Here is a 288358-nt window from a genome sequence, read left to right as displayed (position 1 = left end):
CCTAAGGTGAACCTACGTTGAATGCTCTCTCAAGATGCATGGAAGATAAACCCTCCTGGTCAAAGCATTTATAGAGCACTATAGCTCCAAAACAGGCCCTTCAGCCCATCTAGTCTGTGTTGGCCTGGCCTTCTGCCCAGTCCCATCTGCCTTCACCCAGACCATAGCCCTCCATACCCCTCTCATCGATGTACCTATCCAAACATCTCTTAAATATTACAATTGAACCTATATCTACCACTTCCACTGGCAGATCATTCCACACTCACACTGCTCTCTGGGTGAAGAAGTTTCCCCTCAGAACCCTCTGAAATATTTCACCTTTCATCCTAAACCTATGACCTCTAGTTCTAGTCCTACCCAATCTCTGGGAGAAGTGCTATCCTTATTTTACTGCTCATAATTTTACACATCTCTATAAAATCTCCCCTAAATATCCTGCACTCCAGGGAATAAAGTCTTAACCTACTCAATCTTATAACTCCAGTAACATTCTTATAAATTTTCTCTGTACTCTTTCAAGCTTGTCAATATCCTTCTTGTAGTTAGGAGACCAGGACTGTATACAATAATCCAAAAACCAACATCTTCTACAACTTCAGCATTTCTCCTCTTCTCCTCCTCCTCTTTCTGGCAGGTTCCTTTTTCTTTTTTATTGGCCTTCTCTTCTTCCTCCCCTCTCAGGATGGAGGCACAGAGAATGGAAATCACAAATCTCTGCAAATAAACACATATTGCAGATGATATGATCTGAGGATGTAGTCCCAACCTTAACCTCGACCACAGCTTTTCCTATCAATTTAGAGAACGCTGTCTCTTCATATAAGTACATTCTCACCAACCAACCCAACTCTGAACCAAGTATCAATAAGCTCAAGTGTAACTGACCGCCCGTCTCAGTGGCACGGATTGTGGGGAGATTATCACCATTTCTGCAGTCTGGGTTGGTGTGAAGTTATTTGAGGATGATGCCATTATCTACCTACTCTGCAAATTTCTGGCACTTACAAGTGACAAAGTGGCTACTGAGTATCCAATGTGCCAAATGGCATGAGTGGCACTGAAAATGTGTAACCAAAGTGAAAACAGATTGATGTCTCTACAGCTCATTTTTGAACCCTTAGTGTTTAGGTGGGTTGTCGAGGTGGATATTTGTCTCCGCCAAAGGAGGTGTAAGGTGCTCCTTCCGTCCACTAGCCTGCAGGTCACCTTGGACAAGGTGTGTCACCTGGATCAGGGTCACATGAAGTCAGGGGAAAAGGTGGTGGATGGTTGTATGAGCAACTGCTGCAGATCACAAGTCCTGGTTATGCCACCACTGACACCAGGCAGACAATCTCTGAAAAGAGTTGATAATGGTTGAGGTCACCATTCTTGTAAAGACACTGCCCAGAAGAAGGTAATGGCAAACTATTCCTGTAGAAAAATTTGCCAAGAACAATCATGGCCATTGAAAGACCCATGATTGCCCACATCATACAACATGGTACTCAACAAACAAACAAACGTCTAAATAAACTGTGCAGCCTGTGGGAGATTTATGGGCAGACTGTTTCTCTCACTGAAACAATCTCTGAAGCTGCTGAACAATAGCAGACAACTATGGGAAAATGATAGTGTGTATGCTCTCTTTAAGGCTTTGCTAAAGTGATTCTGAATGAAACCTGGGTTTATTTGCTGGAAGCACAGAACGATAACAAACATAGTAAGTATAGTTAAAGATAAATCGGGGGCTTTACAAATGCAGGAAACTTAACTTCAATGTAGTTACAATGTCAGGATGCAGGAATTCATTGGAGCTATTGAGCTTGCTTCCTTTCTGAGCGAACATTCACACACATTTAACGTGAAGCAGTCCCTGACCATATCATGGCAGGAGTACCTATTGTCTGAAAGTTGGGCTTCAGTCTGCTCAATGAACAATACTGGTGTGGGATGTCTACAGTCGCTGTAAGATAATAACAGTCATATTGCTGAGGCATTGTATGCTTCTGATATCACGCAGTTTTATAAAGGGAAGCCCACTTCCTTCAGCTATTGCAACTTCATGAGAATGATATGAAGAGAACAGTCTGAAGCTGAACGTCACTGTAAAGCGGCTACAGTTTTTAACTCAAGCTCTGAAGCATGTTATAGGAAGGTTATTTAGGGACAAAGTAAGTCTCTGGAAATAAGCCTGGGGAGCATGATGGATTCATGATTAACCAGTGCGATTTGCTGCAATGTGGACAACACATTAACTTCATGGTTTCAATAGCTAGTCACTGGTGATCATATTCTGTAGAAGTTAAGCAAGTGCAGGCTTTGTTATTTGCAGAGACATTGGTGGAAGAGTTGGAAACCAGGGAACATTCCTATTATCTGCAAGGATTCCAGGAAACTGTAGCCGTTAGGTAGAGGGAACAGATAAAACTAAAGGTCAATGTCAGGAATTGAGTTCTGAGGAGTGGGATGGAGTACTGGGACTGGTGTCACATAGTGGCCAAGTTCAATTAATGCATCTTCCAATACCATGTCATTCAGACTATGTCAGCTCTTGCTTATTGCACTACTCTCCTGTCCATGGTCTAACAATCATCTTCATTGGTAAAAATGAGGAGGAGAAGATGGCGGCACGAAGCAGCACGCGCGGCCACTCCGGTGAATGATATCTGTAATCTGTCAAGTAGGGTGCTGTGCACAATCCTGATTTGATGGAGACAGACGTGAGAGAACGGAGGAACATCTGGAGAAACTTCTGAAATGCCTTTTTCACTGCCGTCGTTACTGCGTGATCCTGAATCTCCGGAGGGGAAGGCCCTGAGTCCTCGGCTTTGCTTGTCGCTCGGCGGCCAGGACAGAGTCAAAGCGCTCGGCAGAGATGGTGCTCGGTGATCAGTGTCGGAGAGCTGGTCGGAGGCTGGAAGTTTTCGGACGGACTCAGTGTCGGCTGTAGTCAGGTGCTTCCAACGCACCAGCAGTTGTCAGGAGGTTTATGGCAGGGAGAGTTTCTCCCTTTTGCTGCCTGCTATCAGGGACTATCGGGAGTCAATCAGAACTTTGAGACTTTATTTTACCGTGCCCATGGTCTGCTCTTTATCAAATTATGGTATTGCTTTGCACTGCTGTACCTATGTGTTATAATTATGTGGTTCTGTCAGTGTTAGTCTTTGGCTTGTCCTGTTTTTTTGTGATATCACTCTGGAGGAACATTGTATCATTTCTTAATGCATGCATTTCTAAGTGACAACAAACGATGACTGAGTGTCCTCATAATCTAATCTAATCTAAATCTGTTCCTAACATCCATATGGTCCAGCACATCCGCTAGTTCTGGGACAACATTAACATCCAGATCTCCCTGCAGACCTATGTTGTGGGTTGATCCAACACAGCAGTCTGTTCCAACCAGTAGTGATCCACCCAGACTGATCTCACTCACTGAGACAAAGATGATCCACAACTATCGTCAGCTGGAACCTTCAGAGTCGTGGTTTGTGTGGAGGTGCTGAGACAGGATGAAAGCACTGGGGTGCACCAGAAACCTCTGGGCATCCACCACGGTAGTGACTTTCATTGGGTAGCTATTGCCAAGACTCCAGCCAGTGACGGTGCTCAAATCATTGAGGACGATAGTGTCTTCAGATTAGCTTTATTTATCACATGTGCATCAAACCATCGAAGCATACAGTGAACTACATCATTTTGCATCAAATCAAATCCATGAGGATTGCGCTGGGTAGCCCACAAGTGTTGCCATGCTTCCAGTGCCAACGTAACTCACTAACACTAACCTGTAATCTTTGGAACGTAGGAGAAAACGGCAGCACAGGTAGGAAACCTAAGCGTTCACAGGGAAAGTGTACAAATTACTTGCAGGCAGCAGCGGGAATTGAACCCTGACTGGTGATCAGGCTTTGAAAAGCAATCGTCAAATTGCTGCGCTACCGCACTGCGTAACTAAAATAAACAATAAAATACCAGAAAAGCTCACTTGCTCAGATAGCAGCTGTGGAAAGAAAAGCATAGTTAATGTTCCACATCAAATACTCTTCACCTCAGAATCAGGTTTATCGTTGCAGGCATGTGACATGAAATTTGTTAACTTAGCAGCAGCAGTTCAATGCAATACATAATCTAGCAGAGAAAAAATATAAATAAACAAAATAAAAATAACAATAGTATTAAATAAACAAGTAAATCAATTATGTATATTGAATAGATTTTTTAAAACATGCAAAAACAGAAATACTGTATTTTTTTTTTAAGTGAGGTAGCGTCCAAGGGTTCACTGTCCATTTAGGAATCGGATGGCAGAGGGGAAGAAGCTGTTCCTGAATCACTGAGTGTGTGCCTTCAGGCTTCTGTACCTCCTTACTGATGGTAATAGTGAGAAAAGGGCATGCCCTGGGTGCTGGAGGTCCTTAATAATGGAAGCTGCCTTTCTGAGACACCGCTCCCTAAAGATATCCTGGGTACTTTGTAGGCTAGTGGCCAAGATGGAGCTGAATAGATTTACAACATTCTGCAGCTTCTTTTGGTCCTGTGCAGTAGCCCCTCCATACCAGACAGTGATGCAGCCTGTCAGAATGTTCTCCACAGTATAACTATAGAAGTTTTTGAGTGTATTTGTTGATATGCCCAAACCTCTTCAAATTCCTAATAAAGTATAGCAGCTTTCTTGCCTTCTTTATAACTACATCAATATGTTAGGGCCAGTTCAGATCCTCAGAGATCTTGACACCCAGGAACTTGAAGCTGTTCACTCTCTCCACTTCTGATCCCTCTATGAGGAACTCATGTCTAATCCTTCATGTACACCACTTCCCCATGACCCACTAAAATCTTCTGATTTACAAGCCAAAAATATTGGTAACATAGACTTTCACTTTCCTCTCCTACCTGGACTTCAACCACATGCTTATCTTTCCTTCATTCAGAAAAGAAGATGATGTATAAGATGATGAGAAGCATTGATCGGGTGGATAGCCAGAGGCTCTTTCTCAGGGCTGAAATGGCTAACACGAGGGGGCATAGCTTTAAGGTGCTTGGAAGTAGGTACAAGGGCAATGTCAGAGGTAAGTTTTTCACACAGAGAGTGTTGGGTGCGTGGAATGCAGAGCCAGCGAAGTTGGTAGAGGCGGATACAATAGAGTCTTTTAAGGGACTCTTAGATAGGTACATGGAGCTTGGAATAAGACCCTTGATAAATGGTCCAAAGGGCTATGCAGTAGGGAAATTCCAGGCAGCTTCTAGAGTAGGTTACAACATTGTGCGCCGAAGGGCCTGTAATGTGTGTAGATCTTCTATGGTCTATGTTCATTCAGATATTCAATCAGCACACCCTGTCCACCCATCACAGGAAAACCAAGAAGAACCAAGAAGATGGTGGAGATACATTACCTGCACCCATCAGCTCAGATACAGCCACTGTATGCAAAGGATAGCCTAGAGCTGGAATTAGCACAAGGTTTGAAACAGGTCACTAGAGACTATGGGGACAAGGTCTGAGCAGTTGCCTGCTTGCTGGAAGGTGCAGCCTCTACTGTGGGTGCTCAGGCTCTGTAAGAAGACATAATGAAATGGAGACACAAGAGAATCTGGAGCAACAAACAAGATGCTGGAAGAACCCAATGAGTCAGGCAGCATCTGTGGAAGGAAATGGACAGTTGATGTTTTGGAATAAGACCCTTGATAAATTGTCCACAGGACGGGTCTCAACTCAAAGTGTCTCCATGGTTTTTGCTTGACCCATTGAGTTCTTCCAGCATCTTGTTTATAGGAACATGATGAATTATTTTACACATTGGGAGGGCATGCAGTGTCAGAAAGCATGGATGGGTCTGGTGCAAACTTGCCCAGAAGTTGGAGCCTACCCTTATCCATTTTGCAAGTGGTCCGTTCTGTTCGTGCGCAGTGGACACAAACACTGTACACCCACTGATGGTCATCCTTGTGGCACAATGAGGTACCAAAATGCGAGCAACCAATGGAAGGTCAGGCTGTGGAATTATGATCATGGGGGCCTTCTGGGCATAGCAGCAATCCAACAATCTACCCTCCGACAGATTTTCGGGATTGTTGAGGTGCTGCTCCAAGGAGAGGCAGTGGCTATAGTCCATGCATGTAATGAGCTCTTCAGGCCTTTGTGGGGAGCCAGAGAGCATTGAGCTCTGAGGCTTTTGGAGTACCTGAATTAGTTAATTGTTGTTCGATTAATTAATCATTTAGAGTTCCTTGTGATTTTCTTGAGCAACCAGAGTTTTGAAATGCAGTCGCCTGGTGCTTTCTATTTAAACTTGTTAAGTTTATTTTGATAGGCTCAGGGTTTCTGTGTTACTTGTATTATTTAAGTGGACACCAGATTAGCACCAATCCCAGGGTCCTAGTTTTGAGAATGTTATCTCTTGCAGTGTCACTCGACTGAGCCACCGATGTTCTGTTGGAATTCTTATGAATAAAACTGGTCGTCTTCTCTACGTCGGTGTCCATCTTTCCTCTATACTTGTGTTGCGACATTACCAGCACGCATCGTGACAGTGCAGACCTGTTGTCCTCTCTCATTGTATTGCCATTGGCATTCAGCCACTGCCCTGCTGCTCCTTGTCTACTGGACCCTCAGCCAACTACGGTTCATGAGCATGACCATGGCCAGGCTTCCTAGACCCAGAGCTGTTCAAGAATACTCCCCAAATCTATCACGGAATGGGAATTTATGTCAGTGTGAATAATATGAGCATTGGATTGAGTGTTCAGCTCCAGAAGGTACGTAACAGCATTGGTATTAAATGTTGACCAAGAATTTGCATGTACTGCTGCTGCAAGACAACAAATTCCATCACATCAGAAACAAGAGAAAATCTGCTGGAAATGCGAGTCACACACACAAAATGCTGGAGGAACGCAGCAGTCCTGGCAGCATCTATGTGTAAGTGATAATAAACCTGATTCTGATTCTGACCACAATTTTCCTGAGAAATATTCGGCGTCATCACCTCAGACTCCTTATCAATTTGGAATCCAACACCTCTCACTCCACTAATAAGTCTCCAGGCAACAAAGTGAAATATTGGCCCTTTACGGGCACTTGTTTTGCCTCAGACGTTTACAGCAATGAACCCAATATCTTGCTGATTTATTAGAAAATGTGAAATTTCACCTTGGTGGTGACACCACAAAGAAGGTGTTGTGTGGCTCTTGTGGTTTTGGCTCCATGAGGGATTAATTTACGGGCCAGGGTTCCAGTTTGAGCAAGGGATGTTCTCTGACCCCAAGCACTACAGCACTTGTATGGTGAAGTCCTCACAATACTGCTTGCCCGTTCGTGCTCTACAACAGGGGTTCCCAACCTGGGGTAGGAGTCCATGGAATAAAAAGTCTGGGAATACCTGCCCCATGGAATGAAAAACTTTAGCATGCGAGGAAGGGGCAGGGGATAGGAACAGAGTTGAAAGCACTCTATATTAGGCACAGGAACAAACGTACTGAAAACAACCTTTCAGCTGCGGCATTCTGATTCCACAGCTGGTGTTAGTCAGAACAGAAGCAGAGCTACTTTAGTCATGTGCAGCCAATGTTCACATGCATCTAGGATATCTCTATAGATAGGAAACTCAAGTATAAGGATGCAAAATGCACTCAGTGTCCACTTTACTAGGTAGCTCTGGTACCTAATAAAGTGATCACTGAGTGTATGCTTGACCTCTTCTGCTGCAGTAGCTCAACCGCTTCATGCTTCGAGATGTTGTGCATTCAGAGATGCTCGACTGCACACCACCGCTGGTTACTTGAGTTGCTATTTCCTCACTATCAGCTTGAACTAGTCTGGCCTTTCTCATCTGATCTCTTCCATTAACAAGGCATTTTCATCCATGGAACTGCCGCTCACTGGATTTCTTTTTCGCACCATTCTCTGCAAACTCTAGAGACCATTGTGCATGAAAATACCAGGAGATCAGCAGTTTCTGAGATACTCAATCCACCCCATCTGGCAGCATCTATCATTCCACAGTCAAAGTCATTTAGATTACATTTCTTCTGATGTTTGGCCTGAGTTGTAACTGAACCTCTTGACCATGCCTGCGTGCTTTTATGCATTGAGTTGCTGCCACGTGATTGGCTAATTAGATATTTGCATTAACAAGCAAGTGTGCAGGTGTACCTAATGAAGTGGTACTGGTGCATGTAAGCTAATTAGTTTCTCTGATCGTTTATATAGATCAATTAATCTTCATGCTGTGTAATACTGGTGAATGCATTTGAATATTTATTTATTTATCTGTTTATCTATCTAGCTATCTGTCTTTTTATTTATGTACATGGCCTCCATTGGCATAGTGGGACAAGGGCAGCAGATGCCAGAAAATTTCTCACCATATCAGATACCATCACGAAGACACATTACTTATTCAGACACCTATCCCCGTCCATTGGTACAATTTCAAAAGAAGTTCAATGCAGGAATTTATTTGAACTCTCAGATCAGATCATTCTCTTGAAATCCATGAGTTATTTAACATTGTTAAAAGTAATGTTCTGAACTTAAGTATATTCTACATGTATATGGTAACTTGTGACTTTTCACAATTCTTCTAAGATTATTACATCTTATGTAACAAATCATGTTGTGATTTGCACTATATCACTGTTTCATATCTGAGCAAAGCATCTAATGGAACAACTCTGAGTTTAGTTGAGTATTATCCTACTGTAGTATGCCTTCACTTAATTTAAGTAGAACACTTAAAATAATGACGTTATTCATTCTTCCAAATATTTCCTTTTTCCTCTTGCAGTACACAGCTGTATCTGAAGCTTGATGTGATGGTTAATGGGCCATATATTTTATTGTAACCTTGCAATGACAGGATGCAAGCCGTTGAGGATGGATGGATGTAGTAATCTAGCAGGTGAGGTTTCCTCTATGAGAAACACAGATGAGACCTATGAAGCATTCAATCTGCGAGCAGTTGAACCATGTACAGGCAGAGGGAGTCTCAGTTTAAAGTATGGCAGGGTAGATTCTTGGCTATAAAGGGCCTGAATCTTTGTTGCCCTTTGCAAAATGAAGCCATACAGGCAGGACAAGCTGCTTTAACAGATTACTGGTGAAGATAACAGATTATCTCTTCACCTCCAGTAATGCAGTAGTATATAGATATTGAAGTCCTGATGAAGGGTCTCAGCCCAAAACATCAACTGCTTATTCTTTTCCATAGATGCTGCCTGGTCTGTTGAGTTCCTCCAGCATTTTGTGCATGTTACGTCTCTAGATATTGCTTTGAAACGTCAATGTAATGAGCAGGACATGAATCCTGAGATTAGGGTGCTACCACTGATTCAAGCAGATACATCTGATGATCTCTTTTCCCTCTTTTGTTAACTTTCATTTATTTGTACACTTCTCAGCTGCCTTCTATTTTCAATATTTCACATTAAACATCTCATCCTGTGAAGTCAGAGTTGCCACCTGGTGTTAACACGTTAACTCTCTCATGTTGAAAACATTTTCCTCTGTCGCTAGAAACATTGCTTCGCTGTACCTCCACCACTCTTCTCCCAGGATTTGGCTGAATTAAGCTTGTATTCTGGTTGTACATACGTAAGTAACTCATCAGGGATATAATCAATTGTGATTTGCAACGTTGTTCTTTAGTTTGGCAAAATTCTAGCTGATCAATGAATCATTGCTAAATTTAATGAACAATGCTTCTTTAATGAAGTACTCAGCCACACACCATTCGACACTGTGAATATGGAAAAGTTACTCTGTGCCTAGCATCTTTTTGTTTCACAGAGTGTTCAATGAACAAAACTGAGGATCATTACCTGAGACTAGAACAAGTCTAATAATTCATGACATGAAAAAGTGGTCCTCAGTCCTTCTGTCATAGTACAGGTCCCAACATGTTTCATCTTAATCCATTTCAAATGGCAACTGTAAGACCTAAGAAGTTATCTATCCACTGCTGTGCTCTTCGGAAAGATCTTGTTCCAAATTTGTAGCATTGTTTTCTAGGTTTGGCTCTGCAGACTTAATAGATTCTGTACTTAACTACTATCTTTAACTAATTTTTTCTGACCCAGCCACATAAACACAAATATTCAATCTGGAACCCTTCTGAGATCTCTCTTCTCAATACACTCAATACGACAAATCTTACGTTCCATTTTAACAGGACGTTTTCCTATTGACAGCTCATATCATTGGTTATTGATTGTTTTACATCTGGACACATGCCTGACTGGGTCCATTTCCTTCAGAGTTTTCCCATATACTGTACTTCCCAGAATTAGGTAATCGATATACTTTAGTATTAACTTTCTTTTTCAAAGCATAGTCAAAAAATCTTCTCAGCTTTAAATAAAACTACTGCTATAATTATTAATATTGGTTTATTATTGGCATGTGTTCGAAGTTCAAGTTCAAAGTAAATTTATTATCAAAGTGCATATATGTCACCACATAAAACTCCGAGACTTGTTTCCCTGTGCAATACTCAGTAAATCCAAGAACCATAATAGAATCAATGAACGACCGCACTGAACAGGGCGGACAAACAAATAATAATAAATAAACAAGCAATAAGTATCGAGAACATGAGATGAAGAGTCCTTGAAACTGAGTCCACAGGTTGTGGTAACATTCAATGACGGGGCAAGTGAAGTTATCCCTGATGGTTCAAGATCCTGAAGGCTGAGAGGGGTGGGGGGGTGTGATACTGTTCCTGAAACTGGGGTGTGAGTCCTGAGACTCCTGTGCCTTCCTCCTGATAGCAGCAGTGAAAAGAGAGCATGACCTGGGTGGAGGGGGTCCTTGACGATGGAGACCGCTTTCCTGCGACAGCGCTTTGTGTAGGTGGGCTCATTGGTGGGGAAGGCCTTACCTGTGATGGTCTGGGCTGTATCCATTGAGGGCATTGGTGTTTCCATACCAGGAAATCAACATACTCTCAACCACACACCTATAGAAGTTTGTCACAGTTTTAGATGCCATGCCAAATCTTCGCAAATTTTGGGGAAGTAGAGGTGCTGCTATGTTTTCTTCATAATTGCACTTATATTCTGGGCCCAGGATATGCCCTCTGAAATGATAACACTGAGGAATTTAAAGCAGCTGACCCTCTCCATCTCTGATCCCCTGATAAGGACTGGCTCATGGACCTCCAGGTTCCTTCTCTGGAAGTCAATTATCAGCTCCTTGGTCTTGCTGATATTGAGTAAGAGGTTGGTGTTGGGGCACCACTCAGCCAGATTTTCATTCTACCTCCTATATGTTGGTTCATCATGAACTTTGATTCAGCCTATGACAGTGGTGTCATCAGCAAACTTAAATATGGCATTGGAGCTGTGCTTAGCCTCATGGTGTAAAGTGAGTACAGCAGTGGGCTAGCACACAGTCTTGTAGTGCACCTTTGCCAATGGAGATTGTGGAGGAGATGTTGTTGCCAATCTGAACTGACTGGGATTTGCAAGTGAGGAAATTGAGGAACCACTTGCACAAGGAGATAATGAGGCCAAAGTCTTGAAGCTTATTGACTAGTTTTGAGGGGATGATGGTATTGAATGCTGAGCTGTAGCCGATAAAGAGCATCCTGATGTACTCATCTTTGCTCTCCAGATGTTCCAGCGTTGATTCATTTAGTCCAGAATTGCCACTTCTTCCATGAGATGACTTTCTAGAGATCTTACCTGGTCCGGTTGTATCTTACTTGGTAGCCAGACCTCAATGCCTCTAATCTAGCCCTCACCAGATTGCAGATCTCTTGGTTCATCCAGGACTTCTGGTTGAGGAAGACTCTGAATGATTTTGTGGGGACACACTCGGCCACAACTGTTTTTATAAGGTCTATGACAACCGTGGCGTATTCATTCAGATCAACTGATGAGTCCTTGAATGCGGTCCAGTCCACTGACTCAAAGCAATCTTCTAGACAGTTCTCTGCCTCCCGTGACCACCTCCATCTCCGGAGCCCTGCTTTTGAGCCTTTGCCTGGATGCAGGTAGGAAAAGGGCATATATGAAGACACAGTTTGCACATTTTCCTGATTGCACACAGTTCATACAGATCAAATCATTACACAATGCGCTGAGAAGGAACAAAGTAAAACAGTGACAAAACAGAATAAAGCTACAATGTTGCCCGGACACACTGGCCATTTAACATTGGGCACATAACACTAACATACTATACAATGCATTGCCTGTATACTTTTCCAAATGTCTGTCCCAATGGGATTTTAAAGTTTCCACAACGCCTTACAGCGTGGGCGACCTGGGTTCAATTCCCACCACTGCCCTTAAGGAGCTCGGACAATCTCCCTGTAACCATGTGGGCTTCCTCCGGGTGCTCCCATTTCCTCCCACGGCCAAAAGACATACCTGCTGGTAAGATAATTGATCATTGTAAATTGTCCCGTGATTAGGCTAGGATTAAATTGGGGGATTTCTGGGCTGTGGCTTGAAGGGCTTGAAGGGCTGGAAGGGCCAGTTCTGCACTGTACCTCAATCAATCAATCTGTAATTAAATAAATAAATGGCTGATGAATGAAAGAATAAATAAAACTAGCTAAGTCCATCTTTGCCCAGCAATGTTGGTTGATTAGTATTATTAGGTCTGCCTTTTTTAGTTTAATTCATCAGGCCTAAAATCTTCATTGCTTAATAAAAATGTGCTCTCAAGATTGCTTTGAGGTATGAAGTATGCTTCACTGTAGACTATATTAGTTTTACCTCTGCTGAACTTACCTCGATGTTATGAAGAGAGATTGGCAAGAGAAGAGACCGAAGGGGCAAGAAGATATATGATTGATGTATTCAAAGTTATGAGGGGCACAGATAGTTAGTAGGAAACTTTTCCATAACCAGTTGTGTCTAAAACACAACGATATAGGTTTAAGATAAAGAGGAGAAGGTTTAGAGAGTTCTGAGGTTATTTTTTTACTGAGAGAATGGCTGGAATCAGGAACGAACTGCCAAAATAGTTGGTTGAAGTAAGTCTTTTCACGGCATTTAAGAAGTATCTGGGGAAGTACTTGGATTATCAAGTCTTAGTAAATGGGACTAGTGAGGGGGGGTGGTGTAATTGATGAGAAGCATGACCATAGCAGACAACCCACCCTGCAAAAAGTCATTTTAAGGAGGTAGCATTCCCACCCACCCCCACCCCTGTTGACCTCCAAGGGTGTATGTAATACTTTGTTTATTGATTTTGTCTAATCTGTAAACCAAGTTGGGTATATGCAGAAAATGTGACATTAAAATATGTACTTATATTATATTATATTATCATACTTATTCTATTACAACTCTAAGCAAGTCTACAAGGAGTTTGGCCTCATCACATAGGACATCAATAGAGTAGCTCCTTAGCAGCCAGCCAGCTGGTTTAAATAACATTAGCTATGCTAATGAATGAATGACACCTGTTAAACTCACCTCAACATGTCAACAAATAGCATCATAACATTTTAAGTAACATTTGCAAACAGTGGAGCGAGCAACACTGTCATTATTTTTGAGGTCGACTGTAAAAGCCTGCCCACAGAGAAAACTGATAGGTCTACTTAGCAGGGGTCCCCAACCTTTTTTGCACCGCAGACCAGTTTAATATTGACAATATTATTGCGGACCGGCCAACTGGGTGGGGGGGTGCGGTGTTAATCACGACCGGAATATAGGTGATGGGGGGGTGGGGGGAGGGAACTTCAACTCAGAGCATGAGAGGCCTGCGTCGGGCATTTTCATGCCTTACGAGACGCAGATTGGAAGTCTGTGTGGGGCGCCACTCCTCGCACAGACTAGAGCAATGTGTGATTAAGTGCTTTGCTCAAGGGCACAAAAACGTTGCCACAGCTGAGGCTCGAACTAGCAACCTTGAGATCACTAGACGAACGCCTTAATCACTTGGCCACATGCCCAACACAGTATCACAATATAGGTGATAAGTCAACTATAGGTCACTTATAAGTGGCTAATACACTCAATTTCGTTTCTAAAAGGGTTTATCTAACGAATTTAATATTAAACACACAGCGCATATTTCCCTCGCATGAATATAGTGATAAGACAATTATAAGTCAATAGCATCATAACATTTTAAGTAACATTTGGATATTACACACACAGCACATATTTTCCTCGTATGAACATGTAAAGTCATTGCAACACACCAATATCACTGAATCAGCGGGAGCCCTGGGCTGGTTTTCCTGCAATGAGATGGTGCTATTGAGGGGTGATGGGAGACAGCGACACTCGAAGGGGGTTCTTTATGTCCAGTCTATTCCGCAATTTTGTTTTTGTTGCATTCATTGCAGAAAACCCCGCTTCGCAGAGATATGTTGGAAATGAAGGCAACATTTACAGTGCTTCCGTGGCTATCTCAGGATATTCAGCCTTGACTTTGATCCAGAATACCAGCAGAGATGTTGTGTCAAACATACTTTTCAGCCCACCGTCATTTGCAAGCTCGAGGAGTTGATCTTCTTCCCGCGCTGACATGGATGACGCGTGCGTTCAAATTCAACAGTGGCCGTGACAGGGAATGAGGAAAGATGCAGCTGACTCATATCGCCAAATCGTATCGTTTCCTCGCGGCTGACTCATAGAATGAAGAGAGACCAATCAGGATGCTCGCTCTCCCTCTCCCTCTCTTTCTCAAAAAAATCTATTTCTGGGATATTGTATATAATTTCCAGGCATCAGGGAGCTGCTATCAATATGCGGAAGACTCCCGGAACTTCCGGGAAAGGTGGGATGTCTGCCATAGTGGACCGAAGGGCCTATTTTCAAGCTTTGTGAATCTATGACTCTATTTTAGAAAGCCTCAGGGCAGCACCTGAATAAATGGTCAGTGCATCAACACGGAGGCAGGTGACACAACACTGGGCAATCTACCTCTGTCAATGCTCCCATCGATGCACCAACCATTCAATCCGATTTTACCCTGCGGTTTTCTAACACAAGTTGTAGAAACACATTCTCTATTAGTTTAATCAATCGTCCATTGTTCTGACTAATTTCAGTGCTTTGCAAGCTTCTGTAGCTGTTTAAGAACTTCCCTACTGTGAAAGAATCACTGTACTAGAGTTGCTTTAATTAAGTCTGGCTTTAGATTTGCAAGCTAAGGATATATGCCTTTATACTGCAATTTGCTATTAATCAATAACACCAATTTGTGCCATTACCTCTTGCTTATGATCCTGTCTTCATTATGAATCTATATCAGTAAGTTAATGCTGCATTTGTACCTTACACCAGACAGAATCCATGAGCATTTATGTTGCTGTTTTCATAGACATGACACTTTCACAAGAACAAGATTCTGTACATTGATCTGAACTCGCTCATTGATTAAACGGCAAACAAATTTGCCCATATTAACACACACTGGAGGAAATCAGCAGGACAGGCAGTATCTATGGAAACAAATAGGCAGTCGATGTTTCAGGCTGAGACCATCCTGAAGCAGAGAATCCACATTCAATGACAAGTTCACCTGACTTTCTATTGCCGATTTCAAATTTGTAGCTCTCCACAATTCCAAAAGGAAAACTTGAACTGAAATGAATGAATAACTTTTGTAAATGAAATCTTATTTGCTTTCCATTGCATTAGAAGATTTGGTAATGGAGTTTATATTCGCAGGAAGGATGCTCCTGTAACAGCCTCCCTTTATGCAAATAAATTCTCCCCATCAGCATCAATTTCTATTTTGCAAATTGCTCTATGAAACACCTTCAAGCATTTGATGAGTGAATTGGAAGGTTCACATGCTTGATCGTGGACACTAAGGCCTCCAGTATTTTCTGCTTGCATCTGAACCATCATTTTGTCTTCTTCTAATACATGCTGCCTGATGTCACAGCAGAACACATAGAACTTACCACTGTTCCAAAGGCTTAATGGTCACACCCTCAGACTCAGTTAACCAACATCTTTTATTTACACTCATTTTACCACCAGTTCAAAGCATTCCATTGCAATGTTTTAACACCACTCATGGCTTCTGCTTATACAACACAAACAGGAAGCAGTTATAAGTCTGTTACACAGAGCACAGACCCTCAAATCCAGTGACAACAGTACCCTAGACTGTGGTCCTTCCTCAAAGCGTTTGCACACGGCTATACAGATCTTCAGGGTGCCTTTCAGCATATACTCCCGCGACTTGGTATAAGTCTGTCCTCAGTACTTAGCCTATATTGAAAGACCAATAAGTTTTAGTCTGACAACGGCAGACAAAGGGCAGCATGGTAGTAGCGTTGTGGTTAGCACAATCACTTTACACCACAAATAATCACCAACTGGACGTCGATTCCTGCCACTGTTTGTAAGGAGTTTCTGCATTCTCCTGAGACTGTGTGTGCTTCTTCCAGATGCTCCAGTTTCCTCCCACATTCCAAAGACGCACAGTTAGGGTTAGTAAGCTGTGGGCATGCTATGTTGAAGCCGGATTCATGGTGATACCCATGGACTGCCACAAGCACAATTCTCACTTATTTGATTTGATCCAAGTGGCACATTTCACTGTATGTTTTGATGGTTTAGTGTACATAGGACAACCAGCGGAGATAACTTCCCTCCGCTTGCCCCATCACTGAATCTGTTCCCACAACTTACGGACTCACTTTCAAGAACCTTTGATCTCGTGTTCTTGATATTTTTTGCTTATGATTATATTTTTTCCTTCTGTGCTTGCACTGTTTGGTGTCTTTTGCACAATAGCTGTTTATCCGTCCTGTTGGGTGATGTCTTTCATCGATTATGGTTCTTGAATTTACTGAGTATAGCTGCAAGAAAACAGCTCTCAAAGTTGTAGATGGTGACATACTTTATATGATGACATATATGTACTGTGGGCACATGGCCAAGTGGTTAAGGCTTTGGACTAGCGATCCGAAGGTCGTGAGTTCGAGCCCCAGCCAAGGCAACATGTTGTGTCCTTGGCAAGGACACTTAATCGCACATTGCTCTGCAACGACACTGGTGCCAAGCTGTATGGGTCCTCATGCCCTTCCCTCGGACAACATTGGTGTCGTGGAGAGGGGAGACTTGCAGCATGGGCAACTGCCGGTCTTCCATACAACCTTGCCCAGGCCTGCGCCCTGGAGAGTGAAGACTTTCCAGGCGCAGATCCATGGTCTTGCAAGACTAACAGATGTCTTTATTATTAACATGTACTTTGATAATATATTCACTTTGAACTCTGAACATGAGCCAATAAACCAATACTAATAATATAATAATAGCAATAAACTGATTGAAATAAATTAGAGTTTCTATTTATGGCTGTTAAAAGAGATAACTTTCCAAAAAGAAGTCAATTATTTGATGAATAAGAATTGACAACTTTTCAACTATGACATGCAAGCCCTCAGATTTCCGGACATAAAGCCACATAAATTTCAGAGAGGAGGGCAAAGGAAGAAAGTTACATGAGAGTTCAAAGCACCCTGAACAGAATCAGAGACGAACTGACTCATATGCCCGGTCTCCGTGACAAAAGTAAAACATAGATAGGGGAAAAAAGAGTAAAAGCCAGTTACAAAAAAAAAACGTTTGACAAAAGGAAAAAATAAAACAGAGGAAAACAAGACTTCAGAACAAAAGGGAAATCAAGCAATTTATTTAATGACACATGTTCTAATCAATCTGCCAAACCTCAGTGAATGTGGGAGAGCATATCAGAATAGATCACATTCCAGGGTGATGAGGATCTGCTGTTTTCTTTTGCTGATAGTGAGTCTCAAGCCTCCTGTTCTAGTCCAGAAATGTTTTCATAAGTCCATACAGTAAATACTCTGTGATATTTTGTCATGGCAACTACCCTGATCTCGGCAGAGGTTAATTCAGACCCATGTGAAACTTTAGTGGTGTGCTGTTTTTAGGGAAGTTACAGCATTTGAACAGATTCTCTGCGCATGCAAGCAAACAGAAATTTATTAGAAGTAAAAGTCGACTTTATTGCCATTTGTACAAATACATGAACGCACAGGTGTAACAAAAACCTCACTTGCAGTAGCATCTCAGGCACACAGCATCAATGGTCCAATTTAATATCAGAGAACGTATACAGCATACAACCTGAAACTCTTACTCTTGACAGACATCCACGAAACAGAAAAAACCCAAAGAGTGAATGCTAGAAACATTAGAATCCCAAAACCCCCACTCCCCCTCCCATGCACAAGTGGCAGCATAAGCATCAACCCTCTCCCTCCCTCTCCCCCCACTTGCTCCAGCAAAACCATTAACCCTCCACCACCCACCATACAGTAATAGCAAAGCCCCCAAAGAGACCATGATCCAGAGACCATCAAAAACTACTGCCCGTCCCAACACTTCGACATTTCAGACAGCCTCTCTCTCACCAGCTTCACGAGTAAGACATAAATTAAGCACAATTTTTACAAGAAAACACAATTAGAGTAGGAGAATAAAGTGCAGTATAGTGCAAAGTGGTCAGGGTGTTGCTGAACTGTACAGGTGATTGGGGCTATGCAGGTTGGTTCATGGACCAAATGGGATGTAGCTGTACTTGGACCTGATGGTACGGGACTTCAAGTATCTGTACCTGCTGCCCAGTGGTAGTTGTGAGAAGATGGCATGGCACGAATGGTGGGAATCTTTGATGATAGATGTTGACTTCCTGAGTCAACACCTCCTGTGGATACTACCAACACCATCATCTCAAATCAATAACAATTATAATCTGGAGCAACACACAAAGGACTTGGAGGAAATCAGCAGGTCAAGCTGCATCTACCGAGGCAAATGGATAGTCAAACTTCTGGGATGAGACCCCTCACAAGACCTCCTTGCTGTCTCTCATGTCTCCACATTTGTAATCTCGTTGGGTCGATATATATTTGCAAGTTTACCTCAATAGAAGGAAATGGTCAATAGATCAATAATGCCACTGAATTAATACCCATGACATGAAAGGTGTACAATGACGTATAGATCCTATAATCATACTTCCACACCGAACTATTTATGTACCATTTCATAAACAGATAAATGTACCGTTGCTTGGAAGATAGAAGTTCCAAAATGCTGCCCGTTATTAAAACAGTCTTTGAGTTTCGTTTGCAATATTCCTATTATGATTTACTTCTGGTTTATCCTGAAATATAGTGCACATCAGAGAGAGAATGGGAAAATGGCAGGATCCTCTCATGTGGGCCACAGCAGAGCAAGGGTAGACCATTAACTCCAATTCACATATGCAAGGCAGGTTTACTTTAATCTTCTGTTAACAGAAATATTAAATTAGGTTAGATTATGAGGACATGCAGTCCTCTTTTATTGTCATTTAGTAATGCATGTATTAAGAAATGATACAATGTTTTTCCAAAATGATATCACGAAAACACTTGACAAACCGACTGAAAAACTGACAAAAACCACATAATTATAACATATAGTTACAACAGTGCAAAGCTACCAACACCATCATCTCAAATCGATAACAATTATAATCTGGAGCAACACACAAAGGACTTGGAGGAATTTGATAAGAACAGACCATGGGCACGGTAAAAAATCTCAAAGTCTCTCGAAAGTCCCATCATCTCACGCAGACGGTAAACCTCCAGCGCCGCAAACTTGCCGATGCAGCACCCTGGAAGCATCCGACCACAGTCCGACTCCGAGTCCGTCCGAAAACTCCGAGCCTCTGACACCGTGCACCGAGCACCATCTCTGCCGGGCGCTTCGACCCCGGCCCCAGCAACAGGCAATAGGCAAAGCTGAGGATTTCGGGTCTTCCCCTCCGGAGATTCTTGATCGCACAGTGGCAGCGGCAGCGAAGCGGGCATTTCAGAAGTTTCTCCAGGTGTTCCTCCATGCTTCTCACGGCTGTCTCCGTCAAATCAGGATTGTGCACGGCATCCTAGTTAATACATACGATGTCATTCGGACGGACGCGCGTGCTGCGTCGCACCACCATCTTCTCCTCCCTGTGGGAAGAGATATGCTGAATTACGAGATGAAATTCCATTTCCTGACCATTGTTGACATAATTTGTGAATATTTTTCAGAGTATGAGTATACTTAAAGTGGAATTCGATAGGTTTTTGATAAGCCAGGGCATCAAAGGTTACGGGGAGAAGGCAGGAGAATGAGGTAGAGATGGATAATAAATTAACCATGGTGAAATGGTGGAGCAGAATCCAGGGGCTGAATGGCCTAAAGCTGCTCCTATGCCTTATAGTCTTATGGTTGCAAATAAGGGTTTGACCAACCCTTAATGGATTTCACCATTAGTACAAATCAGTGATTTAGGATTAAAGGAATAATCACTTGACTGGATATGAAAATTTCTTTTTTGAGCTCAAACACTCTCTATCTTCTTCCATCCTTTGCTCAGACGAACTAGGTGTGTCTTTCCCTTCCAAAGATACTCAATCTCTTCCTCAATGCCACTTCCCTTCAATTTCCCACAAAAGTCCCATCTCCCTAAAACTGTCCCCGGACAGCCAAGTACCCATATTTACCTGCACTCTGCAGGAAATCAGAAATTTTAGGTGCAGATATATTATGAACCGTCGGGATTATGTTATCCACATCATCATCTGTCAACAAAGTCACAGATAGCAACACCCCACCCTAAGAGTCAAGCACCACGTCAGTGAAGAATCCAAATTGATACAAAGGACTTGCTGCTGATTAGAACAAAAGTCTTCTAAATAACACTTAAACCAACGTCCTCCAGGTGCATTAAAGTAATCTGACGACACTATTTTTGAAAAGAGTAAGAATTTCAGGTTGTATATTGTATACATTCTCTGATATTAAATGGAACTATTGAACTATTCAACCATTGAAAAAACCTTCATCAATGACTTCTTCAAAAATCTTTCTCAATAAAGAAGTTCAATTTTTGAATATGAAATCAGACTGCATCTAACCTTTCTTATGCCATTATTTGCCACCACATTTCCCATATTATAACAGCAGGAAACAACAACATAAACTATTTTATCAGCTGTTACATACTCTGCAAGTTCATTGCATGATTTGCCATCTAAATACCAGTCTCTTGTTATCAAAAGATAAAACAAACATTTTAAAATTGCCAGCTGTCAATTTACAAAATGATTGTTTCTTTTTTATACAGAGTCCAGGTGAAGTCCTTTCTCGCAAATCAAACATTTCGACCAGTGATTGTGTTCTTCAAAGGGTAGAGTACTTGATTTAAACAATACCAGGGGACGTTGACAATCACTATAGTAATTATCAAACAATAATTACTAAGATTTTTTGTTCCTGTGTAGTTTTGTGGAATCTTTATGATATGACCAGTCTCGTGTCCACACCTGCACATTTCAGACCCAAATATCAACACAATACCCACTATCTCAGGGGACTTGATACTTTACCTAGAATTAACCCAGTGCTTATTGTATACCGGTTGTTTCTGATGTATCCCAAAAATAAAGTGATTCTTTTTTTGTAAATTGCTATTTAATCTTTAAACATTTATGATAAAAATTTGACTTATGGAGCATTAGAATATGTTGTGGACAATATGTTTCAAAAGAACGGCAACCATTATTCAAAGAATTAAAGGAACTTTATGCAATGAATTTAAGTGAATGAAGAAACTATATAGCTCAAAGACTTTTATGCTTGTATTGAACAAAATCTATTTAATGCAATGAGTGGATGTGGCTTTTTTAAGGAAGAAGAAAAATTGAACTTAAGCACACTTTAAGAAAATGAAGCTCTTTAAAGAACTATACATTTTTATTTACACTTACAACAATACTCCATGGGACAAGCAACGGACACATTTAAAAGTGGTACTAACTTACTGAATACTCTGCATTTTAGTTTGTGAATTTGTCAATCAGTGGGAGTAACATTGTGATGATTTTCACATATAAAGAATGTTTTTGTTGATATCTCTCTTATCACAAAACATTTTCAGTGCATTCCTTGCCACATCTGCTAGAGTTCAGCTATGTCCAAATGTCCATTAATTCAAAGAAATATTCTAATCTTCCTTAACTAAAACAGCAATAATTTTTGATGTCGAGGAAGCAAATTATAATTAACAACTCTCAAGGCAATATATACCAGACTATCAGCACTTCTATCTACGTCTGTGCAAACATGATAAGAAATTACAAGCACGATAAGAATACTTCTACAACATTCTTGTATTTAAGGGATAGGAAACTCAATTGAATTATATTTCAGAGTTCAGGAAGTACTATACATTTTAATGCTGCCTGTGATGTTAAACTACTTTGTCTCTGGCTCCTGTATTGTTCAACATGAGATCATTTCAAACTCTCATGAACACAAGGGCTTCAATGAATAAAAGATGAAACAACAAATTTCACGACATATGCCGCTGATATTAAACCTGATTCTGATTCTGAAATCTAAGATGAAAAAGCCAGGAACCAAATCCTTAGTGATTAAGGACAGAATGTTATATTATATATCATTGAATAATTGTAACTTGACCACTGAAAGACAATCTCAGAGTATAATAAAACCAATAAAAATAAAGCTGATTAAAATAAGACTACTTTTTATTCCAAGTTCTAATGACCACCATTTACTGCACCTGCCTGAAACATCTTCTGGGGTAAGTGTTCAAGTTATGAATTGAGACTTATCCTATTGATCTTCCAATTCAGAAGCAGAGAAAGTAGTGTCAGATTCAGCACCACCACCCTGTGCCCTAAGCAGGTCTTCCGGGTGAGGCAAAGATTCGCAGGCACCAGCTCCAGCCTCGTCCACTGCATTCGGCGCTCCCGCTACACTGGTGAGGCCAAGTGCAGACTCGGTGACCCATTTGCAGATCACCCTCATTTGCCATCCCGAGCTCCCAATTACACATCATCTCTTTGATCCTTCCCATTCTCACACTAACCTGCCCATCTTCTCCTCTGCCTTGGAGATGCCCAGTGTGAACTAACGGAATATTAATAATAATTTAGAACATACTTTGTCTGTGTGACCTACAACCAAATGAACATTGAATTTTGTAATTTTGAGTCACTTTAACCTTTGGTGTATTTCTACACTCCACACCCACCTACCCCTACCGGTATCTCTCCCTCTGATCCTCCACCAGCCCTCCCATTTGATTCCCCATTTTTGTAACACCCAGCCAGCCCCATTCATCTAAAGCCTCTCCCTGGTTACAACCATCTACTAACACACATTTCACCCATTGGTTTCCACCACCTCCAATCCGGTCTTGTTCCATCTGCCTTTCACCTCTCCCCTTGTGGGTCCCAACATCACTTCCCCTACCTATCGGATCCTAGCACTGGTATCTGTTGTGCTTCTGCTTATCACCCACCAAGCTGTCTCCACCTTCCCCATATCCTCTTCCTAATCTGGCTTATTTTTTGTCTGAAACATAAGAAATTCTGCAGATGCTGGAAATCTTGAGTAACACACACAAAATGCTGTAGGAACTCAGCAGATCGAGCAGCATCTATGGAGAGGAATAAACAGTTGATGTTTCACGCCAATCTCCAAGAAGATAACAATCTTGTCATAGAGTTTGGAGGCTTACATTCCTTAATGGCCCAGAGAACTATGTTGGCTGGAGTCAGGGCATTAGAATTTGGCTCTTGGTAGAGTCACCCATGCCAAACAGGTCAAAAAGTAGAGGCCAGACTAAGCGTGGTCCACTCATCCTCCAGAATCAGGGGTAAAAACAAAATTGTTATGGAAACAGCAATGAAAAATCTTTCAATATCACAGTAATGAAGAATCCTTCAAAATCTGTGTGCAACAGTATGGACAGATAGAGAGGAGGACCTTCATTGCTGCCCTAAATGGCAGTAGCATAATGGGTAGTAAGTAAATTTCAGGCCAAGACCCATCATCAGGACTGGAACCTTGTCTGCATAAATCTATCAATCACTCACCTCTATTCCCAACTCCACTCCCTCACTACTCTTCACTCTTCCTCGGTCCGCTAATCTGGCCCTTGTCTCACCTCTCCCCTCTCCTCTTTATTCCATCTCTCTCTCCTCTCTATTCTCAGTCCATTCCTGATGCAGGTTACATGTTGACATTTCCCTGCCCCCCTCAGATGCTACTTGACCCTTTCATTTCCACCAGCAGAATTTTTGTTGCTCCTGTTTCCAGCAATTTTTGTCTCTTTTGTCCACCATAACTCATCACTTTTGAGTTTTAGTTATTGATGTCACTGAGCTAATTGGCAATAATCCTGTTTACTGTGAGAGCTCCCACACACCACACACTTAGAAAACGTTCAAAGCAAACAAGATATTGTAACAGTCAACAGTAAATTAACAAAAAAAATTCCCAAAGCAAGCGCTTTGCTAAGAGCATACTTTACTAAAATGAAAGGCTGCAGTTTAACCCTTTTGAGTAGTGAACTTTTTTCTTAGAACTCTATCTCTGATCAGTTGGTGGGAAGATGGAGTGCGGGCAAATGTCTGGGAAATGGAGAGGATGCGGCTGAGGGCAGCGTCAATGTCAGAGGAAGGGAAACTCCGTTCTTTGAAGAGGGAAGACATCTCAGATGTTCTAGAAAGGAAAGCCTCATCCTGAGAACAAATGCAAGGAAAATGGAACGTTGTTTTTACAAGTGACGGGGTGGGAAGAGGTATAGGCCAAATATGTTGTAAGAGTCAGTCAGTTCATAAAAGATATCAGTAGACAGTCTGTCTCCAGAGATGGAGACAGAAAGATCACGAAAGAGGAGGGAGGTGTCAGAAATGGACCAACTGAACTGAAGGGCAGGGTGGAAGTTGGAGGCAAAGTTTGATGAAATAGATGACAGGTGGTAGATCCAACCACCGCTGGTGTGCAACTTGGCAAGTAATCTGTAGATGAGGTGTTTCTTGCACCTACTGTGCTTGTCCTTCATGGTGACAGAGGTTGATTTTGTCGATGGCATACATGGCAGCCACCAAGCAGTGGCAAAACATACAAAATGCCGAAGGATTCAGCAGGTCAGGCATCATTTACAGAGGAAAACGAATAGTCAACACTGTGGGCCAGGACCTTTCATTATTTTATTTTTTAATTTGGCTTTTCTGGCTCTTCGAGACACACTGCCTAGCAACCCCTGATTAAACCCTAACCTAACCACGGGACAATTCACAATGACCAATTAACCTACAAACCAGTACATCTTTGGACTGTGGGAGGAAACTGGAGTATCCGGAGGAAACCCCAAGATCATGGGGAGTGCGTACATACAGACAGAGGTAGGAACTGAACCCGGGTCACTGGACTGTAAAGCGTTGTGCTAATCACTACGACACCATGTCTCCCCTGTTTGGAAGGGAAGGGGCAGAGCCTAGAATAAAAAGTGGGTGAGGACGATGAAAAGGAGCCATGTGAGAAGCTAGGTGGAAGAGGTAAAGGGCTGAAGAAGAAGGAATCTGAGAGGAGAGGACAGAAGAAGGAGGTTATGGGCAGGGGAATGGAAGGAAAAGAGTGAGAGGGCCACCAGGATGAAGGAAAACCAAGGGGTGGGGGGGGAGGGGGAGAGAGTGGTTATCAGAAGTTAGACAGATCAATGTTCATGCTGTCAGGTGACCTGTCCATCACCTCCTTCTCCTTCCCTTTGTGCCCTGGTCAATCGCACTCTCCTATCAGATCAAACAGATTCCTCCTTCTTCAGAGCTTTGTCTCTAATATCCATACTGTAGTGCATTTAATATTTCGGTAATATTGTAAATATATTGTTTGATTGGGGTGATATGTAAGATATATGGAAATGGCATACGTCATTGCTATATATCATATGCCATATATGTCATATGTGAGCATCTCCTGTATTTTACTTTCAATTAGTTTTTAGAGTTACAAAACATAACAGTGGCAACGAAGCAGTTTTGAACTGAACCTGGGGCAACTGTCTACCTGTTGAAGCACAGCATGTTTTTCCTTCGCAAGGTGTGTTGTGATGTACTAAATTTTATAAAAATATTAGAATTCCAAGTGACATTTTAACCCTTTGAGGGCTCAAAGTGTCAAGGTGTCTGTACAAGTTCAACATTGTAAGATTATTAATGCCTAAAATTTGCTGAAAGCCGCTGGAGTCTTCCTTGGCCTCGGGCACAGAGGTATCAGGATGTCTATCAATGAACACCTGAGTTGTTTGAATGGAGAAAACCATGCTGAGTTAGTGGCATAAGAAAAAAAGATCAAATAGTTTGTCTGTTTCTACGTGTCTCTCAATGCTTGTGGGTTGAACCCTTATTTCGTTCGGTTCTTGGGACTTCAACGAGACTGGAGGAATCACAGGACTGGAGACCCAGGCTGGTTTCATGAGTCAGAATTTGGAGTTATCCCAACTACAGTGGCAATCAAGTCGCCAGACGTCAGCAACAATCAAGTGGAGACTAAGAATCATGAGCCCTGAAATCTTTGTAACTTAACTACACAATATTTTGTGTGTTTTATTTGTGCTTCCTGATTTATGATAATAAATTAGGCTTACGTTACTTTGCTGTGCGTGTACGCTTATTCCCACATTTCCTGGACGTGCTAATCATTTCGATCTGATCAACCCAGTCCATTACACAAGGGGAGAGAAACATTCCTGTTTAAAAAAAGGCAGAAAATGGACAAAATTAATAAGCAACATGTTTCGTCATGGATTCATAAACAGTGAGTACAGGGTGATAATTGTCAGGACCTGTGGTGATTTTAAGGTCACCAACAACTCTGTACTGAAAGTAGATCGATGCCCTATTTTGTGTGTGTTGTTGCTCAAGATTTCCAGGATCTGTAGAATCTCGAGTCTCCACCAGGCAGTGATGCTGCAGGAAAAGTGTATCTACAGTGATGGAAGGAGCACCAATCAAATAGATTACTTTGTTTTGGTTAGTGTTGCGCTTCTTGAGAATTATTAGAGCAGCACTTACCCAGACAAGCGGAAGGTATTTCATCACACTCCTGATTTGTCCTTTACCGGAAGTGAGTAACCAAGCTATTAAGTGGTGCTTAGTACTGCAAATTATACCTAATGGGAAAAATACCAGAGGCAATAATAATGGAAAACTGAAGGAGTGCTTGTGTGCACGAATGCATGTGCTTCTATTTGTGTATATACTCGTATGTGTGCGTGTGTGTGTGTTGGGGGAAAGGAGGTGGAGGGCAGTATTGAGGGAAAATTCTGAAAGAGATAGGACAAGCCAACAATGCACAATTGTAAAATGAATCTTCATAACCAAAGTCTAGCAGGAATGAACAAATGTACAAACATAACCGTATACTTCCTATTTGATTTCCAGCAGGGAAAATGGGCTTAACATGATGCTATTACAGCTCAGGGCACTGGAATTCAGAGTTCAATCCCAGTGTCCTCCGAAAGGATTTTGTAAATTCTCCCTGTGGAATGTATGGGTTTTCTCCGGGTGCTCCGGTTTCCTCCCATAGTCCAAATGATTAGTTAGTGATTGGGTTAGGGTTAAATCAGTGGTTGTCCAAATAAATAAATAATGCTAAGAAGGCAAAATTGGAAGCTTTATCCAAATGCATACAACATTTGTGACACAACAATTAATAGCCCAAAGAGGAATAAATTGCTGCAGATTAGAAGTAAATCTGGTTGCCATCGCCCAGACATGGTTGCAAAATGACCAAGGTTAGGAATTAAATATTTCAGGATAGTTAACTTTTAGAAGAGAAATACAAAGTGAGCAATGGGGAGAATTGGCACAGATAATTAAGAATGGGACAAACAGCAGAAGGAATGGATGGCAGATTTGTTAGAATAATTTTAGTTGGAACTAGGAAAGGGTAAAGTGAGGGAAACATTGGTGGATTTTATCCAAAGGCCTGCGAACAGCAATGGTAATATATGGCACATTGTAAATCATTGTACACCTCTTCAGCGTCTGGTACTCATTGAAAATATACCTAGCCTATCCAATCTCTCCTCATAACTGAAACATTCCACTCCAGGCAACATCCTGGAGAAACTACTCTGTAGTTTTTATCTCCTTCCTCCAGTTTGGCAATTAAGGAAGCATACAATATTCCATCCTTGGCTTAACCAACATTTTGTAAAGTTGTACCAAGACCTTTCCTATATTGCATGCTTAGCTTCCTCTGCTCTGCTTTCTCCCAAGTTTCATTGGCTTAATGGTCAATTCTTTGAGGAGCACAGTTATCAACTGTTAAGAGTCCTGCCTCATAGTTCTAGCAGCCCAAGCTTAACCCTGACTTCTGGTGCTGTCAAGTCTACATGATCTCTCTAAGACAGCAGCCACACGAACAAGATGCTGGAATAAACAGGCAACGCTTCGGACCGAGACCCCCAAAACATCAACTATTCATTTCCTTCCATAGATGCTGTCTGAGTTCCTCCAGCATTTGATTTTGTAACTTTATTGTTATTAATATTTTTTTTGTAATTCAAGAGGTAACAGGCCTTTCCGGCCCAATGAGACCACATGACCAATTAACCAACTAACCGTGCTTCTTTGGAATTGTTGGGGGGGTGGCGTGAAAACAGGCACTCAGAGGAAACCCATTCAATCACAAAGAGAAGGTACAAACATCCCACAGACAGCGGCAGAATTAAACCCAGGACACTGGCATCGTAATACCATTACGCTAACCACTGCGCTACCATTCTCCCTATTTTGTGTGCCTTGCTTGAGACCTCCAGCACCTTGAGTCTCCCTATGACTGCATTGGTTTCCGCCAGGTGTTGTGAACTCCTCCCGCATCTTAAAGGTATGCAGTCTGATAGGTCAATTGGCAACTGTGAATTGTCCCTAGTTTGTAAACGGGTGGATGGATGGGTATGTGGAGAAGCAGGATTAGATAGGTGCTTTCTCGATGGTTGGTAAAGACTCAATGTACCAAAGGGCATGTTACTCTGCTGCCTGATTCTATAACTCTTAATCTGTTTCTCTATGACCCTTACTGTAATTCACATTTTTTTCTATATTATGTATTGCATTGTACTGCCACCACTAAGTTAACAAATTTCACAACATGTACCGGTGACATTGGACCAGATTCTCATTCTTATTGTTATTAGTCCATGGCATAAAAATGGTTGAGAACTCCTGGGTTACTGGGTGCGTTTCTCTATGCCTCTTAACCTGTTTCTGACAATACTTAAATCCACTGTCTTTTCTCTCAGCACCATATGTACTGGCCATTTCCCTGATGCGTCGAATCCCAGTTGGTTAACCTTTCTAGACACTGATTACAGGCAATCTACACTGAACTAATGAAGATCCAACTTTCAGCAGACCTTCAGCTCTGGCAGATTAAAGAGCTTTCAAGGGTTAGTGGACTGAAAATACTGTCGTATATGACAGTGTGATTTTGTTTCTGAATACACGATGGATTTGATTGCCTCAGAACCCCCATAATGTGGAAAATCAATGTTTGTATACACCCAGGTTCTCACAATGACTGAGACTTTTGGCTAGGAGCATTGGATCATGGGATCAGCCCTGCTGTGTACAGCAGGCCACACTTCTGTAGTTCATGACTCAAGTATCTCTCCCCCAGCTATGAAAGGTCAGATATGCACAATTTGGGGTATTTTTAACTTTGCTAAATGCTGCAAACTAATCTCCATTTTTCATTCTGGTACATAGTTGGACCATTGTAAAACATCATAAGGAAGAAAGTTCCATTCTCCCCGCAGTAAACGAATGAACTGTGTGTGAAAAGCTTGGTCAGACTTCAGGCTTTATTCTTCCAGTTATTATCTTCAGTCCATTCTTAATTTATTCCCAACCCATTGAAAGAACCTTTTGTTGATCACAGTGTTAAGATAAATCATAAAATGCAGGTGAAACCTCTGTTCCAGTGTCCTTCGCACTTTCAATCAAACTTAAGAAGTGGCCACAATGAATATATCGAGTTAGAATTTATAAACAAACAAACATTTATTAAACCCTGATAAGCAATGAAAAAAAAACGAAAACCCTAACCGAAAGCAAATGGCTATGTGGCTATTCATTAAACCGCTACTCAGTACTAGCTCTTAAAGCGATAAATTCAAACACAGTTCTTGGAATGGTAAATTTTAAAGTCCAAGAGATTTATATAGTCAATTTGGAGAGACTTTCATGAAGTAACGAATTCCTCGAAGACAGGACGTCACTGCCACTCCCAGTCAGATCCTGCCTCGTCCACAGGATTCACAATGACGGAAATAAAACGGTTTTAAAGGCTCTGACCTTCCTCCTCCGTAGAATAGATCCTGCACAGCCTTTTCTGCTGCCTTTTTAGCAGAGGCTATCTCATGCAGATCACTTTCTTGAATGAATTCAATAATGGTCGATCCTTTCCAAACCCGTCGAATGTCTCCTTCAGGGTCCCATCTTCACCCTCCAATGTTACTGAAAAGATACATTAACAAACCTGGCAGCGATTGGTCAAACTGCCGGCTCAGACTTCTGTACCTTATATTAGAACATAAAACTCCATTTAAAATCAAAACTGCATCATTTTGCAAATAAGCAGCGGAGCGGAGTATCTCATTGACGTTCTAACTGGAAAACCAACTGCATCACCAGGGGTCTTCCCTTTTATACCCGTGGTGAACATGTCATCACGTGACCTCACATCGGCAGGAAAATTTTATCAGTGACCTCAAAAAGACCATTACATCATTCTCACAAGAAAGTCACAAGATCTCCTTGAGGTATGTAACAACTTTGAGCTTATAATTTTCAGTCCATCTTCCCTTTTCACTTTATTAGCAACTTCTGAGTCAACTTAATGGCTAAACTTTGTCCCCTTGATATCTTTATTTCCTCAGCATGGTGTGTAGTAGTTGCCTTGCTGTGCTGTTGTTCAGAGAACCATAATTCATCAGTAATGATGACTACTTTAAACACAAGAAACATGAGAGCCAACCTAAATATGATATTCTCTCAATGTGGATACCACACATTGCCAAAAGTGATTACACATGCCATTAGGAGCAGGAAGCCTGTCTGATTTTCTTTCCTCCTAGAGCCAATGTTGTCACAATTGTAATCTTAACAGAACTCAGCCAGTAGGCACTGGGATCTAAGGGTTTCAGGGCCAATGTACCTCAGGAACAAACATTCATTAGAAAGAATCTTGGGATGAGATGAATTCACTGCATGAGGAATGGTTAAACAGAACGAGTCCCTTTTTTTTTGGAAAAAAATTAGAAGTGATCTCATGGAGAGTTGAAATGTTCTGAGGAGGCTTGGCAGAATCAATGTATTCACTCCTGGCAAAATCTGGAATGAAGAGGCAACATCTCACTTTAAAGGCTCAGGTGCTGGGCTGAGATGAGGAATTCCTTCTCTCATGATGGTATGAATCTTTGGAGTTCTTAAGTCAGCTGCGTGTGCTAAGGTGTTCAATAGTCAATACTGAAGTAGATTTTTGGACTACAGGAGATTTGAGGTTCACAGGACTCTGACAGGAAAGTGAACTTGAGGCCAAACACTAGATTAGCCAAGATTCTACTGAATGGCATAACAGGCTTGAGGGCTGCTTCTGCCTAGATCCTACATTCAACTAGATAACCCCTTCCAACCGCTGCAGGAACATTTAGAAAGGTCAAAGAAAATTCTAGGGGAAGTTTTATAGGATGAATAAAGAGATTCTCATTATAAGGTCATAAGATAGGTCACTATCTTATGACCTTTTTTGGAAGAGTTAAATGTCAAGTATTAAATCATTCATATTTTTTTCATTGGGGAGGCCTCTTCAACATGGAGTTCCACCGAAAATGGATGTCAGCACTTCCAATCAAATTATCCTTTGATTTTTCCCTCCTCCTTGCTACAAGACAGGGGAATATCTCACCCATTCTCATATGCTGATCTTTGGTTGCTAAACACAAAGAATCAAGTTTCTGTGTGAAATTAGTGGAGATTTTCTTCATGGTTGCTCTTGGTTGAAACAGAATAGAAGTCAATGTTATTCCCATTGTAGAATTGATGGGCCTTGTCTGCTTTCTTCCATTGATATCTATATTTCTGATGAGAGAAACGAACTCTGTTCCATTAGTCTCCTCACCAGCACCCCACAATTCAGCATCACAGTAATAAGTCATGCTACAACAAATAAACAGGTTTATGTAAAGCATTAATACCAATAGGATTAGCAAACAGGAATTTTAAAAAGCGCAGAAGTTGGAAAAATGAGGGCTGAATCTGATAAGCGTGCAGCTGCACCTGTGATGTGTGCAGTGTGCAAATCTTGTGCCCAAGTGATAACAGCTCAAGCATTTCATTTTATAAGACACGGCTGGGCTGAAAAAATAAGTTTGAAGTAATCTGCATTCCGAGAGTTGTGGGCTGTGTTTGCGGAGACTTCCTTTAATTGAATTGGACCTCACACTCCCTGTAAGGCATGACCTTGGAACAAGGCTCCCTCTGCTCACAGTTCTGATCTTTAATAAATGGAAGGAGTTGCTCAGAAGTTTCCCACATGTATGTACAATCGGGGCATTTATACAGCATCCTCCAACTGTTCCTGCTCTATTGGAGCAAGTGTTTGCCTTCTAGCATTACTTTGTCTTTAACAGTTTAGATTAAAGAATAGAAGTACGGTTAGCAGGCCCCAATATAACTCTAGACACAAAAAGTACTGTGGATGCCGGAAATCTAGAGCAATACACACAATGTGCTGGAGGAGCTCAGCAGGTTAGGCAGCATCTGTGGATGGGAATAAATAGTCAATATTTCAGGCCTAGACCCTTCATACTGCCCAATATAATTATTTTGTTCTTCAGTTCCTTCCCATATACTGGTTGAAGGTTAATAGGGTCCTATTTTGTTTTTGCCATTATATAGTTATCTCCCAGGTCATGAGATGAATCCTATAAAAGTTGAAGTCACTTGGTATATATTTAATGTATGAAATTATTTTAAGTCTATAATGGTCTGGAAATAACATACAACAATTGCAAAAGCCAATTATACACAGCTAGATGCAAGTCAAAGCTGATTCTAAGGTGTCCTAATAATGATATGCTCACCAAAAAACTCGCTGCTGCATTATTAGTGTTACATTAATATAGGTGGCACAGTGACAGAGCAGATAGTTCGTCTGCCTCACAGACCCAGGGACCCAGGTTCAGTCCTGACTTAGAGCACTGTCAGTGCACATGTCCTCTTCACAACCCAATGGATTTCCCCCGGGTGCTGGAGATCCCTCCCAGTTGGCACAGGATATGAGGGGAGGAGAAGATGGTGGTGCGATGCAGCACGCGCGGCCGCTCCAGAATGATATCGGTATTTGTTAAGCGGGTACCGTGCACAATCCTGATTTGATGGAGACAGACGTGAGAAGCATGGAGGAACATCTGGAGAAACTTCTGAAATGCCCACTTCTCTGCCACTGCTACTGTCTAATTGAGAATCTCCAGAGGGGAGGGCCTCAAATCTTCGGCTTTGCCTATTGCCTGTTGCCGGGGTCAGGGTCGAAGCGCTCAGCAGAGATGGTGCTCGGTGCTCAGTGTCGGAGGGCTGGTCAGAGGCTCAAAGTTTTCGGACGGACTCAAGAGTCGGCTGTGGTCGGGTGCTTCCAGGGTGCTGCATCGGCAAGTTTGCGGCACTGGAGGTTCATGGCAGGGAGAGTTTTTCTTCCTTCTACCGTCTGCATGAGATGATGGGGCTTCTGAGAGACTTTGAGACTTTTTTTTAGCCGTGTCCATGGTCTGTTCTTTATCAAATTACGGTATTGCTTTGCACTGTTGTAACTATATGTTATAAATACGTGGTTTTTGTCAGTTTTTCAGTCTTGGTCTGTCTTGTGTTTCTGTGATATCATACTGGAGGAACATTGTATCATTTCTTCATGCATGCATTACTAAATGACAATAAAAGAGGACTGCGTGTCCTCATAATCTAATCTAATCTAATGGACGTTCAAGAGGTCATGGTTTGGAGGCTTGCATGCTTCAATGACCCAGTGAGCTATTTGGTCGGAGTCAGGCCTTGTGCTTTGGCTCTTTATAGGGTCACCTTTGTCAAACAGGTCAAAGGGTAGAGGCCAGACTGAGAGTAGTCCGTCGCTTCTCCTGGATCGGGCGTACAGCTCAGGGCCAACAATCCTGATTGGTCATTAAAAAATAGTTATGGAGACAGCAATGAAGAATTCTTCTATATCTGTGTGCAACTGAGGGTGCTGACCAACACCTAGGCACAACAGAGAAGGTGGCCAAGGACTGACAATACCTTCATTGTTGCCCTAAACGCCAGTGGTGTATCAGGCAGTTAGTAAGTATAGGATAATGGATAAAGAATCAAAAATGGGAAATAATGGGCAACTATAAAAGAGAATAAGATGAATGGAATGGAGCTGCTGAGATTGCTCCCCTGGGAGCTAGCATGGAACTGATGTGATGAATGGCCTCCTTCTGTCATTACAAATGTATGATACACCAGCTTCACAAGGGAATTAACAAATGTAACTTAACATTGCTGGATGAGTTTTAAGGACAGATGGTCAAAACTTAGAGAGGAGAAAAGTTGAGAGAAGTGAGGATTTTACTGAAATTAAGCCAGAGCCTAGGTTCCAAAGAATTATGACTCAGTGGAGTTTTTAAAAATTGTGATGCTTCAAGATCACGGCTTGTGCAATGGGAGGAGGTGGCTTTGAGGTTCAGATGTTTCTATCATTCATTCTTTGGGGTTTCTTTTTCCATGGATGTCTGTGAAGAGTAAGAATTTCAGGTTGTGTACTGTATGAACCTTTGGAAAAAAATGTGTTTTTTTTTAAACCGAAGGGGTTTTGGATCCAGAGGCAGTATAACTCACTGAGAACTGGAGTGATGGTTGACCAGGGCATAACGTAAGTTAGGATCCCAGCAACAGAAGTTTGCATGAGCACGATTATTGAGAGGGGAACAGTGTCCAGTTAGGTGGGCATTGGGATGATCAAATCTCAAATAAGTAATAAACTTCATGCGGTAAAATATTTCAAGTCCAATCATGTCACCAAGCAAAACTTCAGAAGCGTGGTCTAATATCTCATCCACTTCAGGAGCCTCAAAGTAAGGCCAGGTACATTAGGGACTTCTGAGAGACAGTTAGATAGGCACACGACCGTGAGGGAAATGGAAGGATATGGACATTGTGTAGGCAGAAGGGATTACTTTAGTTGGTCATTTGATTACTCATTTAATTGGTTCGGCACAACATTGTGGGCCAAAAGACATTTTCCTGTGCTATACTGTTCTATGCTGTAAACAGGGTTCTCATGCAAACCTCTTGCACAAACTCACAGTTTTTGCTGATCTTCCTCCATGTCCACGCTCCATTAGTCTTCAGTGGCTGTATGGAGTGGAATCAACTCAATGACAAAGTCGGCTGGAAATGCGCCATCCTATTGAGTCATCTCGAGAAATATCTAGAAGAGCTGAGTAATGTTTGAATGTTTTGGCTCCGGCCTCCTCATTGAGACCCTGATGAAGGGTCTCAGACCAAAGCGCCAGCTGTTTATTCATTTCCATAAATCCTGCCTGACTTGTTGAGTTCCTCCGGCATTCTGTGTGTGTTGTTTAGGCTAAATTAATACTGACATCCTGCCACCAGAATCATCATCAAAACTATTTTTAGTGGCTAACAGTAAGATGATCCAGCTTTGTTTGTGCAATCAACTTGATGTTCTAACTGCAGCCACTTTAAAGGAGGAAACAAGTGAGTAGTGTGCAGCAGATTTAATCAACAATGCCGGGCTTAAAAGAAGCTTATGTGCCTTTATGTAGAAGACAGTGATCTATTTGCACTTGTGATTAGATGAAAAGAGATTGCAGCCAATTAATGAGGTCCTGAAGAAGAGTCTTAGTGCAAAATATTGACTGTTTATTAATTTCCATAGATGCTTCCTGACCTGCTGATTTCCTAGAGCATTTTGTTTGTGTTAATTTGGATTTCCAGCATCTGCAGACTTTCTTGTGGTTATTAATTTAGCCTAATGGCCCTAAATAACACTTTCCTATGAAGTCAGCTTACAAATGTTGAAACCTAGGCCAACCGTATTGTTCAATATCCAATGGTCTGTTAAGGATTATAGCATAACTTCTGCAGAACTTAATGACACCAAGGAAAGGATGGTTGCTCATTTATGCTGTGGCACTTTCACCACTATCTGTGCGTCTCAACTTTATTCTGTTCTTCCTCCACGTGAGGTTTCAGCGCAGATGTTACAGTCTAAAGCCTGGTTTATACTTCTGAGTCAACTGGACGTCGTTACCTCCGCAAGTGGCCTACGCGCGTTGTGAGCATTTATACTTGTGCAGCGTAGGATGAAATGCGATGCTACCAAGCGGACCAATCACAGTTCTTACGGTCTGCGTCGCCGCGACACACGGTTACATTTTGGGAGAGGTGCGCGTCGCAGCAGCGCAGTCTCTCGCCTAGGGTTCCGCGTCGGCTTTGCGTAGGGTTTGCGGCGACGCAGACCTTACGGTGACATGTTGATGCAGAAGTATAAACCAGGCTTAAGTGTGATGCTTAGATCAATATGCATGAGTTTGTCTCCTTTAAAGCCCATGCATGTACCCTTCAACAAATCTTCACATTCCCCCCTGAACATGGCAATAAGGGTGACATGGTAGCACAGTGGTTAGTGTAACACTATTACAGTGCAAATTGTAAGATCAAGGTCCAATTCCTACCACCGTCTGCTAGGAAACTGGAGCACCTGCAGAAAACCTACAGCAACAGGGAGATTATACAATCTCCTTACAGGTAATGGTGAGCTTGTATATTCTCCCCATTTCTGTGTGGGTTTCCTCTGGGTGCTCTGGTTTCCTCCCACATGCCAGAGGTACAGTTAGAGTTAGTGACTTGTGGGCACCTTATGTTGGCACTGGAAGCATGGCAACACTTGTGGGCTGCCCAACACAATCCTTGCTGATTTGACTTGTCACAAATGATGCAGTTCGCTGTATGTTTCAATGTACACATGACAAATAAAGCAAAAAATTTTTAATCATTACCTATTCACACTAAGTACAATTTTCCAGCCTATCCCTAGATGTCTGTTCTCCTCTCCCTTGCAAAGTTGATTTGCTCACATGATCAGACATTATAACATTTTTTCCATTATGGGATACTGTAAATTGCATTAGCTCTAGAATTTTCACATCGGTTTAATGTGCTAACTGCTAATGGCACACTGCTAAACTTCCTTTCCAATGAAGGAGCAGACAGCAACTTTGTTAATAATCATTCCAGGTTCCAAGTGGCCAAACATTTTAATTTCCATTCCAACTTGTCAGTCAATGGCCTCCTCTTGTGCTAAGATGAGGCCGCCCTCAAGGTAGTGGAGCAACACCCTAAAGGTTAACCTCCAGGTTGAGTTGGTTGAGAAGAAGGTGAATGCAATCAACACACATCAAAACAGCAGGCCAGGCAGCATCTGTAGGAAGAGGTGCAGTCGACGTTTCAGGCCGAGACCCTTCGTCAGGACTAACTGAAGGAAGAGTGAGTAAGAGATTTGACAGTTGGAGGAGGAGGGGGAGATCCAAAATGATAGAAGAAGACAGGAGGGGGAGGGATGGAGCCAAGAGCTGGACAGGTGATTGGCAAAAGGGATACGAGAGGATCATGGGACAGGAGGTCCGGGAAGAAAGACAGGTGGCGGGGGAACGCAGAGGATGGGCAAGGGGTATATTCAGAGGGACAGAGGGAGAAAAAGGAGAGTGAGAGAAAGAATGTGTGTATAAAAATAAGTAACAGATCGGGTACGAGGGGGAGGTGGGGCATTAGTGGAATTTAGAGAAGTCAATGTTTATGCCATCAGGTTGGAGGCTACCCAGACGGAATATAAGGTGTTGTTCCTCCAACCTGAGTGTGGCTTCATCTTTACAGTAGAGGAGGCCGTGGATAGACATGTCAGAATGGGAATGGGATGTGGAATTAAAATGTGTGGCCACTGGGAGATCCTGCTTTCTCTGGCGGACAGAGCGTAGGTGCACTGGGAGATCCTGTCCGCCAGAGAAAACAGGATCTCCCAGTGGCCACACATTTTAATTCCACATCCCATTCCCATTCTGACATGTCTATCCACGGCCTCCTCTACTGTAAAGATGAAGCCACACTCAGGTTGGAGGAAAAACATCTTATATTCCGTCTGGGTAGCCTCCAACCTGATGGCATGAACATCGATTTCCCTAACTTCCGCTAATGCCCCACCTCCCCCTCATACCCCATCTGTTACTTATTTTTATACACACATTCTTTCTCTCACTCTCCTTTTTCTCCCTCTGTCCCTCTGAATATACCCCTTGCCCATCCTCTGGGTTCCCCCCCACCACCTGTCTTTCTTCCCGGACCTCCTGTCCCATGATCCTCTCGTATCCCTTTTGCCAATCACCTGTCCAGCTCTTGGCTCCATCCCTCCCCCTCCTGTCTTCTCCTATCATTTTGGATCTCCCCCTCCCCCTCCAACTGTCAAATCTCTTACTCACTCTTCCTTCAGTTAGTCCTGACGAAGGGTCTCGGCCTGAAACGTCAACTGCACCTCTTCCTAGAGATGCTGCCAGGCCTGCTGCGTTCACCAGCAACTTTGATGTGTGTTGCTTGAATTTCCAGCATCTGCAGAATTCCTGTTGTAGGCAAATGCAATGTTGGCATTCATTTCTAGAGGTATAGAATATAAGAGCAGAGATGTGATGTTGAGGCTGTATAAGGCACTCGTGAGACTACACTTGGAGTATTGTGTGCAGTTTTGGGCTCTTTATTTTATAAAGGATATACTGACATTGGAAAGGGTTCAGAGAAGATACATGAGAATGATTCCAGGAATGAAAGGGTTACCGTATGAGGAACATCTGGCAGCTCTCGGGCTCTATTCCCTGGAGTTCAGGATAGTGAGGAGAGATCTCATAGAAACATTCCGAATGTTAAAAGGCCTGAACAGATTAGATATGGCAAAGTTATTTCCCATGGTAGGGGATTCTAGGACAAGAGGGCATGACTTCAGGATTGAGGGATGTCCATTTAGAACTGAGATACGGAGAAATTACTTTAGTCAGAGGGTGGTAAATCTGTGGAATTTGTTGCCACGAGCGGCTTTGGAGGCCAAGTCATTGGCTGTATTTAAGGCAGAGATAGATAGGTTCTTGATTATCCAGGGCATCAAAGGGTATGGGGTGAAGGCAAGGGAGTGGGAATGACTGGAAGAATTGGATCAGCCCGTGATTGAATGGCAGAGCAGACTCAATGCACCAAATGGCCTACTTCTGCTCCTATATCTTATGGTCTTATATTCCTCCAGGTAGCCTCCAACTAATGGTATGAATATCAATTTCTCCTTCAGGTAAAAAAAAATTCTTCTCCCCCCCCCCCCCATTCCCTACTCTGACCTTTTATCTCTTCTCACCTCCCCCAGGTCCCCTCCTCCTTCCCTTTCTCCTATGGTCCACTCTCCTTTCCTATCAGATACCTTCCTCTCCAACCCTTTACCTTTCCCACCACCAGGCTTCCCCTATCACCTTCCAGCCAGTCTCCTTCCCCTCCCCAGCACCGTCTTTTTATTCTGGCATCTTCCCCCTTCCTTTTCAGTCCTGAAGAAGGATCTCAGCCCAAAATGTCAACTGTTTATTCATTTGCATAGATGCTGTCTGACCTGCTGAGTTCCTCCAGCATTTTGTGTCAGTTGCTTATCATTCCTGTCATTCTTCATATTCGGTGATTTCAGTGAATTGCAAGCATTTTTTAAATCTTGAAATATTACTATAAAATACGTTATTAAAATTAATTTATACCTAATTGAACCAGCTGTCAAATCGCAATCCATTGACATTGTAGTTTTAGGTCTGTTCCTATTTTCTCAAGAGAGATCTCTCTCACATTTGCTTATTTGCTTATCTACCATCCAATCTAATCTTATTGTTTTCCCAGCCTTTAAGCTTTCAAAGGTTGTATCTTAAACTTTACTTTCAATTGTATACTTTATAAATGCATATGTAGCAACTGTTTGTGTAACATTAATATGGGGTGGCAGGGTAATGTAAGGTTTAGCATAACGCATTACAGGTCCAGCTTCGTGATCAGGGTTTAATTCCCGCTGCAATCTGTAAGGAACTTGGATGTTCTGGCTGTGACCTCCCACATTCCGAAGGTGTTATGTTTAGTGAGTTGTGGGCATACTATGTTGGTGCCAGAAGCAGGGCAACACTTGCGAGCTGCCCAGTGCATCTCGAACTGTGTTGGCTGTTGACGCAAACAACATGTTTCATGCAGTTTTCGATGTGGATGTGACAAATAAAGCTAATTTCCCTAGCTGTTGTTTTAATCTAACTGGTGGTGTGTGCTCTTTAAAACGTACCTCTCTCTTGTCTCTGCCTCCTGAGTGTTATGTAAACTGTTCATTAGTGGTTTCCTGCTGCAAGTGGTTGCCTTCATCGCTGTTGAACGCTGTTTGATTCACAATAATTTGGCTCATTGAACGCTGTTTAGCCCTGTTTAGAGATTTCATCCCCCTGCTTTCTGCATTTAAAGCATTTTACTTCTCTATTACGGACACACTCACCCTGAATGATACCCATTATAATGGCAGTAGAGCTTCCCGCCAGACCCAGTCTTCCCATCACTCACCCATTCTTCATGTTGGAGTTCCCAGTATTACTCTCCCTATCAGTCTATATCCTGCCATAACATTAAACTTCTGCTCCAATCAAAATTCCATTGCATTTCTGCACAAATCTTTTTGATAAATGTAGCCATCTCAAAACTTTAAATGTTAGATTCGATCTGTTTGGAAACTTGGACCGGATAAGCTCATTAGTTTGTTTGCACACAAACTTATCTCACACACAGGATTCAAGAACACAACAATGTTACAATGCCATGACAGATTAATTATTTTGTGTATTGTTGTATTGTTAATTATCTCCTCTATTTACTGGCATCAAAGATATAACTTCCCATAAGCTTTGATGACACTGGGTTGGAATGGTTCTGAAGACTTTCTCTTACTGCGCATTTACTCCTGTCTTCATTCCTACTGATAAAATTGCCCTCTCTTATTGTGCGTAGTCATATTTTTACCTTCACCTTCTACTCAGAATATGTAAAATGTCCTGAATAATAAAGGTCTCCCTTTGTTCAATATACATAGGGTGTCTTGGAAGATACCATGATTTCAAATACAAGCAGTCCATAATTGGGGTTCCATTTTATGCTGTGTGCCACTTCAACGGTTTCCTGCCCTTTGCAAAGTGTTTTACTGGCACAGCTTTTTTTTCTGATTCCCTCATACTCATCTGCATCTCAGACTTGATGTGATCAATCATGAATTTCTCAAAAACATCCTACTAGAACACTCAATATCTTCATCACATCTGATACCCATTATAATTTGCTGGTGGCAATGTTCCCTCTAATTTGTGATGACCAGTGTGCACAAAAATCTTGTGCTGTGCAATTTTTTTTGCCCAGTGACAACAGCATGTGCACACTAAATTTTATGTAGAGAGCTATTCATTTTAACAGCTAGCAAAGCACTGTTAATAAGAACTTTGATCTCCTCTGGGTTTGATCGCCTTCACTCTCGTTCATCTGCACTCTCACAAAACATATGTAGCAGGCCAGTAGAGGGTAACGAAGATTTTCTCACCAGAGCTTTTGTACACCATCCATATGCGATTTGCTTGCTAAATTGTGCTTTAAAAAGTCAAGTTTCCAAATATCTCTCCACTTATTGCCACTTGCAAATTCTCCAGCAACTTTTGCATCGTGACAATACACACAAGTAACACTAGTTTCTGTATTGTACATAAATATTTCTCATAGCTGCACGTTCCTGACCTCATGAGCTTTTGGTGTAGCAGTTTCTACTGCTTCATTAAGCCATTCTGCTTTAAATGAACAAGCAGTTGTTTTGCACTTCACACCTTTTGCTTCTTTAGAATTCGACATAGTGAATCAATAACTTCTTCAATAAATAAGCCAGTTCTAAAATATGCGGACAAATCATCACAAACTCCACATTGTCAACATTGTCCACAACAGAAACCGGAAAAGGAAATGAGATTGTGTACGATTGTAAAGTATACTTAACATGCCAATAAGGTAGAGGGTGACAACTCTTTGTGCGCAGTTTACAGTCCTTTGTGCACTAATAGCAAAAAACGAGTGCGCAGATACACCTTAGAGGGAACACTGGTCAGTGGTCTTTGAGGGATTTCTTAACCTCAAAGCCCACTGCACAGTGTGGAAATTGATACAGACACATGAAAGAGCGCAGATGCAGGAACCTGGAGCAAAAAGCAAGCTGCTGAAAGAACTCACCACATCAGGTAGCACCTGTGGTGGCAGAGGGATTGTCAACATTTGAGGTTGTAGCTCTGCATCGAGACTCAATGCAAGGTTATGAATTGAAATAATATGCATATCCTTTGTCCCCTGAAATGTTGTTTGACCCGCTGAGTTCTTCTGGCAGGTTGCTTATGAAGAATGGTACATGCAAGACAAGGGGAGCTCAAATCAGGTTTGAGTAGTCTGTTCAGGGGTTAGTCGGTCTGCTAGTCCATAAATTTTGATACACATTCCTGCAGGCCAGGGAACTGTTAGTCACATCACAATCTGCAAATCTGTTTGTTTTTCTCATTGCAAATATGACATATTTATAAAGATGTAACTTTGCTGAACTCAAGGTATCCACACTTGCATGTATTCTGATGACGATTCTAACATGCTGGAAGACTGATTGGTCTTGCAAACAAAATGACTCATTCATCAAATAGATACAATGATAACATACCAGAATTTGTTTTCTCTGTTATCCAATCAAACATAAAAGAAAAAGTAAACAAGAATTGCTTTACTTGATTACCTGATACAGAAACTCCTTTTAAGCACTGAAAATCTTGAGATAACAAATCCCACCAGGTAAACAGGAAATATTTGTTCTGATAACAGTCTGGAGGGAGAGGTCAATCTAGAACTCATTTGTTTCGTCGGAAATGGCATCGCCTTCAGGAAGTGCCTGGTTCCATAGTTACAGTACTGTCTTTAAACCTAGTGTTTTGTTGCAAGCTTCGCTGTTAATTGTTACTATTTTTTTAAAGTGTTACTAAAACCATTTGTTTATTTATTAAATAGATAGATAATTAGTTAATCACTATTTTACAATTTTGCTGGATTTTGATTTTTTTCATTTGAAGAATCTGCATCCAGTGGGCAGATTTACTTTAACAGAGATCTTATTGGAGCAGAGTACTAATCGTTCCCTTTCTGGTCTGTGGCCTTTGCAAGTGGCTTTTTAACATCCAAAACAAATGAGAAACAACTGTGATAGGGGTTATGGGAATAGCAGGTTTGTTAATGTCTGTTTCATTTGACCATCCACTCCAAATGTTATTATTTTTGGCTCTGCTAGTCAGACAAGTAAGAGGGCAAACAAGTTACTGAGAGGAAGAAGGGTGGTGGGGACATCTAGCAGATTCAACAAATGACAGTTTTTTTTGCCATGTAACCTGTCATTCCAAAAGTAAATTCTACACAAGGAATCATAAATCTCTATCTTTCCTGCTCGTGACAAACCACTTTCCTAATGTTCCCAATCTTCACAACTGTGTAAATAAAAGATAAAAGCAAATTCGATGTGGTATAAAAAGGCTACGAGTAATCTTGACATCTCACGTCCACAGCATCTCAACTGCAGGTTGTCTATCCCTTATCCGAAATGCTTGGGGCCAGAATTGTTTCAGATTCTGGATTTTGGAATATATGATAGCCTGGTATTGCCATCATTTCCACCTCTGAATTTATGTGCTACCAGTAAGCAGTCTTTGTTTGACACTTGTTCATCACACATATGTACTGATGCAGCTGTTCAGCGTGTCAGACTGTCATCAGCGATGTTCTCGGCAAACACTAATAAATTTCTCTGCTCTTCGTGATCAGCAGGCACTTTATCACAAATCTTTAAAAAATTAATGCCATGCCTTTTCATAAATTCCTGCAACCAGCCTGCTGAATATACACAATTATCTTCAATTTTCAGTTCATCATGATAGATCGTTGCTCGTTTCATGATTAGCATACCGTTAAGCAACGTATGTTCTCTCTTTCAGTACCCGATTGAGATATTCATTTTACACTTTCTGCAGTACTTTCTATTTTTCATTAACTTATGTTCATTACATATGTGAGGTCACTCCTCAGAACTGTAAGTGGTGTGCCGAGACTTGTACATTGCCTGAAATCCTTATCAGGGCCTAGTGGAATTTTCAATTTGTGACGTCCTGTCAGTGCTCAAACAAAAAGAATTTTGGAATTTCGGATAAGGGGTAAGTAATCTTTCCAAGGGGCTTCTTGAAATACTTAATGGAAAAGGCAAAAAAAAATCCAGGAGTTGAAAATCTTTCAAAGAACAGGAAACTATCAGTATTAACCTCTGTGCAAAATGGTTAGATTATGGAGCAACACACACAAAATGTTGAAAGAACTCAGCAGGCCAGCAGCATTTATGGAAAAGAGTAAACAATCAACGTTTTAAGCTGAGACTCTTCATCAGAACTCACAGTCTAGAGAAAAATGTTGTGTGGTCCTTCAATATTTCATAATATTTATGTCTGGTTAACTTTGACTCTGCACAGAGAACTTTCAACGCTACTGATATAGTTACCAGTAGTAATTACACATGAAGAAGGCTATATTGACCACACTTATATGTATTTATTGAGATACACCACAGAATAAGCCCTCCCAGCCCTTCAAGCCATGCCACCCAGCAATCCCCCAATTTATTTCTACCTTAATCAGGACAATTTACAATGACCAAGACCAATTAACCTACCAACCGGTACATATTTGGACTGTGGGAGGAAATCAGAGCACCTGAAGTAAACCCACGCAGTCACAGAGAGAACGTACAAACAACTTATAGGCGGCAGCGAGATTTAAACCCAGGTTGCCTGTACTGTAAAGTGTCGTCTTATTTCTCCATTATGTAGGGACTGTAGGTTCTAACATTTATCCTAAACACTGGCTCATAGAGCAATCCCATTCCCTGTTAGTTTTCCCTGCCACCTATTTTCTCCATATTCCCTTCAATTCTCTCACTCGCCTATACACATAGGTTAATTTGTCATTCTAATTTGCCCAATCAGGCCACACATTTTTGGAATATGGGAGGAAACCAAAGGACCTGGAGGAGGCTCATGCTGTCAAAAAAACAAGCATGCAGACTCCACAGCATCAGCACTGAACCCTGTTCATTTAGCTGAGATCCAGCAGCACTATTAGCTGCACCACTGTGTCACCCTCTTAAAGCTTGTCTTTATAAATACCACAGCTGAGGAAATAAAATTTGTAAAGTACAGTAAATGAACAATTGTTGCCTCTTTAATACTGTATAGGAAATAACCCAAAAGTTTTTAAACAGAAATGCAATGAAAATTGAGGTGCTGTAGGGGCAGTGACTGAAAGTCAAAGGTGTGATCTCATTTAGAAATGATGAAGCAGAAAGTTAAATTAAAGAACTGTGGGTCAGAAATTAAATTGCATAGCAATTTCTTTAGAACGGTCATTTTAAAAAATCCTTAAGAATCAAACACAGCGACAAAAATTAGGGGATTTTACGTTTTGTGCGATTCAAATGAGGCAGTCATAGATGAGAGCTACAGGGAGGTAGTCACACCTAGGCTGCTGGAAGCAGGTCGTTGGGTGACAGTCAGAGGGCGGAAAGCAGAGGTGAGCAGACAGGTAGTGCAGAACACCCCTGTAGCCATTCCCCTGAATAATAAGTTTACCGTCCTGGATACTGTTGGCGGGGACAACCGACCACATGTGAGCCACGGTGGCATGGCCTCTGGCACTGAGTCTGACCCTGTGGTGCAGAAGGGTGGGATGGAGAAGAGGAGAGCTGTCGTCATTGGAGACTCTATAGTCAGGGGAGCAGACAGGAGATTTTGTGGACGTGAGAAGGACACCCGCATGGTTTGTTGCCTCCCGGGTGCCAGGGTCCAAGATGTCTCTGACCGGGTGCACGACATCCTGGTATGAGAGGGAAAGCAACCAGAAGTTGTGATACATGTTGGGACCAACAACATAGGCAGGAAGAGGGATGAGGTCCTGAAGTGTGAGTTTCGGGAATTAGGCAGAAGGCTGAAGAACAGGACCTCAAGGGTGATGTTCTCAGGATTGCTGCCAGTGCTATGTGACAGAGATAGTAAGAATTGGAGGAGATGGCAGTTGAATGCGTGGCTGAGGAGTTGGTGCAGGGAGCAGGGTTTTAGATTTTTAGATCATTGGGATCTCTTCTGGGGAAGGTGGGACCTGTACAGATTGGATGGGTTGCACCTGAACTTGAGGGGGAGCAATATCCTTGCAGGTAGGTTTGCTAGCATGGTTCGGGAGGGTTTAAACTAATTTGCGAGGGGGATGGGACCCGTAGCGATAGAGCAGTGAAAGAAGTGCATGGAGTAAAGCCAGATCTAGCCTACAGAGAGGCTTTGAGGAAAGAGAAGCAGAATAAATGGTGTAAAGACAGTAAGGTAGAAGGGCTGAAATGTGTGTACCTCAATGCAAGAAGCATCAGGAACAAAGGTGATGAACTGAGAGCTTGGATACATATATGGAATTATGATGTAGTGGCCAGTACAGAGACTTGGCTGGCACCAGGGCAGGAATGGATTCTCAATATTCCTGGATTTCAGTGCTTTAAAAGGGATAGAGAGGGCGGAAAAAGGGGAGGAGGGGTGGCATTACTGGTCAGGGATACTATTACAGCTACAGAAAGGGTGGGTAATGTAGCAGGATCCTCTTTTGAGTCAATATGGGTGGAAGTCAGGAACAGGAAGGGAGCAGTTACTCTACTGGGGGTATTCTATAGGCCCCCTGGTAGCAGCAGAGATACAGAGGAGCAGATTGGGAGGCAGATTTTGGAAAGGTGCAAAAATAACAGGGTTGTTATCATGGGTGACTTTAACTTCCCTAATATTGATTGGCACTTGATTAGTTCTAAGGGTTTAGATGGGGCAGAATTTGTTAAGTGTGTTCAGGATGGATTCCTGTCACAGTATGTGGACAGGCCGACTAGGGGGAATGCCATACTAGATCTAGTATTAGGTTATGAACCAGGTCAGGTCACAGATCTCTCAGTGGGTGAGCATCTGGGGGACAGTGACCACCGCTCCCTGGCCTTTATAATTATCATGGAAAAGGATAGAATCAAAGAGGACAGGAAAATTTTTAATTGGAGAAAGGCAAGTTATGAGGCTATAAGGCTAGAACTTGCGGGTGTGAATTGGGATGATGTTTTTGCAGGGAAATATACTATGGACATGTGGTCGATGTTGAGATCTCTTGCGGGATGTAAGGGATAAATTTGTCCCGGTGAGGAAGATAAAGAATGGTAGGGTGAAGGAACCATGGGTGACAAGTGAGGTGGAAAATCTAGTCAGGTGGAAGCAGGCAGCATACATGAGGTTTAGGAAGCAAGGATCAGCTGGGTCTATTGAGGAATATAGGGAAGCAAGAAAGGAGCTTAAGAAGGGGCTGAGAAGAGCAAGAAGGGGACATGAGAAGGCCTTGGTGAGTAGGGTAGAGGAAAACCCCAAGGCATTCTTCAATTATGTGAAGAAAAAAAGGATGACAGGAGTGAAGGTAGGAATGATTAGAGATAAAGGAGGGAAGATGTGCCTGGAGGCTGTGGAAGTAAGCGAGGTCCTCAATGAATACTTCTCTTCGGTATTCTCCAATGAGAGGGAACTTGATGATGGTGAGGACAATATGAGTGAGGTTGATGTTCTGGAGCATGCTGATATCAAGGGAGAGGAGGTGTTGAAGTTGTTAAAATACATTAGGACAGATAAGTCCCCGTGGCCTGACGGAATATTCCCCAGGCTGCTCCACGAGGCGAGAGAAGAGATTGCTGAGCCTCTAGCTAGAATCTTTATGTCCTCGTTGTCCACGGGAATGGTACCGGAGGATTGGAGGGAGGAAAATGTTGTTCCCTTGTTCAAAAAAGATAGTAGGGATAGTCTGGGTAATTATAGACCAGTGAGCCTTACGTCTGTGGTGGGAAAGCTGTTGGAAAAGATTCTTAGAGATGGTAGGCATTTAGAGAATCATTGTCTGATCAGGAACAGTCAGCATGGCTTTGGGAAGGGCAGATCGTGTCTAACAAGCCTGATAAGAGTACTTTGAGGAGGTGACCAGGCATATTGATGAGGGTAGTGCGGTAGATGTAATCTATATGGATTTTAGTAAGCATTTGACAAGGTTCCACACGGTAGGCTTATTCAGAAAGTTAGAAGGCATGGGATCCAGGCAAGTTTGGCCAGGTGGATTCAGAATTGGCTTGCCTGCAGAAGGCAGAGGGTGGTGGTGGAGGGAGTACATTCAGATTGGAGGATTGTGACTAGTGGTGTCCCACAAGGATCTGTTCTCGGACCTCTACTTTTCATGATTTTTATTAACGACCTGGATGTGGGGGTAGAAGCAACACACATCAAAGTTGCTGGTGAACGCAGCAGGCCTGGCAGCATCTCTAGGAAGAGGTACAGTCGACGTTTCAGGCCGAGACCCTTCGTCAGGACTAACTGAAGGAAGAGTGAGTAAGGGATTTGAAAGTTGGAGGGGGAGGGGGAGGGGGAGATCCAAAATGATAGGAGAAGACAGGAGGGGGAGGGATGGAGCCAAAAGCTGGACAGGTGATTGGCAAAAGGGATACGAGAGGATCATGGGACAGGAGGTCTGGGAAGAAATACAGGTGGGGGGGGGAAACCCAGAGGATGGGCAAGAGGTATATTCAGAGGGACAGAGGGAGAAAAAGGAGAGTGAGAGAAAGAATGTGTGCATAAAAATAAATAACAGATGGAGTACAAGGGGGAGGTGGGGCATTAGCAGAAGTTAGAGAAGTCGATGTTCATGCCATCAGGTTGGAGGCTACCCAGACGGAATATAAGGTGTTGTTCCTCCAACCTGAGTGTGGCTTCATCTGCAAGCAGGCGTTTTCCACTGAGGCAAGGGGAGACAAAAACCAGAGAACATGGGTTAAGGGTGAAGGGGGAAAAGTTTAAAGGGAACATTGGGGGGGGGCTTCTTCACACAGAGTGGTGGGAGTGTGGAATAAGCTGCCAGACAAGGTGGTAAATGCGGGGTTTTAACATTTAAGAATAAATCAGACAGATACATGGATGGGAAGTGTATGGAGTGATATGGTCCCTGTGCAGGTCAGTGGGACTAGGCAGAAAACGGTTCGGCACAGCCAAGAAGGGCCAAAAGGCCTGCTTCTGTGCTGTAGTTTTTCTATGGTTTCTAATTTCAACAGGACACAGAAAATGGTAAAATAGTGGTCAAACCGCTGCTTCACAGCTTTAGTGATCCAGATTTAATACTGAGCTCAGTGCTGCTGGCACCACATGAATTCTCTCCAGTTGATCTAATTTCCTCCAACATCCCAGAGTTGTGCTGATTGGCATCCTTAAATTGCTGTGGTGAGTTGAGCCAGTGTGAGGAGAATCTGGGGAGGAAGTTGATATGAATGTGGGTGAGTAACCTGGGAATTAAAATAGGACTAGCATAGAGACGTGATGGTCAGCATGGACTTAGTACACCGAAGGTTCTGTTTCAGTATTCCATGACTTTGAAGTTCATCTGTAAAATTCTGTCATAAATGCTTGCCACAGTTTCCTTTACGAACCTTGACCCGCTAAGTCTGCCAGTCCGATCTCATTTGCTCAATCTTTCTGCTGTCTCATCCACCCACATTGAACTATCATCACCAGGCCATCCCTGGCTCCTGTCAGTGCTGTGCAGGAATTGGGAGGTGAGGTGAAATTAACATACTCGTTAATACTTCTAGGAAATTGATTTAGCATTTGTGAAGCTTATTTTGGAGGCAAGTGCACAACTGAAGTAAACCTACAGCATAGATAGAAAAACAATGCTTCAATAATAGATTTAAGTGGCAGTTTTCTTTGAAGCCTTCACCATACTTGAAGCTGGATGGATCTTCTTGATAATACCAATCATATGCATTACATTATCACGAATGAATGTAGTCAAGGCAAACAAGGCAGTAAATTGGCCAACACCAAGCCAAAATGAAAAACCAAAAACTTAGTACAATGTTGTAGTCAGTGGTAAATTGCTAGATATAATCTGAAGATAATGCAGTGTTCTTCATGGAAATATGTCTCCCCTACTTTTCAAACATGATTCGAGTATCTTCTAGATCCATGGCATTTTCTACTGCTGCTGAGTGGAGTATGTTAACATATGCTCCTCCATTAACCTGTAGAAGACCGATTATCTAATTAAGTCTTTGAATGAACCAGCCATCCACTCATCTACACCAGGGACAATTCACAATGTCCAATTAATGTATATCTTTTGAGATGCGAAGGAGAACTTGAGCAGTCTGAAGGAGAATATGCAGTCTCTGCCAGATAGCACCTGGTATCAGGTTTGAACCTTGGTCTCTGGTGCTAAGAGGCAATCGCTCCACCAGCTGTACCACTGCGCTGCCCTTGACTACTCACATTTAACTACAACAGAAGATATTCATTAGTTTAACTTTCAATAGAGAAAATTACGCCCAAGCAGTAACAAATGCAAATTGCTGTAGTTTTAAAAAAAAGTTTTTATTCAGATAACATAAATATTCACTTACTTTTGTTCATTTACCATGTTGAATTAAGGTTTGACTAAAAACTTTAAAAAGGCTCATTAATGACAGCAGCTGAATTCTGTAGTTCTTACTGATAAATATTTTATTGAAGGGGCATAGTTGTTTGGTACAATGCCTTGCACTTTATACCGGGCGTACGGATAGAAGTGTTACAAACAAAGGTATGATCTACAACATGATCATAGTCAGTCAACTTTCAAAAAAATTCTTAAAAAGGATATTACTGTGCAAAAGAAAAAGTCCTGCAGCACCATGATCCTGGCAGAAAGGATACAGATTTCAAATGGGATTTCAGAATATCATTCCTGATTGTTCCACAAATTTTAATCTGCTTGAAAACTTCCCCAACCACCCCCCTCAAAAAAAGTTGACAATAACTTTAAAATGTACTTGTATCACTGTAATATTTCAGTTGAAATATGGAAAAATGTATTATAAAATAACAGTTACTTTAGCCCATTAAAAGGTTTTATATTCAATGATTAGTAAAGAACGGTAGGTTCTATTTTGAACAAATATTAGCATTTTGCAACACATTCAGTTTTATTTAAATGAAGACACAAGAGACTGTAAATGCTGTAATCTGGACCAAGAAAACAAACTGCTGGGGGAACTCAGCGGGTTGAGTAGTATCTGTGGAAGAAGAAATGTCCAATGCTGTAGGTCAAAACCCTGAACCAGGGTCTCAATCTGAAACATTGACTACACTCTCCCCCCCGCCCCCCAACAACTGGTTCTCGACCCGCTGAATTCCAGTTTATTTTTTGCTCCAATTTTAGTTAAAACCTGATCATTTTATGATGACATCATTCATTTCCTAGTGATAGCATTCAGGTGTTGCTGATATATTTGCAAAATGTACCAACTCTGGAAACTAAGCTAAGTGCTTTCCAAACCTCCTCTAAACCCCATCAAGTTCTCCTCCTCCATTTTAATCAAACATAAATGTGTTTTGTCCCCTGCCCTCTGATTTACATGATCTGCGGAGATGCAGGAATTTTTGAGGAAAGCACTTGCAGTTGGTGGAGGTGATACAATAGGTTGGAGGCAACCCTTTGTTCTGGGATCTGGCTTTGACCCCACCCCCATTTCAACAGTATGAATGCTTCTTCTTGCATGCTGGTTATAAGGACCTGAAATAACTAAATTCAGATAGTCACAACCAGAGCAAGACAACACAATATTGCTCAGAATTCAACACAAATTGACACCACATTGATTATGTCACTTCATGATGTAACATGGAATATCTACATTGTGCAACAGGGATACTCATCCAGACATTGGTTAAGGCACATTGTTGGGTTGGTGGAGTTTCAATCTGCATCTTAACCTTTGCTTTACCTGAACTGGGTATTGGTTAACATTGACACAAGTTGCAGAAAGATGGCAAGTTCTTCAGTTTCCCAGCATTAGCTTTCCACTGAAAAATTTAGTCAACAAAACTTTTAAAAAAATGCACTGGTAACAGGTAAATACAGAGGGAAAGCTATGCAGTGTGCGAGAGATTTCTCCATTACTGCTTAGGGATGAAAAGTCATGGGGAAGCACTATTTTCAGGTAAGTACTGCTGGCATGTGCTAAGGGTGCCAATGTGCAAAATCTTTCTATTAGCAGTCAATTCACTCAGGAATTAAACTATGTTTCAATGACCATTCCTAACCTGTTGAACACTGGCAAATTTAAACTCGTCAGAAATTTTTTAAATGACAATTAAAATCATATTTGTCAAAACTCTCTCAAGGAGTGAAAGGAGACATCTGATTGGTGAATGGCTTCCAATTCAATGAATTTCTATGTTCCCATCATTGTGTTCAGAAGGGCCAAGAAATCACCAGCTGGGGCTTCTTACTGCAGCATTAATCCTCCAACTGAAGGTCCTGTGAATATGGATCAGTTATGAGACCGTGTCTGAATTTACCTAGCAGAGGACAGCTATAAGTACTGTGAAAGAAAATTACAGAAATGCAATCAGTGTCCCTCTCCGTTGCGGTTGTCAATCTTCTAACCATAGCTTCCAGTCCAGCAGCAAGCACATTACCTGCTGAATGCTTGAGCTGGCGAGTGGTATGTAAAACATACATGTTTAAATATACAGAATGAAGCAGAAAGAAAGTGCATTATAACCCAGTCCTTCCCTTAAGAACAACAAAAAAAAATTCAATGTGTCTAAAGTTCAGCAATTTCCATGTACTAAAGGTCTTTGTTGAAACCAAACTCAAAACAGTATCTAGTGTATTAACTATTTTCAAGTTTCCCATTGTTTATGTTACTGGGGAACAGTGTGTTTCTCGGTTAATGAAGAGGTAAAAGGTACTGTCACACAAACGCCTGTTTACTACAATGCAAACTGTATTATATAACAGGGAGTACATTGGGCTTTTCTACAAATGTAATGACTCTGCAGTATGTAAAGACTGATCAGGCTTCACATAAGCACTTATTTTATACACAGTAAAGATATAAATGTAATTAAAATGTATGTACAAAAACATCAGCAAGAACCTAAACTTATAACAACATCTTTTTAGCTGCCCCATTACCTTCAAAATATACAAAGTTATACTCATGTGCACATCTACATCTAAACTTACAGCACACACATCTTTTTCTAAATAAAATGTGAGCACAGGACATTTTAACAAGGGGTTAGTAGATGCAATTCAATGTTATTTTTCCCCCCAAAGAAAAGTAGTTCTGTGGTTAACAACAGTCTAGAAACTAAAGTGTTTTCAAACAGAGGTGTTAACATTTAAATGGTCGAAATGCTGTCTCACTAAAAGATTCATTCAAAATATGTCCTTCAAACTTTATTATAGTCATTTAAATACTTCTTGGCATACTTTCTGCTCCCTTCCCCACACCCTATCTTCAACTCTTTTTCTGCTCTTCTTAAAAATGAAGGTCACACATTGTTTTTAAAATTAAAAAAACACATATGTTTACACAATGAAAATCCAGTTTAAATGCTTGGGGTAAAAACAGATCCACATCACTTGTCCATTTCAAGAAAAATCTTTTAAACTGTAATTATTTTAAAGCACCAAGATTTCCTGTCAATGTAATTATCAACATAAGATTTTTTTGACCAGTGTGTTCATCAACCCGCCCTTCCCTGTCCCTTAAATCAACCCAGAAAAGGAGTTCACTCTACTCCTAGCAGTCTGTTACTCTTCATAGGTACATGCATTCAAAAATTCAGTGCTTAAAAACAGATAGAAATCTAGTTTATTCAGATGCATCTTCCACTTCTGCATCTTCATGAGTGACCTTTGAAAGCTCTTCGTGTACCTCCCGCACCATCAAAATACGAGTTAACATGGCATCTAGGATGGCAGGGTCAGTAGGTAAGGTTGAGTACCACATTGGGCTGTCAGGCACACATGAGCGCTCAGGCTGAAGGTAGAAAATGTCACTTCTTAGTTTCACACTCTCAGAACTAGGGAAAAGTTTAAAAAAAGCAACTGGTTAGAAGTCATCAACAGATATATTAATATTTTTTATTAATAGTGAAGGATACTATCATGCTATCATGTTTGCTGTTGTGTGCTGGGGCAGCAGGCTGAGGATAGCAGAGACCAACAGAATCAACAAACTCATTCGTAAGGCCAGTGATGTTGTGGGATGGAACTGGACTCTCTCACAGTGGTGTGTGAAAAGAGGATGCTGTCTAAGCTGCATGCCATCTTGGTCAATGTCTCCCATTCACTACATAATGTACTGGGTGGGCACAGGAGTACATTCAGCCAGAGACTGATTCCATCCAGATGCAGCACAGAGCGTCATAGGAAATCATTCCTGCCTGTGGCCATCAAACTTTACAACTCCTCCCTTGGAGGATCAGACACCTTGAGCCAATAGGCTGGTCCTGGACTTATTTCATAATTTACTGGCATAATTTACATATTACTATTTAACTATTTATGGTTCTATTACTATTTATTATTTATGGTGCAACTGTAACGAAAACCAATTTCCCCCGGGATCAATAAAGTATGACTATGACTATATTTCATTTTTATACCAATATGTTGAAGATCAATATGCAATATTGCTTGTTATATTCTGTTTACTTTAAATTTGTAGATTGATTTTTTTTCCAGTGAGCTTTTGCTTACCACTTGGACAGGTAAAATTCAAAGAGACGCACTGGACATCTGAGTGGATTATCTGTGTTTTCAGCCATTTCCATTGCACCTTCATCCTCCTCATCAGTACGCTTCCTCTTTCCAAATAGTAAATGTAGCTTATCTACATTAGAAATAAAAATACATAACTGCAACAGTGTCCTCTGACTAACAAACCCTCATTTCACAATTAAGATTCACCTGTTGCCAACTATAGACAATGTGTTTAAGATAAATTTATTTCAGCCTAATAATCAATGATTGTAACTGTTATAAATGGATTTTCAACTGTAGAATCATAACCCAAATTGAATTATAATCAACTTCAATAAAAACTGAATTTGTTAAGTACATATCACCTTCCTGTCAAAGAACGCTACTCTTAAGCAAATAGAACTATAAGAAGTACCTATGTCAATACAGTGGATTCCAGTTAATCAGGCCATCAGTTAATCATGGCCACCACTTATTTGAGTCATTGCTTAAAGAACAAAAGCCAATTGAGAAAATAGCTGGGATTCCCTTTACTTAGAACACTGTGCCACTTAGTTGGGGCAGGAGACTGTTGCTGAACACTTTTTAACTAGCATCAGACATGTGCACTTGTATGGCTTTTATACACGACGCCATGCTTAGAGCAAACAATTTTTGAATAGCGTTGGTTGCATGTGTTTCTATTCAAAAAGCAATGGCCTTTGTCACTGTTAGCTGGTGAGGATTACAACTCCGAATTGTTTTGCTCAATGTGGTTTCAAGCATTCAGGGCTGGAGATGCCAGATATAGCCAGGCGTGAAAATAAAACAAATTCACTCCTTCAACAAGTTTAGAACTACAAAGAATGTGAAGGTATTAACCATCATCTTGAATGTTACAATGAAAATGAAGTTTTGGAGGACATAACCTCGAAAGCTTTGTACGAAGGCAGCCTATTACGTGCACTAGGTGCTGCGCTGATTCTGTTCATTTATTGTCAATCAAAAGAACACGGCAGCATACACTGGATGAATTCATCTGTCAAGAACTATCAGGAACTAACTCACAGTCTTACAGTAGTGTAGTAGTATTGGTAGTGTTCTAAGTTGTTCTGTATTTCATTTAAACACATAATCCATTATTCAGTTAAACAGTAGTTTGTCTCTTTTTCAACCTTTCTAACTATTTCCGTGAAACTTCAACTCATTGAGGCAGTTGCTTAATTGGACCAAAATGGACTGGTCCCAATTAACCAGAACCTACTCTATATCCCTAATGCAAAACACAATCAATCCTATTCCGTTAGCCTTGCTATGTTTCTCTGTGTTGTATTTTCTGTGCAACTCCTGTGTAATTTGTTAATTGAATCCATGGTCAAAGCAAAAACCTCTTCACTTTGACATTAATCATATGGTGTGACCACGCAGGCAACTGCCTATACCAACAATAACTTCCCGTCTGCTTGGCTTGTTTAAATTTCAGTTAACTCTGCAGTACAGGGACAGGATGGTAACACAGTGGCTAGCATAATAACACCTTACACACCAGCAAGAGAGTTCGATTTCCACTGTAAGGAGTTTGCTGGGTTCCTCTCTTTGACCAAAGATTGTGCTGTTGTCCACATAACAGGAGCACTTTACCAACTACACTGTGTTAGTGATTCCTAATTCTGACCAAGCATGGGATTACAGGAAGGCTCAGCTTTCCTATTTTGGCTGAGCACAAATTGGCTAAAACTTTACTGAGCAAAAACAACCATTCATTCTGGGATTCACTTCCCAATTAAGTTCCTTTATATTTCCTAATGAAAAGTGAATTTGTTCATACCTATATCTTTGTCCTTTTTATACATTGGTGGAAAGAATCGAAGATAGGTCCGCTTCGAAGACTTTGTACACCTCATTACATGAGCAAACGAAAGTTTCATATGTTCACTGACACTTTTCAACTGAAAGTATTTGGTATTGAAAAACAGCAGCGTGTTGAGAAGAACTGTTGGAGAATATGCTCCAAGTTGTTTACATTCCCATAGATGTTCCTCTTCAACCCGGCAAAATAACTGGCCTGCAGACAAAATATTGAGGACATTAAATAAGAAGTAACCTGCTCATAAATAAAATATCCTAAATGTTCCTGCGAACATTTCTATTTCTTAGAATGTGAACATCAGACATGTAAAAACGTCCACCTTGAAGACACAGCTAACTTAAGGTTCAAAAATTGCAAGCTCTTAACATTTGATAAAAACATAAGCAATTTAGCGAGCCTTTACACTCTGCAGAGTGCACAGGGTAACACATTGTATTTCCTGTCTTAATCAGTTTGAAATGTTATGAAATTACTAAACACTTGTGAGTTTCATTCAGCTGTCTGTAGGCAAGCTCTTTGCAAACTGAGCCATTATTCTTCTGCTCCATTCTGCTTAAAGTAGATAAATCACTTCATTAGCAGGGTTTACTACATCCTGGCTTCTATATTTGACCGAGCAAAGCATCACTACTTTTGTGCAATATGCCAAGTTCAAGTTTAATTGGCGTTCAACCATACATGAATACAGCCAAATGAAACAGTTACTTCAGAGCCAAGGTGCAAAACACAGTACCAACAGCCATACCCAGCACGAGGCACAAACAGCACATATAAGATACAGTCACACCCAAAAACAAATCCAAGAACATTGTCCATGAACATTGAAGGAGTCCACAGTCGAACACAATCCAGCTTGTCTTCTGCCAAACGGACACTGGGGGACCGCACAAACTCTAGCGTGAATGCTGCATCACACTGTCTCTTGCACTCTGGTGGAGTGCCTGACTCTGATGCTTCGCCTTGGGCAGCTGCAAGTAGGTGACATTGCAGATTAAGGCTTAGTCCCTGCTGCCAAGTCCTCGGCAGCTCCCCCGCTGTCTGCTCCTGCTGCTCACCAATAAAGCAAAGAATTGGACTTACAGCATTCCACATCACCAATATCCAAAACAGTCTTGCGGTCACAAGGGACTGAGACGATCAATTGCTGTTAGACTTCGCGAACCAATGCCTCTCTGTTGCAGGCAGCATCACGATCTGCACCAAGTCCAGCTCCTTCAGTTTTCCCACCAATGAGCAACTCGCTGATGTGATAGACCTGAAGTACTTTAAGTTCTTAATGTCCAGTAGGATCTTGCGATCGTAAAAAAAATACGTTTAAAAAAAAACAGCAACATCTTTGGTTGAGTCTGTAGAAGCAGCTGCGTCCAAGCACATCGCCATCTTACCAGAAGTACAACATGTAATTCTTATGTATGTTCATTTGAATTAGTAAACTGACAAACAAAAATTTATTTTTTCCCTCAGAAGCATTTTTCCTTTTTGTATGTTTACATTACAGTTTTCCAAGTACAAGTTCACTTGCAACATTACATCATTGCTTTTGATCTTCTGGCCATCTCTAAACAGCCAACCTGCTTGCCCAACATCCAGTAGGAAATGAGCAGAAACTGATAAACAGCCACTGTTTTTGTTGTTCTCATCATAATTTCAGCCTCATTGCACCAACTTTTTGCTAAGTGCCTGAACAAAATCTGGCAGTTCATAAAACTGCTTTACATATTTAACATCAAAATGGATTCTGGACATGTGGTCTGCAAGCAAATTAAGACTTTGTACTTCCACCTCTGCACATTTGCCCAATTCTACCCATTTGCTGGTGAAACTCTATTCCAAACCTCTGTTACATCCAGACTTGATTATTCAAACACCCTGCTACCCATATTCTGCTTTCACTAAATTTATCATCTAAAATACTGCTGCCATGTTGAAGCCACCATGGGGCCTGATCACCCATTAATCCAATCTTTATTAATTAATGAATGATGGCTCCTGATTAATCAACAAGTTTCATCACTCCTTGTGTCACTTCCTTCAGACTGATGTATGTCCAAAGATACTTGTGTTTCCCTAATTCTGCCACCCTGATCATTCCCCAATTCAATAACTATTCTGATTGCAGCTTTTACCTGCCAAGTATGAAATTCTCACCACTCTCACTACATCCCCATCATTCCTAAATCTCTTTGCCTCACTCTACTGCTTCAAGATACTTGTTGAAACCTACTTTAGCCAAACTTTAATCATCGATCTGCTTTGAATTTTTTAAAATATCAGTCAGATTTTCCTTTAGGACACATCTGTGAATCATCTTGGTAAAGGTACTATGAAAGTTCACTGTACCAGCAGAAAACATCTCCTAAACTTAGGAAGAAATGAACAATGGTTTGAATTTCAAATTGGCTGCATACAGCTTACGGAAAATATACCATTCGGTTGGTTAGAATTTTTCAATTTTTTTTTGTCAGCAGAGTAATTTGAAACTTTACCATCAAAGAATGACCTCAAAACAACAAAGGTTCCACAATGCAATTTATTGGTGACAGAGCACAAATACCTAATGGAGAATCTAAAGCGTGAATACCTATCAAAGAAATCAATATAAAATACCTTAAATAAAAGAATGGAGCATGCACTTTGCCCACTTAGCTACATGAAAGCTGTGAATAGCATTTACTCTAAATCTAATAGGCTCAAGGTTCAAAACCTTTCTTAGGAATAGGAATAAACCTTGCTTCAGCCATCTCACAACAGTACACTTGTTCTCAAATGGGCAAGGATTCTGCATACAAACACTTACCACTTGGGAGAAGCGGTGGTTGCCAGCATTTCAGAGCCTTTGTAAGCTCTGATGTGAATTTTGAATAGTAAAGATCTGTGAAGATGTTATCAATCCTGCTGTTTTCAAATATGTACTGAAAGAAATCAGAACATCAGAATTATGACACTTTCCAAAATATGATTGTAATGGATGTTTAGTTACTGTATATTTAGAAATCTGAAATAAAATTTCTGAAAAACTCTCATTATTTGAAACATTTTTAAAACTTGTTGGCTCACTACAGGAACTACACGCACTGGACAGTTTCTTTTAGGACACTGACGACCCAAAAAACTGCAGAAGCCGGAATCTGCATACTGATAAGACTCAGCAGGCCAAGCAGCATCAGTGGGAAGAAAGAAACTGTCGACATTTCAGGCTGAGGCCTTGCGTAAGGACTGAGAGTGGAGAGGCAAGATGGCCAGTATAGAGTGGAGAAGGGGAGTAGCAATTAAGGACTCTAGGGCAATTGGTGGACTGAATAAGGATTTAAGATGACAAGCAGGTAAGTGTCAGGCTAGGGAGGTGAATCCAGCGACGTGGGGAGTTGGAAGACTTTGGCAAGTGAATGATGAGGAAAAAGGAAAAGCAACAGATGGAGCTTGGTGGGGAAGGGGGTTGGGAGAAAGGGAATGTGAAGGTGAGAATTAGCTGCTGGAAGGAGACGAGCAGAAAAACAGAACTACCAGTGCTGGATTCTGATGTAAAGGATATGAGAATGAAAACTATTAAAAGAGATGCACAACAGTTGAAGCCAGATGGGGGACAGAGAGAGACAGAAAGTGAGTGTGCATGCAGATAAAACCGACATGTGAAGTTAGTGGATCAAAAGGACAAGGGAGCGAGAGAGGGAAAAAAAGAGGAAGTGCAGTTCACTCAAAATAGGAAAACTCAATATTCATGCCATTGGGCTGTAGGCTACTCAGAAGGAACATAAGGTGCTGCTCCTCCAGTTTGTGTTGAGCTTCATCCTGGCAGTAAGAGAAGGTTTAGGATATACAGGTCAGCATGGGAATGAAGAAAGAATTGGAATGGTTGGCAACCGAGAGCTCAGGATCATATTGAACACTTAGCGCAAGTGTTCTGTAAAACAGCCATCGATGTAGAATAGGCCACATCGGGAGCAGTGAATGCAGTGGAGATGGTTGGGAGGAGATGCATGTAAACTACTAGCTCTCCTGAAAGGAATGTTTAGCTTTCTTGCTCCCATACAGAAATCAATGTTATCATCTTTGCCGCCAACTTCAACCTGCGCTCAGACTTAAGTGGACCATTTCTGGCACTTCTCTTCCTTTTCTAGATTTCGCTATCTCCATCTTAGGAGATAAATTGTCCACTGGTATTTACCATACTGACTCCTGCAGAGACTTAAGACTGCAACTTCTCCCACAATGCGTCATGTCAGGATGGCATTCTTTTTTCCTAGTTTTGCCATCTCCACCACATCTGCTCTCAAGCTGAGGCTTTCTGCTCTAGAACATATGAAATGTCCCTTTTCCGGAAGGTGGCTCCCTTTCTGCTGCAGTGGATGAAGCCTGCTCTCACATCTCTTCTGTCTCTTGTACTTCTACTCTCATCTCACCTCCTCCCAAACAGAACTGATAAAAGACTTCCTCTTCCGCTTACTTTTCACCTGAAGACTCTGTAATCAGCAAACCATACTCCATTTCTACCAGCTGCAATGTGATGCCACCACCTAGCCCACCTTCTCCTCTCCATCCTTTTCTTCCTCCATGACTACCTGATCCATTCATCCCTCCAAGCTCATCCCTTCCTTACTACCCCTGGGAATTCCCCCTGCCCATGCAGTAGATGTAACACTTGTCCTTTTACCTCCTCCCTTACTACCACCCAGGAATCTAGATTGCTCCTCCAGGTGGGGCATCTCCTCCAACCTTGCCTACTGCATTTGGTGCCCCAGATGTGGCCTCCCCTTCATAGGGTGGCATGGTAGAGTAGTGGTTAGCAGAACGCTTTACAGTTTCAGCAACCTAGGTTCAATATTCACCACTGTCTGTAAGGAACTTTTAATGTACTTCTTGTGACCACATGGGTTTCTTCCAGGTGCCCCAGTTTGCTCCCACATTACAAAGACATATTGGTTGGTAGGTCGGTTGGTCACTGTAAATTGCCCCTTTATTAGGCCAGGGTTAAATGTGGGATCACTGGGTGGTGCAGTTCAAAGGCCCAGAAGGGCCTATTCTGCACTGTATCTCGATAAATAAGATAATTAAATAAAACGAACATCAGTGAGACCAAGCGCAGACTTGGCAGCCATTTTACAGAACACCTGTGCTTAGCCTGCAATGGCCACACTGAGCACGCAGTTGCAGACAATTTCAACTTCCCACCCCATTCTCACATTGACCTGTCCATCCTTGGCTTTCTCTACTGCCAGGATGAAGCTCAAAGCAAACTGGAGAAGCAATGCCCTGTATTCCTCCTGCATACTTTGCAAACCCAATGGCATCAATATTGAGTTTTCCAACGTTTGGTAACAATCCACCTTCTCCCTCTGATCCTCTGATTCACGCATCTTGACCCTTGCTCACCCCTCCCCTAGATCCTTTCACCCATCTTTGTCCCATTCCCCCCTTTCCATCAACTTCACACAGGTTTTCCCCACTTTCCACCCCCTGTCTGGTTCCAACTGTCATTCATCTCTCCCTTCTCCTCTCATGGTTCCCATTCTCAACTCCTTACTTGCCAGAGTCAAGTACTAATGGTGTTTTGTGTTTCCGTTTCTCTCTCTCCTTCTGCTGCCTCCCATCTTCACACTTTCTTCCCCCTGCCTTGCTCCATCTGCTTTTACTTTATTCTCTTTTATTCTGGCTATTTGCCCCTTCCTTTCCAATCCTGATGAAGTATACAGGCCCGGAATGTCAACTGTTCATTACTCAATATAGATACCATGTGAGTTCCTCCAGCATTTTGCATGTGTTATTTTTCCTCTTTTTATCTGTCTCTAGCTATCATTTACCTGCCAAAAACTTCCGATCCCCGCTCACCTCCCCTACCTGGCACCACCTGCCTGTCATCTTACATTCTTACTTGATCCATTAATTGCCCCAGAGTGCTCCCTTGCCACTCCCCTTCTTCACTCTATGCCGGCTACCTCACCTCTCCACTCTCAATCTGAATGCACGGTTTCAGCGTGAAACATTGACAATTTACTTGTTGCAATTATGCTGTTCAATGCACTGAGATCCCCCACCAGATTGCATGTTGTTCATTTTAGACAATGTCAGTGAATCACCTGTCTTTTATTTCCTTTTAGATGTGACCACCATATAAATCCAGCATGCTATCAATTTATAGATGATGGTTATAAACACTCTGCATTTTACTCGATCACCGTTTCATGCTGATTTTACACAACAATGCCAGATTGCCTGTGCTGCACATGGGCACACATTGAACAGAAGCAGCGAAGACTTCATTGAAATACATAAACATACTGCAGGGTATTCCCCCTAAGTGGAGGAATTTAGAACCAAAAGCAAATCTCAGAATACGCCACAACTATTTTTGACCAAAATGAGGAGAACCTTTCTTCACTCAGAAGGTTAGATTTCTTTTCTTCAGCCTGTCCAATGATAGCATTTGCTACTTTAATGGCCAGAAGATCTATTTTATTGAACTGGAAGGAAATCAATCCTCCTACTACATTCCAATGGTTTTCCCAAACTATATTAAGTTTAAATTTAGAAAAAATTAGAAGTGATATTTTTGATCCTTCGGTTAAATTCGAAGAAACTTGGAAACCTTTTAAGCAACGTGTTCATATGATGTAATTTTGACCTTTCCGAATCCTCTTTATTAACTTAAAATATATGAATAGAGGAGCAGAGCTGACGACATTATTGAACGTGTTCGATTCAAGATATTGGTCTAGCCCTGTTTTATTCTGTTTGGTTTTTTTTTGGGTTTAGTAGTTAAGTTTTTTTTTCTTTTTGGGGGGGGGTTTCTTTACTTATATTTTTTTTCATTTTTTATGACTAATTTCATCACGAGTTTGGAAGTTTATTATACCTATGTTATTTGAAATTTTTTCTGTATATGTTTATTAATTATAAGATTATTCCAATCTCTCTGTATTAACATTGTTATTGTGTTTATAATTTTGAAAATTAATAAAGATTTAAAAAGAAAGAAAGATTTCTTTACCCAGGATATCTGAGAACATTCAAGTCAACTGGATAGCAAGAAAACTTATAAACTTATGCTAACCAAGTCAAGTTGCATATGGATAGGATGGAAAATTGGAATTGATGTCGGCATTTGGTCAAAATCTTATTGCACGGTACAGAAGGCTCAAAGGCAATAACCTCTTATTGTTCATGCCAGGAATGAGGAATATTCTCATGCTTAATATTTATTGACAGCATCAACAGTGGGTTAAACATCCTATTCTGATTCTATATAAAGCCTTCCTTAAAGTACATTTGCATTCACATAGAAGTTGTTACACCAACATAATACTACGTATTCTGGCTTCTAATTAACCATTGCATGTTCATACTAGAAAGGCTGAAATCATCTGGCTAAGACTGATAACCCCTCTGAACTAAAATTCAAAGTTATCAAATGAAAATATTTAACTATGTGCTCAAAATCCTAATAGGCAGGATAAAATAAGACTCTATACTGCCCAAAGCTGTTACACTGGTGGTGCTGCATATTTTAAAAAGCAACAATATTGGCTCTCTTATTTTGCTGAGTTCCTGCCCTAAACTGTACTCACTAGGTCAAACAAGTACCCATAAGGGATAGGAAATCCCTAACATGATTTACTCAAAACAAGATTGGCAGAGGCCGTTGTAAAAACATTAGGAGATCCCGGTGTTAAGCACGAAAGGGACAGGATGTATGATGGTAAAGTATGCCATCAATGAACCAGAAATCTTTAAGAGTGATTCACTGGCATTCACTTATTCCTCTTTTATCAAATGCCTGGCCATCTGCTCAGGGGGGAGCAGCCTAGGCACTGCCCAACTGGAGTTCTCACGGAGCCCATTGGGCAGTACAAACTTCTGTAGATCTCCCAGATATCAGAATGGATAATCTAACTGCTGATAACATTTCAGGTTAACCAAGTGCAAATACAACAATCTCACTGTAATCAATGGGAGTAGTAAGCTATCCAGACAAGATTTTGATTTCATTTCATTCTCTCAATTTAAATATTTTAACTATGTATGTATCTGAGCACACGCCTTTAAAATTGTTTTAAAATATATGACACACCCAGAGTTATTTTGAAGATATTTACAATCAATTTAAACAACAGATTTGATAGCTACCAAGACTCACAACAAGGCTGGAAAAGAGAAAACTCTCCCTTCCCTGGGTCTCCTCAACTTGCTACTTGCTGAGACTTGACCTCCCAGCAGAAGATTGTAACCAGGTCTACAACGGAGGAAGCAGCAGGACACAGGAGACTGGTGAACCCAGGGAAACGAGAGATGTATTCCAGAGTCATAAAATGCAACAGGGAGTTGATGCCATCTGCTGGGCACATGTGTGAATTACACTGAGTATGAATACAGTAAGGAAAGTAGGGTTGGGGATTGAAATATATACATTTCTTCCCAAAAGAAAGTTAATAGCAATGGAGGTCTCTCCCTAAAAGAAATACACTTACTTCAATATAAAATAATAGTATACAATCGGTGGCCACTTCATTAGGTACAAGGAGGCGAACCCAGTATGGTCTTTTGTTGCTATAGCCCGTCCGTTCCAAAGTCTGACATTTTGTGCATTCAGGGATGTTCTTCTGCACACTACTGTTGTAACATGTAGCTACTTGAGTAACTGCCTGCCTCCCTGTCAGCTTGAACCAGTCCGACCATTTTCCTCTGCCCTCTCACCTTAACAAGATGTTGTTGCCCACAGAACTGCCACTCACTGGATACTTTTTTTTTGTTTTTCGCACCATTCTCAGTAATCTCTAGAGACTGTTGTATGTGAAAATCCAAGCAGTTTCTGAGATACTCAAACCACCCTGTCTGCCAGCAACAATAATTCCAAAGTCAAAGACACTTAGATCACATTTCTTCCCCATTCTGATGTTTGGTCTGAACAACAACTGAACTTGACCATGACTACATGCTTTTACGCACTAAGTTGCTGTAACATGTTTAGCCAACATGATAGTTTCATTAATGAGCAGGTATACAGGTGTACCTAATAAAGTGGACACTGAGAGTATATCACGAAAGATAATTATTTTTAAATATTGCATCTTTATAAACGAATAACCGCCAAATGAATTTTGGTCAGTTTTGTATCACTAGTACCTGTTGAATCCCTAGGCAAAGGTAGAAAATACTATCGGGCTCATACTTTTCTCCATTTGGCCTTCTTACTTCTTGAATGAATTGACATAGTCCAAAACTGAGCTCAGCAGCAGTACATGACAAAATATCCTCCTTTAATTTCACCGGTCGAGCTGCAAGTGAATCGATGTAATTCATTAACAATTTGACTTTACCGATAAAATGAACTAAACTAATGAGGTCAAGAAAACCGTTTGGCAAACAAAGACAACATGCTTCTCATGCACGTCTCCATAATCTGAAGTTTCAACCCTGGTTGGCCCTTATAAGGAATAAAATGGCTTTTGTTTTTAGCACACCTCCTAAAAAGCATCACTAGCTCGAATGTTAGTGTATACATATTATCAACCTCCTATCCACGTAGATAAAGCTATTATAACCAAACTTAAAACATGAGAAGTCTGAAATAATCCTTTAATCCAGTAGTGTGTTAAAATTCCAAAATATCAGAGTGAACTGAGGTATTGTCTGCTTGTTACTCATGTTTAAAAGGTCATGACAATTCTACAAATAAACATGGCATTTCCACTCAACATTCTCGGCAGCATTTACCCTGGGTCAACTCTCACTTACAGTAATAAAATTTATTTTATTTGCTTATAGATGGTATTTGCAGATAGATTGCCTCATCCTTGCCCACTTTCTAAAAGGAATGCAAAACATTTCAGGAGATTCTGAAGAGGTTAAGATCTTGACACACTCTTTCTCCTCCAGTTTAGAATTGTACTGATGAATCATAGCAATGATTTGCTACTCTATTAATCATAGTTTTTATGATCACTGTAATCAATAGCCTGCAACTTTCCTTATGCAGTTAAGCTTTTGAACCCCCTCTACGACCTGGCATTTTTGTGGTGTGAACTGAAGGTGCAGGATGGTTGCAATGCAGTGCGTACAGGCAGAATCAAGGCAGTGGGGTCTGTGCCCAAGAGCAGGGATCAAGCCGATGTTTAACCAAATTAAGCACCGGGCTAGACTGGAAAGATCAGGTATGGGCTGAAACAAGGCAGCTGGTCAAGGGCCCAAAAGTGTGTTGAAGTGGCATGGCCTGGGTTCAAGAGTAAGGAACAAGCTGCTATTTGGCTGATTTAAGCGCCAGGCTAAACTGAAAAGGTCAGGGTGTCGGGGTCAGAGGAGAGGGATAGGCCATTGTTCAGCCCTCTTCTTGGCGATCACACCAAGAACACAATGTGCAATGCTGAAGAGGTGAAAAAGGGTAACAGCAAAAGACCTGCAGAGGTCTCTCACCTCTGAATTAACCTAGGCTACGGCCTGCAACTAACAAGCTCCCGGATTGGCTCTGACTGACTTTGTCGCTGTGGACTCACTTTCATGAACTTCAGTTTTGAATGTTATTTGCTTACTTTTATTGTTGCATGATTTGTGTTTTTTCTCTACATTGGGTGTTTGATTGTCTCCTTTTTCAATGGGTTCTGTTGGATTTCCTTGTTTGTGGCTGCCTCTGAGGAGACAAATCTGAAGGTTGTATATAGTACGTGAAAAAGTTTGTGAACCCTCTGCAAATATCCGGTTTTCTGCACTAATTACTCATAAAATATGGCCTGATCTTCATCTAAGTCATAATAGTAGACAAACACAATCTGCCTAAACTAATAACACACAAACAATTGTACTACTTCTTGTCATTACTGAGTACACCATTTAAACAACCACATTCTAGGTTCAAAAAAGTATGTGAACCACTGGAGATATGCCTTCTACAAAAGCTGCTTGGAGTCAGGTGTTCTAATCAATGAGTTGAGATTGGAGGTGTGGGTTGTACAGGTGCCCTGCCCTTTAAAAAAATTTAAACAAAGTCAGGTTACTGACAAAGCCTCCACTTCTCAAGAACAATCTCTTTTTGTGCACCATGTATCAATTAAAACAACTTTCAGAGGACCTTAGAAGAAGAATTGTAGAGATGCATCAAGCTGGAAAAGGCTACCAAAGCCGCTATAAAGTCCTGTCTGTTCATCAGCCCACAGTAAGAGGAAATGTCTATAAATGGAGGATATTCTGTACTGTTGTTACTCTTCCTGGCAGTGGGTGACCTGCAAAGATCACACCAAGAACACAATGTGCAATGCTGAAGAAGTGAAAAAGAACCCAAGGGTAACAGCAAAAGACCTGCAGAGGTCTCTACAACTTGCTCAATTCTCTGTTCATATGTCCACTACAAGAAAAACACTGAACAAGAATGGTGTTCATGGAAGACACCACTGAGGAAAACACTGTTCTCCAAAAGAAAACATTGCTGCACATCTCAAGTTTGCAAAGACCACCTGGATGTTCCACAATGTTTCTGGAAGAATATTCTATGGATCGATGAGACAAAAGTTGTACTTTTTGGCAGAAGTGCACACTGCTATGTTTGAAGGAAAAAGGGCACTGCACACCAACACTAAAACTTCGTAACAACTGTGAAGTTTGATGGAAGGAGCATCATAGTTTGGGGATGCTTTGCTGCCTCAGGGCCTGGACAGCTTGCAATTGTTGAGGAAACAATGAATTCAAAATAGCTTCAAGACATTTTACAGGAGAATGTCAGGGTAATGATCTGTTACTTGAAGCTTAATAAAAGTTGGATGATGCAACAAGACAATGATCTGAAACACAAGAGTAAATCAACAACAGAATGAGCCAATAGGCTGGTCCTGGACTTATTTCCTGGCAAAATTTACATATTACTATTTAACTATTTATGGTTTTATTACTATTTAATTATTTATGGTGCAACTATAACAAAAACCAATTTCCCCCAGGATCAATAAAGTATGACTATGACTAAAAGGAAGAAAATTTGTGTTTTGAAATGGCCAAGTCAGAGTCCAGACCAACTGAGATGCTGTGGCATGACCTGGAGGGCTAGTCACACAAAATATCTCAGAAATATTGATGAACTGAAATGGTTTTATATGGAGGAATGGTCTAAAATTCCCTCAAGCCTATGTGCAGGACTGATCAACAGTCACCAGAAATGTCTAGTTGAAGTTATCGCTGTACAAGGGGGTCACACCAGTTACTGTAAGCAAAGGTTCACATACTTTTTCCAGCAAATACATGTAATATTGGATCATTTTTCTCAATAAATAAATGAACAAGTATAATGTTTTATGTGTTATTTATTTAATTGGGTTCTCTCTACCTAGTTTTAGGACTTAAGTGAAGATCTGATCATGCTTTAGGTCATTCATACTTATGCAGAAATAGAGAACATTCTAAAGGCTGCACAAACTTTCTCACCCTACTGTATTTTGATACTAAATGTACTTTGAACTTTCTATCATGGCAGAGAAATCCAAGAGATAGATAATCTCAAGTATCATTGCATGAAATGACATGGAGACATCCAAGCTGAGGCTTGCTATTTTCCCATTGGGAAAGAGAAGGAAAAATATAAATTGGTAATAACCTCTAAGGACACTTGCACGCAACCAGCAACATTGCTATATTAGGAAACCTAAAAGCCTAGACACACCCGTTCTCTTGGCATGTACATGACATATGAAAGCCAAAAAAGGGACAAATCTGAAGAATTAAATCAAGAACAGTAAAATTTTGACCACTAGAAGTAAAACAATGATGAATTGTGACTGGAGATATGTAGAATTGGAAGTACACATTTTAAATGGTATAAATGCTAAAACAAAATTTATTTATTTCTGTTCTCTGCAGCAACGAAAAATCTAAATTAAAGAAACAAATGCAGCCCCGAGAATATAAAAGATTCAATCTTTAGATTAATGTCTCTACCAGTGACTCACAGCCAAATCGTAGCTCCTCTGTGGGTTCTCCTTTCTCGTTCCGAAACTGTACCCATCTTTTCCAAGCTTTCACACCGTACATGTACTTCAAAAATAGACCCACATCATTCACTCCAGTTACAGGTTCCTTAGCAACATCTCGGGTGTACCCAACAATAGATTTCTTCCTTCCCTAAAGAGTTAAAAAGGAAAGTTCTCACAGCTCATCTGAAAGTTCAGTGGCAAGAAATAACAACTAATTTATATGTTTTATTCTGTCTTGCCTGCTCAGTGAGTTAGCATATACTTTGAAATTCTTCAATATGAAAGCATTAATCTAATTAGAAGATGTAAAAGATGATCTCACCCGTTTCCTTGGTTGCACAAAGCTATCTTTGTTCTTTGCACGTTGCCTTGCCCTATTTTGCCGCGCTGACGCCATTTGGTCTCGACGTGATGATTCAAAGCTAGCTATTTCAAAAATTAATTTAAAGATTAAGCAGACAAATTCAATCTTCAAGAATCTTGACATTGTTTAAAATTTTTTTTAATTCAGATTTTTGACTGAAATCTCTCTGTGAAATAAATATTGTAGACACTTCCATTGAGCTACTTCCTTCTAAGAAGTAGAAATATTTCCTAATGACTACACCATATTCAACTTCATTCAAAATTCCTCACAACACAGTAAGCTATAACCACATATAACAAACCTGTGCAATAATAAAGAATAAGCTGGGAGTAACTAAAGTTCACATCTTGCAAATATAAGGCTATGAGACTGACGTACCTCTGTCATTACCTCCGAGTCCTACACCAACACTATTCGTGAGGTCTCCAACAACTAGAAACACAATCAGATTAGCCACATAAATATGACGGCTGCTGAATCAAATGTAAATCTGGCTATCCAGTGACCACCAGACTCCCTAAAACCAAGGAAAGTCTGCTTGCCTGAATAAGTGCAATCTCAGCAAAAAACTGGCAACCACCGAGGCATAGCAGTCAACTTGATTTACAACCCATTTATGATCCAACACACATATTCACCTCACCAGTGGTGTACCGCAACCTACAAATCTATGAAACCCACTGCAGCTCCAAATGCTAATTTCAAAATGCAACTTTTACCAGCAGTAAATAATTACAAGTTTCACACCTTGCAATATTCCCTCCAAATCGTGAACTACCCAGATTTAGAAAAATATTGCAGCACCTTTACTGGTGCTGGGTGTAAATATTTGTACTTCCAACCTGGCAGCAGTGAAAGTACCTTAGCTGCACAAAATACTGCAATTCAAATGGATGCCTCACCATTAACTTTCATGAACGATGAAGACTGGGGAAAAAATGCTGGGAAGAAAAGGATTAAAGTATTGTATGAGGAGTGTTTGACCGCTCTGGGCCTGTGCATGCTGGAGTTTAAAAGAATGAATGGGGATTTAATTGAAAGCTATTAAATTCTGAAAGGCAAAGATAGAATGGACATGAAGTGGATGTTTACTACAGTGGACGAGTCTTGGACAACAGGGCAGAGCCTCAGAATACAAGGATGCCCCTTCAGAACAAAGAGGAGAAATTTCAGAAGCTGAATCTGTGGAATTCACTGCCACAGATGGCTGTGGGAGCTAAGTCATTGGGTATATTTAAAGTGGAGGTTGATATGTTCCTGATTAGTTACTGGGAGAAAGCAGGCAAATGGGTTAAATTGGTTTATATGCATTTTGTTCCATTTCTTTCAAGATATTCTGAACCTCACCTAAAAACATAATACATATATTCTGATAATTGTGCATGGTATCACATTCATGGGGAACAGATGAGACAGGTCTGGACGCTTGTCATTACATACTCTCGTATATATATTACAAATTGCAAACATCTCTCCAACATTTTAGCCAGCTGAAGGTGGTTAAAAAAAAAATCTTAGGACAATTAGCCTTTCTGCCAGGAAGCACCTGGTCTTCAACTAGGCTAAAATATAAATTAAGTCACCATATAAAGAATTAATCAACATGAGTCTATAATCACAAAGATACCCTTGGAAAAATTACGTCCATTTGTACTATTGTAATCAACATTTAACACAAACTGAATGTTTGAATATTTAGGACAAAACTCCTACATTAAAGGAGTTGCTGATAAAAATGCAGTTGCTACCTCTCGTTAATGATTAGCTCTAAGAAGCTTGTTTCTCGTGAGCTCAGTTATTAATTTATATACAAAAATAGACATTCATCAATATTTGTCACTGAACAATATACTGGAATATACCTTGGCATATTCCAGCATCAATTCTGAAATGATGTGATGCATTCTGATAATTTTATCTTTTAGCTATATTCCTTCACTCTCTCCTGAATGTTTAATGACAGAATTGGAAAGTTGTTTAGAAGTTGGACTATAAAGGAATAGCATTATTTCTCATTTGATATACAGGACTTCCAAAGTACCTATAGGCTTTGGTAACAAAGCAGCCATCCTGAAATGCGGTGAACCCCTTTTTATGGAAAAAACTTGAACAGCTTTCACAGTGGGTCTGTGACATTCTTATTGTTGCAGCTCTGAACTGAATCTACTCTGAGCATGCACCTAGTACATGGAAGAACTTACTGTGAACATAACTGTATAATAGTAAGCCATTCAGATTCCACAGGCAGGCTTCACCATTTGATCTTAGTTCCAATACCTACCTGCCTCTGATGTTTTACCTCGTCACTATATTGGATAAAACTGTCAATCTCAAGCTTGAAAGTTTAGTCAACAGGGATTTTATTTTGAGTGACTAAAGTTTGATATTTCTGCTCACTTTTATGAAAAGATGCTTCCCAAAGTACCCTGCATTTTGAGATATCCAATCAAATTAATTCCCTGGAACTGAATTACTGAAATCTTGACTAAAACATTTCAATTACATTGCTCTATGTTTAAGAGAATACAATCCAATTACAATAAATCTGTTGCCATTATTGAATAGGCAACAATATAATATTTAATAAATCAATATTGTGACCTACCTAGCAATATGTTCTTCCTGAAATGCAGGTCCAAAGCCACAGCTGAAGTTTGTACAATGCTCCAAACAACAGATGCACAACTTCCCTTTGATTGATATTTTCTACTTGTTCTCTTGCTCTTGGTGCGTTGTGCGCCTGCACATACAATTCCCTTCACTAATCCAGTTTCCAATCACTCATCTTTTAGAAAATATTCCTATTTGCCTTTTTTAGATGCAAATTGGACATTAACTCACAAAGAACTGTATGTCGCAGTTTCACACACACACATTTATTCCCTTTAAAATAGAGACACAAGTGACTCCGAATGCTGAAATCTGGAGAAAAAAATAAACTGGTTGAGGAATGGCTGATGTTTCAGCTACATGACCACCGAGTTCCTCTGGCAGACTGCTTTTTTTTTTGACCCTTTAAAAGTGCTTGGACCTGCCATCACAAACTACTGCTCTCTAGAGTCACGTACAACTTTAGGTGTACAACACTAATCCTGCATCCAAATAAGACAAACTTTTGGCTCCTGGAATAAGAGGATATATAGTGAAATGTTCCCATAAGCATACATTTCCTCAGGACTAAGTGGATATAATACAGTGGTCAACAATAATCACCACAGAGGCAATCACACTGCATCTTCCCATTTACACCTATGACTGCGTGGCTAAGCATAGCTCCAATATACCATATTCAAGTTTGCTGATGACACCACTGTTGTGGGTAGAATCAAAGGTGGTGATGAATCAGCATGTAGGAGAGATTGAACTTTCGGCTGAGTGGTGTCATACCAACAACCTCTCACTCAATGTCAGCAAGACCAAACTGATAATAAACCTCAGGAGAGGGAAATCAGGGTCCTACGAGCGGATCATCGGAGGATCAGAGGTGGAGAGGGTTAGCAATTTTAAATTCTTGGGCCCAACACAAAAGTGCAACTGCAAAGAACGAACAGCAGGTTCTCTACCTCCTTAGGAGTTTGCGGAGGTTCAGCATGGCATCAAAAACTTTGACCAACTTCTATAGGTATATAGTGGAGAGTGTATTGACCAGCTGCATCACAGCCTGGTATGGAAAATCCTACAAAAAGTAGTCAAGTCAGGCCAGTATGTTACAGGTAAAGTCCTCCCAACCATTGAGCATGTCTACATGAAATGCTGTTGTAGGAAAGCAGCATCCATCATCAAAGATACTCACTATCCGGGCCATGGTCGTCTCTCGTTGCCGCCATCAAATAGAAGGTAAGAGGACTTGCACCACCAGGTTCAAGAGTAGTTACTACCCCACAACCATCAGATTTCACTCACTAGCCCATCCACTGAGATGTTCCCACAACCAATGATCTCATTATAAGGACTCTTTATCTTGTTATTTCATGCTTTCATGATTTACTGCTATTTATTTATATTTGCATTTGCACAAACTGCTATCTTCAGCACTCTGGTTGATCATCCATTGTTCCTGTTATAGTTACTATTCTACAGATTGCTGAGAATGCCCTGAGGAAAATTAATCTCTGGGTTGTACATAATGACATATATGTACTTTGATTATTATAAATTTACTTTACTAAGCGGCATCAATGGGGAAAGCAAAAACATTCTGGTAGCTGGGTAATAGACACCTTCAATCTCTCTCTCAATCCCATCTGGCTTTGAGTTATCTTGTAATTTATGGTTTACACTTTGGATCCATCAGTAAGAATCATAGAGCTTGACTGGTTAACAAAAGGCACTGTTGCTTGCCCCTTTCACAAAGGTCCAAGGTCTCTGTAGAAGGCCTTATACCAATTTTGATTTCTAAAAATTCTAAGAGTTGAAGTAAAATTCCATGGAAAACCTGCAGATATTACCACCATGCCTTTCAAAAGGCTGCAACTCCCAAGCCATTAGGTCTTTGAAACTGTTTAGCTTTAAGTCAAAGCATATCATTCATCAAAGATGAATCTGACCAAGGTCACTATATATATGCAGAAACCACAAATAAACAATGAGCAACAAAACTGTGTTTTTCCTCGGTCAGCAAGAACACTGAATGCAATCTAGGATGATAATAATAAATGTATTGAATCCAATACTTTGTCAATTAGCTCAGTCCTGTGATAAACAGCCCGTTTATCCACTGAAATCCATTTGATTTTTGCCTCTGAGTGGAAACAGTAAATGCATTTTGTCAAATGAGATATTTAAGTTTTACTTTCAGATAGAACATGTTAATAAGCCCTTCCAGCCCATCAAGCCCGTACTGCCCAATTATAGCCATGTAAACAATTAACCTACTAACCCTTAAGTTTTTGGAATGTGGGAGGAAACTGGAGCACCCGTTGGAAGCCCATGAGGTAACAGAAAGAACGTAAAACCCCTTACAGACAGTGGCAGAGATGAACCCAGATCACTGGTGCTGTAATAGCATTACGTAAACCATTTCACCATGGTGTCACTCGCAACTTATTCCATGGGTTACAAAGAAACTTAAGTTCTATTACTACTAACCAATTGTTATGTCAGCTTCCAGGTCGTCCTCGAGCTCTTCAGTTGGAGGTGATTGCACTTGTGACTCAGCTGGTAGTGGAGGTGGAGGTAGAGATGCAGATATAAGAGATTGTTTCAAAGTAAAGTTGCTTAGTTCATCCTCCCAGCTGTGGGGTGTAGACACTGCCTCTGATTCAAGATCTCCACTGTATGTGCTACCCTGATCTGAAAAGGGAACCACAATACATAGGGCATTTGTTCAACTTTCCATGTCACATTCACAAAAGCAAAAAACAAAATCAGAACTTAAGATTTCGGGATAAACCACTTACCCCTCAAGCATTTCTTACAACTCAATATCAGTATTGAGATCTTCCCCAGATCTCATCTTCTCTTCCCTGCCAGTTCCCCAAGCCCTCATTCCCCAATCTTTTGAAAATATACTTCCTCCTTAAATATTCTGTGATCGAGCTTCCACACCCTTCCTGGGTGATAAATTCCTGAAGTTCACAACCTTCTGCAAAAGATTTCTGTGGATATCAGTTTTAAATGACCATTCTCCAAACCTGTAACTATTTCCCCTTGTTTGAAGTTCTCCCACTAAAAGGCATCTCAATATCTATCCTATTATGCCTCTTTAAGATCTTAAATGTTTCAACAAGATCTCCCTTAAATCTTCGAAATGCCAAAGAACATAGATACGTTTTCTTTAGACACTCATGAAGGAGCATCCTGCTTATTCCAGGAATCTCTTTGAGCCTTCTCCAAGCATGTTTTTAGCCCATAAAAAAGCCTCATTTAACACTTAGTACATTAATTGCTCTGGGAACTGTATTAATATAGGCCAACATTTAAGCATAATTACTTTATTCGGGCAACTTAAAAGTAACTACACTGGTACACTGTTTGCATTATGGTAGAACAGATCATTCAGGGAGCTGAAGCGAAGTTAAGATAACGCTAAACAGCAACTCCTTTGCTTACATTTTCGGAAACAGCTCTACTTCCATCTTTAATATCTTTATTTTTCCCTTTCAGGGTTCTTTTGAAGACGCTGACCTGAAGTTACACGCTGACTTCCATTCTTGTGGGAATGGGACCCGTTCTCGGGGTTTCAGGACTGGCCGTTGTTCGGCACGCGGAGGGTTCAGCCTGAGAGTCCAGGTCGAATTCGGAAGCCTAAGATCTCGGGGCTCTGGAGTTGGGCGTATCGAGGGTCAGTGTCACGGCACTCGCATGTCATCTGGGGAGTCGGGATATCTGCTGTGGACCTGAGGACCAGAGATCTCTGCGATCTTCAGGCATAGAGTTCGGAGTTTTAACAATGTAAACCAGCAAGTTGTTCGTTATGTCTCCCCACTCGCTGGGAAAATGGAGACACCCTTTTCTCCTGATTAGGGAGAGAGAGAATCTGCGGTATGTTGAATGCCGGGTGTAATGTGAAGTCTTTGGGGTAACTGCAAGTCTATGTACCTTTGCTATTGCTTTGCTCATGCTTGAGTGCTTGGTGACAGTGTCAATGTTTGTCTTTCTTTTGCCGGTGGGGGGAGAGGGGAATTGCTGCTCACTACCGCTTACATGTGGGAGGGAGCTGGGGGGGGTGGAATTTGGGGTCCTTACGTTCATCTATCGTTTATTCTTTGGGGCACGTCTCTGCTTTTGTGGATGTTTGTGAAGAAAAAGCATTTCAGGATGTATATTGTATACATTTCTCTGACATTAAATTGGACCTTTAAACCTTTGATTTCTTTTTAAGTTCTGAGCTAAAATGCTGCATTTGTCTATTCAGAATTAAGTCTAGAATTTTGCAGTTAAGCATTTCTATTAGCTCTAGCCATAAGTTCCATCTCTTGCCATTCACTTCATCCCCTTTTCCAGCTATTTGCGCAGAATGATTAAGATCCTGATGCGCTTTGAAATTATTTAAAATCAAAGGCATTTATTTCTCAAAACATTTCTTGTAAACATGCTTTCATCTTAAAACCTTATCATGGCTAGGCAATGTCCTCTTTGCTGGCTTCCCACCCAAAACAAAGCTCAGACCATTCCCATAAAATCAGCATAGCAGCATGATGTCATGCGAGTAATCTGCTTCCAAGTGCCACTAAGTTTAATAGTGGAGTGCAGATTAATTCCAAGGTACACAATTGTTCCTGTACACACAGCGATAATACCTAGCTGTGCCATGATCAAAACCAAAGTGTTTAAAAAAGTATTCACTAAACTTTTTTAAAATCAACAAGCCCTTGTACTTCTGGGTTTGTTGAAAAATAAAAAAATATGGACATTGTGTAGGTAGGAGGGATTAGTTTTTGAGTTTGTTTAATTTACATTTTAGCTGATGCGACACAACCTGTTCTCACGCTGTACTGTTCTATGTTAAAATATCATCTTCTTACAATTTCAATAAAACATCTAAGATAATCAGATTCCAAGCTAAATGTAGGACAACTTCATAAGAAACAATCCAGTTCAATCTATACTGACCACCATGTGAAACTGTTTTCTCTTTTTCCTCTTCTTCTGCAATCATAGCAGCCATTGTTAGAAGATCTGCTTCAAAGGGATTTGAGGGAATCTTCTCCTTTATTTCCTGGATTGTCTCAATTATTCTGTCTGCACTGTCCAGGGTTGTTGGAATGAACATTGGAACTGGCAGCTGAAATAAAAATAAATTGGTTCTTTCAAAACATCCAGTGCGATTTTTATTTTCATCTCCTTTGCAACAATCACAGCAAGCATTTCACCTGCACATTGTACAGCCTAGTTGACCATCATGACATTTCAAAGGAATAAACGTAAGACCATAAGACAAAGGAGCAGAAGTCAGCCATTAGGCCCATCGAGTCTGCTCCGCCATTTTATCATGAGCTGATCCATTCTCCCATTTAGTCCCACTCCCCCACCTTCTCACCATAACCCTTGATGTCCTGGCTACTCAGATACCTATTAATCTCTGCCTTAAATACACCTAATGACTTGGCCTCCACTGCCGCCTGTGGCAACAAATTCCATAGATTCACCACCGTCTGGCTAAAAAAATTTCTTTGCATTTCTGTTCTGAATGGGCGCCCTTCAATTCTTAAGTCACGCCCTCTCATACTAGACTCTCCCATCACGGGAAACAACTTTGCCACATCCACTCTGTCCATGCCTTTCAACATTCGAAATGTTTCTATAAGGTCTCCCCTCATTCTTCTAAACTCCAAGGAATACAGTCAAAGAGCGGACAAACATTCCACAAATGTTAACCCTCTCATTCCCGGAATCATTCCAGTGAATCTTCTCTGTACCCTCTCCAATGTCAGCACATCCTTTGTTAAATAAGGAGACCAAAACTGCCCACAGTACTCCAAGTGAGGTCTCACCAGCGCCTTATAGAGCCTCAACATCACATCCTTGCTCCTATACTCCATTCCTCTAGAAATGAATGCTAACATTGTATTCGCCTTCTTCACCACCGACTCAACCTGGAGGTTAACCTTAAGGGTATCCTATACAAGGACTCCCAAGTCCAGTTGCATCTCAGAACTTTGAATTCTCTCCCCATTTAAATAATAGTCTGCCTGTTCATTTCTTCTGCCAAAGTGCATAATCATACACTTTCCAACATTGTATTTCATTTGCCACTTCTTTGCCCATTTTTCCAATCTATCCAAGTCTCTCTGCAGACTCTCTGTTTCCTCAGCACTACCGGCCCCTCCACCTACCTTCGTATCATCAGCAAACTTAGCCACAAAGCCATCTATTCCATAATCCATATCGTTGATGCACAATGTAAAAAGAAGCAGCCCCAACACGGACTCTTGTGGAACACCACTGGTAACCGGCAGCCAACCAGAATAGGATTCTTTTATTCCCACTCTCTGTTTCCTGCCAATCAGCCAACGCTCTATCCACGTATGTAACTTTCCCGTAATTCCATGGGCTCTTATCTTGTTAAGTAGCCTCATGTGTGGCATCTTGTCAAAGGCCTTCTGAAAATCCAAATATACAGCATACACTGCATCTCCCTTGTCTAGCCTACTTGTAATTTCCTCAAAAAATTGTAATAGGTTTGCCAGGCAGAATTTTTCTTTAAGGAATCCATGCTGAGTTCTGCCTATCTTGTCATATGCCTCCAGGTACTCTGTAACCTCATCCTTGACAATCGACTCCAACAACTTCCCAACCACCGATGTCAAGCTAACAGGTGTATAATTTCCTTTTTGCTTCCTTGCCCCGTTCTTAAATAGTGGAGTGACATCTGCAATCCTGCAGTCCTCTGGAACCATGCCAGAATCTATTGACTTTTGAAAGATCATCGCTAATGCCTCCACAATCTCCACAACTATTTTCTTCAGAACACGAGGGTGCATTCCATCTGGTCCGGGAGATTTATCTACCTTTAGACTATTCAGCTTCCTGAGTACTTTCTCTGTCGTAATTGTGACTGCGCACACTTCTCTTCCCTGCCACCTTTGAGTGTCCGGTATACTGCTGATGTCTTCCTTGGTGAAGACTGATGCAAAATACTCGTTCAGTTCCTCCGCCATCTCCTTATCTCCCATTACAATTTCTCCAGCATCATTTTCTATCAGTCCTATATCTACTCTCACCTGTCTTTTACTCTTTATATACTTGAAAAAGCTTTTAGTATCCTCCTTGATATTACTTGCTAGCTTCCTTTCATAGTTAATCTTTTCTCTCTTAATGATCTTCTTAGTTTCCTTTTGGAAGCTTTTAAAAACTTCCCAATCCTCTGTCTTCCCACTAATTTTTGCTTCCTTCTATGCCCTCTCCTTTGCTTTAACTTTGGCTTTGATTTCTCTTGTCAGCCACGGTTGCATCCTTTTTCCATACGAAAATTTTTTCTTTTCTGGAATATACCTGTCTTGCACCTTCCTCACTTCTCGCATAAACTCCAGCCACTGCTGCTTTGACGTCCTTCCCGCCAATGTCCCTTTCCAGTCAGCTTTGGCCAGTTCCTCTCTCATGCCACTATAATTTCCTTTACTCCACTGAAATACCGACACATTAGATTTCAGCTTCTCTTTTTCAAATTTCACAGTGAACTCAATCATGTTATGATCACTGCCTCCTAAGGGTTCCTTCACCTCAATCTCTCTAATCACCTCCGGTTCATTACACAATACCCAATCCAGTACAGCCGATCCTCTAGTGGGCTCAACAACAAGCTGTTCTAAAATGCCATCTCGCAGACATTCTACAAATTCTCTCTCTTGAGATCCAGTGCCGACCTGATTTTCCCAATCCACTCGCACGTTACAATCCCCCACAATTATCATAACACTGCCCTTCTGACAAGCCTTTTCTATTTCCTGTTGTAATTTGTAGTCCACATCACTGCAGCTGTTTGGAGGCCTATAAATAACTGCCATCAGGGTCCTTTTACCCCTGCGATTTCTTAGCTCAACTCATAAAGATTCTGCACCTTCCGATCCCATATCACCTCTTTCTAATGATTTAATATCATTTCTTACCAATAAAGCCACGCCTCCCCCTCTGCCTACCTTCCTATCCTTCCGATACACCGTGTATCCTTGGACATTCAGCTCCCAGAGACATGCATCCTTTAGCCACGTCTCAGTGATGGCCACAATATCATACCTGCCAATCTGTAGCTGTACGACAAGATCATCCACCCTATTCCTTATGCTGCGTGCATTTAAATATAACACCTTAAGACCAGTATTTGGTGCTTTTCGCTTTGATTTCACTGCAACTTTATTGCACTGCAACTCATCCCAATGGCTACAAATTTGCCCCATCACCTGTCTGTCTTTCCTGACATCTTTACTGCTCACTATCTTAGATTTATTTCTGTTTTCCCCTTCCTCTGCTCTATCATTCCGGTTCCTCCCCCTGCCAAATTAGTTTAAACCCTCCCTAACAGCTCTATTAAACCTTCCCGCCAGGATATTGGTCCCCTTCGGGTTCAGGTGTAACCTGTCCATTTTGAACAGGTCATACTTCCCCCAGAAGAGATCCCAATTACCCAAGGATCTGAAGCCCTCATCACTAAGCCACAGCCAACCAGCTCCTCAAGGTAGCCAGTGCCCAGGTCTGCACAAAAGATTGAACACAGTATAGAACAATCAACAAATATCTTATTTTACTATTAATAATCTTTAAATCAAAGCTAAGAATATTGAAAGATCATTACCTAAGTAATTTAATAAAAATATTAATTATACTACCTTTAGAAAGCATAAGGGAAATAGTATAAGGATGTTGTATTACTATCTGATTCAAATAATGCTTTTCATCTATGCAACTTGATTTTCTTTTCGACAGAGCTAAATCATTCAGGATAATGAACCAAATCACGCTGACATTCAGATACATCCAAGCATACTCCAGCATCAAGCAGGCACACTGCAAGCCTAGAATACGCCGTGAGAGCTTTGCTAAATCTTGCTTGAAGCCTTCCACTTTCAGGAGTTCCATTCAATTGGCCTTCATTTGGTCCAAATAATTGCAGGCAGACAGGGATTGCAGATGATGAGTCAAATCCATAAGATTTGGCCCAATATCTGAAAATTGCAGAATACTTACACTATCTTGGTGAACTCAAAGAGAAAAAGAAATCAAGCACTTTGTTATGTTATGCTGACCAAATATTTCATAGAATGAATCACAACAGTCCATTGAACAATAACGAATTGACCAACTAAAGTAAAAATGTGGCTATGTCTACACTGCCTTCCATTCTGACTTGAGTCTTAAAATTAATTGACAAGAGGGTATACCAGCCCACTGTGACCATGCCTGTGGCAGGTGAAATATTCAGATAAATCTGACTTCTCAGATCCCAATGCAGACCTGCAGTTTAGAACAATACAAAGCACTCATTCACACCCACCACTACTTGGTTTCCCTCCCTCCCTTCCCCCTCACCTCACCAAAAAAACAAAATTTCTGTCCTTTAAAAACTGTGTTCTTTTAATCCAGGATGAAGAGACTGAGTTTATAAACTTATAATGTTTATAGAAGAAGCCAAAAATGACCTTCTCTTTCTTGCAAAATCTAAAATTTTCAAACTTTATTTTTTGGAATGTATGGAATCCCTTCAACAGAAAGTTTTCAAGCAATGTTCCTCCGGACCAAAATGCACCAATAAAGCACAGCACATAAAACAGAATACTACCACAAATAAGTTAATAAAATATCATTCAAACTACGTGTGAAGTGTGCAACACAGCTTAAAAAGGAAACAGCTTGCTGTCCTAGTGATGAGACTTCAGTGGTAGCAGGGTAGTCACAACCTGGGGGAAGAAGCTGTTACCCAGTCTGACAGTCCTTGCCATAATGCTCCTGGTATCTTCTTCCTAATGGTAGTCAGCCAAAGAGATTGTGGAATGGGTGGCAAGGACACTCAACAATACTATTAGCCCTACGTATGCAACATTCCCAGTAAATGTCACAAATACGGGGGAGGGGGGGAAACATGGGTAATCCTCTCAGCAATTTGTACTATTATCTGTCAGGTCCTGTGGTCTGATCTCTTGCAAACAATGATGCAGCCAGACACGACACTCTTAGTGGTGCCCCTGCAGAACGTTATTAGTATAGGAATGCACGCCTAGACAATGCTATGCCTTCTTGACTGATGAAGAGGTGCTGTGGGTCCAAGTTAGATCACCCATTATGTGCGCACCAAGGAACTTTGTGGTCTTCATTCTCTCTACAACAGAACCATTGATATGCAATGGAGAATGGTCAATGTGCACCTTCCTGAAGTCCACAATCATCTCTTTTATCTTGTCCATGTTGAGACTCAGGTTGTTGTTCTCACACCACTGAGAAGCCTCTCTACCTCCTCTCTGTATGCCAACTCATCAACGTTGCTGCTGAGGCTAATCACTATATTATCATCAAGGAACTTCGTGATGTGACTTGAGCTGGATTTGGCAGAGTGTCGTGAGTCAGTAGCTGGCTGCGCACACAGCCCTGAGGGCACCAATGCTCAGTGTGATGGAGCTTGAGATGTTGCTGCCAATTAGTGCTGACTAGGGTCGGTCTTTCCGTGAAGACCCAGTTACAGAGTGGGATGTTTTGAGTTCCAACAAGGACAGTTTACCCACAAGGCTCTGAGGAATGATAGTGTAAAACATCGAACTGAAGTCAATGAACAACACGTTGATGTATGGGGCATCATTTTCTAGATGGGACAGAACAGAGTGGAGGGCTGAGATTATGACATCATCAGTGGACCAGTTTGAGTGGTAGGCAAACTGGAAAGAGTCCAATGTAGCTGGAGGGTGGGATCTTCTACAATCTATTGAAAACCGCTCATAACATTTCACGATTGCTGAGCTCAGTGCCACTGGGCACTAACAGTTTAGGCCAGTTACTGTTGCTCTCCTGAGCATCAGATTGATGGTGGCTGCGTTGAAGCCTGCAGGAACAGTGGACTGTTGCAAAGAGTTGTTAAAAATGTCTGTTAAGACCTCTGTTAGCTGGGCTGCACAATCCCTCAGCATCTGACCAGTTATGTTGTCCAGTCCCACAGCTTTGTGTCAGTTTCTCCTGGATATGATCATCCTCACTTCGGCTGGAGCCAAACAGGGTGCCTGCTCCTCATGGGGAGAGAGGGCTTTCCTCAATGCCACATCGTTCATTGCATCAAATCATGCATAAAAGGCAATCAAACTCATCAGGAACTGAGGCTTTGCTGTCATAAACAAAGAGGGTGGACTGATTAGATAGATTCTAAAGTGGCTGAGAGGTAGGAAACACAGGATGATGGCTGAAGGTTGTTTCTTAGAATGGAGGCCAAAGACTAGTGATGTGACACAGTGGTTGGTGCTGTTATTTTATTCATTATTTCTAGAAATGATTTGGATACAAATATACGAAGCTTGATCAGTAAGTTTCAGAATGACACAAATTTAGGAGGTTGTTGATAGTGAAGAAGGTTATCATAGATTACAAGGGATCTTGAACAATTAGGGGAGTGGGCCAAGAAATGGCAAATGGACTCCAATACAGCTAAGAGCAAGGCAATGCATTTTGGAAAGTCAAACCAACATAGGACTTATATTATGAAAGGTAGGGCACTAGATGTATTTCAGAACTGAAGAACTTAAGAGTACAGGTGCACAGTTCATTGAAAGTATGTAACATCATAGATAGACAGGGTAGTGAAAAAGGCATTCTGCATGTTGGTCTTCATTAGTCAGAGAGACTGAAAATACGAGTTAACACATATCCTTGGTGAGGGTGCACTTGGAGCACAACACAAAATTTTAGTCACACTGTTATAGGAAAAATGTGTTTAAACTGGAAAGAGTGCACAAAATATGAACATGAGATTTTGCAGATGCTGGAAATCCAGACCAACACAAAATGCTGGGAGAACTTAGCAGGAAATGAATAAATAGTCAATGTTTCAGACTAAGACACTTCTTCAGGGCTGAAACTGAAGAGTGAAGAGACAAGAATAAAACGGTGGGGGAGTGGAAGGAGGGCTAGCTGAAAGGTGATAGGTGAAGCCAGGTGGGTGGGAAAGGTAAAGCAGAGGTGCTCAACAAAGCAGTACCCCAATTTATGTCAGGTCTCACCAATGCAGAGGGGGGCCGTTTTGTCAAGCATCTCTGATCCATTCACCAAAAGCAGAATTTCCCGGTGACCAATCATTTTAATTCCTATCCCCATACCATCATGCCTTTCCATGGCTTCCTCTTGCGCCACAATGAGGCCATTCTCAGGCTGGAGGAGCAACACCTTACACTCCATCTACGTAACTTCGAACCTGACGGCACAAACGTCGATTTCTCAAACTTCCAGTAATGATCTCCCCACCCTCCCCCACCACCAATCCCCATTCCCGTTTCCCTCTCTCACTTTATCTCATCACCTCCCACTGGTGCTCCTCCCCCTTTTCTTTCTTCCATAGCCTTCTGCCCTCTCCCATCAGTTTCTCCCTTCTCTAGCCCTGTATCTCTTACTTTCACCAATCAACTTCGCAGCTCTTTACTTCACCCCTTCCCCCCACTTCCCATTTCACCTATCACTTCATGATTCCTCCTCCCCTTCGCCGTACTTTCTTACTCTGACTTCTCATTTTTTTTCCAGTCCAGATGAAGGGCCTCAGCCTGTACTCTTTTCCATAGATGCTGCCTGGCCTGCTTCCTCCAGCATTTTGTGTGTGTTGCAAGGCTTCCACAATATCACTTTGCACATTCACAAAGCCTTACTCCTCAGTACTGCTGCTAAGAATTTTGGACTACATCAATTTTCCTCAATTATTATTTAAAATTTCTCAGAAAAAAATGAATGACTTTCATCTCATCATAAATTCAGTATTGCAGATATTTGCTGATTATTGTATGACATTTTATTCCACTTGCAACTCCTTAGAAAGTGCAGCATTCTAGGGTAGCACACGGAAAATCCTAAGCTAACGACTAAGCTTGCACACCTTCCAAATGCATAAGAATAGCCATATCCAAAAGAAGAGTCTAATCACCGATCATTGATGTTCAATGCCATTACCTGCATCAAATCCCCCATGTAAACAACCTGGGGATTCGAGTAACAGAAATTCAATCACACTAATCAAAAGCAGATCAAATGTTCAATATCCTGCAGCAAGTAACTCACCCACCACCCCCAAGTACCCAAAAGCCTGTAGTGTACCACCTGTAAAGTACAGCACTGTGACACAGCCTAGGCAATTTGAGCAGTATTTTCCAAATCTATGACTTAAAGATAATAAGTACTGTAAACATCACCACTTACAGGTTCCTCCTTAAGTTTCACACTATATCCCAAGATGGAAATGCATAGCTGACCTTCACTTGGTCTAATTAATGGAATGTCCTACCCAACAGCGACAATAAATACTGGCGGGCAAGATAATAAAAAGCATATCATATGTAGTAGCATTCTTCCACTAAAGTTCAAGATATGGAATTAGTAATGATGTGCCAGTTCATGATATTTGCTAATAGGTTCCACCTGCAATTAGTTTCTTCTTAGCAGAAATACAGTGCCTGTAAAAGTTACTCACCCCACTTGGAAATTTTCATGGTTTATTGTTTCACAACATTGAATCAGAGTGATTTAATTTGGCTTTTTTGACACTCATCAGCAGAAAAAGACTCTTTTATGTCAAAGTGAAAACAGTTTCTACAAAATGATCTAAATTAATTACAAATATAAAACACTAAATAATTGATTGTGTAAGTGTTTCAACATTCAGGCTTGGAGATGCCAGAAACGACTGGGAGTGAAAATGAAATGATTTCACTACTTCAACAAGTCAGAAACTGCTTAGAATTTGAAAGTATCAACAATCAACTTCAATATTATGATGAAAATAAAGACTTGGGAGTATGCAATTGCCAAATACATTGCATGAAGGTAGTCATTATCTACACTTGATATCTGCATTGATTTTGCTCATTGAGTCAACCAAAAGAACATGATAGCGTACACTGGATGAATTCCTCTGACAATAACTATCAGGAACTAATACCCAGTTTTATGGTACTGTAGTAGTATTGATAGTATTTTAATTTGTTCTGTATTTCATTTAAATACACAATTTGTTACTCAGTTAAATAGTTGCCATTTTTTAATTCCTTTTAACTACTTCCATGAAACTTCAGCTAACTGGGCAGCCGCTTAATTGGGCCATAATGTTACTGGTCCCCATGTGTTCCAATTAAGTAGAATCCACTGTATTTAAAATTACAAGATGAAATTACATCAAATTGGTGTCTTTTGACATTTAGGTGGAATTGGAAATCGCAATCACCTCACCTCACTATAATATTTACAACACATACGACCTTTTGCAATATTATCTACAATAGCCAACAACAGACCTAATGACAGTTTTGTGGAAAACTTACAGGCACAGGCATCCCAAGTGGTAATGGTGCAAACTGTGTGTAAAGATGTAGAGGTAAGGGTATATAGACCGGGACAGGAATGGGCAATATGACCACTTGTGTCTTCCAATCCTCATCTAGAAACAAGAGAAGGAATGTAATAACATAACATTTTTTAAAGAAGTTGATTTTACTTTTAATCAATTCAAAAGCTATTCATTAATACAAATTGTCCATTTCTACCAGGAAAGTAATCTATTCCAGAATTTTAAGCCCCATAAATTCTATACTACAATTATAAGGTCATTTCCAGGAAAATAATCACATACATAGACTAAATAAAATTGCAATGTGCCAAATTACTTCATAATTGACAAATGGTGTGCTTCAGATAACAAAAGAATCTATGTGTGATCTTGACCAGACTTATTATGGTGTTTATGAAAGACAAATCAAGCAATTTATTAAGGTTCTACCCCACTCACCTTGCTTAGGACTGTTGCACCTACAAATCCCAGTGTGAACTGCCGCTTATGGAAACAAGATTGAAGAGAATAATACTTACGTGTATCTTGTATCTTTTCATATCTTCTCAGAAGTGACACTGAAACACTTCTTGTACAACTAACAATTCAGATTTATGGACTCAGTAAATTCTTGATTTACACTCCAGCACACTGCAATAGTTTTGAGTTTATTCCATACTTTCATACACAAAAGGAAATGACTACTTCGATAGATTTTATTTTAGATTAAACTAACATCTTGATGGTTATGTGGACTGCAAGAGGAAGCTTCAGGTATTAGTTGTTTTATACAAGGTTACTAGAAATACTACAGATCGACCTTCACTAATCCGACTACCTGTAACCCGGTTCCTTCAGTAATCCAGCACTGATTTCAAATTCTCCACGCAACTGTAATTTCAAATTTCCCAGGCCACTGTTCCAATCTCTGCGCATTGTTTTGGTTGCGCTAGATCTGTTTATGTGTTGGCGCGCTCTTGAAAGCACAGACAAGCGATTCCTGCTTGTTTTCCTGCATTTATTAATATCATTTACGTGAGGCGCAGCTGTCCGGCACCCGCCTGTCTCACTCGCCAGCGGCGGGGGAGCTGGCATGCACTGGGTCGGTCCGCCTTCTCGCACGCCTGCTGGCAGTCACGCACTGCCCTCTGGCATCACCCGTCCGGTGCTCCGTTCTCTTCTGCTTATGACCTCAGATCAGGCGCAGTGATCCACTGAGTTTAAGCATATTACTAAGCGGAGGAAAAGAAACTAATGAGGATTCCCTCAGTAACTGCAAGTGAAGAGGGAAGTTAACTCCTGTACATTTACCTGTACCCTTTATATTATCTATGCCTGTACAGTATATTACTTTATTAAAATTTCGCTTGCTACTCATTCAGTATTTCTGTTTCATTATTATCTAACTTGTACTGATTCACATGATATTTTAAAGGTATGATGAGGCGGTTAGCTATTGCTTAATGTGATCCTTCTGTAATTCGGCATTTTCACTAATCCAGCACTCCTCAGGTCCCAATGGTGCCAGACTATAGAAGGTCGACCTGCATTTCTAATATACTACTTCATAATAAAGAAGTTAAGACATAAGCACATTTACCATGAAGCTATTTGAACAGATATGTATACATGAACATTTATTCAGACATTACCTGTCTGACAAGCCTTGGTCTGAGTAAGTGGTTTACAAGAAGTCGCTTTGGTCTGTGTGATAGGTTTGCACAGCAGTGCTTTATTCTTGAGAACCTTGGGTGGAGCAGAAGGTCGTATTCGAAGAGCTTCTGTCTGCGTGGCTATCTAAATCATTAAAAAAGCAAAGAACTTGACGTAAACATTAAATGCAAACAATTCTAGTTGAAATAAGCGTTAACTAAACTTCTTTCTTACCTCTCCAGTGACCTTAGTTCCTGAATTAGTACAAGTCCCACCTGCTAGAAAGAAAAAAAACACTATAATCTGCTTAGATCAGTAAAAAATTACAAAATTACCCCAAATTAATTTAAATATACCAATAAAAAAACTCAAGAAATTGATGAAATTTATTCTTGTGTAGTGTCATTGATCTGAAATATTAATTCTTATTCTCCAAAGAATGCGGCATGACCTGCTGAGGATTCCCAGCATTTACTTTTTACTTCAGATCTCCTTTCTTTCTTTATTAATTTTTTTATTGATTTATAAAGAGCATATATACAAACAAGAGGAGAGTTAACTCAAATATAACAATACAAACAGAAAGTGAAATAGACATTATCAAAATCATACATAGTATTAAGCTAATATGTAGTACATAATAAAAAAAAGACAGCTAATTCTCCTCTTATCAATTCATGGAGAGAGAGAAAAAAAACCTTAAATTTTTAAATGGGGGGGAACCCCACTACACTATATGAGAAAAGAGGAAAAAAAGGGGACTGGGCAATCCATTATGAGGATACGACCCAAAAAAAAAGAAAGGACTTTCTGATCAAATTTAAAACTTCAAAAAAAAATTGGAAGAGTAATAAATCAAATCAAATGAAAATATTGAATAAAAGCTTGCCAGAGTTGCTCTAAGATAGCAAAAATCCTAGATTGAGTAAACCCTTACTGCAGAAAATAAAAAAGGACGGTGGTATGGCTTTGCCAAATTTTAGAATGTATTATTGGGCAATTAATATTCGATATATTACTTTTTGGATTCATTATTCAGACATACATGAATGTCCTTCATGGCTGGATTTGGTGGAAAACTCAGCGAAGGGCTTCTCTTTGGCCTCTTTACTGGGAGCTCAACTTCCCTTTTTTTTCTAAGATTAGTAGACAAGACTTTAATCCCACTATTGAACATACATTAAGAATTTGGTTTTAGTTTCGTAGATTTTTTTGAGTTAAATAATTTTGATCTTTCTAGTAATATCCACTTCAATTATTTTTTTAAACCATCAATTTTGGATAAGGCCTTTTTAATTTGGAAAACCAAGGGAATAACAACTTTTTCAGATTTGTTTTTAGGGGATTATTTAATGTCTTTTTCTCAGTTAGTGGATAAAAATGATTTATCAAACATACACTTTTTAGATATTTACTTCAGATCTCCACCATCTGCATTTAGTTTATTTTCATCCACTGAATAATGACCTCGCTACTAGTCACTGGAATTCAGAAGAATGAGGGGGATCTCGGTGAAAGCTACTGAAACTTGAGAGTGGATTTAGAGAAGACATATCCTATAGTAAGGGAGTCTAGGGCCAGAAGGCACAGCCTCAAAATACAAGGACATTCCTTTAGACAGAGATGAGGAGGAATTTCTTTAGTCAGGCAGTGGTGAATCTGTGGAATTCACTGCCACAGGTGGTTGTACAGGCCAAGTCATTGGGCATAAATTAAGCAAAAGTTGATAGGCTCTTGATTAGTAAAGTGTCAAAGATCAAAGGGAGATGGCAGGAGAATGGGTTGGGAGAGATATTAAATCAGCAATGATGGAACAGCAGAGAAGATTTGATGGGTCAAATGGCATAATTGCTCTCCTATGTCTCATGTCTCTGCCTTATGTTTCTAATTATCTGCCCAAGAGATAAAGCTTACATTTTCATAGATCTGTAATGCAGACAAGGAAACAAGATTTATCAACAATGTGGAGCATAAAGGCAAAAAAGACTGAAATAAGTATATTCTAGAAATGGTTCCATCACTAGATTACGGTTGCTTTAGAAAGTTTTCTTGAAAGGGGATTAAAGCCATATTAGCAGTCATTGTAAGTCCACCAGAAAGCAGGAGAGAAACTATGATTACAAGAACAGACATGAAGTACTGCAGTCATTGTCAATGAAATACCGAAGTAAACAAGGGTGAGTTTAGCACAAGATTTTGAATTTTGAATTATGAAAGTATTAAACAGGAAGAAACTGATGAGAAGTACTAGGGATAATCTGCAACTGCCAAAAGGCAAAAAATATTTTAAAAACCACAGATGATGGAAATTTGAAATAAAAGCAGAAAATGTTGGGAATACTCAGCAGGCCAAGCAGTAACTGTGAAGAAAAAGTGTTATGGGTTTATGTCAATATACTTTAATCGGAAATAGAAAAATTGGAGAAATGAAACACTGAGGAAAAAAAAAATGTGTTAGCAGCCAGGCTTGTATGGTTTTTCTTATTCCAGTAGGTGTTAAAAGTATGATAGGTTTTTCCAGAAGGAAGATTGCATTTTTAAAGAGGATAGCATGAGAAACAAGAGTTTAGCAGATTAGAAATCAGTTTTGGATTCATCAATCTGCATGCATATGAAGCGTAGAAAGAAACTTTGCCATGTATTTATACTCCTCTATTCAAGTTAAATGAACGGAATTTTAAAAAAACAAGTCAGGTCCTCTACTTGCTCAGTAGTAAACAGCTTATGATGCAAATTGCAAATGCAGGTCAGAGTTGATATTTTCATCAACGATGGGTCGCCAGAATCAAGATTCATTCCATTCTTTTTCACTACCCAGAGAAGAAAAACTATCAATAGCAGAGAAGATACTATGACGAGTCAAACTACCATACCAGATCAAAGCTGGTTGCAAGGACCAGTAGTTGCTACTTAGTAAATGTTGTGCAATTTGAAAACTTCCTGTCAAAGATATTGAAGATAAAAAAAAACACCAAATAGAAAGAAATGCTGAGCGAAAGCCATGAATGCTCCTTCAGTATCATTCAACAAGTCGCTACCTCCTTGCTACAGAATGGTAAAATATTAGTTGAACCTTTTTGCAGCCTTCATACCATTTAAAGTTGTTGTTGAACTGGCAGTATTCTGTACAGGTGGAGAGCTTGCCAATGATATCACATTTGCTATAACAGGAGTTGGCTCTTTTCTCTGACTGCTGGGAACATTTGGTACCGTTACTGTGAAGGAAGACAGTGATTTTCCCGTTAAACGTTAAGCAACCATACAACTTCTTTCAACTCACCTACATTCACAGCTATCAACTAAAGCCAATTTTAAAAAAATATTTGAAGGTTTTAATTATATGAGGATCAATGTAATAGGACAAGATGCATTCACCTCCAGCTGGCTGTCTTATAGACAAACAATTCAAAGTAAATTTTATCATCACATATGTTAACAGGGAGAAGGCAGGAAAATGAGTTGAGAAGGATATTAAATCAGCTATGATGAAATGGCAGAGAAGGTTTGATGGGCCTAATAGCTTAATTGCTCTCTTAAGTCTCAGGTCTATGTCTTATGTTTCTAATTATCTGTGTAAAAGATAAAGCTTACATTTTGCTAGATCTGCAATGCAGACAAGGAAACAAGATTTAACAACAATGTGGAGCATAAAGGCAAAAAAGACTGCAATAAATACAGCGGCATGCAAAAGTTTGGGCACCCCTGTGCAAAATTTCTGTGACTGTGAATAGTTAAGTTAGTAGAAGATGAACTGATCTCCAAAAGTCATAAGGTTAAAGATGAAACATTCTTTTCAACATTGTAACCAAGACTAGTGTACTATTTTTGTTTTGTACAATTTTAGAGTGAAAAAAAGGAAAGGAGCACCATGCAAAAGTTTGGGCACCCCAAGAGATTTGAGCTCTCAGGTAACTCTTACTAAGATCTCGGACCTCAACTAGCTTGTTAGGGCTATGGTTTGTTCACAGTCATCGTTAGGAAAGGCCAGGTGATGCAAATTTCAAAGCTTTATAAATACCCTGACTCCTCAAACTTTGTCCCAACAATCAGCAGCCATGGGCTCCTCTAAGCAGCTGCCTAGCACTCTGAGAATTAAAATAAATGATGCCCACAGAACAGGAGAAGGCTATAAGAAGATAGCAAAGCACTTTCAAGTAGCCATTTCCTCAGTTCCTAATGTAATTAAGAAATGGCAGTTAACAGGAACGGTGGAGGTCAAGTTGAGGTCTGGAAGACCCAAGAAAACTTTCCGAGAGAACTGCTCGTAGGATTGCTAGAAAAGCAAATCAAAACTCCTGTTTGACTGCAAAAGACCTTCAGGAAGATTTAGCAGACTCTGGAGTGGTGGTGCACGGTTCTACCGTGCAGCGACACCCGTATAAATATGACCTTCATGGAAGAGTCATCAGAAGAAAACTTTTCCTGCGTCCTCACCACAAAATTCGCGTCAGAAGTTTGCAAAGGAACATCTAAACAAGCCTGGTGCATTTTGGAAACAAGTCCTGTGGACTGATGAAGTTAAAATAGAACTTTTTGGCCACAATGAGCAAAGGTATGTTTGGAGAAAAAAGGGTGCAGAATTTCATAAAAAGAACACCTCTGCAACTGTTAAGCACGGGGATGGATCAATCACGCCTTGGGCTTTTGTTGCAGCCAGTGACACGGGGAACACTTCACTGGTAGAGGGAAAAATGAATTCAATTAAATACCAGCAAATTCTGGAAGCAAACATCACACTGTCTATAAAAAAGCTGAAGATGAAAAGAGGATGGCTTCTACAACAGGATAATGATCCCAAACACACCTCAAAATCTACAATGGACTATCTCAAGAGACACAAGCTGAAGGTTTTGCCATGGCCCTCACAGTACCCCGACCAAAACATCATTGAAGATCTGTGGATAGACCTCAAAAGAGCAGTGCATGCAAGACGACCCAAGAATCTCACAGATCTAGAAGCCTTTCGCAAGGAAGAATGGGCTAAAATCCCCCAAACAAGAATTGAAAGACCCTTAGCTGGCTACAGAAAGCGTTTTCAAGCTGTGATATTTGCCAAAGGGGGTGTTACTAAGTACTGACTATGCAGGGTGCCCAAATTTTTGCTTCGCGCCCTTTTCCTTTTTTGTTATTTTGAAACTGTAAAAGATGGAAATAAAAAAGTAATCTTGCTTAAAATATTTTTTTAAAATGTGTCATCTTTAACCTTAAGCCTTTTGGAAATCAGGTTATCTTTTACTCGCTTAGCTATTCACAGTAACAGAAATTTGGACCAGGGGTGCCCAAACTTTTGCATGCCAATGTATATTCTGGAAATGGTACCATCACTAGATTATGGTTGTTTTCAAAATTCTTTCTTGAAAAGGGATGACAGCCACATTAGCAGTCAATGCAAATCCACCAGAACATAGGAGAGATAAACTATGATTACAAGAATAGGCATTAGATACTGCAGCCATTATCAATGAAATATGGAAGAAAAAGAAGAGGTTTAGCACAAGATTTTGAATTATGAAAGAGTATAAATACGTAGAAACTGATAAGAGGTATTGTGGATAATCTGAAACTGCCAAAAAGCAAAAAAATACATTGAACAACAAATTTTTTCGAAAATGTTGCTTCCTCAGAACTTTTTTTTGTTTATGATAGACCACATAAAGCTGAACAGAAATATAATTTCAGACTACTTACATCATGTAGGAATTTGGAAAGACAAGAAACTATCTTTTTATTAAATATAATATGTGTAATTACATCACAGTGCTGACTCTGCAATAGTTCAACTAAGCTAAAGCTGTTTTGTTGATAATTTTCATTTGTACTCAGTGTCTGAGGCTTCTTGCTTAAGTGTTCGACGATACTCAGCCAGTACTGTTGGATTCCAGTTGCCCCGATACTGTTCCTCCATGACTGCAATATCCTGGTGAAACAGGACATGCTCGTCACTGACAGTGCCATGATTCACACAGAAGTCATCTAAATGGGTATGCAAAAAATGAAATCTTTAGTGGAATGTTGCACTTCATGGTTTTGTATGCTGGAAGTATGCTGTCAACCAGCTGCATGTATTTTGGTGCTCTACAACTGCCTAGAAAATTTTTCCATGCAATTTTCTCTGGTCCCACTGGAAGTTCTTTGAACTGCCTGTCGTTGATGACCTGTTTGATTTGTGCACTAACTGAAATGCCTTCCTTAATCTTGGCATCAGTTATTCTGGGAAAAATCAGTCTCAAATATCAAAATCCTTCAAAGAAATTTATAGCCTTTATAAAATCTGTCCTGCCATGCAGCATCCACTCTGCCTAAGCATGCCTGGACAAGACAGAAAACTTTTCAGCTTACATTGTGGGCAACATTTTAATTGACTTGAATAAGAAATTTAAATAACAAGTATAAGCACTTTCAAAAAAAATGGTGTGTGACAGGGAAATTTCAAGGTGATTTTCATGATCAGCAGCCCAAAATCCATAAGATACACCCAAAAGTATTCAGGAAGCAAAATCTTTGTTGTCCAGTGATATATAAAAAAACTATGGGTGGGAGAAATTTGAAATAAAAGCAGAAAATGTTGGAGATACTCAGCAGGCCAAGCAGTAACTTTGACAAAAAAGTGGTCAATAATCTTTGCTCAGAAAAAGAAAAAGAAAAAAATGAAGCAGTGAGAATAAACATAAAGTGTTGGCAGCCAAGTCTGTGTAAGTCTTCTTACTCCAGTTGGTGTTAAAAGGCTGTAAGGTTTTGCCAGAAGGGAGATGTGTCTGCATATTTAAAGAGGACGGCATTAGAAACAGGAGTATAGCACACATAATGTACTACGTGCATGTCAACTGTAGAAAGAAACCCTTGCCATGTATTTATACTCTTCTGATCACGTAAAATCAATAGAATTTAAAACATAATAATTTCAGGCTCTTAAAATTTAGACTTCTACCACTATTTGGTCTGTAGGAAATTGCATGTAAGAGCAATATATCTGTTCTTCATTTACTTTGTATGCTGTGTTGTGCGTTTGGTATGTCTATTGTGGCAACTATTCATATTGGTGGAGCTTGGTAAAAGCAACAGGAACAAGTTACGTATCCTTGCTTATTTCATGGCAGTTTGTCGCTTGGGACTGATGGAGGTCTTTTTTGATCACTTAATATTGCTTCAAGATTATGTGTTTGCTAATTGCTAATAAGGGATCATATATGGGTTTGCACTCTTCAGAACAATCATTTCATTGGAACTGAAGGTTTGCCGTGCAAGTATAACAAGCCCGTGGATTCGTTTTGCCTCAATATTTTGTCAGCAAAGATGTCAACAGTTATATCAAATGAACATCAGCACTCGGATGTGTCCGAGAAACTGGAAGCACCAACCTGGAGCCGCTTGTAGCTGGCAATGGCCTTCTTTGTTGTTTAACACTGTGTTTGGATTGGAAATACAGTTTCGAAGTGGACAACATTGCCATGTCCAACTAGGTTGGATTGGAAAGCTCTATAGTGCTGTTACCCTGAAGTGTTCAACTCTTAATTCTGTTGAAATGCTGAAGAGTTGAAACAATTGCTTCCATTGTTGAAATGCTACATTGAAACTGCCATTGTTTTATCTCATTTGCGCACTTGGAAGACAAAATGAGCTAGAAGCAGAGGTCTTGAAGCCAAGAGAGAAATGATCATGTGATGTTGAAGCAACACACACAAAATGCTGGTGAACACAGCAGGCCAGGCAAATGTTGAAGGTCAGTTTCCTCTGGGAAATAAAAATATTTACAAAGATAAAGAACAGGCTGTGACTGACTACATATAAGGTTGAAGACAGCATGCCTAATGTGTTTGCATATGTTCTAAAGCCACTAGCAAGGTGCCTTGTGCATCTGATAGCACATTGGTACACATTAGAACAGAGACTGATTTAGCTGGGTTATACACGAGACAACAGATATTGAGGGAATAGCTTCGAAGAGGCCAGAAACAACAGAAGGAATAGCTTCAGAGAAATCAAGAAAAACAGGCACAGCAACGTTGAAGACAGATGGAGTAGTTTAAATTGCAGGAAGAAGTTGCTGCGAAGATGGCCAGAATGAAAACACTGAAGCATTAGTTCCTACATTTCCATGAAACAGAGAAAATCCAGCATACTCAATGTCAAGGTGGATACATTTGAGAATCAAAAGTCTTTGAGCCAAGAGTTTGAATCCAAAGGGGTAGTTCAGAGTGTTCACTCTCAGCCTGCACCACAGAGGTACTCTGGACCTGTGCCATATCCAATAGCACAATGTGCTCCTGAGAACATTGGTTTATGGTATGATGACACTCATGTTTCAGATGATAAAGGTCTAAAGGCCGTGCTGAAGGCCATAAGGATGCCAAAGGAAATAACAAGCATAGTGATGCAAGAGTAACACATTACATCCCTGCCTAAAAGAGAGATTCAAACCTTCAAGGCAATTCATTGTAGTATCATTCATTTATGAGGGTTTTCAAGAATAGCATAGAAGGGAACATTGAAGATTATGGGGACCATCTCTACTTTTCTGAATGAAACACTGGAAGTTATCCAAGAGAGCTGGTCAAAGGTTGCCAGTAGGCCAGTCTGGAGCAAGGATATCTAAAGGACCATGTAGGAACACTTTGGTGATGAGCATAAAATTACTGTGGTCCACATGGAAAAGGTTTTCTTGGCCACATATCAAATCAGAAGATGTGAAAGTTATTTAAGATGACAGTCTTTTTCTTAACAGTTGCTGTAATGCTATAGATGATGTGCAGGCCATGCATGAGTTGAACACGCCGGCTAATATGAAAATTGTCATAAATAAATTGCCCAATGAACAGAAAAAAATGGAGATTGGTGGTGTATGAATTGTACGAAAGACAGAACCATGAGGTTACTTTCACTACCATTGTTGATTTCATTGAAAGGCAAGTAAAGATGAGAAAAAAAACTGGATTACAAATTCATTCTCAAGTTAAAAGAAGCAGCTTTGCCATATTGTGGCTATTGGGGAAAGTGAAACTGAACCCAAAATTGATGAAAATGGCGCAGGTTCGAAACAAGCCATGAATGAAGCAAACACAGCAGTAAGTATCGCCCTATTATCTCATGGCCTTAAGGGGGCTGGTGATCATGACTGTAAACTTCCTATAAATCCAGTTCAGCTGAAGGCTAAGAAGAGTAAGAAAGTGGTTACTTATGCTTTCCTAGATCAAAGTGGTACAGCAGTACCTTGCACAGAGCGCCTCATGAACAAGCTCAACCTGACAGGAAAAGGAACACATATATACACATCATGGGTCAAGAGAAGGTTGTGAGTAGCTACTTTGTTTCAGGATTATAAATGGCAGGCTTAGAAGGTGAAAACTATAGTGAACTGCCTAACATCTATACAGAGGAACCATTCCTCATCAGAGAGATCTTCAAGAATGGTCTCACCAGAAGCATGTTTATTTGCCGGAAATCGATTCAGAAATTGAGCTACTGATGGGGTGAATGGGCCTAAGGCATTGGGGCCATTTCAAGTGACTCCCAGTGTTAATGCAATCAAAATGATGTTGGGTTTGATTGTTAATGGACCATTGAAAGGAGACTGTGGTGGCGGAAGAGACCACACTCGGCCAGATCTAACTTCAGCTTTGTGTTTGGATGAGTTTTGGCAGCAGCAATTCCAGAAAGACTTTCCTGAATGCAATTCAGAGGGACAACCTAGTTTGGCAGGAGAAGAGCACAATCAGCAGAGACGGCTTAGCAAATGAGGACACTTTGTGTAAATATGGAGATTTCATGTCTCCTGTGTCTTAGCAGCATGTTGTTGTAATTATTATAGAATAATTAGGAGATGGGTACATGGCCAAGTGGTTAAGGCATTGGACTAGCGACCTGAAGGTCATGAGTTCGAGCCCCAGCCGAGGCAACGTGTTGTGTCCTTGAGCAAGGCACTTAGTCACACATTGCTCTGCGACGACACCGGTGCCAAGCTGTATGGGTCCTAATGCCCTTCCCTTGGACAACATTGGTGTTGTGGAAAGGGGAGACTTCCAGCATGGGCAACTGCTGGTCTTCCATACAACCTTGCCCAGGCCTGCACCCTGGAGAGCGAAGACTTTCCAGACGCAGACCCATGGTCTCGCAAGACTAACGGATGCTTTTTCATAATTCTTGGAATCTAGGAGCCATGTGTCTGTTCTCTATTTGCATTGTATTCTGTGTTGTGCATTTATAATGGTAACTAGTCAGATGAGAAGAGATGTGGTAAAAGCGAGGGGAGTAAGTTACGTATGCTTTATGTTGTGGCAGTTTGTGGCTTGGGACCAATGGAGGTCATATCTTTGTTGACCGTTTTATATTTAAGATTGTAAGTTTGCTAATTGCTAATAAGGGATCAAATAAAGGATTCCACTCTTTGAAAGAATAATTTCATTGGAACTGAGGGTGCGTCATGCAAGTATAACAACACCCGGCAGTCACAGCTAGCAGCAATTGTTTTGATTTTGGATTAGTTTTGCCACCATATTGGATATGATGGAACTCTTAAAATAAAAATGGAAAATGCCATAAATATTCAAAAGGTCAGCCAGCACCTTCGCAGAGACAAATAGAGTTAATGTTTTGATCAAAGACCTGTCATCAGAATCAGGTATCTTCCCATTCTTTGATATGGGTCATTATCAAAGGAAGAGAAACTACCATTAGCAGAAAACATACTATGACCAAGCCAGCTACCTTACCAGCTCAAAAGTAGTTGCAAGAACCAGCAAAGGCAAATGCTACTTAGCAAATGTTGTACAATTTGAAAACTTCATATCAAAGATATTGAAGATTTAAAAAAAAAACAAATATAAAGAAATGCTGTGAGTGAAAGCCCCACATGCTCCTTCACTATCATTAAACAAGTTTGCAATTTCCTTGCTTCACAATGGTAAAATATTAGTTCAGGCTTTCAGCACCCTTCCTACCATTTAAAGTTGCTGTTGAACTGGTAGTATTCTGTATAGGCGGAGTGTTTGCCAACGATAGCACATTTGCTATAACAGGAGTTGGTTCTTTCCTCTGATTGCTGGGAACATTTGGTACCGTTACTGTTGAGGGAAAACAGTGATTTTCCTGTTAAACAATACGTAACCACACAACTTATTTAAACTCACCTACATTCACAGCTATCAACTAAAATCTTTCTTTAAAATATTTGTAGGCTTTAATGTTATGACGATCAATGCAATAGGACGAGATGCGCTCACTTGTGGCAGACTGTCTGGTAGGCAACGTTCTCTTGCAACCAACATTTAAAAGTTCAAAGTAAATTTTATTATCAAAGTACATATACGATTACAGGGAAAAGGCAGGAGAACAGGATGAGAGGGATATTAAATTAGCTTTGATGGAATGGCAGAAGATTCATGGGCCAAATAGCCTAATTGCTCTCCTATGTCTCATGTCTATATTTCTATTTATCTGCCCAAGAGATGAAGCTCACATTTTAACAGACCTGCAATGCAGAGAAGGAAACAAAATTTAACAACAATATGGGGCATAAAAGCCAAAAAAGACGGTAATAAATATATTCCGGACCAATGGTTCCATCGCTAGATTAAGGTTTCTTTAGAAAGTTCTTTCCTGAAAGGGATTAAAATCATATCAAATCTACCAGAACATACAAGAAAAGCTGATTACACAAATAAGCATAAGATACTGCAGCTACTGTCAATGATATATGGAAACAAAAGAGGAGGTTTAGCAGAAGATTTTGAATTATGAAAACATTTAAACAGGAAGAAACTAATGAGAAGTATTAGGGATAAGCTGAAACTACCAAAAAGCAAAACATTTAAATAAAAACCATGTGCGGTGGAAACTTGAAATAAAAGCAGAAAATGTTGGAGATGCGCAGCAGGGCAAGCAGTAACTGTGAAGACACAATTTAGGTCAATACTCTTTGAACAGAAATTGAAAAAAGGCAAAATGAAACACTGAGAATAAACATGAATGTTTGGAGCCAGGTTTGTGCAAATTCTTTTATTCCAGTTGGTTGTTAAAAAGGATGAAAGAGTTTGCAAGAAGGCAGATGTAACTGCATTTTTAAAGCGGATGTCATTAGAAACAACAGCATAGCAAGACAGTAAATCAGTTTTGGATTCATCAATCTAATGTGTTGCATGCATGTCAAGTGTACAAGAAAACTCTGCCATGTACTTACACTCCTCTAGTCAAGTTAAATCAATGGAATTAAAAAAAAATTCAGATCCTCAAAATTTAGACTTCAAATGCTCTTTGTTTAGGAGGAAACTGCATATAATGCAAGCCTTAAATAAAAATGGAAAATGCCATAAATATTCAAAAGGTCAGCCAGCACCCTCACAAAGCCAGAGTTGATATTTTGATCAATGATATATCGTCAGAATCAAGATTCTTCCCATTCTTTGATATAGCTGATTACCAAGGGAAGAAAAACTACCATTAGCAGAGAAGGTACTGTGACCAGTCCGGCTACCTTCCCAGCTGAAAAGTACTTGCAAGGACCAAAGGCACTTGCTACTTAGCAAATGTTGTACAATTTGAAAACATTCTATCAAAGATATTGAAGATTAAAAAATCACTAAATATAAAGAAATGCTGTGAGTGAAAGCCACGCATGCTCCATCACTATCATTAAATAAGTTTGCAATTTCCTTGCTACACAATAGTAAAATATTAGCTCATTCTTTTAGCAGCCTTCCTACCATTTAAAGTTGCTGTTGAACTGGTAGTATTCTGTACAGGCGGAGTGTTTGCCAACGATAGCACATTTGCTTTAACAGGAGTTGTCTCCTTCCTCTGACTGCTGGGAACATTTGGTACAGTTACTGTTGAAGGAAGACAGTAATTTTCCTGTTAACCGTTAAGCAATCACACAACTTATTTGAAATCACCTACATTCACAGCTATCAACTAAAGTTAATTTTTAAAAAATATTTGAAGGTTTTAACATTATGAAGATCAATGCAATGGGAAAATACATACTCACCTCTGGCAGGCCGTCTTGTAGGCCATGTGCTCTTGCAACCAAACAATTCAAAGTTCAAAGTAAATTTTATTATCCAAGTACATATATGATTCGAAGGAGAAGGCAGGAGAATAGGATGAGAGGGGTACTAAATCAGTTATGATGTAATGGCAGAGAAGACTTGATGGGCCAAAAGGGCTAACTGTTCTCCTATGTCTCATGTCTATGTCTTATGGTTGAAATTATCTGCCCAAGAGATAAAGCTTACATTTTAATAGATCTGCAATGCAGTCAATGAAACAAGTTTTAATAACAATGTGGAGGTTAAAGGCCAAAAAAAGACTAATAAATATGTTCCAGACCAATGGTTCCATCACAAAATTAAAGTTTCTTCAGAAAGTTCTTTCTTGAAAGGTACTAAAGCCACATTAGCAGTCAATATAAATCTACCAGAACATAAGGGAAAAACTGATTACAAGAATAGGTATGAGAATATTGCAGCTAATATCAATAACATATGGAAGCAAAAGAGGAGGTTTATGATTTTGAATTATGAAAGTGTTTAAGCAGAAAAAAGCTGATGAGAAGTATTGGGGATAATTTGAAACTATTTAAAAGAAAGAAAAAAAATGGGTAATGAAATTTCAAGTAAAAGCAGAAAATGTTGGAGATACTCAGCAGGCCAGGCGGTAACTGTGAAGTAAAAGTTTTAGGTCAATAATCTTTATTCAGAAATAGAAAAAGAAAAAACAAAATGAAACACTAAGAATAAATACGAAGTGTTGAGAGCCAGGTTTGTGTAAATTTTCTCATTCCAGCTGGTGTTGATTGAAAGATTGAAAGGTTTTGCCAGAAAGGAGATGTAACTGCATTTTTAAAGAGATAGAAAAAGGGGTAAAAAAAAAAGAAACACTGAGAATAAACATTAAGTGTTGAGAGCCGGGTTTGTGTAAATTTTCTTATTCCAGATGGTGATAAAAGGATGAAAGGTTATGCCAGAAAGGAGATGTAACTGCATTTTTAAAGAGGACGGCATTAGAAACAAGAGTATAGCAAGACAGTAAATCAGTTTTGGATTCATCAATTGAATGTGCTGCTTGAATGTCAAGTACAGAATGAAACTCTGCAATGTATTTATACTCTTCTGATCAAGTAAAATCGCACAAGTTTAATGTGGAATTTATGGTAACAGTTTGGCATGGAATAGATTCGCAGACTTTGGCTTTTAGTGCATTCCATAGATCACAGTCCATGGGCCTCAGCAGATCACAGTGCAATCAATAATCTGGATGAGGGAACCAAGTGCAATATTTCTGTTTGCTGACAATATGAAACTGCGGTATACAACACTGAGATTCATTTACTTGCGGGCATATTCAGCAAATCTATAGAATCGGAACTATAACAGAGTCAATGAAAAACTGCCCAACTAGGGTGTTTAACCAGAGTGAAGAAGACAACAAACTGCGCAAATGCAAAATGAAGAAACAATATTATAAATAAATAAGCAATAAATATTGAGAAAAAGAGATGAACTGTCTTTGAAACTGAGTCTATTGGTTGTGAGAACATTTCAATGATGAGACAAGTGAAGTTATATCCCTTTTTGTTCAAAAGTCTGACGGTTGAGGGATAGTAACTGGTCCTGAACCTGGTGGTACAAGTCCTAAGGCTCTTGCACCTTCTTCCTGATGGCAGGAGCAAGAAGACAGCATGTTCTGGGTGGTGGGGCTCCCTGATGATGGATGCTACTTTCCTGCGACAGCGCTTCATGTAAATGTGCTCATTGGGATGGCTTTACCCTGATGCATTGGACCATATCCACTGCCTTTTGTAGGTTTTTCCATTCAAGGGCATTGGTGTTTCCATACCAGGCCATGATGCAGCCAGTCAATATCTGCTCCACCGCACACCTGTAGAAGTTTGACAAAGTTTTAGATGTCATGCCGAAACTCTGCAAACTCCTAAGGAAGTAGAGGTGCTGCTGTACTTTCTTTGTAATTGCACTTAGGTGCTGGGCCCAGGACAGGTCCTGTGAAACAGAAATACCTGGGTTACTAATCCTCCAGTGAGGATTACTCATGGACCTCAGGTTTCCTTGTCCTGAAGTCTATAATCAGTATTTTGGTCTTGATGGCATTGAGTGAGAGGATGTTGTTATGACACCACTCAGCCAGATTTTCAATCTTCCTCCTGTAATCTGATTCATCAGCGCCTATGATTCGGTCCACAACAGTGGTGTCATCAGTAAACTTGAATGTGGCACTGGAGCTATGCTTAAGACTCACAGTCAGAAGAGTAATGCAACTAGGGCAGGGTGCATTTGTGCTGATGGAGATCGTGGAGGAGATGTTGTCACCAACCTACAAGTGAGAAACTCTAAGATCCAATTGCACAAGGAGATATTGAGGCCTAGGTCTTGGAGCTTGTTGATTAGGTTTAAGGGTAATGAATGCTGAGCTGTCGTTGATTAAAGGTATCCTGATGTATGCATCTTTGCTGTCGAGATGTTCCAAGGTTGAGTGAAGAGCCAGTGAAATGACATCAGCTGTGGACCTGTTGCACCAGTCGGCAAATTGGAGCAGATCTAAGTTGCTTCTCGGGCAGGAGTTGATATGTTTCATCACAAACCTCTCAAAACACTTCATCACTGTGGATGCAAGTGTTACTGGGTGAATTACTGGGCAATCCTAAACATTTGTTGATTTTTTTTAATCTACTTGAATATGTGTTGCTAATATGCAGATATACAAATTTTAGAGAACCACTACTCTTCACTGTAGCACTCCCCATTTTGTTATCAGTAAGAAGACCACACTAGAGTGGAGTTTCAAACATGGTAATGGAAGAGATTAATAAAAGCATAGACTTTTCAGTGTTACCTTGTGGCTTTTTAGGAGTTTACCTCTCTTTTAATTGGTTGTTTTGTTTTGAAATAAGAATTCAACGTCACAGGGATCAAAAGACTGCTTTTGGTCAACTATGTAAACAACAAAATTATATAGTTGTCAATGACTAGCTTTGCTCAAGGTCAATTTGATTAATTTATCAAAAAGGTGATTTTCTTTATAAAACAAATTCATTGTAGAGTCTCACAAGTTTAGTGTAGAATTGATGGTAAAGACTTGGCATGGAATAGGTTTTCAGTGCATCCCATGGATCAGTAGTTCACAATGTGATCAATAAGCTGGATGAGGGAACTCCAGTTTTGCATGGGGTTGCAAGTTGTGAAAAGGAGGCATCAAGGCAATTTAGACAAGTGAGTAGGCAAACATAAGGCAGCAAATGCATTACAGCGCAGATAAATGTGAAGTTAGCTACCTCGGCAGGAAAACACAGAAGTAGTTTTCATCTGATGATACTGGTATACAAAGGGATGCAGGAGGACCTTGTACGGAAAAGAAACATGAAGGTATAGGACGCAATTCAGAAAATAAATTGTATGTTGGCTTTCATCACAAAAAGTTTTAAGCAGAGGAGCAAGGGTGTCCTGCAACAATTTCAGAGTACCTGTTCTGGACCCAGCAGATTAAGTGCAATTGTGAAGAAAGCACAGCAGAGTCCCTACTTCCTTAGGTGTCTGCGGAGATTCTGTATGATATCTAAAACTGACAAACGTCTATAAATATGTAGCAGAGAGTATATTGACTGGCTGCATCACAACCTGGTATGGAAACACCAATGTCTTTGAATGGAAAATCCTATGAAAGGCAGTGGATTCAGCACAGTACATCAAGGGTAAAGCCCTCCCAACCAATGAGCGTACCTACACTGTCGTGGGAAGGCAGCATCCATCATCAGAGATCCCCACCACCCAGGTCATGCCCTCTTCTCACTGCTGCCATCAGGTAGAAGATACAAGAGTCTCAGGAATCACACCACCAAGTTCAGGAACAGTTACTATCCTTCAACCATCAGGTCCTTGAACAAAGAGAGAAAACTACACTCAACTTCACTTGCCCCATCACTGAAATATTCCCACAATCAACGATCTCACTTTAACGACTCTTTATCTCATGCTCTCATTATTTATTTATATTTACATTTGAATAGTTTTTTCTCTTCTGTGCTCTGGTTGATCTTTCATTGTTCCTCTTATAGCTGAACATTCCCTTCAAGAACATGAATGTCAGGGTGAATATGGTGACATATTTGTACATTGATAATAAATTTACTTTGAAACTTTGGAATGGCAGGGTAGGCTGGGGGGGCTTCTATTGTCTTAAGTTTCATTATTATTTATAACAAAAGTCCAACATAGATAAGGCAGTTTCATTTTGTACCTTTTCCATCCGGAAGTGATGCTTCAGCTAGGTGAAGTTGATTGCAGAACATGAGAACACAACGAAGGTTACAGAAATGTTTGGTTTGCCCGTGCCATTTAATAGATTCATTTAGTTTACCTTGACGTTTGCAGCAATCACACTTAGCCATCTACAAAAATAAAAAAATCAGACATGCAATTCCACTCTTTGTAAATAAAACAGAAAATATATTCAATATTATTTATACTCACTGCTCAAAACATCAATACCAATTTCTCAGTGTCAGAAGCTTCGATGTTCTGGTACTACTCCGGTATTTGAGGACAATTTTAACTAAGTGCCAAAGCTGAGATACACTGCTGGAACAAGCTGTTTATCAGATGAGGTTAAACTAACCGTAAAGATGAATGTCACAAGTCCATAAGCAAGAAAGCTCCTCCAGGGCCCTAAGATGACATTCTTCTCTCAACTGGTATCAGGAAAACAACTGCTGGACTTGCAGTACAGCCAAGCTTTGATAAGTTAGGCTACTGAATAGCAGGAATTAGATTTTACTTCGAGTCACTTGACACTTGGAGAGCAGCGCAATATATAGACTGCTGCTACATTTGCCTACAAAACACTCTGCACATTATTCATGATGTTTTGCATTAAAAGTTATGAAAAAAAGGTTGACCTTCCAATCCTGATTATCAAGTGCCTATTCTGAACAGCTGTCTGCATGCAAGTCAGCCACAACAAACTTACTTTATTTTCTTTATTTAGAGATAAAGTCCCTCTGGCCCAATAAGCCCATGACGCCCAATTACACCCATGTGACCAATTAATCTACTAACTCACAAACCTTTGGAATGCAGGGGGACCAAAGAACACAGCCTCAAATTAGAGGGGGAGTCCTTTTAGAATGGAGATGAGGAGGAATTTCTTTAGCCAGAGAATGGTGAATCTGTAGAATTCATTGCTACAGGTGGCTGTGGAAGCCAAGCCATTGGGCATATTTAAGGCAGAAGTTGACAGATTCTTGATTGGTCAGGGCATGAAGGGATACAGGGAGATAGCAGGAGATTTGGGGCTGAGTGGGAAAATGGATCAGCCATGATGAAATGGTGGAGTGGAGTCAATAGGTCAAAAGGTCTAATTCTGCTCCTATATGGAAACCAAAGCATCTGGAAGAAACCCACTCATATTTTTCATTTCCGTGTCCTCTCAATTTAATATATTCTGGTTGTCTGCTCTGTTTTGCTCATTGCATTAACTATCATCTGTCAACCAAGGGTTTCTGGTTTTGGTTCACCTAGCTTAACATCTGAGAATGTATCAAACCTTCACTGAAATATTCTCTGTAAACTCACTCATATCTACAAATAGTTGCTTGTTCTGACTATACTCTTGCAGCTTCTTCTGGACACTTGACCTTGCAGAGCAAGTGCACGACTCCACTCAGGTCACATACCATTCCAACTTAAAAATACATTGACATTCCTTCATTGTCAGTGTTTAAAGTTTGGAACAGTGACAAGTCCTACATTATTAAGCAATATTTCAGTTATCCCCATGACATATTTTGCATCTATAACTTTCCACTCATACTCACCAAGTTTTATGTTCACACACATGCACCTTAGCCTTCTCTGTACTTGTTTTCCCTCTGCTCCCCTTAGTACTGATCACTTAAAATCTTCAAGAGCCTCCTTTCCATTAAGGACATATGGAATCCAGAAAAGTGGGCATTTCAACCTGCTCCTCCATTTAATTAGATCATGGCTGAGTATATGTTTTTTAAACTTCAACCAATATATTTTTCTCTACTGATCCATATTCCTCCATTTCCTGAGACAGATGCATTACTATATGCTCTTTCTTGAATAAATATATCAACTGAACATGACTGTGTAGAGAATTGAAATAATTCACAACCAGCAATCTGGTGAATATTAGCTTCCCTCCCTCAAAGACGTATATTCTTTCATAGATACAAAGACGAGACCTGTACAGAACAGTCTCACCACATGTATATATAATTGGAAGAGGACCATTATCTTGTACTCAGATTTGTTTTCCTTCCAAATCGCTGACTGTACCTTTCAAAGATTTCTGTGCAAGCATATTCACCCTACTCTGAATACCAATATCTTCAAACTCTCATTATGTAATAAATAGTCAACATTCCACACTTTTTAAACAGGGGAGGATTATTTCACATTTTCCTCCATCTGTCATGTCCTCACTACCACCACACTTGGTATTTGCAGCAAACTTTGACATACACTTAATTCATTAATATTGACTGCAAACAGCTTGAAACTTTCAGCACCAATCCCTGTAGCACCCAATTAATCAGTCTCCAAACCTAAAACCCCTTTATTCCTAATTCGTCTCCACTGTTACTTTCTTGTGCCATCCCCTCCTAATTAAGTCCTCCCTAAGCAGACTAGTCAGCATGAAGTTAGAAAACAGGGTGTGTTTTAGGAATGTTTATAGCTGAATCTTTAGTAATAAAAGTTGCTTAGTTTAAAAAAACTAGTAGCCTTAACACCCTCTTGTGGTAATGTATTGACAATGCATCCAACAATGTTGGCTCAGAATTTACTGAACTAAGTCATAAATCTTTTCAACCTTGGCCAGGTAATAGGGGATACAATGTAAAAAGCAGATGCAATCCAAAAACTATTGCCTTTCATCACTCAAATTTTGAGCCCTCTAGGATTTTTTTTAAAAGATTAAGAAGTTATTTTTCTATTTTAAAATGTATTTTATTTTCCTTTATTTAAATATACAATGAATGAAACCATATGAGTGCCACCTAGTGTTTCAATGAATAGTATCACAGTTGATTGCAATTCAACAGCAAAAACAGAAATATTCTCCATGTTGGGCAGAACAGCTTGCTGCCATATATGCAATGACTGAAACATTTACCTAAACCTCTGACACAATTCAATGGCAGCTGATTCAGCTTGGATTGTTTAATAGCTCGAAAGAATCATGGTAATATAAAACAAAAAATATTCTTTTATTCACTTTTTTTTCTGGATCTGGGTATCACTAGCAAAGCAATTGTTACTCATCCTCAACTGCCCTTTAGAAAATGATAGTGGCTAAACTTGAACCACCACAATCCTTCTAGTGAAGGTACTGGCATAGTGTTTTTGCAGAACAAGTTCCAGGAATATTACCCACACATGCCCAAGTTAGGAATGTCAGTAAATTGGAGAAAAACCCCACAGATCATGTTATTTCCACGCACTTACTGGTCTTATCCTTTTTGATCAAAGAAATCATGGGTTTGGAAAATGGTGTCAGAATTAACTGGGCAAATAGCTGTAGGTGGTCCACAATGTAGTCATTGGATGCTGGTGGAGGGAATAAATGTTTGGCTTGGTGAATGGTTTGCGATTTATAAATGAGATTTCATCCTGGATTGTCTCAAGCTTCTTTGGAGCTGCAATGACCCAGCAAAGTGGACATATTTCATTATTTTCTTGACTTGTATATTGTACAAATCTGGATGAATAGCATTGGGGTGTCAGGACTTGAGTTAATCAATGCAGAATACCAGGCTTCTGGTGTGTTACTGCTGTCGCAATAATTACAGGGCTGGCCTAAATTAATTTCTGGTTAACAGTAACCATCAGTAACAGGGATGGCAGGAAACTTAAAGGTACTGCCACTGAATGTTAAGGGTAAGTGTCCACACCAGCTCTTGTTGGCAATGGTCTTTGCCTAGCATTTCTGTCACACAAATTTTACCTGCTACTTATCAGCCTGTACCTAAAAGCCATCCTAGCATTCTGTAAACATTTGGACTGATTCAGTTTCTTAGGAGTTGCAAATGGAATTAAACGTTGTAGTCATAAACACCTCTATTCCTGAGTTCATGTTGGAAGGAAAGATGTCGATGAAGCACTGAAAATGGTTAAACCCATTGTGCTGAGGATGTCCTGAGACTGGAATGATTGAACTTCGACAGCTGGAAACCATCTGCCTTTGATTGAGGTAAAACTAACAGAGTATTTTCCCTTTGATGCCAATTGACTCGAGTCTTATCAGAGCTTCTTGAGGCCACAACTCAGAAGACAGGGTGTCTCCTAAGGGCACACACTCTTAATCTCTCTAATTTAAATCTTTGGTCTATATCTGGACCTAAACTGTGATGAGGTCTTAAGTCAAATCACCCTGTCAAATCCCACTGCACTGTTGATAGTTTAATATTGTCAACCACATCTACAATCACACTGCTAATGACTGACAACGGACTGACTGAGCAGTAGCTATCTGGATTGGACTAACCAGCTTTTTGTTAATAGGATGTACCAAAGGAATTTTCCCATTTAGCAGGAATGCAACAGTTTTTCTGGTCGCGATGCCTTTCCAGTCCTCTCATCTGTTTATTGATAGCTCCTGAAATGAATCATATCTTCCAAAGGATGACTTTTTTTTGATGTTGGGGCCACAGAAGATGGATCATTTATTTTTGGCAACTCTGTCTCAAAAATGGCTGTAAATGCGTCAGCCTCTTCTTTGATACTCATATGCTGGGCCACGCCATCATTGAAGATGGGGATATTCTCCTCTATCCTTTGGCACTGGCTTCTTCCTCCTGCCTATACATCACTGTGCTGCACTGTCAGTGCAAGATCAGCAAGGCTGGAAGTGACTTTGCCATGTCTGAACTTGGTGCCTAAGGTAGTCTATGTTATAGTTCTTTCTCTGTTTGAATGTGGGAGTCATGCTGCAACTGGGTGGCTTGCTAGGCTATTTCAGAAAGCATGTAAATGTTAATTAAATGGGATGGGACTGGAGTCACATAGAGGCCAGACTGGATAAAAATGATATAATGATGGATGTTGTGGCCATTACTGATATTGGCAGATGTTTCTCTAAATGCCAGATGCCTAATTAAATAAAAATTCCACTTCTGCTGCTACTGTATAGCATTTGAACTGGGTCACCATATCTTTAGTTCAAGCCTTTAAATTGCCAGTTTTGTAATTTCAACCACTACAAGTTATAGTGCAGCTGTTCAGTGTCAATAAATCGCAAGTTTTGATTCTTGAAGTTCGTACAATATCGGAGGTTTCTCAGCTTTCTCTCAACCCAAGCCAGTTCCAACCACATAGGCATATGTATTTTGAGGCATCACAAGACCTGTGTAATTGGATGGAGACCAATCTCCAAATCCATGTCTTGCATTTCAGAGCTGTTCCACCAATATTTTTGCTGGACCAACTTTGAAACCCTAATGAATAAGTGGATCACTTTAATTTATCTAGAATAAAATTAAATACAAGACATGGATATGGCAATAGGTCTCCTTCCAATTACACAGGTCTTGAAATGCCACAAAATACCACGCAGATTCAAAATACAATATACTCCTAAAAGGTTTGACTCCAGCAAAACTTCACAACACTCACAAAAACATTCAGTATATATTTTATCAGCTCAAACAATAAATGAATAGGAAGAAGCAACATTACAAACAATAAACATTTTGATCCATTTAACTATGGCTTAACAATTGAGGGCATGTACCTGATAAAACAAAACAGTAAATTTGGACAAACATTCTTCACTGCAGAACTCCTCTATTTTGACTCCAAACTGCTGATTGATCAGGCGTTTTGAAGACTGTGAACAGGAACTACAAGATTTGCAATGAAGTCCCCAACGTTTTACCAATTCATGTTTGTAAAGAAGCTTGCAACCTGCAAATGAAATAAGAGAATGCTCTGAAAATATTTCCTAAAAATCAAAACAAACACACTACTTCTTCTTAGAGTCATAGAGCACTGCAGCACAGAAATAGACACTTTCGCCCACCTAGTTCATGCAGAACTATTATGCTGCCTAGTCCCATCGACCTGCACCATATCTATACTCCTTACAATTTTGTAAATGTCTATCAAATCTCTCTTTGTTCTGTGCTCCAGGGAATAAAGTCCTAATCAATCAGCCTTTCCCTACAACTCAGGTCTTCCAAGTCCTGGAAATATCCTTGTACATTTTCTTAACGTTTCTTCAATCTTATTGATAGGTGACCAGAACTGTACACAATACTCCAAGTTAGGCCTCAACAACATCTTGGACAACTTGAACATAACATCCCAACTCCTGTACTCAATACTTTGATTTATGAAGGCCAACGAACCAGAAGATCTCTGTACGGCCCTATCTACTTGTGGCACGACTTTCAAGGAACTATGGATATATATTCCTGGATCGCTCTGTTCTAGTCATAGTCATACTTTATTGATCCCGGGGGAAATTGGTTTTCGTTACAGTTGCACCATAAATAATAAATAGTAATAGAACCATAAATAGTTAAATAGTAATATGTAAATTATGCCAGTAATTATGAAATAAGTCAAGGACCAGCCTATTGAATCAGGGTGTCTGACCCTCCAAGGGAGGAGTTGTAAAGTTTGATGGCCACAGGCAGGAATGACTTCCTATGACGCTCTGTGCTGCATCTCGGTGGAATGAGTCTCTGGCTGAATGTACTCCTGTGCCCACCCAGTACATTATGTAGTGGATGGGAGACATTGACCAAGATGGCATGTAACTTAGACAGCATCCTCTTTTCAGACACCACCGTCAGAGACTCCAGTTCCATCCCACAACATCACTGGCCTTACGAATGAGTTTGTTGATTCTGTTGGTGTCTGCTACCCTCAGCCTGCTGTCCCAGCACACAACAGCAAACATGATAGCACTGGCCACCACAGACTCGTAGAACATCCTCAGCATCGTCCGGCAGATGTTAAAGGACCTCAGTCTACTGTACTCCTCAGTGCTCTACCACTCACAATGTAAGACCTATCCTGGTTTGTCCCCTCAAAGTGCAACATCTTACACTTGACTGCATCTGCCATTCTTTAGCCCATTCTTCAAGTTGGTCCGGCCCCACTGAAAGCATTGATAGCCTTCCTCAATATCCACAACAACCCCAATCATGGTGTAATCCGCAAATCTGCTGATCTAATTTACTATATTATCATCCAGATCGTTGATATGGACAGCAAACAATAATGGACTCAGCAGAGATCCCTGAGGCACACCACTAGTCACATGGCTACAGTCAGAGAGGCAACCATCTACTACCACTCTGGCTTTTCCAGCAAAGCCAACTTACTAACTCATTCTGAATGTCAAGCTACTTAAACTTCTGGACTAACCTCCAATGCGGGCCCTTGTCAAATGCCTTGGTAAAGTCCATGTAGACAACATCTACTGCCTTTCCTTTATCAACTTTTCCGGTAAACTTTCTCTAAAAACTTTATATTGAATCTCAATTTTCGATGCACTTATGAACCACATTTTAATTCACATTCATCTCCACCAATTACTATGGCTAAAACCTGCAGACTAGCCAAATGGTGGTGTAGTGACTTCAAGGCGAGTGGCCCTAACCAGCTCCTTGCATGCTTTCTGTCTGTGCTAGGTTGAGTTTTGAGATAGCAACTTGGCCTCTTAAAAGTAAGACAAAAATGCCAAAAGAAACGGCAAGGTTTCCACCCGGTGTGCCATAAGGTGAGGAGAGGAATAATAATAAAAACCTGAAAATTACAAAAATCATTTTTGTTTCTGGCCAATTTTGGAGCTTCTTTTGGTCTGCTACATAAGTCCACTGCTTAATCAAGTACTCAGTATGGCTCCAGGAAATAATCATACCTCTGTATTCCAACATCTAATCTCAGCATAGACAGTGGACTTGGACTTCCCAGCAAATCATTACTTCAAAAATTCTCTCTGTTTTCTCCTGCACTTGTGGAGGCAGCACAACTGCTTGACAGCTCCAGTGACCTGGGTTCAATCCTGAGCTCTGGTAATATATGGAAACTGCATATTCTCCATGTGACTGCTTGGGTGGAATGATTTCCTCCTAGACCCCAAGATTTTTAGCTTGGTGGTTAAAGTAGCCATTGTAAATTGCCCCTAGTGTGCAAGTAAAAGGGAAGATCTCTGAGGAATGTGAGAAAGATAAAACAGGATTAGTGCAAATGGTGTTTCATAAGCAGCATAGATTCATTGGGCTGAAGGCCCTGTTTCCATGCTATACGATTATCCCTATTATGATCCTATTTACCTAAAGTACAATCTTTAAAATCAATACTTCACTTCTTAGCTAGGCAATCCCCAGTGATGAAATCATAGTTTTGTAACTAGACTGTAGCTAGATCTTTTATTTTGTTCCTTTTTATAACAACTTTATGAATTAGTGCATTACATAGAAACAGGGTGCTAATACTGTAGGAAAACATTCAATAAAGATCATTCCCTTTCGCAAACAACTGGTTTTAAAGTACTATAATATAACATAAATATTGTATATTTAAGTAGTCAGATTTTCCTCAATTATGCAAAAACTATTTTATTAAGAATTATTTGTTTCTTAGGATTGAATCAATTTAGTGAGAGATGCAAATTATCAATGAAGTCTTACAAAAAAAACATACTTTACAGGCTAAATAATGACTTCTCTCTTTCCATATATTCTGAACACATTACACAAAAAAATTCTCTTTTCAGATGACCAACGAGCTTAACAGAAACCAGAACCAGTTCAGAAATGAGAAGAGGGTTAAAGTGTCAGCACTTAGATCACAGCAAACTATTTCAGGGTATATCTATTACCTTCACTACAAAATGGCTTGTCAACATTTGAAATCTTTACAGTTTCTTTTACAATCTTTTCTGACCGACAGTATTCACAGATTGCAACCACAGAGTTGATCCGCTTATATTCATCACAGCAAGATTTTCCACAGAATTGAACCATTTTACCCTGGGGGAGAAAGTTAAATGATTGTTAGTGAAAAAGCTATCAAGGCATCACATGTGTATTACTACGCTGATCCAAATAATTTCATCCATAAAACATTATTGTGAAGCATTATAACAGAGGGCTCAAAGAAAAATTTCATTTTGCTACAGGAAATGCAGTTCCAAAGATATACGTTCCTTACCTAAAAATGTCATAAAAGCCTGAATTTAATTTTCAATTTAATTTTATAATAATACTAACCAGATGGCCAGATGCTTGAAATGATAGAGATAAATTGATACTGCAGCAGAAATGGTCAACATTTGCTCCAACATATCTAACCTGAACGAGCCATACAGCTGCATTCATCTTTGCCCATATCCTTCAGAATGCTGTATTTGTAATTATTTACTTAATACCCACTTAAAGGGCATTCCACATTCTAATATCTTTTTAAGTAGGTCTAGCAAATTTTTTAAAATGCTTAGACGCTATCTACAACACAAAAGCAGAAAATGCTGGAAATACTCAATAGGTCAGGCAGCATCTCTGGAGACAGAAGTAACTACTTTTTTCAGGTCAAAATGTCACTTCAGCATTTGTGCTCTTATTTCAGATTCACGGTATCACACAGTGCTTTGCTTTTCACACTCATTGTGCAATTTAAGATCATTCTTAAATGGTATGCATGTCATGATTAACATAAAACATACCAGAAAACGATTATACTTCCTATTAATAGTTGCACTACGAACACTTTTAGAAAAAGCTCAACTTAAAGAACTGAAACAAAGAAATAAATTAACGGTTGAGGCAAATTACCAAGATACCATCAGAAAATGATTTCAATTAAATAAAGATGAATAACCATATAACAATTACAACATGGAAACAGGCCATCTCAGCCCTTCTAGTCCGTGCCGAACTCTTACTCTCACCTAGTCCCACCGACCTGCACTCAGCCCATAACCCTCCATTCCTTTCCTGTCCATATAGCTGTCCAATTTAACTTTAAATGACAACATCGACCCTGCCTTTACCACTTTTGCTGGAAGCTCATTCCACACAGCTACCACTCTGAGTAAAGAAGTTCCCCCTCATGTTACCCCTAAACTTTTGCCCTTTAACTCTCAACTTACGTCCTCTTGTTTGAATCTCCCCCACTCTCAATGGAAAAAGCCTATCCACGTCAACTCTATCTATCCCCCTCATAATTTTAAATACCTCTATCAAGTCCCCCCTCAACCTTCTACGTTCCAAAGAATAAAGACCCAACTTGTTCAACCTTTCTCTGTACCTTAGGAGATGAAACCCAGGTAACATTCTAGTAAATCATCTCTGTACTCTCTCAATTTTGTTGACATCTTTCCAATAATTCGGTGACCAGAACTGTACACAATACTCCAAATTTGGCCGTACCGATGCCTTGTACAATTTCAACATTGCATCCCAACTCCTATACTCAATGCTCTGATTAATAAATGGCAGCATACCAAAAGCTTTCTTCACCACCCTATCCACATGAGATTCCACCTTCAGGGAACTATGCACCATTATTCCTAGATCCCTCTGTTCTACTGCATTCTTCAATGCCCTACCATTTACCATACATGTCCTATTTTGATTAGTCCTACCAAAATGTAGCACCTCACATTTATCAGCATTAAACTCCATCTGCCATCTTTCAGCCCACTCTTCTAACTGGCCTAAATCTCTCTGCAATAGACTAAGGATAGTTTGTTCCTTAGCTAAGAAAAAAACAATACTATCAGCACACATATTTTGTCCTGTCTCAGCTACGGAAAGCATAGACAAGAGCCTGAAACCAGAGCCAAACTGGATAATTAACTGCTGCGGCACAATTTACTTCATAATATCTCTTTGGCTCAGCAAGGCTTGTAAATCGGCAAACTGGAGAAATGAATATATTAAAAATGTGTGGAATTCCTGAATCCATTAGTCAGGCAATGAAAACAAACATTATTTTTAAAAACTCTTGAAAAAGATCCAGCAAAAAGAATTTAGATGTGGTCAAAAGCTGAGCATTATGCCTGTTTCCGAAAGATGAACATAAGATTTTTTTTCTTGCAAAATATGCAGAAGTGTATGAAAGTTAAAACCACTGTACATCAAAAACCCTTACCTTGTATTCAAGCAGCTCAGGCTTAGAGAAGAACAACCGCTGGCAATAATGACATTTTAACCTGACAAATGTCCGACCTACTGTCACCTGCAGAGACTGAGCAAGCCTTTGTAAACCCGCTGCTGCGGATGTGGTGACAGAGGAAGAAGAAACCACAGGAGCACCAGACACCACTGAAGTGGTGGATGGAATGTTTATGGTTACCTGACCCTGTGACAAGGGTACAACAGTTTGAGAGCCTGGAGCAGCCTGGCTGAATAATGCCTGTCAGCAAAGGAAAAGCAAAAATTAGAGAAATTAATTTTATTTTTAAGTTTTCAACATAATTTATTGAACTAATTTTTTTAAACAAAGGAAAAGCAAAAATTATAGAAATTAATTTTAAGTTTTCAACATAATTTACTGAACTAATTTTTTAAATCTGTAATAGGACTGAATATTTGTGTATTTGCAATATAATTTTTCTTACATTAAAACTACTTCCAATCATTCTTAATATAAGCAATGAATAAATACTGGTTAAGAAAATAGCTGCCATTGCTTGTACAATCAATCCCATAAAATTTTTGCTATAATTTTTTTTGGTGGGGGGAGAAGTTTTTCTTGGGTAAAGGGCGTGGCAAAAGAAACTCAAATTTTCCCTATGCACCTGAACTACCGTGTCATTCTTCTCATGAAACACTTACTATCTAATTTCTCTATATTAACACTATTTAATATTTTAAATGACATAGTTGGTTAGCGTGTGTAATATCCACCTCATTACAATGGGAAAATATTGCTACAAGAAAGTTCAACTGCGCCAATTAAGGAGAACTTGGAAAAGTCACAATTAAACCACAGAAACATCAAAACAAAGTGAGTAAACTTTAGCTTGTTTTGGCAATCCTTGATCATACCTGGATGGATCAACATTCTTTCATCCTTTGGCTCCAAAAATGTATACAATTCTAATTTAAACTTTTTAATTGAGTTCGCATTTACTATTTTTGGTAAGGGAAGAATTTCACATGTTGTCAGATATCTCTCGTAAAGGGCACCTTCTAATTTTAACATTGTGCACTCTGGACTCACATTAAATGAATATTAATATTGTTAATGTCACATGCATCGAAGTACAGTGAACAACATGCCTTGCATACCATCCAGATTAATTAAGTATAATGGCGCATTGAGGTAGTACAAAGTAAAACAATAACAGAACATAGAATAAAGAGTAACATCGAAAGAGAAAGTGAAATACAGGTAGGCAGTAAGGTGCCTGGTCACAATAAGGTAGCTTGTGACATCGAGTCCATCATATCATACTAGGGAAACATTGAATAGTCTTGTAACAGCAGGATAGAAGCTGCCTTTATATCTGGTGGCAGCTGCTTTTGTACCTTCTGCCTGATGGGAGGGGGAAAAGAAGAGAGAACATCTGAGGATCTGGGGGGGGTGGTATTGGAGTCTTTGGTTATGCTGGCAGCTTTACCAAAGCAGTGAGAAGTATAAACAGAGTCCATGAAGAGAAAACTGGTTTCAGTAACGTGCTGTATCTATAACTTTGCAGTTTCTTGCACTCATGGGCAGAGTAGCTGCCATACCAAGCTTTGATTCATCTGGATAGGTTGCTTTCTATGGTGTATCAATAGAAACTGGTAAGGGTCAAACAGAGCACAAGACAAGTTTCATTCATCGCCTAGGAAAGTAGAGGCGTTGTTGAGCATTCTTGTGGAAAGTTGGCGACGTTCACTCCTAGAAACTTCAACTCTCAAACTCAACATCTCTGATGTAGCAAGTTTAATTTCTATCTATTCTATCAAATCCTATCTGAAAACCTGAACCAAACTGACCCTTAACCATCTAAGTTCCAAGGAGTACAAACTTGATATCGTAATCATGCCTGGTAATCTAACCTTTTGCAATGCCTCACACATTCTGAGGCCAATATCCTGTCCAGGCTACAATGCTCTATGGTCTATGTGGTACACAAAAGGTTTTATAAATTTGTATTGCATGCATCCCCAAAGCAGGAGCTATCCCAGTTTTGTTGTGCAAGCTTGTAAAACTCCTTCATACAAACCAATGAGTCACAGAAAAATATGTTCAAAGTACATTTATCATCGAAGTATGTATACCATATAGAGTACAACCTTGAGATTCACCTTGCAGGCAGCTGATTGAAACGTATAAGATCCTAAAGGGATTGGACAGGCTAGATGCAGGAAGATTGTTCCCGATGTTGGGGAAGTCCAGAACGAGGGGTCACAGCTTGAGGATAGAGGGGAGGCCTTTTAGGACTGAGATTAGGAAAAACTTCTTCACACAGAGAGTGGTGAATCTGTGGAATTCTCTGCCACAGGAGACAGTTGAGGCCAGTTCATTGGCTATACTTAAGAGGGAGTTAGATATGGCCCTTGTGGCTACGGGGGTCAGGGGGTATGGAGGGAAGGCTGGGGCGGTGTTCTGAGTTGGATGATCAGCCATGATCATAATAAATGGCGGTGCAGGCTCGAAGGGCCGAATGGCCTACTCCTGCACCTATTTTCTATGTTTCTATGTTTCTAAAACAAAGAAACACAACAGAATCCACAAAAAATCCTACACAACAAAGATCGTCAAACATCCAAAGTGCGAAAAATAACAAATTGTGCAAACAATAAAATAGTAAACAAATAATACACAGAACCTGAACGGCATAATCTCTGAAAGTGAGTCCACAGCCTCAGAGTCAGTTCAGCACAGAGGCTACCCAGGAGTCCAACGGCTGTAGACCACAGTTGCAGTTATTTCAGAGCTGAGGTGAGACCTTCACTCTCATCCTCAACGCCTTAATCGTTTTAATCTAACTCAGTACCTAAATCAGCTAAACATTGCTTTGTTTGTCGCTTTCTGATCTGAGGTCTGATGCTTCAATCTGGCCTGGAGTTTCAATCCAGCCTGATGTCCTTCTCTAGCGATTATTGCTGTGATCATACTGTACTTGCATTCTGGAGAGTCCAGCTCACCGAATCCTTCACCAGGTTGTTCACGCGGTTCAAAAATACATCTCTCAAAGGGAAATTACAGGCTATGGATTGCAATGATCATAGTTGAGAAAAAATATAATTAGTAGAATAGTCAATAGTTTTGTTAACTGCCCACAAAATGCCACCGTATATCGCCAGCGCCATCTTGGGAATAGGGAGCAAACTACTGAGCACAACATAATGCTACAACTTCAGCAATATACTTTCCAAAAATTATCAGCGCTGCCTGAATATCATATACAACACACAATGGGGTGAACAGAACTTTAATGATTTGCATGCACTCACTTTTAAATTCTAGTAATGCTACAGTCAATTGTGATAAAGTTTCAATAAAGCTTTGATGCCAGAAAATCAAATATATATATATTTAAAAACTCTTCAGGATGAAACAGTCACTTTTTAAAGACCCACCTCTCCCCCTCATGTACATTTCTTAATTACAATTGAAATTGTAGTTTTTTCCCCACAAATACTCTAAATTGGAAACACTGTCATTTTGGAATGCAAGACTAGTTATTCTAATGTCTGTTACAGATATTTTCTAGGCTCAATATTATTTTAAGGGGTAAATTTCTTCTCAACCTTTCTTTAATGAGATAGAGCCAAAATCTGCCACAGAAGAGTTGCCTGGATGTTGCTTTCAGAGATACAAGTGACTGAATTAAATGTCTTTAATTGTAAAACATACTGAAAACTAGCAACAGCAGCTGCATAATACATTATGGCCTGAAGTTATCCAGTTGACTTGAAGCACAAGTGTCTGACGTGTCCAGTTGTTTGAAAAAAAAATAAAAGGCCAGAAAAACTCAGTGGGTCATGCAGCATCTGTAGCAAACGGATGGTCAACACCTTGGGCTGAGAGTATTGAGGGGAAAATAGGTAGTATGTAGACGAGAGGGAAGGAGGTGAAAAAGACCTGGTAGGTGATGGGTAGACCCAGATAAGGGAAAGAAAATGAGCAAATGGAACCAAATGAAGGAAGAGTGATGAGTCTAGTTATAGGGCTGGAGAGATGGAAAAGGTGAACAATGGGAGAAAGCTTATTTTGACTGGTTGGAGTATTAAGAGAACATTAGTCTTGTTGGTTCCCTGAAATTGGAAACTTCCATGTTGATGCTACTGGGCTAAGGCAACCCAAGTGGAATACGAAGTGCTGTTTTTCCAGCCAGCCTAAGGCCTCACTGTGACAGCGAAGGTAGCGGAGGACTGACAAGGTCAGTGTGGGAAGGGGATTTTAAATGACAGGCAACCAGAAGTTCAGGATTCCAAAGCATGAGTGCTCGACAAAACAGGTTGCCTAGTCTACACTTGGTCTCACTAACGTACAGATCACATCGTGAGCACTGAATGCAAAAGAACAGGGTGGAGGAGAAGCACGTGAATCTTCAAATGGAAGGGCTGTCTGGACCCCTGAATCATGGCCAGCGTTGCACTTCCTACAGTTGCAGGGAAAAATAATAGCGTATGGGAAGGAATGGTTGGGAAAGATGAGTGGACCAGGAAGTCATAGACGCCTGCAGAAGAGAGCAATCCCTGTGGAAACAGAAAGAGGTTTGGGGTAGGTGGGAGCTTTGCCATGGCCCAGGTAGCTCACAATTGAATATTCCAAGTATATTAAGTGTATAGTTCGACTTGAAACAAACCTCAGCAAAGGAAGGAATTATTTTAAGCATGTAAGCTTCTATTAAGTGCACAAGGTTGCAAAATTATATTGATAAAGATGTGGCCAATTTCACACTGAAGTATAAACAGAATTTAACAAAATGGGAAAAGTAAAATAAAACAGATTAACAAAAATGTACACAGAGCTTAACTCATTAAGCAGGCTAGGTTTTCATTGTAAAACTGAGGGGAAGTTATAAAGTTTAACCATTAAAGAACTGCCAGAAAGATTGCAAACCTTCTGCGTTACATCTAGTATTGCTTTCTGTCAAAATATTAACAGATGAAATGCCCCATTCTAAATTTTCTGATAGTCATTCCCCAAAACAATATGGGGGGGGGGGGGGGGTTAAATATTTGCAAAGACTGGCTTATATGAACTAATCAACAGAAAATAAATGGACCACTTTTTAATTCATGACCAGTAACTATAAGGATACCGGAACAGTCCACCTTGTTGCACATTTGCTGTTAATCCAAATATAGGTGGATTAATACACTGTGAGGACACAGTGAGCTTGCAAATACATAGGTTATGTGAGTGACCAAGTTGATAAAATGTGATTTCCTGTCGTTTTGGTCTCTGTATTCAAAGAAGCAGATGTCTGCATGGGAGGCAGTGCAGAAAACGTTCTCTAGTATGAGTCCTGGGATGATCAGGTTGAAGTGCGAAGAAAGACTGAACAGAATGGGCCCATGTATGTACAGGTATAGGCGAATAAGCAGTAATCTTACTGAAACACAAAAAGGCATTATATAATATATGCTAAGAGGATATTTAACATAGCAACTAATGTACACTGTTTCAGAATAAGGATTCCCCATTAAAGACAGAACAAGATCTTTGGGGGTTCTGAATTTTTGGAAAAGACAAAGAGGTGGAGACACTCAATGTTTTCAAGTCAGAGATCAATAGATATTTAAATTACAACCAGAGAGCCTCATTCAACAATTTCAAAACAGCTTCATCTCCTCCACCATCAGATTTCAGAGCCATCCATGAACAGCACATTATTCCTTGTTTTTGCACTATTTGTTTTGTAATTTATAGTAATTTATTGTCATCGTACTGTACTGCTGCCACAAACAAGAAACATATCATATAAAACAGAGATAATAAACCTTATTCTGGTTCTGAAAAAAAGTTTAGCAAGAGAATGGGGAGTGAGCCAAGACAGGATCTTATTGAATGGCAGAACAGGCATCAAGAATTGACAAGCCTACTCCCACTTGGCAAATAAGAGACCATGATGATCTATGATCGTAAAGCTCTCAACTGTTAACCCCTAATTGATACTGTTTGAATTATTCATTTGGTATAGGATTATATAGTATCTGCACTTCAACATGAATTCCAATTAATAAAGAATAAACTGTTAAATTCCCATCATGAAAGCCAAGACACATAAATCAGGAACACCAACATAATATAAAGCAGCATCAGTAATGAACACAGAAAGCTAACTGGATCACTATAACCCCTAATAAAAGGCATAATCTCCTCCAAGTTTGATCTACATGCAGCTCCTGTATCATTCTTCTTAACTGTCCTCTCAAAATAGCCCTGTAAAACATTTTGTTACATCAATCTTTAAAAGGAATGATGGTTCAAAAAACAGACCTGCTGTCATAGTTCCAAGGCAGCTGGGGATGGTCACTGACCAGCAGCAGCACCCAGCTGCCCCAAAGCACAAAGCATTCAGAGAGCTTCATAATCTGATTTTTTTAAAACAGGAAACTATATAATGGTCAGCGCATTATAGCAGTTCTGATTAAACTGCTACTTTCTCCCAAAAATGTTGCCTGACCTGAATATTTCTTCGATTGTGTTCAGCTCAAAATCAAATGTATGATTAAATAATAATGTAAATTAATGAAATATATTCAACCTAAAATTTAATACATTTATATTTTTCATGCAGCCCCATTTAATATGAAAGCAATCACCTAATTTGACTGGGTGTGTTGAATTTGCTAATTTGTCTAAACCAACTGACGTTGTCTGACCAATTAAAAATTAGTCAACTTATCAATTACAAGTTCTCCACTGTGTAAATTCCCTGAACAACAGTCAGGTTTGTGATTCAAAGTATATCTTCAGATATTTCACACTTCAGACGTTTAGCATAAGCAGGAGTTCAGCTACAAAAGAGGCAGAAGTGAAAATAAGACACACTCGAAGATGGTGAAAAGAAGCTCACTTTTCTCACTTGCAAATCCAGTCAGTTGTGATTGGTAACAACGTCTACTCCACAATTTCCATCAGCACAGGTGTCACAGAGGATCTCCCTGCTCTACTCGTTTACTCCTACAATTGTGTGACTAAGCACAGCTCTAATACCACATTTAAGTTTGCTGACAACACCACTGTCATAGGTCAAATCAATAAAGGAAGGAAATTGAAAATCTGGCTGGGCGGTCCCAGAAAAAACCTCTCATTCAATGACAGCAAGACCAATGAGATGATTATTGACTGCAGGAGGAAGAAACCGAAAATCCATGAGCCAGTGTTCACCAGGGGATCAGAGGTGGAGAGTGTCAGGAAATTTAAATCTCTTGGTGTTATCACTTCAGAGAACCTGTCCTGGGCCCAGAATACAAGTGCAATTATGAAGAAATCACAGCAGCACCTCTACGCCCTTATGAGTTTGCAAAGATTCAGCACGACATCTAAAAATTTAACAAACTTCTATAAATGTGTAATATTGGAGAGTAATATTGACTGGCTGCAGCACAGACTATTACAGAAACACCAATGGCCTTGGGTGGAAAATACTACAATATGTCGTGGATACGGTCCAGTCCGTCACAGGTAAAGCCCTCTCCACCATTGAGCACATCAACATGAAACGCTGTCACAGAAAAGCAACACCCATCATCAGGGACTCCCAGCACCGAGGTCATGCTCTCTTCTCACTGCTGCCATCAGGAAGGAGCCTCAGGACTCACAGCACCATGTTTAGGAACAGTCACTACCCTTCAATATTCAGGCTTTTGAACCAAAGGAATAACTTCACTCATCTTCACTTGCCCCATCACTGAAACATTCCCACAACCTATGGACTCACTTTCAAGGGCTCTTCATCTCATGTTCTCAATATTTATAGCTTATTTATTTATTTTTACTTATTTATTTTTGTACGTACAGAGCTTGTTGTCTTTTGCACACTGATTGAATGCCCAGGTCAGTCTGATCTTTCATCAATTCTATTATGATTATTATTTTATTACAAACTTACTGAGTATGCCCACAACAAAATTAATCTCAGGGCTGCAGATGGTGACATATTTGTACTTCGATAATAAATTTACTTTGAACACTATGAAGTCTCATGAACAACCAGATGAGTTTAGTGGCACTGAAATGTAATTCAATAGGTCAGTTTTCCAGACTTATCTACACCAGCAAAATTTGTAAATAGGATCATGGGCATGTGGTAAATATTTTCTTTTCACATTAATGAACCTTTTTGTATTCCCCCAATTTTCATGGCACAAGTCAAAAGCAACACTGACTGCTAATAATTGTGCGTATTATTCGAGTGTTAACAATTCTTACAAGATATGGTATTCAAGAGCTCAGATGAGGAAACCCAGGAACAGAGAAGGCCTGAAAAATGCTTTTCAGAATTTGAAACAAGTCTTTAATAAATTCTCACCTGAAAAGAAGCCACACAATTATAACTGCAGAAGTTCCGAATACTACCATCAGACATAGCAAGGTGGTATTGAGGTGTCACTGTCATTTTACAGTAGTTGCACTGGACACTGGTACCTAATTGATTAAAACACAAAATTATATTATATTCAATAGCACTAAATAATCAACGGCTAAATTAACATATCCACTAAAACCAAGGAAACAGAGTATCCATTAATGAACTAAACAGTTCCAGAGTACAAGCCAAAAAAGTTGTAATACTTTGTATTTCTAATGCAACATGTACTTCCAGATACACAATTGCAAGAAATTAATAAAAACATACTATAACAATTCTGTCAACATTTGATTACAGGTGCATGTACCCAAATCAACTTTAAAAAGTCATTAAATTTTTTAAATACAGTAAATATTTTGCTGCAAATGTATTGTAGTAAAAATTTTATACTGCCCGAAATTTAGTGAATCATTTTTTATATTCAACCATTCTAACTGAAACAGCAAAAAAAACATCAAAGCCCATGTTCTTTCAGACTATTATTAAACCCTTGAATTGCAAGTCGACTCATCAGCAAGGCATGATTGCCCTTTTATGATTGATGTTTATTCTACCTCCCCTCTCCCCCAAAGGCTATATGATATGTCTTCCCAATCTCAGGAGAGAGAATTCAATGGAATTGGCTCAGAAAACAAAACCTGCTTCACCGAAGGAGGCTCCCTTATGCAGGCAGATATACTGCTGTTGCATGGTTTAGCATAAAGCCAGAATCATGTAATGTATGTCAAGGCTTATCCCTTCAATTACAATCTACAGGTGCTGAAAATCCAAAGCAACACACACAAAATGCTGGAGGAACTCAGCAGGCAAAGCAGCAACTCTGGGAAAAAAAAAAGAGTACAGTTGTCGCTTCAGACAGTGATGTTTTCCGTACTCAGTTCCATGGATGCTGCCTGGCCTGAGTTCCTCCGCATTTTGCGTGTGTTGCTTATCACTTCAAAATTGGTTTTGAAGTCATACTCATAGATGTTTCTCAGAGGTGCTGAATGCACAAATAATTAAAATTCCTTAAAGCTTGTGTTAATAGTTAAAGAAATTATATCACTACCTTGTGTGGTTACCATTTGTACTCGATAGGCTGAAAGGCAGTTAACTGAGCAAAAATGTTCAGTTTTTCCAAAAGAGTTTATGTTTTCAACCATTTCAGTAGATGCCCTCAGAGATTTGCACCAAGTGCATGGAGTAATCTTTGAATATTTCTGTTGTGAGAATAAACAGTATTAAGTGTACAAAATTCCATTATTTTACTTTCTCAAGATAATAATAAAAGGGAAGTCACTCAGCCCATTTAATTAATTCAACACCAGCATCTTTATCATTGAGCACAGCACAGTCTGATGGATAAGTCTGGAAAGGTGATAGAGGAATTGGAGGAGCTACAGAGAAGAAATTAGTTCACTAATCTTCTATTTGTCCCTTTCTTTTCTACCAAAAAAAAATTCCTCACTGAAAGAGCAATAGTTGTGCATAGAACATATGAATAATGACAAATGAATCTGAAATTCAAAATTCAATCCATACATTTTTTTATTCATCTTCCTAAGCTTCATGACCCAAGTATCTCAGGTAAGTGGTCATTACTTTTGGTTAAGCTAAATTGCACAGTCAAGTCTAGTGATCCCTTTAGGTTGTACATTCAAGTCTAATCATACCCTTATCTGGTCTATGTACAAACACTTTAAGAGGTCAATTGGCAACAGTCAGAAACAAATACTTTAATGAATTCCCATCTCTCTAGTGCTATAATCAATCATAACTCAATCCAGGTTGCATTCATATCTGGGTTTGTATGGCTCAAAAGATTGCATTCAAATCCAAGGTTTGTGTGGCATGGTAGAACATTGAACAGTACAGCTCAAGAACAGGCTCTTCAGCCCACAATGTTGTGCTGAACCAAATATATTAGTAATCAAATGAGGACCACCCCTGTCTGCCAATGGAATAGCAGTATTTTTCTGCTGCTCTTAGTTTTCCTTCTTTCCCCCTAGTTTAAGCTTTGAATTTAAAATTTTTACTTGTTGATTCTTGAGGGTGATCAATATGTCTATGTCTACAAGAAGTGGGAAGAATTTACCTAAACCTAGTGATAAAGGTAATGGGAAAGGAAAGGTGCAAAAGGAAGGATCTGATGAAATGCCATCGTGGGCTGAAGATATCGTTCGGACACTGAATTCAATTAAGGATCAGACTGGATCAATTAAAGACCAACTGGAAAAGAATAGTAATGAAATGAAGTCATTTCTGAGAAAACTTAAAGACCTGGAAACTCAAGTTATTTCACACGAAGAGGAATTGAAGATAACTAAGCAAAAGTTGTCTGAAGCTACAACTCGTTTGGAAAGATATCAAAATAAGATTATAGACCTGGAAACTAGGTCTCGACGAAGGAATATAAGAATTGTTGGGCTGCAGGAAGGAGCTGAAGATGGAGATCTAACGGCTTACTTTGGTAAGCTTTTCCACACTTTATTTCCTACCATTCTATCAAAGCCGCCTGCTATAGAAAGGGCACATAGGGCGTTTATCTCGAAATCGAAGGACTCCAGTAAACCAAGATCTGTTCTGGTTTGCTTTCATCACTTTAAAATTAAAGATCAAATAATGCGACAGGCAAGAAAACAGAGAGTTTTTAGATTTATGGAATCTGAGCTCCGCTTCTACGAAGATTATCCAAGAGAGATAATGGAACAAAGATCAAAATTTGCCCTGGTAATGAAACAAGCATATGATAAAAATCTTTTCCCGTCTCTGAGGTACCCGACAAGAATTAAAATTTTCCCTGCTAATTCTCCTCCTCGTACTTTTTTTGATCCAAAAGCTGCACTGGATTTTGTTCAGCCATTACCTGCCGCTGTCACCGACGCCGCTGTTGAATGATCCATCTGAAAGGCTGTTTGGCTATTTGTATATTATTCGCATTTTGGCAAGAAGATTTCTGAAGGTCACTTGTATATTTCATCGAGAGACTAATTAAAGAACACAGAGCATTGTTCTTTATTGCATATTACTGGTTTTCCCTTGGAAAGATTTATGGTTTAAGTACCTCTGCTCAAATGATCTCTGGACACCTTATGACTGAGGGAAGAAGATAAGGCGATTTGTTCCTTTAATTTAATACTTGTTAGCTAATTGGTAGTTTTTTCCTACTAATAGGGCTTTTTATATATTTTTTTCTGTTTTATTATAACATTTTATAATTGAATTTAAAGCTTTTTTAAGAAATTAATATTAAACTTAAACATGGTGCTGGTTTTTCTCTCTAAGAGATAACATTATTTTGGTTCTTTCTTGTTTATTAGTCGATGGAATGTAAATACCTTTTTTTTGCCGAGACTTTATTGTCTTTTTCACAAGGTCACTCTACTTTTTTACTAACTGGGGGGAGGGAAAGAAAACACAGACAGAGCAGTCAGCAGCTTTGAATTCTATCATAGATCGCTTGCCTTTTTCGGGTTTCTGGGTGTGGGTGGGGTGGGTTTAGAGTTAGGAGTTTTTCCCATTGGGTGGTTCCGGAGCATGCGTGTTTTTTTATTTGGTTGTATTCTTCATCACCGCCACCTTTGATCATCCTGTATTGGTATGTGCTCTGTGCATGTATAAAGTAGAATGAAATTATAGTATGCTGTTCAAACTGATTAATATAATAAGTTGGAATGTACGTGGTTGGAATCACCCTATTAAACGAAAGAAGACTTTTAAAATTATTAATCGATTCCACCCTGATATAATTTTTGCTCAAGAGACACATATCAGGGCGGGAGATCAAAATAGATTTTTTAGATGGTGGAATGGTTTGCAATTCCACTCTACTTCTCAGAGTAAAACAAATGGCGTGTCTATTTTCATTAAACCTAACATATTTATTCAAGAGGATATTGAATCAGATTCTAATGGTAGATTTTTAATTGTTAAAGGAACAATCTGTAACAGAAAAGTTGTTTTGGTTAATTTGTATGGTCCTAACTTAGATGATCCTTCTTTTTTTAAAAAGGTATTTGCTTTACTGCCTGACTTAAATGAATATATGCTCATAATGGGTGGAGATTTTAATTGCTGTTTAAATCCTATGATTGATAAAAGCTCAACCAATCAGCGACTTCCAAATGGATTCGTGTCATTTATTAATTCCTTTTTGATTGATTTTGGGTTGATTGATTTGTGGAGGTATCTTCATCCCGGTAATAGACAATATTCTTTCTTCTCACACATTTATAAAAAATATTTGAGGATCAATTATAGTATAATCGATCCCCGCTTCTTGCCTAGTGCTAAAACTTGCAAATATGACGCTATTGCTATATCTGATCATGCGCCTCTGAGTTTGTCTTTGGAATTTGATGATGTCATTCTTGCCCGCCCACCTTGGCACATGTCTCAGACATTATTGCAAAACTCTGACTTTGTCATTTTCATTGAAACCCAGACAAAAGAATTTTTTCTTTTTAATGATATAGGGGGTATGTCTAAATTAGTTATATGGGATACATTTAAAGCATTTTTATGTGGTAAATTTATTTCTTATTCAGCTAAACTTAAAAAACAAAGTAAAGCAGAATTAGATAGAATTTCAAAACAAATTAAAGATTTAGATAATATTTATGCAATTTCCCCCAATACTGATTTATTTAAAGAAAGGGTGGAACTTCAATCACAATATAACCTGTTATTAACTGATCCCATTGAAAGTTATTTGCTTAAGTTAAAGAGCCAATTTTATATGTCTGGAGATAAAAATAATAAAATTGCTTGCATCTCAATTAAAAATGGCTGCAGCCAAAAGGCAAATCATGAAAATTCGTAGGAAAGATGGTACCTTAGCTCAGGAATATAACGAAATTAATAAGATTTTTCAAGATTTTTATGCTGAGCTATATAAATCTCAATGTCCGTTAGATTCCTCTAAAATGAATGTTTTTTTTTACGAAAGATTGTTTTTCCTAAAATCTCGGCTGAGGATCAAAAAATTCTCGATGCTCAAATTACTGAAGCCAAAATTCATAAAGCTATTTTTTCAATGCAATCTGGTAAGTCCCCAGGACTCGATGGCTATCCTGTAGAATTTTATAAAAAATCTGGAAAGCTGCTCTCTCCGTATATGTTCGAAATGTTTAAGGATTCTTTTGTAAAAGGTGACTCACCCTCTACTTTTTGTGAGGCCTCTATTTCTTTAATTCTTAAAAAAGAGAAAGATCCTACTGACTGTGCTTCATATAGACCTATTTCATCACTGAATGTTGACGCTAAGATTTTGTCAAAGATAATGGCTAATCGGTTGGAGAATATTTTGGGTAAAATTATTTGTAAAGATCAAACAGGCTTCATAAAGGGTCGCTATTCCTTTTCAAGTGTTCGGAGACTATTTAACATTACATATTCATCCTCTTCTAAAATTCCACAATGTGTTGTATCTTTGGATGCTGAAAAAGCGTTCGACCAAGTCGAATGGAAATATTTATTCAATGTTTTAGAGAAATTTGGCTTTGGTGTTAATTTTAATAATTGGATTAAAATGATATATAAAGCCCCTATTGCTACTGTTGCCACTAACAAACGTAGGTCTCCTTTTTTTCAGCTTTCACAGGGGACAAGGCAAGGCTGTCCATTAAGTCCTTTGTTGTTTAATTTAATATTAGAACCCCTTGCTATTGGTCTTCGTCAGGCTAAAAATATCCATGGAATCTTTGTGAATGAGACCATGCATAAGGTCTCTCTTTATGCTGATAACTTATTGGTTTATATATCTAACCCTGACAAGTCCATTCCTGCTTTGCTAAAATTATTTAATGAATTCAGAGGTTTTTCAGGATATAAAATAAATTTTAGTAGAAGTGAACTGTTTCCTTTAAATGATTCTGTCTCTATATGTGATAATACTCCTTTTAAAGTTTCAGACTCTTTTAGATATTTAGGTATTATAATTACTAAAAAATATAAGGATCTTTATGAAGCTAATTTTGTTCCCTTAGTAGACTCTATGAAGTATTTATTTAGTAGATGAAGTCCACTTACATTTTCACTTGTTGGTCGTATTCATATAGTTAAAATGATGATTTTATCGAAATTTTTATATTTATTTCAGAATATTCCTTTTTTTTGACTAGGAAGTTTTTTGATCGGATTGATTCTATTATTTTATCTTTTATTTGGAATAATAAAAGACCAAGGATTAGTAAATGTCATTTACAAAAATTGAAAAAGGATGGAGGTCTTGCTTTGCCTAATTTTAGAATCTATTATTGGGCTGTTAATCTGCGATATATGTCTTTTTGGTTATACTGGGTTGATAAGAGTGATCGGCCAATTTCGGTAGACCTGGAACTGAAAGTTGTAAAACAGTTTTATTTAACCTCATTATTGGGAGCTCCTTTACCTATGCAATTAGGTAAAGCTGTTAATTTAAACCTATATCCTGTGATTAAGTATTCTTTACAAATTTGGCTCCAGTTCTGCAATATTTTTAATCTTAAAAAATTTAAACTTTGTAGTTTAATTAACTGAAATTTCTTTTTTAAGCCTTCTTTGAGTGAACCAATTTTTTTACTTTGGAAAAATAAAGGTATTAATTCTTTTTTGGATTTATTTAAAGAAGATAGATTGATGTCCTTTGAACAATTAATTGATAAATATTCTCTTTCATACTCACACTTTCTGCAATACCTTCAAGTTAGATATTTTTTACAAAAATATTTAAGTAATTTCCCTTACATATTGGAGGCTGACTTGTTAGATACTATTATGAGTATAAGTCCTTTGATTAAGGGTTCTATTGGAAGAATCTATAATTTATTATTACAATGGGATAAGCGTCCCTTATCTAAGATTAAACAGGATTGGGAAAAGGAACTTAATGTGACTTCTATGACGGAGGACTGGATGCGGATATTGAAGTTGGTTAACTCTTCTTCAATTTGTGCTAGCCATTCATTGATTCAATTTAAAATTGTACATTGTTATCATTTGACAAAGGAGAGCCTTTCTAAAATCTTTCCTAATGTTGATAGTCATTGTGATAGATGTAAAACTGAGATAGCTACACTGACACATATGTTTTGGTCGTGTTCTATATTGGAACAGTTCTGGAAGTCGGTTTTCTCAACAATTTCTAAAGCACTTAAAATTAATTTACATCCTAATAAATTAACTGTGCTTTTTGGAATAGTTCCTCAAAGTATTCAGGGTATTTCTGTGTCCGACCAACATGATATTGCATTTGTTACACTGATAGCCAGGAGGGCCATTTTGTTGAAGTGGAAGGATACATCAGCCCCCACTTTGTCACAATGGTTCTCTCAAGTGATGCTATGTCTTAGATTGGAGAAAATTAGAAGTCGAACCTTTGAACCTTTATTTGATTCTGAGAACAGATGGGGCTCATTTGCTCGTTATTATCATTTGAGTTAATTGATATAATTTTTCCATTATCTAATTGTAAATTTTTTTAGTATATTTTCTTTCCTTGCTGGCGGTTTGATGTTTATTTTTAGAAGCTTTTTGTATGACGCATGGCTCCAGGGTTGTACACCTAATGGGTTCTCTTTTTTTTCCCTCACTTTTCTGCTCAGTAGGTTTTTTTTGTTATCACAAAAGTTTGTTTTCAATCTTTAAGATGATGGGTTTTTTTTTGAGGCATTGTAAGTGTTGTTACTTCGATGTACTCATGTTATTTTTCCTATATATACAATAAAAAGATTTGAAAAGAAAGAAAGTAATCAAATGGCTAACTAACTAATCCCCTCTACTACACAATGTCCACGTCCTTCCACTTCCTCCATTCATGGCCTATCTAAACATCTCTTGAAAGTCACTAATCTATCTACTTCTACCACCATTCCCAGGCAGCACATTCAAGGCACCCATCTCTCCCTGTGTAAAAAAACTTGCCGCTCACACCTCCTTTGAAATTACCCCCCTCACCTTAAATGCATGCCCCTCTAGTTTTAGAATTTCAACCCTGGGAAAAGGATACTGCCTTTCTAATCTATGCCTCTCATAATCTTATAAACCTTTTCATCAGATCTTCCCTCAGCCTCTACTGCTCCAGAGAAAACAACCTAAGATTCTTCAACGTCTCATTATAGCACATATCTAATCCAAGCAGCATCCTGGTAAACCTCTTCTGGACTCCCTCCAAAGGCTCAACATCTTTCCTATATTAGGGCAACCAAAACTATATGCACTACTCTAGATGCACCTTAACTAGAGATTTACGAAGCTGCAACAAAACTTCCTAACTTTTGAACTCAATGCCTCGACTAACAAAGACAAGCATGCTATATGTCTACTGATCACCCCTATCAACCTGTGTAGCCACTTTCTGGAAGCTATGAACCAAGCAGTAAGACTGATCAATACCTCCACCCACTAACTCCAGCACTACTTTAATATTTCCCCTCAGTCACCTTATGTACAGTCTAGCATCACTTTATAGACAAACCATCAATGTGTACAAGCTATCATTTATTTATATTACACACTATTTTTAATTAGTATTGCATTATCTTTTTGTGTGCTGCATTGGATTCGGAGCAATAATTATTCTTACATTTGTGTTTAGGAAATAACATTAAATCATCTTGAATCTTTGCTAATCTGAATTCCTTATTCAGCAAAATTATTGTGTATCAATAATTAGTATCTTATCAGATCCCACTAACGGCTTGAAATCTTCAATCAAATCACTCAATAATCTCCTATTTTCCAAGGAATACAAACCTACATCCTGTAATTTCTCCTCATAATTTAACCCTTGTAATCCAGGTATCATTCTGGTGAATCTACACAGCTTTTTGTCCAAGACTATCATTTTAGGGTCGGGAAGAGGATTGAAGTCAGACTTCGCTATAGCTCTGCTGGCTTAAGGAGGCCACAAACCTGTTTAAATGCAGACAAACAAGCAGAACCACAGAACTTCTTACACTGCCCTTCAGTCTGAAGCATGTGGCATTGTGTTGACCCACTGTAACAATAAGCTCCACAGTTATCACAACAATTCATCGTGAGATTGTTTGCCATACGAAACTTGGAGAAACATATATCACTACAAAGTTTATGTACAACGTTCTGGTAGTTCACTTCATGGCGGACCTGAAATAAAAAACAAATATTTATGATATACCTCTGATACAGTGATGAACAACAGTATTCCAATAAACCATATTCACCAACAAAACTACATGGATGTATATGTTTCTATCACCTCTGCTGCTAGCACATATCAGAAGATACACTTCCAGAGATATTTTTAAAATTTACTCTTGGGAAAATAACTCAGTACTGCTCTCATGCACCTCCTCACAACTGATTACAGAGTAGAAATGCCCACCAAAAATTGTCCTCTTGCTGCCCTATAATTAGCCAATGCTTGAGGCTGCTAAAATAAACAATGTATATAAAATGTACGTATTTCTGAGATTATTCTTCTCAAAATCTCTCACCAACCTGTTATGACAACTGTACTCTGCAAGATACTTAAGGTTCAGATTCAACTCTATAAATGTCTAACACCCTGGCAAAGGTTTCACTGCTAATGTAATGGTCTTTCCGTAGGAGCACTGCTAATGTAATGGTTTTTCTGTAGCAGCAGTGTTTGTGTTATGGCTAGAGATAACAGGAGCTTTGGAATGTGCGCCGTCCAATAAACGGAATTCTTTTTTCTTGTTGTGTGCCTGAGACCGAGGTGATCTGGCTTTTTTGTTCGGCGGAAGGTGGGGAGAGAAAATGCCAGAAAGGAGAAGTTGTAGACACCAGAAAGGAGTGGACTTGGAGTGGGGCAGGGAATCAACAAAGCCCTGGGAAATCAATGGAGGACCAGCGGAAGGGAAACCGTAAGCTCCAACTTGTGCACATTAAACTGTTTCATTAAAATGGGCCCTTTTCTTATTGTTTTACTTTACTAACCCTTCAGTCAAATTAAGAATTATAAAGCTAAATCGTTTAATTGCACATGGTGTACTGTCTGTTATCTCAGGGTACTGATTGTAACAGGGTAACACATCACGCAGCATCCACACAAACAGAAGGTTCTGCACCTCAATCTCACACGTTTGATGGAGCCAGCGATTGACTTCCCTAGACTTATGCAGCCAACATAACCTGAGGGTTACAAATGGATCTACCGGACAACATACATGGTAACATTATGTATGATATATGAGAAGCGTCTGAGCAGTATCAGTGGAGGGAGATGGACAGTTGGTATTTCTGATAAGTACCCGTCATCTGGACTGAAAGTAAAGGGGACATAGGTACTATAAAGAGAAATAGAGCAAAAGCCTGTATGTGATATGTTGATCTGAATGAGGAGGCAATTGATTGGATGATACAAGTCGGGTAGGGGATAGGAGGGTGGTGATAGCAACAGTTGCTGGGTGCTGAAATTGGAGAATTCCATGTTCGAGTAATCTGCTCCCCATGCCTTTTTCTCTCCTTCTCATACAGGGATAAACTCCTACTTTCCAGCTCCAGCCCCATCAACCACATTTTTTCTTTCTCTTCCACACACACTGTCTACACATCACCCACACACTCCCCTGACTGCGTCCCCTATCTCCTCCCCAGACTTCCCATTGGCCCTTTCTCCTTCTCTTATTTGGTTCCACTCCTCATCTTCCTTTCTTATCTGGTTCCATAACCTACAGCCCTTGCTGTCTTTATTGATCACCTCCCAGCCTGTGCTACTGTATCTCCAGCCTTCCTCTCTCACCTGACTCCATCTGCCAATCAACCCCTCTTCATCTGGATCTACCTATCATTAATAAGCTCTTGCCCCAACATCCTCCTCACCTCTTTATACTGGTTATTTCACCTCTATACTTTCAATCCAGATGAAAGGCCTGCACCTGAAATGTTAACTGTCCATTTCTTTCCACAGGTGCTACCTAACTCATTGAGTTTCTCCAGTTAATTAGAACCATTCTCACTGCACACCAATGGCTCTGCTGGAGAGAGAGTGAAAAGTACAAAGTTCCTTGGTGCGTACATAACAGACAATCTAACATAGATCCACAGCACTTCCTCAACGATTCAAGAAGGCACAGCAGCACCTACACTTTGAGGAGATTGAGACGTACAAGGCTCTCCGCCCCATTCTAACAACTTCCTACAGCAGAACCATCGAGTGTGTCCTGTCTGGCTGCATCATTATGTAGCACGGAGACTGCAAAGCATCAAACTGCTAGACCCTACAGAGCATAGTAGAAACCACCAAGAGGATCACCAGGGTCCCCCTTCCCCCTACTTGTGACATTTACCAGGAGTGTAGACAAGAGTCCAAGGCATTGTTGAGGATCCCATCACCATCCCATAATCTCTTTGGTCTGCTACCATCAGGGAGGAGGTACAGAGCATCAGGACTAGGATCACTAGACTGTGTAAAAGCTTCTTTCCTCAGGCTGAGATTAATAAATACCCTGCCACCGCTAATGTCTCATCGCTAGGTCAGTGTGTTGTTTACCGTATACTGTACTGTGTACCTGTGCTGCATGCATTTTGAATTATATTTTCTTAGCTTATTCATGGTGACATGTTAGTTATGTACTGTGTGATGTGTTATATGTTTTGTGAATGCACTGTGGTCCAAAGGAACATTGGGAATACAATATATTTGAACTTGAACTTGAAATAAAGTGCATTGGAAACTCTGGTAAGAACAATTCTATTGTGTGCCATTCTGTTACTTCTTGCAATACCATTTTGCTTTTTGAAGACATCTTCACAGATAATAGATTCTATTTGCTATTCTCTCAATTACTAAATTGATCTTTATTTCTACAACAGAAGATTTTCTTTGTTATTCAAAGATTGCAAGGAACTGGAACACAATTGCAATGAAAATGCCACTTTTAAATTCCTCATGAATAAAATTCATAAAGTTGCCCACTAAACAGAAGGGGGTTATGATAAAAAAGAACCAGGCACAAATAGATGTTTAACTTACAACAGACAATTTCTGACAAATGCTGCACTTGGTGGTGATATTACTAGTCGCTGAGGCAGGCTTCCTCTTCATCTCAATTAAGCACTTATGGTTACAGAATTCCTTGTATGGACCCCTACCGTCAATTTGACCCATTACTAGGTCCTTTGGGTTTGTGATTTCTCTGGGGGGACAAAAAGTGACATTTTTAAAAGAAATATTAACAACACCATATTTAAAAAGCATATTAACTCAGTCCAAATATGCTGTTTTATAAAACAATTAAAATAAAACAATATGTGTGGTGTTCTTTTCCAAAATTCTAGCCTTAAAACTACTATTAGATTATATTGTCTCAGGATTGTTTGCCAAAAATATGATAGTGGAAAACTTATTAAAGTTTGAAACAAAGTACAAATGTTATCAGTCTATATAGATAACAATCCACAGATAAGTGTACAAATCAAATCTGGTTTTCTATTCGAGAGAAATACTTCCCTTTCTCCCATCTCAGGGAGTCACTTCTATTTGTTACTTTTTCATATTTCTCTATTTCCCCCCCAGTTGTTCCTTTCTTTAAATGGGTGGATTGACATTATGTTTGCTGTCACAGTGAAGTAACCGATTTCATTTACTGGTGGGTTTAAAGAAGTTCCTCACAATGGAAGCACAACAGTTGGAATGTGAAAACCTGGGCTGAATTCTAAGGCATATGATTTCAACTCAAAATCTATTCCAGGTGCAGGATAAGATAACTAACTATCAAAAACTGATCCTTCATCTTACCTATATGGAACACTTTGACTATGTGAACCTCTATGGAATTAGAATTTTATTCAAGGATTTATTTGTGACAAAACTCCCCAATGATCTTAAAAAAAAATCCACATGAAGACTAGCATCTTACGACAAGAATTTTATTCCTTTATGATGTTGTCAGTTCAATGTATTCCCCAGAACCCAACAAATAAGATGTTACTAAACAGGCTTTAAAAACTATCATATTAAGGACAACCATAACAAAATTAAGAAAAGCATCTTGTATTCATTTCTGAAAATCGAACGAGCAAAATAGACACAGATTGAGGCAGACACATTTTAAGTAGTAGCTGAAATATTGCAACATTTCAGACTTACTTTAAAATATTTTAACACTTGAAACATTTGAAAACAAGAAACTGTCATACACATAAAGGAAGGCCCTAGGCCAGATACACCACCAAGTGCTAAATATGATTTGGTATGTCATTAAAAACTCATTGACCTCAAGCAATGAATAACTACTTTTCAAGGGATTACTTAACAAATTCTGGAATGATCAATACAGTTAATTTTTAATTAGTCTATTGTCACTGGACTACTGGCAAGAAATCTGGAACTTCAACATTAAGTTATATGCATTAAAAACTCAAAATTGCTGTCAATTAAAAACTAGTCAGACCCTGTAGATCACCAGACCACATTGAAGCAACAATAAATTAACCTTGGTTAGAATACAGCACAGATTTAAATTATGAGCATTAATTATACACACCGGCCTTACATTCTTTTCCAGTTTAACAGACTAATATTCGCAAAGAAGCTTATAGGTATTTCAAAAGCAAATAATTAAAAAATCTTTCATGGGGATTGAGCTACCAAAAGTCAGCAGAGTCATCATGAGTGAAATGGTGACACTTTGCGTCAGACAGTTTATGATTTTGTAATGCTCTGGTTAAGATTTCTACTGCAATGCTATGAGGTATTTAATTTTAGTAATTTTCTGTAGAAGTACGTGTCCTGCTGGTAGAATGCTCAACTTAGGAATGTTATGTCAGCCAGTCAGGATGGTGGGATCAGGAGAAGGTTCTAGAGGGAGCTAGATGGAGAGTAGTAGGGTCTGTGGTCTTTTGGTGGGAGATGCGGAGAAGATTGGGAAATATGCCAGAGGATTCAAACCGACAGGAAGATTCGAGAAGAAGGATTCCAAGATGGGAAGCGCTACCAGTGATTAGTGATGAGAATCCAGCGCCTTGAATAATGGTCGAATCCAGCTTTTGGAAGAGATGAGCTCCAATAGTCATGTGTACATTTAGACTGATCTCACTGTAATGGGCCCTTTTTTTCCCCCTTTCTCTTAATAACTGTTTGATAAAACTGAAATTGGTAAATATACGTCCTTTATGATTTTATGCTGGTGTATGATTTGTCATTTCTTGGCAATTGGTAATTCTGTATGGGCTGTATTTACACAGTATTTGCTCAAATCGAGGTTCTGTTAATCAGAACATCCCGACTTCCCAGTTTGGTTGAACTTGAAATCATAGCAACCCAAGATGCTTGTTGTTATAAAAGTGGCCTTCTCATTGCTGAGTCACATAGTTGTGAGCAGAGTTAGCTACCCCGCCAAGTTTGCATACAAGCCCAGTGAGAGGGTTACAATTTTTTAAGAAAACAGGATATCGTCTTAAAATCTGATTTAAGAGAGTTCATTAAGTCTGATATCAGGAACTACCTTTTCAACATAATAGCTCATGGAAATTTAGATTATTTCCCTAAAGGGATAGAGATGTTGAGTCAACTTTAATCTTAGTAACAGTAAGACAAATTACAGCAGCTGCTGTTCATCAGTGACTACACTGGTCAATTGCAGTGGCATTAGATTTTCCCAAGCAAAGCAAAACTTTGCCCTAGCTCTGTGAATTTAAATGATTTTTCTCCTTTTAGGCAAGTGTCTGTCATCTCCAGGGTGACAAATGGATAAAACAGCTTTGAAATGGCTACTGCAAGTAAATGTCTAACTGACTGGATAAGATAAATTTGAAACCATTTAACATGCAACATGATGCACATTAATAGGAGCATCAGAATTGTGAAGGGCTTCTTTGGGAGTGTTTGCATGAAGTACATCTTTATAACCAGACAGATAAAAAGGTGAACAACTGCTGGACTGGAGTAAGTAAGTGTACAAAATTAATTTAAACAGCATTCGGATACCCTCATGAAAAGGCACAACCTGCCCATGAATACAAAGGGGAGGTCAGATGATTTGGAGATCCTTTCTCGCATAGTTTGGTAATGGCCAAAACTGAGATCCCACCTCTATTTCTATAAAGGGAACTTCCACTTTACAACATAGATATAAGTGGAAAATCCTGCTGATTTCAGACACATTGTTATGCTATTGCATCTATTCAGATTGGACTTCAAATAAATTTAAAGTTGTTGGTATTTCCTTGCATGACAAAGGAGAAAAATATAAAACAGGCCTTTTCTGTGGTTAAGAAAAAGATATTCAATTAACTCTGGCTTAAGGATCTCAGAATATCTGAAATATGTCAAAAGTCAATAGTTACTTTTGATATATAGTCACCAGTACAGAGCAGGAAGAAGTGCCTGCTGATTTTCACGTGACAAAGAGATAAATGATCAGATATTGTGTCAATGACACTGCCTCTGGGATAGGTTTTGGGCATGAAAGGGAATGCTCATGTTCGTCTTCAAAATAGTCCCATGAATTCATTTACCTGAACAGGAAGAAGAGATTTGAGATCTTATCCAAAGCATCTTACGTTTAATATACTGGATTTTTGGATAAGGTTTTATGTTCAAAGTCTCTAACTGGGACTTAATTTAATGATCTAATAATGAAGCAAGTGTACTTATAAATAAGTGAAGGATAAGCAGTTAATTATTCTGATTAGCTAAATGCTTTGATTTTACAACTACAAAAATGAGCAAAATTCAAACTTAAACCTGCAATGATCAATCCAAAAAAATCAAAGATGGGCTGACAGTCAGATACTCATTTCAAGAGCAAAATCTTTATCCTTTATTATTCCTTACTGAACCAAAAAAAGCTTGGTAATTAATCTATCTGCTGAAATACTTTAAGTGTACTCTTCGGATTCAAGAGCACACAAGCCATCATTCTATAAATTCTAACTTGCGGGAAAAATTTTAAATCACATGGCACTGTGATTCTATGATATGTTCATAATCATTTTCCTGTTCTGTGAACACTCAGGCAGCGAGTCAAAAAAAGTCAACTTTTTGTACAGACTCTGGCTGATATACTGCCATTAACCAAATAAAATTAGTTTGAGGTTTTGACACACTTCATCTCATTATTGCTGCTAATTGATGAGTTAGTCAATGAGCTTATATAAAAGAAGATAGCTCTCTACCAAGCTGCTCAGCAAAAATATACAATTCTTTTATTTGATCTACCACAAATGACAATTGGCAGGCGAAAGTAATCCAGAAATGTGGAAAGCCTAAATGAAGAACAAACATACACCAACACATGGATGTCCCAGTATATTTTGAGAATCTGCTATAAACAATTTTAGATTAAAAAATAATGAACCATCATTTCATCCTTGTTCATCAACAAACTTTGCTTGGAAAATTCAAAATTAAGAAATTACCCATCAGGTACACAAACTATGTTTTGGAACTCATTAGACAAAAGTAATCTAATTTGTGCAAGTCCAATTTTCTCAATCAACTGACCTGGCATGACAAATTATCCTTATATGATATTTTTAAAAAGTTAATTAAAATACTTGAAGGTTTGTGTTTTGTTGTGAGACTGTATCTACTTACATGTTAGTGAACTAAAATGCCGGAGGTTTTGAAATTGTTTGACGATATCAGGGGACACAAAGCCATATTTGCACTGCACAACCATCTTTCACTGATTGGGAATTTCTATGCTCACTATTACTGTTTTCTATTGATCAAACTGAGAAATATATAACTTCTCATCTGCCTAGCCTTGCTTTCCTTACATATTCAAACTGAAAAGAAAGAGGTTCTATATTCTCCACAGCATAGATTGTTAAATTAAAGGAAGGTCATACTTGCTGCAGAGATAGCAGTATTTTTTTGCAGGAGGGAGAGGTCTTGAAATTGACGCTGAGAATCCAGTAAGGCAGAGAGTAGAACAGAAGAGCTGGGTTGAACCTTTCCTCTGATAGGCAGTCTGTCCTTTTTGTAGAATTTTCTTACAACCCGAACAAGTGACACGTACACTCATAGCAGGACTTGAAGTTGGCTGCACACTGCCACTTACAGGCGACTTAGCCGTGAGGGGAGAACTTGATGAATTTTGTTGCGCCATTTGGGATACTGCAATACAGTAAGAGAAAGTCTCAAAAAAAATTCAAACATGCTAGAACAAGCATAAAATTCCAATATGCAGTTGCCTGGTTCAAGCTGCTTTCCTTTTTGCTGAACACACAAATATTTTTACAGTCTTCCCGTTTGCGAAATTACAAGTGCAGCCCCCATTGATGCTTTCCAGACTGTGATAGCCATCCTTTTGACTGCAGGTACGTCGTATGGTTGGAGCATCTGCACTCATCACACATCTACCAAAGAAACTGCGCCTTTTGCAGCAAGTGGGGAACATGTTGTCACTGGCTCAGCAGCTACAAATATTAATCATAAATTAACTGCAACAGGTAACCTGTTCTAAGAGGTACATTTGTTGCCTGAACCACCATACAATTGGTTTTATTTAGTATACCATAAGACCACATCTGAATTTGAGATCCTCATTCCAAATAGCTATTTCTTTAACTCCATTCACTTCTTCCATTCTGCAGATGTCTGTCCCTCCGTGGAATATTCTTTATTTCAAGCCCTTTTCCTCGCCTCTTTTTCCTGCATTGATTGTGCCAATGCTGCTTCCTTCTGTCATGCAAAATTTGAAAGTTTCATCACCTGTAGTACCCGTTAATCACCGACTCTTCCTCTAACTTCTCTACTTCAATTTCGGACGATTATGATCAGTATGCACTCAGCTACCTAGATTACATTTCCACCTTCCTTCCTGCATTGATGCCATTCTATGCTCCCAGACTCTCCATTCCATTACATTTACTCTGACAATGCAACCTCCCTCCAGGGGATCTAGCATGCCTTGATCGTTCCTCAACCGTGATTCGCCCTCCACATTGGTAAATGACATCAATTGTTTTCATTCCTGTTTCTGCATAGATCTCTTGCAGCCCACTCTTTCCAGTAGTGCTGGTAAATCCTGTCTGTCATTTGGCAGTGCATTTACCATCTTATGCTGGAAAACAGTGAAATACAAACAGCTGGGATGTAACCAGAGTCAGGAAGTTTAGGAGGGGTCAGGAATATGGGTGAGTTCACAGGCAGAGCTAGCATCAGGCACACTAAATTTTTCTGCTTGTTTTGACTCAATGAAACATACCGGTTATCAATTCAACCTCAAGTTAATTTACCAGTGGACACTGTGATATCAGCATTTTGTTAACTATAAGTCCACGTCCCTATCCATTGTCAATGACAAGAACTTACTATTGTGCTTCCTGGGAGATGGTGGAAGTTATTTGGGTGGGGGAGGGGGGTCACAATCATAAAAGAGGGTATTCTTCAGAAATGAGATGTTAATCATCCTGAGCACAGCAAATCATTGGAATTCTCTACTCAAAAAGACTCTAAAGGCTCAGGAGCTGAGTATATTCAAGATCAAAGTTAAGAGATGTTGAAGGAATCATGGAATGCAAGGTTAGTACATGGAAGAGGCACTGATCAGCTATGATCCTATTGAACAACAGAGCCAGCACAATCAGTCAAAAAGCTTACTTCCAACTATTTCAGAATAGTGTTAATACTTCCTTTTTCTTACCTTGAACAGGGCAGCTGCATCTAATTATACAGGAGTGTTTCATTTTGCCTTGACTCAGGAGATTGCTCTCTACAGACATGGTAGTCCCACTCCAACCCATATCAAAACGGTAGACTTAAATAGTTTTCATTTAGAGGCAGGTATTGACAGAAAACATCACACAAACTGTGCATCTCTTACTAATAATGATTATACATTTGGAATCTTAGTCATGTTTTAGAAAAATGATAGGGGCAAAACTGAGCATGAATGAGAAAGTTTGCATAAACAATAATATGAAAGTGGAAAGGAAGTTAGATCTCAGCACATATTATTCAATGGCTGAAGATGGGTCTCAAACCTCTACTGATTAGACAGAAATACCATAGAAACAGCAGAAAGATCCACTAATGTAAAAGTAACTAGCTTTCCCACAAAATTTGATTTTCAGCAGCTTATATTTGTATTGTTTTACTAATGAATTTTGCTCTTGACTCTAGCTTTAACTCTGCCTATCAGTGTAATGTACAACACTTCTGTGGCTTATATTTCTCTGGAAATGACCATAAAGAATACTGAAAACTGAAATTTGAATTGTGTGACTGATCTGATGTTTAAGTCCCAGGAAAAAAACCATGTCATGTAAACCAGCATTGAAGTGCTTAAGTACAGTGGATAGCAACACTCACTGGTGGTGGCACAACAGCAGGGTCAATAGTGCAGTTGCTACATAAAACTTCAGCGATCCGGGTTCAATCCTGACCACAGGTGCTGTGTAGAGAATGCACTTTTTTGTAGTGACCTTATCTTCCATGGGCTCTGGTTTCCTCTCACATCCCAAAAAGACTGGTAGGCTAGTCTTGGCTGTTATAAATTGCTCCTGGTGTACAAGTGAATGGTGGAATCAGGAGGTGGGGGGTGGGAGTGCATTTGACTATAGTGTGGAAGAAACTGGATTCCCATAGAATTAGTTAAATGAGTGCTATGTGGTTGATGTGGATTCCATTGGCAAGGCGTTAGTTTCCATGTCCAATGACACTACTTTCTTCATTTCCTACAACCTAGCTTACAAGGCTCATGTTCTATGAATGATATTTAAATACATAAACAATGATGTATTTGGACTGCTTGCCTTTGTCAGAAGTAGGTGCAGACTACATTAATTGTGTCCTTTATAACCATAAGATTTAAAGGAAAATGTGTTAATGCTGTTCTGTCCTGTAAAAATCCATTAATCTCTAATTCAGGAACAAGGTACAATGTGCCTACCAAGATTTCTGCCACTCACTGAGAACACAGCACTGATTTGGAGATCAGTCTCCTGAGGCTTGGAATGCTGGCCATATACCTGAGGTAGAAAGCATAAAATTATTTTTGCCTTCATACAGAAAACCACAATATATTCTCAGACTACTCTTTTTTGGAGGTTGGACATTTTAAATCAATGACTGCAACATGAGCAGCTCAAAACTACTAGAAATTTAATTAGGAGAAATGGGTTTGACTGGTAATATTCTTGCTCTGAATCAAACTAAGACTTGATCACATAACTGGAAATATACTGTATTTATATTACATTAAAGGGATCACATTCCCCCAGATTCAAAAGCATATTATTCAGAAAAGTTACCTTTTCTAAGTCTTATCAGTTTCATGATCCAGATTATGGGAGGGAATGAAAAAAACAGCCAGAATTTCAAACCATGTATTATAACCAAGCACAAGGTAACTCCTACATTACTATAACATTCCCCACAACATTAGCTATGAGATTGCACATGATGAATGGTAGGTTAGATACTGCTGTGAAAAAAGTGGTGTAGCAATAACTTATGGTCCTCCAGTATCACCAATATGAAAGTTGCTTTCTTTGTGGCTAAATTGGAATCGAAATTTCTCTGTCCACTTTTTCATGACCTATTAAAATATTATCTGTCCATTTTTCATATTTCATTAATATCTAGCATTCTGTGAACTAATCTAATTCAGCAAGACACTTCTATGCCTAAAAGCATAGCTGAAGTAGATTAATTTACAGAGCACTAGATTTCGTAGATGGCATTTAGTATTCTCAAACTAAACAAGCATCAACAGGCACGCAACAATATATTAATTTACACTCATACTTTGCAAGATAAAAACAAATCTATATTTTTACCTGTAATGAATCAGGCTCGTCCTTAATTCTTACACTTGTTTGTGATACCAACGCCTTCTCGTATCCTTCATCCAAAGGTTCATCTTTTATTTTCATACCCGACATAAAATCCACCCTTGTGTTTTTTGAGGATTCGCTATGTCGATGCAAATTTGAGGAAATTTCCTAAAATAATTGGCGAAATCTTTAATAAATGTGTGAAGTTTGCTTATTTCATTTTAAACTTTAACACCAGATACTTTGACAATAGCTACTAAATTCACGGGGGGGGGGGGAATGAATTAAAATGCTCTGATAGTAATTTCAATTCAACATACTATGGCCAATTATCTTACTTTTTAATGGAGGCCAAGTGTCACTTAGACATGTATTTATTATCCATCATTAAGTTGTCAAAGGATGATGGTAAGTTCCCTTCTTGAACTCCTGCAGCAGACTGGGTTCGTCCACTAACTCCATTATTATTTCCCAGTAGTCAGCTTATGTACAGCCTAATGTCACTTTATGAACGTACAATGTATATAAGCTATCTTGCGTATTTAAATAGATTGTGTATAGTTTTGTATTATTATTTGCTCTTTATCTTTTGTGTTTTGGTGCTGCATCAGATTCATATAACAATTATTTTATTCTCTTTACACTTGTGTACAGTATGTGACATTAAACAATATTAAATCTTGAAAACAATGATTATTCCCATTCCTGATGAAGCATTTGAATCTGGTCAGACCGAGGAGACTACATCCACACATTCCTGCAAGCATGTCCCAGAACTGTGATGCTTCACCAACACCCACAATTTAACCAGCGGAGTTACTTCCCCTTAATTCCAATCGACTTCAATTTTACTGATTCTGTATACAGCATTCTGTCGAATACTTCTGCTGACAACAAACTCGAGTGTTTTAGTTTATGCCTGAACCAAACCAGAGGTTTGCAGTTAATTGGACCTGGCAGGACTCAAATTAAATATCAGTGAGCACGACATAGGTAAGCAAATACTGCTTGATGAATGCAGTGAACAGCTCCCTTCATTTCGCCAGTGACTGAAAGTAGACTATATGGCTATATTAGGTTGCCGTTTGACCAGCCCATGGAACAGAGCTTTCAACTGAGCCTTATGTCCACAAACATCTGAGGGAGATTGAATGAGCTGAAATTATTTTTTTCAGAGTATTAACCAAATGCTTTATTAGCACCAGGAGGCCTGTCCAGTTTCATTCTTACAACTTTGTCATAGCAGATTATAACAACCAAGTGTTTTACTCAGCCTTTGCAGGTAATAGTTAAGATGGAGGCAACCAAATTGCTGAAGGTGTCAGTCAGGGCAAAATGGATGACCAAATATAAAGGAAGTAACTGAAATACTGTGGTACTGTGGTTCAAAAAGACATTTCAGCCAACCGGCCAATGTTTGCATTTCAAAAACTCCTACCAGGTAAATCAGTAAAATACGACAAAAATCTTATGTCAAGATTGTAAATAATATACCTAAAACTATACAATATGTTATAAGGTAGATGATCTTGTAGTGCAGTTAAGAGATTGGCAGGTATGATGTTGTAGGTATCAGTGAGTCAAGGTTAAAAGATTATAGTTGGGAACTTAACATTATGGGATACACCTTTTAACAAAACGACAGGCAAGTAGGCAGAGGGGTATGGTGGCTTTGTTGGTAAAATTGAAAATAAATCCTTAGAAAAAGGTTCAGAAGATGTAGAATCCTTTTGGGAAGAGTTAAGAAACTGCAAGGATAACAACACCCTGACAGTCCCTCACACCCACCCCCCTTCCGAGCAGCAGCCAGGAAGTGGGGCATAAATTTTAACAGGAAATAGAAAAGGGATGTAATAAGGGCAATGTAGCAAGTCATAGGGAATTTAAATCCGCATACAGATTCAGAAAATCAAGTTGATGCTGGATCCCAAGAGAGTGAATTTGTAGAACGCCTACAAAATGGCTTTTCAGAGCAGCTTCTGGTTGAGCCCACTAGGGCAAAGGCAATTTTGGATAGGGTGTTATGTCATGAACCCGACTTGATTAGGGAGCTTAGGGTAAAGGAACCCTCAAGAGGCAGTGATCATAATATCACAGACTTCACCCTGCAGTTTGAGAGAGAAAATAAAATCGTATGTATCAGTATTACAGTGGAGTAAAGAGAATTACAGAAGCATGGGAGCTCAGCTGGCCAAAATTGACTGGAAGAGAACACTCACAGGGATGACAGCAGAACAGCAATGGTTGGAGTTTCTGGAGGCAATCCGAAAGTACAGGATAGATAATGCCCAAAGATTAAATAGTATTCTAAAAGGGAAAATGAGGCAACCGTGGCTGACAACAGAAGTCAAAGACAGCATAAAAGGAAAAGAGAGAGTGTATAATGTAGCAAAAATAGTGGAAAGGTAGAAGATTGGGAAGCTTTTAAAAACCAAAGAAGGCAAGTAAAAATGCCAGAAGGGAAGAAAAGATGAAATATAAAGGTAAGCTAGCCAGAGATATCAAAGAGGATACCAAATACTTTTTTCACAGATAGCAAGAGAAAAGAGTGGATATCGGACTGCTGAAAAATGCCAATGGGGAGGCAGTATTGGGGGGGCAAAATGGCAGACAAACTTAACGACTATTTTGCATCAGTTAGGCTGACATCAGTGGCTGGGAAGATGTTGGAGAGCATGATATCTTGCTTGTCTAATCTATTGGAATTCATTGAATAAATATAAGCAGAATAGACAAAGGAGAGTCAGTGGATGTTGTTCACTCGGATTTTCAGAAAGCCTTTCACAAGGTGCCACACATGAGGCTGCTTAACAAGATAAGAGCCCATGGTATTACAGGAACGATACCACATGGATAGAAGATAGGCTGACTGTCAGAAGGCAAAGAGTTGGAATAAAGGGCTCAATTCTGGTTGACTGCCAGTGACTAGTGGAATTCCTCAGAGGTCGATGATGGGATCGTTTATTTTCACATTAAATGTCAATGGTTTAGATGACAGAATTGATGGCTTTGTGGCCAAGTTTGTGAAAGATACAAAGATAGGTGGAGGGCAGATAGCGTTGAAGAAGAAGAAAGTCTGCAGAAGGACTTAGACAGATAGGAAGAATCAGTTAAGAAATGGCAAAGCAAATACCGCGTTAGGAAGTGAATGATCATCATTCTGGTAGAAGGCATAAAAGCATAGACTATTTTCTAAACAGGGAGAAAATTCAGAAATCAGAGGTGCAACGGTACTTAGGAGACCTTGCGCAGGATTCCCTGAAGTTTAACTTGTAGGTTGGGATGGTGGTAAGGATACAAGGTCAGTATTCATTTCAAAAGGACAAATACAACAGCAATGATGTGATACTGAGGCCTTATAAGGCATTGGTCAAACCGCATTTGGAGTATTGTGAGCAGTTTTGGGCTTCTTATCTAAGAAAAGATGTGCTGGCATTGGAGAGGGTCCTGAGGAGGTTCACGAGAATTCATCTGGGAATGAAAGGATTAATGTACAGGAAGACTTTGATGTCTTTGATGTGCAGGCTCTAGGCCTGTCTTGAAGTTTAGAAGAATGAAGGGGGACCTCAATGAAACCTATCTTATATTAAAAGGCCGAGATAGCATGGATGTGGAGAGGATGTTTCCCACAGTGTGAGAGTCCAGGGTCAGAGGGCACAGCCTCAGAATACAGGAATGTCCATTTAGAACAGAGATAAGGAGGAATCGCTTTAGCCAGAGGTTGGTGGATTTGTGGAATTCACTGCCACAGACATCTGTGAAGACAAAGTCACTGAGTATATTTAAAGCAGAAGTTGATAGTTTCTTGGTTAGTCGGGGAGCGGGCAGGAATATCAAGTTGAGGGGGACAATAAATCAGCCATGATGGAAAGGCGGAGCAGACCTGATGGGTCAAGTGGCCTAATTCTGCTCCTATGTCTTACGTTTTTATAAAATTGAGAGGTATAATGAATTACTATAAAAGAAAAAGACAATGGAAATTCAATAATTAAAATACAGAAATGTCTGAAGTACTCCGAGTACAGGTATCATCTGTGGAGAAAGAAAAACAGAAAACAAAAATAACTTTCAGGTAACTAACTGTTCATCAGAACTGGAAAAAGTTAAGATTTCTTTTTAAAATACCTGGAAAGATGGAGAAAGGGAAAAATTGAATGATATACGAAAGGATAAGATTGAATAAAGGAATGATGCTACAAGGTGAAGCAGAAGATAAACACAAAATACTCTGCAGATGCTGGGGTCAAAGTAACACTCACAACACCCTGGAGGAACTCAGCAGGTCGGGCAGCATCCGTGGAAACGGATGAAGGGTTCCGGCCCAAAACGTTGAATGACTGTTTCCACGGATGCTGTCCGACCTGCTGAGTTCCTCCAGCGTGTTGTGAGTGAAGCAGAAGATAATCTGACGAGTGAAGAAACAAAAGATCAGGTGAAAGGAGATGCAAGTAGGAGAAGCAAAATCAAAAACCATCCAAAAAAAAAGGGGGGGGGGTGGAAAATGCTGCTGAACCAAGCCAGAAAATACTAGAAATACTCAAGTTCTTGAATCCAACTTTGCCTCTGAAAGGCTGAAATGAACCTAGCTTGATAAGATACTGTTCCTCATTATCAAAGTGCAAAAAGTCAAAGAGTGAATGGAGGTGGTCCCAAACCTCCCACCAAAGATGGGAAATCTGCAATGAGGGATGTCTTGTTTAGAAGGTACATGAAGAAATAGATGCAGAAACAGAAAAATTAAAAGGAATGAACATCAAATAAAAGCTAGGTTGAAGTGTAAGCGGGCTATAATTTTTCTGTGTCACTGGCTTATTGTGAAAGAAGCCTATTCCTGAAATGGATAAGTCAAGAAAAGCTAGTGATAAACTCACGTAAAATTGAAGAGGGTGGAGATGAACAAGATTGAAGAAATATTTCACTTTAGAACAAGAACAGAATGTCAATCCAAAAATCAACAATGAACCATAAAAAAGAGACACGAGAGATAACCCAAATAGGCCTGAAAGAAAACTGTTTCAGAGAATCCAAAAAGAATGCTACTTTCAACATTCCAAAGCAGACTATTTCCTCTGGGGCTTTCTGGTTTACTATTCCATCTTCACAAATATGCATGACCTCCAGCCAAAGAATCTTACACATAACCAATTAGATTTTAAATCCTTCTTTTCTTTAAAAAAAACAGCTTATTCCTTCCTACCAACAGCAACTGGTTTGTTCACCTTCCAATTTAGAATATACTTAGAGGCATTACAATAGACAATAGGTGCAGGAGTAGGCCATTCGGCACGTCCAGCCAGCACCGCCATTCACTGTGATCATGGCTGATCATCCACAATCAGTACTCCGTTCCTGCCTTCTCTCCATATCCCTTGACTCCATTATCTTTAAGAGCTCTATCTAACTCTTTCTTGAAAGCATCCAGAGAATTGGCCTCCACTGCCTTCTGAGGCACAGCATTCCACAGATCCACAACTCTCTGAGTGAAAAAGTTTTTCCGCAACTCCATTCTAAATGGCCTACCCCTTATTCTTAAACTGTGGCCTCTGGTTCTGGACTCCTCCAACATCCAGAACGTTTCCTGCCTCTAGCGTGTCCAATCCCTTAATAATCTTATGTGCTTCAATCAGATCCCCTCTCATCCTTCCAAATTCCAGTGTATACAAGCCCCAGTCGCTCCGATCTTTCAACATCTGACAGTCCTGCCATCCCGGGAATTAACCTCATGAACCTACGCTGCACTTCCTCAATAGCAAGAATGTCCTTCTTCAAATTTGGAGATCAAAACTGCACACAATACTCCAGGTGTGGTCTCACCAGGAACCTGTACAACTGCAGAAGGACCTCTTTGCTCCTATACTAAACTCTCCTTGTTATGAAGGCCAACATGCCATTAGCTTTCTTCACTGCCTGCTGTACCTACACCTGGGACTTGGAAGTTGAGCACCTCTTATCCAAAATGCTTGGGGCCTGAAATGTTTTAGATTTTGGAATATTTGCATCGATATAATGAGAGAGCTTGGGGCTGGGACCCAGGTCTAAACACAAAATCCATTTACATTACAAATACCCTGAAGGTAGTTTTATATAATAATTTTGTGCATTATTATGTGTGCATTGAACCGTCAGAAAGGTAAGCTATCACCACCTTGGCCACCTAGGCGGACAGTCAGTACCTGTTTGGCATCACCATCATTTATGTGCTACCTGTAAGCAGTCTTTGTCTTACACTTGTTTATCACAGATAAGTACTTAACAGTAAACATGATTACATACCATTAATATAATGAAAATATAATGTGTGCAGAGTAACAAAAGGAGCACAGCAGCATCAGGAGAATACCTGAACCAGCTGATCAGTAACAAACAGCGGCAGGCTTACAGCCTCCACCTACCTTCCAATACTATAGTCCTCTGTCAGGTGCTTTGCACTTACACCACTGTCAAATTTTTCCAACAACTTGATTTTCTATGTTATGAACAAACACAAAAGCTTCCTCTTTTTCTTTTCACAATTACTCACAGGCCTTTTGACATTTTGAACAATATCTTCACAGCACAGAGAAAGTGCAAACCACATGATAATCATTATAGGGAATGCACAAAGGTCTGGCTATGATGACTGTTTACAACAAACTGATGTCAACAGGCCCCACTCAGGATATGTGAGGTCACTACTCAGAACTGTCTGCGATGCACCTGGGAACCTTCCCAGTGCCTTGTGGAATTTTCCATTTGTGGCATCATGTCAGTGCTCAAAAAACTTTTGGATTTCGGAGGTTTTCGGATCTTCGGATAATAGGCACTCAATCGATATGTATTCAATCTTTGTTCATATTTCCTGTACATCCAAGAAACCAAATACAAATACATACTGGCAGAACACTTTGCAGTGTACTTCAATTCAGTCTTCAGTCTCTTACTCTTTTCCAGTAAAATTCAATTTAATAGAAGGTATAGCACCTCATTACCAACTGGATGTAATAACCAAGGGTCTCGACATGAAATAATGATTTTCCATTGATGTTATCTGAGTTGCTGTGTTCTTCCAACATTTTGTGTTATTCAACCTTTGTTCAATTTTAGATGTTTAGTAACTCTTTCCAGTACTTTGCTTTAATTTCAAATTTCTACCTATTGCATTCCCTCTACCTTTTATGATTCTGATTTCTCAATTACTTCACCTTCAAGCAGTTCTTTTGTTTCTTTACTAAACATATTACCTCATTCTTTGTTAACCACATCATGTCATTTAATCTCCCCGGGATATTTTACTTTCCCTTGAAGCCTTTGCTTTTTCCTTGATTAGAGAATCTTAGCTCACCCATCCCCATCTCCTCTGTCTGTGTGATATATTTAATATGAATAAATTACCTCTTTCTACTTAAAATAATGAAGCTGTAAGTAACCTTTTAACCAACAGGGAAGTTTTTCTGCAGAGTCCAGCTGAATTTACATCAACCTCAATTTCAACAAATTTTGCACTGCAGGTTCCATGAGAATGCATTCTCACCTTTGACATCGATAGCTTGTTGTACACAGTCTCAAAGATTAGTTAACATATTATGCATGAATGCTTCACCATCTCAAATAATTACCAAGAAAAATATCAATTTTCTTCAGCTCAGGTTCATTGATAAAATAAAGAGTATCTAGTTATAGTCATACTTTATTTACTAAAATGTAAGTGTTTTTGGCATGACTGCTCTTCAAAAATAACAAACTTCAATTTTAGTTGCACACTTACTTCTTCATATGCCAAAGGCACATGGGGACACTACAAAACAAATATGCCCGCCTGCTACGTGTTAGGGTAGATGGCCAAGTGCTTGTTTAAAGAGGCACATCTTAATGCACCTTGAAGGGAAAAAGAAAGGCAAAGAAATGAGCAGACATTTAGGAAAGCTCCTAGATCCTTGCCTAATAAAGGAATTAGGTCAACTAATTTCAGGAATGACAGAAGCTAGAATCCGAGGACAGCAGATAACTTAGATAGTTAGAAGTTTGTAAGAGACTATAGAGGTAAAGTGGCGTGGGACATTACAGGGATTTGAAAAGGAAGTCAAGAATTTAAAAAATGAAGCATTACTTAATCAAGAGGAAATGCAAATTGGCATGAATGAAGATGCAGAGTTCACTGAGAGGAACGGAGTTAACCTCCAAAAGACATCAAGTTTAGAGAGATTAGAACAAGGGAAGCCAAACAGGAGTACATCAGAAGTAAAGATTGTAGACAATAACAGCATGGATGAAAGTTTCAATGGCAGGTGAACAGCAGAACTAAATTCTTGGGGGTACACAATGATTTAAAATGCTGACAAGTAGCACACAGTAAGCAATCTCATGGTGTTTGAATTTAATGACAAAAAAACTTTCCAAATACTTTATTTCAAATGCACAAATTGATAAACTGATATATTCTATCAGTGCAAACCAACAGAAAAAGAAGCATATTGCATTCTGTTCAAGACCTTGGCTCCCAACACAAAAACATTTCCATTTGATCAACAGCACATAAGTATTCAATTTACATGGATATTTCTTACCACAGAGGATGCTCTAACTGCTGTTATAGTTGCTTCCGATTCAAGATCATCGATATCGTGAGTTTCTTCATCTAAGAATTGCAAGCATCGTGTTATTTAGATTAATAATTCGCATTTGTATGATGTCTCAACAGAAACTAAAATCAATCATCAATTTTCTACTGATAAATTTCTGGATAATATTCAGTTTGCCACCAAAATAAAACTGCTATTTAGAAATCCTTGTGATTTACAGTAGCTGAAGAAATATTTAACCTTTAGTTCGACCAGATTAAAAACATTCATTACGTTTAAATGCTACATTGTTTACTTGTACTCAGCTACGCAAAAAGGTATCCAATAATGGTAACAATTTAATGATTATGAACACATTATCGATAAGACATCAATATAAATTAGGAATCAAGTCATTATATGATGGAAAATCTTGATCAGAACACTTCGCTGAAACATATATTAATAGCAGCAGTGGTTTAAACACATATCCACAATGCTCACAAGAGACACCTAGGCTAGTTCAATAGTCCTGAACAAAATTAAACATCCTACAGTGCAGTGGGTAGTATGAAAAAGAAAGAAGCACTTAAGAGTTATTTCCCAAATTTTGTGTATCTGTCGCAACCTCTTATCTTTTCCCTACTCATGCATTGAGCTACACATCAGGACCAAGTGAAGACCAAATATTAGTTTCTTTTGAATCAGATGATTATTCAGATTTTTGGTTTTCCTCAGATCAAATTCCTTGGGCTAACCAAGGTAGCCTGAGAGGAAGTCCACCATATGGAAGCAATTACTTGATTCAGTGAAAGAATGAATGAAGAAGAAAGTTGTGTTTTTAGTCCTACAGAACGTGATCAAAATGTGCATAACCAAACAGATCACCAGAACAGGTTATTTTCCATGGATAATTATGAAAGATTGCTTAGTTTACTAGTAGTCTGTACTGACGAGAATGTACAGCTGCAAGAAAAAAGTTTGAGAACCCTTTGCAATTACATGGTTTTCTGCATTAATTGCTCTTAAAATGTGGTCTGATCTTCATTTATGCACAATGATATACAAATACAATCTGCTTAAACTAATAACACACAAACAATTGCACTTTTCATGTCTTTATTGAATACAATGTTTAATCATTCACAATCCAGGCTGGAAAATGTATGTGAACCTTGGATTTAATAACTGGTGGAACCTCCTTTAGCAGCAATCATTTCCTGTAGCTGCTGCCGAATAGATTTGCACAACGGCGAGGAGGAATTTCAGACCGTCCTCCCTACAAACTGTTTCAGTTCATCAATATTTCTGGGATAACTTGCATGAACAGCTCTTTTCAGGTCATGCCACAGCATCTCAATTGGTTTAAGGTCTGGACGCTGACTTAGCCATTCCAAAGCATGAATTTTCTTCCTTTTAAACTTTGTTGTTGATTTACTCGCGTTGCAGATCATTGTTTAGTTACACCTTCCAACTTCTATTAAGCTTCAGGTGATGGGCCTCTACCCTGACATTCTCCTGTAAAAAGTCTTGATGCAATTTTCAATTCTTTGTTCCCTTAATGACTGCAAGCTGTCCAGGCCCTAAGGCGGCAAAGCAGCCCCAAACCATGATGTTCCTTCCAACATGCTTCACAGATGGGATGAGGTTTTGGTGTTGGTGTGCAGTGCCTTTTTCTCGTTCAAATATAGCAGTGTGCATTTCTGCCAAAAAGTTCAACTTTTGTCTCATCTGTCCACAGAATATTCTCCCAGAACTATTGTGGAACATCCAAATGGTGTTTGCAAACTTAAGACGTGCAGAATTTTTTTTTGCTTGGAGAGATGTGGTTTCCTCTGTGGTGTCCTTCTTTGTACACCATTCCTGTTCAGTTGTTTTCTTATAGTGGACACAAGAACAGATATTTTATCAAGTTATAGAGATTTTTGCAGGTCTTTTGACATTACCCTTGGGTTCTTTTTTACCTCCATCAGCATTGCATGTTGTGTTCTTGGTGAGATCTTTGCAGGATGCCCACTCCCAGAGAGAGTGGCAACAGTACTGAATTTTCTCCATTTGTAGACAATTTCTCTTATCCTGATCTGATGAACATTCGGGTCTTTAGAAATGTTTTTGTAGCCTTTTCCAGCTTGATGCATCTCTACAACAGTATACTACTTCTAAGGTCCGCTTGATAGTTCTTTTCATTGAGGCATGGTGCACATAAACAGATCTTTCTGGAGAAGAGCAGGCTCTGTCAGTAACCTGACTTTGTGTGTCTTTCTTATAGAGCAGGGCAGCTCTACAACCCACACTTCTTAGCTAACCCTATGGACTGGAACACCTGACACCAAATAGGTTTTGTAGAAGGCATTATCCTAGAGCTTCACATACTTCTTTTGAACCCAGATTATGATTGGTTAAATGGTGTGCTCAGTATTGACGAGAAGTACAATTATTTTTGTGTTATTAGTTTAGGCAGATTGTGTTTTTCTATTATTATAATTTAGATGAAGATCAACCACATTTTATGAGTAATTAATGCAGAAAACCAGGTAATTGCAAAGGGTTTACAAACTTTATCTTGTATCTGTATTTTATCCTTGAACCTTTATCCTTTTTTACTTCCATTCTTTGGTGCCTTTTCTCCAGAGAGAGTAGGCACATGATTAAAAATAGAAGGTAAGTGATGCAAGGACTGAAGGAATGATGTAGATCACCACTAGTTTGAGCAGCACAAGAATGGGGTCAATTTTCTGCCAGATAATCAGCCTACTGCCTGGGTAGATCTGACAGCACTGGCTACAGTAAAGTACAGAATACGAAATGTGCACAATTAGTAGACTCAGACCTCATCTTAACTTCTGTATGTCCCTAAACCAAAGCTTCAATTTGGAGTTAATCAGCCCAATTTAAGTCGGCAATATCCCCACAGACAACCAAGAAAAGCTCAAATAGTGCCAATACGTTGTTCTGACAAGAAATTTAAACAGATGCACCATTAATCAATAATATTGCTTAAAAACATTGCCAGGAGTAAATGTCAATGACACTCCCACACATACATTGAAAAAAATTATTATTTTCTCAAATTTGGAGCAACATTTCTTATTTTTCACTCCATTATGTATTTGTTCCATTACTTTTGAAGGGAATTAGTCACCAGCTTGGTTTTTCACCCAACAACACAGCCTAGATAGGGAAAACCACGTCTGGGAAATTATGGTCACAAGTATGTGGTTGGAACATTATCTTTTCCACAACTCCTACTGCTTCAAAGGGTGAACTGAATCTCCTCTAAGTAGAGCTGTGAGCACTAGAATACATTCCAACTACTATAAAATAATTTGGCTAATCAAATCCCAGCACAGAGCACTGGATAAACTGAGACACTTGCCAAACGATTACTGGCTGAGCAGGATAAAACTCAATTCCATTTTCAGAACAAATAGGAACAGTTAGCTGCAAGGCTCCTCAGCACTGTTAAAGTTCATACATAAAATTGAACAGAAAATGCAACTTGTTCAGCATCCACATTTCCACTGATATTTCTGACACAAAATGTTTGCATATTCAGTCTTCAAAGCAGAGAATTCTAAAAATTCAAGAGCAAAATAATTTCCCCTGCCTTCTTACTGAGAAAATCCCCTCTAGATCTGCAGCATACAACCAGATGAAATAATTCTATCTATCCTGTTAAGCCACATATATATGAGATCAAAGCTCATTCTTAACTCCAGAGAATGCAGCCCCGCTCTACTTAATTTCTGCTCATTTGTCATCACTCTCATGTTAGGAAATAGTCCACAAAGTACCACTGCATAATCAAAACACATTACAATCAAATATCAAAGCAAGTTAATGGTGAATCAAACACCAAATTTGTTACTTGATTCTTTATGCTGCATTGTGTGAAAAAATATTGAAAAAATATTTAATAGACAATTTAGTGAAAAGACTCCAATAGATATGTTGTACCCTAAACATTCCATAACACAGATTTATTTTACTCTATGGGTGAAATCAAATTCCAAAAAAAAAGATAGCTTTCAATTTGAGATTAACCACTTTAATTTACCTCACTGTAACTAACAATTATGTCAATTACAGGCAGAAACTTACATAAGAACACAAGTGCAGCACTTGGCCTCCAGGTCTGCTCTGTCATTCATCAAATCATGCCTGACCTTCTACATGACAGTTGAATATCACAGTTTTGTTATTTCTGGTCCACTGAGCTCTTGCCTTGTCATACGTACTGTAGTTTGGCCCACCTTATCATTGCCAACCAAGTTGCCTTCCTCGGCTACATTTGCCTACGTTTGGTCACTCTCTCTCTAACCCTTTCTAACTATGAATTTGTCCAAATGTCTTTCGTTAAATAGTTCAGCTGTACTCCTTCCACCAACTCACTTGACAGCTCACAGCATACACCCAGCATCCTCAGTGGAAAAAACTTGCCCCTCAGTTTTGAGATTTAAAGGGGACCTATGCTCTCTTGTATTGCATTCTCCTATCCAGCTTGTTTATGTCCCTCTGATCTTATGACCTCTTTCAGATCATCCATTAGCCTCCTTTACTCCAGGGAAAACAATCTGAGCCAAAGCAGTCTTTCCTCATATTAAGCCCTCCAGTCCTGGTAACATCCTTGTGAATCTTCTCTTCATTCCCTCGAGCTTAATCACATCTTTTCTGTTAGATGGTGATCAGAACTGCAAAATCTCACCAATGCTGTATATACCTTTAACATAGCTTTCCAACTCAATGTCCCATCTGAAGGAGGGAAGTATGCTACACATGTTCTTCACTACCACTTTGTCTTGCTGTATTGTTAATTCAAGGAAACTTGCACTCATAACCCTAGGTCCCTCTGTTGCACAAAACACCCCAGGACCCTGTTATTTACAAAGTTCTGCTCTAGATTAATTTTCTAAAATGCACTACTTAATACTTGCCTAAATTAAATTCCATCTGCCATTAACTTGTCCACTCTCCCAGTTGATCCAGATCCTGTTGCAAGGTTGGACAACCTTTTTCACTGTGTACTGCATCTCGATTTTGGTGTCATTCACAAATTTACTAATCATGCACCTATATTCTAATCCACACATGAGCCCAGAACTGATCCGTGCCACACGCAGCTGAAACAGGCCTCAAGGTTGAAAAATAACCCTTCACTACCACCCCATAACTCCTTCCACCAAGCCAATTTAATATCCATCTGGCTAGTTCACCCTGAATCCCATGTGATCTTACCTTCCAGACCAGTTTACCATGCAGAACGTCAACAAAGGTCTTGCTGAAGTCCAAAACAACAACATTTACCACTTTGCCTTAGTCAATCCTCTTGGTAACGACTTGTTGAAACTGAAATTCTTGAGACATGATATCCTACATGCAGAAACAATAGTGGCCATCCCTAATCAGACCTTGCCTTTCCAAAGACAGATAAATAGTGTTAGCTTACCGGCCTGAAGTGCCTGTACTTGTCCCTACATCCCTTCCTAAATAAATACACATTAGGCATCTTCCAGTACCTCACCCCTGGCTGAGGAAAATACAAGAATCTCTGCTGATCACCAGCAATTTCTTCCCTTGATTTCCACAATATCCTATGGAGCAAATAGAACACGTGGCTCTGGAGACAGGCGGATCGAAGGTTGGTGTTCCGGCAGGAGATCAGAGTATCGTGGGCGTTGAAAATCCATGGCTGTGTGCCCAGAGACCTGAGATTTTTGGACACAGAACTCGGAAAAAGCAACGCAACAGACTTTTAACATCATAAACCAGCGAGTTGTTTGTTATGTCTGCCCTCTCGCTGTGAAACAGAGGCACCTCTTTATTAGGGAGAGAGAGCCTATGGTATGTCAAATACTCAGTAAACGAGTAGTCTTTGGGGTATTGCAAGTCTGTGCCTTTGCTGTACGCTTGAGTAATCAGTGGTGGGTGCTGATGCTTTTTGTTTTACTGGAGGGGGAGGGGGATCATTGCTTGCTGCTGTTTATGTGCGGGGGCAGGGGAGCTGGGGGGGGATTTTAGGGTTCTAACATTTAACTGTTGTTCATTCTTTGGTGCACTCCGCTGTTTTCGTGAATGGTTGCAAAGAAAAAGCATTTCAGGATGTATATTCTATACAATTCTGACATTAAATGTACCTTTGAAACACACACACACATACAGTGGTATGCAAAAGTTTAGGCACCCCTGGTCAAAATTTCTGTTACTGTGAATAGTTAAGTGAGTAGAAGATAAACTGATCTCCAAAAGTCAAAGTTAAAGATGAAACATTCTTTTCAACATTTTAAGCAAGATTAGTGTATTATTTTTGTTTTGTACAATTTTAGAGTGAAAAAAAGGAAAAGAGCACCGTGCAAAAGTTTGGGCACCCCAAGAGATTTGAGCTCTCAGATAACTTTTACCAAGGTCTCAGACTTTAATTAGCTTTTTAGGGCTATGGCTTATTCAAGCATCGTTAGGAAAGGCCAGGTGATGCAAATTTCAAAGCTTTATAAATACCCTGACTCCTCAAACCTTGTCCCAACAATCAGCAGCCATGGGCTCCTCTGAGCAGCTGCCTAGCACTCTGAAAATTAAAATAAATGATGCCCACAAAGCAGGAGAAGGCTATAAGAAGATAGCGAAGTGTTTTCAGGTAGCTGTTTCCTCAGTTCCTAATGTAATTAAGAAATGGCAGTTAACAGGAATGGTGGAGGTCAAGTTGAGGTCTGAAAGACCAACAAAACTTCCTGACAGAACTGCTCGTAGGATTGCTAGAAAGGCAAATCAAGACCCCCATTTGACCGCAGAAGACCTTCAGGAAGATTTAGCAGACTCTGGAGTGGAAACAAGTCCTGTGGACTGATGAAGTTAAAATAGAACTTTTTGGCCACAATGAACAAAGGTATGTTTGGAGAAAAAAGGGCGCAGAATTTCATAAGAAGAACACCTCTCCAACTGTTAAGCACAGGGATGGATCAATCATGCCCTGGGCTTGTGTTGCAGTTAGTGGCACGGGGGAACATTTCACTGGTAGAGGGAAGAATGAATTCAATTAAATACCAGCAAATTCTGGAAGCAAACATCACACCGTCTGTAAAAAAAAAAGAGCTGAAGATGAAAAGAAGATGGCTTCTACAACAGGATAATGATCCTAAACACACCTCAAAATCCACAATGGACTACCTCAAGAGGCACAAGCTGAAGTTTTGCCATGGCCCTCACAGTCCCTTGACCTAAACATCATCTATAATCTGTGGATAGACCTCAAAAGAGCAGTGCATGCAAGATGGCCCAAGAATCTCTCAGAACTAGAAGCCTTTTGCAAGGAAGAATGGGCGAAAATCCCCCAAACAAGAATTGAAAGACTCTTAGCTGGCTACAGAAAGTGTTTACAAGCTGTGAGGGGGTGTTAGTACTGACCATGCAGGGAGCCCAAACTTTTGCTTCAGGCCCTCTTCCTTTTTTGTTATTATGTAACTGTAAAAGATGGAAATACAAAAGTAATCTTGCTTAAAATATTAAAGAAATGTGTCATCTTTAACTTTATACCTTTTGGAAATCAGGTCATCTTTTACTCGCTTAGCTATTCACAGTAACAGAAATTTTGACCGGGGTGCCCAAACTTTTGCATACCACTGTATATACAGTACTACACACACACACACAATATATATTCTGGTTTTTTGCATGATTTTTATTCTATTCAATATACGTATATGGTATAAAAATATACTGAATAAGATTTACTTTTTTTCTTTCATATTATGTATTGCATTGAACTGCTGCCACTAAGTTAACAAATTTCACGTCACATGCTGGTGATTATAAACATGATTCTGATTCTGACACTTGGTCAGGCCATGGGATTTATACACCATTATGCACCTCCAGATTACCAACACTTCCTTTTTCACGCTTTCAATGTTTCAAGACATCATTGTTCCATTCCCTGAATTCCCAAGCTTTATTTGAGCCCTTGCCCATCTCCCCTGGCTCCAAACATGGCCAGCCACACAGAAACTTAAGGGGACCGATTATCTCCCTTGTTACATTACTCTCAGTAGTATAGAATCTCTTGTAGTTCCCTTTTACCTCATCTGCCAAGGATACTATGTAACTTCTTTTTCCCCTCCTGATTTCTTTAAGTACGGTCCTACATTCCTGATATTTGCCAAGGGCTTTGCCTGATCCTAGCTGCCTATACCTGAAAAAGGACTCACCCATTTTCCTAACCAGAGCCTCAATTTCCCTCATGAAGCAGGGCTCCCCAATTCTGCAAGACTTGCCCTTCACTCTAACAGGAACATATTGACCTTAACTCTCCACATCTTAATTTCAAGAAACTCTCTCGTCAAAACGTTCATTTACCTGCTAACCATCTCTCCCAATCAACGTTCAGAAGTATATATCTACTACCATCAAAATTACAGCTAATTGGAGTGGTATCATATAGCTTTCTGGAGTAGAACTTACTGAATAGGTTCACAAAATCACACTGCCACATTCTTTCCCAATTCGCTTACTTTCTTCACTCACAGCACATGCACAATTTCTATGATTCGAAAAGAGAGACCAAATTTTCCCAGTTATTTGTCAAGGGAGATCTGACTGCAGTGGAGAAGTCCCAAGAAAACCTGGCTGAATCATTGCTGATTTCTTATGTTAGAGATTATGCCAATTCTGATTACTTTTACTCAACATTTAAAACTCTTGTTACCTTTCACTGAAAAAGAACACAGTAATCATATCCAAGGGAAAACTGCTTATATCTGATCACTTTTAAACAGAAATTCCATTTTTATTAAAAATTATGCCATGATAACAACTATATTAACAACTCTTGTAAAACTGTCAATATTCACATTTATGCAATGAAGAAAAATCACTTTCAATTTTTATAGATCTGAATATTGCACAAGTTGCCTACAATGGCAAACAAAGAACAGTACAATGGACTGAGCTTTCAGTAAATAATTTTGAATTGTTTAACTTAAATGGTTCATGCAAATTGCAATTAACTTAATTAAATTTTTAGCGAGTTAAAATCGATAAATTGGAAGAATTTTGACAGTCATTGAACACTTCTGAATATCGGAAACATTTAATGTTTTTGACGATGAATTAAGCAGAGGTACAGATTTAAGATGGCACTGGTGATTCTCAGCTACTTCCAGCTGGTGGCCGGTAAAACAAGGAAAACAATTAAATACATTGTTCATCACTCTTTTTCTGGCAAATGATCATCACCAGCAATAGACCTTAACTTCCCTTTGGACTTGGAGGCAATTCAATGCATCAAAATCAAGGCAAGGTAGCAGGCCCATTGCCAAGATTGAGGAAGACCCGAGGTCTGATCAATTTAAGCACTGGGCCAAATCAGAAAGGTCGGGTACAGGCTGAATTGAGGTGGTGGGGACCAGGCCCCAGAGCATATCAAAGCATCAGATCCTGATGTTTGAATGACAATTTAGGCACCAGGCCAGATTGAAAAGGTCAGGGTGTAGGGCCCAAGGTGAGGGACAGGCTGGTTCAGCTCGCTGCTCTGCTCTGAACTAAGAGTCTGGGGATGGACTCTCTGTGGACTTCAGTTCAGAACACTATTTGCTTGTGTTTATTGTTTGCATGATTTGTTTTTTCTCTTTTTTTTAAGCGAGTTCTTTTGGGTTTCTTTGTTTCGTGGCTGCCTGTTAGAGATGAATTTCAATGTTGCATAATATATACATACTTTGATAATAAATTTACTTTGAACACTGAGATGTCTTAACCAGCTTTCAAAGGTTGTTCAGCATTTTCTGAGCAGGATCTGTCCCATTCTCACTATCCACTTGCACAAAACTCTGCTGTCCCACAGGATCATGGTACTGAGGACCAGGGTAGCCTCGGAGCACACCGATGCCAGAATGCAGACTTAGCCCAGAGATCAGTAAGTTTTTGCTGCACAACAAATGCAAGTGTTTTTCCATGGCATTTTGGTCTATTTCAAGCACTTCACTAATCATAAAGAACACAAGTATGAAAATATTTGCAATAATGATAAGAGGAGTCAGTCATCAACTTTTGCAAGTGTATGTCTAATAGCAGCAAAATTTGCTGCTAACTGGAATGACAGCATGCAGATTTTTGGGGGATGAACTGACTGCATATATTCCCAAAATCTCAAATATCTTTCAACATAGTAAGTATCGCTAAGCCAAAAGAAAATAACCTCAACTTTCATTGACTGATGGCACCCAAGGGCCTTGTTTTCTAGTCTGTTCAAAAAAAACAGAAGCTCTGACAATATAGTACTTTCAACTCAATTGAGGTGTCAGGCTAGATTAGGTGCATGAGCCTTTCAAAGCTTGAGCCCTCAACTTCAAACTGAAAGGCAGTAGCAGCAAGGCTGACACTTTCAGTCATTGACTGTATCCTCATTCAGCAACTGTAATGAACTGCATGCTTCACTCCAATTGCTTTAATGATGCAAAGTGACTGTATATTGGAAACCACCACTGCTTAAGAGGGTTCTGTGCATGAGTTTAAGTGTGCTTTTATATTACGTGACATAAAGACTCTCACAACTGAGGAATGTACAACAGCCCACATTTTGAACAAAAAGGCTGATTATTCTATTATTTAGTTGTGTAACCATCCAGAAATTCAGAACTCCAACACCAACTTATACAAATGCAGAAGTCCTGAACTTCTAGCCAGCTGATTAACACCATCACTCCAGCTTCTTATAGTTGCATTGAAATGCTTGCTGTACCCACAGCAAGTTAATCTGACATACTGTTACTCAAAATCCTTGGTCAATATTTCTAAGATCACAAAAGTAGCTTTAGAAATATGATCATATTGAGTAACTTGATTTCATTGAAATTAACATGAAATTACAATCATTTCCATTCTATCGTTAAAACAATTGAACCTCCATATTTCATAGAGTAACTAAACAAAGCCATTGCAAAGTTAAGACTTGCAGTTTAGATTTGTGCACTGCTGACAAACTCCCTAAACAACATCAAGGACTTACAGGCACAAACCCTGGAATTTTAATTTAGGGAAACATTTACGACATCAATCGTCACTCTTTCATGTCTTAAGTTATTAGGCATTGAAAAATTCCCTGGACAGAGGAAATTAAGGCTGATTTTCCCTTTCCTTGGACAAAAGCAAGGGTAGTTTTTGGCTGATACCACCTGTTGAAATCAATAAATGGCAGGGAAGGTTAGAACCTGTATGCATAGTACCAGAGAAATCTCCAATTTGAAACTAACCTGGAAATATATCTTCATGTTCAACTGCTTTCCGATTTTTTTCGATTGTTCCCTTGTCTGGAGCTTCAGCTCTTGGAGAGTCAATTTGTTCTTCCAATATTCGCCTTGGCAAAGGATCAACCAGTGTCTGAAAACCATCACTAATTGCTAGTCTGCTTTCTGGGACAAAATCCTTTTCTAGCCTTTTCACAGGAAACCCCAGAGATTCTTTCAGAGTCACTGCTTTACGTGCCAGCGTTGCAGATATTTCCTCTTCACTCAGAGCAGGGTTTCCACTTGTTCTCAAAATATCATTTCCATTTTCAGCAATATTAAATATCTGTGTATTATGCAAGATGGAACTATCTTCATTCCTGTTAGATAAAATTGTTTTATGAACATCCCTGTTCCCATTCCCACAGTCAAAGCCCTTGGTGCAATCATTATTTTTTAATAAAAACCCTTTCTCAAAGTTGTTAGCACCATCTGATTCGCATTCATCAGATTTGCTTCCTATAGATTGCTTTCTACATGTTAGCTCATCAAGTTTAGACTTTCTCCTCTTTTCCTCAGCTTCCTTAAATGTAGTCTGTTCCACTCCATTTTCCTCTTCACGAGTTTGGTTACTCTGAGAGACTTGAATATGTGGACTCATCACTGGATGAAAATCAACTTCATCGTTATCCTCCTCTAAAGGCACAGCAACAAGTTCACCTGAACTCATGTAATCATTTGTATCTTCAACCGACAACATATGTCCTCTGTGTAACAAAGCTTGCTCTTTATTGTTAAAAACATCACTTTGTCTTCCAAATGAGTCTCTCTGGCCAAAGCTGCTTTCATTCACTGTAGTAGACAACTCAAGTCTTCGCTCAGCTTTAGCTCTATTGGTTGTGCTGAAGTCCAGTGCCTCAGAAGGTGGTTCTCTGGACAGAACCTGTGACCAATCACCCTTGGTATCCATCTCTTCCTCACCTAAAAAGAAAGTGGAAAGGTAGATTAATAAGCACATGTTATTAATTTTCTTAGGCATAATGCAGACCACACATACTGTATATCTCTCCCGCAACATGAGATATATATAGCCTACTCAGTAAAACTATCATACAGGACCAATACAAAATTAGACATCAACTCCCAAAATCAATCTTCAAAACACATCTATCTCTTACTTCCATCCATAGCTCAAGCATGGCAAACTTTTACCTCCAAATCCTATTACTTTGGACAATAACTTCCACTTTAATCAGTTTCACTTTTTATGGATAACCAATCAATCACAATAACATGCACAATTACACAATTATCTAGAGGTATAAGAGATCATGAAGGGTATGAAATTCCAATAAAAATTTCAAATTATATGCAAAAATAGAAATGTACAATATTATAAGCTCATTATTGTTTATCTTTTATATTCACCTCAGAGCCAAATCATTTTACAGGTAGCGAATTATTTCAGAAATACAGTCATTGATATAATGCAAAAAAAATGACAACCAATTAGTACAGTGAGCTCTCACAAAAAAATGATAATCGCTTTTCATAATATTGCCGAAGGAATAAACATTGGTGAAGATATTAGAGATGAACCCTGCTTCATTCATAGAATATTTTGTATTCACTTCACTTTAATATTAATCCCAAAGAAATCTGCTCCAAGAGTGCACTGCACTGGAGTATCAACTGGGATCCCAAATTTTTGGAGTAAGATGCAAATCACTGACATTCAAAGTGAAGGAAAAGTGAATCCAACTGTGCAACACCATTTTAAAACATCTTAAAATAATGTTGTTCGTAAGCAGCACAAAATCTCTTTCCGCTGTTCTACGATATTATAACTGCTTTGTATTGGAGGCACACACAATTTTACTTTTTGATGTCATACACTTATTTTTAAGTACAATTTTAAAGAGAGGATAACAAAAGCTTAGATTAACACTTACTTTTCAAAAAAAAACAGAAACAAGTGTTTCTACGAATACCATCTTGTTTCAACAACAAAATTAGTTAAAGCCAACTAGGTATCAATATGGGTTTTCCTGTTGGGAGACCTCTTGATGAACCAGAAACAAATCACATTCTCCAAGGAGGTATCCAGACTGCGAAGGTGCCATATCCCAGTGAATGTAATAAGCAGCATTGCAGTAGAGGTTCTTTCATTATCTGATCTGCTTTTGCTTTTCATTTATTCTGGTCTTTCATTCTTAATTAGAGACAGAACAGCTTAAGAGTACAGGATCAGACGGACCCAGTGATATCAGCCTCTAGCAGACAGCTTACCGATGTTTACCATGAACACAAATAATACCTACTTGGAGAAATACCAGAAACAGTAATGAAATTTTTCCATCAAATATCAATCCTCCTATTGAGGATAGCTATTTTCTTAATATATTATTTTATATAGCATTTTTCAGAAGTTAGGAATTGCTTTTACATTGTAGAATGAAGCTTAATTACCATTTAAACCCATATACATCCAAGCTTTAGGATTGAAAGGGCAATTGAAAAATGGCAATATTATAATAATACAAAGTTATGGTGAGAAATAGTGTCCAATTTATGTGAGTGAGGCCCTCCATTGGTTAGGGTTGACCAAAGATGTTGCATCCTAGCCAGTATGCAAGCTAGGGCAGTACAATAAGAAAATCTTCCCCTTTCCATGCAGCTGATGAATCCAAAGGAACGGCAGAAAACAATACAACTTGACATCAAATGCGTTGCAGAAACTGCCAGTCAGCATTGAACTCAATGTCAGACTGCCTTAGGGACTCCAGCTCCAGATTTTTCCTTGGACTTTACTCCCAAAGACTTCCCCATTAATGGGTATAGCCACAAAGCAGCGTAAATTCAAGATCAGAGCTTTCCTTCTCCAAAATGAGCTGCCCAAAGTGACTAGTTTTAAGGCATCCATAACCCGCCTTTGCCCCTACTCCTGTCAGTAGAAACTGTTCTGCTGGGCATAGTAGCTAAGAACCACATGAAGGCCAGGAGCTGGACTTGGTTGTCAGAGGTTATTTGAGACACATGTCATTGGGAGCAGTTAGTAGGGAGTGGAAGTTTATCCCCACTACCTCCACCGGCTATAACAACCTTAAAGCAATCAACACTATCTATAAGCTTCAGGATCTTGACCTCAATACGTCCTTGTGCAATCAGATTCTTGGTTTTCTCATTTGCACACCCCAGTCAGTTCGGACTGCAACATCTCCACCACAACCTCCATCAGCACACGTGCACCACAAAGCTTTGTGCTTAGCCCCCTGCTCTACACACTTTACACTTATGACTGTGCAGCTAAGCATCACACCCTGGTATGGAAACATTGATGCTCTTGAATGGAAAATCTTTCAAAAAGTAGTAGATACGGCCTAGTCCATCATGGGTAAAGCCCTCCCCATCGTTGAGCACATCCACATGGAGTGCTGTCGCAGGAAAGCAGCATCGATAAAGGATCCCCCACCACCCAGGTCATGCTCTCTTCTTGCTGCTGTCATCAGGAAAGCTGTGCAGGAGCCTCAGGACTCACACTACCAGGTTCAGGTATGGTTACTACCCCTTAACCATCAGGCTCTTGAACTAATTGTGATAAGTTCGCTCACTCCATCACTGAACTGTTCCCACAATCTGTAGTGTCACGTGACCGGCAACTATGAATGTATCAATTGAGTCAGGTTTTATAAAAACAAACAAACATTTATTAAACTCTGCTCAAAAACAGTGAAAAAATATTCAAACAACTACAAACGTTTGTAATTTAACCGGAAGTTAACTGCTATACAGCAACTCTGGAACAGTTCTTAAAAGGGTAAATGCAAAAACAGTTCTTAAAATGGTAAATTCGAACACAGTTCTTAGAATGATAAATTCGAAAGTCCAAGAGATTTATACAATCAATTAGGAGAGACTTTCCTGAAGTAAAGAATTCCTCGAAGACGTTTCGTTACTGCTGATCCCAGCCGGAACCTGCCTTGTCCGCAGGATTCACGACGATGGAAATAAAACGGTTTAAAGGAACTGACTTTTTCCTCTGGAGAATAGACACTGTGCAATCCTTCCTGCTTTAGCAGAGGATATCTCATGCAGGTCACGATTTCTTGAACGAAGATTCAATAAAGGTCGATCCTCTCCAAAACCGCCAAACGATATCAGCTTTACTCAACTCGGCGAATTCCTGTACTTTGGTAAGGTCTTCACTCTCCAATAGTACTTACAATAGAAAATACAACTCCACTTTAAAACGAAACTGCGTCATAAGACGAATACGCAGCAGAACGGAGTATCTGACGAATTAAATAACAAACTGAACTTAAAACTCAACTAGAAAAACTAACTGCATCACACCAGGGGTCTCCCCTTATTAGTCCTGACGAAGGGTCTCGGCCTGAAACGTCGACTGCACCTCTTCCTAGAGATGCTGCCTGACCTGCTGCGTTCACCAGCAACTTTGATGTGTGTTGCTTGAATTTCCAGCATCTGCAGAATTCCTGTTGTCTCCCCTTATATACCTGGTGAGAACATGTCATCATGTGACCTCACATCGGCAGGAAAATTACATCATGTGACCTCCACAAGACCATTACATCATGCTCATCAGACACTCAATTACATCATGGTCATAAGACAGTCACAAGATACCCATGAGGTATGTACCAGTAGACTCACTTTAAAGGACTCTTCATGTCATATTCTTGATACTTACAGCTTTTTTTTCTTTTCTATAGTTATTTGTCCGTTGTACATTAGATGTTCACCTGCCCTGTTAGGTATGGTCTTCCATCCATTCTATTAATGTTCTTGGATTTACTGTGTACGCCCATAAGAAAACGAATCTCAGGGTTGTATAAGGTGACATACATTACTTTGATAATAGTTACTTCAAACTTAAAAGGAACCCCAATTTATGTATATCCAAAATAATGCAGCGATTACAGTGCCTATAAAAAGTATTCACCCCACCCCCCCAAAAGTTTTCTTGTTTTATTGGTTTACAACATTGAATCACGATGGATTTAATTTGGCTTTTTTGACACTGATCAACAGAAAAGACTCTTGTGTCAAAGTGACACTAGTTTCTACAAATTGGTCTAAATGTAATACAATTATTAAACACAAAATAATTGAATGCATAATTATTCATCCCCTTCAAGTCAGTATTTAGTAGATGTACCTTTGGCAGCAATTGTAGCCTTGAATCTGTCTGGATAGGTCTCTTAATCAGCTTTGCACATCTGGACACTGCATCCTTTCCCCATTCATAGTTCCAAAACTGCTCAAGCTCTGTCAGATTGCATGGGGATCATGAGAAAGCAGCCCTTTTCAAGTCCAGCCACAGATTCTCGATTAGACTGAGGTCTGGACTCTGATCTGGCCACTCCAGGACATTAACTTTGTTGTTTTTAAGCCATTCTTGTGGAGCTTTGGCTTTATGCTCGTGGTCATTGTCTTGCTGGAAAACAAATCTTCTCCTAAGTTGCAGTTCTTTCAGACAGCACAAGGTTTTCCTCCAAGATCTCCCTGTATTTTGCTGCATTCATTTTACCCTCTACTTTCATAAGCCTTCCAGGGCCAACTGCAATGAAGTATCCCCACAGCAGGATGCAACTACCATCGTACTTCACGGTAGGGATGGTGCGTTTTTGATTATGTACATAGTGTTTAGACTGATAGCCAAAAAGCTCAATTTTGGTTTCACAGACCATAGAACCTTCTTCCAGATGACTTCAGATTCTCCCAAATGCCTTCTGGCAAACTTTAGCTGAGGTTTCATGTGAGTTTTTTTTCAACAGTAGTTTTCTCTTTGCCGCTCTCACATAAAGCTGCAACTGGTGAAGCACTGGGCAACAGTTGTTGTATGCGCAGTCTCTCCCATCTCAGCCAGTGAAGCTTGTAACTCCTCCAGAGTTGTCATAGGTCTCTTGATAGCTTCCCTCACCAGTCCCCCTCTTGCACGGTGACTCAGTTTTAGGCAGATTTATAACTGTGCCATATACTTTCCATTCCTTGATGATTGACTTAACTGTACTCCAATGGATATTCAGTGACTTGGAAACTTTCTTGTATCTATCTTCCGACTTTTGCTTTTCAATAACCTTTTTGCAGAGTTGCTTGGAGTGTTCTTTTGTCTTCATGGTGTCATTTTTGCCAGGATACTTACTCATCAGCAATTAGACCTTCCAGATACAGGTGTATTTTTACTACAATCAATTGAAATGCCTTGTACTGCACACAGGTGATCTCTATTTAACTAACGATGTGACTTCTAAAATTGGCTGCACCACAATGATGTGCTGTGTCATACTAAAGGAGGTGAGTACTAATACAATTAATTATTTTGTTTTATATTTGTAATTAATCTAGATAATTTTGGAGAGACCTGTTTTCACTTTGACATGAAAGTGTCTTTTTCTGTTGATCAGGATCAATAAAAGCCAAATTAAATCCACTGTGATTCAATGTTGTAAAACATGAAAACTACCGGGGGGGGGGGAATATTTTTATAGGCACTGTGTATTAAAACCATAGATCAACATTAAAATTATATAAATCACATTCCAACTGCAGTTATTTCAAGTTGTAGTCCCATCATATGGTCAATGCTATTATTTCTTCCAGACAAAATCAGTATTCCAGTTCCCATTTATCCAGTATGTAACTACAAACAGTTAAAATGTAGATATTGAGGAAAAATATAGTTTGATTTTATGTGAACATTTTATTTATTTTGAAAAGCTATAAATATTTGAAATAATACCAGCCCAATGACAAAATGCTTTAACAATATTTATGAAGATAAACGTGCAACTTAATTTCAGTGTTGCTAATACATCAGATGAACTGATAATAGTTTCCAGCAAATACTTTTTGACTCCGCTTTTAAACCAAACACATTACAATTCTCTTAATTATAACTACTTGTGTTCATTATACTTCTTACACAACATACTCAAAATTTAATTTGTTTAACTTCTCACAAGATAAAAAATACACCAGCTTAATTACTTGAGGCACGATATTTTAATATTTTGTAAGGACCTAAATTATACCCCATGTTATTGAACTTTCAAATGGCTCAAGATCAAGCTTAGAAAGACTGGAGTAAAAAATATTTCCTGTGTAAACAATGTCCAACTGGTACCAAACACTGAGCTATGAGCTCAGCGCCTTTTATGCTCACTTTGACCTTCACAACATGGAGGAACCTACATAAGCTCTTACAGTCCCCAATGACCCTGCGATTTCACACTGAGGTCGAAGTGAGAGCTTCAGAGTGAACCCACAGAAAGCATCTCACCCAGATGGTGTACCTGGCTGAATACTGAAGACCTATGCTAAGCAAGTGGCTGGAGTGTTTACTGACATATTCAACCTCTCGCTTCGGCAGTTTGAGGTACCCACCTACTTCCAGCATACTTCAATCACACTGATGCCCAAAAAGAATGTGGTAACCTGCCTCAAAGATAATCATCCAGTAGCTCTTTCATCCACTGTGAATTTTTTTCACAGGTTGGTTGTGAATCACATTACTACTGCCCGAGGAGTGACCCGGATCTGCTCCAATTGCCTACCGTCACAACAGATCAATAGCAGATGCTATTTCATTGGCCCTTCACTTAACTCTGGAACATCAGGACAATGAAGGAGCATACATAAGGATACGCTTCATTGATTATAATTCAGCATTCAATATTACCAGCCCCTCAAAACTAAGCACTAAGCTTCAAGACCTCCGCCTCGATACCTCCTTGTGTAATGGGATCCTTGATTTCCTGTCTTTCAGATCCCAATCAGTACAGATTTGCAACAACTAAAGGCATTTGAACAGCGGACAATCTGTTCAAAGGAGCGTGAGAAGTGACGCACACAGGTCAGCAAATGTGCATTACAAAGCAGCACTTCTTGGGAGTTTCGGTTTCTGAACAGCAGCCAATGAGAGATCAGGATTCATTAGCAAGGGCAAATAAAGACAAGGCAAGGGCAAGCAGAGCAGTCTTTTGTTGAAGTGGACACTATTAAGAGTGGGAATTTGAAGCTTTAGCTCTTCAAGGCTTCAGCAAGGAGAAGTCTGAGTAAGAGAAAAAGCTGTAGGTAGATTTTCTTTAAGTTTATTTACTGCTTCTTTCTTCATAATTGCGGTTAGAGCATTTTGGATACCACACAGGGAAGTTGAATGCTCCTCTTGCGAGATGTGGGAAGTCAGGGCAACCTCTAGTGTCCCCGATGACTTCACCAACAAGAAGTGCATCAAGCTGCAGCTTCTAAAGCTTCACATTAAGGAGTTGGAGCTGGAACAGGTCGACCTCTGGATCATTCAGGAGGCTGAGGGGGTGATAGCTAGGCCACAGAGAGGGTTAATACACCCAAAGAGCAGGATATACGTAGTAGAAGAAAGACACAGCATCAGGTCTCTGGCAGAGTCTGGCTTTGTGACTCAAAAAAGAAGGGAAGACCTCCAGGTTCTGATCTCAGGATTGCTACCCGTGCCACGTGCTACTGAGGCCAAAAATAGAAATAATATACAATTTAGCATATGGCTAAAGAGTTGGTGTAGGAGGGAGGGCTTCAGATTTCTGGATCATTGGGTTCTCTTTCAGGGAAGGTGGGGCCTGTACAGAAAGGATGGTTTACACTTCAACTGGAAGGGGACCAATATCCCAGTGGGAAGGTTTGCTAGTACTGCACAGGATGGAGTTTAAACTAGAGTGGTTGCAGAAAGAGATGCTGTTAAAACGTCAAACAAAATCAGGAATCAAAAATTGAGCATGGTGTAACTAATGCCTGAGTTGGGTGCATTTCAATGTAAGTATTATAGGAAAGACAGATTAGCTCAGGGCCTGGATCAACATGTGGAATTAGGATATTGCAGCCATTAGTGAGACTTGGTTGCAGGAGGGACAGGACTGGCAGCTCAGTATTCTGGGGTTCCGTTGTTTTAGACATGACAAAGCAGAAGGGATTAAAAAGTGAGAGGTAGCGTTACTAGTCACGGAAAAATGTTACTGCCGTGCTCCGTCATAACAGACTGGAGGACTCATCCAATGAGGCTTTATGAGTGGAACTGAGAAATATGACCGTGCTAATGGGGCTATGTTATGGACCACTCAACAGTACATGGGATTGAGAGGAACAAATTTGTAGAAAGATCGCTGACTTTTGCAAGAAACATAAGGTTGTAATTAGTAGGTGATTTCCACATATTGACTGGGATTCCCAAACTATACAGTGACTAGATGACTAGAGATTGTCAAATGTGTTCTGGAAAGTTTCCATAATCAGTACAAAGAAGTCCCAATTCTAATTCAGATTCTAATTTGGAGTAAAGCCAATTTTTATGGTGTCAGAAAGGATCTGGCAAATGTGGATTCAGACAAGCTGTTTCCTGGCAAAGCTGTACTTGGTAAGTGGGAGACCTTCAAAAGTGAAATTTTGAGAATACAAATGTTGTATGTGCCTGTTGGAATAAAAGGGAAGGATAGCGGGCTGAGGGAACCTTGGCTTTCAAGAGATATTGAGGCCCTGGTTAATAAAACAAAAGGCGGTGCATAGCAGGTATAGGCAGGAACAAATAAATGAGATACTTGAGAATAACAAATGCAAGAAAACACTAAATAAAGAAATGGGGGGGAGGGCTAAAAGTAGGCATGACGTTGTTCTCACAGACATGGTGAAGGATAATCCTAAGAGATTCTACAGGTATGTTAAGAACAAAAGAACTGCAAGAAACAAAAGTGGTCCTTTTGAAGATCAGAAAGGTAAACCTTGTGTGGAGCCAAAAGAGATGGGAAGAGATCTTAAATGGATTTTTTGCATCTGTATTTACTTGGGGAAGGGACACAGCATCTGTGGAAGTGAGGCAAAGCAGCAGTGAAGTCATAGAAACACTCACAATGCGCTGGAGGAACTCAGCAGGTCAGTCAGCATCAGTTGAAAAGATTAGTCGACGTTTCGGGCCGAAACCCTTCGTCAGGACTGAAGGAAGAACTTTGGGGAGGGTTTGAAGAATGCTGGTAGTTGAAAAAAAGTAATTTTAAAGACAAAGGGGTGGGGGAGGGGAAGCAGGGAGGTGATTGGCAGGAGAACAATCCCAAGTAGTAGAAGGAGGCAGAACTATGAGGGAGGTGATGTAAAATAGGGATAGAGGAAGGGAAGGGGAGGGAATTACCGGAAGTTGGAGAATTCTATGTTCATACCAAGGGGCTGGAGACTACCTAGACGGTATATGAAGTGTTGCTCCTCCAACCCGAGTTTAGCCTCATCATGGCAGTAGAGGAGGCCATGTATGGACATATCTGAATGGGAATGGGAAGCACAGTTGAAGTGGGTGGCTACCAGGAGATCCTGTCTGTTGTGGCGGACGGAGTGGGGTGCTCGACGAAGCGGTCCCCCAATCTGCGTCGGGTTTCACCGATGTAGAGGAGGCCGCACCGGGAGCACCGGATGCAATAGATGACCCCAACAGATTCACAAGCGAAGTGTTGCCTCACCTGGAAGGACTGTTTGGGGCCCTGAATGGTGGCAAGAGAGGAGGTGTAGGGACAGGTGTAGCACTTGCGCTTACAGGGATAAGTGCCAGGTGGGAGATCCGTGGGGATAGAAGTGCGGATAAGTGAGTCGCGGAGGGATCGATCCCTGCGGAAAGCCGAGAGGGGTGGAGAGGGAAAGATATGCTTAGTGGTGGGGTCCTATTGAAGGTGGCAGAAGTTGCGGAGGATAATGTGCTGGATCCGGAGGCTGGTGGGGTGGTAGGTGAGGACAAGGGGAACTCTGTCCCTGTTGTGGTGACCGGAAGATGGGGTGAGGGCCGAAGTGCGGGAAATGGAGGAGATGAGGGTGAGGGCATCATTGATCACCGTAGAAGGGAAACCACGATCCTTAAAGAAAGAGGACATTTGAGATGTCTTGGAACGGAAAGCCTCATCCTGGGAGCAGATGCGGCGGAGACGGAGAAACTAGGAATAGAGAATGGCATTTTTGCATGTGTCGGGGTGGGAAGGGGTATAGTCGAGGTAGTTATGACAGTCAGTGGGCTTGTAGAAGATGTCAGTGGACAGTCTGTCTCCAGAGATGGAGACCGAGATATCGGGAAAGGGGAGAGAAGTGTCAGACATAGACCAAGTGAATTTGAGGGTTGGGTGGAAGTTCGAAGTAAAGTCGATGAAATTGACGAGCTCAGCATGGGTGCAGGAAGCAGCACCAATGTAGTCGTCAATGTATCGAAGGAAAAGTTGGGGAGCAGTACCAGAATAGGTTTGGAGCACAGACTGTTCCACATAACCAACGAAGAGGCAGACATAGCTGGGTCCCATGCAAGTTCCCATAGCTACACCCTCAGTCTGAAGAAAGTGGGAAGAGCCAAAAAAGAAGTTATTAAGTGTGAGAACCAGTTCCGCCAACCGGAGGAGGGTAGTGGTGGTGGGGAACTGGTGAGGTCTATTATCCAGGAAGTAGCGGAGGGCTTTGAGGCTTTCTTGATGGGGAATGGAGGTGTATAAGGATTGGACATCCATAGTAAAAATGAAGCGGTTGGGACCGGGGAACTGTAAGTTATTGAAGAGGTGGAGGGCATGGGATGTATCCCGGATGTAGGTGGGGAGAAGTCATAGACCCTACACAGATTACAGAGGAGGAGATATTTGCTGTATTGATGCAAATTAGGGTTGACAAATCCCCGGGCCTAACAAGGTGTTCCCTCGGACCGTCCGGGAGGCAAGTACAGAAATTGCAGGAGCCCGAGCAAAGATATTTAACTCTTCATAAGTGACAGATGAGGTGCCAGAGGGTTGGAGGACAGCTATTGTTCTGATGTTTAAGAAATTCTCTAAGAATAGACCAGGAAATTATAGGCTTGTGAGCCTGGCATCGGTAGTGGGAAAGTTATTGGAAGGCATTCTCAAGAGACCAGAATATGAGTATTTGGATAGACAGGGACTGAATTAAGGATAGTCAGCCTGGCTCAGTGTATGGTAGGTCGCATCTAACCAATCTTATAGAGTTTTTCGAGGAAGCTAAAGGAAAGTTGATGAAAGCAGGCAGTGGATTTTATTTACATGGACTTCAGCAAGGCTTTTGACAAGGTTCCGCATGGGAGGCTGGTCAAGAAAGTTCAATCACTTTCCGAAATGAGGTAGTAAATAGGATTAGAGATCAGCTTTGAAGAAGTAGTGGCAGTCGATGGTTGCCTCTGAGACTGGAGGTCTGTGATATGCTTTTTCCAACAAATACATGTAATATTAGAAATGAGAAAATCTGCAGATGCTGGAAATCCAAGCAACACACACAAAATGCTGTGTCCTGCAGAAGGGTCTCGGCCTGAAATGTTGACTGTGCTCTTTTCCATAGATGTTGCCTGGCCTTCTGAGTTCCTCCAACATTTTGTGTGTGTTGCATGTAATATTGGATCATTTTTCTCAATAAATAAATGAACAAGTGAACAAGTGTAATGATTTTTGTGTTAGTTATTTAATTTGGGTTCTCTTTATCTCGTCTTCGGACTTGCATTGAGATCTGATAACATTTTAGATCATATTTATGCAGTAATGGAGAAAATTCTAAAAGGTTCACAAACTTTCTAGGACCACTATATAATGACTTGAACGTTCTTTGATAACTATTTTACGTTCACCTTTGAACAAATAAAAGCATTATAAAATCCCACAAAAAAGGTGCAAAAATATTCTAATGTAATCCATATAAGTGTAACTAACCAAAAACAATAACATTGCCAAAAGAAGAAATATAATGAGATGCAATTTAAGGCTTTGAGGTTTAAGGGGACAGATGAGGAATACAGAAATACAAGAATACACAAGCACATGAAAATTGATATGCACGAACAGAAAACAGGACCATTCCCCTGTTGCTTGCCCCGAAAATTCATCAAGTCCATGAGTGATCTATCTCGGACCTAATTCCTCTTCTGCGCCACTTACTCACTAACCTCACTTCCCTGATCTACCTCCTTTTTAAATATCTTCAGTGATCCAGCCCCTGAAGTAGAGAACTCCAGTAAATCACCACCCTCAGCAACAAGAAATTCTTACATACTTCTATTTTAAATAACTTGCACTATCCTTTTACTATTCCCCCGTATTTGAGACTTGCCACCAGACATTTGCCTTGCCATTTTCCCGTTAGGAACTTATAGTTTTTAACAAGACTGCCTGTCATTCATCCAAGTATAGATCTAACTTATTCAACTGTTCAAGTTAGGATAACTCAAATAAACACCCTCTGGCCTGCTTCCAGTGCTAAGCACCTCCTCTCTTAAATTAAATGAACTAGTACACAAGTACTTGAAGTGGAGATTCACCAATACTTTAAACAAATACAACAAAACTTGTCAACTTTTAAACTCTTAACCCTTAGTAATAAAGAACAATCTGACATCCTCTTTAATTACATAGAAACATAGAAAACCTACAGCAGAATACAGGCCCATCGGCCCACAAAGTTGAGCCAAACATGTCCCTAGAAAATAAATACTTCTTCATGCTATCTTTGTTTCATGCACAAGAACACCTTGATCCTTCTATATTCCAGTTATCTGTAGTCTCTCTCAATTTTGATTCATCTCACTGAAATGCATGATCTCACACTTTCACACATTAAGCTCCATTTCCCAAGTTTTCTCCCACTCACTGAATTTACCTATAATTCAGCCTCAGAATAAAAATATCTTCCCTGTGGTATGCCTTCTGATTTACTTTCATTAATATACATCAAAAATAGTTCATGGCCAAGAAATAATCATTGAGAAGAGGGGAGTTCCAATAATTACATCTTACCAGTGCTAAAGCATCCCATTATTCTGCCTTCTATATGAAAGGAGAATCACAGATCCGATATTGCCAATAATTAACCAAAGGGAATGGGATATTTATCAGCGATAGTTGGGAGAGTTAGCAGCACATTAGAAACATTTTAAAGGATGAGAATTTGCAGGTCATCAAATGCAAAGTTTAACTTTGAGCAAGATAAAATGCAGATCTGGGTAAAAGCAACATTGTTTTGAATGATATGATAAAGGATAATGTGCTTCCAGAGCCAACAAGGGCGTTAACAAGCCTTTTGACAACATCACTTCTCAACAAACAGATGTTCCTGAAACAAAATTATAGAATTAAGTAACGATTGGAATGAGATGTTCAATATAACGTCAAACGGTCCAAATCGATGTGCCGGGGTCAGGCCCAGAGCGTATCGAGGCAACTGAACCCGATGTTTGGGCAAAGATTCAGGCACCGGGCCAGATTGAAAAGGTGAGGAAGTCAGGGCCCAAGGCAAGGAACAGGCCAGCTCAGATCTGCACTGAACGACAGGATTCTTTTTGCAGATTCATTTCAGAATGGTATTTGCTTGCAGTTATTGTTTGCATAACATGTTCTTTATTTCTGCACACTAGGTGTTCGACAGTCATTTTTTTAGATGGGTTCCTTTGGGTTTATTTCGTGGCTGCCTGTCATGAGACGAATCTCAAGGTTGTATAATGTATACATGCTTTGATAATAAATGTATTTTGAACTTTGAAACCGGACACAGATTGCAAACGGGTAGCTTCAACCTGCAAAAAAGGCTGCTGACTATTTGAAGACTGTCATTTAGTTAAGAATGATGGGAAAGGCTAATGACATAGTAACAGGACTGAGGCTATGTCCACACTACGCCGGATAATTTTGAAAACGCCGGTTTCGAGTAAAAACCACAGGCGTCCACACTAAGCATTTTTCAAAATATCTCTGTCCACATTAGACGGATATTTGGGCGAATCTCCTCCTACTAGGCATGCGCAGGACACGCAGAAAACAAGCGAAGAGGAAACGGGTACATGTTTGTCCAGTTACAGAGTAGAAAAACTTAAAAGGAATTGCTCTTGGCTCTCGCGCAGGAGGACTTAAAACTAAAAAAAAATACTGGAGCGTATGGAGGCAACCGACAGGGAGTTCACGGACAGTATGACCCAGCTGACGACGAACATTTAAAAACTGACTAACTCTATTGCATTAATAAAGCACCTTGTTAAATGTATAAAACGTCTGCATCAGTGTTATCTTGTATTTTCATACAATGTTACATTAGGCTGTTACACATCTATTGTCAGAGAAGTACTTGCATAAATAGGTGAACCACCTTCATACAAGCAAGGACAGAAAACAGGGCAAAGTGAGTATACTTATTTATTCAGTAAGCTATGGGTCAAAGTATTTGGTGAGTACATCTCTAACCGTTCTGGCTTCAGTCTCGTTGCCATCTGTTCTGAAATTGTTAGGTGGTTGCGTTCAAGAAAACAACAAACATCTGTTCCGGCACGTCATGACAGCATATTTAAATAGTCAAAAAAGTTCACTTTACAATTTAACTCTCACGCCGTTCACACCGACTGCCCGTTATAACAGCTTGCACAGTACCAAGCAGAAGCAGAAAAAGCATTGTTGTTCTGGTGTTGTCATGACAGCGTTTTTAAATCTCTCCGTTTACCCTGTACACATTACAATGGATATTAGGCGTTTTAAGATTTATTCACTCTGGAGACAGTTCCTGAAAATCTCTGTTTTCGGGGGAAGAAAACACCATTTCAGTGTGGACAGAAAGTCAAAACAAAGAGAAAAAGCTTTGTTTTCAAAGTTATTCAGCGTAGTGTGGACATACCCTGAGAAAGGTACCGGAGAGATGCATTTGGTGTCAGTGGACTTGCTACTTTGACTTTCAATGATATTCCCAAAGAAGGCAAGCACAGGAGCCATGTATCTTTTCTCTATCTGTATTATATTCCGTGTCGTGCACTTATTATGGTAACTAGACACAAAACGGGGCGTGGCAAAAGCAAAGGAAATAAGTTACGTATTTGTTCAGGGTAGCTTGGGGCTGGGGTCCGAATGATGTCATATCTTTTGTTGAACACAATTAAGTACGCTTAATTTGCGATTAATTACTCTTCAGTTTCAGCATTTCCAGACTGCACGTTTGCAAGTTGCTAATAAAGGACTGAATGCATCTCTTCGACTTTGTGGAACATTACAACTGGAGTGATCCGAGAGTGCATCATACAAGTATAACAATCTGTGGGGGCCGCCAGTAGCGGCATTGGTTTGTTAGAATAGCTACTACATCCTGTCAACAAAAGATTTTGACAGTTATACCAAACAAACATCAGCATTCAGAAGTGTCTGTGAAATTAGAAGCACCTTAGCCTGAGAGGCTATGGCAAGTAACGAACTTTTGTTGATTCATGCTATGTGGTCTGGGTTTGGAACACAACTTGGAATGGTCATTAAGAGTTCTGTTGAAGTGCTGAAATATTTTGATTGGTGACATTGGAAGTGATTGCTGTTGTTTTGTCTGGTTCGTGCACTTGGAAAACAACACGAATCAAGCTGGAAACAGAGACCTTGAAGTCAGAATCAGATTTAACATCACCAGCATATCTCGTGAGATTTATTAACTTTACAGCAGCATTCTTGCATTTTTATTTTATTTCTTACATCCAAGGGAGTAAAAATCTTTCATGTTGTGTCTCCATCTCAATGCACAAGCAATGAAGAGGGGAAATGTGGGAGGATATTGCCCAAACACTAAGTTTGTATACATAATTGTTTTGTATACCAGTACAATGAAAAACATAAAAATGTAGAGGAAAAATAACTGAGTTACATTAAGTATATGTCTATTAAATAGTTAAATTAAAATAAGTAGTGCAAAATAATATAAATTAAAAAAGTGATCAGATCCTACTGGCTGTTGATGGAATAGCAGTGCTTTTATAGGTGCTCCTACTCTTTTTAATTTACTGCTTCCAACTTGTTTTGAAAACTTACTTTTAAACACAATATTGCTTTATGATGAGTGTGCTAAAGCTACTAAAAAAGAAGAGGACCCTCCGGTAACTTTGGAATTTATTACGGTGACACTTCGGACACATAAAAATGAACTTTCGAAAGAGTTACAGCAACTCTGCGCTGAATTTAAACGGATGGATGGAAAATTGGATTCGATTCAAAAAACTTTAAGTGAACACGATAAATGGATAAAAGAGAACAAAGACATTTTGACGATGTTCGACTCAAAGACTGACGACTTGGAACAGATCTGTGATAAACAGTTAAAGGTTAATGAAACATTAAAACAGAAAGTTATCGACTTAGAAAATAGAAACAGAAGAAATAATCTACGTATTCTGGGTTTTAAAGAGTCATTGGAAGGCAATCAGCCTTCAGAATTTTTTTGCAAACCTTTTGGCTAATTTATTTCCGAATATTTTAAAATCTCCACCTAAAATAGACCGAGCTCACAGATCGTCTCTACCAAGACCTCCTCCGGGAGGACAACCCCGCTCAGTGATAATTTGTCTTCACAACTTTCAAACAAAGGAATTTTTAATTCGTGAATCTTGTCGGAAAGGTATGATTGATTATGAAGACCAGAAGTTCAGAATCGTGGAAGATTTTTCACCCATGGTGTTGAATGAATGCTTCAAGTTCAAAAAGGTCCTATCTGAATTGTATAGTAAAGGTTTTAAACCCTCTCTTTGTTACCATGCTAATCTTAGAATCATTTTGAAAAATGGCTCTCAGAGATGGTTTCGTTCGACCGAAGAGGTGCAGGATTTCTTGAGTGCCGAATCAATTTCAGAAGTTTAACTGTTCAATAACTCTTTACACAAATTTATGTTGTGTCTGCCTGATGGATCCTTATTTTTAGAATCAGCAATCTAACTGTTCATTACTTTCTTTTATGAACAATTTTTTTTTACTTTTGTACTTTGGGTATACCTTCATATCTAATTTTTTTTGTATTTTACTTCCTTGTTTAGAAAAGTAAGGATTTAATATTAGTAACTTTTCTTTGAGTTAATACTTTCTAAGTTAATATGTTTTGAACTTTCATATTTCTAATATTTTTATACTATAATTTTTTATGAGGTTTTTTTAATATGCTTAATCTTGCTCTTTTTTTTTGTTGTCTCTTGTTGGAACGCGGTTTTGCCTTGAAAAATTTTTTTGGAGCTTAACCAGTAGATTGTTTTGGGAGGGATGGTAGGTAGCTGTCGACTGCCCTTTGGCCGATTTTCCCTCCTTGGGCGGGGGTGGGGGGGTGGTTTTCTTTTTCTCTATCAGCTGTTTGGCTTTCTTAGCTTCATTTGTTGCTTGGTTACTTTTTCTTAAAGCTCATTGTTTGAGTTTAATATATATTCCAGCTGTTTTTATTCAAACATCTCCTTTAAGCAATGTTTAAAGTGGACCATATTTTTAACTTACTTAATTTTAATGTGAAAGGATTAAACCATCCTGTGAAACGTAAGAAGATATTTAATTATATTAAGAAATTGAATGTCTCAATTTTTTTTTACAAGAAACACATGTTCGTAAATGTGATAATTTACATCTTTTCAGCCATTGAAAGAGTTTATCTTTCCATTCCTCCTTTCAGGCTAAGGCAAGAGGTGTTTTGATTCTAATAGACAATTCAGTTTCTTTCGTTCCACATAATGTAGTGTCTGATACCAATGGGTGTTTTGTTATAGTCTCAAGGAAATTAGATAATAAATTAATGACTTTTGCTCATTTGTATGCCCTGAATATAGATGATCCAGGCTTTTTCGAACTTTTTTTTTACTTCTACCAGATTTAAGTTTATATTCTTTGGTTTTTGGAGGAGACTTCAACTGTTGCTTAGATCCTGTTTTAGATCGTTCTTCTTATAAACGATAGACTTGTAGTAGATCTGCCTTCTTTATCCAATCTTTTCTAATGAAATGTGATATTGTTGATGTTTGGCTTTTTTTGTATCCAATAGATAGAGTAAACAACAGGAATTCTGCAGATGCTGGAAATTCAAGCAACACACATCAAAGTTGCTGGTGAACGCAGCAGGCCAGGCAGCATCTGTAGGAAGAGGTGCAGTCGACGTTTCAGGCCGAGACCCTTCGTCAGGATAAAGAGTACTCATTTTTTTTCTCACGTTCATCATACATATTCCAGAATTGATTTTTTTTTTGTTGATAACCAATTGATTTTATTAGTTCAAGCCCATGAATATAAAGAAATTGCTGTTTCAGATCATGTTCCTGTGTTTTTATCTTTACATCTTCCAGGTATCTCCCAAATAAACAGATTCTGGTGCTTTAATCCAACTTTGTTATCAGATAAAGATTTTTTTTAATTTTTGGAGAGACAAATTATTCTTTTTTTTAAGAGAATGCGCTAGAAGAGACTTCTAGTCTTATTTTATGGGATGCTTTTAAGGCTTATATTAGAGGTCAAACTATTTCTTTTACTGCAAGTGTTAAGAAAAAAGCTAATAAGGAGAGAATTGAATTAGCCAATCAGTTGAAACAATTAGACCAAAAATATGCTTTGGTTCCAGAGCCTGTTTTATATAAAGCCGTGTTGAAGTTAAAACTAAATACGATCTGCTCTTAATTTATCCAACTGAAACACAACTTTTAAAAGATAAAAGTCAGTTTTACGTTAATGGAGATAAAACGGGTAAATTATTAGCTAACCAATTAAAGACCCTTATAGTTAAACTTCAAATTAAAGAAATTTGTAAAGCTCATGGTGATAAAACATCATATCAGTTAGAAATAAACGATGCTTTTAGAGAATTCTACTCTAAACTTTATACTTCTGATTCTCCTAAGGATAATACTTTAACGAATAATTTTTTTAGATCGATTAAACATTCCTACACCTTCTGATGATTTTCGAAAATTGTTGGATCAACTTATTTCCTATGAGGAAATTACCGAGATTGTTCACTCTTTGCACTCGGGGAAGGCTCCAGGTCCTAATGGATTTTCTGGAGAGTTTTATAAGGCTTTTTTCCTCTTTGCTTATACCTTGTTTATATTTAGTCCTTTCCGACTCTTTCAAATTAGCTAAGTTGCCACAATCTTTTTATGAAGCCTCTATTTCGCTATTCTTAAAAAGAATAAGGACCCAATTGAATGCTCTTCTTATAGACCTGTTTCCTTACTTAATGTTGATACTAAAAATTTATCTAAATCTTTGGCTCGTAGAATCGAAAATATTTTGCCATCTATTATCTCTGATGATCAGACTGGATTTTTCAGAAATCGATACTCCCACTTCAATATTCGTCATTTATTGAATGTAATTTTTTCTCCTTCTAAGGAGATTTTGGAATGTGTGATATCCTTAAATGCTGAGAAAGCCTTTGATCGGGTTGAATGGAATTATTGATTTAAAACTTGAGAAAAATTTAAATTTGGGCCCAATTTTATTCAATGGATTAAATTACTTTGGTTATCTCCCTCCACTCAGGTTCTTATTAACTCTCAGTACTCTAAACCACTTAAACTTTATCGTGGAACTACACAAAGTTGTCCTTTGAGTCCTTTGCTTTTTGATTTGGTCTTAGAACCTTTAGCCATTGCTTTCCAGGAATCTAATAATATCACTGATATTTTAAGGAGGGGTATTACCCACAAAGTTTCGCTTTATGCTGATGACCTTTTGCTCTACATTTCTAATGAGGAGTCTTTACCTTCTCTACTTTCTTTACTTTCCTGCTTTAGTCAGTTTTCTGGATATAAACTTAACTTTCATAAGAGTGAACTTTTTCCTTTGAATAATTTGGTATTAGTTAATACTAACCTTCCTTTTAAAATTGCAAGAAATCAGTTTACTTATTTGGGCGTAACAATGACTAGGAATTATAAATTTCTTTTTAAGGAAAATTTTTTTACCCTTCTGGATTATGTTAAGAAGGCACTTTCAAGTTGGTCACCCCCCTCTTTATTGTTGATTAGCCAAATCAATTCCATAAAAATGAATATTTTGCCTAAACTTTTATATTTATTTCAGGCCATACCCATTTTTATTCCTAAATCGTTTTTTGATTATTTGGATTCCATTATATTTTCTTATATATGGAAAAATAAAACTTCTCAATTAAATAAAGTTCATCTTCAAAAAGCTAAAAAGAATGAAAGTTTAGCCTTACCCAATTTTAGGTTTTATTACTGGGCAGTTAATATACAGGATCTTACATTTTGGTCATATTTTATTAATCGAGAGGAATGTCCAGTTTCGGTTTCTTTAGAAGCTAACTCTGTTAATAAATTCTCTATCATTTCTCTTCTCGGATCCTCAATTCCTTTATCTTTAAGTAATTTAACTGATAATTTTGTAGTTAAACACACTTTGAGGATTTGGGTACAATTTAGAAAATATTTTGGTTTATTAAGTTTTTCACTTTCCAGTCCCATTTTTTCTAACTATTTTTTTTAAACCTTCTATGTCTGATGTAGTTTTTAAAGAGTGGAATAGATTGGGTATTAAATGTTTTCATGATTTGTTTGTTGGAGGTAGTCTCTCTTCATTTGAACAACTGTCAGTTAAGTATAGCCTACCGAGAACTCACTTTTTTCAATATTTACAAATTAGAGACTTTTTGCGTTCTCAAGTACATACATTTCCTAAAAGTCCAGATAAAAATTTACTTGATATAATTTTTAATTGGAAACCCTTCCATAATGCATCTATATCTAATATTTATGGTATGTTGTTGGGAATGAGAAATACTCCTTTATTTGAAATTAGAAATCTTTAGGAACAAGATTTACAGATTTCAATTTCTGAAGACACTTGGAATGATCTTTTTAAATTGGTTAATACCTCATTGTTATGTGCTCGTCATTCCCTTCTACAATTTAAAGTGGTTCACAGGACCCACATGTCTAAGGATAAGCTGTCTCATTTTTATTCGGATATATCTCCCTTTTGTGATAGATGTAATAATGGACAAGCTTCATTAATCCATATGTTTTGGACTTGTCCAAGTCTTGAAAAATATTGGAAGTATTTCAAACTTTTTCTTTGCTTTTTAAAGTAAATTGTAAAACTAATCCTTTGACTGCTTTATTTGGTATCGTTGGAGGAAATTATATTATTTTGGAGACACATGATCTGCATGTTTTGGCCTTTATTTCTCTCATAGCCAGGAGGGCATTGTTGCTTAAGTGGAAGGATGCCACTCCACCTACTCATACTCATTAGTTACATGATGTTATGTCTTGCTTCAATTTAGAGAAGATTCGCTGTTCAATTTCTGAACCTAGACAAGATATTTTAACATTGCGGAATTATTTTCAAAATCTTTGATTTGCTATTAAGCACAGATGTTGGCTAATAATATGTTTTATTATATGTTAAGGATTTCTTTCTTTTCTTTTTTTTAAACCTAACAGCTGTTTTTGTTTTCTGGTAGTGGGTTTAGATTTTTCGTATAATAAAATGATCTCTTTTCAATATTATGTTTAAATTTAATTTTATATGGATATGGGGTAGTTACACTTGATCTGTGATTTCAATATACTGTAATCGATATATATATCATACTGTACTGTATTCTTTTATGTAAGAAATTAATAAAAAATATTGAAAAAGAAATGTTTTAAAAAGTGAGGTCATGTTCATGGGTTCAATGTCCATTTAGAAATCGGAGAACAGAGGGGAAGAAGTTGTTCCTGAATCACTGAGTGTGTGCCTTCAGGCTTCTGTACCTCCTTCCCAACAGTAACAGTGTGAACAGGGCATGTCCTAGGTGGCGGGGATCCTTAATGATGGAAGTAGCCTTCCTAAGGCATCACCCCTTGAATATGCCTCAGATACAACAGAGGCTGGTACCCATGATGGAGCTAATTTTACAAGTTTCTACAACTTATTTCAATTTTGTGCAGTGGCCCCCCTCCCCCATACCAGCCTGTGATGCAGCCAGTCAGAATGCTCTGCGTGATACATATGTACAGTGTTTTAGCTGACAAACCAAATCTCCTCAAATTACTAATAAAATATAACCGCTGCCTTGCCTTCTTTACATCTGCATCAACATGTTGTGTCCAGTTTAGTTCGTCAGAGATACTGACACACAGGAACTTTAAATTGCTAATTCTCTCCACTTCTGATCCCTCTATGAGGATTGGTTTGTGTTCCCCTTGTCTTACCCTTCCTGAAGTCCACAATCAGTTCTTTGGGCTTGCCGATGTTGGGTATAAGGGGGTGGCTGTGACATCATTCTAAATAGTATACCTCGCTCCTCTAAGGCTACATCCACACTAGACCAGATAAATCCGTAACCGAAGCTTTTTCTCTTCGTTTTGACCCTCCGTCCACACTGAAACAGCATTTTCCTCCCCCAAAAACAGAGCTTTTCAAAAACGCTCTCCAGGGTGAATAAATCTGAAAACGCCTAATGGCCGGTGTAGTGTGTAAGGGGTAACCAGCTCTTTTTTAAAAACGCTGTCATGACGTGCCAGAACAGATGGCGGTGGCAGCGCGGCATTTCATTGTTTTCTTGAACACAACCTCCAACACCACAACAATGGTGGATGCCTTCATGCATGTGTTGTTTACTTTATTGTCTACATTAATTTCAACCCCCCACACAACCTAACAATTTCAGAACAGACGGCAACAAGACTGAAGCCAGAAGAGTTAGAAATGTACTCACCAAATACTTTGACCCATAACTTACTGAATACTGAATAAGTATACTCATTTTGCCCTGTTTTCTGTCCTTGCTGGCATGGAGGTGGTTTACCTACACCCTATCCTCGTTATATACATCTTCAGACTATGCAGATTCACAGTTATGCGAGGAACTTATTTCTACCAACGTCTCGTTATATGCGTCCAAAACTCACATTATGCAAGGAGCACAGCCTTTCCCGCCAATACAAGTCACATGCGCACACTTCAGTCTCACTGTTGGGATGAGAAGCACCGCTTTCCCGCCAATACAAGTCAGGTGCGCGTGCCTCACAATCTCTCTCCCACCACTCTCGCATTGGTTTTGGCAAGATGTGGATGCACGATCTTAAATTTTTGTTGGTTTTACCTACGGTGAAGTGATTTTGTGCTTGAAATTTTTAACTATGCCTCTTAAGTGTCCAATGTCATGTCTTGAGCGGTCAGCCGAGCGGCAGAGAACCGCTTTAACACTTGAAAAAAAAGTTGGAACTTATAAACAGCGCAGCATCAGCTGAAGGTAACACAGCTCTGGGACGCTACTACCAGGAACAGAATCTTGCCTTTAAAGTTCTTTTGTTGCTTGACAATGCGCCAGTCCATCCTAAACATTTGGACAGCATTCATCCTAACATAACAGTGCATTTCCAGCCGCTTAACACAACATCGCTGATTCAACCACTCAACCAAGCTGTGAACCACATTCAACGCGTACTTTTTTTTTAAAACGGCAAACTATCTCTCAGATGCTGCAAGCAACAGACGATTTTGAAAATCCCAGGAGTTTACCAACGGTAAGGGAATGGTGGAAGTCGGAACACTTGGCACAAATGGTGATGGACATGGACCCAAGTTTAGAAAGGAGTCAGCATTTCAGTCGTTCCCTGCCGTCAACCCTTCTTCCCTACAAGCAAATTTAAAACAAAATGCTGCCAAGCAAAGAACCCTCACCATTTTATGCAAATCGCTGTAATCTTCTGCTGCTGACAGTTCTAAGAGTTCTGAGAGTCTTCCTCCATCCCTTGCTGTGCTTGATGTTATCCTGATGACAACCATCCACCTTATCAGTGTAAAGCTGCCAGACACCACAACAACCACTCACCTCCCAGAGCGAACACACCTGCCACTTTTGGTGAGTACAGTACACCAGAGGATGTTAACTTTCTGTGATTTATTACATTGAATATTACCTTAAATTGATTAAATATAATATAAATGTTGTCTTGTAGTACTGCTTTTGTGTCATGTTGGTATAAAAATGTGAATAAATTACAGATAAAACATATTTAGGAAGTCCTCAGAGTGCATCCCTATTTTCTCCATTTAAATAGTTATTCACATTATGTAATTTCACATTATGCATCAACTTCGAGGAACATATCCTTTGCATATAACGAGGATAGGGTGTATTTATGCAAGTACTTATGCAAGTACTTCTCTGACAATAGATGTGTAACAGCCTAATAATCATAGTCATACTTTATTGATCCCGGGGAAAATTGGTTTTCGTTGCACCATAAATAAATAGTAATAAAACCATAAATAATTAAATAGTAATATGTAAATTATGCCAGGAAATAAGTCCAGGACCAGCCTATTGGCTCAGGGTGTCTGACCCTCCAAGGGAGGAGTTGTAAAGTTTGATGGCCACAGGCAGGAATGACTTCCTATGATGCTCTGTGTTGCATCTCGGAGGAATGAGTCTCTGGCTGAATGTACTCCTGTGCCCAACCAGTCCATTATGTAGTGGATGGGAGAGATTGTCCAAGATGGCATGCAACTTGGACAGCATCCTCTTTTCAGACACCACCGTCAGAGAGTCCAGTTCCATCCCCACAACGTCACTGGCCTAATGTAACATTGTATGGAAATACAAGATAACACTGATGCAGGCATGTTTTATACATTTAACAAGGTATTTTATTAATGTATTGCTTGTGCAAACATTCAATAGATGCAATTGTCACGACTTCCAAAATGTCATTTTTAAGTAGTAGCTTATGTTTGGCATAGACGTGAAAATGTTAAGGCCAAGAAAGGAAAATTGTAAGTTTCACTTTTACCGAGGTAAAAATAAAATTGCTTTTGCCCAGTAACTCGTTTGATTGCACGTGTTAAATACAGCAAAATAGTACAGAAACACATGGCAAAAGTAAAGGCAAACAAATGAGGTTAACAGCAAATCTCACTTTTGTCCAGTAACAAGCCTTATTACATTTAGTTGTAGCTGTCATCCCTTTCATCGGTGAAGAGACCATGGCTGTAGTAAATGTTTCCAAGGTGACCCCTCTGTGGGAGGGGGGAAGATGTTGGTGGGGCCACTCAGGGGTCTGTGTGTCCATAGGTATAGCTATTATAGTGGCTGTGAGGCTGGTATTGTGGTGGTGAAAAGTACTGGGGTGGGGGAGCCATCATATTCCTCATCATTGAAAATCCCTCTGCAACAGGGTTAGTCAGTTTTTCAATGTTCGTTGTCAGCCGGATCATACTGTCCGTAAACTCCCTGTCGGTTGCCTCCATATGCTCCAGAATTTCTTTTTTCAGTTTTAAGTCCTCCTGCACCAGAGCGAACCGCTGTCTGTCATTTGGCAATTTCTTTTTAAGTTTTTCTAGTCTGTAACTAGACAAACGCGCACCAAGTCTTTCACAGCGAGAGTTCACACCAAACATGTCGCAGCCATCATCTGTTGCAAACTGTCCGAACTGTCGGAGTCGGGCGTACTCGTCGAAGCGGGTGAATTCTGTAGATATGTCCTGCGCATGCCCAGTAGGAGGCGATTCACCCAAATACCCGTTTTAATGTGGACGGAGGTATTTTCAAAAACACCTGGTGTGGACGCCTATCGTTTTTGCACGAAATTGGCCTTTTCAAAATTATCCGGTCTAGTGTGGATGTAGCCGAAGTCAAGACTAAAAGAGGAATTAAACTTAATGGGAAAACTTTGGCGACTAGAATTGACAATATTCAGAAGGACTACAATAAAATCGTTAAGAACACTAATGATTTAATGGCAATAATTAGAAGTTTCCTTGTACCTGAAGAGCAAGATGTCTTGCAAGTGCCGTTTTATTTGGACGATTTTTTTTTAAAACCTTTGTAAATTTGTTGCCTAGCAATATAACCTGCAGTAGGCATTAATGCCCATCTCAACGCAAGATAAACAAACCAAAAGCGACGCAAATATTGATACACCTATTAATATAATCACAGTCAGAACAATGGTTGAAACATGTGATGTTGAAGGTCAAATTGCTGAAGGAAATGAAAATATTTATAAAGCCACGAGACATGCTTTGACTACAAAGAAGCTGATGATTTTCAAGATGACATACACCCTGAAAACAGTGTGTCTAACCTGCCATGCCGCAGGTTCTATTGCTAGCAGAGCATCCCATGCGCCTAATACCTCCTTGGCTCCTTGGCACAAGGCAACACATATTGAGGTATAAGCATGCAGAAAACAAAGAGGAACAAAGGGAAGAGCAGCTTCGGATAGAAAAGCAGCAGGTACAAAGAAAGATGGAGAAGCTGTAGGAAGAAACTGCAGCCAAGATGGCCAAAACGAAAGCACTGAAGGCTTCAAGTACTGTAGATGCTAAACTTGCTCCAGCAGGACAGGTCCATGCCATAAGTTCCTATGTTGACATGGCACAGAGAAAATCCAACATATTCAATGTCAATGTGGATACATTTGTTCCTCAAATGTCTATGAGCCACAGGTTGGGACCCCAAGAGGTAGTTCAGGGTATTCACTCTCAGTCTGCACCAAGGAGGCATCCTGAACCTATGCCATATCCAAGAGCACCAGGTGATTCTAAGAACATTAATTTATAGTATGGTGACGCTCATGCCTCAGATGATAGAAGTCTAGTGTACTGGAGGATATGAAGACGTGATGGGAAATAGCAAGCTTAGTGACACAACAATACATTGCATCTCTGCCTAAAAGAGATTCAAATCTTCGATGGCAATCCATTGCAGTACCATTCATTTGAGGGCTTTGAAGAATATAATTGAAGACAAGACTGACTATTATGGCAACTGTCTCTATTTTCTTGAACAGTTCACTGGAGGTAACCCTAAAGAGCTTGTCAAAAGTTGCCAACAAGACAGCCTAGAGCAAGGATAGCTAAAGGCCAAGGTTTTACAGCAGGAACATTCTGGTGACAAGCAGAAAATTGCTGCGGCCTATATGGAAAAGGCTCTTTCTTGGCCAATTATTAAATCGGAAGACTTAGAAGCTCTTCAAGACCACAGTCTTTTTTTTTTTAAAAGAGGCTGTTGCAATGTCACTGAAGTGCAGGACCTGCGTGAGCTGGCTATCCCTGTTAATATGATGAATGCCATAAAGAAATTGCCCTACAAACTTCGGGAAGACTAAAGATCGGCAGACTGTAAACTGTAAGAAAGTCACAACCGCAAGGTTACTTTCACTGACATCACTGACTTCATTGAATAACAAATAAAGATTGCTACACACCAAGTGTTTGGAAATATACGGGATACAACACCACCAGCTGTAGGCAAAGGTGTGAACGAAACCAAGCCAGAAATTCATTCTAAGGCTAAAGGAAGCAGCTTCTGTGAAAAATAAAGGTAACACTGAGCCCAGAACTGAAGAAAAGGATACAGACTCAAAACAAGCCATTAAAGAATCAAACACATAGCAAGTAACACCCTGGTACCTAATGGCCTTACAGAAGCTGGTGATCATGATTGTAAACTTCCTATAATTCCAGTTCAGGTGAAGTCTAAGAAGGATAACAAGACAGTGGTTACTCAGGCTTTCCTAGATCAAGTAGTACATCAGTATTCTGCACAGTGAGCCTCATGAACAAGCTCAACCTGACGGGAAAAGGAATATACATTCTCTTACGCACCATGAGCCAAGAAAAGGTTGTGAGTAGCTACATAATTTCAGAATTGGAAGTGGCTGGCTTAGATAGTTTAAACTACGGTGAACTGCCCTCATTAGAAGGATCTTCATAAAAGGTCTCACCTGAAGCATTTAACTTTGCTGGGAATTGAGTCTGAATTTGAACTGCTAATTAAGAGCGAATATGTCTAAGATAATGAAGCCGTTGCGTGTGACTTGCAGTGTTAATGATGGACCCCATGCAATCAGAACAATGTTGGGTTGGACTGTTAATGGGCCAGTGAAAGGAAACCTTGGTGGTGGAAGAGACTATGGCTGGTCAGAGCTGACAACAAGATTTCAGCTTTGAACTTGGAATATTTTTGGCAGCAGCAATTTAAGACAGGTTTCCCTGAATGTAGTATGTAGTCAAGAACAACCCAGTTTGTTAAGGGAAGATCACAATCTAGAGTAGACCGCTTACCAGTAAGAGAGTATTTGTGTGAATATTAAGACTTCATGTCTTCTGTGTTTTAGTAGCATGTAGTTGTAATTATTAGAGTATAATAATTAGGGGACTGTAATGTAGGAACCCTGCATCTGTTCTCTATCTGCATTGTATTCTGTGTTGCATGTTTATGATGGTAGCTAGTCATGTGAGTGGGGTGTAGCAATGACATATTTGTGTTTTGTTCAGATCAATTTGGGGCTGAGGACCGACGGATGTCATACCTTTTGTTAACCGCTTAATTTATGCTTAAGTACACTTAAATTACAATTAATTATGCTTAAGTTTCATCACTTCAAAACAGCATGTTTGCTGGTTGCTAATGAAGGATCAAGTATATTTCTTTGACTTTCTGAAAGATTATTATCGGAGTGATTGGAGAGAGCATCATGTACAATTGGTGGGAGTCACCAGCAGGAGCATTGGTTTTCTAGAAGAGCCACTACCGCAAGTATAGATGCTTTGAAGTCTCCATAGTTAGCAAAGTATGTGTAAACGTGACAATAGTATCTAAAAAAATTATACAAATACACAATTTACACAAATATTTGATTTCAAAGGTGCCTTAAGCCACAAGGCTACCTGTTGCAGCTGCCCAGGAAAGAAGATGTCAAGATGGTGTGGGAGAGAGCAGAGGCCTCTGTGGGCATGCTGGAATGGGTTGGAGGTTGGCCCCTCCCATTGGTGCTGTCCTCCGGTGTTCACTCAGTGGAAGAGTAAGCTCAACCAATCCGTTCTTAGCAATTATTTAGGCAGCAAACTATGTTACAGATTTATTATGGATACATTTCCTCATACAAGTAGCTTAAGGATGTCCAAGGCCTAGTGAAAGCAGAAAACAGTAATGATGGGATATAACCATAACATTTATCAACACATTCATTCCATTATCTTAAACCCTCTCCAATGTAAAAGTACAAAATAAAATTTGACTAAAAACTGAAATATCAATTTGCAACTTTTAAAAATATCAAGCAGCTGGAGGTTACAAAGACATATTAAGCAAACTCCAGATTATGACAACAAATACTTTTAGAAGGTTACCAAATTCTTTATTGGAATTGGTTTGCTATTGTCACATGTACAGAGCTACAGTGAAAAGCTCATTATGCATACTGTTCATACAGATCATTTCATGACACTCTGAGGTACAGCAACGTAAAACAATAACAATGCACATTAGAGCAGTGGTCCCCAACCACCGGGCCACGGACCGGTACCGGGCCGTGTGGAAACAATATGAGTCAGCTGCACCTTTCCTCATTCCCTGTCACGCACTGTTGAACTTGAACATAGGGCTGCCAACTGTTCCGTATTTGCCAGGACACCCCGTATATTGGGCTAAATTGGTTTGTCCCATACAGGACCGCCCTTGTCCCACTAAGGTAGAGCGTTCCTATGAAACCTTTCGTGCTGAAATGGTGTGAAGCAAAGAAGCAATTACCATTTATTTATATGGGAAAATTTTTTTGAGTGTTCCCAGACCCAAAAAAAACCTAACAAATCATACCAAATAACACATAAAACCGAAAATAAATAACACTAACATATAGTAAAAGCAGGAATATCATAAATATACAGCCTATATATAGTAGAAATAATGTATGTACAGAATACAGTAGTTGGGAAGATGAAGGCAAAACCGATTTGTGGGGGAAAAACGGCACCTACGCGCATGCGCACACCACATATGCACACGTCACGCATGCGCACACAGGTGCCCGCGCAAGGCTTCATGGTCATGGTAGTCTTTCCTGGGGTAAAGTGTCCTGGGATTTAACTGCTACTTTTGTCCTTTATCTGGGAGTGAGAAAGTTGGCAACCCTAACTGTAAAAGACATGTTGAAGTGAGTTAAACCCTACTTGAACAGCCCTCCCCCTCCCCCCCAATTGGCCAGTCCGCAAGAATATTGTCAATATTAAACCAGTCCGCGGTGCAAAGAAGGTTGGGGACACCCGCATTACAGCATAATATCTACAGAGAAAATAGTACAGGTAGCAATAAAGTGCAATTGAGGTAGATTGTAACCATAGTCTTCTAACAGCAGGATAGAAGCTGTCCTTGAGCCTAATATGTCTTTGGGATTTTTTTTGCTCGTCTGCCAATAGAAGAGGGGAGAAGAGAGAATGCCTGGGTTAGGTTGGGTTTTTGATTGTGCTGACTGCTTTACTGATAAGTACAAACAGAGTTCATGGAGGAGGGGCTGGTTTCTGCGATGTGCTGAACTGTGTCCACAACTCCTTGCCATTTCACGCGGTCACTTGCAGACCAGTTGCCATACCAAGTCATTACGTGTTCAGAAAAGATGCATTAATAAAAATTTGTAAGAGTCAACAAAAAGAGGCATTAGTGAGCTTTCTTGGCTGTGGCACCTATAAGGTTGACCCAGGACAGGTAATTAGTGATGTTCATCCTGGGAACTTGAAGCGCCAAACGTCCACAGTTTGCATTTGAAACGCTCCCCTTCCAAAAGTCAATGACCAACTCTTCTGTTCTTCTGGGTGTACATGATATACTGTGACGTTTTACGTGCAGTTCACAAAACTACTAGCTATTCTACTAAATATACTTCGAGACTATGATCACTGCAATCCGCAGCCTGTAATTTTCCTTCAGAAGGTGTGCTTTTGAATCATCTGAAAGACCTGCTGCTTTTGTAGTGTCCTGAAGGATTCGGCAAAATGGATTCTTAAGAATGTAGGTATAGCTGTCATAGCAGCCATTGCTCGAGCGGACTCAGATTGGCTGTACATCAGTTCCTTTACCGATCCAGTCTAAGTACCAAGCCAGATTAAAAAGATTAAGGTGCTGAGTTTGAAGGAAGAGTTCAATTTGATGTTCAGCTCACTTCTGTGTGCCAGCCAAGATCTCCCACCTGAGACCATCCCATCTGCTCGGATTTGACCAGTCTCCCTGTTGCCATCAGCTGGGCGCTGCAGGCATCTTGGATCCACAATGCAGGTTGAGGAGTAGTTGCTGGCCTGTTGCCATCAGACTCCTGGACCAGCTTCACTCGCCTCAACACTGAATGGACTGTACAGCTATTGCCTGCAGCGTAGGGCTCCTAGACTGACTTAATGTACTTCAGCACTGAACTGGCTCCACAGCTTTGGACTTTCGTGTGGGGACTCTGTGGTTCATGTTCTGTGTATTATTTGCTTATTTATTTTATTGTCTGCACAATTTGTTCTTCTTTCACACATTGGATGTTTGTCAGTTTTTCTGGGGGTTTTTGTGGATTGTATTGTGTTCCTTTTCATCGCTGCCTGTAAGAAGATGAATCTCAAGGTTGTATACGGTATACATACTCTCTTAATAAATGTACTTCAAACTTCATTAACATTGTGAGAAAGGTTATTGTCATGATACTGCATTATTAAACACTCCATATCTTTTCTGTAGTCCCAATCAATTTCCTTTGAGGTACACCCACTAGTGGTGATATCATCTGCAAACTCGAAGGTGGGGTTAGAGCAGAATCCGGCCACGAAGTCATGAGTGTACAGGGAGTAGAGTAGGGGTCTAAGGATGCAAGAGCGCATCAATGTTTAGAATAATTGTAGCAAAGGGTTTGTTGGCTATCTTTGCTGTTTGCAGTCTGTTGGTCAGGAAGTCAATAATCCAGTTGCAGAGAAGACGTTGACTCCCAGAGTCCAGAGTTTGGTGCTGAGTTTACTTGGAATTATAACACTGAAGGTGGAGCTATAGGCAATAAACAACAGTCTGACATAGGTGCTTCGTATATTTTCAGAAATAAATTTGAACAGTTCTTCAGAAACTTACCAATTTTTGATGGTTCATAAGTTTTTTGTCAGAAAACCAATTCAAATCCTCAGTGATATCACTGCTTCAGTTTGCAGTAGTTTCAAATACACTAGATTACGGTTAATTAGGGCAGCACTTATTAGGAACAAATCTTAAGGAACAAAAAGTAATAGAGCCAGGAATCTCCTCATTTATTTGAGACACTGTGCGGCTTAATTTGAGGAGGAGACTTGCTGAATCATTTCTAACTAGCTTCAGATGCATGCACTTGTGTGACCATTAGACACTGCACCATGCTTTGAGCGAAGTTTTTAAATTGTGTCAGTTGCATTTGTCTTTAAAAAGCAACGGTTTTTGTCATTGATAGTTGGTGAGAAATAAGCAGTAGGATAATTCCAGCTGTTTTGCTCACTGTGGTTTCGAGAATTCAGGCTTGGAAATGCCAGAGAAATGACCAGGATTAAAAATGAACCAATTTCACTACTTAGCAAGTTGGGACCTACAAAGAATTTGAAGGTATCGACAATCATATTGAATGTTACAATGAAAATGAAGATTTAGCACATTTTTGACCTAATGGTCAGTTCTCAAGGGGTAGTAATTTGTGGAGGGGATTTTAATATTAGATTAAATCCTATATTAGATTCTTCAAGAATAGTTACTCAGAATAAACCTCTGACTCGGAAAGTGAATTCATTGATGGAGGAGTTGGGAATTATAGATGTCTGGAAGGAATTACACCCTACTAGTAAAGATTATACATATTACTCTTTCCCTCATTCAGCCTATTCAAGGATAGACTATTTCTTTATCTTTAATACAGATAGACTCAGGATAAAAAACTGTAATATTGCAACAATTGATCTGTCGGATCATAGCCCAGTCTCTATGTCTCTAATCCTGGAAAGGAAAATGAGGAAAACACTATAGAGGCTAAACTCACATATACTCAATAACCCAAAAGTAATGGAGAGATTAAGGGGAGAAATCAAAGAATATCTAGACCTTAATGACACGGGAGAAACATCACCAGTGATTTTATGGGATACATTGAAAGCTGTACTGAGAGGGAAAATTATTTCCATTACTACTCACAAGAAAAAAATCAATGCACAAAAATTAGCAGACCTTCAAGGAAAATTAAAACAACTTCAAGTTGTAGATAGCAACAAAAGTAATTCAAATCGAAAACAGGAAATTAGGAAATAGCAAAGTGAAATTGACGATATTTATACGTTGGAAACTCAAAGAAATTTTCTTTACCTGAGACAAAAGAATTATGAAGTAGGAAGTAAATCAGCTAGATTATTAGCATATAAATTACGAAAACAACAAGCAGACAATACAATTCATGAAATAAAGAATCCAAAGACAAAGCTTGTGGAGAGTACAATAGGGAAAATTCAAGAGAGTTTTGAAACATATTATCGAGAGCTGTACTCTCAACCCCGGGCCCCCAATGAGCCCTATATAGACAGTGTATTGAATTTTTTAGATCTACCTAAACTTACAGATTTACAAAATGAAAGTTTATTAGAACCAGTAACTGTCAAAGAACTGAACGTGGCCATCTCTAGGTTAAAGGCTGGAAAGTCCCCGGGTTCTGATGGGTTTACCTCAGAGTGGTACAAGTCCCTGAAGACACAGTTAGCCCCATTACCACTTAACACCTTTAATTGGATCTTGCAGAAAGGAGAAACTCCACCTTCCTGGAGAGAAGCGATTATTTCAGTTATTCCTAAAGAGGGTAAAGATAAACTAGAATGTGGCAATTATCGGCCAATTAGTGTTCTTAATTTAGATTACAAACTATTTACATCTATATTAGCGCGCAGATTGGAAAAGCTTTTACCTGGCCTAATCCATTTAGACCAGACTGGATTTATTCAACAAAGGCAAACACAGGACAACATAAGGAGAACTCTGCACATATTAGAACAGGTTAATAAGAACGAGACAAAGACAATGGTAGTAGGATTGGACGCTGAGAAAGCTTTTGATTCGGTTAGTTGGGCATTCCTATACAGAGTGTTAGGAAGATTCGGCTTTCAAGAAAGGTTTATTAAAGTAATTCAGACTCTATATGACAGCCCTACAGCCCGAATTAAGATAAATGGGGACCTCTCTGACTCCTTCATCTTAGAGAGAGGCACTAGACAGGGATGCCCAATTTCTCCTCTCCTTTTTGCGCTATATATTGAACCGCTTGCCCAACTAATAAGACAGAGCGAAATCGTAAAAGGTATCAAGGTGGCAGGGATTGAACAGAAAGTGGCGTTATTCGCAGATGATGTTTTGGTCTATCTGAGTGAACCAGAAAAATCATTTATAGGATTGTTTACACTGTTGGATGACTTTGGGAAAATATCAGGTTATAAAATAAATGTAAAGAAAACGCAGGTTATGTCCCTAAATTATACACCATCCAAAAAATTGCAGGATACATACGATCTTAAGTGGGAAGCTAAATCATTAAAATATTTAGGAATAACCCTGCCGAAGGATCTTTCAACACTGTCACAGGTAAATTATGGGCCATTAATCTCAGAGATAAAAGCAGATATGCATAGATGGAATCTTATCCCCTTTTTAAGTTTAAATTCAAGGATAAATACTATAAAAATGAATATTCTTCCTCAGTTATTGTACCTTTTCCGTACTTTACCGGTGGAGGTGAATGATAATCAATTCAGGGAATGGGACAAATGGATTTCCCGCTTCATTTGGCAAGGAAGAAAACCTAGAATTCGATATAACACCTTACAGTTAGGGAAGGAAGGAGGAGGTATGGTTCTTCCTTGCCTGAGAAACTATTTTTATGCCTCACAGATAACCCCTTTGTTTTATTGGTGTAATAAGGAATACAAGGCTAGATGGAAGGAAATAGAATTTGGATTAGTTGACAGTTTTCCTCTTCAGGCCTCAATAGCTGACAAAGGATTGATGGCCCAGTTGGAAAGATTTAATAATGCTTGGATAAATCTTACATTAAAAGTATGGCAGAAGGTGGTTAATTTATGTGGAATTAACAACATGTTAAAACTCTTTAGATGGTGTGCATATGATACCGAATTCCTTCCCAACAGAGGAGATAAAAGATTTGAGCTATGGATAAAGAAAGGTCTTACAACCTACCTCTCATTTATAGATAAAAGAGTATTACAAGGTTTCCAAATCCTGCAGGACAAACATGGCCTAGAACATAATGACTTTTTTTAGGTACCTTCAAATACGAAACTATGTTAACCAGAGTTGTAGATATACAGAACTATCAACAGTAGAATTAGAATTTTTCAAGATTCTGAATTCGGTTTGCAGTTCAATACCTAGTAAATCAGTTTCTCACCTATATAATGCACTCTCCCATGCTAAAAATGTAAATACACTGTATATTAAAGAGAAGTGGGAGAAAGAAGCGGGGTTGGTACTTTCAGAGGAGGCTTGGGGGAAAATCTGCAGCTTTCAATGGTCCTCGACTAATTCTTTGACTTGGAGAGAACATTGTTGGAAAAACATTATAAGATACTTCAAGACCCCATATCAGGAAAAATATAAAGATACAAATGTGATGTGTTGGAGAAGATGCGGCTCCAAGGAGGCAAATCATTTTCATATTTTCTGGGATTGCCCTAAATTAAGTCTATTTTGGGAAGGTATTCATAGAACATTAGTTAAGGTACTTAGGTCCCAGATACCTCTGAACTTTGAGACGCTCTATTTGGGGCATGTATTGTTCCTTGAACAGAAGGAAGATATAAAGTTGCTGCAGGCCCTCTTAGCGGCAAGTAAGAAATCAATCACTAGAAAATGGCTAAATCCAATACCACCTACATTAGAAGATTGGTACGAAATTATCTTGGAAATACTTAAAATGGAAAAGTTGACTTACTCCCTGAGAACTCAAAAAGAAAAATTTTATCAAATCTGGAATAAAGGGATTGAATATATAACCCCAATGCGAGCAGACTTTAGATGACTCTCCTAATGAGACTCTCCTAATGATTGCTCTTCTCATCAACACAGTAATATTGCTAACGTAAGCACCCCTAGTTTAAATGTTTGGTTCTTTTTTTGGAAAATAGAGAATTAACACAAGTAAAGGGAAAGATTTGGGAAAGGGATAAAAAATGAAAAAATTAAGTAAATAAGTACATAGGGATTGGATAATTATGTCTGCGGGCAGGAGCAAGCATGAACAAATTAGGATGTAATATAGGTACTATTACAATGGTTGGTAATATAGGCTTGTATACAAAATTTTGGACCAGTGGAAATGGTCCAGAAGGGTTGTGTGGAAACTATTACCACCATTTTTCTTAACAACTAATTTCATTACTTAGCCTAATAGGTTAGATTTACCACAGTACATAATTATCTATTTAAATGTTTATTTTCCTTTTATATCATCTCAATGTGTACTTAAGAATGTATAAATAATTGTAGTTTTATACATATAAAAAATGGAAAAGGTTATATGTGTGAAAAAAGTACATGATATTTGTGAATTCCTTATCCAAATAACAATAAAATTTAAAAAAAAGAAAATGAAGCTTTAGAGGATGCAATCATCGAAAGAGTCGTATGAAGGCAGTCCATTATCCATGATCTGATATTGTTGGTTTGAAAAGAACTCGACTTGAATGAATTCCTCCACTAATAATAATTAGAAACTAATGCAGTTTTATAGTACTGCAGTAGTGCTGGTAATGTTCCAATTTGCTCTGAATTTCATTTAAACACATAATTTGTTACTCAGTGTGTCTTTCGTATACTTTTTAACGATTTCCATGAGACCAGCTAACTGGGGCTGTTGCTTAATTGGGCCAAAATGTACTAACCCCGACGGATCGTAATTGACCAGAATCAAGTATCTGAACAATGCACACCATAAAATCCAGCTTTATTTCCCCGCTGTTTAGCCGTCCAATCTTAAGCACTGATACAACTGAGTAACATAATTAATCTCCACGTTTTCAGCATTTACTATACAATAAACCTCACCTAAAAGGTGGTCAGAAAACACCAACTTCATGGAGTACAATTTTCACAAACTTGTTTCCAATTCTCTTCATTATTCACATCACTCTTCTCTTTCTAACTCTGCATAATTTCACTCTTAGTATCACTTCAGAAGATTCATCAGTACTTAATAAAATCTTACATCGGAAATCAATTTCCACACAAGTTGATTAGAAACAAAAATTAACTTTTTCTAAATATTTAACAGGTATTAAACTAATATGTAAAGAAAATATTTTGAACTGTAAAAGCTACTTTGTGTACAGCAAAGTATTAATAAATCTAGTCTTTCAGAAGATTAATAAAATATTGTTTATTAATAAGCTAAACATTCAAAACTGAAGCACTTACTAGCATCTCCATCTTCTTCCCAAGTGCCAGGAGAACGACAAGCTGAATTACTAAGAAACTCTTCATCCTACATAAGTCAAAATGGGGAGGGAGAAAAAAGTAGGTCATCATTCAATAAAACAGCACTGTTCCACAACTTGTCTCCAGTAAGTTAAATGACCACAAAACTCACTTTATTCGACACACTCGTTAACTAATTCTTTTTCAATTAAAAATTCTTCAATGTACTTTTCCCATCTTCATCCTTCCACATCTCTACAACTTAAAACATGGCTATTTTCTAATTTTTATTATTGTGATAAAGTTATCAACTTGAAAAGTTAGCTATTTCTCTCTCCAGATGTCTCCTGACTTGAATCTTCACAGTACTTCTCATCAATACTGAGTACACTATTTAAACAATCGCAGTCTAGGTTCAAAAAAAAATGTGAACCTTTGGGGTAATGCCTTCTACAAAAGCTATTTGGAGTGGGGTGTTCCAATCAATGAGTGGAGATTGAAGGTGTGAGTTGTAGAGGTGCCCTGCTCTATAAAAAAAAGACACAGAAAGTCAGTTACTGATAGAGCCTGCTCTTCTCAAGAAAGATCTGTGTATGTGCACCACGCCACAATCAAAACAACTATTGCCTCTTTCAGCTCAGGTGGCTGAAGGAGTTCGGTGCGAGTCCCCAAATCCTCAGAACTTTCTATAGGGGCACCATCGAGAGCATCCTGACTAGTTGTGTCACCACATGGTACAGGAACTGTACTACCCTCAATCACAGGGACGGACTTTCTCTATTCAGGACACTTACAGCAGCAGGTGCATAAAAAGGGACTGGGAGATCATCAGGGACTCCAGCCACCACTGTTCCAGCTGTTTCCCTCTGGGAAATGGTACCGCAGCATGAAGTCCATGACCAACAGGCTCCAGGAAAACTTCTTTCACCAGGCCATTGGATTTATCAATACACATTGATCCAATTGCATATCTGACTGTACATACAAGTATACGGAACAATTATGTATAGAATCTTGTGTCTGGGCAATATCCTCCCACATTTCCCCTCTTTATTGCTTGTGTATTGCAACACAGACGCAACAAAGATTTTTATTCCCTTATTGTGAGGTGGATGTAAGAAATAAAATAAATTCTAAATTCTATCAGAAAACCTTAGAAGTATTGTACAGATGCATGAAACTGGAAAAGACTACATGAGCATTGCTAAAGACCCGAGCGTTCATCAGTCCATAGTAAGAGAAACTGTGTACGAATGGAGGAAATTCAGCACTGTTGCTACTCTCCCAAGGAATGAGCATCCTGCAAAGATTACACATTCAGCACAATGTGCAGTGCTGAAGCAGGTGAAAAAGAATCCAAGGGCAAAAGATCTTCAGAAATATCTCCAACTTGCTGAAGTCCCCATTCATGTGTCCACTATAAGAAAAAAAACACTAAACAAGAATGGTGTTCATGGAAGGATACCACAGGAAACCACTGTTCTCCAAAAGTAAAATGCTGCACATCTCAAATTTGTTTTTAAAAAAAGCATCTAGTTCCATAACACTTTTGGGACAACATTCTGTGGACAGATGAGACCAAAGTCGAACTCTTTGGCCAAAATGCACACCACTATGTTTAGAGGGAAATGGGCACTGCACAGCAACACCAAAACCTCACCCCAACTGTGAAGCATGGAGGAAGGAATATCATGGTTTGGGGTTGCTTTACTGCCTCAGGGCCTGGACAGCTTTCAATCGTTGAGGGAACAATGAATTGAAAATTGTATTAAGACATTTTAGAGGAGAATATCAGGGTAACGGCCTGTCACCTGAAGCTTAATAGAAGTTGGATAATGCAACAAGATGATGATCCAAAACACAAGAGTAAATCAACCACAGAATGGTTTAAAAAGAAGAAAATTCATACTTTGGAGTGGCCACGTCAGAGTCCAGACCTTAACCCAATTGAGATGCTATGGCATGACCTGAAGAGTGCTGTTCATGAAAGGCATCCCAGAAATATTGAAGAACTGAAACAGTTTTGTATGGAGGAATGGTCTAAAATTACTCCTCACCCATTGTACAAGTCTGATCAGCAGCTACAAGAAACTTTTGCTAGAGCATACTGCTGCTAAAGGAGATTCTACCAATTATTAAATACAAGGGTTCACATACTTCTTCCAGCCTGGACTGTGAATGATTAAACGATGTGTTCAATAAAGACATGAAAAGTACATGAAAATCAGACCAGATTTTATGTGTAATTAGTGTAGAAAAACAGGCAATTGCAAAGGGTTCACAAACTTTTTCTTGCAACTATACTTTTGAAATTGTTTCCTGCCACATATTCAAATATTCTTTTCTTTTTCAATCTTTTTATTAATTTCATAGAATGAAAACATAACATAATACAAATAATAGGAGATACATTGTTACAGTTAAAATAATTGTAAGACCAAATAGTGTAAATTGACAAAACTCCCAATCGTGTAGAATAGAAATGAATAATACAAAGCAAAAAAAACTAAAAAAAATATGAAAAAGAAAAAAAAACCCTATCCCAAAAAAAAAACTAAACAGAATAAGTCAACTAAACTAAAGACTTGGGCAGTACTAACAACTTAAAAATGGGAAAGAAGAAAACCTTAGTGTCAACGACTCCGCTCCTCTCAACCAACAGTACAGAGAGATAAAACAAGTTTGGAAATGGTCAACTTACATCAAATGGAAATGCTGAATAAATGGCCTCCAAGTTTTTTCAAATTTATTGGAAGGGTCATAAACCACACTTCTAATTTTTTCCAAATTCAAACACACCATAGTTTGTGAAAACCAATGGAATACAGTAGGAGGGTTAATCTCTTTCCAATTCAGCAAAATAGATCTTCTAGCCATTACAGTAAGAAATGCAATCATCCTACGTGCTGAAGAGGTTAAATAACTTGAATCTATCATTGGTAATCCAAAGATAGCAGTAATTGGGTGAGGTAATGAGTCTATATTCAAAACCGTTGAAATAATGACAAAAATATCTTTCCAATATTTTTCCAACAAGGACATGACCAAAACATGAGTTAAAGAAGCTATCTTGCAATGACATCTCTCACATATTTTTCTAAATTGTATAAACAAATCAATAATCCAATAGTTAAGCATACTTTACGTATATGGTTTCAATTTCAAAGATTTTTTGGGTTTAATCAATTTATTTCAGCAAGTCCTATTTAATCTAATTTCCTTTTTCAACCTTCCACTATGGATAAAGCTTACTTTGATTGGAAAACCAAAGGTATAATACATTTTCATGATAATTGTTTCGTGATAATTGGATAATTGTTTCATGTCTTTTGATCAACTTTCTAATAAATATAACTTACTTAGATCTCACTTTTTTAGATATTTACAGATTAGAAACTTCTTAATTACTGTTTCTCCTAATTTTCCACACCCATACCCAATGGACACTTTGGAAAAAATTTTAGATTTAAATCTTTCTCAGAAAAGTGTGGTAGCAATTATATATAATTATGAATTTATCCCCTGATGTTTCCAATAAAATTAAAGCTGATTGGGAAAGAGAACTTAAGATTGTTATACTGACTGAAAAATGGGGAAAAAATCTTCAATTGGTTAATTTATCCACTATATGTGCCAAACATGTGTTGATACAGTTTAAAGTAGTGCACAGGGTCCATATGTCCAAAGATAAACTATCTCATTATTACTCTTACATTAACCCAATATGTAATAGATGTCATTGCGAGATAGCTTCTTTAACTCACATGTTTTGGTCAGATATTCTTCTATGATTTTTGGTTGCAAGCTTATCAAGTCAAAAAGTTTCTTCAAACGTGGATAGCATTTCCAACAATATTGCACAAGGTGAAAATAAATAAGACAATCTACTGGATCCATAGAAATAAAAGTAAAAGGCAAATAGTTCAGATATTTTATTTTTAAACTTCAAAATTAACAAAGGAAGACATGTCAAGTTCTTGTTTCTGGTCTGTGCAAATGGATCATGGAAACCAAGCTGCCCACTAGTTGCTAAAATGGGTAATGCAAGATACAAAAACAATAGACCTAAGTATTTCTATTCACTGCAATACGTTTATGAATTGAATCAGGTTGTGCAAAACTAAGAAAATATATAAAGCAGGCTATAGTTCTTTCATAATTCACAGCAAATTATTACATGTTGAAATAATGACAGAGGTGGTGCTCAGAATATCTCAAATCAGCCTGCTCAATCCTCATTTTTATACCCTCACTACGTTCTTTTACAGCTCATAAGTGATCCGGATGTGAAATGACAATTTAATAATATCCTCCGAGGAAGTCAGACACCTATTATAGAAAGAGAAAATGTTCACACTTCAGAACTGGAAGAAGTTCAAAAAGTTAGCTTTTAGTGGAAGATGGGGCTGGAACACGCAGAATAAAGGGAATATCTCTGATCAGGTGAGCAGGTGCAAACATATTAACACATACAAAATACTGGAGGAACTCAGAAGATCAGACAGCATCTATGGAAAGGAATAAAGAGTCAACGTTTTAACTGAGAGGAGACCCAAGTCTTTTTTGCCTGTGTAATATGCTGTAAATGATGAGTCTAGAGGACATGACCAGCAGAACAGTCAATACAAATAAGAACTGAGCCAAAACAGTGATAAGTGGCAAACATTATTACATATTTAAATTTATCAAGGTGAGGGATGTCAGCACTGAGGAATGAAACAGTCTGGCTATATGAACACTATGATCATTAAAACACAGGAGCAGAATTAGGCCATTTGGCCCATCGAGTCTGCCTGCCATTCAATCATGACTGCTCCTTTTCTCCCCCTCTTCAACCCCATTCCTCTGCCTTCTCCCCATAATCTTTGATGCCGTGTCGAATCAAGAACCAATCAATCCCTGCCTTAAATACATCCAACAATCTGGCCTCCACAGCTGCCTGTGGTAACAAATTACACAAATTCACCACCCTCTGGCTAAAGAAATTTCTCTGCATCTGTTTTAAATGGGACAACTCTCTCTCCTGAGGCTGTGCCCTAGACACTCCCACCATGAGAAACATCCTTTCCACATCTACTCTGTCTAGGCCTTTAAACATTCCAAAACTTTCATTGAGATTCTCCCTCACCCTTCTAAATTCCAACGAGTACAGATAAAGCTATCAAACATTCCTCATACAATAACCTTATCATTCCCGGAATCATCCTTGCGATCCTCCTCTGAACCCTCTCCAATGCCAGCATAGCTTTTCTTAGATGAGGAGCCTAAAATTGTTCACAATACTCAAGGTGATGTTTCAACAGTGCCTTATAAAACCCCATCATGACATCCCTGCTCTTTTATTCTAGACCTCTTGAATGTTAATGTTGCATTTCACCACTGACCCTACCAGCAAGTTAATCTTTAGGGTGTTCTGCACATGGACTCCCAAGTCCCTCTGCATCTCAGATTTTGGATTTTCTCCCCATTTAGAAAATAGTCTGCACATTTATTTCTACTATCAAAGTGTATGACCATGCATTTCCAACACTATTTCATTTGTCACTCTCTTGCCCATTCTCCTAATCTGGCTAAATCCTTCTGTAGCCTGTTTCCTCAACATTACCTGCCCCTCCAACAACCTTCGTATCATCTGCAAACTTGGCAACAAAGGCACCTATTCCATCAGTTAAAATTCTAAATCATTGATATACGGCATAAAACACAAAATGCTGGAGGAAGTCAGTAGGCCAGCCAGCATCTACAGTAAAGAGTACAATCAATGTTTCGGACCGAAACACTTCAACAGGACTGGAGAAAAAAACGTGAGTAGATTTAAAAAATGTGGGGGGGGGGGGGGGGAGAGAGAAACACAAGGTGATAGGTGAAAGCGGGAGGAGGAGGGGTGAAGTAAAGAGCTGGGAAGTTGATAGGTGAAAGAGATACAAAGCTGGAGAATGGGGAGTCTCACAGGAGAGGACAGAAGCATAGAAGGGAGAGGAGCATCAGAGGGAGGTGATTGGTAGGCAAGGAAGGGAAAAGGGGATGGGGAATGGTGGGGGGGTACATTACCAGAAGTTCAAGAAATCGATGTTCACGCTATCATGTTGGAGGCTACCTAGACGGAATACAAAATGTTGTTCAACCTGAGTGAGTGCGACAGTGGAGGAGGCCATGATTTGACATATCTGAATGGGAAGTGGAATTAAAAGTGGGTGGCCACTCAGAGATACCGCTTCTTCTGGCGGACGGAGCACAGGTGCTTGGCGAAGTAGGCTCCCAATCTACATTGGGTCTCAGAGGTATACAGGAGGCCACACCGGGAGCACCGGACACAGTATATGACCCCAGCAGACTCACAGGTGAAGTGTCGCCTCACTTGGAAGAACTGCTTGGGGCCCTGAATGGTATTGAGGGAGGAAGAATAGCTTGCAAAGGTAAGTGCCAGAAGGAAGATCAGTGGGGAGGGACAAATGAACCAAAGTTGCATACGTGAGCGCGATCCCTGCGATAAGCAGATAGTGGGGGTTTTCCAGTCCTGCTGAAGGGTCTCAGCCCAAAAAGTCGACTGCACTCTTTTCCAATGATGCTGCCTGGCCTGCTGAGTGTGTTGATTGGATTTCAGCATCTGCAGATTTTCTCTTGTTTGTGATCTATCTATATACTACTAAAAATCTCATACTCTGTCTGTTTGTGACCTCCAATCAGCACAAACACTGCTTTACAGCGGCAATTTTTTTGGCTACATCGAATTAAAATGCGCTAACTTACAGAATGCAGGCAAAGTTCAGGGTTATATATTCATATAAAATTGCTCATTCCCCAAAAATCAACAGGTTGCCTTTCACCAGAGACCCAATCGGCCATCATGGAAATCGGGATGCCACAGCTCGACGCATGCGCACTGCCAGCCTCAGCAACGACACTTATCAGAGCAAAAGAGCAGGGCAGCTCTATTTCGAGGGCACAAAATAATCTGCAGATGCTGGGGTCAAAGCAACACTCACAACACACTGGAGGAACTCAGCAGGTCAGGCAGCATCCGTGGAAAAGCAGGGAGGGGATAGGCAGGAAAGATGAAGAATAGGGGAAAGCACAATGGGTAGTAGGAGGAAGCTGAACCATGAGGGAGGGGATAGGCAGCTGGGGGAGGGGGCAGAGTGAAACTGGGATAGAGGAGGGGAGGGGGAGGGATTTTGAAGGGTCACATTCTGCTAAATCAGCATGTGCAGGATTGGGACAGATCTAACTGCCACCCATCAATAAGAGATAATTAAATCTTATTGTAATGACGTACTTCGAGACACCCATAAAACCCTTTGCTACAGTCAAAGGACAGCGGTGACCATATCACATCCATATAGGAGAGCGCCAACCACATCATCAAGAATAATCAGCATCCTTTGGTGTTATTGCTTCGTATCTTCTATCCAGCATTAGGATTTAAAAAAATGGTTAGCCTAATTACGCCGCGTGGAAAGGGAAGGAGGTCATTTTGGTCAAGGGATGACGCCAAACGTTGTCGGGAAATGGCAAGGAGAGAGACAGAACAAGAATCGAATGAGGCCAGGGCCGCACAACTCCAGGATCAAAGAGTCAGGGCAAAAAAAATTGATTGAGAGAAGAAGAGACAGAGGAGGAGAGGCATGCACGTCTCCAGGATCAGAGACAAACAACAAACATCAGGAGAGCTGAAGTGACAGGGGATGAAAGGGCTGCACGTCTCCAGAATGACAACGAGAGGCACAAAGGTGGCAGAGCAACACTCACAACATGCTGGAGGAACTCAGCAGGTCGGGCAGCATCCGTGGAAATGATCAGTCAACGTTTCAGGCTGGAACCCTTCGTCAGAACTGAAGAGGGAGGAGACAGAGGCCCTATAAAGGAGGTGGGGGGAGGGTGGGAAGGAGAAGGCTGGTGCCAGGTGAAAAACCAGTAACGGGAAAGATAAAGGGGTGGGGGAGGGGAAGCAGGGAGGGGATAGGCAGGAAAGGTGAAGGAGGAATAGTAGAAAGCACAATGGGTAGTAGAAGGAGGCGGAACCATGAGAGAGGTGACAGGCACCTGGGGGAGGGGGCAGAGTGAAACAGGGATGGGGAAGGGAGGGGGAGGGAATTACCAGAAGTTGGAGAATTCAATGTTCATGCCCGGGGGCTGGAGACTACCTAGACGGTATATGAGGTATTGCTCCTCCAACCTGAGTTTAGCCTCATCATGGCAGTAGAGGAGGCCATGCATGGACATATCTGAATGGGAATGTAAAGCTGAGTTGAAGTGGGTGGCAACCGGGAGATCCTGTCTGTTGTGGACGGAACGGAGGTGCTCGACAAAGTGGTCCCCCAATCTGCATCAGGTTTCACCGATGTAGAGGAGGCCGCACAAGGAGCACTGGATGCAACAGATGACCCCAACAGACAAGTGAAGTGTTGCCTCACCTAGAAGAACTGTTTGGGACCCTGAATGGTGGCAAGAGAGGAGGTGCAGGGACAGGTGTAGCACTTGCACTTACAGGGAAAAGTGCCGGGTGGGAGGTCCGTGGGGAGGGACGTGTGGACCAGGGAGTCACGGAGGGAACGATCCCTGCAGAAAATGGAGAGGGGTGGAGTGGGAAAGACGTGCTTAGTGGTGGGGTCCTGTTGAAGGTACAGAAGTTGCAGAGGATAATGTGCTGGATCCGGAGGCTGGTGGGGTGGTAGTTGAGGACAAGGGGAACTCTGTCCCTGTTGTAGTGACAGGGCGATGGGGTGAGGGCATCATTGATGACGGCAGAAGGGAAACCATGATCCTTAAAGAAAGAGGACATTTGAGATGTCCTGGATGGCAGATAAGCCAGAAATGATGCCATCAAAAGTATCCTTCGTTAAAGGAGAAGGAGCTATATTTGCTTTGCCACGTGTCTTTCTTCTTTAATAAACTGAGGTTTTCTACTCGCAAACAACAGGAATTCTGCAGATGCTGGAAATTCAAGCAACACACATCAAAGTTGCTGGTGAATGCAGCAGGCCAGGCAGCATCTGCAGGAAGAGGTGCAGTCGACGTTTCAGGCTGAGACCCTTCGGCAGGACTAACTGAGGGAAGAGTGAGTAAGGGATTTGAAAGTTGGAGGGGGAGGGGGAGATCCAAAATGATAGGAGAAGACAGGAGGGGGAGGGATAGAGCCAAGAGCTGGACAGGTGATAGGCAAAAGGGGATACGAGAGGATCATGGGACAGGAGGTCCGGGAAGAAAGACGGGGGGGGGGGGGGGACCCAGAGGATGGGCAAGAGGTATATTCAGAGGGAAAAAAAGGAGAGTGAGAGAAAGAATGTGTGCATAAAAATAAGTAACAGATGGGGTACGAGGGGGGAGGTGGGGCCTTAGCGGAAGTTAGAGAAGTCAATGTTCATGCCATCAGGTTGGAGGCTACCCAGACGGAATATAAGGTGTTGTTCCTCCAACCTGAGTGTGGCTTCATCTTTACAGTAGAGGAGGCCGTGGATAGACATGTCAGAATAGGAATGGGATGTGAAATTAAAATGTGTGGCCACTGGGAGATCCTGCTTTCTCTGGCGGACAGAGCGTAGATGTTCAGCAAAGGATCGCTCCCTACGCAACTCCCTTGTCCATTCGTCCCTCCCATCCCTCCCCACTGATCTCCCTCCTGGCACTTATCCGTGTAAGCAGAACAAGTGCTACACATGCCCTTACACTTCCTCCCTTACCACCATTCAGGGCCCCAAACAGTCCTTCCAGGTGAGGCAACACTTCACCTGTGAGTCGACTGGGGTGATATACTGCGTCCGGTGCTCCCGATGTGGCCTTTTATATATTGGCGAGACCCAACGCAGACTGGGAGACCGCTTTGCTGAACATCTACGCTCTGTCCGCCAGAGAAAGCAGGATCTCCCAGTGGCCACACATTTTAATTCCACATCCCATTCCCATTCTGACATGTCTATCCACGGCCTCCTCTACTGTAAAGATGAAGCCACACTCAGGTTGGAGGAACAACACCTTATATTCCGTCTGGGTAGCCTCCAACTTGATGGCATGAACATCGACTTCTCTAACTTCCGCTAAGGCCCCACCTCCCCCTCGTACCCCATCTGTTACTTATTTTTATGCACACATTCTTTCTCTCACTCTCCTTTTTTTCCCTCTGAATATACCTCTTGCCCATCCTCTGGGTCCCCCCCCCCCGTCTTTCTTCCCGGACCTCCTGTCCCATGATCCTCTCGTATCCCCTTTTGCCTATCACCTGTCCAGCTCTTGGCTCTATCCCTCCCCCTCCTGTCTTCTCCTATCATTTTGGATCTCCCCCTCCCCCTCCAACTTTCAAATCCCTTACTCACTCTTCCTTCAGTTAGTCCTGACGAAGGGTCTCGGCCTGAAACGTCGACTGTACCTCTTCCTACAGATGCTGCCTGGCCTGCTGCGTTCACCAGCAACTTTGATGTGTGTTGCTTGAGGTTTTCTACTTCAGTTTCCAAAGCAAAGCAATACCAATAGCATCCAGGAAAATTTAATGTTCATTCTGGTCACATCAGACTGCACTACCTTTTTCTCAAAGGGTGCCCCAACAGGTCACCCTGTTGTCTAGTAAAATACTAAAACTCTTATGCTCTGTGTGTCTGTGACCTCCAATTAGCGCAAACGGTGCATTGGAGCCGCACTTTTTCTGGCCAAATCAAATTAAAATGCACTAACTTACAGAATGCAGGCAAAATTCAGGGTTATATATTCGTATAAAATTGCTCATTCCCCAAAAATCAACAGGCTGCCTTTCACCCGAGACCTGATCGGCCATCGTGGAAATCGGGACACCACAGCCCAACACATGCGCACGGCCAGCCTCAGCAGCGACACCTATCGGAGCAAAAGGGCAGGGCAGATCTATTTCGAGGGGACCACATTCTGCTAATCACCATCAGCATGTGCAGGATTGGGACAGATCTAACTGCTACCCATCAATAAGAGATAATTAAATCTTATTGTAATGACGTACTTTGAGACACCCATAAAACCCTTTGCTGCAGTCAAAGGACAGCAGTGACTATATCACGTCCATTTAGGAGAGCGCCAACCACATCATCAAGAATAATCAGCATCCTTTGGTGTTACTGCTTCGTATCTTCTATCCAGCATTAGGGTAACAAAAAATGGTCAGCATAATTATGCCGCGTGGAAAGGGAAGGGTGACATTATGGTCAAGAGATGACGCCAAACGTCGTCGGGAAGTGGCAAGGAGAGGGAGAGAACAAGAATCGGATGAGGCCAGGGCCACACAACTCCAGGATCAAAGAGTCAGGACAAAAAAAAATGAGAGAAGAAGAGACAGAGGAGGAGAGGCATACACGTCTCCAGGATCAGAGAGAAAGAATAAACAGAAGAGATGAAGAGACAGGGGATGAAAGGGCTACACGTCTCCAGAATGACAACGAGAGGCACAAGGGTGGCAGATAAACCAGAAATGATGGCATCAAAAGTGTCCTTCAAATGAGGAGCAGCTATATTTGCCTTGCTACGCGTCATTCTTCTTTAATAAACTGAGGTTTCCTACTTCAGTTTTCAAAGCAAAGCGATACCAATAGCAGTCAGGAAAATTTAATGTTCATTCTGGTCACATCAGACTGCACCACCCTTCTCACAAAGGGTGCCCCAAGGGGTCTAGTTAAATCTAGAACATATTCATCTAATCAACTATTAATACATTCTGAAGCGTCACTGACACAAAATGTTAACTCGTTCCTCTTTTAGTTGATGCCGCTTGACTGGCTGAGGTTTTTTTTTTTTGAGTATTTCTCATTTTGATTCAAACCAAGCAAATGTTAAAATACGCCAATTCCAAATCATGAAAGTATTGCCTTTTTATAACTATGATATACTCTCTCAGACAATATTCCACATTTGAACCAAGGGATCTAATTTTTCTCTCTTACATGAAGAGTTCTAGAAATTGAATCAGACACTAAATATAGAAAATTGTATAATTGGGCTCACCAGTAACAAAATGTAGGTAACTTACTCTTGTTCAATATGTCTACAGACTGATAGCAGTACATAAAAAAACCATTGGAATGCTAGAAATCCTTTACGTTTTGTATCAGCATCAACCTGGGCCAAATAGTCTTCATTTGGCCTTGCTGGCTTATACAGCTCCCAGATTTCTTTCTACCACTTATTGTCCTGTAATACATTCCCACCCTCACCCTGCCACCTAGAAGCACTCACTGCAATTTACTTACCAACCATCTTTACAATGTGGAATGAAATGACAGCATTCAGGAAAATCTGGACAGAACATACAAAGTCCATACAGACACAAACGGACTTCAGGATCACACCCAGATGATAAAAATTATAAGGTAGCAATGCCAACTATTTCAAAGAAACACAACCGTCAAGAGCAACATGCACAAAATGCTGGAGGTACTCAGCAGGCCAGGCAGCATCCATGGAAATGAACAAACAGTTGACTTTTCAGGCCAAGATTTTTTTTTTGTATTAGTAATATCAGACCTTCACATCAAGATTCACGCTTATAGCATTTAGGTAATGATCCATCTATAAACATTTGCAGAGTACCTCAATGGTTCAAAAGTGAAATCTCCACTTCAGAAGAACAAAATGGACAAGATCCACAATTGAGAACTGATTCTTGGATTATGATAACCAAAATGATTATACAGGGAATGATACACACAATAAAAAAAAAAAGCTGGATAAACTCAGGTCAGGTAGCATCTAACATGTCCTCCTTCCTCAAAGAATGGGGTTTCCCTTCCACTGCCATTGATGCTGCCCTCACCTGAGGACCAATTTTGTCCCTTGTTATTCTTTTGCTCTTAACATACCTGTAGAGGCCCTCAGAATCTCCTCCATCCTTTTTTTAGCCCCCCTGATTTCTCTCGTGTTCTTTTGCATTTCTTATGCTCTTCAAGTACCTCATTTGTTCCCACCAGCCTATACTTGCTATGTACCTCCTTTTAAAAAAAAAGGACCTCAATATCTCTTGAAAACCAAAGTTTCCTAAACCCGTTATCTTTTACCTTTTATTTTGACAGGCGCATACAAGCTTTGCACTCTCTCTAAAAATTTCACTTCTGAAGGCCTCCCACTTACCAAGTACACCTTTGCCAGAAAAAAAAGTGTCCCAATCCACACCTGCCAGATCCTTCTGATACCTTCAAAACTGGCCTTTCTCCAATTTGGAATCTCAATCTGTGGACCAGAGCTATCTCTTTCCATATTTACTTTGAAGCTAATGGCATTATGATCTCTAGATGCAAAGTATTCCGCTGCACAAATTGCTGTCACCTGCCCTATCTTATTCCTTCACAGATGAAGTCTGTTGTTGGGCCTTTTATGTACATACTGAGTAAGGAAGCTTTCCTGAATACACGTGACAAATTCAATCCCATCTAGTCCTTTTATAGTATGGCAGTCAATATGTGGAAAGTTAAAAATCACCTGCTATCACCACCTTATGTGGTTTGCAACAGTCAGCAATCTCTCCACAAATTTGTTGCTCTAAATCCTGTAGACTGTTGGGTGGTCTATAATATAGCCACATTAACATGGTCATACTCATACCTTTATCATTCCTCAATTCCACTAATAAATCCTCACTAGACAAGTCCTAAGCACTGCCATGATGTTTTCCCTGACTAGTAACACCACCCTTCCCCTTTAGTCTGTCCTGTCACGTCTAAAACAATAGAACCCCAGAATATTGAGCTGTCAGCCCTGCCCCTCCTGCATTCAAATTTCACTAATGGCTACAATATCACAATTCCAGGTGATGATCCACGCCCTAAACTCATCTGCCTTTCCTACAATATATGTAGGTCAGGACATTAGTCACACTATACTCAACCTTTTTATTCCTGTCTTAGTGAACAGGTTGTGGAGACAGATATTTGTGAAGACCTCCAACAATCTGTTCTGGCACTCTGCTTCCTATCCCCCTGCACTCTAGTTTAAACCCCACTGTGCAGCATTAGCAAACCTTCCCACAAGGATATTGATCCCCCTCCAGATCAAGTGCAAAATGTCTCTTCTGTACACGTCCCACCTTCTCTAGAAGCAAGCCCAATGATCCAAAAATCTGACTGCCTCCCGCCTACACCAACTCCTTAGCCGCATGTTAATCTTCCCATCACTGGCCTCACTAACACATGGCACGGTTAGCAATCCTGAGATCACAAACCTGAAGGTCCTGCCCTTTAACTTAGCATCTAACTCCTTGCACTCACTCAGAATCAGAATTAATATCACTGCAATTTGTTGATTTTGTGGAAACAGTACAATGCAATACATAGAGAAAAAAACTAGATTGCAGCGCATATATATATATATATATATATATATATATATATATATACACACACACACACACACAATATATTAAACAGTCAAATTAAATAAGTAGTGCAAAAATAGAAATAAACAGTAGTGAGGTAGCGTTCATGGGATTAATGTCTACTCAGAAATCAGGTGGCAGAGAGGAAGAAACTGTTCCTGAATCATTGAGTGTGTACCTGCATGCTTCTTTACCTCCTTTGTGATGGTAGCAATGAGAACAATGCATGACATGGGTGATAGGGGTCCTCAATGATAGATACTGCCTTTCTGGGACATCATTCCTTGAAGGTGTCCTGGATACCATGGAGGCTAGTGCTCACAATGGAGCTAACCAAGTTTCAACCCTCTGCAGCTTACCTCGATCCTGTGCAGTAGAATCCTCCCCACTCCCCCAATACCAGACGGTGATGCTGCCAGCTAGAATTCTCTCTATAGTACAGCTGTAGAAATTTGATTGTTTTTGTGACATAGTAAATCTTCTCAAACTGTGCAGAACCTCATCACTCTTCCTGCCTCTGTCATTGGTACCTTTATCCAGTGCCGTTCTGGCACCCCTCTTACCCCTTCTCCTAATCTCCCTATCCCCTCCATCTGGTACCCCTCCTCTTTCCTTTTCTCCCATGGTCCACTCTCTTCTCAGATTCCTCCTGCTTCAGCCCTATACCTTTTCTACCCATCACCTCCCAGCTTCTTAGTTCCCTTTCCCACTCACCTAAGAATTTCCAACTATCTCAAAGAAATATAACTATCAAGATTTTGTTTTGTATTAGTTAATATCAGAACTTTACATTAAGATACGAGCTCAGAGCATTAAGGTAACGCTGTAAAAGTTTCAAGAGTATCTCAAAGGGTCAAAAGGGAAGTCTCTATTTCAGAAGCTAAAGGTGGTTATCAATTACATTAAAGAATTACAAACACTTACAAAATCAGCCTAAAGAAAAGTGAGACCTGACAGAAAGTGTACAGTTGCTAGTATGTGGGATACAAATTACAACAGGAGATAGAAAAGGCATGTAAAAAGAACAATGTTATGATAATCATGGGGGATTTTAAGAGGCAAGCAGATTTGGAATATCAGGTTGGTGCTGGATCTGGAGATGGAATTTATAGAATGCCTTCAGGAAGGCTTTTTCGATCAGCTTTTTGGTTGAGTCCACTAAGGAATCAGCTATTCTGTAATGTAATGAACAAGATTTGATGAGGGAGCTTAAGGTAAGTTGTATAGTTTGATCAAGAGGTAATGATCAAAATATGATAAAAAAAAATTCACCCTGCCGTTTAAGAGGGAGAAATAAAGTCAGATGTATCAGTATTACAATGGAATAAACGGAACTACAGAGGCATGAGACAGGAGCTGGCCAAAGTTGATCGGAAGGAGACACTAGTAGGGATGATGGCAGAACAGCAATGGCTGAATTTGTTGTGAGCAATTTGAATGGCACAGGACAGGGAAATGCCAAAAAAGAATTCTAGTGTGAAAATGAGGCATCATGGCTGACAAGGGAAGCCAAAGATAACATAAAAGTAAAAAAAGGCATATAATATAGAAAAAATTAGTGGGAAGTTAGAGGATTTGAAAACTTTTCAAAACCAACAGTAGGTGACTAAAAAGACGATAAGGACAAAAGATTAAATATGATAGTAAGCTAGCCAATAATAAGAGGATACCAAAAAGCTTTTCCAGATATACAAAAAGAGGGAAGAGTAGATATCTGACCACTGGAGAGTTAGTAATGGGGGATAAAGAAATGGCAGATGACAGTGGATTCTGGTTAATAGGGACACATCGGGAATAGTACATTTTGGCCCAATTACGTGGCTGTCCCAATTAGTCAGTTTCATGGAAATAGTTAGAAAGATATAAAACAAGATAAACTAACATTTCACTGAAGTACAGAACAAATTAGAACACTGCCAATACTACTGCATATAACTGTATTAGGAAAGGTATGTCGCATCAGAATTTTTCCAGTTAGCAGACGACTTCCTCCCACGCCGTTCTGACGTAGTGGGAAATCGCGTATCAGGCAAGTTCGGCTGGGTGAATTTTTCAAAGAGATCACAAGCTCCGAAAAGCGTGCAGGGCAGCCGGCTGGATTCAAACTCAGGACCTCCCACCCTGCAGTCCAACACTGATGCCACTACGCCACCAGCTGGGTCAATTAGATCCTAGAAAAGCTACTCAGACAAACCAACACTGCTTAGAGACTAAGCACAGGAGTTAATGCATTCAATCTAAAAAAAGGTTCCGAAGTCAAAGAATATTTTTGATCCTTTTACGATAACAAAATAAACAGTCTTAATGTATTAAACGTACCTACGCTTACTTTAATGTAATTGAGCGTAAGCAAAACGATTTTAAATGTAATTAAGTGATTTTAAGCAGTCAACAAAAATGTTATCACCCCAGTTCACTCCCTAACTAGACTGAACTTCAAAAGCATGATTGCTTAACTAAAACTCTGCTTCTTCCACGGCCCCACCCACGTGACTAACTACCACAATAAACATAATAAGCGTGCAACACAAAATACAATGCAGCCTGAAAATAGGTACATGGCTCCAAAATTCCTTATAGTTACTAGCGGAGGAATTCATCCAGTGTTTTCTTTGATTGACTGGGTTGTCCAGGAACGGCTAGCACCTCTGGTGAAGGGGCTTGTTATGTATAATCTGGGGCAGTTCACTCACCTTTGGTCCCAACTGGACTCTAAGTGACTCCAAGTAGCTGTGTGCAACAGCAGCTGCACTCCAGTACATTGCTTCAACAGACAGGCTAAAGCAGGTGAGGGCAGCCAGCAGACTTCATTATCCAGTGGGATAGAAACATACCTGTCCTAGCATGAGAAATCAGCTCTGGAAGATTGGGCGATGAGATCCAGTTAGATCCAACAATCAGGAAAGTGGGTCTGCAACGTTCCATGGAGAACAAAGGGAATGATGAGGTACAGAAGACACAATCATTCAAGGAAGACCCCAGTTGTGACAACTACTCATAAATGAACCCGGTCTTCAGAGGTTGAGAGAGTGGAACCACCCCAGTACAACAGCTTTTCCACTTCAAAAACTCTCCTGCACAGGTTTCCTGTCATCAGATATGACGGACAAGCACCAAAAGAACAAAATCAGCGCAGATACAGTGCAGATAATGGACTGCCTTCAGACAATACTTTCGATAATTGCATCCTCTAAGTCTTCATTCAAGATGATCGTCAATACTTTCAAATTCTTTGCAGTTCTCAACTAAGTAGTGAAATCATTTCATTTTCACTCAGGGTCATTTCTGGCATCTCCAAGCCTGAATGCTCAAAACCACAGTGGGCAAAACAGTTCTGAATTGTTACCGCTCATTTCTCACCAACTATCAGTGAGAAAAATCACTGCTTTTGAAGACAAACACACACAAGTGACGCTATTTAAAGTGTTTGATTTTAGCACAGTGTAGTAGCTAATGGCCACACAAGTGCACGCAAACAACACTAGTTAGAAACTGTTTGGCAACTGTCTCTTGCCCCAATTAAGCTGCAGAGGGTCCCAAATAAACAAAGGGAATCCCAGCTATTTTCTCAATTACTTTTTGTTCTTTTATAGTTTTCCCAAATAAGTAGCTGCCCTGATTAACCGGAATTCACTGTACTTTGTGTGTACTTCACTTTGGGAAATACTAGCAGTATGCCAGAAATCCGAGAGTGTCAGCGCTTAGAAGTAAGTGCAGTTGCTATTACCAAGGAGAAGGCACGTGGGAAGCTGAAAGATATGAAGGGAGATAAGTTATCTGGACCAGACGGACTACACCCCAGGGTACTGCAAGAGATAGCTGAAGAGATTGTAGAGGTACTAAAAATCACTACATTCTGGAATGGTTCTGGAGAACTAAAAAATTGCAAATATCATTCCACTCTTTAAAAAGGGAGAGAGGCAGAAGAAATGAAATTATAGGTCAGTTAGACCGACTTCAGTTGTTGAGAAAACATTGGAGTCCCTTATTAAGAGTGAGGTTTCATGAGGTACATGAAAAAATAGGCCAAAGTCAGCATGGTTTCCTTAAGGGAAAATCTTGTCTGGCAAATCTGTTGGAATTCTTTGAGGAAATAACAAGCAGGATAGACAAAGGAGAATCACTGAACATTGTTAACTTGGATTTTCAGAATGACTGTGACAAGGTGCAACATGAGGCTGCAAAACAAGAGCCCATGGTATTACAGGAAAGGTATAAGCATGATCAGAAATTGGCTGACAGGAAGGAGACAGAGAGTGGAATAAAGGAAACCTGTTCTGATTGGCTGCAGGTGACAGCGGTATTCCGCAGGGTTTGGTATTGGAGCTGCTTCTTTTCACATTATGGAGCACGTTGACAATTTGGATGATGGGAATTGATGACTTTGTGGCCAAGTTTGCACATGATATAACGATAGATGGAGAGCCAGGTAGTGTTGAGAAAACAGGGAGTTTGCAGGATTTGGCAAATTGGGAGAATGAGCAATGAGGTGGCAAATGGAATATAGTGTAGGGAAGTTTATGGGCATGCACTTTGGTAAAAAGAATAAAGTCAAACTGTTTTCTAAATGAGGAGATCTCATGCAGGATTCCCCAACTTTCAAGTTGAGACAGTGGTAAGACCGGCAAATGCAATGTTAGCATTCATTTTGAAAGGATTAGAATACAAAAGCAAAGATGCAATGCTGAGGTTTTATAAGCCAATGGTCAGACCACACTTGGGAGTATTATGTGCAGTTTTGGCTCCTTATCTAAGAAAAGATGTGCTAGCACTGGAGACTGTCCAGTGGAGGTCCTCACGAATGATTTAGGAATGAAAAGGTTAATGTGTGAGTTGTATTTGATGGCTCTGGGCCTGTACTTGCTGCAGTTTAGAAGAATGGGGCAGGGTGGGGGAGAATCTCATTGAAATCTGTCAAATTTTAAAATGCCTCATTAGTGTGGATGTGGAGAGGATGTTTCCCATAGTGTGAGAGTCTAGGATCAGAGAGCACAGCCACAGAATAGAAGGACATACATTTGGAACAGAGATGAGGAGGAACTTCCTTAGCCAGAGGGTGTGAATCTGTGGAATTCATTACCTAACTCAACATCATTTTCCTGCATTCTCACTACCAAGAATAGCCTTACTAATCAAAAAACTATCAATCTCCAGCTGAACTATTCCCAATGACTTATGGAGACCAAGGCATTGGGTATACTGAAAGCAGAGGTTGATAGGTTTTTGATTAATAAGGGTGTTAAAAGTTTTGGGAGAAGGCATCAGATATGATAGAATTGTCAAGCAGACTTGATGGGCTGAATGGCCTAATACTGCTCCTGTGTCTTACGGTCTTAAATAAATAATAATGACTGGCATAAGGAACATATCAAGAGCCAATTCATGCCACAGGACAAGGCAGTAAAACTAACCAGGAACAGGAAAGTCACAAATGAAAACAGGAAATGCTTCTTCACAAAAGGATTGAGTCTTAGAAATGAGATAAAAGAGTTATATCCAGAGTTATTTAACCATTAATTAGGTACAAAGCTTAGGATGTACAAAAGTAGATCCTACAGAATATGCTGGGTCAATAACCTTCATCCATAAATTATACATGGAAGCTTCACAATGACTCAGCTGAGGAAATCACAATTGCCAAAGTGTTTCTGGGTTCAACAAATGACAAGTTATATCAAGATTCGTAGTTTTATTCAACGGCATTTTACTGTCAGTTCAGAACTCACATGAGTAACTGTATCAGGCTTCTTTCAACACCAATGGCTAATCAAACTTTAACATGGGTGTATTTTAAAATGTTAAAATATTTTAGACATATTTCATCCCCTTCACTTTCAACATCATCTTGCACAATATCCATCCCTTTCCCTACGACTGCCACAAATAAACCAGACCATTTGCAAATTTCAAAATTTCAAAGTACATTTATTATTAAAGAATATATAAATTATACAACTTCGAGATTTGTTTGCTTACAGGTAGGCACAAAGAAACTGTAAAGGATCCAATTTTAGAAAAAAAGACCAACACCCATTGGAACCTGAAAACTGTATGGCATATTTGACCTTAACATTACCGACACAACTGGTCGACAGATGACACAATAGCCACTGTTCTACATACCGTCCTTACACATCTGGAGAAGGAGGATGCTCGTGTGAGAATGCTGTGCTTGAACTACAGTTCAGCATTCAACACCATAATTCCATCCAGGCTCAACAGGAAGCTCAGAGACCTCGGCCTTAACCCTGCCTTGTGTCGCTGGATCCTGGACTTCCTGTCAGATCACCAGCAGGTGGTAAGAGTGGGCTCCCTCACCTCTATCCGACTCTCAACACAGGAACTCCTCAGGGCTGTGTACTAAGTCCCCTCCTTTACTCCCTGTATACCCATGACTGTGTCGCCACCCACAGCTCTAATCTGCTAACTAAATTTGCCAACAATACTACATTGATTGGCCTTATCTCAAACAATAATGAGGTGGTCTACAGGGAAGGAGTCATCTCTCTGACACAGTGGTGTCAAGAAAACAACCTCTCCCTCACTGTCCCAAAAACAAAGGAGCCAGTTGTGGATTACAGGAGGAATGGAGATGGGCTAATCCCTATTGACATCACTGGATTTGGGGTTGAGAGGGTAAACAGCTTTAAGTTCCTCAGCATCCACATCACCGAGGACTTCATATGGTCTGTACACACCAGCTGTGTGTTGAAAAAGTCACAACAGCGCCTCTTTCACCACAGACGGTTGAGGAAGTTTGTTATGAACCTCCAAATCCTAAGAACTCTCTACAGGGGCACAATTGAGAGCACCCTGACTGGCTGCATCACAGCCTGGTATGGGAACTGTACCTCTTTTAATCGCAGGATTCTGCAGAGAATGGTGCGGACAGCTCAGCACATCTGTAGTTGTGATCTTCCCATGATTCAGGCCATTTACAAAGACAGGTATGAAAAAAGGGCCCGAAGGATCATTGGGGATCTGAGTCACCCCAATCACAATCTATTCCAGCTGCTACCATCTGGGAAACAGTACCTCAGCATAAAAGCTCCCGGACAGCTTCCTCCACCAGGCCATCAGACTGATTAACTCACACTGGTTTGAGTGTATTTCTATGTTACATTGACTGTTCTATTTAATATAAATTATAATTTACTATGATTGCACATTGCACATTTAGACGGAGACGTAATGTAAAGATTTTTACTCCTCATGCATGTGAAGGATTAAAGAAATAAATTCAATTCAACCTTCAGAGCTCACATCTATCAGTACAATCATTAAGACTACTTGTTTCCATCTTCTTGTCAGCCAAAATCCATGACCATGCTACTTCTGCTCTTGATTCCATTGCACCAGTATCTCCTCCCAGATTTTCCTTTCCACAGAACACAGATCAAATGAAAACCTTCTGGTTATATCTTGACGCAAGTGCACTTCATCCTTTGTCTCCAGAATGTTGACGTACACTAATCCCCAATGACGTAATAACAGGATTTTAAAATTCCTTGTTTTTGTTTTGGAAAATAGTCCTTTGACAATCTCACCACTCTCCTATCTCTGTAAATGCCAGCAGTCCATTAACCAAAGAAGATACTTCCACTCGTCAAGTTCTGAACTTTTATCACAAAGTTTAATTCCCTCACCTATATGCGTCAGTCTCTTCAGCTGCTTAGGTCCTAAGCTCTAAAAGTTGTTCTCTAAACTTCATTGCTATTTCTTTTTCCTGTATGAAACTACTTAAAAGTCCCATCTTTGATGAAGCCCTCGATTACTAATCCTGCTATCAATTTTACTATTTTATTATTTTACTATGTTGAAGGAGACATAAATGTAAAATTGAATTTTTGTCATTTTCTTTTAAATTTTGCATAGTCTATTTCAGATTGAAATTAAAGGTAAACAGGCTCATTTCACTTTTAATATGGAACTTCTCAATATCACAGCTGTTACAGTTGGCATCTTCATCTAGGAAAAGCAAAACAAGAAAATCAGCAAGAGTTTCAACCATCACATCAAAGAAAGAATTAAATTCATGCGATGGTATGCTCATTTTTGCACTGACAACAGAGCACTGATTTCTCAGGTGAATAAAAATTCACAGCATTATTCTGAAAAATTATTTTTTAATACTGGACATCCTTCAGTAATAAAGGAAACTTAAGATAGGAGAATTTCTGTTTTTTGAAGTTGGGGCAATGGGTAAAAAAAGTACATGAAATTTACAGGCAAACTCTGCATTACAGAAATTCCAGTAACAAATCTGCTCTTACCAAATTCACATATGATAAAAATTCATTCTAACAGAATGTTTCAATTTTTTTAAGCTCACATTTCTTGACAAATGCGCAGGTGGCATGGCTTCATGCTACACAAAATTCTTATATGGACTGTTTTCTAAGAAAATGGACCACACAAATCCCCCTCCCCAAAACACCCTGCTGCCTGTAATGCAGAGATCACCCTGTAATAAATTATTGGGACATTCGTCCAAAAACCAAAGTAACAAACAGGTCACTGCCTTTTGTGTGTTCAGCTTGTTTTCTAGGCTCACCCAAGATGGAAAAACTCAATACTGAGTTTGCTTATGGGTATAACTACCTTATTTTGTAACATTGTAAAGCACTTCATCCCTAGAAAGCATACCTCCAAGCAGCTCATCACACACCATATGACTGTCAATCAAAATTCTACCTCAGCTCTGTTTCAAGTTTTGATTCCAGCCCCACTACAAAAACATCGACTGCACAATGACAGTTCAGAATAAAGATGCCATATTTCAGCAAACAAAAATTCCACCTATATCCTATATGCTCTCTCAGATGAAACATCCTTTACAGCAGTGGTCTCTCAGTTATGGCCCACAATTACCTCCATCAACATCTGGTCATATTGCTGTTCGTGGAACCTTGCTCTGAGCATATTGGCTCCCATGTTTCCTACATTGCAAAGATGACTGCACACTATTGGATGCAGAACACTGGGATACCCTATAATAGTGATGGACATTTTCTAAATGAGAGTTCTCATTTACTTTTAGCAACAATATATAACAAAACTGTTTTGTACACAAAATTCAAAGAAAAAAAATATGCCATTACAATCTATAATGAAGTATTTTTGCCCATGGTCCACTCTCCTCTCCTATCAGATTTCTTCTCTCCAGCCCTTTATCTTTCCCTCCCACTTGGCTTCACCCACCTACTAGCTATCCTTCTTCCCCTCCTCCCAATATTTTAATCTACCATCTTTCCTTTCCAGTCCTGAAGAAGGGTCTCGGCCCAAATCATCAACTGTTTACTCTTTTCCATAGATGCTACCTGACCTGCTGTGTTCCTCCAGCATTGAGTGTGTTGCTTTTGATTTCCAGCATCAGCAGGATTTCTTGTGTTAAACATCACAATTACTCTTCTGTCCATTTGAAATGCCTGTCATAAACTCAGCTCAGAAAAATCAAGAAGATTCACATTTTTATGCAGAGGGTTACTTGATCCATGGCATCCTTGTCTAAGATCATTGAGATTGCAAAATCAAATTCCTTAACAGCAAGCTTGTTTGACAACATCTTCGCTGTATCATGTGAAAGTTGCAAGTACTGAAATCTACCAAGATTCCAATTGCAAAACATTTTATGTGGAACACATTACTGACTGAACTTATCAATTTAACTTTTTTTGCTTTAAAGAATCAATTAATAGTTAGCATGCTATTCTGAAATGTGTAATGAAACAGAAAATGCTTAATCTGGTAAAACACATAGTCTAATCGTTAATTCTTAAATTTAAATAGTGTTCTCTATTACAAGGAGTGTTCAGCATTGGAATTGGCAGGAAAAAGAATTATGAGAATACTATTGGACTGTTGTAAACAAATAACTAATTGCATTTTCACATGTATGCCATAAATCCTGATGGCTCTCATCTCAAGAGCAGCTTTCCCACAATGAACACACAAAAAGATAGCAAGCTAACTTTTAAAAACATCCAGACTTTGGATAATTAAATTAAAACAATATAAAACTTTCACTGTTTTAAAGTTCGTATACAAATGTGAATGCAACTTCCTCAGATTAATTGCAAACTGAGCAAACGTTAAAACTCACGATCCGGCTTCCAAGGAGTAAATCTTTATCATCCTCTCAGAAACAAAAGCATAACACGGCATGGGCCACACTAAGTTACTATCGCGATATTAAAAAGGCCCCATTCAAAGTTCCACCTTGTGTCATTTATAAGCTATAAAAACATAACTACAATGGCCAGGGAGCCCTCCCGCCACTTAGGCAATATTTTGAATTGCAAGAATCTGCAGCCAGTAACGTGCTACATGCCTCGCTTGTAAATAATGCAGCTGCACGCGTATTTCACTATAAAATATGGGGTTCGCGGTTTCCGTCCCACTGACTCGGCCGGCCTTACATGTGTGTTTTTGTGTCTCTCCTGGACTGACAAGTGACCCCCTCCTTTCCTCCCCTGCAAACCACTCGCCTCAATGCGCTTCCACCCCCTTGTTTCCAAACCGAGATTAAATATTTGAAATATTTTCCTCCCCTCAGGGAAAACAACAGTGACGCCTGCGGTTGCAGAACTGAAGGCGGCGGATTCGCCAGACCTACCGTGTGCGGTGAACCTGCGCATCTGGAGGCGCAGTGATCGGCCTCCTCTCTCCGCTCCGCCATGTTGGTAACACCAACATCGAGACGTCACGCAAGCCGCCGCGAGACGCACCGTGACGTTCCACCGGACTACGTCACACGCAACGGTGAACCGAACCTACCGTGTTGTGATGTCACCGAGCCAAGGCGATTAATGGGTTTTTGCATGCCGAGCCCGGGGATAAAGTTTCGAGGGAGGTTGGTACCTTCCCACGTTTTGGTGTTCACTTCTATCCCACATCTCAAAGACACCCAGTTGGGATTTATATTGCACTTGTTCAGGTGTCGGGGCATTTAACACCACATTAATTTTCATTATAATGATGGACATGCAGTCAAATTGTCGAGAAATTTCCATAAATAGCAACATTACTAGTATATAGCGTCTTTACAATATTGATGCACTGCAAAATCAAAGCAACCAGGCACAAATTTCTGCAGGTTCTGGGGTCCTGAAATAAAATTGAAAGCTTAAAATACTCAGCTTCTGTAAAGACAAGGAAATAAAGTCAGGTCAATGGGAACTCACATATGGAACAGTAAACTGATAAAGTATGTTAAAGGAAACAATAATGAACCCAAACACAAATATTACTATCATTCTCCCCATTTCCTGTGCTACTCACTAGGAGCACATTATCCTCAGTAGTCACCTAGAACATAGAGAATATTGCAGGTCAAAATGGTCAATATCTTTATAATTGTTTTTTTAAGTCTTTTTTTTCTTTTTTACCATCAATTTCATTGTTTTCAGTCATGCATATTTTTACACATGGGAAAAAATTCAATTATGATAAGAGTGAATACAAATTGGAAGAACTGACCACTGTGCAACGATACATCTTGTGGAATATGTAGATGATCAATTAATATTTGCATTGAGTTGCAAATGTGTACTTCCTCCATATGTAATATACAGTATACCATCATAAATTAGATAATGTCATGCTTATCTATTAATGAGCTGTTTTACCAAATGGTAAATGGTACACATAGCAGATGTGATCATTTTATTCCAGCGAAATGTATTTAGATTTGTCCATTAATTGATAAAATAAACTATATGAGATACTGAATGACTCATCCAAACTTTTCCCAAAGCAAATTTCAGATAGCAGAAATGTATTTTTAAAAAGTACAGGGGTGAAATTTCAAGGAAAGTTAACTCCAGATTTCTATCAAAAAATCAATTTTAATGTGCAGGCAGCAAACGTATAAAAACACGCAATCTGAAAAAAAATCAATTTATTTTCATGAGGTACATTGATATATCTTGAAATATTGCATTTCCATGCACTTTGTACAACCTTTCCAAAATAAATTCCTTTTGCATTCCTTTCAAATTGGTTCAAAATAATATGGATCCATTTTAAACGTGGACTTAAGACTTCAGATGGAAATATAAAAAAATTGGCAGAGTGGTTGACTTTAAAATGGTAATTAAATTGTATCTGAATGTACTGGTCTAAAATACTTAAAAGTTAAACCTGCTTTTGACTCTCCACATGTAGTACTATGAGGGAGAAATTATTAAGGGTTTTATATGTGTGTATTACTATACTTAAAGTGGAAATTACAGTCCATGATACAAGGGTACAAGATGCAGACAATATTCTCTGATTCATCCATTCATTATCTGTCATGGTTCTGGAGTTCATCAGTGAAATTTCCAGAAACAAAATATACAGTGCGAAGACCTCTGAATTTAATGAAGATGATAAGAAAGAACTTGCACCTATATAACTCCCTTGTCCATTCGTCCCCCCCATCCCTCCCCACTGATCTCCCTCCTGGCACTAATCTGTGTAAGTGGAACAAGTGCTACACATGCCCTTACACTTCCTCCCTTACCACCATTCAGGGCCCCAAACAGTCCTTCCAGGTGAGGCAACACTTCACCTGTGTCGACTGGGGTGATATACTGCGTCCGGTGCTCCCGATGTGGCCTTTTATATATTGGTGAGACCCGACACAGACTGGGAGACCGCTTTGCTGAACATCTACGCTCTGTCCGCCAGAGAAAGCAGGAACTCCCAGTGGCCACACATTTTAATTCCACATCCCATTCCCATTCTGACATGTCTATCCACGGCCTCCTCTACTGTAAAGATAAAGCCACACTCAGGTTGGAGGAACAATACCTTATATTCCGTCTGGGTAGCCTCCAACCTGATGGCATGAACATCGACTTCTCTAACTTCCACTAGGCCCCACCTCCCCCTCGTACCCCATCTGTTACTTATTTTTATGCACACTTTCTTTCTCTCACTTTCCTTTTTCTCCCTCTGTCCTTCTGAATATACCTCTTGCCCATCCTCTGGGTTCCCCCCCCCACCTTGTCTTTCTTCCTGGACCTCCTGTCCCATGATCCTCTTGTATCCCTTTTGCCTATCACCTGTCCAGCTCTTGGCTCTATCCCGCCCCCTCCTGTCTTCTCCTATCATTTTGGATCTCCCCCTCCCCCTCCAACTTTCAAATCCCTTACTCACTCTTCCTTCAGTTAGTCCTGACGAAGGGTCTCGGCCTGAAATGTCGACTGCACCTCTTCCTAGAGATGCTGCCTGGCCTGCTGCGTTCACCAGCAACTTTGATGTGTGTTGCTTGCACCTATATAATTAGTTTTCCTTTGTCTTGAAACAGAGCAAAAACAAAGTGTTTCTTGGAGCAATATATGGATAGTCCAACTAGGGGAAGGACCACGCTGGGCTTTGTTTCAGGAAATGAGTCTGGCCAGGTGATTGGCCTTTCATGGAAGAGCATTTTGGAAACAGTAATCACATCTCCTTCAGTTTTAAGCTGGTTTCAAATAAGACTAGGTCTGAAATTTGTAGGAAAATACTAAATTGGGGGAGAGCACATTATTGCATTATTATTCAGGGGTTGGGGGTAGGTAATAGGGAACAGCTGTTATTGGGCAAGTCCTCTCTGATGTGTGGGAGTTGTTTAAAGACCAGTTGATCAGACTTCAGAACTGGGCAGCACTTGTAGCCCTTTATTGTTTAATATTATGATTAATGATATTTTCTCTGAGATAGGTACTGTTGTGGGTAAATCACTTTTTGCAGATGATGCAAACAACAGGAATTCTGCAGATGCTGGAAATTCAAGCAACACACATCAAAGTTGCTGCCTGGCCTGCTGCGTTCACCAGCAACTTTGATGTGTTTTGCAGATGATGCTGCTTTATGGATCAGAGGTAGAAATTTCAATTTATCTGCATACAGGATGCAGTGAGTGATTAATAAGGTCAAACAGTGGGCAAATAGATGGGGTTTTAAGCTTTCAGTGGCTAAAACACAAGTTATGTGTTTTACAAAAAGGATCAATAAACCAATATAATTTGAAATTATATGGTCAAACTCTGGAAGAAGTGTCCGTGGTAAGATTTTTTGGCATGTGGCTGGACAATAAGTTGACATGGCAGCACCATATCAGTAACATCGTTAACAAATGTAAAGGGGCATTAAATATCCTTTGGTGTCTACGTGGGTATTCTTGGGGTGTTACATAAGAAGGTCTGTTAACCATTTATATTTGTTTAATGAGATCTGTACTTGATTGTACTGTGTGGTTTATGGATCAGCTTCATCTTCAAACTTAAAATGTTTGGATGTTGTACAAGCACAGGCTTTAAGACCATGTGGTGCAGTAAGGTTGTACCCTGTTTGGGCTTTACAGGTTAATATGGGATAATTACCCCTACCGTTGCGAAGGGGGCAGAGGAATGATCACCCTGTTAAAAGGGTGTTGGACAACTGTTGGGAGCGTCACAAGAAGAGTGTTTTTAGTTTTGGGTGGATGGGTTCTTATCAAGCTAGGAATATGGGTTTGCTGGATTATGCAATAACGTTCCACTGTAGCTTTTTCGGTAACCCCACCGTGCAAGTGGCATTGATAGGGCAGATGTCTTCAGTGCATCCAAGAGTGCTCTTGAAGCAATACATGGATAGACCAACTTAGGGAAGGACCACACTGATCTTTGATTTAGGAACTGCGTCTGGCCAAGTGATTAACCTTTCATGAAAGAGTGTGTTTTTTTTTTCCAATGCCTTTAGTTGATTTTAGGTTGCATGATTTAATGAAATAAAAGGATCCTGATATGCCTGAGAGTCCGCTGGTTCATCAATATATTAAGGAAAATTACTGTGATATGTTACCCATTTTTACTGATGGATCAAGAGATAATTTAACAAGGAATGACAATGTGGCTGTTTTGTGCCTGAATTACAGGTAACAATAAAGAAACGTCTTACTTACCAGTATATGCAGCAGAATTGCTTGCCAACATTTTGGGCTTACATTGGGTGGAAGAAATTTGTCCTTGCAAGGTTATAATTTGTTCAGATTATTTTTTTGTTTTGACTAGTCTTAAAACAGGTCATTCTAACAGTAGGTCATATTTACTGCTGGAAGCTCTTTATTTCATATTCAAAGTATTGGATTACATGTCTGCTTCCTTTGCATCCCTACACATGGAGGTATTGAGGGGAATGAGCGGGTTGATTGTTTGGCCAAAAAGGTGTTAAACATTCAACTGTGGATATAGACCTTCCACTTAGCAAATCAGAAGCTAATGGGTGGAGGGGCTAAGAATTAGGGTATTACGGCAAGACTTGTGGGATAATTGCCATAAGGGGAGACCCCTTTACAAAATACATAAAACTGTTGGATTGATGGGAGAAGGGGGTAAAACAAGAAGGGAGGGAATTATATTGACCCGACTTGGAATTGGGCATATAATGCTTAATTATTCCTTATATCTTGTTGGAAAGCATCACTTTGGAGTATGTAGGTGTTGTCATCATTATGAAACAGTTGAACACATTCTTTTACAATGTGAATCATGTGAGGTTGAAAGAAAGCAAATGTAGGCTACACTCCTAGCTTTGGGGGTTATCAATTTTCATTTAAAAACTACTAAGTTATGGAGGTGACTTTATTAAATTCACAATATTGTCATTTATTATTTACAATCTATAGGGCTTTTGGGATAACTTAGTTTTCATTCGATAAAGAACTAGTAAAGGAAAGCAATGCCACATTCTGTGTGGTAGTGTGCTAGGGCAATGGCATTAACATGGGTGATGCCAACAGGCTCAGTAAACTTATTAGAAAGGCTGGCACTGTTATAGGAGTCAAACTAGACACACTGAAGGCTGTGGTAGATAAAGGGCCCTATGGGAAATTCTGGACAATGTTTCTCACCCTCTGCATGGCACCTCGGCTGAACAGAGGAGCACTTTTAGTAATAGACTAAGACAACTGCACTGCTCCAAAGAGCGCTTTATGAGGTCATTCTTACCCTTGGTTATTAGCCCCTATAAGGAGTCAACCTATAGCTGGGGAAATGATGACCCCCTTCTGTTAGACAGTTTGAGGTAACTTATTTTTTATTCTTCCTTACTTCTCTTCTAATATTTGTATATCTGTACACTTGTAATGCTACTGTGACACTGTAATTTGTTTGGGATCAATAAAGTATCTATTTTTTAAGGCAGGGAAGTCCCAGAGTCTGATGGGTATGTCCCAGGTTACCAGAAGAGAAAGAGGGAATTGCTAGATCCTCAGTGAAAATCTTGATATCATCACCAGTGAAGCCCTTTAGGACTTGGGAGACGCCAATGTGGTTCCTTTGTTCAGAAGAAGAATAAGGATAACCAAGGAAATTATAGAGTGGTGAACCCTGCATGGATGGGCAAGATGACCTCTCAGGCCAAGATTGATGTGCACTCATTGATGGCCTGATCAGGGACAGTCATAATTGCTTCGTAAGGAGCAAATGATCTCTTGCAAACTTGACTGAAACTCTACCATGGATGGTCCCATGCCCAGCTACGAAATGAGAAGGGTTGGACACAGGGCTAGCAACCCCATCCCATAAAAACCCAGAGTGAAAGAAACAGCATCACTATCAACAAGACCTTATCCTTGGGAAAGGAAGGATCTTCGCCAGGAAGATGTATGAAGGCCTATGTTGAAAGTGGAAGCCACAAGGACGATCAACCTTTGACCCAGGACAGAGGACTCTAGCAAGCTGCTATTGGTGACCTATGACCCAGCAGTGGTCATTGACTTAAGAAGAAGAAACCTGAGAATTTTTTTTTGAGGAGGAGATTGATGAATGTAGGGCATTGGATATTGGTAAGGCTTTGACAAAATCTGTCATGATAGATTGATCCATTTTCAGATGTATGGAATCTATTTTGTTGTTTAGATTCAGAATTGGCTTCCCCACAGAAGAAAGGGTAGTGATGAAAACGTGAGTCTTGCTGGAGGTCTTGGATGGAAAAGCAGATGAGTGGGTTAGTAAGTTTGCAGATAGCACAAAGATTGATGGAGTTGTGCACAGTGAAGATTGTCAAAGGATACAGCAGGCCCAAGATCAGCTACAGTTATGGATTGAGAACTTGCAGATGGAGCTTAATCTAGGCAAGTGTAGGGTGCTTCCATTTGGGAGGTCAAATGCAGGGGAAAAGTATATAATTAATAAACCAGAATACAATAACAAATATATGAGTAGAATTAGGGAATCGTAAAATTTAACTCTCAAGTCCCTTTGAATCTCTAATTTCTGAATTCTCTCCCCATTTAGAATGAGGCCATTAGGCCATTCAGTCCTTACAGACTGACTAAAGAATTTCCTCCTCATCTCAGCTTTAAAGGGATATACCTTTATTTTGAGTTGGTGTCCTTGGACCAGGACTCTCCTACTAATGGAAACTCCCCTCCACTCCATCTCGGGTTTCAGCATCTAGTAGGTTTCAATAGATCCGCACTCTTCATTCTGATCTCTGAGCACAGGACCAGAGACATCAAATGCTCTTCATTCCTTAGATCATTATTGTGAATCTCCTGTGAATCCTCTCCTGGACCAGCACTTCATTCCTTTGATACCCCGAATTCAGAATTCTCTCCCCAGTTAGAAAATACTTCACACCTTTACTCTTCCTACCAATGTGCACAACTCCACACTTCGTTCTGCTGTACTCCATCTATATTCCATCCTTTTTAATTCCATACTCTCCAAATCTGTCCGTCTTTCTGCAGACTCCCTACTTCTGTGACGCGAACTGTTCCTCCACCTGTTTTGTTATCATCTGCAAACCTGGCCACAGCATTATCAATTCCTTCATCCGGATCATTAATGTATAAACTGTACAAGTTGCGACCCCATCCGACATCTTCGGAACTCCATTTGTCACAGGCACCATTCTGTAAAGGACCCCTTACTCCTGCTCTGACTTCCACCAGTCATTCAATCTTCTATCCATGCTAGTAGCTCTTTCTAACACCATGGCTGTTGTCTTGATAAGCACCCTTTTGTGCGGCACCTTATCAGTGACCTTCTGAAACTCCAAGCAAACAACATCTACTATCACTCCTTTGTCTAACTTAAAACTGTTCTGACTTTGCCCTATCATGCATTTCCGAATACTCCAAACTTTCATCTGTAATAATGGACTCCAAAATCTTACCAACAAATGAGGGCTAACCAGCCTTAATAAGAAAGACCCTTAATAGCAAAGATGTGTAGAGAGATCATGAGGAGGCAGATATAATGGTGGCATTTAAGAGGCCGTTGGATAGCCACACAAATATTCTGGAAAGGGGGCAATTATAGGAAGAAAGCATAACAGTGCCACTACTTCCTTAGGAATTTACTGAGATTCAGCATTACATTTGAAACTTTGACAAACCTCTATAGATAGTGGAGAGTATGTTGACTGGCTGCATCACAGCCTGGTATGAGAATACCAATGCTCTTGAACAAAATATCCTAGTGGATACGGCCCAGTCATCATGAGTAAAGGCCTCCCCACCATTGAGCACATTTACATGAAACACTGTCACAGGAAAGCGACATCCATCATCAGGGAACCCCCACTACCCAGGACATACTCTCTTCTCACTGCTGCCATCAGGCAAAAGGTACAAGAGCCTCAGGACTCGCACCACCAGGTTCAGGAACAGTTCCTTCCCCTCGGCAATCAGGCTCTTGAACAAAAGGGGATAACTTCACTCGCCCCATCACTGAAATGTTCCCACAACCAATGGACTCACTTTCAAGGGCTCTTCATCTCATGTTCTCAATATTTATTGCTATTGATTTATATTTGCATTTGCACAGTTAGTTATCTTCTGCACTCTGGTTGAACGCCCTAGTTGGGTGATCTTCCATTGATTCTGTTACTATTCTGTAGATTTGTTGAGTATGCCCACAAGGAAATGAATCTCAGGGCTGTATACGGTGACATATACATACTTTGATAATAAAATTTATTTTGAACTTTATGGATCAAGTGCAGGCGGAAGAGATTTAGTTTAATTTGGCATCGTCTTCAGCACAACCATTGTGCTCCAAAAGGTCTATACTTATGTGGTACTGTTAATGATATACAAGTGTTGAAAAGCCTAGATTGAGTGGACATGGAGAGAATATTTCCAATAATGGGAGAGTCTAGTACCAGAGGGCACAGCCTCAGAATAGAAGGACGTCCCTTTAGAACAGAGATGAAGAGGAATTTCTTTAGCTAGAGGGTGGTGAATCTGTGAAATTCATTGCCACAAACTTGCGTGAAGGCCATCATTGGGCATATTTAAAGCAGTGGTTGATATGTCATTGATTAATGGGAGGCCAAAGAGTTAGGCTTTGTAACTAATGGAAAGAAGAATAAGGGAGCCCGAGGATAAATGCTTGTTGACTTCATTACTACTTTTAGTGAGGCACCCTTATGACGTGGCGGGGCAATTCTGTAGGCCATTCACATACAATACTTCTATATATAACCCGTAATGAATTGTATAACAACAAAGAAAGCTTATCAAAACAATTTATTTACAATATTACTGAAATATTAAATGCTCAACACAAAGGTAATGGTGAGAAGACGGGACTGTGGGGCTGTGAGGCATAATAAATCACCTTTGATTGAATGGTAGTGCAGATTTGATAGAATGACCTAATTCTGCTTTTATGTCTTACGGCATCATGATTACAAAATCATGTCAGCTGGCAGAAAGCAATGAACATGCCAAAGATGCTTCAATCATTTTAAATGTGTTTAGAATGTCAAAGACTGTGAATAGAGAAAGAAGTAGAAACAGAAAGTGACTCCTGGTAAGTTAAAGATTTGTGCTGGGATCCATGAACAAAGGCCAGAAAGATTTTGTTTCCCAAATGACTTAATGACAATTGCTAAAGTTTGGCAGAAGAAATGCTTTTCTATTGTAAAGTAAGAACTATAATGGCAGCAGATTTTGCTCAGAATGATAATTAATAGCAAAATTATTAATTATCATAATTTTATCATACTTATTCTCCTGGCTTCTCTCCATAACCTATAGGTTATGGTAAGAACCTATCAAACTCCACCTTAAATATACCCAGTTACTTGGCCTGCACAGCCATCTGTGACAAAGAATTCCACGGATTCACCACCCTCTGGTTAAAGAAATTTTTGCTCATCTCTATTCTAAATGAACATCCCTTAATTCTGAGGCTGTGCCTTCTGTTCCTAGACTCCCCCACTATAGGAAACATCCTTTTGACATCCACTCTATCCAGATCTCTCAGTATTTGATAGGTTTCAATGAGATCCGCTCCTCATTCTTCTTATAACGCCAGTACGTACAAGCCCAGAGCAACCAAATGCTCCTTACATGTTAACCCTTTCACTCCTGTGATCATTATGGGATAGAATATAAATATGTGGAGTGTAGGCCAGTTTATTCAACTGTTACATCACCCAATAGTTAATATCTGTCTTTACTTCAAGAAATTGACACCTATAATCTCGGCTACTATTAATATTAGGCTGGTGCTGCAGTAAATTTTATAAACACAAGGTGCTGAAAATCCAGAGCAACACACACAAAATGCTGGAGGAGCTCAGCAGATCAGGTAGCATCTATGGAGGGGAATAAACAAACAGCGTTTCAGGACAAGATGCATCATCCATAGATTTCATTGAGTGAATGAAATTCAACAAATGGAACAATGATAGTCCTGCTTTCCTTGAACTGTGACTCAACTCCATTGGTCAAACAGAAAACTGTACATGTGTTGGTACGGTCATGTCTTGTATCCATTCTGGATCGATTACCTTTCAAATGCTGCACAGAGATTTTTTTTATACAAACTCATTCACTACTTGACAGATTCTTTTGACCTGAAAGCAAAACTTTATAAACAGATGCATTTAATTTTGGGTGTTCACAAGCAGCTACACAATTTACCTAATTAAGCCATTTTCCCAAACAAATGATTTTGATATTAATCTATAATAGAGGCAGACTAGGTTATGCATTGTTAATTTTTGCAGTTAATATGTGCTGCAGACCACCTTTGTGCTTGGCAATATTATGTCACATACTATCTCGTAACATCTGAGAGAGAATGTAAATTATGCCCTGATCATGAGGTGGCACTTTAAAAACCACTTGTATTTTCACTTCCCCTACTGTTTTTTTTTTAACCTCATTCAACTTAAAATGGTGTTTATTAAGAAATGAATACTTTTTTTTTGTTGTGGAACTTTATGGTTCAAACTTATACCCTCATTTTTTTCTTTCTCTACTTTGAGGTGCATTTAGTTAAGTCCATTCCCCTTCAATACAAATCAGATTTATTATTTGCTGATTTATTTAATAAATTTGTTTTGCGGCAACAGTACAGCGCAAAGACATACAATACTGTGCAAAAGTCTTAGGCACATGTATATAGCTAAGGTGCCTAAGGCTTTTGCACAGTACTATAAGCTGGATTTTATATCATTTCCTGTGTGTGTTAAATTTGATTTGATTTGAAGAACACGGTGGAAAGACAGCCATCTCTATCCTTTCAACACACATCAAAGTTGCTGGTGAACGCAGCAGGCCAGGCAGCATCTGCAGGAAGAGGTACAGTCGACGTTTCAGGCCGAGACCCTTCGTCAGGACCTGATGTGTGTTGCTTGAATTTCCAGCATCTGCAGAATTCCTGTTGTTTGCATCTCTATCCTCTCTTTATTTTCCCTTGAGACAGCGATATCTGTGAGTCTTAAGTTTTTGTTGATATTGGTAAACACTTGGTAGATATAGTACTGTGCAAAAGTCTTAGGCATCCTAACTATTAAGGCATTTAAATATTACTGTAAAATTATTAAAAATTACAAAAATAATGCAAAAAGGGAATAACAAGGTAGCACTCATGAGTTCATGGACCATTCAGATATCTGATCAATGCTGCCCATGTTGTTCAACTGGAGGGTGGGGATGGCATTGCACTTGCCTGCTCCTGCTCTTATCTACCCTATCATAGTCAGAAAATCACTATTCATTGACATATCTTCCAGTCCAAACAAAAAGCCAGCAAAAGTGAACTAGAAAATTGGGTTAACAAATCAATCGATATGCAGAGGATGTTTCAGAAAACATAGAGTTGATGCAAGCTAAAAGGAAAAGTGCAAGATTAAAAAAAAAGTTTGTACATTTATTTAAAATTATAAAGAGATAACAGAGAGATAGTGCTATAAGTGAGTCTGAGAAATTAATAAAGGAAATACGGAGATTGTAGATAAACAGGTATTTTGCACAAAAGATACACCTGAACATCCCCAAAATACCTGTAATTGGAAATTGAAGTGAAATGAGAAAGCATCAAACACTGGGACTGGGTAAATTGTTGGAGCTGAAATCTGACAAATCTGATCCCTGATGGACTTTATCCCAGGATCTTAAGAAAAATGGCTCATGTGATAGATCACGTGTTGATTTGAATTTTCTAAAATTCTCTACATTTATGGAATTTTCAACTAGAATGATAACAAGTAAACTTAAACTATTATTCTGAAAAGGAGTGAGACAGAAATCAGGAAACTATAGGCTAATTAGCGTACATCTGTCATGATGAAAATGTTATAATCTATTATTAATGACAGTCCTTAGAATAGTTCAAGGTAATCAGGTCAAGTCAACATGGTCTTGTGAAAATGATTAGTTTGTTGAAGTTCTTTAACTAAGTAACATGTGCTGTGGATGAAAGAACCCCAAAAAAAGTCCTGAAAGCGTTAGAAGTGCTGCAACGTAGATTTACTGCAAATAAAGCTTATCATACAAGACATGGATAGGAGATGCGCTGGTGAACGAAAAGTAGGAATGCATTTTGTTTTGCAAAAGGTAGTACATAGATACTGTAACTAAGAAAAATATAGTAAAACTTTTTTTGCCAGAGGAATTCCATTCAAAAGTAGGGAGTTTATGTTAGTTATTCAGACTACATTTGGACTATTGGTCCCTTCATTTAAAGAAAGATATAAATGTGCTGCAGAGTTCAGAAGAGGTCTACTAAGCTGAAGATTGATGAGCTGATTGTCTTCTGTGGAAAGGTAGGACAGGCTAGGCTTAAAACCACTGGACTTTCTGTCGAAAGGTTGGACAGGCTAAGCTCAAGACCACTGGACTTTCCTCAACAAATAGCTGTCACTATTTTCTTTTTTTAAAGTAGTCCATTTAAGATGAAAACGTGGTGAAGATGTTTCTTCTCTCAGAGGACTGGAAGTCTTTGGAATTGTATTCATCAAATTTTTTAAGCCAGAGCTGGACAGATGTTTGATAAATAGCAGAGTGATGGGATACTGGAGATAAAATTGGGGAATAAATTGGATTAACCATGATCTTATTAAGTGATGGAACTGGCTCAAGGAGCAGAATAGTCTATTTCCTGCTCCTAGACCATATGCTCAAATTAGTGGAGGTATGGTCCAACAGCAAATAAATCTGGCAGCAGGAATGAAAAGGGCAGCTGAACGTGTGGGACAAGGGGGCTGCAGGGCAGCTGTAATATTGCCTGTCCTGCAGAGGGAGTGGGGCAGATTAGTCTAAACCACGGTCAGCAACCTTTTTGTCTCTGTGGGCCGGATCACGTATTAATGAGCGGACGGTGGGCCAGATAAATGCCATAAAAAACTTGAAATATGGGAGTTATCCATTTAAATACATCTGGTTATGTTTTCCCTCAAATTAATGAATAATGCATGCTAGAAAATCATTTGTGCTTAACCACGGATGCCAATTAGTAATCAAGGAACACACACAAAATGCTGGTGGAATGCAGCAGGCCAGGCAGCATCTATAGGAAGAAGTATAGTCGACATTTTGGGGTCGAGACCCTTCGTCAGGACTAACGGAAAAAAGAGATAGTAAGAGATTTGAAAGTGGGAGGGGGAGGGGGAGGGGGAGACCCGAAATGATAGGAGAAGATAGGAGGGAGAGGGATGAAGCCAAGAGCTGGGAAGTTGATTGGCAAAAGGGATACAAGGCTGGAGAAGGGGGAGTATCAAGGGACGGAAGGCCTTGGAAGAAAGAAAGGGGGAGGGGAGCACCAGAGGAAGATTGAGAACAGGCAAGGAGTTATAGTGAGAAGGAAAGAGAGAAAAAAAATTAGGGATGGGGTAAGAAGGGGAGGAGGGGCATTAACGGAAGTTAGAGAAATCAATGTTCATGCCATCAGGTTGGAGGCTACCCAGAAGGAATATAAGGTGTTGTTCCTCCAACCTGGGTGTGGCTTCATCTTGACAGTAGAGGAGGCCATGGATTGACATATCGGAATGGGAATGGGACGTGGAATTAAAATGTGTGGCTACTGTGTGCCTTCAAATTTAGCTGGTCCATTTCCGACACCTTCCTCCCCTTCCTTGATCTCTTTGTCTCTATCTCTGGAGACAGCTTATCTACTGATGTCTACCATAAGCCCACAGACTCTCACAGCTATCTGGACTATTCCTCTTCCCACCCTGTGAGTTGTAAAAATGCCATCCCCTTCTCGCAATTCCTCCATCTCCGCCACATCTGCTCTCAGGATGAGGCTTTTCATTCCAGGATGAAGGAGATGTCTTCCTTTTTTAAAGGAAGGGTCTTCCCTTCCTCCACATCAACTCTGCCCTCAAATGCATCTCTCCCATTTCACGCACATCTGCTCTCACCCCATCCTCCTGCCACCTCACTAGGGATAGGGCTCCTCTTGTCCTCACCTACCACCCCACCAGCCTCCGTGTCCAACATATACTCCGTAACTTCCGCCATCTCCAATGGGATCCCAGCACCAAGCACATCTTTCCCTCCCCTCCACTTTCTGCTTTCCACAGGGATCGCTCCCTACACAACTCCCTTGTCCATTCGTACCCCCATCTCTTCCCATCGATCTCCCTCCTGGCATTTATCCTTGTAAGCGGAACAAGTGCTACACCTGCCCTTACACCTCCTCCCTCACCACCATTCAAGGCCCCAGACAGTCCTTCCAGGTGAGGCGACACTTCACCTGTGAGTCTGCTGGTATGATATACTGTGTCCAGTGCTCCCGATGTGGCCTTCTATATATTGGTGAGACCCAATGGAGATTGGGAGACCGCTTCGCTGAACACCTACGCTGTGTCCACCAGAGGAAGCAGGATCTCTCAGTGGCCACACATTTTAATTCCACGTCCCATTCCCATTCCAATATGTCAATCCATGGCTTCCTCTACTGTTGAGATGAAGCCACACTCAGGTTGGAGGAACAACACATTATATTCCATCTAGGTAGCCTCCAACCTGATGGCATGAACACTGATTTCTCTAACTTCCGTTAATTCCCCTCCTCCCCTTCTTACCCCATCCCTAATTTTTTTTCTCTCTTTCCTTCTCACTATAACTCCTTGCCTGTTCTCCATCTTCCTCTGGTGCTCCCCTCCCCCTTTCTTTCTTCCAAGGCCTTCCATCCCATGAAACTCCCCCTTCTCCAGCCTTGTATTCCTTTTGCCAATCAACTTCCCAGCTCTTGGCTTCGACCCTCCCCCCCTGTCTTCTCCTGTCATTTTGGGTCTCCCCCTCCCCCCCCCCTCCCACTTTCAAATCTCTTACTATCTCTTTTTTCCGGTAGTCCTGACGAAGGGTCTCCACCCGAAACATTGACTGTACTTCTTCCTATAGATGCTGCCTGGCCTGCTGCATTCCACCAGCATTTTGTGTGTGTTGCTTGAATTTCCAGCATCTGCAGATTTTCTGGTGTTTGCGTTAGTAATCAAAGAACTCAGTTTAGTTGCAATTTATTTCAATCAAGGCATCTTTTGAATCTATTAAAAGGACACAAAGAATCTTTAAACATAAAACGTATGAACATGATGCATTGAATAGTGGTAAATTAAGTATAATAAAAAGAAAATTTTAATGCAAACAGTCAATAAATCAGTGTGAAAATTGATGCTGATTGTTGCTTGAAAGCTTCTCAATATTGGGTGTTAGACTTGTTGATGCCAAGAGCAAGACATTATCCAGATGGGCATCAGTCAATCTTGTTCTCAAATGGTTCTTGGTGTGCTGCATTTTTGAAAATAATTGCTCACACAGATAAATGCTGCCCAACAGAGATGCCGTCTTTTTTGCGTGGTCCACTAAGTTAGGATACTTCCCACTTGGATGAATATATTTTCTATAGAAGTCAAACATCTTCAGAATGAAATTTTGATCTCAATATGTCATCACACAGCATCTCAATCAAATCCATTTGAAAAATTTCTGATGCAGTGTCCACTTTTTGAGACAATACGTTTTGAGACTTCGTAGCTGGCACAGGTATTTCCTTCATTTTCACTGCTTTTCTTGGCAAAAAAAATGACATTTGTTTTCCGAAACTAGCCTTCATTCGCTCAACTTCATCTTTCCTTGCTTGCCCAGTAAACTTGTTAAAATTTCCACAATGGCGGGTAGTTTCGTTTACTGTGGGCATCACGTGTCCCCAGTTTCGTTTTACTTTGAGTCCACAGTTTCGTTTCTGTGAGCGTTACCTTATGACGTATGCCAACGGTATAAAAGAAATGTGGGCATAGTGCTGAGAGGGGGTCGAAGGAAAGAGAGAGTGAAGACTGCACTTCGAGCTATCCGGCAACAGCTCACGATCAAGAAGGATAAAGTCTAGTGCTTACGCAAACGCAAAGGATTGGGTTAATCAGTGGTACACTGCATTTCGGAGACATGTCTGTCCTTCGTATGATCCATGGGTGTGGATTTCATGACAGTCACTTTGTAAAATCGCTCGTCATTGACTTCGGAACAGTATCCCTCGGCTGGGATCTTCGGTCATCGTTCCTTCGTTCGCTGGCCGTGGAATCTTTGGAATTCGCCGTGATCGCCTCGTCGCCGCACTGTGAATCCACAATTCTCCCCTCTCACCTATTTCATGAATTACTGGCACTCTGTGAACTGCCACTGTAAGGCTGTGCTTGAGTAAGATTTGTTAAGAACAGGTTTTAAGTTTGGGAGCTATAGACGCATAACACTGTTAACTTCTGTTTAAAGTAGTTTATTTAATTTTCTATATTCTTGAGTAGATGTAAATAAATATAGTGGTTTTTATATTAAAACCCAACTCAATTTGTCATCTCTTGCTGCTGGTACGTTACGAAATCGTGACAGTGCTCATTTGTAACTCCCAATTACTTGTGACATTAATTATTTATAAGGACCCGTATGTAGGTTTCCCACCTATCTCCTGTTGATAGAAGCTTGCAATATTGCTGTCTTCAAGAGTAGGTGGCTAAAAATTGGTTGGGCAGTTCCCCTGAAAACATTCAACAGTACAGTAACCCAGGTATTCATGCTCTGCTCTGATGAAGAACCTCTGCCTGAAATGTTGACTGTTTATTCCCCTCCATAGATATTCCCTGACCTGCTGAATTCTGTCAGCATTTTGTGTGTGCTGTTCAAAGTTAAAAGTAAATTAATGTCAGCATATACTACCTCGAATTCATTTTCTTGCAGGAATTCATAGTAGAACACAGCAAAACAATATAATCAAAGAAAAAGTATAAACAAAGATTGACAACTGTGCAAATACAAATAAATAAATACTGTAAATAGATAAAGACTAAGAACATGAGTTGAAGAATCCTTAAAAATGAGGCCACGGCTGTGGAACCAATTCAGAGTTGAGGTTCAAAGTTAAAAGTAAATTTTTTATCAAAGTACCTGTGTCACCATAAACAACCCTGAGATTAAATTTCTTGTGGGTATACTCAATAAATCCATAATAGAATAATAACCATAATAGAATCAATGAAAGACTGCACCAACTTGGGCATTCAACCAGTATGCAAAAGACAACGAACTGTACAAATGCAAAAGAAAGGAATAATAATAATAATTGAAAAAGCAATAAATATTGAGATCATGTGATGAGGAGTCCTTGAAAGTGAGTACAGGGCCGGCTGGTGGCACAATGACATCGGCGCCGGACCCGGGAGCGGAGGTTCCCAGGTTCAAAACCAGTCAGGTCCACTCCTGAGTACGCTTTCCATCCATGCCGGGTTGAGTGTCAAAGTCACAACTCAACCTCATAAAATAAAAGGGAAAAATACTACAAAAATGTCTGTGTGAGGAGTGGTGTGCCACGTAGTCTCTCTCTCGCTCTGCGCCTTGTAAAAAAGCCATGAAAAAGACATCATCACGGACGCACACACACAGACGCACATGCACAGACTCACACGCACGCAGGCACACACAAAAAAAAAGTAAGTGAGTCCATAGGTTGGAGGAACATTTGAGTCATGAGGCAAGTGAAGTTGAGTGAAGTTATCCCTTTGATTCAAGAGTCTGAAGGTTGAGGAGTAATAACCGTTCCTGAACCTGGTGGTGTGAGTCTTCTGTACCTTCTTCCTGAAGGCAGCAGTGAGAAGAGAGCATGACCTAGGTGGTGGGGAACCCCACTTTCCTGCGACAACACTCTGTGTAGATGTGCCCAACGGTAGGGAGGACTTTTCTGTGATGTACTGGGCCATATCCACCACAGTTATAACAGTAAATCAAGTAGAGCAGGGGGCTGAGCATACAGCTTTATGGAGCCTCAGTGCTGATGGAAATTGTGGAGGAGATGCTGTTGCCAATCTGAACTGACTGGGATTTGCAAGTGAGGAAAGTGAGGATCCAATTCCACAAGGAGGTATTGAGGCCAAAGTCTTAAAGCTTATTGATTAGTTTTGAGGGGATGACGGTAATAAATGCCAAGCTGTAGTCAATAAAGAGCATCCTGAAACATGCATCCTTGCTCTCCAGATGTTCCAGGTTTGAGTAACGAGTCTATAAGATGGTATCTGCAGTGGACCTTGTAGTGTGGGACCCAAGGCTCCTTTACCTCTTTCCCAGTGGCAGCAGGGAGAGGAGAGGATGGGCTGAATGGTGGAGATCCTTGATGATGGATGCTGCTTTCTGTGACGGTGCTCCTTGCAGATGCCTGTTAGTCGTAGCATCAAGCTTTCAGTCTTAGTTTCCTTTAGACCTCCACAAGCATTAGTAGGCTGCCAAACTGGGTTATTGAAATCTGTCCAGACACAAATCTATGTGAATAGCAGTAGATAGGCAGGAAACATCTTCTCAGCAGCCTAACCCAGCAGCCATTCTCCTTGTCATTGAAACAAAGAATACACCAGTGTAAAAAGGGCTTTTGTGCCTGCATCAGCACTTCCAAGAAACTATACAACTAGTGCAACTTCCCTAATTCATTCCCTTCATCTATGTAAAGTTTTCCATCTTGTTTTCTTTTGAAAGTCATTACTGAATCTGCTTTTCTCCTTCTTTGGACAGTAGATTCCTAATCCTCATAACCTGCTGTGTTCTTTATTCCCCCATGGTTCTCTGACTAAATCACAAAAATCTCTGTTGACTAGTTAATAGCCCTCAATACACAAGAGCATTTTCTCACTTACTCTGTCAGAGCACCTAACGTCCTCTCAACCATTGTTGCTCTGAACAAAACACCTGCTTCCTCAAATTCTCTAAATAACAAAAGTGTTTTCTTCTTCTTGTATGTTTACAAAAAACGCAGACATAGTACATTCACTGGTACTTCCTTGCTTTTGTACTTGAGGATAAAGTTTCCATAGAGGCCGCCGTTGGAGTACAGCACTGTGTATGGTTTAGGTTCATCGTGTTATTGGAAAGATGAGATTAAACTTCTTCCCCTCTGCCATCCAATTCCTAAGTGGACATTGAATCTTTGGACACTACCTCACACTTTTTTAATGTACAGTATTTCTGTTTTTGCACTTCTTTTGTAATCTATTCAATACAGTATACATAATTGATTTACTTGTTCATTTATTTTTTTGATTTTATTTATTATTATTATTTTTTCTCTGCTAAATTACATATTGCATTGAACTGCTGCTGCTAAGTTAACAAGTTTCACGTCACATGCCGGTGATAATAAACCTGATTCTGATTTTGATTCTGAAACTGGAAAGAGGGCAGAAAAGATTTAGAAGGATTTTACCAAAACTAGAAGGCCTGAGTTATAGGGAGCCGGTTGGCGAGGGTAAGTCTTTATTCCTTGAAACATAGGAGAATGAGGGGTGACCTTACTGAAAGTCAAGTCAAATTTATTGTCATTTAACTATATACATGTATATAACCATATAATGTATATAGAAACGGATTATGTTTCTTCATACCAGGGTGTAAAGCACAGTAGTACACGTAAGACACATAGCACAGGATAACTTATGAAGGAAAGAATAAAATCTACAGATGAATCACTCATAAATAACAAACTAAAGTGCATAAATACTAACTATTGTAAGCTACAGAACAGATTAACCAGTGACACAACGAATACAATACAGCAGGGAGTTCAGAAGCCTAATGGCCTGGGGGTAGAACTCATTCTAACCGTTCTTGTTTTTGTTCATTGTAGTCTCCTGCCTGATGGTTGAAAGTCAAAAGAGGATGATGGATGGATGGATGGATGGATGGGATCCTTAATAATACTAAGCGCCCTGCATACGCACGCTCCTGATAAATGTCCGCGATGGACGGTAGGGAGACCCCTATGATCCTCTTGACCATTTTCACAATGTTTTGTAGGAACTTCAGGTCCAATGCACAACTGCTCCCGTATGAAACTTGTCAAGATGCTCTCAATGGTGCTCCTGTAAAATGCAGTTAAGATGGTGGGGGGAGCTTTGCTTACGTCTGTCTTCTTAGGAAGTGGAGGCACTGCTGTGCCTTCCTGTTCAGGGAGGTGATATTAAGGGACCATGTGATGTCATCCATGATGTGACCTCCCAGGAACTCAGTGCACTTAACTCTCTCTATGGAGGAGCCAAGTATTCGCAGAGAGGGATGGTTCTTCTGCACCTTTTTGATGTCCGCAATGATCTCCTCTGTTTTCTCCACGTTCAGTCTTAGGTTGTTCTTCTCACACCAATCCACCAGCCGCTCCACTTCCCCTCTATACTCTGACTCGTCACCATTCCTGATAAGGCCAACCACTGCTGCGTCATCCGCAAACTTGATGACACGGTTTGAGCGGGATCCTGCAACATAGTCATGCATTAGCAGTGTGAACAGCAGCGGGCTGAGCTCACAGCCCTGAGGAGAGCCGGTGCTCAGTGTAATGGGACAGGAGACATTGCTGCCCACATGGACTGACTGTGGCCTTACTGTTAAAAAGTCCAGTATCCAATTGCAGAGGAAGGTGTTGAGAACAAGCGAGAACAGTTTCCCCACCGGTTTCTGGGATATGATCATGTTGAATGCCAAACTGAAGTCTATAAACAGCAGTCTGGCATATGAGACCCCATTTTCCAGGTGGAACAGGCAAGGCTATTGAGTCATCAGAGGGGACAAAGTGGAAGGCAGAGGCTATTGCATCATTAGTGGGATTAAAAAAACCTGTGTAAAAGTATCAGGGGCCTAGATAAGGTCAATAGTAACAAGTCATTTTTTTTCAGGATAGAATAGACCCAAATTACAAAGCATATATTCAAGGTAAGAAGGGAAAAAGACTTAAGGGACAATTTTTCGGTGGTGAGTACATGGAATGAACTGCCAGGGGAAGTGGTTGAGACAGGTACAATAGTATCATCTGAACACTTGGATAGGTATTGTACAGACATGGGGCCTTAGAATGGAAGGGTCAAAAGCAGCAAGTTGGGAAGGAACTACCTAACTTCCTGGGTAGGAAAGGGTAGGAACTGCCTCAGAATACAACGTTGTCCCTTTAGAACAGAGAGGAGGAGGTTTTTTTTTAAACCAGAGAATGCTGAATCTGTGGAATTCATTGCCTTGGCCAGCTGAGGAAGGCCAAGTCATTAGGCATACTTAAAGCGGAGGTTGGTAGGTACTTCACTAGTGAGAGTGTCAAAGGTTACAGGGAGAATGAGATTAAGAGAATAATAAGTCAGCCGTGATTGTACAGTGGAGCAACTCAATAGGCCGAATGGCCTAATTCTGCCCCCTATGTCTGAGGGTCTAATGGGAACAGTGGCCAACGTGGGCTTGTTGGCCCAAAGGGCCTAAATCTGTGCCACTTTGTTGTACGATGTATTCTCCTTCACCAGTGCCAAACATGCAGAGTTGTCAATGGGTAAATGTTCCATTCTGCTTCTTTAATTCAATTCCATTGACTTCAACAAGAGCTGGTTTCAATAGAAGAATGGCTGCTACTGCTGCTATAATATAAAGTTATCAGCACATGGCTGCTGCTATATCATCTAGTTATCTTCAGTCACCCCTACCCTTTGGATCAACTAGGAAGGAGGTGATCAGATAGCCATTAGGACCAGAATTCCTTTAAAATTTATTTTTTCTTAACTCAGCCCAAAAACTATGAAGCTAATTGTATATTCTCATTAAGATGAATTAGCAGATTCATAATCCAATGTGCTCCAGCCGAACTTTTATTTACAGAGCCATTAGTGGAGAATTCTTTTCAAATCCTATCTCCACTGCGACCCTCACCCCCACCAAACCTTTCTTTGAAGGGGAAAAAGGAACTTACTTTTTAGCATTTTCTTTTAGAACTGTTACAGTAATTTATCACATCTCCCAATTTACAATCCAATGGGAAATTTCATGTCAGCGAAAAGGGAAATGAGTCTAAAGTTAGAACATTAGCTGGATACCTTATGATGTACTGCTTTAAAGAAATTAACTCAGGAGATTATACGGGTCATTGGCTTTGTGGAAATATACTTGTATAAGTAACAAAACTATATTTTTGCCTGTAACAAAATGGAACCTGTATTGTACCAGAGTGCTTTGCTAACAGTGCTTGGGCAACATTACACCAATGGACCTTGAATATATGACAAACTGCAGAAAGACAAGCAGATTTGGTTACTGGAAGAATGCCAAGTACATTAAGCAGACTAACAGAATATACCATGTCTTTGAACTGGCGTTTGTAGATAACACATGTATAAAAGAGTGACTATACTGTCTGTTATTGGAAGCTGGTGCGTGGTAATGGACTTCCTTGCAGCAAGTGAAATATATGTGCTTATGATTTCAGTTTTGAATGAGACCCCATTTTCCAGGTGGAACAGGGAAGACTATTGGGTCATCAGTGGGGACTGTTACGTACCCCGTAACTGGGTTGCCAAACCAGCAGAAATGGATCACTCAGTTGGGGTCTGGATTACTAGAACTAAGAAAGTTTTATTAAAGAAACAAGCAACACAGTACTCTAATCAAAAGGATAATAAATGCAACAGTTCAACAATGATAAACACACATGTACACAGAATTAGGATAACAGGATCAATCAAGCTCTATCATCGTCTAGGGGTAAATGACCAGTTTCAAAGTGATGCAAAGTTCAGTTCAATTTAGTTCAGTTCAGTTTACAGTAATCACTGCTGTGGGAGATGGACAGTGGGGGGAAGGAGAGAGAGAGCAAAATGAATGAATATTCAAACGGCTTCCACACAGACCTTCAATATTCTTCGCAGTCAGCTTTTGGGCAAGCCCTTTGTGATGTCTTCTGAGGTCACCAACCGTGACCCCTCTGTTTCCAGATACAATCGTTTCTCTGCGGTGAACCTGGCACCCAGGCAAGGGCGGACACACACCAGGTTCCCGCTTATCGTGCCTTTCCACCCTGTGCGTCTATGGCTTGGTCCCGTGATCAGCCTTCCAAAACTTCCCACCGACTTGTGGGAGACGCACCGCTTCCAGGGTCTCGTTACCTCGGGGTGTCATGTGTGTCTTGCCTTAGCGAACCTGTCCCTTTTTATCCCCCTGCTAGGGTATCGCCTGTCCATCACCAAACAGTTCAGGGTTCAAAGGGGGAGCCGATCTTGACAGCTCTCCTTCCGTTAAACTCTCCCGTCCCTTCATTAACATCTCCAAATGCTGCTCCATTGTTTTCCTTATCTCTCTTTCTCCTGAAGACAGGTGGCAGACCAACTGCTGATCCCACTGGTGCCAGCACAGGACAGCTAACATCTTAATCTATGTGTATTCTCGTCACAGGACGAAGTGGAAGGCAGAGGCTATTGCATCGTCAGAGGGGACAGTGGAGGGCAGAGGCTATCGCATCGTCAGTGGGATAAAAAATGCTTATAAGTATCGGGGCTATTTCAATTCCTTTCAGTTAATTGGTGTTTGTTATAAGACGTGGCGAAAAGATGCTTGACAGCTTCTTGAGCGCAAAATTGAACAATGAACTAAATCTGGTGAGCACCAGTGGCTCCTTCGTTTTTTTTTAAGTGGCATTGCGTCTTGGGGGTTGCCACTGGGATCTGTGCTCTCTTAGTTTCATGACAATGATCCAGATTTCAGTATACAGGACAAAATTTCAAATTTGACAATTGACGCTAAACTCATAAGTGAAAAAAAAACATGGAACATTGTAACAGCAGAGGATCATGTGGACAACTGATTTTTGGCAGACATGTGGAAGATGAAGTCTACTGAAAGAATTGTGAAATGTTTTTTTACAGAAAATATGGGGTAGTAATGTAAACTAAATAGCAGAATGTTAAAGAACCCACAGATCCAGGGGTACCTGCGCATACATTTTTGATGTTGGAAGATAAATTATGAAAGTTGTTAAAAGTACCCATGCTATTTTGCTTAACTTAGTTAGCTCTGAAAACAAGCACAATCTAAGTAGTACAAAATCTTGTTGCTAATAAATTATGATAATTAATGCATACACTGAGGATCCTCCCACTTTTCACCACAACTTAATGTATAGTACAATGTGTATAAGGAGTTGTTGGATCATGTGGTACATATCATTCATTGAGTAATTCTGACCTGGAAAGCTATCAAGAATGATGCAACATAAGCAAACAGCTTTTCTGATAATCCACTGAAAGATTGGAGAGTGGAGGTGGAAATCCTCAGGAAAGTACAAAGCTGCGAAGTTGTGAGGTTAGTATCTCTAAAGACCTGTTCAGCAAAAGCTGTTCAATAATACAGCCTCCCATTGATTATACTTTCTTATTCTTCTTTGAACAGCTTGTCCTACCCTTTATGGCCTCCACTTATACCAAGAGAATGGGTCATTCAGCAACTGATGTTTAAAAGAATCAGATACCCAAATTATTCTATCACCAAAAAAGTAGAAGGTCCAAAGTAAATCAGGAGGTGGAATACAGTTGAGAGTCAGAGTCATGGAGGGATGAGGGAGTTTTGAGCGTAATGCAGTCATTCATCATTTTGTTTTCCAATGAAATTCCATCACTATCACAATTCACAACAGAATTTTCTGTTACTAAGGTGCATTTAGTGGAATTAACTCTGGGTCAAAAGAAGGTAAGTGCTAAGTATACCCATTTTAAGGGAAGTATAACTGTGCAAGGGAAATTTTTTAATTACTTACAGGCAAAGATGCAATCTCAATCATCCACTTGACCTTTTGTTGAAATTAATCACACACACACCACTCATAAACCTGAGAAGAGCAGATGAACAGCCTCAATAGGGCTGATGATTCCAAAAAAAATGAACCAAGTTTTATTGCATTTTTTTTTCATTGCCTTCCAGGTATTCTGTTGATGTTCTACAATTAGAATTACACAAGTTTATTTGGATTTTTATGAAAAAGTTTAAATTTAACAGCTTCAGTTCTGATATGCACACCAATTATCTAGAAGAGCAGTAGCTTGTGAACATTAATAATTTAGTTTGAGCTGTAGTCAATATTCTGATTTTTATATCTAGTACAAATTGTTAAAAATGTCCAAGTTTTGGAATGCCAAGTTCTGTAATTTTTTGATTGGTGAAAGTGAGAGGCAAAGTTACAAGGACATTGAAAGGCCTAGACAGGATGGACAGGCAAATGTTGTTTCCTACAGTGGGAGAGCTTTCAACCAGAGAGCACAACCTCAGAATAGAAGGACCGTCCCTTTAGAACAGAGATATGGAAGAATTTTGTTAGGCAGAAGATGGTGAATCTATAGATTTCACTGCCACAGATGGCTGTGGAGGCAGGTATTTGGGTATACTTAAAGAGGAGGTTGATAGGTTCCTGATTAGTAATGGTACCAAAGGTTACAGGGAGAAGGTAGGAGAATTGGATTGAGAGGGAAAGTAAATCAGCCATGATGGAAGAGCAGATTTGATGGGTGAATGGTCAAATTCTGCTCCTATGCCTTATGGACACAGGCATAATGACAGGAATCTTACTTCCAACCTAGACCCAGCCACTGCAACAGGAGTTTTAATTTTAGTTCAATGAACCTCTTACACACTTCAGGTTGTGAAGCCACAGGGTGCCTTCCAAGGGTTTAATCAGTGATTAAAATATACAAAATCTTTAAGTAGAACTATATTCCCCTTGGGGCTAGTAAGATGAAGTGAGGCATGAGTGTCTACCCTGCTTCAGGAGGTTAATTGGCTGTTTAAATATTATACTAAGTCCACCTGCCTTCACTTTAGCAGTCATTATATATTTAATCCCAGGCAGAGATTCAAAGACTTAGGAAACTGCAAGTGAGAGTGGTTCAGCGGGACTAATGAGGTGCAAAATAAAGTCTGTTTGCCGAGGACAAAAATCTATTTTCTCCGAGTCTAGCTATCTACTGAGTAAATCCATCCATCGTCCCATGCTCTGTCTGCTCCCTACTATGACTACCATCGATATCCTGCTGAATCTCGGCTGCTTTCCTGAATCATCCTCAGTGATGCTGGGAATCAAACTGAAGTAAGTTATGAACTCAGTCAGCTGCATCATGGGCACTCCCCAGCATCCAGGACATCTTAAAGGAGTGATGCCTCAAAAAGGCCACATCCATCATTGAGGACACCCATCACCCAGGACATGCCCTCTTCTCATTTCTACCATCAGGGAGGAGGTACAGGAGCCTGAAGGCACACACTCAACGATTCAGGAACAGCTTCTTCCTCTCTGCCATCAGATTTCTGAAAGGACATTAAACCCATGAACACACCTCACTACTTTTTTCACTCTTTGCAGTATTTATTTTATATAACTTTTTAAATTTAATTTATTCTTTTATGATTATACTTTATTATTTTACTTACTTACTATTAGCATTGCACGACATATGCCGGTATAGGAAACCTGATTCTGATGCCCATCCACTATTGGACAGCCAGAACAATGCAGCACTGTCCAAAATCACCAACAGAGCACTCACTACTCCAACCCAACCCCATGATATAACACCCTGAGCAAAACAAGAAATTTGCTCTGTCATTGGAAGTTTATGATCAGTAATGCACAGTCTGCCAACCACTCAGATCAAAAACATTGCATGATCCACCCTTGAACCCAGTTTAGATAACTCTTACAGTTTATCCCCAACTCACCCTGAACCTACCCATAATCTTGACTCTAAACCTCATTCCTTGCAATCTAGAGTCCCCTGCCCCTGACCCCCAGTACATCCATCTCACAGCCTGTGATATTATAAAGTAAGCTTCCCATCTGGAAGAGCTTGGGCTTAACATTCTCTTTATTTTTTTTTCACATCTGCATGGACCAAGCATTGCTCTGAGCCTGAAAACTGTGCAGTGCTGCAAATGTGTTTTTTTTGTAATATGTATGTCAAACAAATACAAACCACAACTCACAACACAAGTAAATGATGTCAGGCAGTCAAAACAACTGACAGGTACAATGGCGAAAGTAAAATGTTTTGACTAGACTGTGTCGGCATTCAGCAGACCGGTGGCGCATTGACAATGAGCTACCAACTTCCATTCTGTGTTTATTTTTACAATTTGTACCAGTGTTGTAACTTGAAAGACTGACAATATAAATACATCGAAGCTCTAAAATATTTCAAATTCAGGTTGTGGTACATTTATTATTTAGAAAAATTTATGGATTTTATTCATTAACACATAATTGCAGGGTATTTCATTATTAACATATTCAAAATTATATTAACATTATATAAAAGAAAATCACAATTGCGCAGCAACGAAGGCTAGGTGCGTGGGAGCATTTTAGTGGCTGCACACATGCTCAGTTTAGAGGGAACAGTGTTTGGGCTTACCAATCATTACTGCTTATGGATCCGAAACCTACAGGAAAAATAATCAAGGAGCTCTGCAAAAATAAAATCTCCTGGAGATTTGAGAAACCAATTTGTTTTTTTATCCCCCAGACTCTCAACAGTAACTCCATACCCCACAGTATTTGTCTCCAGGCTAAAATCTAGGTCATGAATGAGCTGCCTCACTGACAATTACAGCCCAAGGTTTACTACAGTATAGAGCTCTTTTGGATTTCAACTGCTTACATGTCTGCCCAATTCCTGTTGAGCAAGTGGAGTGAAAATAATTCTGATTGACTGGATGAGAATTGTTGGTTGAGATTTAAATTACAGAGTGAGATTAGTTCAGTGATTGAAAGGAAGAAGGAGCAAGAGAGAATGAGAAAATCTGAAATTAAGTAGAAAAAAAACCATAGATGCAGATGGAAACAAAAGGAAAGCAGCGACATTGAAAGTAGGAACAAACATTTTGAAGAAGCGACAATATCAGGGAGAAGAATGAACAACAGAAGGGCAAAATAAAATTGAACTATTTATGTATGCTGGATTGTAATGACAGCTAGTAAATGCAAACACCTGCACCTAGCAGTATTCATTTGTATCAAAGTCAAAAATTATCTTTTAACTGAAACTTTACATCAAGACATAAATAGAAACATTTGTGACTGATGATCATCATTTAGGCTAAAGGAGGATGGGAAATTTAAGGAGGAAATTCCAGAGCTTAACCGTTTTTGCAACTAAAAATTAGCCCCAATAATTGGAACCAATGAAGAGTCAAGGTGAGCATATTGTTCTGCAAGAGTTGGGTGGTTTTAGGAAGCTATGAAGATCTGATATAAAGCTATGGGTCTGCTGCAATAGGAGCCAATGTTACACAGGACTGATAAGTGAACAAAATGATCTCATACACATAAAAGTTGCTGGTGAACGCAGCAGGCCAGGCAGCATCTCTAGGAAGAGGTGCAGTCGACGTTTCAGGCCGAGACCCTTCGTCAGGACTAACTGAAGGAAGAGTGAGTAAGGGATTTGAAAGTTGGAGGGGGAGGGGGAGATCCAAAATGATAGGAGAAGACAGGAGGGGGAGGCAAAGCGGTCTCCCAGTCTGCGTCGGGTCTCGCCAATATACAAAAGGCCACATCAGGAGCACCGGATGCAGTATATCACCCCAGCCGACTCACAGGTGAAGTGTTGCCTCACCTGGAAGGACTGTTTGGGGCCCTGAATGGTGGTAAGGGAGGAAGTGTAAGGGCATGTGTAGCAGTTGTTCCGCTTACATGGATAAGTGCCAGGAGGGAGATCAGTGGGGAGGGATGGAGGGGACGAATGGACAAGGGAGTTGCGTAGGGAGCGATCCCTGCAGAATGCAGAGAGGGGGGGGAGGGAAAGATGTGCTTAGTGGTGGGATCCCGTTGGAGGTGGCGGAAGTTACGGAGAATAATATGTTGGACCTGGAGGCTGGTGGGGTGGTAGGTGAGGACCAGGGGAACCCTATTCCTAGTGGGGTGGCGGGAGGATGGAGTGAGAGCAGATGTACGTGAAATGGGGGAGATGCGTTTAAGAGCAGAGTTGATAGTGGAGGAAGGGAAGGCCCTTTCTTTAAAAAAGGAAGACATCTCCCTCGTCCTAGAATGAAAAGCCTCATCCTGAGAGCAGATGCGGCGGAGACGGAGGAATTGCGAGAAGGGGATGATGTTTTTGCAAGAGACAGGGTGAGAAGAGGAATAGTCCAGATAGCTGTGAGAGTCAGTAGGCTTATAGTAGACATCAGTGGATAAGCTGTCTCCAGAGACAGAGACAGAAAGATCTAGAAAGGGGAGGGAGGTGTCGGAAATGGACCAGGTAAACTTGAGGGCAGGGTGAAAGTTGGAGGCAAAGTTAATAAAGTCAACGAGCTCTGCATGTGTGCAGGAAACAGCGCCAATGCAGTCGTCGATGTAGCGAAGGAAAAGTGGGGGACAGATACCAGAATAGGCACGGAACATAGATTGTTCCACAAAGCCAACAAAAAGGCAGGCATAGCTAGGACCCAGACGGGTGCCCATAGCTACACCTTTAGTTTGGAGGAAGTGGGGGGAGCCAAAGCAGAAATTATTAAGAGTAAGGACTAATTCCGCTAGATGGAGCAGAGTGGTGGTAGAGGGGAACTGATTAGGTCTGGAATCAAAAAAGAAGCGTAGAGCTTTGAGACCTTCCTGATGGGGGATGGAAGTATATAGGGACTGGACATCCATGGTGAAAATAAAACGGTGGGGTCCAGGGAACTTAAAATCATTGAAAAGTTTAAGAGCGTGAAAAGTGTCACAAACATAGGTAGGAAGGGATTGAACAAGGGGGGATAAAACCGTGTTGAGGTATGCAGAAACGAGTTCAGTGGGGCAGGAGCAAGCTGAGGCAATAGGTCTGCCAGGACAGGCAGGTTTGTGGATCTTGGGTAGGAGGTAGAAACGGGAAGTGCGAGGTGTGGGAACTATAAGGTTGGTAGCAGTGGATGGGAGATCCCCTGAGCGGATAAAGTCGGTGATGGTGTGGGAGACAATGGCCTGGTGCTCCTTAGTGGGGTCATGATCGAGGGGTAAATAAGAGGAGGTATCCGCGAGTTGTCGGTGTGCCTTGGCAAGGTAGAGGTCAGTACGCCAGACTACAACAGCACCCCCCTTATCGGCGGGTTTAATAATAAGGTTAGGATTAGTGCGGAGGGAGTGGATCTCATATTTGAGGGATAGAACAGCAGTTTCAATTATTCTGTTTTAAGACTCTTATATGGACCTTTTATACAAGAAAGATGATCTCTTGATCCACCGCACCATGGCCCTTATCCCTTATTTGTTGATCTGTAACTGTAACACTATATACAGCATTCTGTTATTATTTGTCTTTTGTACTTTGATGTACTGATGTTTGGAATGATTTGTCTGAATGGCATGCAATCAGAATCAGGTTTATTATCACCGGCATGTGATGTGAAATTTGTTAACTTAGCAGCAGCAGTTCAATGCAATACGTAATCTAGCAGAGAGAAAAAATATAATAATAATAAATAAAATACATAATCATAGATAAACAAGTAAATCAATTATTTAGCATCTCTAGGAAGAGGTACTGCTTGGCCTGCTGCGTTCATCAGCAACTTTGATGTGTGTTGCTTGAATTGCCAGCATCTGCAGAATTCCTTGTGTTTGCGAAATCAATTATTTATATCGAATAGATTATTTTAAAAATGTACAAAAACAGAAATACTGTATATTAAAAAAGTGAGGTAGTATCCAAAGCTTCAAAGTCCACTCAGGAATCGGATGGCAGAGGGGAAGAAGCTGTTCCTGAATCGCTGAGTGTGTGCCTTCTGTATCTCCTACCTGATGGTAACAGTGAGAAAAGGGTATGCCCTGGGTGCTGGAGGTCTTTAATAATGGACAGTTCAATCAAAGCTTTTCATTGTACCTCTATCTGTGTGAGCATAATAAACCAATTACCAGATGCATAGCCAGCCAATAGAGTTCTGGTATGTTCAAGAAACAATAAAAATAAGGATGAGGATTTCAGCCAAGCCATGTCTTGAGTATGGCTACATAAATGGATGGCAACAGGTTTAAGTGTAGTGCCTATGTGGTCAGATAAGCTTTTCCAAAGGGTAATTTAACAGCACAAGAGATTATGAACAGCTAATTCTAGCCACAGACAGTGGTATCTTAAGGAAAAAAAGTTTGCTGAAATAAAAGACAAGTTAATGAATAAGAACAAGCAGGAAACAGCTTCCAGATAAGATAAGCAACATGACTTCAGCATCCTGCAATGTGGATTCCACCTGCCAAAGACAGGAGGCATGAATTATATCAGCTCCTCTTATAGCCACAGGGAATAATGTCTGTAATGGATTAGCTCTGGCTGTCTTGTATTAATCCATTGTAAAATTTAGACTCAAAATTAAGTTTTAAATTAATAATATTAAGGCTTGAATTTGCATTACTACATATTGAGATAAATTTTACCAGCAGCCTTAACCTCCATTCCCTTCATCATTGAGCACATCTACAAGAAGCACTGCCACAATCCATCATCAAGGACCCCCACCATCTAGGCCATGCTCTCTTCTCACTGCTACCATCAGAAAGAAAGTTCCAGGAGCCTTAGGAACAGTTATTACCCTTCAACCATCAGGCTCCTGAACCAGCGAGGACAACTGCTCACCTCAACACTGAACTAATTCCACAACTTGCAGACTCACTTTCCAAGACTCCAAAACTTATGTTCTCAATATTTATTTACTTAAACTGTATTTGCACAGTTTGTCTTCTTTTGCACATTGGTTGTTTGTCAGTCTTTGTTTATAGGTAATTTTTTTCATTGATTCTATTGTATTTCTTTGTTGTACTGTGAATGTCTGCAAGAAAGTAAATGTCAGGATAGTATATGGTGATATATATGTACTTTGATAACAAATTTACTTTGAACTTTTAACATATGTCACCACTTGATTTAAATTGTGGAGGAGCAACTCCCTTCGTAATAATGCCAGGACGATTAAAGAAATTAGTTGAGATGTCTATTCACACCATGGAAGTATGTGCAGCACTGGAGGCACATGATATTTTTTTAAACTGATGCTGCTTGCTGATTATTATTTATTATTGATTATTATTTATTATGGTATTGGCCCTTCTGGCCCAATGAGCATTGCCACCCAATTTCATCCATGTGACCAATTTGCCTACTAGCCCATACATATTTGGAATGTAGAAGGAAACCCACATGGTCACAGGGAGAACGTACAAACTACTTAGAGACAGTGACAACTGTAAAGAGAAATGCAAACACTTGGAAATGGTCAATTGCTGTACTTTATCAACTACCACATGTTAAGCATAAGTAATTCCAGGAATCCCATTTACCAGTTATAATTGAACAACACGCCTGCAGTGTTTGAATGGGAAGAGAGCAATAAATCTAACCAACAACTGCTGAAAGTAACTGTGCAGCTTGAGGAGAACGGTTTGCTATGGTGCACTGCAGGAAGCCTGTTTCAAAAAACAAACTGATCTTCAGGTCCTAGTTGAAAAAATAGAAACCTAGAGAGAGAGAAATGTTGCATTCTGGGTGCTATCAGAGGCCAAGTGTGTTGGAAGTAGGAAGCCAGGCAAAACCAAACAGAAAGCTAACAATAATTGCTGAGTTCTGGTCTTGACAGACTGCAAAAATATTGGCATATTGATTTGAAGCAACATACATAAAAGTTGCTGGTGAACGCAGCAGGCCAGACAGCATCTCTAGGAAAAGGTACAGTCGACATTCCCGAAACGTCGACTGTATCTCTTCCTAGAGATGCTACCCGGCCTGCTGCGTTCACCAGCAACTTTTACGTGTGTTGCTTGAAATTCCAGCATCTACAGATTTCCTCGTGTTTGCGGCATATTGATTCCCTTAGCTTTGGCTTTTAGGATTTTTGCAGACTGGGAAATGGAGAAAATCTTTCAAAGAGGGTTAGTAGCTTACATATATACTGGAGAAGAGGTTTTACTTTTTTCATTAGCACTCATTGATGGAGGGAACCATTGAGTTAATGATTCATATTTTCCATTTGAGAACTTGATTTGGTGCAGTACACTGACATTGTTGAGGGAACTCTAACATTGCCCTCATGGGGGCAAGCTCCAACATCATAAATGACTAAAGACAGGAAAGGAAAGATAAACATTCATGTGAGAACATTGGGTGACTTAGAATCCACCTTGTAAGTTTTTAAAAGGACTCCAGCAATAGCTGGTATTTACATTCTCATCGGTGAAACCCAAAGCTTCTCTCTGTGACTAGGAGAATTTTTTGATTCTGACGATTGCAGAAGCCTATAGAAAATGGAAAGCAGTTTTCAATGCCATCGGACTAGAGAACATCTACAGTCACAGCTCATGCCTTGCAAATGGTGGAACAGCTTAATGTGTGTAAATGGGTAAAATATCACAAATGGCTACTTCTAAGCACAAGTCCTTACACAATGACTGAGGCTTCCCAGTTAAACTTTTGACGTGTTTTTTTAATTGGTACAGTCTTCCTTTGATTCTATTATGGTTATTATTCTATTATAGATTAAGTATGCCCACAAGAAAATGAATCTCAAGGTTGTATATGATGACACATGTGTACTTTGATAATAGATTTACTTTGAACTTACAAAAAGACACCATCATTGCCTCTTCTATATTTAACTTTCATGATTAAAAATGCAATGTAAACATAAGATAATTTATTACTCAGCTCCAATCAGGATGCCACGTGAGGGAAACCCTTGAAATATAGAGAAATCAAGGTTGATGGGCCACATGTTAGAAAGTTTGGAAACAGTGAGAAAAGATCATTTAAAGTGGAAGTAGTACATATATTTGGAAAATTGGGGGGAAAGAATGAAAGCAAAATGAGTTTGAAGTTTTGTATGCAAATTCAGTTGCACATTGCACACAACTCAAGGGGAGGTCTATCCAATCATTAGAAGGAGGAACTGCAATCTAATTGAAAGGGAGAAGAGGCAGAATGGAATCAATCTGATTGTGGAGTGGGATCAGTCTGAATTCAGGAGGAGGAATTGATTGTAAGAGGGCTGTCATGGCACTCACAGGTGAGGTGTGTTGTTTTGAAGGTCTGGTGGTAAGCAGGCAGAGATGGGCTGGAGATGAGAAGGATGAGGTCAGGAGGTGATCAGTCCTTTGCTGGAAGCATTACTGTAATAGCAAAAGAGTTTGGCTCAATCAAGGCATTGGATGGCATTTGGTCCATTTGGAGAAAGTGATTGGGGTAAATCAATCCAGTTGTTGTGTGGAGCAAGTTGATCTGGTTCCAGAGGTCTGGTCTGGCTGCCTTCGTGAGACTGGGATGGTTTCAGTCAGATAACAGTGATGGGAAGACTTTGGTGAACAGGGTAGATGTAAATTCACTCATAAAAATGCACAATCAATCCAAACTAGAAAGTGGAGGATTTGATCATTTTTGTTGAGTGGGGAAACTGGTCCACTCACAACATGAATTGAATCATTTCTTCCCATCCCTGCCCACAAGCATTGCTGGCTAAACACTTGGATTCTTACCTTGCATCCTTTCAGCTGCCAAGTTTCCCAAGGCTCTGTAAATCTCTCCTGATAAGATTAAATATGATGATCTTAAAATGGATCAATATGATCTTGATCTACTTGTGATGGACCCCTCTTCTAATTGCTAAGTAGTCATCTTCAGACACTCACCCCCATCTCCGTTAATCCATGGAATGGAAATGCTACTGAATGTTATCAAACTCCAGATGTTTTGAAATGAACAGACTTCCTACTACCTCACTCCACACTCTTTTATTGATACAATGTGGGGACATAAAAATTACTCCAATGTATCTCAACCCCACTTGCAGAACAGCACTTTTCATGATGACAATTGTCCTATCTTCTACCTCAGACATGCTGTTTTCTCTCTGCTGCCATCAGGTAGAAGGTACAAGTGCCTCAGGACTTGCACCACCAAGTTCAAGAACAGGTACTATCCCCTCAACCATCGGGCTCCTGAACAAAAGAGGATAACTACACTCATCTATTCAGATCTTCCCACAACCAATGATCTCACTTCAAGGACTCTATCTAGTTATTCATTGCTATTTATTTATGTTTGCATTTGCACAGTTTGTTGTCTTCCATGCTCTACTTGCTCTTTCAACGATCCTGTCTATAGTTACTATTCTATAGATTTGCTGAGTATGCCTGCAAGAGAAAAAGAATCTCAGGGTTGTATGTGGTGACATGTATGTACTCTGATAACCAATATTACTGTACTTTCAGCTTTGAAATCTCACACAGTTGACACTTGTAACCTCTGACAACAACATTAATAACTTCTATAAATTAAAATAGCCTGACAGTACCTTGGTTCTTGTATCCTGTGCAACAGATATACAAGGACGCTCCGGAGTTGATTGAAATAATGATCTTCCTGAAGAATGCATTTCGTAATATTGGTTGGTATAATCGAGATGAGATGGACCCGCCACATGAATAGATTTAATGGAACCCTTGTTGGTCAAGTCCATGGCTTCCTCTGAACTTTCTTTGGACCAGAAGGCGGGATATGATGTTGTGGCTTTAGCTGTGGGGTCCATGTGTAAATGTGGAATGTAGTCAGGAGAACTTGGCTCAAAAGACAGCTGGCCACAACTGAAATGTTGCCCACAAATCCGAGAATACATTGTTGGTGTCCAGCCCTTTCTGGTAAGCTGGATTGCTTTGGTAATGGCTGCAGTATGACTTCCTTTCTTTCTGATGACAGTGAACCATCGAATGTGAGTGTCCTTACCCCGGCGGCTTCGGCATCCGGCAACACTGCAACAGTCTCCGTGGCTGTTTGAGCGTGAAGTGGGTTTTTGGACAATGACAGATTTTGGATCGATTCCAAGCCTTTGGCAGAGAACTCTCTGAAAGTACACTCTCGTTCCTGAAATTGGGAGCCCATATTTTTTACAAAGCTCTCGAAGTTTTGCTTTTGGTCCTTCCTTAATCTGCTGGATGGTTAATGATATTTCCTCTGAATTTATGCTATCCATTGGTTAATGCTGAAAAAAAGCAAAGAGTTACCACAATTAATAAATTCTTCTGGACCACCATCCTCCTGATTTGCAGTGATCACGTTCCAGTTTGTCACTAAATATGCAAATCAGAATATGCATTGCTTCCAATCAGAGAAGGGAATTAATAATCTGTTGGTGCCACTTTTCTGGTTAAAATGCTAAACCAGGGGCCTTGATGCTTTCTTGGGTGGTTGATGAATATGCCTGAAGCTATTTTGAAGACTAGCAGGAGAGTTATCTCCTATGTCCTGATGAAAATTTATCCCACAAGCAACATCCAAACAACAAATTAGCTGATCATTATCACTCTGCCCTCAGTGGGGCTTGCTGTGAAGAAAATGATTGCTGCATTTCTTGAATTTCAACAGCAACTACATTTCAAAAGTATTTACAGTATTTGGCTGGATAGAGCTTTTGAACATAGAAGTTCTGAGGGTGCTTTATAAATGCAGATATTTTTTGCTTTATTCAAGATATCAGGTCCATTTGAAGGGAGGCATGTGGTTGGCATACATCCAAATCGGTTAGGTATTGACAGCAGAGGCTGGATTGTAAATGCATTAACATTTCAGGACAGGGATAAGTACAGTGTTCTTGGCATGAGATGAAAGCTAATGATTTGTATTTATAATTAAATCTCACAGTTAAATGCTGAAAAGTAACCAGTGTAGAATTTTGATATTAATTGAAAAGACAATCTCGAAGTATAACAAACTGCTTGTGTAAGAATTATACAGTGTATAGGCTTGCTAAAGAGTAAGGGAAGGTTTGCAGTCTATGGTTTGTAAACCATGTAAGACTGAGTTCCTTTAAACTTGTTAAATGTTTTAATGATGCAGATTAGCTTTAAATTATATACTTGGACTGACTCACTGAGTAGCTGATGCTGGGTTAAACAAACTCAGGCAAAAGTAACCATCAACAGTGAAAGAAAAAAGAATTGAGAGTAATGCATGTATCTAAATATAAACATTGTCATCACAATTTACATGGTCTACTGTAACTTTGCTTAATGTGAAGAGATGAAAGGAAACATTGTAGAATTATAACGAGAATCAATAAGTTCAATGGAACTGGCAAGTGCTAAAAGTCCATCTCTTCATGTCAAGTAAGGGTGGATATTAATAAGTCTAAAGGACAGTTGAAGAAAATGGAATGAGCAAAATCAGAGAAAAGATGGCCGATAACAACATAAACTGCTCCTCGCAGATGGTGTGACTGAGTTTAATCCTGACCTCCAGAGGTGTCTGTCTGGAGTTTTCACATTCTCTCTGTGACCACATGGGTTTGCCCTAGGGCAGGGGTTCCCAACCGGGGGTACATGAACCCCTTGTTTAATGGTATTGGTCCATAGCATAAAAAAGGTTGGGAACCCCTGTCCGAGGGGCTGCATTTTTTTCACGTCTCAAAGATGTGTGTATTTCATAGGTTTGTGGGGTTTCTGTAAACTGCCCGTTGTATGTAAGTGGCTGGGAAAATCGAAGAAGTGGGGGATATTTGTCAATATTTATGAGTGAATGCCCCTAGAACTCTCAGCCTGCACAATGGGGATAAATAGTTTTAATTGTGGCATTCAAATGGAATATGAGGGAAAATAATTCAAAGCCAGGGAGAAGGAGCAAGAAAAGGGGATTGAATAGGTTAGAAGGGGGACAGCACATACAAATAAGCAAGATGTCTATGCCATAATAATTCTGTAACTCCTTGGATTCAGAACTTTAATTATATATTACCCCTCTCTTGGTAAGTTGGGAAAAGGAAGAGGAGTAATATAGGAATGCGGGAAGAACATATTGGCATTAACATAAATGGGTGCTTGTTGGATTTGAGAGGAAGTGGGAGAAGGTCCTGATTCTGAGCTGTACATCTCCGTGGCCGTTCATCACCAATGGAACTCCCACTCTGTTTCTGGACTTGCTGGCAGTACTGTATGAAGGGGATGCTCCTGGAGTGACTCCCCATGAGGAAACAAACTTTGTCAGATGGTGAAAAGCAAGCGGGAGCACTATAGGATTCAGGGTGGCATTAATGGGGTAGGAATAGCCTAAAAGTTGTACAAAGAGGGTTGACGAAATCCACTAGTTTATTAAGAAAACTAATACGAACTGAATGTAAAACACAAGAGATTCTGCAGCTGCTGGAAATCTTGAGCAACACACAAAGTGCTGGAGGAACTCCGCAGGTCAGGCAACATCAACGGAGGAGAATAAACAGTTGACATTTCAGGCCAGGACCCTTTACCTGAACCTGATGAACTGAACAAACTGCTTAAAAAGAGTGAAATGCCCTTTACAATTTAAAGTTTACATATTACTTTTCTCACAATAACATTCAGAAGCTAATACATTTTATAATCTTAAAATGATGTGCCTCTCATGTGAGATGTGGCAGTCTTGGGGGAACGCCCCTCTCCCGCAGAGTCAAATCTGCCAGAAGTGCATGTGGCTGGGTGATCTGGAAGACCATGTAAGGAATCTGGAGCAGCAGCTGGATGACTTAAGACTCATAAGGGAGAATGAGGCAGTCATAGATGAGAGCTACAGGGAGGTAGTCACACCTAGGCTGCCGAAAGCAGGTTGTTGGGTGACAGTCAGAGGGGGGAAAGCGAAGGTGAGCAGACAGGTAGTGCAGAGCACCCCTGTAGCCATCCCCCTGAATAATAAGTTTACCGTCCTGGATACTGTTGGTGGGGATGACCGACGAGGTGTGAGCCACGGTGGCAGGGCCTCTGCACTGGGTCTGACTCTGTGGTGCAGAAGGGTGGGACGGAGAAGAGGAGGGCTGTCGTCATTGGAGACTCTATAGTCAGGGGAGCAGACAGGTGATTTTGTGGACGTGAGAAGGACACCCGCATGGTTTGTTGCCTCCCGGGTGCCAGGGTCTGGGATGTCTCTGACTGAGTGCACGACATCCTGGTACGAGAGGGAAAGCAACCAGAAGTCGTGATACATGTTGGTACCAATGACATAGGCAGGAAGAGGGATGAGGTCCTGAAGTGTGAGTTTCAGGAGCTAGGCAGAAGGCTGAAGAACAGGACCTCAAGGGTGGCGTTCTCAGGATTGCTGCCAGTGCTACGTGACAGTGATGGTAAGAATTGGAGGAGATGGCAGTTGAATGCGTGGCTGAGGAGTTGATGCAGGGAGCGGGGCTTTAGATTTTTTGATCATTGGGATCTCTTCTGGGGAAGGTGGGACCTGTACAGATTGGATGGGTTGCACCTGAACTTGAGGGGGAGCAATATCCTTGCAGGTAGGTTTACTAGCATGGTTTGGGAGGGTTTAAACTAATTTGCAAGGGGGATGGGACCCGTAGCGATAGAGCAGTGAAAGAAATGCATGGAGTAAAGCCAGATCTAACATATAGAGAGGCTTTGAGGAAAGAGAAGCAGAATAAAGGGTGTAAAGGTAGTAAGGTAGAAGGGCTAAGGTGTGTGTACCCCAATGCACTCAGGAGCAAAGGTGATGAACTGAGAGCTTGGATACATACAGGGAAATATGATGTAGTGGCCATTACAGAGACTTGGCTGGCACCAGGGCAGGAATGGATTCTCAATATTCCTGGATTTCAGTGCTTTAAAAGGGATAGAGAGGGGGGAAAAAGGAGAAGGGTGGCATTACTGGTCAGGGATACTATTACAGCTACAGAAAGGGTGGGTAATGTAGCAGGGTCCTCTTTTGAGTCAGTATGGGTAGAAGTCAAGAACAGGAAGGCAGCAGTTACTCTATTGGGAGTATTCTATAGGCCCCCTGGTAGCAGCAGAGATACAGAGGAGCAGATTGGAAGGCAGATTTTGGAAAGGTGCAAAAATAACAGGGCTGATATCATGGGTGACTTTAACTTCCCTAATATCGATTGGCAGCAGATTACTTCCAAGGGTTTAGATGGGGCAGAGTTTGTTAAGTGTGTACAGGACGGATTCCTGTCACAGTATGTTGACAGGCTGACAAGGGGGAATGCCATACTAGATCTAGTACTAAGTAACAAACCAGGTCAGGTCACAGATCTCTCAGTGGGTGAGCATCTGGGGGACAGTGACCATCGCTCCCTGGCCTTTAGCATTATCATGGAAAAGGATAGAATCTGAGAGGACAGGAAAATTTTTAATTGGGGAAGGGCAAATTATGAGGCTATAAGGCTAGAACTTGCGGGTGTGAATTGGGATGATGTTTTTGAAGGGAAATGTACTATGGACATGTGGTCAATGTTTAGAGATCTCTTGCAGGATGTTAGGGATAAATTTGTCCCAGTGAGGAAGATAAAGAATGGTAGGGTGAAGGAACCATGGGTGACAAGTGAGGTGGAAAATCTAGTCAGGTGGAAGAGGGCAGCATACATGAGGTTTAGGAAGTAAGGATCAGCTGGGTCTATTGAGGAATATAGGGAAGCAAGAAAGGAGCTTAAGAAGGGGCTGAGAAGAGCAAGAAGCGGATATGAGAGGGCCTTGGCGAGTAGGGTAAAGGAAAACCCCAAGGCATTCTTCAATTATGTGAAGAGCAAAAGGATGACAGGAGTGAAGGTAGGACCGATTAGTGATAAAGGTGGGAAGATGTGCCTGGAGGCTGTGGAAGTGAGCGAGGTCCCCAATGAATACTTCTCTTCGGTATTCACCAATGAGAGGGAACTTGATGACGGTGACGACAATATCAGTGAGGTTGATGTTCTGGAGCATGTTGATATTAAGGGAGAGGAGGTGTTGGAGTTGTTAAAATACATTAGGACGGATAAGTCCCCGGGGCCTGACGGAATATTCCCCAAGCTGCTCCACGAGGCGAGGGAAGAAATTGCTGAGCCTCTGGCTAGGATCTTTATGTCCTCGTTGTCCACAGGAATGGTACCGGAGGATTGGAGGGAGGCGAATGTTGTCCCCTTGTTCAAAAAAGGTAGTAGGATATTCCGGGTAATTATAGACCAGTGAGCCTTACGTCTGTGGTGGGAAAGCTGTTGGAAAAGATTCTTAGAGATAGGATCTATGGGCATTTAGAGAATCATGGTCTGATCAGGGACAGTCAGCATGGCTTTGTGAAGGGCAGATCGTATCTAACAAGCCTGATAGAGTTCTTTGAAGAGGTGACCAGGCATATAGATGAGGGTAGTGCAGTGAATGTGATCTACATGGATTTTAGTAAGGCATTTGACAAGGTTCCACATGGTAGGCTTATTCAGAAAGTCAGAAGGCATGGGATCCAGGGAAGTTTGGCCAGGTGGATTCAGAATTGGCTTGCCTGCAAAAGGCAGAGGGTGGTGGTGGAGGGAGTACATTCAGATTGGAGGGTTGTGACTAGTGGTGTCCCACAAGGATCTGTTCTGGGACCTCTACTTTTCGTGATTTTTATTAACGACCTGGATGTGGGGGTAGAAGTGTGGGTTGGCAAGTTTGCAGACGACACAAAGGTTGGTGGTGTTGTAGAGGATTGTCGAAGATTGCAGGGAGACATTGATAGGATGCAGAAATGGGCTGAGAAGTGGCAGATGGAGTTCAACCCGGAGAAGTGTGAGGTGGTACACTTTGAAAGGACATCTCCAAGGCAGAGTACAAAGTAAATGGCAGGATACTTGGTAGTGTGGCGGAGCAGAGGGATCTGGGGGTACATGTCCACAGTTCTTTGAAAGTTGCCTCACAGGTAGATAGGGTAGTTAAGAAAGCTTATGGGGTGTTAGCCTTCATAAGTCGAGGGATGGAGTTTAAGAGTCGCGATGTAATGATGCAGCTCTGTAAAACTCTGGTTAGGCCACACTTGAAGTACTGTGTCCAGTACTGGTCGCCTCACTATAGGAAGGATGTGGAAGCATTGGAAAGGGTACAGAGGAGATTTACCAGGATGCTGTCTGGTTTAGAGAGTATGGATTATGATCAGAGATTAAGGGAGCTAGGGCTTTACTCTTTGGAGAGAAGGAGGATGAGAGACGACATGTTAGAGGTGTACAAGATAATAAGAGGAATAGATAGAGTGGATAGCCAGCGGCTCTTCCCCAGGGCACCACTGCTCAATACAAGAGGACATGGCTTTAAGGTAAGGGGTGGGAAATTCAAGGGGGATATTAGAGGAAGGTTTTTCACTCAGAGAGTGGTTGGTGCGTGGAATGCACCGCCTGAGTTGGTGGTGGAGGCAGATACACTAGTGAAGTTTAAGAGACTACCAGACAGGTATATGGAGGAATTTAAGGTCGGGGGGTTATATGGGAGATGGGGTTTGAGGGTTGGCACAACATTGTGGGCCGAAGGGCTTGTAATGTGCTGTACTATTCTATGTTCTATAACATATTTCTTTGTACTAAAAATGTAACTCGGAGAACTAAACTGAGTAACTCTAAGAGTTAACGAGAAGTGGGTAATTTATAATGAAAGCCCTGGATCCAAGCATTTATAGAATTATCTTGACACAGACATCTTGCTTAATTGTATCTCCTATCCCCCTTCTGACCTATTCAATCCCTTTTTCTTGCTGTTTCTCCTTGGTCTTAAATTATTTTCCCTCATATTCCTTTCCTGGGCCCATTCAGGTCACAAATAGCGGCAAACAGACGAGTAATGAACATTCCACCTTCAGTAATGGAAGAGCCCTGTGAGTTAACAGAACAGAACTCTATCAGAAGTACCACATGGCTGATTCTTAAAGCCTCCTTCCCTAGTCCACCCCAGTGCAAATAACATTGCCAGTGAAGTTCCATCAATAAATGTCACATCATTGGCCATTGTCCAAAACCAACTGTGCACTAAACAAGCCGTTTCTTTCCAACTACAGAAGTAACAGCTACTCAACGATGTTAGAAATGGATATACAATTTCAGCTAAATAGGTGAGGATAATTAGAGATAAAGCAAGTTGAAAGATGCAGAGAAGAGGGCTGGTGAATAAAAGGCAAGGTCTGTGATTGGGAGGAGTTGTGAAAAAGTTGGTAAAACTGCATGGTGAGAGGAGCTGGAGAACTAAATGTCTGGATGTAACTGCAGAATTGTTATCTGCAATTGTCACAGAAACGTGGGATGACTGCTGTAAACCTGAACAATGATTCTTCCCCCATTCTTTCCAATCCTGATGAAGGGTCTCAGCCAAAATGTCAATCCTTTATTCTAATCCATAGATGCAGCCTGACCTGCTGAGTTCCTCCAGCACCTTGGGTGTGTTGCTCTGGATAGTTGAATGGCTTTTCTGGTTAAATAAGCAGAATTGGCTTCCGCTGATATTTACCTAATGAAATTATGGGAACTACAATTATCAGATTATCAAATTTACAAAAGATTAAACACAGAAATTCAATTTCTGATTTGAGATTTCAATATAAAGTACATCAGGCCGATTGTCAGGAGATTTACCATTATTGTACCCAGCATAAATTCAATCAGTTCAGTCATCAATCTTTAGGTCTTAAATTAGTTCAGAAACAGAAAGATTCACAATGTTCACCACCAAACAACAGAATGTCCAGAGAAGCACAGTGCACATATGCTGAGACCGTATGTAATGTCGGAGCAGGTGACAAAGTAGCAAATTCCCATGTGTGTGTACTTTCCAGAAGTCCTTTAATGTACAAGGGGCACAACATTTAAAACGATGGAGCATTCTTTCTGAGAAAAAGGACAGGGAGTAATCTAACTGTAACTTTAAAACATAATGAGGCTGGATAGTAATCGTGAAGCTTGTAACCAAAACCAGAGGTCATAAATAAAAACAGTAACAAGTCCAAATGAAATTCAGAAGAAACCTCTTTACAAAGTAGAATGGACGTGGAACTTGTTACCATAAGGTAGTTGATACTAAGTAGCACAATTTAAAAATGTGCAAAAACAGAAATACTGTATATTAAAAAAGTGAGGTAGTATCCAAAGCTTCGAAATCCATTCAGGAATCGGATGGGTTCTGAGGGTTTTTTTTTAAAGAAACAGTCAGATGAACAGTCGGAAATGAAGGAGAAAGGAACATGAGGATATACCTGAAGGGTTAAATGAAGCAATAGGCTCAATTTACTAAATTAAACCATTGAGACTCAGCGTTAGAAAACCCTGCCTAGCAGTTATCTAGTCTTATCATCGCATACTGTGTTGTCACCTATTCTGTTCCAGCCATTGTCTGATAATATCTGTTCAGGACCAAACATATTCATATCTCATGAAAAAAATATATAATTCTATTTTCTAGTACAAAATATGCATATTGCAGAGGAGCGTATGTGAAAATACCAGAAATTCTTAATAGCTGAATCACATCAGTTCCTTAGTAGGCTCTGAAATACACTGTATCATGACCATTTTAGAACTGAAACTGAACTATTTTGTCATATTACTAACAGCACAGGCAAAGTACTTAACACCTAATGTAGCAGAATGAATTCTGTTTTCTGAAAAAATGGACTTTCTGTTCATTACTTTTATTTCATGAGGCCACAGTGAGTCATTTTATTCACGAATATTCTTAATTTTGGATAAACCAATCTTCAGTGGCAGAGTATGTGGCAAGTGAGAAAATGCATTCACTCGAATTGACTGAAAATTTATTTGCAAAAACTCAAAGTTGGAAAATTGTATAAAGTTAGCTTTACTAAAGATTAGCTTTATTTGTCACATGTACATCAAAATATCAAAACATACAGTGAAACATGTTGATCACATCGACAACCAGCACAGTCTGAAGGTTGCGCTGAGGGCAGTCTGCAAGAGTTGTCATGGTTCTGGCAACAACATAGCATGCCCACAACTCACTAACCCTAACTCATACCTCTTTGGACTGTGGGAGGAAACTGGAGCACCTGGAGGAAACCCATGCACTCACGGGGAGAACTTACAAACTCCTCACAGCAGTTTTTCACTTTAACTGACAGTGTGAATGTTATGCAAAGATTAGACTAACGTCACTCAAGAACAGGATTTCACTCAACTTCACTCGCCCCATCACTGAACTGTTCTCACAACCTACGGACTCACTTTCAAGGACTCTTCATCTCATGTTCGTGATATTTATTGTTTATTTACTTATTATTAGTATTTTTTTCTGTATTTGCACAATTTGTTGTCTTTTGCACAATAGTTGTTTGCCCATTCTACTGGGTGTGGTCTTTCATAGGTTTCATGGTGTTTCTTGGATTTACTGTGTATGCCTGCAAGAAAATTAATCTCAGGGTTGTATATGGTGACATTAATGTACTTTGATAATAAATTTACTTCGAACTTTGTAATTATACAGTCCACGAGGATAGGCTACTGATTGCATCCACTTATATTGGCCTACATCTTTGTGCTTTGAAGTGGCAGCTGAACAAACACTTGCATGAACATGTGTCTCTGAGGTGTGCTTGGATAAACAAACAGCCAGTCAATAATTTCTGTATTGCAGCATTGTAGTTGTCAATTGTTAGTACTTCTTTCACAATAAAACAGACCGGAATAAGAAGACACTAATACATCTATGGTCTTGCATCAACACAAGTCATAATATACCCGCAGGCCAATAAAAACATGATTAATACAGTCATCAGCTCTGCATGTACACACATATTCCACTACAAAGGGATACATACTGTGTTACATTATGAGAACCTTTCCTATAGCACTTTTATAGATGTGCAGGCAAAGCTTGTAGTCAGGTCCATAGTTTTAATCTTGGTTAGTCAGAGATTATTTAAAGCACTACACGAAACTTTTGTCTCTTGCAAACATCCTGAAGAGGCGGCCATTCATGGGTCAGTCTCTTCAGTAAGCAGTTTGCAAAGAATTCCTACAAGAGTGTACAGAAATCAGTACTTCAAAAAAGATCCAGCCTCACCTCACAAACAACCCACCCAACCTCCTTGTTAACACTGTCTGCCCCAGCTGTGAGAGAGTCTGCACACTGCCCTGGTCATGGGCCTTAAGACTGAGTCGAAGTACATAAGGCGTCCTCAATCACAAGAGGATGCCTAAAAAACTTTGTTTCAGCAAGCTTGCTTTGCAACCAAGTATTTTTTTTACAATAAAATGACTTATCTTTTGAAAAATAACAGGGAGCCTGACAATGCCATTGAATAAGACAATAAAATATCACAATTGTTTTTCAACTGTTAGGGAGAATCAAAATATAGTTTTAAAGCAGTGAAAACTAATTTATAGCCCCTTATTTCTCATGTTGTTCTTTCTGTCTCTTCTTCTGCCCTCCTCCCTTCTTTCTGTTCCTTTTCTGCATTGCGTTGCTTCTTCTTTGGGAAGTGGTGTCAGTAATATTCAAAAGCAATATTCAAAAGCAACTGATATTGAAATGACAGTTACACTAAAAATGGCAGCCTCTTGCTCAATCACTGTGCTCCCGCCTTTACCTGTCCATCCCCAATTCTCCCCATAACATACCAGCACCAAGCTACTTTCCTCCTTCTAATTGGTTTTCTTGTTCTTTGCTTAGCTTTTACCCACCTTACCTTCAAATGTGACATCTGAATTTCACTTTTCCAGTTCCCTTCTCACGTGATTATTCAGATTGGAGATTTTCACTAAGAACAAGTCCCATTCCAACCTCCCACAACGTTCCTTCTTCTCTGCTCTTTTCAACGGGACTTCATATTCTCACAAAAGGCGGCATCCAGCATTAAGGACCTCATCATCCAGGACGTTCCTTCTCCTCATTGCTACCATCAAAGAGGAGGTACAGGAGCCTGAAGACACACACTCAACATTTTATGAACAGCTTCTTCCCTTCTGCCGTCAGATTTCTGGACAGACAATGAACAAACCTATGAACATGACTCACTAATTTTGCTCTCTTTTTGCAGTAAGATTTAATTTAACTGCAAAACTGCAAAAAGATTTAATTTAAATTTTTAATATATTTCAATCAGAATCACGTATAGTATTTCCAGCATATGTCGTGAAATTTTTTGTCTTCGTGGCAGCAGTAAAATGCATTACATAATATTATAGAAAGAAATGTGAATTATAGTAAATATAAATATATATATATGTTAAATTAAATAAGGAGTACGAAAACTTTAAAAAATGTCGTGAGCTAGTGTTAATGGGTTCAATGTCCATTAAGAAATCTGATTGCAGAAGGGAAGAAATTGTTCCTGAATCATTGAGTGTGTGCCTTCAGGCTTCTGTACCACCTTCCTGATAGTAGCAATGAGAACAGGGCATGTCCTGGGTGATGGGGGACCTTAATGATGGATGCTGCCATTTTGAGGTCTCCTTGAAGGTGTCCTGGATACTATGGAGGCGAGCGCCCATGATGGAACTGACTTAAGTTTACAAGTATCAGTTTATTTTGATCCTGTGCAGTAGCCCCCCCCCCCCATACCAAATGGTGATGCAGCCAGTTAGAATGCTCTCCACGGTACATCTGTCGAAATAGTGTAAGTTATAGTTTTTTCATGTATTACACTGTACTGCTTCAGCACAACAATAAATTTCATGACATGCCTGTGATATAAAATCTGATTCTGATTCTGAAATTTCACTTACAGTATTTCTTAAATCAAATAGAATGAAGAAATAAACTGCTCTCTTTTTGTATTTTTCTAATGCTTACGACGCCAACATAAAACTTAAGTAACAATCAGTCTGGAGCATTCAAAGTTCCCAAAGGCTTAACAAAAATAACCCTTTTAATGTCATTATTTGAAGTCTCCCATTTTTGTTGTGAATGTAGCTTGACAGTGACTTGCAGAACTCCTTCTCCCTAATCAAGTGATAAACACATTAAAGATAAACAAGCAATCCTAAAGTTTTAAGCGCAGAATGAGTGCTATATATACTGTTTACTCTCCATGGCTAAACCTAAGGCATTAAGGAGATTCACTAAAATTATACCAAAAGAAAAAGGCTTTGGTTACGAGCAGAAATGGAGAGAAATGCAATTTGCGTTTGTGAAGAAAAAATAAAATGTATTATAAATTGTGCAGGTTTTGTTGAGGTAAATGGGAGTAATTCAGTAATCCATAAGTTGCAAATTTAAGATCACTACCAATAGAACAAAGGGAGAGGGTATGAGATTTGTATATAGCACATTTACAATTTGGAGTAAGTTCTCTGTAATGGTGGTGGAAACAGAATCCACAATAGTTTTTAAAAGCAAAAAAAAAGATGAATTTGGAGAAAAGAAGCAGGAGGCTTGAATGCTAGATGACTTCAAAATGCATGTACAGGAGCAGAAGACCCAGTAGCCCTTTTTCTGTGCTGTAAAATTAGATCGTTCCATTAAACCACAAAAAGCAAAATAGAAAACCCTTACACCATAAAATAAACACATCAGTGAATCCTTTCAAAATGCCACTGCCTGGATACAGCTGATCAGAAATTCTAAAGTCTAAAACATAGTAATCAGTATTAACTGATTATGCACCTGTGTGTGTATCTATGTATTTGTGTGATTGTGTGTGTGTATTTGCTTTATTACATTTTAATGGCGGGGCAATTTGTAGCAACCATTTTTAAGTTTCTTTTCTGTTCCTTTCTTCACTGGAGCTTTCAATCTTATAATACACACATGCCATGCCCCTTTTAGGAGGCCTACTGTCCATCTCTGAACGGTATGAGACCAGAATACAGTTAAGGATCAGCACTACAGTGTTTGAAAATTGCTTACCGGTTATTTTTTCCTTTAACCTTTTAACACACCTTTCCCGCAGATTTTTCTTTTAATACAACCTATTAAATCTTTGTACCTGCAGCCCTTGACATAAATATGTCAAAGGAGGCCTCTTTCTCACTCCATTAAGATTAAAATGTTTAAAAATGTGATATCATTTCAGCTGACATTGGTGAAAAAAAACACATAGAAAGAACTGCAGTGCATTTAGTTTAAGCATCTGATCCTGAAACACTGTGGTACACATGTTTGACACTTACCCTGTTGTTTAAACCCACACACAGTGAAGCCAGGCATCCAAGCTGACATAGAACTATTCACCCAAGGAATCCCATAATGCAATAGAGGTGCTGTAAACTGGGTTACTGCAAGTGCTGAAAAAGCAGGGACTCTCATTATGAATTTCAGGATGTAAGAACATGATCTTTTCACAATATGATAATAAGAGTCCTTTGATTATTTATTTACTGTTTTAATTAATAATAAAAAATAAAATTCCATACTTTTATATGAAATGCAATATCAATCAAACAGTAACTAAATGAGAAAAAAATTGAATTAACATGACTGAATCAATCTTTGTACATGATTTCTTTAAGTGTGTCTTTTGTATTTTCCTCCCATTTTTGCTTCAGCCCTGTTTTTGCTGCCTCCCACCTCCTACTTTACCCAGGAACAGAATAATATGAATGAGAGTCTTCTCAGTTTCACAATCAGTAAGACCCACAATTGCATTTCCTCGCTAAGCTTATTTAAGCTGTTACAGAGGTAGAAGTACACATATATTATGTAATTAATCACACAAATTGGTAAATTTGTTTATGCATACTTCTATAGAACTAATTACACATGTAAAACCAAACAAGTGATTAACTTGGTTACAAACAAGGGAAAATCTGCCGATGCTGGAAGTCCAAGCAACACACACAAACTGCCGGAGGAACTCAGTTGCAACTTTTGTTACTGTCTTGAGAATATAAGGCTAGAAATAACCATTTGATTATAGATGCAGTGCTCGTAGGTGAAGACTCCTGTACTAATGAGAGGGATTATGTTATAAAGAAATGAAATGATACCCAGCAGAAAACAGAATCACAATCAGAATCAGGCTTAATATCACCTGCATATGTCATGAAATTTGTTAACTTTGCAGCTGCAGTACAAAGCAATACATGATAATACAGTAGAGAGAAAAAGAAAACTGCGAATTACAGTAAGTATATACCATATTATATATAATAGTTAATTCAATTAGTGCAAAAAATAGAAAATTAAATAAGTAGTGAGGTAGTGCTCATGGGTTCAATATCCATTCAGAAATTCAAAGATTCAAAATACATTTATTATCAAAGTGAGCATGTCCTTATGAGGCACTGCTCCTTAAAGCTGACCTGGATACTAAAGAGGCAAATGTCCATGATAGAGCTGGCTAATTTTACAACTCTCTGCAGCTTACTTCAATCATGTGCAGTAGCATTCCCCCTCCACATGCCAGACAGTGATGCAGACAGAAAAAGAGGGGAAACATATTATGGTTTCTCATAAGTTTTTAAACCATAGTTCTATGGTACTATTTGCAAGGCACTAATATCAGTATAATATCAATCTGAGATGTTGGAAAGTGATGTGTCCATTTTACACAGACTCACAAATCAAACCTGCCCCAGTGGTTTAACTTCCATCCATTTGGCTGCTGGTTAAAGCAGAAAGTCTTCCCAAAGGGCAACAGACTCGAATGGCAGCAACTACCTGTGTAACTGTTTAACCATCGATGATTTTGGATGTGATCTCAGAAGCACCCATTCGCATTGATATCAGCCTCTATATACATTTGCCGTGTGTGTGACCAGTTGCAAGAGTAGCTCAGTTAGTCACAGCCACCATTATTGCATTAATTTGGATCTGCTGCTTCACCTACTTGACGATGATCATGGAGATTGGTTCTCTTGGGGTATGGCTTGGTGTACCATTTCTAGTTACTGCAAAAAATACCTATAACAGCTATAAGAGAGACAATAATGGAAACTTTAAACTGGTTTCCACCTCCTCAAAGGAGACTGCAGCGAAGTATCAAAATGGTCAGACAGCTCTCCACATTGGTGTCACATTGAGACCTCTCCCAACATCAGCCGGCAGTCAACAAGGTTTGGACCTACTAAAGTTTTGTCTCATGCCTGCGGTTACATCAATAAATCTTGGGTTTTATTTTGCTTCATTTTTGCAATTCATGTAGATCTCCTTTCATAATGGCTTTCAGAATCTTTCCTACTCTCTCTGACTGATAGACAAGTGCTCTCCAATTCAAACTAGTGATCACCAACCAAGTCTTAATTTAACTTTGACTTACACTACACTATATTTTCTGCCATTTAGGGTCAAGAGTCATGAAAGTGGAGGTTAAGGGCCCTCCATGTATTTATAATATAAAAAAGGTTTATTTTAATTTTCTCTTTGTTTTCTAAAAATAGTTTAACATTCTATTTTTCAATGGCATTCCCATTATGTTGAGAAATGCCCAGGGATTTCTGTCCTCTGGTACAGTTCAATTGTGTATATTTGGAGTAGAAATAAATTCTCGGGTAACAAAAAAATAAGAACAGTATATCAGTGGGTACTTGAAGCAATCACATTGAAAATAATCACCAGTGACCCAAATTAAAACCTGGGGATTCAAACGCGAATGGAATGGAAAGATCTAGGATGCACTTAAAAACAGAATATACAAATCTCTCAAGAATATTGTGAACAGTAATCTGTAATTCTGGTTGTGTAAATAACCATTTATATTGTCTATATTGTACACAGGTAGAGTGATCTCGATGTATCAAAAGCTATCATAATTTGGAAAGTACCTTCATGGACTGAAAAACATCAAGTGCTGCTATAAGGAAATCCTTGCTATCTTGGTTTGACTCAATATGTCCAGCACCTACATGTAATATAATCTGGGAAGTGCAAGGATATGTACCAGTAACTTCAAAGTACAGCTCTGCGTAAGCTAGTGAAGACTCTGATGAAATGAAATCAATGATGAATGAAGAAGCTATTTTGTGTTACACCTGATGAGTCATAGAATCACAGAAAGATCCATGGAAGAAGGATATCGTTGAGTTCATTCCAGATCCTCAAGGAAAAAAAATCTGTATTTACCATTATTCTTCTATCAGCTCCAAAATCCTATCTGATTCATTTTTGTAAGTTATTCATTAATCAGCAATCACTGTCCTTTTTGGGAAGCACTTTAAAAGTTATAATAACAAACTGCACCTTTTGTATTTTAACATCATCAGTATTTTCTTTGATGATACCCCACTGCCCAGGACATGCCCTCTTCTCATTGTTGCCATCATATAGGGGATACAGAAGCCTGAAAACACACACTCAGTGATTCAAGAACAACTTCTTCCCCTCTGCCATCTGATTTCTAAGTGGACATTGAACCCATGAACACTACCTCACTGCTCCTTTTTAATTTCTGTTTTGTATTATATATTTTAATTTAACTATTTAATATGCATTTATATACTTACTGTAATTTAGCTTTTTTATATTTATTATGTATTGCATTGAACTGCCGCCACAAAGTTAACAAATTTCATGACATTTGTCGGTGATATTAAACGTGATTCTGATTATGAAATCTTTTACCTCTAGTTTCTAACTTTATTTCGTTTCTTATTACGTTTACTCTTTAAAAAAGTGTCATTGAATATTTCCATTAAATTACATTGTATTTCACTGCATTAAAGAAGACAACCTATAGAAAAACATAGTTGAGACACCACTATTTTACCAAATCAGTAACTCTCCATTACACTCTTGCTGAGGCTCTATCGCCCATTTCAAAATAGGATGCTAATTGGGATTGAGAAACTGTTTATATTACCTTACACTTGTACTCTGTGTAACAGTCATGTTAGTTGGTAGACAATGATCAACAATTAGTACTAAAAGTTTTATAGAGTCTGTCTGTCTTTACAACCTCTAAAATTTTTAGTACGAATTGTTGATCCTTTGTCTACCAACTAACATGAATTGCTACATAATTTCCTGCATTAAATTTCACCTTTTATGTGTTGTTCCATTTTATCAGCCTGATAATGTCCTCCTGAAATCTGTTTCCATCTTCCACAGTGTTTATTGCATATCTGTTTAAAATGATTCCCTGTATATGTCAAGTCCAGACTATAAATGTACACCAAAGACTGGCCCTTTACACATTTCCCACTGTTACATAAAGCAAATACTCAGTATCATTTTCAACATTCTGCATCTTTGGCAATTTTGTTTTAATTCCGCGAAGTTGAATATTGCTAATTATCAACATGCTTTATCAAAGGTCTTTTGAAAGATCATAAATCAACTGTACTGACTCAGATTGTGGCAATTACAAATTAATGAGCAATTCAAAAGCAGGTCCTTTCTATTTGCACACTAACCGCTTCAACTACTTCAAGTGCTTTTGCATAAGTGCTGTGATATTCTAGCTAAAGCATTCCGGACATGAAGCAGATTCTCTTTATAATAACACTGTTCAAGTCTATAATAATAGTGTTCCAGATTTTAAGTTGACCAGTTGCAGTCTGTTTTCCTCAATCTGAACTTCTGGGTTAAATGTGAAGCATAGGTTAATATTCTCATTAATATCTGTTATCTCTGCAGTCCTGTGAATTTAACATATTGAGAGATATTTTAATATCTTTTGCTGCATTTTAAGCACAATTGCACATATTTATGATCTGCATGCTTTCCAAAATATTTTTTCTGGGAGGAGATCCATAATTGGATGTGGCTGTTCTACTCATCACTAGTGCAGTCCTAATTAGCGGATGGAAGATGATCTAGTCTCAAGCCGAGCAAACCTGCATTTTCTTCTTTATTGTGTGTTGTACTGATTATAATCAATACCAAGTCCATCAGAGAGGAAATGGGTTTATCAAGTAAGATGATCCGCACTGCGGACGTGTTAATCTCTAAAGACATACGGTTAATGCTAGTAGATTGTGGAAATGCTATGTTGGCATCGGAAGCATGGTTACAGCTGCCAGTTGACCCCAGCATAATCTTCATTGATTTGATTTGACGCAAGTGACGCTTTGTACTCTTGTTTCAATGTACACGTGATAAATAAAGCTAATATTTAATCTTTAATCTCCTTGCATTTGGATGACTACATTATGTTTTCCCTGGATCCAGTGTTGTTCCACAGATAGATGAACAACTGCAGCCAAGTTAATCCGCTCTTGGGAGAGTTAATGTCAGGAAAAAACACTTTGACCACTGGTCCAGCTGATCATCTGACCCTTTCACTTTTAGGTCCAATTACCTGAAGGTGCCTGGACTCTGAAGCAGAGACAGGGCATGTATCAAGACCTGGGTGGAATGTATAGCCAAAATGAATCAGACATTGGGATCATGGAAGTAATTTTCTGACCATAATGTGTGGAAAAACCTGGTCTTCAGATGTGAAATGTCCTTTGGTTTGCTGTATGTTGCCTTACTACAGTATTCATCTGATCCTGACTTCCCAATTGTCTGCAGATTGTAAATGGACTTTATCTGCAGGACACAATGTAGAAATCACCTGATTAGGTGGGGGGTGGTATTGGGAGAATGCATCCTGGTGTGGCTTTCAATTTGATGGCTCTTTTGGTAAGGGCTACATCCAGCTATGACAAAAACGGAGTGTGACTGTGGGTCCGATCTCTCCCCATTTTGCTGTTGTGTGCTTCATTGAGTTGGACTGCACCATATCCATAATATATTCTAGAAGAGCAATTTGATCACAGGTCACTCAGACAGTGGTCTGCAGTAATAGATGGTGGACTGCGTACACCTGGCAGTACTGGCAAAGTCAGTTGATAGAATGCTTCTTCACCGGAAACTTCAAACATCAAGAACCATGCACCCTGCTCAAATCCTTCATGTGAAGCATTATTATATATTTGAAGTAGCAAGAGTGGGGTTAAAACCATTATTCACCTCCTAGAATATGCATTTGTCAAGATGGGCTAGAAAAATTCTTTCAATTTTTTTTTGTATTTTCTTTGGTAAGTTATGTATAATGTCACTTTATGTCTGCCTGAGTTTGTTATGTACTGTGCTGCTGTTTCTAAAAGCTCATCTTTGAAGCATTTTTACCTCAGGTATATATATGACATAGTTACAAACTTGAACTTGAAGGGATGCAATGGACTTTGTCACAGTCCAGTCTAAAAAGCTGCATTATAAAGGACTCTATGCTCTGTTAGCTGTAACCACGATTGCAAACTAAAACTGATGCTGTAAGATTATCAGCATAGGCGAAAGATATACTCCAGTCTGCCTAAAACCAGCTGCATCTTTCAGTTCATGAAATGATGTGAGAAGAGCATCTTGATCACAACCCAGTCAGGTAGTGACTGATTGATGCAAACTGGCACACTCTGAGGGAAAAGAGTACATCGACAGAGGTATGCCTAATCTTGGTTCTTGCAATGTCTCTTTGGAAAAAGGCCAGCGATTAGTCCCACTGCACACTGATGGGCTGTTAAAACCCACAGTTCGCTCAATGAATATAGATAAGGGAAAAGTTCATGATATGTTGATGCAATATATGTATTCTAAGCAAGTAGAATGAGATGGTTTGTATCCTTTGGCCCACTGAGTCTTGGCAAAATTCTGCTTCTATATCTTATGATATTGACAATGATGACATAAATTTCTGAATTAAATATTTTCAAATTTTGTATATAAAGTATATTTTAAAAAGCTTCATAAGCCAGTTAATGGAATGGACAGATGAAATTTGTTTCACGGAAGTATGAAGTATTTCATTTTTGTTAGGGATCATTCTAGTCATGTCATTATGGATAGAGTCTCCGTAGATTAACTAACATAAGAACCAGTCTTCAAGACATAAAACCTGTACACAATTTGATGGGATATTCTGAATCTGTCTCATTGAAACTACATTGGGGATGACAATAAATGAATATTACTGCTAATTGCACATTGCCAAAGGTGTATCCTTGCCACTTAATGTACAGTGCGGGACAGATCTGTTTTCTCTCTTAACCTTCTGGTTAGTTGTATATTCATGGAGTCATCCCTCAACACTGTAACAAAAACGGTGTATTTTGGGTGCCTGGCCTTTGTAACAGAGAACAGTATTCAAGGTTCAAAGTAAATTTTATTATCAGAGTACATATATGTCACCACGTACATATTTGGGAGCAAAGAGGTCCTTCTGCAGTTGTACAGGGCCCTGGTGAGACCACACCTGGAACATTGTGTACAGTTTTGGTCTCCAAATTTGAGGAAGGACATTCTAGCTATTGAGGGAGTGCAGCGTAGGTTCACGAGGTTAATTCCCGGGATGGCGGGACTGTCATATGTTGAAAGATTGGAGCGACTGGGGTTGTATACACTGGAATTTAGAAAGATGAGAGGGGATCTAATTGAAACAGATAAGATTATTAAGGGATTGGACACGCTAGAGGCAGGAAACATGTTCCCGATGTTGGGGGGGTCCAGAGCCAGAGGCCACAGTTTAAGAATGAGGGGTAGACAATTTAGAACGGAGTTGAGGAAAAACTTTTTCACACAGAGGGTTGTGGTTCTGTGGAATGCTCTGCCTCAGAAGGCAGTGGAGGCCAATTCTCTGGATTCTTTCAAAAAAGAGTTAGATAGAGCTCTTAAAGACAGCGGAGTGAAGGGATATGGGGAGAAGGCAGGAAAAGGGTACTGATTGTGGATGATCAGCCATGATCACAGTGAATGGTGGTGCTGGCTCGAAGGGCTGAATGGCCTACTGTTGCACCTATTCTCTATTGTCTATACAACCTTGAGATTCTTTACCCTGTGGGCATACTCAACAAATCTATAGAATAGTAACTATAGCAGGATAAATGAAAGATCAAGTAAAGCATAGAAGACAACAAACTCTGCAATTGCAAATATAAAAAATTACGAGAGCATGAAATAACAAGATGAAGAGTCCTTAAAGTGAGATCATTGGTTAGGGAACATCTCAATAGATGAGTCTTTTGTTCGAGAGCCTGGTGATTGAGGGGTAGTAACTGTTCCTGAACCTGGTGGTGTGAAGCCTAAGGCATTTGTACCTTCTACCTAATGACAGCATCCAGAAGAGAGGTTGACCTGGGTAGTGAGGATCTTAATGATGAATGTTGCTTTCCCTCAACGGCATTTAATGTTGATGTGCTCAACGGCTGGAAGGACGTTGCCTGTGATGTGCTGGGCCAAATCCACTAACTTTTGTAGGATTTTCGGTTCAAAGGCATTGGCGTTTCCATACCAGGCTGCATTGCAGCCGGTCAATACACTTTCCACCACACATCTTTAGATGTTTGTCTAAGTTTTTGATGTCATGCCAATCTCTGTAGACTCCAAAGTAAGTAGGGGCGTTGTTGTGCTTTCTTTGCAATTACATTTGGAAGTGATGAGTACAGGACCCATCATACGGGTATTCAAAGGGGTTCTGCTATTTGGGATCTGCTATATGATACTGTAAATTTGAATATATTCAAAATATTAAAGTAGATGATTACAGCAATTTAAAGTATTATTATCTTTGTCTTGATAAAGTCTAAAATATTGTGTCAAGAGAGAAAGATTCCCTTGGACTCTCTCTGTCCTGGAGGGTTACTGTATAAATAAAGACTTTTATATTTCCCCTTTACAGCTTCCATGTGACTTAATTTTAATTCAGTTAGAACAAGGGATACCATTCTAATAGCTTGAAGGAAAAGGAATACTTGGTGATCTCTTCGAAGATGGCATAGAAAGAGATAATGCAGTTAGAATACGTACATTATCCCTGCTTTTATAAACAGATGCATCAAGTGCAAAAGCAAGGATCTTTACAAAGCCTAAGCTGGAGTTCTGTATCCACCGATAGGGTAGCAGACACCAACAGAATCAACAAACTCATTCGTAAGGCCAGTGATGTTGTGGGGATGGAACTGGACTCTCTCACGGTGGTGTCTGAAAAGAGGATGCTGCCTAAGTTGCATGCCATCTTGGTCAATGTCTCCCATCCACTACATAGTGTACTGGGTGGGCACAGGAGTACATTCAGCCAGAGACTCATTCCACCGAGATGCAGCACAGAGCATCATAGGAAGTCATTCCTGCCTGTGGTCATCAAACTTTACAACTCCTCCCTTGGAGGGTCAGACACCCTGAGCCAATAGGCTGGTCCTGGACTTATTTCATAATTTACTGGCATAATTTACATATTACTATTTAACTATTTATGGTTCTATTACTATTTATTATTTATGGTGCAACTGTAACGAAAACCAATTTCCCCCGGGATCAATAAAGTATGACTATGACTATGACTATGACTATGACTATGAATTACACATCTTAGGAAGAATGTCAAGTCTTTTAAGACTTTCTATATATTTATCCACTATAACTGCACCAGGGCACGAGTCATATATAAAAGAGGTGAGGGAGGTTTATGCCCAAGTGGCCACCCATTTTAATTCCACTTCCCATTCTCATATGTCAGTACATGGCCTCCTCTGTTGTCGTGACAAACCCACACTCAGGTTGGAGAAGCCTCCAACCTGATGGCATGAACATCGATTTCATGAACTTCCCGTAATGCCCCCACCCCTCACCATTCCCCTTTCCCTCTCTCACCTTATCTCCGTACCTGCCCATGAACTTCCTCTGGTGCTCCTCCCTCTTTTCTTTCTTCCATGACCTTCTGTCCTCTCATATCAGATTCCCCCTTCTCCAGCCCTGTATCTCTTTCACCAAATTCCCAGCTCTTTGCTTCACCCCTCTCCCCACCTCCCCGTTTCACTTATCACTTTGTGTTTCTTCTTCCTCCTCTTCCCCCACCTTCTAACTCTATTTTTTCTCTTGTTCTGGTGAAGGGTCTCAGCCCGAAATATCAATTATAGTCTTTTCCATAGATGCTGCCTGACCTGCTGAGTTCCTCCAGCATTTTTTGTGTGTTGCTTTGGATTTCCAACATCATTCTTTTTGATAAAGTGAAGAGAAACTGTTTTAACCAGCCGATGAGTGTGTGGTCAGGTGACACAGATTAAAGGAATTGGCATGAGCACCAGTGGGAGCAGAAGCAGAACAGTTTCTTATTAAAATTAGATTTCATAACTTTTGTTATGAAATGAAATGAGGTTTTTAAAAAATTTTAGAAATAAATTCCAGTGATTTTTGAAAAGGCATCATACAAATGAAGGGGATAAAATTCCACAGCAATGGTGAAATAGAAGATAACTAAGAATGATTGGATAGTTATTTGAGAGAATTAGCACTTGCACTATAGGATAAACAGTATTCTAATATTCTGCATACTTTTGTCATTGTGCAATGTACTCAGTCACCAGAACTTACGCTGATACTTTATGAATTCTGGGGGCAAGGACATACTTGCATTTATATATTTAGTTTTGATAACTGTAAAATAAAATTTGTTGCTGAATGGCATGTACAACTATGACAATCAGAGGGAGATTGAACTAAAGCAACAAAGGTTTATACGTTCGCCCCAAAACTGTGCAGGTTTGCTCCAGGTGCTCCAGTTCCCTCCCACAGTCCAAAGAGGTATTGGTTGGTAGGTTAATTAGTCATTGTAAATTGTCCTATTAGTAGGCTAGGATTAAATCAGAGGATTGCTGGGTGGCCTGGCTTGAGGAGCTGGAAATGCCCATTCTGTGCTGTATCTCAATAATTAAAAGTGATGGTTAAATAAATTTTTAAAGAAAATACTGCCAAATGCTTGCAGATAGAGCAAAATATATTATTTTAATATAAACCAGAAGATTCAAGCCTAAAATTATAAAACATAGAAAATGTTGCTCAAGGGGTAGGAAAATCTTTCAAGTAATTCAAGGGGAGTTTGAACTATTCATTACAATGCATTGGTAGAAAATGATAGAAATTATTGGCAAAAATGATGGGTAAGTGGTGAACGACTTACGACTTAAAAAAGCAGAGAGAAAAGGTAGCTTCCCATATTATGATGTGATCCCCTATTGGTCAGTGAGGGAAGTGGCTGCAGTAGGTTTGGTGGATCGAATGGTTAAAGCCAAGGGAAAAGAGCCTCCATTTCCAAAATGACAAGACATTCACCTCTTTCATCCTCCCTCCCCCCATAAAGAAGGAATCCTTTGTCTGCAAAGCCTTTGAAGCTGATTGGTTGTTTGACCTTCACTATAGGCGCAGTGTCAATGATCGACACCAGTTATAACCAATCAGTCTTCAAGAGCTAGGCGTGTAATGCCAGCAGAGAACCAATAAGACGCCGATAAAGGCGGGATTCCAGATGACTATATAAAGAGCGAGCGCCCGCCTAAGCGCTTACCGGGCGCCATTTTGTGTACTTCTCCACGTTGACCTTAGCAGTGGTTCTGAAACAAAATATTGTTATTCCTCCTAACAAAAGTAATAAAACCGCAGAATGTCTCGGGATCGTTTCAAGAACCGCACCGGATTCCAGAGGCGAGGTGGTATGAGCCCTCCATTCCGCGGCGGCAACCGCAACAATGCGCCCAACCGCCCGAACGGAGCGGGAAACCCGGTGGAGGCCCCCAAGCAACAGCCAGCAC

General features: G+C 39.9%; 2 protein-coding genes across 10 annotated transcripts in view; one reads left to right on the top strand and one right to left on the bottom strand.

Moving 5' to 3' along the window:
- Positions 1-50621: 50621 nt before the first annotated feature.
- LOC140190616 (zinc finger MYM-type protein 4-like) lies at positions 50622-277084 on the bottom strand. Of its 7 annotated transcripts, none has more exons than XM_072247324.1 (31): positions 277031-277084; positions 263525-264208; positions 203397-203463; positions 165429-166382; positions 154198-154268; positions 145658-145822; positions 144769-144847; positions 141722-141989; positions 136899-137061; positions 133835-134047; positions 126012-126162; positions 124904-125019; positions 116569-116832; positions 114296-114446; positions 111194-111366; positions 105677-105827; positions 101131-101253; positions 99370-99492; positions 91528-91650; positions 88670-88713; positions 88435-88579; positions 86778-86893; positions 77401-77572; positions 74935-75138; positions 69802-69905; positions 69456-69627; positions 65653-65804; positions 59333-59447; positions 56494-56730; positions 54684-54816; positions 50622-54004 (listed from the first exon to the last, which is right to left on the bottom strand). In XM_072247324.1, exons 2-31 carry the CDS (start codon positions 264197-264199, stop codon positions 53794-53796), a joined length of 5835 nt encoding a protein of 1944 aa, XP_072103425.1. In that variant the 5' UTR covers positions 264200-264208; positions 277031-277084; the 3' UTR covers positions 50622-53793. The 7 variants fall into 7 exon arrangements, with proteins under 7 accessions (XP_072103425.1, XP_072103426.1, XP_072103427.1 ...); XM_072247325.1 differs by having other exon boundaries at positions 88670-88710; XM_072247326.1 differs by lacking the exon at positions 91528-91650.
- Positions 277085-288101: 11017 nt separating this feature from the next.
- Positions 288102-288358, top strand: part of sfpq (splicing factor proline/glutamine-rich) — a 16110-nt gene continuing 15853 nt past the window's right edge. For all 3 annotated transcript variants that reach the window (XM_072247312.1, XM_072247311.1, XM_072247310.1), the window contains exon 1: positions 288102-288358. This exon is cut by the window's right edge and continues 428 nt beyond it. In XM_072247312.1, the coding sequence (XP_072103413.1) occupies positions 288211-288358 (148 nt within the window). In that variant the 5' untranslated portion in view covers positions 288102-288210.

Source organism: Mobula birostris, chromosome 30 (assembly GCF_030028105.1).
Source record: "Mobula birostris isolate sMobBir1 chromosome 30, sMobBir1.hap1, whole genome shotgun sequence".
Classification (NCBI taxonomy): Eukaryota; Metazoa; Chordata; class Chondrichthyes; order Myliobatiformes; family Myliobatidae; genus Mobula; species Mobula birostris.
The sequence above is the reverse complement of the archived record's forward strand: the minus strand, read 5'-3'. Positions and strand labels throughout refer to the sequence as shown.

Excerpts from the sequence above, each read along its gene's own strand:
- LOC140190616 (XM_072247324.1), bottom strand. The coding sequence starts at position 264,199 with ATGGATAGCATAAATTCAGAGGAAATATCATTAACCATCCAGCAGATT. Across the intron at positions 137,062-141,721 it reads TACTGCTATCTCTGCAGCAA|AGAAATCACAAACCCAAAGG; the intron begins GTATGACCTTCC and ends TTGTCCCCCCAG. Across the intron at positions 56,731-59,332 it reads ACCACCGCTTCTCCCAAGTG|GCCAGTTATTTTGCCGGGTT; the intron begins GTAAGTGTTTGT and ends TTTTGTCTGCAG.